The sequence below is a fragment of the Mastacembelus armatus genome, chromosome 12 (assembly GCF_900324485.2).
Source record: "Mastacembelus armatus chromosome 12, fMasArm1.2, whole genome shotgun sequence".
In the NCBI taxonomy this organism is placed as follows: Eukaryota; Metazoa; Chordata; class Actinopteri; order Synbranchiformes; family Mastacembelidae; genus Mastacembelus; species Mastacembelus armatus.
This window is the reverse complement of record NC_046644.1, coordinates 16,063,209-16,321,226: the sequence shown is the minus strand read 5'-3', so window position 1 is coordinate 16,321,226 and position 258,018 is coordinate 16,063,209. Positions and strand designations below refer to the sequence as shown.

Sequence of the window (258,018 nt, the reverse complement as noted above, 5' to 3'; positions counted from 1 at the left end):
GCGCTGGGCCACATCATATGGATTAAAGTTGCTCGCTCACAACCACACCAATGGAGATCAAGAGCCTGGGACATAAGCCTGGGATATTTCAGTACTCTTTCTCACACTGCAGAGACTAGTGAAACCTTAAACTGATGCTCCCATCAGTGCCATTCACATTTCTAAATCACAATAGATTGATATAATATAGAAAAAATTATAAAAATGCAGTTTAATCCAAACATTGTGGATCATCCCTTTCTGGGCCTGTCTGGACTCTTCTCTCTCTATGCCATGGCTTTATTAGGAAGACAGACGCTCAGATATGTAAACATTGGTGTACTGCAGACAGATGGAGCTGGGAATAAGAGAAAACAACGGTGGGAATGTGGAGACTTGCAGTGGCTAGCAGGAACAGGTTATCATGGAGCATTTCTATTTGCTTTTTAAAAGTCACAGACAACAGATGACTTCTTACATATTCAGTGTGACATTTAGATTTCGCTGACATTTATCTTGTTTTTTATGAAAGGAAAATGATGCATTTAGAGTGGTTATTTCAACAATTTATTCATCTGATAGTGTCACTAAGCTGCACACACACACAGTTTATCTCTTTGTCATTCCTTTTATGAGCTTCTAGCAAACGCTGTATTGTTTTGAGTTGCTATGCTGCTTATGCACAGCTTCGGCTGAGGGAAGTGTGCAGTCTGGAGACACACTAATCCCTGTGTGCAAACCATTTCCTTTGCATGGAAATATTATTCTCTGAGGTCAAGTGGAGTAGTAGTAATACTCTATACTGTACCCACTACTTTTACAGCCTGCCCAAAGAGGTCAGCCACAGTCTGAAAGTCAAGCAGCTCTTGTTGGCAATACAGCAAGACCCTTTGTAAAACTAAACATAGCCTGTGATAACAGGAGTTGTGTAAAGAAACACTGCTTCAGTGTGTTCAGCTAGTTGACAAGACCTCTGCATGAGATACTGCTTCAGAGCGGCTCTTTGGCCAGTCCTTGGCTTTTGAAGTATTGCATGGCAGGTAATTTCAAGTGTGATATGTTCTGAGGTTTTTATGAAAATTACCCTTGTAAAATAGCAGCAGGCCACTCAGCTCTATTCATTGACTATTATGGGAACTTGACATTTTAGAAAGTACTCTTGCTGTCTTTCTTGTCAATAGGTTGATTCATTCCACTCTCATGTTTGTATGGTAAATGTCAGGCTACTATCAGCACCCAGTTAGCTTACGTTAGCAAAAGTGGGACCAAGTGGAAACAGCCGGGCTGGCTCTGTCCAAAGGTAACAAAAACCGTGTGCCAGCAACGTTAAAACTCAGTAATCAACATATTAGATGTTGTAATAAAAACAAAGTGTAATACAAATATATTATCTTCTCATGTCACATCCTCCCACACAGCAAATCCATGATTTCCCAAAAGTGTTTCTTTACCCCATGATATGCAGTCAATTTATCTTCAACAGATACTAGCACAGATACTAATGGGTGTATAGAAACAAAAGCAATAAACACACCATACACACTGTGCACATACAACAACACATTAGGGAAGGAATAGCACTAATCTGTGGTATTTCAGAAGAACAAAGTGAAGTCCTGATTGGCTGTGAGGACTTAGATTAAAGCTGCACTGAGAATTGTTGTATTCGTATTGTGTGAATATCAATGTAAACATCATTTTGTGGAGGGAAAACTATCCAGAGGAAGACTCAAGGATATGATAATTGATGGTTTTGTACAAAAGGAAGGAAGAGGAAATTACAGCAAGATATTTTTTCTGGCAGCTCTGACTAAAGAGCTGAGGTTTCTCCCAGCTGCTGTAAGCTGTGGGCAGTAGTCTCCTCAGAAGATCAGAGGAAACGAGGAGGAGAAAGGAAGATTATTGCATGTTGTGGAGAAGTTAACATGAGCTCTTTATTATTCCATTTTTCTGTCTGTTTTCACTACCTTTTGACCTTCACCAGGGAACAAGATTATTCTAAAACATGGAAACTTAAGGACTTAAGGACAAGTGCACATACCCAGAAACATCTTCTACACCCTATAAATATTAGATTCTCCAGCCACCAAATATTCAGAACTCATTATAGGCTACAGTCCTCTTGAGGAAACTCCAGCATAGAGTTTGTCACTTTCTATTCTTGACCTTGTTCTGAAAAGCATTACATTTGGCATGCTAGGTAAATAGTCCTTCTACCTGTCACTGAACACATCTCTGTCTTACACAATTCACATCTTTTTTTTTTTTTTTTATCTGAAGTCTCTACTTGGCCCTTTCTCCTCCTTTCTGATGAGTTGGTTTTTCTGGTTTCGGACACTTTCATTCACATTGCTACTCTGGACAAGCCACAACCAAATATCACAGTGTCGACTGGGTTAACCCCTGGAACAATGGCTCCCCCACCTCACATTTCCCAGTGATACCCCATGAACATTTAATTTTGTTTGTGTTAGCATTCTTATCATGCAGCCCTCTGCAAGTATTCAGTAATCACAAAAGCCTGAAAGGTGGCCATTTTTCCCATTTCAGAAATCTTTGTCACATAAGGTAAAATTAGAGAAGCTGGTCACATCTCAACATTCCTCCTTTGGCCTCAACCATCTCTGTGTGGGGGGCAGGCTGAGTGCAATTTGTAAGAACAATCTTGGCTGTTTCCCTGGGATTCTCTGCTTTGTGGTAAACAATGAAAGTGTTATAGTCTCCAGACTATCCAAACATAACAAAGGTTTTTATGAATTAATTTCTAAGCTCACATTTTACTTCAGGCATTAACTTTAAATTATTGAACTCTTCATTTTTGCTGCATCTCACACAGTGGATTCACATTCACATAATTTATACCTTTGACTTATTCATAATGTGGGGCAGTCCACCGCAAACTAGACCTAGAGCCTCTCAGTGGACTCTCCCTGAGTAATTTCGATATCCTTGTGTCAGACTGAAATTTCACGTCATCTTTATTTTAATTGAGCAGCTTCCATCATCCATGAAACTGAATTCTCTCTTCTCATCAGAGAACAAATACAAGACCCATCTTTCAGCTGTTAAAGATGCAAGAGTTTACTGTATTGTCTTACAATTCCAGACAGCTAGCCTCCAGTACATCATTCACTTTGATATGTTATTATTAGTTAATGTATCTGTTAAATTACAGAGCTAACTGAGTTAAAGCCTGTTTAAGTTGATCTGTTAAAACAGCACCATAGCTGTGGTGATAAGTGAGAACAGGTGTGCATTATTAGGTCCTGAGCACCGAGGGACTGGATTCGGTCAAATCATGAAGGAATGGTGACAGGGTTCTGCATTAGAGATAAGATATTCTTGCAGAAGTGTGTGCACTTGTGAGTATTTCACAGCTAAGCTTAGATTTCAGCAGCAACAGTTTTGTTTGTTTTTGTTCTACATTGTTTATACATTGTTCATTACTTGAATGCTTGGGCATCCAATTATTTCTTTGTAGAAAGGGAGACTGGAGTTTCATGTTTTGAATTTATCTTTAACCTTTAACTTGTTGTTTTGGCTTATTAGTTTTGTTATAACTGCACCTTGGTTGTTTGTATGCTGTGTCTGCAGAACAATACTGGCTATTTCAGAAATTTGTTGGAAATGATTAGAATATTTGGGTGCACAGATCTTTCTCTGACACACTATTTCAGTGAACTTGTATTGAATGTTGTTCATGCTGTACAGTTAATATATTTTAGTGTATGGACTGAACAACTAAAAATGTGAAGGGACATTTTCAAATATATAATAAGATGAACGGATGGAATTTCTCTGCACTTGAGATAAATTCGGCACTTTCATGTGTTCACACCAAAATAGCAAGATTAGCAGTGGCGAAATCAAAAAGGCTGACATGCTGTTCTTTCTTTCTTTTAGATTGTGTAACTTATTCTTATCCACCCAGTCACTTTTCCTGAATCCCCTATCATCCTCGCAAAATGACTCTCCACCCTGCTCCCCTTAGAAGCGTTTAAGCACAGTTTCACTTCCCGTCTACATTTCAATGTCATCCAGCTTATGTTTAGGTTTATATTCACCTGTAAAGAACAGAGCACTAACATTAATACTGTGATTAATGGTAAAACCTATCCAATGTTGTAAAATTCACTGTTAGTAAAACATATTTTAAAATTGAAGGCTTGTTTTGTTTTGTTTTAGAGCAGGTCCTTCTCCAAACACTGTCAAGAACTTTATGTTTTTAAATTCTAATGTGCTCATTTCCCATGCAAACACACCACACCTACCAGAGAAGAGGAACTCTGGGTGTCCTGGGTGTGTGATCATTTACACACTGACACTGGAACAAACTACCCCAATCATTACTTCTTGCTTTAATAGAAGGTGCAGAAGATGTGGTTGCTAGTGTTTTTATGCTTTGACATCATGCAGCCAAAAGGCCAGGTTTATTCAGTTGTGTGCTACATACACAAGAACCTCACAATGCTCCACTGGTGTATTTACTCGTCTAGAGTGATGAAATACACACAAAACACATAGGAAGATGTCAAAGTTGTCAAAACTATTACCGGTACTTTAAAACAGAATAACTGTAAGTTATTGCACTATGAATTTGAACTGTTTGAGGTCAAAAGAGGGGAAAAGTATCCAGCAAAGATAAGAGATAAAGTGCAAACAAATACAAATGTCTGGGTACTCTGGTTTCCTCCCACAGTCCAAAAACATGTATGTCAGGTTGATTGGTGACTCTAAATTGCCCATAGGAGTGAGTGTGAGTGTGTGAGGTTGTTTGTCTCTATGTGGCCCTGTGATGGACTGGTGACCTGTCCAGGGTGGACCCCTGCCTTTCACCCAAAGAGAGCTGGGATAGGCTCCAGCAGATCCCCTGGACCCTAAATAAGTGGGGATAGATAATGTGTGTGTGTGTGTGTGTGAGAGAGAGAGAGAGTAATATCAGTGACAAAGCAGTGACACCGTGAGTATAAGCTCATTCAGTTCCCCAAATCTGATGCGTTTTCATACTCTATTTCATCACATCCTGAGGGGAGATGAGATTTGACTGCAGCATGTGGCATTTCCTGTGAAGAGACAATTACAAAAATGCAACAAATGCATTTGCTTTCTCTCAACTTCAACTTAAGTTTTCCCCTGGTATGTTTTCTGACTGTGTTGCAGGCTGTCTTTTAATCAACAACATCACTAGGCACATGTTAACGTGAAACAAAGCTGTATTTGTGTAATATAATCATTTATAGAGAGAGCAACCTGAAGTGTACTCATCTCAGATTTCCCAGCATATATGGTCACCTGCTTAACCCTTTGAATGTATTATGCTGCGGTCCCACCAAAAAAGCCTTTTGCAGCACATCTCTTTGCAGTCACACGTTTTTTTATTGATTCCTACCTCACAGAAATGAATTAGATACAATGACAAATTGATTGGAGTGATGCTGAAGCAGCATGTGCACCACTCTCTGGAGGGACACAGTGGGGGAAACATCCCATCTCATTTGCACTGCTCAATCTCATACTTGTCACAAAGGAAAATGTGCACACTGAAAGACACACACATAAACATACACACACACACACACACAATCTAACATACCTCATGTTATAAACACAGACATAGATCCAAGCCAAAGAGAAGAGATTTATCTGTTTCTATTAGACTGATTTATGTCTTTTAATTTGTCCTCTCTTTTTATAGCAGGGGTAACTGTATCATTGAAGCAACTTTGTGATGCTGCCAGGCAGCAGCCACACAATGCCACGTTCATTCACCATTACCACATCAAACTCCACAGCATCAGATAATGTTCCTCATGCTGTTGTCTTAAAACGATTCGATTAACCTGAAAGCTTTTACTGGAGTTGTGTTTTGCCTGCCTAGCAGTATCTTCAGCCCATGAGACTCATTCAAATAGATGACTGTGCTTTGAATGTGGCCTGTCCTTGGCCTGGGAAAGTCTGTCTTTTATTAAAAAAAATCATTGCTTTCTGTTCTGTTCTATCTATTTGCCTTCCACTTCTACCTATCTACAGTGTGTCTTTTCAGTTTTTACACCTCTTCTGTCTAAATTCTTTACATTTTACCATTCCCCCAAATCTACTGTCTTGTTTGTCTCCATAATTGTCTCATTCCTGTCTCTCTTTTGGTAAGATGCTTAAATGCATCTCTAACACACCTGTTTGCATGTCCCCACCTGGGATGTCTTCATTAGATGGCACTGTAGTTTACAGAAGCAGGTGTTACCTGAAACATAGAGCTTGAAGACTTAATCTGTTTACACTAATTAACTCACAGAGCCATTTTATTCAACAGTGTAGCTGCCTGGAGTTCACACAGTCACACATACACATCTCACTACAAAAAAAAATTTGTGCAAATGTTTTAGAATGCAGCTTGGTGGTTTGCACTGCTGCCTCACAGCAAGAAGGTTCCTGGTTTGAAACCCATCAGGAGCCTTTCTGTGTGGAGTTTGCATGTTCTCCCTGTGCTTGTGTGGGTTTTCTCCAGGTACTCTGGTTTCCTCCCACAGTCCAAAAACATGTATGTCAGGTTGATTGGTGACTCTAAATTGCCCATAGTAGTGAGTGTGAGTGTGTGAGGTTGTTTGTCTCTATGTGGCCCTGAGATGGACTGGTGACCTGTCCAGGGTGGACCCCTGCCTTTCACCCAAAGAGAGCTGGGATAGGCTCCAGCAGGTCCCTGGGACCCTGGTTAAGGAATAAGTTGGTATAGAGGATGGATGAATGGATGGATTCTTTTGAAAATAACTAGTAAATAACAGAAAAGGTCTGCATTGATAATATTTGCAACTTTGGCCCAAGTGAAAAAAACCTTCTGATCAAGTGCATTCTTGCTAGTTATTTTCTTTAGATGCTCTATGTGTCCTTCACGTCACTGAAGTATACCACTCAAATCTTGGCCATTGTGTAAATAACAGATGCTCACCACCTCCACATCACATGTTTCTTGCTAAAATAGAAACCTGTCGTTACTGGAATTTCATAGACTGCAAGATAAAATTATAAACAAATGTCTTCAAAAAAATGTGTTAATAAATGCAAAGATCAGCAACACAATGGACCAATGAAGACACAGAAAGAGAGAGATGAGTGCAATTCACTTAGAGTAGGATAAGCAATCTTTGATGAGAGGAACAGCTGAAAAATCTCGTCTGGGCTCTTATATCTCACACCTGTTGTCTTATCTCTCTGGATACCTTCACATCTCTTCACTGTCTAATAAAAATGCACCAAGAGATCTCTCTTCCTCCTCCTCATCTTGCAGTATCTGAATTCAGAAGGGACACCTGAGTGAGTGTTTGGTTGGCATATATTTGTGGTTTCTGGGAGGAAAAAAGAATGAAGCATGAAGCATGAATAAGCGCTATGCTTTTCCTGTTGCTTCTATTAAAACAAACCTTGATCTGTCTTTAGCACATCACTATGAAGGCAATGTGTCATCAGTAATCAGATGGATTTATTTTAAAAAATAAACTTATTATTCTGCCACTCAGTCTGACAAAGGAAGACTGGTCGTAATAATGAATGGGTGGGGGGATTTCTGTTAATAGGTGTTATGTTGTATGTTAGTCTGTGTGCATAAAAAAGATAAAGTCACAGCATATCTCACTTACATCCCCCTTTTCAGTTCAGTTGTGGTAATGAACTGCAGAATAATAACGAGCAGCCAGTACACTGGGGTGTCAGTGTGGAGGATAGATTTGATTGCTATGTTTTGTACGAGGTCAAGTCTGCAGCTTTGCAGCAGTGTGAATGACAGGTTCCACCCAGTCTCTTCCTGTGTGAAGAGACACCATTGTCCACACCCTTCTCTCCCAGACAGAAACCCAGACATCTTACAGAGCAGATTAGCAAAACACAGTATTGATAGAACATTTGCAAATGGATTGAGGGACACTCTCATGTTAGTGTACAGTGAGATGCTCTCGCGTGTGCATGGTGCAAAACAACTGGCAAGATGAGGAATACCTTAGCATTCTCATGAATGCTAATTAATGCTAACTAGGAATGCTAACAGTGCACCAGCCCATTGATGCAGGTTCAGGATGTCTATAACTACCTGCACAACAGGCTCAGTGTTTCTACCAGTGGCAATGGTCAATCAGAATGTCTTTGCATAGTATATATCTGTAGTAGAGCTGAAAATTTACAATACAATATTATGTGATAGATGCTGTAGCAGTATTTGAGAAGAGATTTTAATTTATTCACTACATTATATGGCGTACCCTTGGTGAGTCAGTGCTCATTTACATATATTTAAGTTGTCCAGTTATGTGGAGCAGTGTTTTAAAAATCTCCAATACTGAATGCTCAACAGAAATTGAGTGGGAAGCTCAAGAGGCTGAGAATAGAGGTGACAAGGGACAAACAACAATATAAACAACCTGTATGTTCCTTTATCTAGAGAGAAGGAGAGAATATTATACAAATATTGCAAGAGAAGACAGTCTTCATTTATTGAAGTCTCTATATTTTGAATATTACAGCTGTATCCCCTGTGTATGCCTGCTGGATGATGGGAAACCTCCATCGACAGCCCCCGCAGATGATTGACAGCTTTGGGTAGTGGGAATCCCTGCCTGTAGCAACTGCACCTGCTCACCTCACAATCCCAATTGTGGGAAACAGCCACACTGTAGTGGTTCCTTGTGTGCATATGCATGTGCAGGTATACACTAAAACAAATTGATGTGTGTGTGTGTGGTTGTGCAAAGTATACTCATATGCAAAATCAGATACACCTAAATTTTAAAAAAATATGTTTTTCATCTTGGAGCATCCAAAGAGTCAGAATGACTTTTAAGAGGAAGGATGTGGTTATTACATGGAAGCAACAGGCAATCTTAATTCCATCTCTGAGAGCCAGGGTCACACAGAGACCTCATGAATAACAGACATCTGTTCCTCTGACCCTCCCACAGCCTTAGGAAGCCATTACCAGCCAAAGAGCCTGAAAATGGGGGGGGGGACTGATTTGCATAGCTGCTGCTTAAATGACTTCTACAGATGAGAGTAATTATGTCGAATCATCCCATATAACTATATGTGGGATATACCCCCATATAACGTCACATAAAGCTCATCTAGGCAATCACTGGAGAGAGTGAGCCAAGAAGGTATGAACATATTTATGTAAGGAAAAGGAAAACTGTAGGACACATGATATCTGGCTGCATTTATTCATTCAGTTAATCATCTGTGCCTCCATCTTAGGGATTTCCTCTGTGGAAACACAGCACCACATTTAACATGCTGCTGAGGCCTTTTTGTTGAAGGAACAAGTGTGATAGGGTTAGGGTTGATGACATTCACTGCTGTCCTCAACAGCAAGCCACCTCTTACTGTTGCTGTGTGTTTATGTTGAGTATAATATACTATACCATGCTGCTGCAAGTACATAACACACCAAATAAACGTGCATGATGCACCAAATGTGTATCAATCCACAACTTCAAATAGTTCCTATGTAAATCCACTTTTTACTCCTGTTTATTTAACATAAGCTGAGGCTGCAGTGTGTCGATATTTTAGTAAATTATAATTAAGTGTTCTGTAAAAACTACACTTACCTGTAGTGGTACTTTAAGCTAAATATTTAAATCAGCATGCTGGCACGATCACAGTGACAATGTTAACATGCTGATGCTCTACTGTATAACTGACTGTACAACTCATTTTCTTCTCATCACCATGATGTCCAGGGACACTGTCCAAGAAACTGCTGGCTCTACTCCACCTTCGCCACCAGCGTCTGGACTCCAGGGATCCCAGCCTATACCCTTTCTTCATTGATACATTAAATCCATTCATTAGAGTTTATTTTTCCTTTTCTGACATGGAGCTGGTCCTTATTTTTTAATTTACATCAGGGACAACAAGCATAAATCTAAGTGCTGGTCTTGATCTATGTCTTTGTGAGCTTGTCTCTTATCAAATCTCCTGGAGGAGGAAGGTGATTGAGTGGCACCATCTGCCAGTTGTGGTGACCCTAACTCTGATGAGCTGAGAGTGAGAAAGCGTGTTACTGGCATCCTGGCGAGGACTAGGTAACTGTGTGTGTAAGTGTGTGTTTGTGCATGCATTTAAACTATTAAGAAGATTCATGGAGATAAGCTTTGAGTCATCCTGTAATAGGTAGAAGGGAGCCAGGCACATAGAGACCTGTCTGTCTGCAGGCTCAAATGCTGCAGTGAGGCAGCAATGCCCCTCATTTTTCAAGATAAACTCCAACAACTAGACCTCTGTTTCTTGCCTGCATTCCAAAATACAGTGCTGTCTAACCATACTACTCCAATTTAATTACAGACCAACCTTGATAACCAATGAACAAGAGTTAAATGACAAAACAATCACAAACAATAGTTAATCAGTTAATAAAAACAGACGTTATATGCAAATCTAAGTGGCAAACCCACACAGATGTTAAGTAAATAGGCTTATATCCTAGTATTCACACATACACAAGCACAGTCATTAAGTCGACATCTGTGATCACAGAGCACCAAACTGTAATTGCTCTGTCCACTCACCATCCTGCTGCTTATGAGTTTTGGGGCTTTAAATGACACTCAAATTGATACAATGTAATGATACAATGTAATGTCCTGAACACCTGCACAACCTAATCCAATACAGTTGTCTTAACTTTGCGTTTTGTTATATCTGAAGAAAAGTGTTTTTATGCAAATGTCGGGGCTGTTACAATATAAGCTCATGTACAAGATTATTTCTTAGGTACATTTAGATCATAATTTCATTTTATGGATTGTCATTTTTTGCCAACAGAGCTCAGGGAATATTGGGCAATGGTGTATGGTTAGTGAACATCTGCTAAAATAGCTCTAAACATCTAACAACTGTTAGATGGACTACAATAATATGTTGCTAAAACATGTGGTCTGCAGATGATGAATTCTAGTGAAGCTGGTGATCCTCTGACCTTTCTTCTAGCACCACCAGGATGCTGACATTTGTGGTTCTGTTCCAGCCCTGGTCCTGTCTCTGCTCCATGTTTCCCCAGCCCTGTTTCTTCTGGATTTTTCTATCTGTTAGTTCTCCAGCCTCCCATTTCCTCGTTGTCCAGTCCTGATGGCCACACCCACCTCACCTGTCTTCACCCTTCTGATTAGCTCCCTAAATGTATGTCTGTTTCCTTCCTCCATCTTTCTTTGTCTAATGCAGTTAGCTTTGTAGTCTTCATAGCTTCAGTGGTTCTGCTCTCTGTGGTTTCTAAAGTTTTTTTTTTGTTTGTTTTGTTTCTGAGTTCTGTTTCTGAGTTCTGGAGTCTTGCTGTTTTTTTGGGTTTTTGCCTCGTCTGCTCCCTCTGGATTTGTTGCTCGGCTTGGATTGTTTTCATGTTTTTGACCCTCTTCCAGCCTCCAATTTTCCCTGCTTGGTTTTGACTGCCTGCACTGTAAGTAAACCTCTGTTTTCCCTTACGTTAAAGAAATAGTTGTTCTTTACTTGTTGGCTTGTCTGAGTCTGCATTTGAGCTGTCCCTTTCTCATTTGCTGTTTCTTTAAGAAGAAATGTGACTGGTTCAGAGTGAAGTATCTCAACAACAAAATGTCTAGATAATGATTCTTGACTTTTGTAGGAGGACCACCATAAGAACAACTTATTAGTTGTTTATTGAAGTAGCTCAACAACTTCTGAGTAGATCACCAAAACATTTGGTACAGACATGAATGATCCCCAAAATAGGAATTATACCTTTGGATTATGGACTCTTCACTTAGGGCTCTCATCTGGTCAAAATGTATTTTTATCCAGTACTTGATAGATGACCAAATATCTGCAATACTAATGACATTCCTATCAATCTCAATTAAATATCCTATGTTTGGTACTAAATAGCAAGTGTTTACATGCTACCTTACAAATCAACATAGTGAAGAATCTGTATACCCACTAAACAAAAACATACTGGGATTATAAATTTGCAGCAATGTTAGTGGGTGTTTAGATAAGTATTGATGATCCTGTGTGGAGTAAATACCAGTGGCAATAGTCCTTTTGTAAATTTTGCAGGATGAATTAATTTAATGCAACCATCTGAAACATATAGAGGGTAAGGAAATCACTATTTGGTGTAACTGCTAACAACTCATGTCTAAAAGTTCTTCTGTTTTAGACAGGTAAACAATTGTCAAATACAGTAGATTTAAGACTAATTGCCATTGAAATGTAGTGAAGTGGAAACATAAAAGAAGCACGAAATGCTCAAGTAAAGTAGAAATATTGATACAAAGATACTTAGTTGCTTCCGTCATTGTTGTATGCACGTGCATACTGTAAGTATGTCCACAGAAGAAGAGGATGGTGATAAAAGGGCATAAACCTAAAATGAAAATTAGTGAAGAGGTTGACAGAACAGACAGAAGTAGCACTTTGAGGATGGCTGGCTTCAGATAGGATGGTGCAAGAAAAGTAGAAAAAGATGTGGAAGTGATTGACATCAGTGAGTCTTCATGGTTATATTGAGTGGGAACAGAGATGGTTATGTGTTCTGTGGGTGGACTGAGATTAAACAGATGGATGAGGACATTACAATTGACAAGTAGGCACAGCTCTTAGCTTCATCTATGGAGTATGATGTAATCCATAAACATGACAGGATTATTTCAAATCCTATTTGGGAATGTCTTAATCACAATGTTCTGATAAAAGGACATTAATGGCTGTACTGCTCCTGTGTGTTACAGCCATTAAACATACCCTTGAGACAGCAGGAAAATGGTGGAGAGTAAACACTCAGACTATGTTTTCTTCATGTCCCAGGAGGTCAAAATTATTCTGCATAGAGTATTTTCTCTCCTCAGCAGATGGTATAAAAGGAAATCAGACATTTTAATTATTATACTTTAGATCTTTCAGTCGATAATGGCTTCAGAGTGTCTAAACAGGCTTGTCAGTGGCTTCACATATGTGACATGATTGTTTTTAGCAGCAACTCAACATAAAATTACCACAGCACATCAGAATTCATATGGCTGCTGCCTGGCTGATTGCTTTGATTTTGCATCTGTATTACAGTATGTGTTTATTGCTGCGTTCTGTTGCTGCATACAGACTAGTGAAGACTTTTGTGGGTAATCTATTTAAATGTAAGCAGCTGATGTTTGCCAGATCTCCTCTAAAATCATTTTCCTTGTGGTCATAATTTCAGTTTTATGAAGTCACTTCCCTGTTTGTCTGTGATCCTTTAAGCTGGCAGGGCAAGGAGGATGATGATGTGATGTGTGTGTGTGTTTACACACTGTTTGTGTGTTTGTGTATAAGACACACAACAGAATGAAAAGGGAGTAAACAAAGCACCCTCCTTCATCATACATGCAATGCCCTTACAGTAAAGGTACAGTGACCTAGATAGTTATATGATAGCTTATTATTTACACATCTAGTAGGTACAGATCAACAGTATGGGGTTTACTAGGAGTCATGGTTCTGGCTAAGAAATTAAAATTAACTTTACTATAAATTTCTTTTTGGTTTCCACCAAATCCTTAAGGAGACATCTGGTTTCTAGCCACTAAATGATCCACTGTTCACCAGCTAGTAACTAACTTTGCCTGTTGTTTGTTGCTGATCAAGTACTGTAGAGTATGAGTTTAGAGGGTTTTTTTTTTTACTCAATAGGTAGCTTCTGCTGCTCAAATGTCCCAAAAGGGTGCTATTAAAGTGCTGAAATTAAGCCATAAAGTTGGTTGAACTGCTCATAAAATTTAATCTGTGATGAGGGGTCATAAGTGCTTCATTGCTTCCATTCAGGACCAGTCAAAAAGGTTGAGAATCTCTGGCATAATCCACAACCATGACTCAGAGCTAAATAACAGCTTATCTCTGGGTATTACTGATGGAAGTGTCATCTCAGCAGCAGCATTAGGCACTTTCTTTGAGCCTCCTCAGGGAATGAAAGCCTGCTGACACTTGTGCCCTCATTGCCAGCCAACAACACCCCCAATTACCACCCCCAATTACCACCCCCAAAAACACTCTGGAGACTTGTGCCAATGTGGGCATCACTCTGCTAAATGTCACCACACTGCACAGTATTTTAGATTTGAGATGATGTGGTCTGCTGGCATCGGACTTGGTGTCATTGATAGTCACCTCAGCTGTGACCCCATCCTCCTTCTGTCTTTCTTTCTTTATTGCTCAGGTCAGCAAGACACACGTGAATCAGTCAATTTAAAGGCAGCCAGAGATGAGAGGTGTATAGACACAGAGGAGGCTCCATAGTCATGTTGTCGGGTTGTACTTTTCTCTCTGCATCATTAACACCATCAGCTGCAGGATAGAGGGGATTGGTAATACAGAATATTATTTCCCTTGACTTAACAAACCAATACTACCATTTAGCACTACAAAGCACCCAGTAATAACAGACTCTGCACTACTATAATGGGATGCTGAGAGCTCTTATTCATAAAATGCACAGGAAACTTATCTCTTTACATTCTGACATCTGCAATGTAGATTCTGTGACAACAAATAGGTGAATAAGTATTTGATTATTTGTTTTCTTGCTGAGAGTTATGTATGTATGTATGTTAAATATGATGCTACAGTCAGCTTAGCTTAGCATATAGACTGGAAACGAGGAAACGGAAGCTCATTAATTAACACACTGTAGTCCATCTGTTTAATGTGGTTAACAACTAAACAATAAAAATTACATTTTGTGATTTTCATGCAGTTGCATCCTGTTTTTTAAAACATGTTACCTACAACACATAACCCAGATTACCATTTTACAATTGAATATATGTAAAACTGCATTAGTTATTTAACTTTATATAACTTGTAGTTGTTTCAAATACTGAGGTTATGTTAATGTCTATGTCTGCCTGTCAATCATGAATAGCTCATAAATGTAAACTCATCCAGGGCTCTCAAATTTAAACATGACCACTGTCAGATAAAGAGGACACATTTCACAAACCAGGCGTTGCGGCACACATGCCTTCTAAATTCACAGTTATCACTTCCTAAATTTTATTACCTTCCCCTATCAGCTCCTCGCTCTATCACACCCTGCTCAGAGTGCACAACTTCCTTCTTTTTTTAAGCATGAGGGTTGGATCTTGGCCTGTCCTTTTCCCACCACTGGGCCACTCTACCACTTCCTGACAATGGAGGCTGCGCACAGAACTACATTCTGTTTCTGTTGGGATGAAATGACCTTAAAATCTAGAGGTTACTAGTCATCCTGGTTATACAGACTGACCCATAATCAGAGCAGGATGAAGATTACAGCTTATAAGTCACACTCTTTGCTGCACATGCATGTTTAAAATGACAGCTGGCCCATTAGTGTACTGAGCAAGGTCAAAAAGACTTTACATCTTATGTAAATTACCTGTAATAGTAACGTACGTGTCAATGTATGAAACTACTGTGCTCTGCAGTGTTAGCAGAAATATACACTGTTGTATCATCTGCATACAAACTGATGCTTGCTCACTGTTTCTGTTGGTTTGCAACTTTTTTTGTTCTTACTGCTCCCAATAGTGATAAAGAAAAAATATAAATAAAAAATTATATATATATACTGAAACACAGTGTACTTGACCAGTTCTGACCAGCAAAATTAGCGATTAGCTTGTAAAGACAGTGGTGCAATTAGCTGCTAAGGAAACAGCTATTTTCCCCAGGAGTTTGTGGGCTAATCTAATTCAAAATACACAAATAAGTTGTTGACTCATTTTCAAATGGTTTGTCAGACTCTGATAGCTATCCATTAAAAGCGTAAACAACCTAAAAGCAGATATATCATTTAGTCAACTTACTGCTCCTCACCACAGTCCACAATGACACGAACACAAAGTATTTTTAGATTTCTTTTTTTCATTAAGTTCTGCTGAAAGTCTTAGACTTACAAGGCCATTCAGTGGCCTCCATCCTTGTTACATAACCTCAGTGCTTTACATGAATCCACCTCACACATAAATATATTCAACACTGAGACATTAAACTCAACTCAAAAACATTTGTTTTTTATGTTAGTGGTGACCCAAATGGAAGGCAGGTTGCATCTGAAATCACAATTACATGTTGTAATTAAAGTAAAAACCTCAACAAGCAACTCTTATTTCACTAGTTGCACTTTATACTGCTGTTAGCGTCCACATGCTGATGTTTGTGAGAGGGCAGCTATTTAAAGGTGTCTCTAACCATAGGGTGATGTGGTAAGCAGCAGTACTGCTGAATCACAGTGAATCAAGAAGGTCTGAGCAACAAAACTCAAGTCTACCAATCACACAAACATCCCCAAGTTTCTTTCTATGCAGCTGTGAGTCATGTTGAGAGAATTCCTCATCTAAACAGAGGGTAGACCTACTAAACTGTGTGTGTGTGTGTGTGTGTGTGTGTGTGTGCGCGTGTGTGTGTGTGCGCGTGTGTGTGTGTGCGCGTGTGTGTGCGTGCGTGCGTGCGTGTATTTGGAGTAATCAGCTTCTTTCTATAGGCTGGAAAAGGTAAAAACATACAAACCTACAAAAATAAACACAAGTATTTACTGATCAAAGTAGAAACTACATAGATTATCTTTAAAGACTTAAATCCACTTTCCTCATGTGCTGTTATTGAATCCATCTGCAGATCTACAGCTGGTGCCCAAGCCAATTACAGCCAACTTTAAATATTAGTTTGCAGCTGTCATCAACCCAATTCACTGACTGTGGAGCCCTTATTTGCTTTGCTTTTCATTGCATGTCGTAGATCAAGATTTCTAAAGCAGCAATTAATAATTATAGTCATTCCTGATTAATCTGCAGATTAACTAAATTATTTAGTTTACTACAGAACCATATATGACAAAGAAGGTCAGAAAAACTAATTTGAGAAACTGGTACCGGGGTGTAGCATTTTTTTCCCCAACTCTTGAAAAAGCGGGAAAACTTAAAGAAATAACTGAATGTGAATATTTTAATGATTATTGCAGAAAAAAATCAAAACATGAGTAAAAATTGATTTCATATTATAGCTCTGGAACAAATAGACTAATGGGGTGCTGCAAACTAGACCAGTGTTTTTTAGTCATTGGTCTATTTAAAAATGTTTTCTACTTTGATTTCAAACTGATCTAAGCACTGTCAAGATATTCAGCACCATAAATAAATAAATGCAACACTTGCAAAAGTATGACAGGGCCACTGTTATATGAGACCAGCTCAAGTCAGCAGGGATGAGGTTTGGCAGGTTTCTCTGTGCAGGCTGTGTTTTGCACATTTTGAGTTGTGATATTTTGATGAAAAATTAGCAGTATGTCATGATAGAAACACTTGCCTGGCCTCCATAAAGTTTAAAGTTCATCTGCTGTAAAATATAACTCTGGACACCTAAGGAGAGTTTAGAAAGAGGTGATTACAGAGTAAAGTTACATTTTTTTATTATAAACTGCTACTAATGTTGGTCTTTAGGCATTTTCAGTTGGCTTTACCACTAAAAAGATCTTTATGTGGTACAATCACAGAATGCATGGATTATGAGAAAATGGGCCCTTGAACACAGGCAGACAAAGAAGAGTTGTAGTCTACAGGTTTCACTGCGTATTAAAAGACTTTGTTATAGGACCACTAGCGTGTCTTTTTATTTTATTCATTCTTCTCTTTACATATTATGTCACTTTAATGGAGGGAGGAGAAGTGCACTTTATTTAATGGACGTGTACCTCTTAATGGGCATCTCGGTCTGTAGTGGCTTATAATTTAGAAAGTGTGTTGATCAGGAAAATGGATTGTAATTTGCTTTTAGTGTCCAAAGGAGCTATGGCATAAAAAAAATAGCTTTTTCTCTTAATTGAAACTATCACCCACAGACACCAGATTAAAGTTATAGCTTGTCCTACTAAATAAATAAAAACTCACTGGATGATGAATAGTCAACTCTTAATTCTGACTTTATTCATACAGAACACGGTCTCTCCCTTTCCCCCGACAAAGTAACATCCCCACTTTCACTCAGTGCCTCTCTCTCTCTCTCTCTCTCTCTCTCTCTCTCTCTCTCTCTCTCTCTCTCTCTCTCTCTCTCTCTCTCTCCCTCTCCCCTCCCTCCCTCAATCGGTCTCATTAAGTCATTGTGGAGCAGCCAACAGTGCCGGGCTGAGGCTGAAGGAGCGCTAGTACAGGATCACAGGATCCTCAGCACAGTGCTGCAGCCTCGCGTACAGCCTGCTCCGGTAAGCCTGCATGGAGACACCACCAAACTCGATACCATGCACCTCTAAAAGCTTCAACACGCCGTCTTTAATCTAGCCCGAGGAGGGCAAGTCTACAGGAGCACTTTCCTTGCTGCGCTGGTGAGCTGAGCGTCAAAGGAATTTTTTCATCCTCTTCCTTTTCGGGCCAGCCTCCCTCTCGTTTCTAATTCCGATCCTCTGTCCAGTGCTCGTTTTTTTATTTTTGTAATTTTCACTTTTCTTCCTTGAGAAGGAGAGCGCTGTTGTTTCCCCGAGCCTACCTGCTCAGCAGCACCCATGAATTCAGATAAAAATGTGTACCTCGGAAGAGACAAAGGCATCATGCGGAAAAGAGCCTTGCTCCTCAGGAAAGGTTGCAGCTTCGAGATTACCAGGTAGGTCCTGTTTTTGTGAGGTGGGGAGAAAGTATCGCTTTTGTCTGGGACAAGAAGGGCAATCAAAATGGCTAGAGTGTCCCACCGAAACTGCACTCCCCTGACTTGAAGTAGCACTTTACATGAGGCCAATAAACGGGGGTGCCCTTCACCTTTTGGTTTTATTCAGGACCTACTGTGTGTGCGCGCGCTTAGGGAGCGCAGGGATGCCCCAAAACATCAAGGAGCCAAATGGATAAAACCGCCAGTGGTTGTCAGTAAAAATACGCATGGCCCTGATGCCTTTTGTTCATCTTATCATTTTTATCGTTACACCGTGCGTCCATAGCTCCCATCGGACGGTGGGGGGATGCATTACGCACGGCTATATTTCATCTGCACCTGACTCCACGTTGTTGACACAGCCTCTTAGTGACAGGACTGTCAGAGGTGCTTTTATAGCCAGAATCAGTTGTTGATTGGGTATTGGGTTTCCTAATGCTGTCCAATCCTGCGACACACTGGTTCCAATATATGCCTGTATTAATGCCACATGGGAGGAAGACACGACAGGAGAAGTCAAGGTAAATCACCCGCTGTAGTCTTCTAGCAGGGAGGCACAGTTGGACACCTGTGAGCTCAGACACATGCTGAGATGACAGAAACATGTAGGCAGGGGTCTTTGGCAGACCACAAAATGTGCAGCTGACATGACTACTCTGCATGCAACTGATTTTTGGAAAACCTCCTGAAGGTTTTTGAGATATGTGGTCTCCTGTGGCCACCTCCAACTGGCTGACAGCTGAACTTAGTGGATGTTCTAACCTGCCTTGCTCCTGTGTGGTCCATCCCATAGGCACATCCATGAGAATCTAAAGCCAATATTTGACATGATTATTAAAGGATTTTACTTTTACAGACTTCACAGCAGTTCTGTTTGTGTGCACGTTCACTGTGTCCACAGCTTAGGATGCTTTTTTTTTTTTTTTAAGTATGAATATATCAGTTGTCAGATGGTGCAGTTTATCTCAACACATTCAATAAGCATAGAATATTTTTTTATTAGGACTAAAACAAACTTAAGTCAGATCCTACATATATATATTCTGTATTCACTGATGTATATGAAATGCAGTTTTGAATGTTATGAACTTTGTTTTGCACAACTTACGTTTGTGACAGTTTTAAGGTTAAACCTGAGTTCAGTGTGTCAGAATAACATAGTGGTACTGGGAAAAGATTACCTGTACTGTGTCTACATTGAGTTCTAGTGAGAAATTGACAGTTGTGTCCTAGAGCACAGGGTGATGGCAAAGTGCCTTGTTTGGTTCATCCTACAGCCCAAAATAATCAGTGTACCTCAGCCCAATTGTGCCTTTAAACAGAACTTTTCTATTCTTTTTCACTTTTTACAGGTTTGTATTCTGTCCAACTCTCTGATTCTTATGTGTGACTTTTTAAGAAATACTTTTTAATGAATTTTCTTAATTTACTTTTACAATTTATTTAAAAAAGATTAAATTTTCTGTCATATAAGAAGAAAATTTTCATACTTGGAGCACTTAAATACTATAGATTGTTTGGTTTGAAATGATGACTGAAATAATCAAGTATGCAGTACTTTTCTCTCAAACAACTCAGAGCAGAGCAGCTTCATTTTTTATTATCTTGTTTGTCCTGGTCATATAACTCGCAGTGTTCCCACCTATGTTCCAATTTCCTGCTGTTTCAGACAATCTGCAGAGGTGCGCTGAAGTGCAAATTTACTCATGATCCTTGCTTCATTGCTTCTGTAGCTGATAACTTTGTCTCAGTGTATGTGTTGGTGATACTTATACACTAAAGATGATGCCAGACTTCACTCTCCAAATAGAAGTATGTACTGTATTGGTGCATAGTGCATGCGGGGGTGAGATTTGGCCAGCTTTGTGCCAAACTCTTACTTTCAAATTACACATCCATTCTAATTAGCTCAGTTTATCCACTGTACTCAAGGCACTTGCTTCCTTTCTGTAGGCTTGTGCTTGTGCTTTGGACTCAGTCACATTTTAAGGCTTCCTGGCAGACGGTCTCTCAGACACTAACAGTTTAACAGACAATCAATCAGAGCTGGGCCTGAAGTGCTGCTGCATGGCAAAATAGATTCTCTGCTATACTGAAGGGATATGAAAGATACTGAAGTAAAAGGCTGCTGCTGTGGAGTCGGTGTATAATTCATTGTGCTGCAGAGATACAGGCCCAAAACATTTTGGACACTTTGTAAGGACACATACAATATTTCAGGAACATGATTTCACATGAATAATGATGCACTGTCTATCTCACACACACACACACACACACACACACACACACACACTGGCTGCAGTGTTTCCATATGTTTGGATGAAGAAGTATGTCATACAGCAGGTTTACCTGGACATTGATCTGCCCTCTTTTTCTCCTCCAGCTATAGACATAGTTCCATTGTGAGAGAAACCTTACTGTGCATTAGAGAGCTTGCTCTGTTATTTTTTATTATCAGTTAATCTGACAATTATCTTTTAATTTATGAAATAATGGGGAAATACCCATTTCCATTTATCTCTGAATACATGATTATATCTTCAAATGACTTGTTTAATTCAGGCTACAATCCAAAACCCAAAGATATTCAGTTTACTGTCACATAGGACCAACAAAAGCAGCAAAGTGTCACAACTGAGACACTAGAATAAATGAAAGTTTAATTCATTACATCGCTTTAAGTTTCAATCAACAATCTCAGTTGAATTATTAAAAAGAAACACATAATATCACATTATTATTTCTGTGTTTTGGACACGGTTTCATCATCTGTTTCATCATGAATAAGCCTTATCTAAAATACAGTCAGTGGATGGTCAATTGGTTGTAGCTGTAGAGTTGCAGGTAAAAGCAGAAAAGTTGAAAACCACCTTTTTGGCCACTCATTTTCCTCTGCTGCTCTGGTTGCAGGTGGTTGAGAGTTGCAGGTGCTTGCATGTTGGTTGATGATTTGTATCTTACTGTATCTACTGTACAGTACATAAACAGTGTGTAGTGTCAGACCCTAATGGGGAAACTCCACTAGTTTTACACTTTACAGTCTATTTACAACCCACTCCTCAACTCTGCTGAGGCATGCAGGTTGAGGATTATGCCAGGATTTCTGAGCTGACTGTCAGAGGTTGAGCTGTCAACTTTAGTGTGCAGTGCTAAATCAGAGTGTTCTTTCAACAAATGTGAGTATTTGTTGTGCCAGCAAGCACGCACAGCTTTGGAGATGTTCTTTGCACTTGTCTTGAGCTTGACAGTGGTTCTGGATGTCGTCCAAAAGCAACAAATCCTAACCTATTTATGCTTTGACCAATATTTTCCATAACAATTGTGCCGTGTCTCTTTGTCAGCTACGCTTGTCACTTAAGTCTCAGCTCTGGCTGGTCTCAGAGCACTTCCAGTCCAACCTGTATAACTGTGTGTGCACGAGATTAGGCTATGTGGTGACACTTGAAGGGACCCAGAAAGTACTGGCTCAGTTCTGACCACGAACTGGCAGAACACCCATAACTCTAAGAAACAGTTCCAGACAGACAAAGGAAAATTATATGGACACTGATGCTATTTACTATGTGGTACTAAAAACCAGCAAACACTGCAGGAAGATGTTTTCTGATGAAGCCAGTAGTACAAATCACAAAAAGTCAGAAGCAGTTTTCTATGAATCTAATGGCAACATCAGCAGATTCTGTTGTAGTGAAAGTTAACCTCAGTGTGAGGAATCTTAGGATCTATCGTCCATAACACAACATTTGTAGTTCTTTTAAGGAAAGGCATGCACTGGGCAGGGAGCAGTTTGAGTACGTTGCTGGACCATAAGGAGGGAAAAAAGACCTGTTTATTATCAGGGCAGTGTGTGATTAGAGCATGTAACTATGGCTTGATGTTGTAACACAGAACAATCAAATACATTAAGATAAAGCGCTTGTTTACAACTCAGGATGGAAAAGATTAGGTGTGACTCCCTGGATTAATAGGTTTTGAAATGTGGTGATCATTAATCAGTTTGCCAGTGTCATTCAGTCCCGACATGCCTGCGCTAAACAAAAAGCTTCTCATAAAATGGAGATAAAATAGCCACATTAACAAAGCAAAAATAGCTCCTTGGCAAGCTGCAGCCTCTGCAACTCTAACAAACCCTTTCACACCCTCACTCTATTCTCCTTTCCCCCTGCAACTCTCACTTCTGAGGTTATTTGAGTACATTTACTTTGAAATGCTATCACTGTCTTCATTAACTTCTCCCACTTCCAAACCCGCAGTGTTGTTGTAGTGACTACAGTTACCAGGGGATTTGCCATAGCTTGCTGCTTGTAATACTGGCACAAGACTGGATCTAGATTCAGCTGAAGTTCACTGTGCTGCGTTCAAGTCCTTTGTGAATGAACATTTGGGGACGTTTCAAACATATGTGCTTTTAAAAAGAGAAGGAAATATGTATTGGATGTCATTCTCATGTGGTTTCCTAGAGAAGCTTTTACAGAAGGCTTCAAAGCCTTATGTGAATAAAAAGCACATGTTTTAAATGTCAGACATGTTTCCTCTGTTTTTAGATCTAAGAATGCATCAACAGACAGGACCATATTGATGTACTTTCCAACAGACGGAGTGAAAGTGGTTGGGTTGCTTGGGTCTCCCTCTGTGGTCAAAGAATCCAGCAGGGAGCTAAATTGATGGGCTGACATTTTTGCTGACTTTAGACACTTGTTTGCTTTGCATACTGTGAACACTGTTTTTCTTTCACATGCATCCGATGCAGATCCCACACAGGTTTTGCTCTGTTGTATGTATTTGTATTATAAAACAGGAAGTAGTCAACTGACTACTACTAAATTGCAGTTAATCCAGTATGAGGATGTCAGCTAATGTAGCACTGAGCTGTGGACGTAAAGCAGTGGACCACAGTCACTTCTGAACTCTTCACGTCCAGGTTTCTTTCATTTTTGCATCATAGTTTTCTGCCTGAACTGATGCTGACTCAAATGACATCCTTTGAGGCAGCTTGGAGTGACAAAAGGCTTTTTGCAGGTTTTTTCACATATTTGCGTCACCCCAAGACCACTAAGCACACTATGAAATTACTCAGGTTCCCATTTGAAATGAATTCTCACAAATAGTTACCGTGTTAGTTGATTTAACTTACTGATCCCTTTAGGCCTGAAACACTATTTTTTACCAGGAATTATGACTACATGCACAGTGTTGGTGCTATATTGTATCACTTGTCAGATTTCCATAGAAGGTTGTAGCTGGGAAATTGAAATAGTGTGCACAGGGCTGGTTCTGCTCTGTTCAGCCGTACAGTCAGTCCCTCAGTGAGGTCTGATAAACACTGGATCGTAATCACTCCCATATGTGGCTGCATAGCTCAGCACAACCCATCACACTTCAGCCATGCGCACAATGCAGTGCACCAGGCTCATTTAGACAGAAAAATAGACTTAAATTACCAGAAGAAAAAAAATATAAAAAATCGCTTGCTTGATTACAGCCCTATGTAAAGTTTCTTTTCTCTTTGAGTGGAACATCTGCTTCCATTTTAGTCTGTAAGACACATACCTACACATTAAAATGCACGGTGCACTGCTCCGGGAAAGCTTGGAGGATGGAAAAACATTTCCCATTATAGTTGGCTGGAATAAACCCAGCATAGTGTAATTAAAGCTGGGCATTGGTGGAGATGTGGCCAGATCGAGTACAGCCACAACCATATGCATACAAGAGTAATATTCTGGGCAGAGTTGTCTTTTGTTTTCAAAGTTAAAGAAACTTCCACCTCAAGAATGATGCAAAGTTAAAATGAGATGTATCTGCCATCAGATGTATAAAACATCAAAGTGATTCCACATAGTATGGGCAGTGTGTGTGTGTGTCTGTGTGTGTCTGTGTCTGTGTGTGTGTGTGTGTGTGTGTGTGTACACTGTGAGCTGCTTCACATCAGCCCACTGCCCCCGTCATAACCTTTAAAGAGCAATCCAGGAAAGACTGAGGGGGAAATGGAGCCTGTGAACTGTGTTACTGTTGTGCATTTTTACCCTGTGGTTTTAAAGGGGAACAACCAAAAGCTCTTGTTGGTTAGAGACTGAGCAACAGATAGAAATGGTGAACAAATGAAAGCGATAAAGTGAAGTGTTAATACTTTTAGAAGCGTCCAAGAAGGGGATATTTTCAGCAGAGTGTATAAAGATGTGGCCTGAAGGGAGTATTGTCCACTGCAGGCCTACAGTAGGCAATATTATATAGTATGCAAATTATAGAGCATGTTGCTGCTTTGTCAGAGCTGCTTTGGATGAAAATGCCTGCATTTACTTTTTGGGTGTTTGTTTTGCTTAAATAAAAAAAAACAATGCAAATGTATGTACTGCAAGACGACACAGGTGCACAACTATACAGACACGACACCCAGCAGCATGTGACGGGCCTGTCTTACTCCCACTGCACTTTGCTGTCCTAAGGTATCATAAAGGTTTTAGGACCCTAACACCCTGCCATTTATGGAGCTTTAAATTTGTACACATTGTAATATCTAATGGCATGCATCTGATGGATCACTGAGGAGCTGCAGTGCGTATGATGTTGCTTTGGGGTGGGAACCGCATTTTATGAAGCAGAGCCACATGTGCACTGAGAAATATGAGTGTTTATCACCTTTAATATAACTTGTATAAAAAAAACAAAGCTGTGAGTTTACAGCTAGTACAGCTTTCTGCTAGTGGCTCTGTGATGATGTACATGGCCTAATGCTAACATGCTTAAAGTCACAATATTAACATGCCTAGGACACATAATGTTTGTGATGTTCTCTAACATACAAACATTTGGTAATTAGCACTGAACACAAAGCACAGCTAAGGATGGTGGTAATGTTCACTATTGGACAAATGAGCTGCACAGAATTTTATTGTAATCCACCTATGACATTCTGCTCGGATCTGCAAGTGTAATAGTTATTGTGACAAGTAGCAGGCTGTCTAGCTCCAGTCTGCCCCTCCAGAAAAGACATTTGGCCCTTGATGAAGCTGTACCCGGGCAGCCTGGTGGAGCAGTGGGTAGCACTGCCACCTACCAGCAAAAAGGCTCTGGATTTGAATCCTGTTTGACCTGGAGCCTTTCAGTGTGAGTGTGAATGTTCTCCTTGTCTGTGTGGGTTCCCTCCAGGTACTCGGTCTAAAAATGTGAAATGACAGTGTGTTGGGCTGTGGTGATTGATGACATTCTCATTCATAGGTCAGGTTAGGGTGGGGTGATTGATTGATATGTAATATATGAAGATATTGTTTATGTTGTGCAGTGTTATATATACATGATGAAATTATAAATAATTACAGAGTATTCATATAAAGCCTGACGTTTCTTCTCATTCAATGCTGATGAACATTGTAACCACAAGAGGGCAGAGTCTCCCTGTATAAGCAATGATGTGGGAATGTGGCAGTATGGCCAGTGGTTGTAAATATGAGTTTTTATTCCTGGTCTGAGCTTTTGATGTCACACAAAATCAGAGAACATCAGAGTTTCAGAAGTTTGAGTAACAATCTGTCATTCATGCTTTTCCAGTAGGAGGAGTAAGTGTATTAAGAAGCAGGAGAATGTGGAGAGGGGGCTGAGGGTTTTATCCCAATAGGCAAGTTCTGTGTACTCTGGAGAAACCTACATTATTGTTAATGCTACTAATAAACCCATCTTATAGACATTCATATTCTAAAGTAATGATCTCTGAAAAAAGCTGTGCAAAACTACATACACATGACCAACTAGCAAAAAGAGCCAAGAGCACAGTGATGTCCAGGGTCAGCCTGATCGGTACAGACAAAAGGTTAATTCACCTGATCACATTTAATGAGAGTGTCGTCATCAATTGCAGCAGCAAACACAGTGACATTTCAGAGAGGCCGCATGGTGACCTGCTGGCATTTGGGACGCACTGGAAACAAAGAGGCCAAGGCCTGAATCCAAATCTTCTGTGTGTGTGCGTGTGTGCGTGCGTGCGTGCGTGCGTGCGTGCGTGCGTGCGTGCGTGCGTGTGCGTGCTTGTGTGCTTACTGAAATTCACTTCTACAACTTTAAACCCTTAAAAAATTAATGAGTTGCTCATTTCCACCAAAAAACAGTTGTAAAGGATCAGAACATTTCTTCATGTGTAACATTCCCAACACAGCAAAGTAAAAATGCTCAACTGGATGCAATTTGTGATCATCTTCATTACAAATTTTATTTTTTTTTCAAATATCTATTAGTGTATAAAATGTTGTAAATGTAAATGTGTGAAAAATATCATTTGAATATTTTACAGCCCTGGGTGTGTTTCCAATCAGCAGTCCAAAACCCAGAGTTTCATTTCATGTTTGTTAAAGAAAAGCATGAAATGACAGATGATCAAAATAGGTGAGGTGGAACTAATTTGAACAGTTTTACATACAGTTAGAGTTCCCAGTGTTTCCCAACTCCACAGCCCAAGCTAGACAACCTATTTAACTTACTGTTATTATGCTTTAACTGATCCAATGTAGCACAGGTGAATATACAGTGGTCAGATCATTACATAATCAACTGATGCCATCTGTCACTGCAGGTTACATATTTTCCAGGGGCAAAGCCTCATCAATGAAACATGCCATAATGGCAGGTCTGTTGATTTGCATGTTGCATTTGGATGTGCATGAGAGATGAGGAAAAAAACCCACTTTGTTTATTCCTGTAGTAGTTTCTAAAAGATTTTTGCATTATTATTCAAAATCGACTCAATATGTTTAGTCTGATCTATTATCAACACCTTCACATTAATTCACATCATTTTCATACACACACACAAACATAGGCTTTGTTTATCTGACATGTGGTCAGACACGGCTTATCCTGTGAGGCTAAAGGGCCGGAGTGGCAGCTGTCAAGAGAGGAGGCGGCATAGCTCAGATGGATTAGCTTCACTATTGAGTTAAGAGCCCCTGATCCACATCAGGCAGCTTCTCAGGGATCAACTGCTGAGGATGACCGTGCAAGCGCTCATGCATACACAGTCACATTTAGAATACCTGTGCACCACAAATCTCTACTGGCATGAATACGTGGTCTGTATACCTACACACTATACTTAAACCTACATTTATATCCCTGATGTTTGAAGTTGCACTTGTCTGGGAAATCCAGAGCCTGGGATAGTTCATCACAGCCAGGTCCCACACATACTCTCACACATACACAAGAGCTGAAGAGCTGATAGTTGTTGGAGATAACAGTAATCAGCAGCTCGATGCTTTAACTGGTGACCTATAATTGTTTATAAACAGAAAATGAGTCTACAATGAACAATTATGGCTGTCATTTTTTGTAGCACCTCAAAAGCAGGTTTAATGGTACAGCAGCCTTCAACAGGACAATACAGTGTTTTAACAAATGACAAAGAAGGCATTATGATGGGATATAAAAGAAACACACAGCAATAATAAAATGGCCTGAATAGGATTAAAGAAAAGTGGAGAAGTTAAAACAGAGAAAGATTGATTAACAAGGGAAATGCAAGACTTGAAGAAAATCCTCCTAAATTCGTTTCAGTTAAAAGCCATAGCAAACAGAGAACTCTCAAGCCCTGATTTAAAATATCTTGAGTTATTGCAGTGGTGTGACGACTTTTTATTGGCATAAGTGAACATAGTTTTTCTCTGGATTTCCAGCAGATTGTGTGTGTTATAGTAAACTGCTGCCACTCAAGTTTTTCTCACTAGAAGAGAAAAGCATAAAAAGCACCTTTTTAAAGAACTGGAAAACTGCATTTACATCCATGTTTTCGTGCCACATTTCTACATTTCATGGCACATTATCAGAAACAGTCAATCAGAAGCTACATAATGGAAACTAAGTTGGACCCATTCTTAGAAACACTGCTCCATAGCGCCACTACTGGTTAAAAATATCATAGGTCCCTTTTCATTTTAGTGTATTCAGTGCAGTAGTGCATTCTGTATGTAAGACTTTTAGGATTTTTTTTTTTCTTAATCTTATTACATTTTATATGAACTGACACTGGTCATCACAACTGTATCACACTTCCGTTGTTATAACTGTTGATCAGCTAAAACATTTTTAATAATCTGCTAGTTGATTATATTTTATCAGTTCCACTTATCAGCTTATGAGTATACAAGTATATTAAATTTCTTTGGGTTTTTTTCTGTTTGTTGAACAAAAGGGTGGCATTTATTGACATTACCTTGAGTGAAAATTCTCATATTTTGATATTTTAAAGGCTAAACAACTAATCATGAAAATGATCTGCATACTATTTGATACTGAAAATATCCAGATTACAACACTGAAGGTATAGGAAGATATCTAAAACGTCTTGTCTTGTTTCCCATTGTGAGGAGTCAGTGGATTATATTCATCACCTGGAGCAGACAGTTGTCATATCACACCAGAGCAGTGTTTGTTATGCACACAGGTTCATAGCTATGAGGCCACATTAACACACTGATCTTTGAACAGGAAGTCTTCCCCATTTTAACTTCCCTTGATACAGACTGGCTTCACAAGAGGCCGTTAATAAAACCAGAAGCCATTATGCAAAGGCCAGCATGTGTTGGCACTGTGTGTGATGAAGATGTGGCCTATGCATGATGTATGAATGCCTGTGTGTGTGTGCGAGCAATTGGCCTCAAGGCTCTAATTAGAGTTGGGGGTGTTCAGGTGTCTCAGGTTGGTTGTTTGTAACTCGATGCTGACGTGCAAAAACAAAGGTTTTATTTTCAGTGGTCTGCTTTCTTTTTCTTCAGGCTATTGCAGATTACAGCTGCATTTCAGCAAGAGCTATTTTTAAAGACAGCGACATTCAGGGAAGGAGAGGGGGCTCATACCATGTTGGTCAGTAGCTTTAGGTGTTTTCCTGTGGCGTGGTGTGCCACAGAGGGGGGTTTCTACTGATTAAAAATTGATGTGCAGCTGAGTGCCATGTAGCCTGAGCCAAGCATTCCCATACTTCTTTTTTTTTTTTAATTGTTGTGTGTGCGCGCATGCTGAGCTGCAGACACAGGCTGTGGCTATTGTAAAGGTGTCAAATTTACCTAAGCTCACATTTCACCTGCTGTGTGGGTGTGTGTGTGTGTGTGTGTGAAGAGAGTCAAGACCTTCTTTACTTTTATTCCACACACTGACAGGTGACAAATATTTCAGTCTCTTTCCTTTTCCCCTTCCTGACACATCACACAAAGTGTTAAAATAATACAGATATGCCTGTGTACTCTGAAAAGATTTTTGGTTGCTGTGTTTCTGCTGTTCATACTGGCTGAGAAAAGATCCCTGAGACAAGCATAAAAAATGCAGGCGCTTCCTTGTTGTGTTTGTTGTCCTGGAAACCCCAAGTCCATATAACATATAATACATATAATATACATATAATACTTGGGAGTTTTCAAAAAAGTTTGACTGTGTACTGAGTAAGAGTAAACCTGAACATGTAACTTCAATATATAACCACAGTAAACAGGACCCTGATTTATTTTAGATGTTTTTTTTTTTTTTTAAAAAGAACAATGGTGATCAAGAACATGGTGGAAAACTAAACTTGTAAAATCTAGAACAGGTCACAGTGTTAAATTACAAGACAGAGATGGATTAACACAACTGGATTAATGATTTACTAACAAGTGTAACTTCAGAGTTGATATAGGAAGTGGGAAACTCATGAGTAGAATGATGACTTAACATTTTGAACAGTAAATAGAATAAACAAAACGATTTTAACTCTGGCCACCCAGAAGTTATTGTTGATGCCATATAACTGAATATTACTGGTTTCTAGCAGCTTAACAGGCATAACTAACAACTCTCGATGATGATTTATTAGTAAGTGATGTGCTGCCAAAATTTATACTTAAAAAAGCTTTTTCTTTGATAAAGAAATGGACAATAAAAGATGCAGTGCTGCACATTTGTTTCTTCCTTTTTCGCCCTGACCAGTAATAAAACATTTGCCAGCAAAAAAATCGCAAATGCATGTTTAAATTCCTTTTACGTCTTCTCTGTGCTCACTCTGGATAATGTGATGCAAAACTCATCCTCGGTCCTGCGCCCTGACATCACTTTGCGCTCCAGGTTACTGTAACTGGAGAGAAGCTTCGCGTAATTGACGGTGATGTAACAGCAACTCAAAGAAAGAAGCGATAATCTATTGTGAATGGTGCCTTTTGCTCTGCAGAGCCTCCTGCAAAAATATGCTGACTTGAAATGCACCACTGATGTGAGTGACAGAGGAAGGGAGGGCGGGAGAGAAAGATCACACAGTAAACACAGCGCCTATGGCAGAGCCGTTCCGCTTCATCATCACACTGTGACCAGTTGCGCGCAAAGCCAAGAGCCACAGAGAGTCCGACCACCAACCGGGTTTGGATCAGCTGTTGTCGGAGTTTGCGCCGCAGTGATGTTCCTGCGCTCTTAGCGAGGGGAGACACAGACAGGGGGAAGAGACGCCGGTGTGTTGCTGTCGCCTTATCCGCTGGACTGACATCGCATGGGGTCATGAACAGTGTGGATCCAGCGTCTAACAAACTGTTGACTTTCAACCAGCGGTAAAAACCAAATTCCTGCTGTGTTTTTATGCATGCCACCTCTCATCTGTTGAATGCATCGCTCTCAGTCGTGGCACCGTCATATCCCTGCAGCACTGGCATATTTTATACAGCCCCGAGCAAACGAATCCAAACTGAAAACACCTGCTCCGCTGTACGAAGCGTGTTTTGGTTGGATCGACTAATGATGTTTGCAATAACGGACTGTTTGGCTCGAGTTTTGATACTAAGTTATGAGAGAAGTGCCTCATTTATTGATATTTTGCTTTGGGTTGGCAGGAAAACTGAGCGCAGCTGAATCCACAAGTCTCCAGTCTGGAAGTGCTGTCGCTCCTGAACCGCTTTTAATTAAACCACAGCGTTGGCTTTCCTGCAGCTTTGTCGCTGGTCTTATAAAAATCCATCCTTTGCTCGTTAACGGAGCTGCATTTCTCTTAGGACAGACTTTACTGTATGTAGACTACACGGAAAAATGTGAATTATTCATGACATGCTTTTCAGTTCAGGGTAGAGCAGCGGTGCATGCAGCCTTGGCAGTATATGACACCGACAGAATAACGCATGTGGGCACACTGAAGACGGGCATCTGGCTTAAACTGTGCAGCTGAGTTTAGTTGCTGGCCTCTGTAGCTCTTTTCCAGCCTAGATGATCTGAGAATGCCACCGCTGCAGCAGCTCTTTCCCAGCTTGGAAACAGCACTGGAGAGCCTGGGGCTGCAGTGACACTTGAACACACACAAAGGGAAGGAGGGAGAGATCATATAGGCCACACATACAGCTCCAATGGCGTAGTGCTGCCAATAAGAAAGGCGTTTCTTTCTGCGTTGCGCCAAGTGTGCGGAGAAACAAGATAATGAAGTGACATTTTAATTAAATGCTCATGTCATTAAATGTTCTAGTGACTTATCACATCACTGCCATGGCCTGTCCTAGCATGGGTTTTTTTTCTGTTTTGTGTAATAGTGATCAGCATATCCATACAGTCCATTCTCATAATGCTCACAACTTGTTCCAGTTTCCATCCCTGTAGAAAAATAATAATCTGGAGTGTGTACTGGGTTAGTTTCTGTTTGTGTAATGCGCATTTAGTGCACAACTGCAGCTGTGTTTGTTATTGCTGACAAATTCAGCTCTTGGTACATGTGTCAACAGAATTAAAATTGGATTAGGAAATAATTTTAATCCCAGAATGACTCACCAAAAGTGAACATATTGAGCCTGTTATAGCACAAAGGCAGAACGTCTATGAAACAGTTATTTGCACCAGTTAACATTTTATTTGCACATCTCTGTAATTTCAAGAATATGCTGCAGAAAACAGTTGAGTGTCATTTCAATTATTTAAATGAGTTGCCAGAAGTTGATGTATGCATTAGACAATGCTGGAAAGCCAGTAAAATGTTGACTGATGGGCTTTTTATGCTTTTCATTGTTACTCAACAGTATTTTTAAGTTTGGTATTACTTCTGAGCCTATTAGTATCAAGGTATTTTGCTGCATTTTGCTTTTCTTTTTCAAAAAGTGTCACTTTTTAAAATAATTTATGATTTTAAAAAGCCATACCTTATATTGCTAATAAAAGGATTAGCTTTTTCTTGAGCTGCACTAGAAGGTCTGATATTACATTTCACTGTATGGAGCTCTTCAGTGGCCAGTCTGTTGCTTTTTGACAGAAACCACAATTTGTAACCTTTCCCATACTCCATTACTGAAAGCAGCAGTTGAGAAATGAATATACACTTACCTCTTTCTGTTTCAGATCTATTTGTCTTTGAGCTTTCAGAGACATTTTTCTTTGGCTATCAGCCATTACGCTGCTGCTACTGGAAAGTGAATAGCTGAACTGTGGTGGTGCAGAGTTCAAGTTATGATGTCCAGACATATGGACAGGGGGGATAATGGTTTCAGTTGTTATTTCTCAAATACATATTGTTGTGCAGCATGTCAGAAATGTAAGGCTAGAGGTGATCTTAGATCTAAATGAAAAGTACAGATCAAGATGATGAGTGTCTTTAGTTTTGCAAATAGGCTATTTAGGCAATAACCTTCCAAGCCAATAAATAAGTAAACATAAATATGAAAATTCTGACCTGATGATGGCACTAGATAACAGGTCACGCACTCGCTGGAGTTATTCGAATAGATCCTTGGAAAACAAGAATATCTGAACCAAATTTGATGCAAATCCAACTAAACAGATATTTCAGTCAAGGCTTAGACTGTGGTTGACTGACTGACGGTGACACGGACTGTATTGTTTTGTAAATCTGAATATGTATTATCCTCTGTTTTGTACACCCAGAGATTTGTTGATGTTCCTCATTAGTCTCGAAGCACTAAGTCCACTTCTCTAACATGCCAGTAGCTTGAATGTTGCTTATAAGTTTGGTGTGACAGAAACCAACCATTGCACAAGCAGTTCTTAGGTCATCACACACCTCCTACATCTATTAGGATTAAAAGAAAAGCTAAAAATAGTCCATTAACATTTCCCTGAGAACTAAAAGAAGCACTCTGTCTCAACACCTTTTGTTTACTATACCGTGAAGTGTTGACAGAGGATGCACTTGGCAAGTGGCTGCTTTGATATACTTATCAGCCAAAAAGTTCAACCAACTAACCAAAGTTATAAATCAAAAAATCTCTCTGATGTTGTTGAGGTGGTATCACTTGATCAGAAAAGATCGTGAGCTGGATGCTGAGAGTAAACAGCTGTGAAGAAGTACATGTGGTGCTGGTGGCCTCACCCTCATCTACAGTATCTAAAGGATGCAGGGAAAGTGTGTATAAGGAAACTGTGATGGATACAATTTAAAATGCATCCTTTAAGCTTGAGTGTACATTATATATTAACAGCCCCACTCTGCCTTTGTTTCCTCTGCAGAGAGAGGGAGAGACAGAGACCTTACCAAGTAGGGATGAGTTGGGGGGGTGTATAAGAGGAGTGGGGGATGTGGTGTTATCAGAGGGAGGACAGGATATCACTCACCATGCAAATGCACACACAGTTTACAAGCATTGTCGTATTGTATAGATTCCAGAAAATGAAGCATAGGGTAATGGGTTGAGGCCTGAGTGGGGCTCACATAGTTGAATAATTACAAAAATGTAAAACAATTTTTCAGATGATTTTTTATTTATTTTATTTTTTTAATTGAGGAACGTGGCATAAGACATTCTGTGCTTAGCAACAGTGACTGGTCCTTCCCAGGTGCTAGGGTAAAAGCAGTTCTCCAGTCTTTATGCTAAGCTAGGCTGACTGCTGGCTAAAGCTTCATGTTAATAGTTCAACTTAATAGAAATATGCATGTTTGCTTTCATACTGAGAGTTAGATTAGAACTTTATTTCATCTAATCCTGCTGTTATTAATATTGAGAAAATCGATTTGTTAGTATAACCTTCACTTCTAACAAATGTATGGGTATGTGACTATTGCTTTCTTTTATAATATTTATAAATCTTGGCAATCAGATCTACTTTGTGTGTGCATTTGACTATTTCACCAGGAGTCAGCTCTCCCAGCCCCAGTCCCTATCTATCACTCAGGTTGAATTCAATCAGGACCCAAATCTCAATCAGAACTGGGCTGGCTTGCACTCCCACCCAGTCACCATGCCACCACTAGCACCACCACACTGATAGAGCTGGACAGGAGCAGAGGAAAGAAAGGCAGAAAGAAAAAGAGAAGGGGAGAGAAAACAAACAAACATAGTATTAACAAAATGACCATGGAGAAGGCAGTGAGATAAAGAGCCTTGAGAAAAGCCAATACTGCAACTACCACTTGTGTATGAGTGATGTCACAGTTTTTGTATATTAGTGTGGTGTGATGGAGGGCAAAAAGGTCAAGTGCCTGACCATGTGTTTGTGTTACAGCTCTGCCTCAGAGGACTTGGGCTGCAGACGTGGAGACTTCAGCAGGAAACACTATGGTTCGGTCGAGCTGGTGAGTCCCACCCACTGCACGCTCATTTGTTTGTTGCTCTCTTTGTGTCTCAGCGTGACTGTCTCCTGATCCTTCTTCTACTCTTCATGATCTCCCTTCCCCTTCTGTCTCTCTCCCTCTTGTTGCCTTCCCCTCTTTTCTGTTGGCATGGATGGATAGCAGAGGGGGATTGATGACTCATGACGTTCTGGGTGTGGTCCAACGATGTGCTTTGCCAGTGTGGATCACATGGTTGCGCCACTCACAGTGATGCAGGACTCTGCTCGGCCTCCTAAGTTCATTTGTTTTGTTTTGACGCTGCTGGTGTAAAGCTGTAGCGCAGTGCGTGTCTTTGTGGTTGATTACTAAGCTGTTGAGTCATTGTTTCTTTGTGGAAGCGTGTGTGAGTGTACGTCCCTGCACTGTGAGCCAAGTCTGTACATCCCGATAACCCAGAGGGACAGGAAGTCCTAGGGTTTCACACTGTGAGCATACTTCCTACCAGAGACATACTGTGGGTTTGTCCATGAGTGATGCACACCACGTGTGTGACAGATTAGTGTTGAGGAGAAACCACATGCTGCCTATCAGCACCAGCAGACTTACGCTGCACACAATGCTGCTTCTGCATGTGTGGAGGGTGTTTGTTAGGAAAAGAGAGTAGTATCCAAACACTGTGGTGTGTATGAACCATGATGATGTCACGGATAACATCAACATTCAAAGTATGTCCATCACAGAGCGGTGTGAGCTGATTGTTCCTCTTTTGCATGTGACATGTGCTGCATGTCAGCCTCATCACCTCTGCTACACTGACAATTCAATATTTGTGGCTGTACAATTTATATGCAGAAATCTAGAATGTGGTCCAAAATGATGGCTAAAGTCCATCCATCCATCCATCTTCTACCGCTTATCCGGGGCCGGGTCGCGGGGGATAAAGTATTAGATGTTTTTAAACATTATGCTTTTGTAGATTAGTATAATGGATGAAACTCATGTTTAATACTAATAAGAGGTAACAGGCAGACCTGTTCTTAGTCACTGTTGGCTGCAACTAAAAACTGTTTTTCATTCATACTTATTAATAGTTAATCTGTAACATGTTGCAAGTCATCATCCTATACTGGAACCACTGAATGTTTGCAGTTTGCTTGAAAGCAGAATTAAATGCTGAAAGATTATCAAAAGGGAAAATGACCAAATCATTTGTTAAAATACCTAATATGGCCTAGGTCTTTACGTTTTCCTGACAAGCTGTCATGTGGACTGCTATCTGATGACTTTCTCTCAGGAACAAAAGTGGATGTAGCTCCACAGACTGTAAACCTTGTTAGGAGGGTGCTGGGGTGGATGGACGGGGGAGAAAAATGCTTCCATCAAAAGGTTTTCAGAATCTAGTTTTAGTCAAAGTATTTTGTGTGTAAGTCAAACATTCCTTTACCTTTAACATTATATTTAGCTTGTTATTAGAATAAATAGAAGATTATGGTGTGTGTGAGGTATTACCAAAACAAATCCAGAAATCTTAAAGAAATAAACCTTTTTAAATATGAATCTGTTTATGACAGTTTAAGTAATAAGTTGTATGTTTAACAGAAGAGCAAGTAATTAATAGAAAATGAAATGCAGCCATAACCTCAAAGAGAGTAAGCACATGATGCCAAGTTTACATTTTAGCATTTTATCTTTGGCCCTGCAGTGTAGTATTTGTTTTTCTGTTGGAGAAGAAATATAATTGCTTGTGTGAAGATACATGGGAAAGTGTTCTTGTCGAGTCTGGCTCTCACACTGTTTAAGGCTGTGTGTCGCTGAAGGAGGCTTGTGCAAATATCGTGAAAGAGTCTGTGGAAATGCAGGTTTTGATGTGTCTTAGTCAGCAAGGCCTCACTGTGTTGACAGCATTAAATGTGTGCTCATGGTCTGTTGCGCAAGATATTTGCACCTTAGAATCATTAAAATAAATAAGGCCAAAGAGTCACCTTTCTCTTGAATTACCACAGTTCTGACATTTGCATTATTCTCTGAGGAGCTGCAGGAGGTCACCAATGGATCCCACGTCTGCCAAACTTTCTCTACCAGAACAGCAGCTCATCAGCTACTTTGGCGTCATTCTTGGTGTCTGTGATGGTGTGAAGTTAATGTGAGTGCTCTGATTGGCCAGAGTGTTGGTGGAGTGGAGTGTACCATCATCCTCTGTTGTTTGTTTTAAGAATGTCTTTTATTTACTTGAGGCATTTAAATCTTTACCATATAAAAACTGTTGTGTGCAATTCTTAAAGACCTGCAGTGACAGTTTTACTAAACTGCATCAGTCCCTAAAATTATTCATTTATTGAACTTGAATATTTGAACTTTTAATTTGAGTCATATAGATTTATTTGTTTCTTTTTAGAAGAACATGTCTAATTTCTAACAAATTTTGATAGTTAAGTTAAAAAAAAATGTTAAGGTCTTTTATTTTCGACACCCACCTCTTAGTTGTAGAACTAATTTAAGTGACTCTTTGAACTGCCATAGTGAAAAAATTGTCATTAGAGAAGATGATATAAAAGTAAGATGCAGATTGCCCCACACATAAACACAATACATAGATAGATATGAGGCAGGCTGCATTTTAGAACACTCTCTACTTCAAAAGAGATATTTCGGTAAAGATAAAATCTGTTCCTGTTGCCACAGCACTTCACTCAACTGTTTGTGTTGTCTTTGTTGTCACTGACCGGTTTGACTCCAAATTATTCCAGGGCTTTGAAGAAGTCAAATGTCTCAACTCAAGTGGGCAATACTGATTCAAAGCAGGGTCTTCCTAAGCTGAGCCGTGACTCATCCTGTCTGTTTTATTTTTGGCATCATAGATGTGGCAGTAACAGTTGCCAATAAGAGCAGTTACCTCCACTGGTGCTGATGTCTTTCACTGTAGTCCACACACACACACACACACACACACACACACACACACACACACACACACACATACACCCATACACCAAGTACTTCTGACATTATAGAGCTGTATAGGATCCAGTTACACGTAAATCTATTATGGAGAGCTGCCAGTTTGAAGTAGAGAATCTGTTCCAGGTTCTTTTCCACTTGTAGGAATCGGGGACATCTGAAAAAAAAATCCTGGGAAAATTTTCAATTGGAATGGGACATGAGGACTGGTTTCAGCAAATCTATAGATCTCATATCTCTCAGGGAGCATGGCCAAAAATACATCGTAATCCTTCAACATGAGGGTACAATTTACTTACATCCACTCATCAGGAGCTCAGGGTGTGGTGCACTTATCACGTCACTACACTAGAACATACTGAATACTAGGACCTTGTTGACTGTGTGTCTGTGTGTGTCTGTGTGCGCATGCATGGTTGTCTTACAAAGTGCTGGAGGGGCGTCTTGTTACATGGAAAAGGGTAAGAAACAAAATAGGAAGTTTAATTCACTAAAACCAAACCAAAGCCTGTGGAAAATCAATACCCTGCTGCTGCTAGACACACATACACACTGGCCATCAGCAAACTTTACATACACAAGTCACTCCAGTCAACACAAGTGAGATTGCTATTAACCTTTGCACCAGCACACTCACAAAGTCACAGTCCACACTCATCCATATAAATAAGCAAACAAATATTCCATGATGTCATTTGCATTTCTATAGAGAGACAACAAATACAAGCACAAAGGCAACTCCCACCCTGTCTTGTCACTTCAATCAGTGACAACCCCACAGTTCACTTTCTACAGTTTTTGTTGAGCAATAAAGCTGAAACCAGCAACAATTAAACCTGTTTCATCCTAACGCGCTTGGAGTGTTACATCCAACTGTCTTTAGATGTAAGGTCCAGAGATGAAGGCAGTGACAGGCAAGAGGTGGGTGTTGGCTGTGTCTAAGATGTGTGGTAGTCCACACAGGAAAAACGTTGAAAGTGCTGAGAATAAGCCCAAATTCACACGTTTCTGTTAATTCAGTTTCTATGTGTGCGCACGTACATTAGTCTCAGCTCTTGTGCTGTTTGGTCTGCCACAGTTCACAGCAATGACTGCGACCGAAACTACTGTCAGAACTGGTGTGTGTGTGTGCATGTGTGAGTGCGTGTGTGTGTGTTGAGAGGTTAGCTGTCAGTCTTGCACAGTGACTGGTGAGCAGACGGCTCCACTCCCACCTGCCTACCAGTGTTACTGTGACTCCCTCTGAGGCTTCTCACTGCACTCACACTGAATTTGTTCCCTGCCTCAGCGTGTGTGCATCTCGCTGCGTGACACAGCAAGTGTTGCTGTGTTTACTGACATTAAAGAGAGACTATGTAGATTTTGCTGAACAGTGACCTCTGTAGACAGAATAAGCAATTGATTTATTACAAAGAAATAAATGGAAATTCCCTTCATGTAATAATGTGTGTAATTTCTGATTTATTTTGAATGTGGCTAAATGACATAAATTCTGGTAATTGTCTCAGTAATATCAGTTAATCATCTGTAAATAAACCCGAAGGTCATTTTTGAAAGGAAGCTTGTTTATTTTTCTTTTAAAGGTTAAATGGCCACTTCCTTACAGCCTGTTTAAATATAGTTAAGTCAATGAATCAATTAGTTGGTCAGCATCGGTGAAAATAATCAATTAATGCCCAAAAGTCCCTGGTTGACTTCTAAAAAATCTTGTTTTATTCTTGTGTGGTAGAAATCTGAAGATGTTTGTGTTTTTACACAATCTATGACAACTTGGAAAACATCTCATAAAACAAACAATTAATAGATTAATTATGGCAGATTGATTAGCAATGAATCCTGCAAGGAAGCATTCTGGCATGTGAAAAATCAATTGCATGCAAACAGTTGCAGCTATGCTGTCATGTGAATTCATACTAAATGTTGTTTAGCAATTGGGATCTACTGCTGCATTGATTAAGACATTTAGCCATACACACAGATAGCCTTCTGTGAAGTCACTGTAGTGGTGTGGGCTAGAATACACACTGAGTCATAAGCAGAGCCATTGAGAAATGCTAAACAGTTCAGTTACAGTGGGAGTTGCGCTGTATTTGCCACCCAGATGCATACAGGAACACACAACCTTAAAAGACATGCAGATGTGTTGCTCTGTTTGAGTGTGTGTTTTCCCAGAGACTTCCTATTCTGAAATCCTTGTTTTGTTGCTGTCAATGATTAGAGGTTTTGTTTTTCTGCTGGAGCTCAGTTGCTTGTATTTGATAGTTTATTTGAAGCTGCAGGGGTTGGTAATCTGGACTGGTGGAGACCAGATCTTGTTGTAGCTCCTCTAAACTGTGCGTTTCTTCATTTGTTTTCTCCTGTAGCTCAATTGTTGACACTTTGTTTGTCTCAGACATGTCATCTTTTGCCATCTTCCATTCATTCAAGGTTAATGCGTGCAAAATTCAGGATAATTTCTTTCCACCTACCCAACTCCGTTACATAATATATACATTTAACCTCAACTCTAAGTTGGAGCATCAAATATTTCTTTAATTAATTTAAAATATATTGAAGTTTATATCATTGAGGCTGTTACACAAACATCCTAAGATTAAACTCTATATCACTATGTCTTGCTCCTGTCTCTCCATCTGATGCTTATCCCATTTTCTCTGATACATACTAATTGTCTATTAAAGCAGCTGATGCATGGCCCTCTGCTTCTGTGCTCTGTGATCCCGGGCTTCACTGCAGCATCTTTCCACTCTTAAAGGCCATTATAGCGGCTGCACCTTACCAGCGTGACTCCTGGGTGGGTGGGCCAATGCCTTTAGTCCTGATCATTAGATTATTTATCACCGGGGGCTGTAGTATGAATGGGCAGATATTGATGTGGTGAGATTGTTAGCATGGCTGGATTTGCCCTAGTCACAGGCAGCATTAATGCTAATCAGGCACAGTCACTGGCTATGTGGCAAACAGCCATGTTACAGACATTGTTTGTATCTGATTTCCATTGTCATCTCTAATTTTCCCCTTCAAAGGGAGTAGTTTTTTTTTGTTTTTGTTTTTTGTTTTGTTTTGTTTTTTATTCTGACTAATGAAACATCATGCATTATCCATCATTATTAGCACTGCAGATGTCTTTCTCTACATGAGACTAACAATAAAATCATCCTACAGACAAAAATACCTGTGTACCCATTCTTGTCAAAAAGTGCCACAATTCAGTGTTTGTAAGATCAGTTCACTGTTTTGGGCTTTTGATGGGAAATCCTAGGTATAAGAATTACATTACCAGACTTACCCTTTAAGTCTTATTCATTATTGACACCAGGCATTATGGGCTCTCTGAATCTGTCACCACCACAGAAGGTTGGGGGTGCATCATCTAATAATCCACCCATGAATAAAATATGATCAGAAATTGATAACCATCATTTTGGAGAGAAAAAGCAGTTCTGGAACATAACAAAGTACATTTACATGTACATCAGGTATTTGTGCTGTATTTTCCATGTGTGATACTTTTTGCTTTTAGTACATTTATCTTACAGCTATTGTTCCTGTCTGCATTAAGATATGTTCAAACTCAATATATGAAAAGCTTAGAAAATATGCCAAACTACTCAATATTTACATATTTTAACTGTATTTATAAATTCAGCTAAAATATTAAGATGAATGAAAAAAGTGTTGAGAAGGATTATTTTATAATATTTCAAAAATGATTTTCAAAGAATCAAAAACATTAATTTATATATAAGGATTTATATATAAGGTTATTCTGCATGAAAAATGACAAACATTTCTGCAGCTTTTCAAATGTGATAATTTGCTGTTTTTAGTTTGTTTGTGTTTTTTTGTTTTGTTTTTTTTTTTTTTACTTTGAGGTCTGGACTGCGGTCAGACAAATTAATCATTGTGAAGCTGAGCTCTGTAATTTCCAGGGTATTTGGAATTGTTTTCCTGACTATACGGACACACTGACGTAACCTTTTACATACAGGTCTTGTAATGGAGTATTTTTATAGAGTGGTACATTCACTTCAGTAAAAGATTTGAGTTTTTCTGCTGCCACTGGTCAAAAGCCTGATAGTATTTTATATTTGCTTCTTGCACTCTTTCAGCTGCCAAATTTCACTTCCATAATGTATTTTTATTCTAGACTGTCTGAATCACTGGTTTGCCAAACTGAGATATTTATGCCTGTACACTACTTCTCTTTTCTATCAACAGAACCTTTTAAACATAACTCTCCCGAACTAATACTAGTGATTTTTTTTTTATTATTATTATTATCAGAACTCTCTGTTTAATTTGCCCCTTTCATTCTTTCTTCTTTTTTTTCAGCATGTTCTGCCTCCTCACTTCATTTTTCCCCATCTCTCATTTCTTATCTGTCACTCAAATCACCTCACTGACTGTACACCTGCCTCTCTTCATCCTCCCCCCATTACTCTACTCCTTCTGTCTTCTCCTGCTCTGCTGCTTATGTCTCTATGTTCTCTGCCTTCCTGGAGGATTGTGAGTGTGCATGAACAGGCCCACTGATGAGATCAATTATCTATCAGCAGCCACAAAAGTATTGATTCAATAGCCCAACACACACAAATGCACTCACATGTCTCTGTTCGCTGCAGCACTCCTTTGTTTCTTGGGCCTTTGGGAAATCAGAGGTTTTCTGAGTACGCCATGAACTTGATTGTGTTTGTGAAATGTTCAAGGCATGCCCAAAAATGGGAGCTGTTTAAGTGTGTGTGTAAGAGTGTGCTCAGCTATAAAGCTCAAAAGCCCCGACCCTTTTTCCATGGGGTTACGCATCGTGGAGACGGCTATTATTCTTTTATCATTGGGCTTTTTGTTGTCATTATATTTCGTTTTTTGCCTCTCTTCCCCAGTGGCCTCGTCCTGCATTCTATCCCCTTCTCTTTATGCATTTGCTGCCCCTTCTCTTCGTCTCTTTTCTGCCATATCCCTCCGCTATTGCTCTCCAGCAGTGTTGAGGTGTTTTATGGGTTGTTTGTTAAAGCAGAGAAGCGTAATGGCTCCCTTTTCTCCCCTGTTTCCTCTCTTCTACCTCCCCCAGCCAATGGGGAATCGTTGGAGTGCAGCTCTCGCTTCACTGCCACTCTTCTATTGCATGATTTAAAAACAGTGGCTGTGTGATACATGCATGTGTGTGTGTGTATAGGTGCACACACAGACTTCCCACAGTGCTTAATCTCTCCTTTCTCCCTGTATTCTTCATTCTTTCACCCCAAAACAGCAAAAAGCCTGTTCACACCCAGCAGCACACTTACCTAACATGCATTTAATACTGCATGTCATACATTTTATTTCTCTATTTATCTCACATGCAGATACACACACATGCACTGGGTGGTGGTGCATTGCCATGGCTGAACGCTGCATTGGTTTTCCCTCTATTATCCTGCAATTGGACAGTTAATGTTGCAGGAGGTGAGGGAAATGGAGAGAGATAGACGCCTATGGCTTCAAGATTTACTTTGCACTTTATACACACACACACACACACACACACACAGCTTAATGGAATAGTAAAGCTTATTCACTCACATGCAAATACAGGCCCATACCTCCACACCAAGAAATATGCAGAAAACACATTTGTTTTCAGGCCTATTAATATGCACATAGAAGCATTTTCTTCAGGCTATCCTAATACTCAGCCAATTATTGCACAGGTTTCACGCCTGCAGTAAACATGCTCACTTCTCCAACTGCTGAATTATTTTATCTCATTATATACAGTATACCTTAGGGAGAAAATGCAGCCAGTGCATTACTTGTGTGCACATTAGGGCTGGGTCGAATCAATGTCACATTAATAGTAATGTTTTTACAATATTGATCTTTTTTTTTAGTGCAGTACTGTTCCATTGCATGAGCTGTATTATGCCTTATGTCATACAATTCTTGCACATGTAAAAAGAACACTTTAACACTTTTTGCTAGATTACATTTTGTGTAGAATTTTGTAAAATCATTAAGGATTATAATATTTTGTCTGACTTTTTTTTTTTACAGATAATATAGTAACTGATTGATACCAGTCTTTTGTAATCAGTTCCATGTGGGATGAACCAACATTTTTGGCACAACACAGAAATAAAACCTAAACTTTAGTCCCAACTCCTGTAAAGCTAAAGTTGCAGAATTTTATTTAAAAGCTTTATAATCCTCCAGCTACAGGACTGCATATCAGATTTAATTTAGCATGAACAATGAAGGCAGTGTGACAGTTATTAATGATTTTATTTAAAATTTAAATATCTTATCCTCAGTTAAATGTTTTGAATGGACTTTAACCCTCTCACTCCTTCTGTAAGTGCTCTGATCACGCTCTTTCATTACTGTGCTGTCAGACATAATATGATGAGCAGCTCAGGCAGGGCTCACCACCCACTCCCCAAACTGATACACTGTGCCTTGTTTAGTCGGCCATTCGTGAAGTTATGTTTGTTTTTATGCAGACAGCCTTAGAACAGGAAGTGTTTCTGAGATAAAGAGCATGTGCACATTAGTTATGAGTCTTTTTCTGGTTTAGATCATATTTGATATGTGAAAAACTCATATCTCTCTATACACAACAATAAGTGCCCTAGTTTCTGATTGCAGGGAGCATATGACTCTATGATCCTTTAATATTTTTTTGCTGACTAAGGTACCACAACAACAGAAAATAAAGTCTGTGTTACCTCAAGGTCAGCTATACTAAGAAGTAAATCTAATCTTTCCAATGTTCAGTCCTCTACCAGGAACTTCCTTTTCATCCTCTTTTTGCTTAGCTCTTCCACACAATTTGTGGCCATCTGAACAGATCAGTGTGTGCAAGGATACACAGCTAGCTTTCTAAAATGTACTGTTACATGAGGAGGGCTTTATTGTGAGGAGAGCAAATTAAAGCACAACAGTCCAGACAGTCAAAGAGCAGAGGGCAAACATGCAGAGAAAAATGACAGAAGGAGAAAGAGCAACAAGGGAGGACAAACCCTGAGGTTTGTTGCCTGGCAACAACACATCATCGGGGTTAAAGATGTTGGGGGGTTAAAAAGGTGAATAGATGCAGGATGGTTTTGTAGATGTCCACAAAGATAAATCAGGTAATACCATCAACAGACTGACTGACTAAACACTTACTACTGCTGTAAAATCATGAGATATAATGTATTTACCTGTAATGTGAACACTTACTATTAAGGCTAATCAGCTGTTCATATTAATGTTTTTGATTCTTTGAAAATAATTTTTGAAAAAATGCCAAATCTTTGATGGTTCGAGCTTCATGGTTAAAGGGCTTGGTGTTTTCTTTGCCTGGGTATCAGACTGCACAAAACAAGCAAACTGACGAGACTTGTTTTAAAAATGCACCAGTTTTAATACTATATAGACACTAGGTTTTCAACATAAACATGCCATTTTGGGCCATTAGCTGAAAAGACTCATGTCTCACACCACCGGTAAATGTCACTTAACAATAAAATAAAACTGTGGATCATAATGAGCTGCTTGCACAAACTGTGGGGTCATTTATTCTCACAGGATTGTCTTTCTGAGGTTTGTGTTGGGCAAATTTTGACCTGATCATTAGAGTTAAGTTCAGCCTGAGAACAAGAACTATTTTATATACGTATCATATAAATAGAGGGTTGCAGATGAGAATGAAATAAAAATAAGTAAACATAAAACCCATTTAACAGCAAAGGGAAGAATATTTTTTGCAGGGAGGACTAATGCTACTCTTGTCACATGGAAGTGATGTGTGTGCCATGGTTCCTCTTTTGTCAGTGATGATAGCCAGGTCTAATGTATTTACGACCTGCTTATTACTGTCTGCAACAAGTCATGATTTGTCAGGAATCTAATTTTAAACATGCCTCTTTCTTTCTGTCTCCCTCTCAGCTGATTTCCAGTGATGCAGATGGGGCCATTCAGAGGGCAGGACGCTTCAGGGTGGAGAATGGCTCATCAGATGAGGTGCATACACTACAATATAATACACTTTGCATCTCACCCAGTAAATGATGAGCAACCCAATTAGATAGTAAATGGTGCATGTAATTCTTGTACCAATTTTGGATGATTGGTTGAAGTATGTGGGCAAAACAATAGAAATTCTGCTCATGTGTGAGACCATATTGTTATTCAGGCAGCATACCACTCTCATGTCTATATGATAAACATGGAGATGGTTAGCATAAGTTACCATAAAGACTTGGAGTGGACCAAAGATAAAGATATTCATCCACCAGCACCTCTAAAACTCATGAATTAATATGTCATGTCTGTTTGTTTAATCCATACAAAAACTGAAACTGTTTTACAGGACTAACACTTTCCACTCTTACCATACACACATGAGTGGTATTAATCTTCTGAGTTCTTTATTGCAGTGGTACATTACCTGGGGCTCAGGACCCCTCCACTAGGTGAAAATATTTACAAATGCACACAAAGATCACACAAATGTGATGAGGCGTTGCAGGTACATGATGATGATTTACATTGTGATGGAGACATGATAATAGCACAAAAGCTGCTCACTGTGCCCGAGCTTCAGATCTATCTGATTCCCTGTCCCATGGTGTAATCTGTACTGCTGCAGTGTCTAACAGTTTTACACAGAGTGGACTACTGTCACTCAAGCTGTGACCATTATGATGACATGATGACAACGTGGTGTGTGTGTGTGCGTGTGTGCGTGTGTGCGTGTGTGTGTGTGTGTGGGTAACAAACAGACTTCAGACTACACACCAGGAACCTGGAGGAGAACTGATGTCCATCTGGAGAATCCAGAGTACCACACCAGATGGTTCTTTAAATATTTCCTGGGAAAAGGTCAGTGTTTCTCTGCTGTGCTCAATTTTACAACACACACACTCCACGCAGAGGTAGTTTGAGATATTGAGGGAGTGAAGGAAAGCATACAGTATAAGATTCTGCAGAAGAGAAAACATCATATGACTGTCTTCCCTGATCCACAAGACACTCCTTATCTTATAAAGTCAGTCATGTCCTCATGCTGCACCACTCTTCATTCAAGACCAGAACTTGTTAGCATCCAGCCATATCCCCACTGAGAGTCTCAACTATGCTCTAATCCCATACACTGCTCAGGGAGGAAACCCATGAAGAACATGCAGCCTCAGCAGACAGAGCAAAGGCTCGTGTCCAGCTGATAACACATTTAAGATTGCACTGTTAGTTTTCTGTAATGAGCCCAACTCATAGCAATGGACTATTAGGAATTATTCACAAATGCCAAGAACTGATGAAAAAGGATGAAGAATTAGTCACCTGTTCCTTCACCTTTCTGACCCTCATTATTTCACCGTCCTCATTAATACCTTGCCTGTTCTTGTACTTGCAGTGTAGGCGGCACAGCAAGTTGTGCAACAAAAGATCATTGTCTGGGTTTCTTTGCTGTGGCCCGAATCAGGAGAAATTCCTTCAGCTGAAAGGTTGAGATAAAGGACAGAACCTGAGATGGATGGAGATAACTGGAAAGGAAAGTTAGACAGCAAAAAGGCAACGTGTGAAAGAAAAGAAATGCCTATTCTCTTCTAGCCAGGGTCTGATCATGCTATGGCATGGGCAGTTTAATATGAGCCATGTCTCCAGAAAGTTGGCTCAACCTGTTTGGACTGCAGCTGAGCCATCTGTGTCTCACAGCCTGAGCAGAGCTGACGGCATCGTACAACACAACACATTATGAACTCAAGGCCAGTTATTCTAACATGAGCATTTCCTGTCTGATGAAACACCTAATACAATAACCTGAAATCTAAATGTCTTCATCACTAGCTATAGAACAATAGAACAGCTTGTCCTTGTTTGTTTTCCTGTTGTCTTGTCTGATTGTAGGGTCTCAGAATGCGTTTCCTAATCACACACAGAAAAAGCTCAAGCTGGCTAAACTAATAAGCAAATAATTGCAACCCAACCTTGCAAAGTTATTGCTTACCTGAAGCTAAAAACATTGCTAATGGAGAGTAAACAGAGCTGAAAACAAAATAAAGTGAATCGGTGGAAGAAGGAAAACATTGGAAGAGAGGAAAGCATCAGATGAGGACAGAAACGGATGCAGGCAGGCAGAGATCTTGCATCTAATTGTATTTGTAGGTCTGTTCTGTGTTGTTTTTAAGGATGCTACGCTGTCAAATGAGGACACAGAGGCCTGAATCTGTGACTTTGCTCTAGTGTTGTCAGGAGATCCTTGTCTGTGCTTATGTCACACACACACACACGCGCGCGCACACACACACACACATGCACACACACACAGAAATGACGATGGGGAGGTTAAAAGGGTTAAATGAACTGATGAAAGAAAAGGTAGGAAGAAGAACAAATTGGTAGAGAAAGCCAGACCAATACAGAGAATGAAAGGACATTGAATAACTAAACATAGTGAAGTGATATCCATCTGTCATTAAGAGAACACAGAAATATGCTGAAAAATACACTTTTTACCTAAAACAAATAATATTTCAACATCAGTTCCCCAGTCATGCTTTAATAATGTGATCATGATGTCTATACTTTAAATATCCTGCATGCATGTGTAATGTAATCTAATGTTATCTCTCTTTCCTTCAGTCCACCAGAACTATGTGGGTACAGATGCAGAGAAGAATCCCTTCTACCTGTCGGTCGTCCTCTCAGACCAGAACAACCAGCGGGTTCCTCAGTACAGAGCCATCCTCTGGAGAAAGACGGTGAGTTCACAGAACCTTCCCCACACACAGAACTGAAGCTACTCAAACATGTTGGAGTGCAGATTCAAGCAATATTTCACCATCTTGAGAAATATGCTTATTCACTTTTTTGGCAAGAGTTAGATAAAATGATTGATACCACCCATATGTCTATACACTATGAAGCTAGCACACAGACGGGAAACAACTAGTGGGGCTCAGTCCAGAGATAACAGAATACACCTATCAGCACCATTACAGCTTAGTAATTAGCAGGTTATATCTCATTTCCTACAAAAGCCAGATTGTAGTAATAATGACACATTGTGGTTTTATGAGGGGCTATATATACCTGATTATTTCTCATTGTGGGTTATTTACAGTACACAAATGGCAAAAGAGGCTAAATTTATTTATTTTATTAAAAGCACCATATTTCAGATGGATGTACTTACTTTCCGCTAGTGGAGTTTCTTCTAACCAGAAGGAATGATCTAAAACTTTTTATGCAGCGGGTTACAGATTAATTCAGAACATGTTCACTTTCTATTTGAATACACAGTCGTAGGTGGTACTTTTTCTGTGATCTAAATATGAAAAGGCACAAAACGGTATCTTCAGGGACTGTGCTACTCCACTCTTGAGTCACTGTGTGTGTAGGTGTGTGTTAGAGATGTATGTTTATTGTCGTGTGTTTGTAGTGTGGTGACTCAGCTTTGTAACCAAGATAGCTTGGATCTAATTTTGGCCTCCAGCCTCATCTGGAAACTGATTAGGGCGGTGCACCTGTGCTGCCTGATCACATTGATTTGTCTTGTTTCTGTCAGACTCTGACTGGCACAGGATGTTGTTATTGTTGTTGTTGCTGTTGTTGAACAGAACAATTTTGTTTGGCTGGAACTGCTTTGGTTTAATTTGGTCCTCTGCAATTATTCTGTTAATTGAAAAATATGTTTTGTGTTCTCTGAATCTCTTCTGGGCTTCTTTTACACCGAATAAGCACAACATTCTTGATGTATAATATTGATTTCTATTATTATATTTATATATTGATATGCCTGATGTGTGCTGCTCTTGTTTGCTCAGGGCACTCTGAAGATCAGCCTCCCCTACAGCCCAAACAAAACACTATCAGTCAAGTCCATCCTCAGGTGAGAAGTGTGACCTAGAGCTTGAGGGGTGTATGTTATATTAACAAAATATAACCACAGGTCTTTGTAAAAAGAAATACAGAATATGATGAAACTTTGTGACAAATGAGATATCTGTCTACAACCTCATGAATGAAAGATTTAATAAGGGATTTACTCACTGCAAAGCTTAATAAATCCAAATATTTTACCAACTTGGAGCTGGATATAAAATGGAGCTGCTCTCCATATATGTCACTATAGGTTTTGGGCAAACCCTAAATCTTGCTTACAGTAAGTACAACTGTCTCCACCAACTCTTTAAATTAGTATAGTATTATACAAGGTTTTTTAACATACTGCAGGTATTGCAGGTACTGATGTAGAAGTATTAAAAAGACCTCATTTACAGAGGTATTTATTTATTTGCCTACTGTTGGCAGTAATGTTAATATTTTTATATCTTGCTCCATGTAATTTACTGCTTAAGCTTACATATTGTACAGCTTGGAGGGAGGAAAAAAAGTATAAACAAATTCATGCACTTGCTAAATAATTTTAGCCTGGCCAGCCAAACTAACTCTTTTGCTATTCTATATAAAGAATTGGTCTGGAATCTCTTTGGTTGACATAGATTTCGGACGCAGAGTAAACCAATCAGAGAAATTAATATGATGAAAGTGACAGTGAGACCAGCGAATGGCTAGTTTTTTTTTTTGTTGTTGTTGTAAAAACATGAGAATACACGGTGTTATCACCAGCTCTGTGCATATTTTTGAACAGCGTAAACAACAAAAGCTGTTTGTAGAAGGATTTGCGGACTTGTGACTGGCATTGAGAAATGTTATTAATGAGTCAGTGCTTATGTGCAAGGCTTGTTTAAATCTGATTGGATGACTGGAGCGTAAAGCCCGCCCCATTGCAGATTAACGTCTGTGATTCGCCTGGCTCTTTTGCTCTGTTCTGCTTGAACACTGGATGAGTACAAATGGTACAAGGAGGATGCAAAATCCCCTGTATCAAGGCTCATTTTCCTGTTTAATCTTTTGAGCTATTTCCTTTCCTTCCTCTTCCTCTTCCTGTCCCCCATCGCAGTGCAATGAACATAGACAGGTTTGAGAAAGGCCCCAGGGAGATCCTGAACCCAGAAATTCAGAAGGTGAGAGTAACACCAGAGCATCTGTCTACACTTAATGAAATATAACACTGGTCCATTTCATGCCAGGCCTGATTATCAGCACATAAGCTATATGATATCCTCAGGCTGTGTCATCTCTATCTGGAGTGCTGGTCAGTGTGAATGATAATTATGTTCTCTTTCCTAAGGATCTGCTGGTGTTGGAGGAGCAGGAGGTATGGGATGATGTGGCTTTTTGTGTGGCTTTCTAGTCACCTTCATGCACCCACATATCACAACAGATACCCATTTGTTTCTTTGTTCCATATTTATCTGGCAAAAAATCTTTAATATCATCCTATATCCTGCAGGAGCTACAAGATTAATATTGTGCCATTTTATAAATATTTCCTGCTCTAATGCGATGCACAGTAGATGCATGCTACTGGAGGAAGTCTGTGTATCTTTTTTGTCTTATTATAGAGTTTGCATGTATGTTTCTTACCAAAAAGCACTTAATGCCAACAGAAATGAATAATAAATGCAGAAGTAGAAAATGACTTCATGATTTTAACCCAAGTTTTGATTTGTAGGGTTCTGTCAACTTTAAATTTGGTGTCCTGTATGCCAAAGACGGACAGCTCACAGATGATGAGATGTTTAGCAACGGTAAATCCTTCTATTCTCAACTTTTTTCAGTGAGCACAACTATTAAAGGAATAGTCTGACATTTTGGGAAATGTTATTTAGCTTTTCTGACAAGTGTTCAATGAGAAGGTTGATACTACTCAATGTGCTGCTTCAGGTGATATTTTCCTTAGCTTAGCATAATGACTGATATGGTGGCTAACCTGGCTGGGAGCCTGTGCTTCATATTGAGTAGACATACATGACAATGTTACTCATCTTCTCAGATCACTCTTCTTGAGAAAGCAAATAAGAGTATTTCCCACAATATCAATCTCTGTCAAAATCCATATTAACATTACAGTATGCACTACAAAAGAAGAAATCTGCTAAATTAAGATTGACATAAATTACTGTTTGTGTTTTAGAGGTGGGGAGTGAGAGCTTTGATAAGTTTCTCAATCTGCTGGGTGATTCCATAACGCTGCAGGGATGGGCAGGTTACCGCGGAGGACTCGACACCAAGAGTAAGAGAAGCCACATCTGCTGAATCACGTTCAAATGAACAAGTAAACGTGTTTCAATATGCAACTGTCTTTGGTGTCTTTACTTGCAGACGACACTACAGGAATCAAGTCCATCTACACAGTGTATCAGGGCCATGAGCTCATGTTCCATGTGTCCACCATGCTACCCTATTCTAAAGAGAACAAACAGCAGGTGAGCACCCACACACTGTAGTTGCTCATTCTATATATATAAAACTACCAAACACAAGCTGGCTGTTGTGAGGACAGTGTTAACTAACACTCAATCAGCTTGTTCATCACTTTGGTCCAGGCTGAAATGATCGGATGTATTCACATGAAAGTTTGTGCCCAGTAGGTAAATTTTATTGATTTTTCTGACGACCTGATTTTTCCCCTAGTGCCACCATGAGATATGAATGGTGGCACTAGAGCACCACTAAAGCATTTGGTGCAGAAGTTCTCTGGAGGATGAATTGTACTAGCTCAGTTGAACCTTTTCACTTTTCAGAGCATAACCTCGGTATACTGGTATTTGAGAAACTGCACACATTTTAAGTGCACACTGGTCATCTGTCTTAATGTCAGATTCATTTATCAGACAAAGCCATGATGGAAAGCCAGTACAATGGCAGCGAACCTGGGGAAAAAATGTGGTCACTCTAGGAAGAAAATGAGAAAAAGGACATTATTGCTTTACTGTAGAGCTCTGTTCTGTAATGCCGGTATTAGTGAGTATGATTTAACACTGCTGGAGTTTAGCAGATCTGACACGTAACTGGATTTGTGCTAAAGATAAAAAAGACTTTCTGGCAGTCAAAAAACAGTCAGTCTGTGCTTGTGCTGCATCTGAATGTGGCTACTAACCTGTCACTTGCTCTTATCCAGCTGAGTGACAAGAACTGCAGTCATATGACAGTATAGGTATTTCTTAGTGTTTCTGCCATGCACTGTAAAGTCATTTCTGTTTAACTGGTGAAGCTGTAGAATTAATTTAATCCAACATAATTCAAATGTATTGGATGAAAAAAAAAAAAAAGGTATATGGAGGGAACTGTATAAAATGATAGTGAGGTTATAGGAAATGTTATGTACTGATTAAAATCCAAAGGATCTATCCTCTTAGGAGTATGATCAAAATAATCTCAGAGTAGTCTCTTTCTTTGGTAATGAATGAAGTTGACATTTAGGCCTGATTGTAGACATAAAGGAAAACTCACAGAATTTAAAAAAGAAAGATTGTATCTTCCAAGAAGCATGAATTTGCTTATTAATGGTCATGGAAATCTGGCTTTGGTATGTTCTGACTGAGTGGAACTACAAGAAATGTCAAGAGGGGGTCACCAAATACATAACGATTCATCCTGTGGTGACCCAAAATGTCAACAGCAGGTTTCATGGGAATCTATATTTTCACCAACAAATAGTTCAACAGGGAGAAATTTTGATTTGATGGGATTGAAAGACAAAATGTCACTGTTGAATTCATCCTTTGGTGACCATGTGACTGTCTGACCAATAGTGCTTAAGATGTCTTTCCTTTTGCATACATTATCATCACATACCTAAATTGTATTACTGTATTAAGGGACATATATATGAAGTTGTATAATATGACAGGGGGAGGATGGTTGGTCTAGACAATATAATAATAAAACAAAATACAGATACAGGCAAAACAAAGGTGAGACTGAAGTTATTGCAGTAAAAATGTGGCTGCTGCCTCTGAAGTTTTGAGATCAAAGAGCTGAAATTATCACCACTTCTCACAGTGTTTCTGGTGTGAGAGCTATGAAACTGTTTGCTGCTAGAATGACACCCTCTTCTCCACACTTACATACACACTGTGCCCTCATCCTTGCAGCTGTACTCAGTGTCTCATCCACAGGGTGATGCAGGGCATTTCACTTTACAGCTTCTATTCAATATTTTTGTGTTATTGGATGAAATAACTACTTTGACATGAAAGGGGTCATGTGTTGCAACAGAGCCAATGTGGGGGCGTGTCTCCTAAATGCTACAATAGGTTAAACCAAAACAGAGCTAAAAGTAGGGTCAGTATTTCATTTACATGATCAGGTGGACAGAAATAAACAAATACACAAATGATACATTTACTGATTTGTAAATACAAAACAGTTTAACTTCATTGTAACTTAAGGTGACAATGACTTCAGATTTGTTGCTTTGCTCATAATCATGAAGTACTGAGGTTACGTTGCTGTTTGGTCCTCATATTTGTTTCTTCTGTCCGATTTCTTCCCTGCCAGGTGGAGAGAAAGAGGCACATTGGAAATGACATTGTTACTATAGTATTCCAGGAGGGGGATGACGCATCGTCGTCCTTCAAACCATCTATGATCCGATCGCACTTCACCCGTATCCTTCACACCGACAAAGACTGTCAGAGAAATTAAGTGGTAATCAGTTACATGAGCCATGTTCAGAGGAGCTTTGGCAAATGAACAGATAACACATGAGCCATGTAACACTGACGTAATTGCTGTTGTCTTCCATGTATAATGATCGTTTCCTTCACTTTGACTTCCAGATATTTTTGCATTAGTTAGGTATAATAGCCAGAATGACAGTTACAGGTGAGTGGCTTTAATTAATGCTCCATCCAGACTGTTTAACTTTCTTCACCCAAAAAACTCATGACCTGATTCTTTCTGTGATGCTGATTAAACAGAATAGTTCAGTTGACTTTACCGTACTGTGTGATGTGTTTAAAAGTAGTAAAAGTATCTTCTGCTCTCTGTCACAGGTTGAAGATTTTCTCAGAGGAGAGTGTTCCGTTGTTTGGACCCCCTCTTCCTTCCCCGCCTGTATTTACTGATCACCAAGAATTCAGGGACTTTTTATTAGTCAAATGTAAGAAAAGGCAAATAAACATGTATGGTTAATAAATCTGCATCATTTGTGTTTTTGTAATTTTCTTTTTCTTTTTTTTTTAAATCTCCTTCAGTAATCAATGGAGAGAAAGCCACACTGGAGACGCCAACGTTTGCCCAGAAGCGTCAGCGAACCCTTGACATGCTGATCCGCTCGCTTTACCAAGACCTCATGCCCGACCTGCACAAGGTACAGCTGCTTTCCTGACATTTGGTCTAATTTGAAGACCTGTTCTTGGATTCATGGATGGACGTATTCTCAGGCCATCCAGGTTTTCTCCTCAACCTTCTCCTTGTCACTAACAGTCACTGGCAGTGACTGTAGCCACTGCTGAGTTGTGTTCTGCTGTATCCCACTGCAGCCCTAGGTCTGCCTCTGCGTATTGCACCACACTGGATACTACTGCAATGCTGACTTTCTCAGCAGGGCTTTCTCTCCTCACATCACTTTTGTTCTTATTTCTCTTGGTTTTTCCTCCCTCCTTTCACTGTTTCTCATAACATGACTTAGTTTTCACTGTGTTTCACTGCGGCTAATCTCACCTCCTGCCAGGGGCAGGGTCTAAGACCCCTTTCTGCTTTCTCTTTGTGTGTGTGTGTTTGCGTGTGTGTGTGTGTGTGTGTGTGTGTCACATTTTGGGTGTTGGTGTTCCACGTTTAGGTTCCTTTTTCTCCCCAGAACATGTTAAACCGACGGTCGTTCAGCGACGTGCTTCCCGAGTCTCCAAAATCAGCACGAAAGAAGGAGGAGGCACGGCAGGCTGAATTCGTCAGAATAGGACAGGTAACCAAGTAAAACATGCAAACACATGCACAAACACATGAAGGCGGAACAGCCAGAGCTCTGCAGCTATAAAACCAGTGAAGTAAAGAAAGAAAAAGCAATAATAGAGTTGTTTAATTCAAAAAACATGGTTAACAGGACATTGCATTACTGTTGGAGAGGGCTGGCCCTTATGTTATGGAACCACTGTACCTGAAGTACATAAACTAGCTTCACCTCAACCAACTACAACAGTAAAATGTTGATTACAGTACATATTGTTGCTTCAGTATTAACAGTCTGTTTAACAATCTTCTATGTTGGTTTCTGGTTGCTTGTGGCAGCAATGTCAGGTGTAGTGATTTCAGTGTACAAATCTCCAGACTGGGATCCAAACCTCCAGGGTGCCTGGCCTAAATTGACCGATTTAAGGTTGATAAACATGAAATGATAATGTCTGTGAACTAAAGAAGTATTCTGAATTGAAAAGTGTTTTTAGTCCATGCACATACCGCGAGAAAAAAATCAAGTTATCAAAGTCAGTACCTTTTTTAAATTGTAAGGCATGTTTATGCCTACAAAGTAATTCTCTCTTTATTTTCCAGCCCTTGTTCTTCTTTGTGTTACTCTTTGTGTTGACTAGCTTGTGTATATCTTGTTTCTGCTGCTCTGCTCATAAACACAATGTCAAGTCAATGACACTTTGTGTTTTAGAGCTCAAAAACAAAGAAAGGTAGATGTGTTGAGTCATAGATTATCCTGTTATGTTGAGATGGGGCTTTTGTCTACAACCACACTGTCTCTGTATGTTCACTCATTGTGTGATGCACATTATACACAATGATTTCATGTTTACACGGATGGCTGATCGATCCAAATATGTGTGTTTTTATGGATATTTCATCCAGAATGGCAAAGTACACTGCAGTCTGAAACCATTGTACTCTTGGTTGGTGGTAGTTTCATTATCTGCAGATTGCCTATTTATGCGGATATGGAACTGGAAATGGCTGACTGTGCAGCTTGGATTAGAAACTGTCAATCTGATCAGATGGTTGCTGATTGAACATTTGTGCTAACTGCATTCTATTTGAACTTTGAACTCACTACACATTTTATTTCTTATGACATTTTTTTACTGTTGCCATTCTGGTTGTTCAAACCATTTTCCGCCTCAGTGTCTGTCACAGTTCTCACGGCCTGAACAAGCAAGGAAACAATAATGGCTGGCCAGTTAAATGTTAGTGATGGGATGCAATAACCCAGCAAGGTCAGAGAGCTGCTGTGTTTCTTTCAATGGTTATATGCATCATGATTCACATGCATTACACACATATATCCTGTGCAGGGCCCAAGATTTAAAAGGTTTTTCCAGACACTCTTTAAAAAAAGGTTAGGGTTAGTAAAACCATGAGTTGGTCATGTCTGATGCCATTTCTTCTCCAGGCTCTGAAGCTCAAGACTATTGTCAGAGGAGATGCCCCAACTAGCCTTGTTACCACTGGCCTGTGCAGAAAAGAGGTGAGTCCCTGAGATATTTTTGAGAAATTTCATTGCACTTGTCCCTTTTCTTTTTATTTTTTTCACCAAAGCGAGTGGTAAATAATTGTAATAGCCATATTTATGTGTACAGTCATATTGCCTGCATGTTTATCTCCTCTGCAGCCATGGGAGTCCCAGTCTTTCTGCAGCACATTTCCCTTTGAGATTGTGTGTGCTGACTCCTGGGGACAGTCTTTGCTGGTTGCCACTGACACAGCAGGGGTCATGCTGCTGGATGGTGAGGTCATATCTCAAAATCGTCCTATGTTCTCTAACCTAAAGCCACCCATCCATATCCATTCAATACTGCACTCAGCAGAATGCCAAGACCAGCAGTTAACTCACTGATGATAATGATGTTGTCCATGTTTTAGGCCCTGATCCAACTTTGTCCAACTCTGGTGAGTGTCCCAAAATCGATTCTCCTGTTTTTTGCTCAGCTCATTCTTTTTTTCTTTTTTTTTTACAAATACTTCAAATTCAGTTATGACATTGTTCAGACTTTACCCAACTTTTTGTGATGTATTATTTGTGTTGCGTTTCAGAGACGCAGACTCTGCCTCCGGTTCAGGTGTTTGACAAAACCATGGTGGTGAAGCAGATGCATGTTCTCGAGCCTCAGGACCTGCTTATCACCAGGGCTGACAAAGGTAAAGAGAACACTCCTTACGCTCTCCTCTGTGGATGTCAGACTGCTTCCCCTGGTTAACATCCTTTGCCATCCTCTCATTTACTCCATATTTTCAGCATAACAGTATTTACAGCCCATTTTCTTTCTCATTTTCCCATTCCTCTCTCTTATTTCATATCTGCCATTTATTTCTGTATTGCTCAGTCCATACTTAGCCTTTCCACATCCATTATGTTAGTGAACACATTGATCTCTTGCTGTGATCTAAGAAAGCTGACCTACAGAGAACCAATTCCTGTTAAGATTGTGTGTCTGTTTATCCTGGGGGATGGGACTGACTGTCAGACCAGAGTGGGCTTTATAGGACTGAAAAAAATGTGGATCAATTCAAAAAATAAATACTTACCAGCAAAAAAAAAAAAGACATATAGTATAAAAAAGAAGTAATTGTGTACTAACAGTCAGCTGCATGATGTGTGTCATGTTTGTTCCAACCAAAAGACCATGTAATTAATTACCCTGCAGATGATTAGCTAACCCCAATATTGACAAACAGGGTTTTGATAATGATTTTGTGATGGCAGCGTTTGTCACGACTGTGTGGGCTTTGGTAAAGCTTCTAAGACAGCACAAGCCTTAAGAAGCCTTCTAGTAATCTCCATGCAGTACATTATTATTTGCATGTTGGAGATTGATAAAAAATAGATGGCAAATTAAGAGTAACCTCCATGCAAAACAGAAGTGGCTTTGTTTTTTGTTTCCAGGGAAGGACGCTCGGCTCTATGTGTTCAGACTCAGCACGCTCAAGAGAGGCCTGGAGGAGAGGCAGCTCGTCAGAGGCAAGTGTGACAGCCGGGAGAATAAACTGGAAAAAACTAAAGGTACAACACATTACATTCAACAATTTACAGAATGTAAAAAATAAAAACATGAAAATAAATCACGGTAACAAACAAGCCAAAATTCTCAATAATCCAGCTCATCTAAAGACATTTTTAGGTTCCAGAGTTAATATTTAATACAAATGCATTAATCTTTCGTCTAGTTCAAAAGATAATTTTAGAGAGGTTTGAAGTTTACCTTTTAAGTATTCCAATAAAATTAAATAAATATATTTATGCTTTATTAAAGATACATTTTTTGTTCAAATAAGCAAATCTATCAGTTTTCTCTTAACAGATGTTTGGGACCTCATTCTCACTACCACCATCCACATTTCAGACAGGATGTTTATAACTAGTAAATGAATTTAATTGCGCTTCCAAGTGTTTTTTCTTTTTTAATTCATTTCTGATGAAAAAGTAACATATGATCAGGCTAAAACATTATTTTTATATATTTTGACCTTTATGAACATCCTTTTTTGCATTGCAAACACAAAACCTCTGACCTACTGCTGGTGCCGTGTCAGCTGTCTGCTGGATAATTGATCTGTGGGATGATGAAAGGGAATAACTCCTACAGCACAGCACATGTCCAATGTACTTTTCTGTCCCCACCCCACCCCTGTCCTCCTGCTCTTTGTGCCAGGCTGTCATTTGTACTCTATCAACACTCACCACGGCTCAGAGCTGAGGATAGTAGCAGCCATCAGGAACAAGCTCCTCCTCATAACGAGGAAACATCCACGTTTCGAGGGCTTCAGCTCCATCGCCACAGGAACGGACTCACCGGTGGAGGAGTTTCAGTACATACGGGTACAACAAGCTCTACATCACTGAGGAAAAAAAGAACAGTTGTATGGATCTAAAAATGTTTTTGCTATTCATTAAAAAAAGAAACTTCTGTAAATGTTCTCTCCACACCTTATTATATACCCTAAAACAGGGGTTTTAAATGTGTGGCCACCACTGGAGCAGAGACTGTCACGCAGAACTCAGGCAATTAAGGTGGTTTGAATCAAACATTGTGTACATTGTAAAGCTAACTTGGTCAAATTTGACGCAGATTTGATACAATATGATACAAATCTTTAGTCTCAGTGGGGCTTTATCACATATAGCATAGTGTCAGACTTTCAAACCAGTCCATACATATGAGCACTGAGGTTCTCATGTGCCATCTACCCATCAGGAGATCTGTCTGTGTGACCCGCCTGTGGTGATGGCACTGGTAGACGGGCCGACGGGGGAAAATGACAATATGATCTGTGTGGCCTACAAACATCAGTTTGACCTAATCAATGAGAGCACTGGAGATGCCTACCGGCTTCATCATGTAGACGCCAACAGGGTGAGGCACATGTGGATTTTACATACACTCATGCAACAAAGAAGTGGTGCATTTCTGTTTTTTTGTTTGTTTGTTTTGTTTCTTTTCTCTTGTGTGTGTTTTTTCTTTTGTTCGTTTTTTTTTTTTTTTTTTTTTTTAAATTTCATGTGATGTTCGCTGAAGTTGAGCAGAGCTGAGACCTTCAGTTGACCTAGTTAGTCGCTCTATTTACCTCTGATTACCAGGCTGCTTGGATGAATCAACACGTTGTCATTCACAGCCACCAGCTGGGGAGGGAGGAGAAGTGAATGAGCATGCTGGGGGATGAACAGCTGTTCTAATAAACCATCATTCTGTTTTAGCCGTTTTTCCACTCAGAGTAACCAAACTGCCACAGAAATATAGATGTTATATTATCTGAAGGGCTAACCAGTACCTCAAGGATATGTGATGTGGCATTATTTGCTAGTATCAGTCTCTTAAAGCTGACCTTTTGATGTTGTAATTTCTGCACTGAACTGGTTGTTTCTGCACACAGGTAAATTTTGTAGCAGCCATTGATGTGTATGAAGACGGGGAGGCAGGTCTGCTGTTGTGTTACAACTGTGAGTTTCCCTTGACTGATTACACAACATTTCAGATGTTGTTTGATTCAGGTCTCTGTGTCTACTGTCAAATCAGAGGCTATATGTTTTTTTTATTTCCTCTATCACTAAAGTTTAGCTTTTGTCTGCCTGTGTTTGTCAGGGAAATATGACAGGTAGCCCTAAACTTTAAGCTTCATTAAAATGCTGCTTTTAATCCATATTCAAAACACAGATGAAATAACAGTTAAAAACAAGAAACTAAAGCATTTATTTTGAAACTGCTTCCTGTGTCTTATACAGATATTTGCTACTATAAAAAAGTTTGTCCATTTAACGGCTCCACCCCGATGATCCAATCCAACACCTCCGACTTCCACTTCAGCTGGAACCAGATGCCCAATGCTATTGGTACGTTACCACGGCAACAGGGCTCCGGCCACACCCTGCCTGTGCTGTTGGCCTGGCCAGAGCTTCCCGTCGCCATGGAAACACAATGTGTAGCCACTAGCATCCAACTGGCCTATGTGATTATTTGTGTGTGTTGTTATTAATGTGGAAGGTGATGAAAAGAAAACAGTTAGTATTAAACCTGTAACTGTGACCCTGTTTATAGCATCATGCTGCTCCTCTTGGTTGTTGTGCATCCTATAATGTGCCCTCCTTTCACACACACACACACACACACACACACACACACACACACACACACTTAAAGGAGCAATAACAAAATGTGTTGAGTAATAAAACAAATGTACTGAAACATATTAGAGAACCTCAGTTTAAAAGCAGCTGTTTAAGGCTCTAATCAATATTTTTATATTGATTTAGCCAAATAAATATGTAAAAGGGGTCAGCCCTAGTGACAAACCCACAATAACATGAGCACCTGACCAGTGTTTCCATATGTGTGCAATAGAAAATGGCTGTTGCCTGCTAGAAAGGTCACCAAATGACATCACATGCATATCTCTGACACCATAACATAACTACCTATGATGTTCAAACCCTTTAGCTCTTTTTAGGTAGCACCTGTCTGATGCTTTTTGTGGGAGATGAGCAAATTTCCCAATTTCATTTCTTGTTTTTCCAGTTAAACATTGCTGGGGTGTCTCCCTGATGTCCCCTGTTGATCATTTGCTTGTCTTGTCTTGGCAGTTTGTGCATTTCCTTACATCCTGGCCTTCACAACGGACTCCATTGAAATCCGACTGGTGGTCAATGGCAACCTTGTGTATACAGCAGTGGTCCCAGAACTACAGCTGGCTGCATCACGGGTCGGTATGATGGACAGCTAACACAGTATCTTATCCATGCCCTGCTTTCCTCAGCAATGTCCACTGCATTATAGATAATCTGATTTATATTTAATTATTTTTGTCAAAAACTGGTCAGGGCATAGGTAATTAGGTAGTAGAAATGCATTTTGTGTGTTCCTGCAACATACTTGACTACACTATGGCAAGAGCCCTTCAAACCTGTAAGTGTTTTCAGTCCCCACTCTGCATCATAGAAGTAGCTGTCTCAGCTCTCTCATTTCAATCAATCTTTATTACCCCAGTGGGAAATATGGCTGGCAATCTGCATGGCTACAGAGCAGTAATACACTCGTAAATCATACACATAGATAATTTAAAACAGACCACAGTGCACCTGGCATCAAATAAATACTTTTCCTTTCTCTGTTCTTATTCAATTTTTCCGCCTCCATCCTTTTCCGTCTGTTTCCTCTTAGTATTTCCTGGCATCGCTACATGTTTGCTGTGTATGTTTATTGATCTCATTCCCTCTCCCTGTGTCCTTCTGTTTTTCCACCCACAGTCAGATATCTATTTTGTTTCATCGGCTCCAGTGAGTTCAGCCTCCAACTGCAGTTCAAGAGACACCAGTTCCCAGAGTTCCCCGCAGACGCCCACCGGCTACGAGATGCCCGTGTTTCCGTCCCCACTCGGTGATGGTAAGTCCTGCAAAGCAAAGGAATCGGAGGATGTTGATATTAGTGCAGAAAAGGTTTTGGTTTGTCACAGAGCTGTTTGACTAGACATTCTAGATGAGATACATTTACATAAAGTTATCTAAGCAGTAAGGTTGTTCAAAGCCAGAGCCTCTAGGTTTAGCTTACTACAGTTAAATCAGGTCCTGGGATGTAATTTCTGTATAATACTAACATAAAACAAACAGAAATCTCTCATATAAAAAATCCCAAACTTTAGTAGCTTCAGACTTTGGTGCACAGATGGTTCTTATTATTAGAATCAATTCTTTGCTCCATTGTTGATGTTTTTCATGGGATTTGTTGACAGCCAAAATATTGAATAACACCAGACTAATCCTTTAGCTGTTACTGGGGAACCAACTCTCGTTTTGGAGCATCCTTGAAAACACTAGTTTTCCTAAATTGAAGTCAATGATAACAGGGGTTACCTGGTTTTTGCTATTTCCAAGTATCAACAAACTGCTCATCATATGAAAATTAAATTAATGGAAACTCATGGTTGTGGCAGTGATAGGAATTAAATATAGATGTGACTGATATGGAAAATGGCTGGCAGTGATGTAAATCTGATTTGTAGATAAAGGGCCACATAATCACACATTCTTTCTCTACCACCACCTTTCAAGAGACACAATGAGTGTCCTTAGTCAGAGGATGCTTTCATGGGTGACTAAGGATCAAAATGAGCCCATCCCTCTCCCATCCTCCAGCACACTTTGACTACCTCCTGCATCTTTGCTGTATATTTTACCATTTAGAATCTCTCCTCCCCCACTAGCTGACCTCCTCCAGACTGATACCACCGTCTGAAAATCTGGCAGATTTGTGATTCTCAGATGTTGGTAATGACATCAAGTTTTGTTATTCACTATGAGCCAACAGAATGATGGATGGTGGCACGGTCAGATGTGCTCATTAGAAAGGACACAAAGTCATCCACAGATGCATCCATGTAATTCTGATGCCTGCAGTGAAGGACAAGGCTTGAGGAAAACAATTATTAAAATGTAGTGGCTGTGTAGCTGCTGCTGAACCAATGTTTTCCTGAGTCGAGTGGGTATTCACAGGTCCCATTAAGGCTAACAGGGAGGAGGGTATGGCTGTCGCCGCTGCAATTAGCTAAAGATGGACTTAGTGCTTTTAGGCTGGTTCAGGTAATCTCTCAAAGGGATTCTCAGTTCTTTCCTGCTTTATATGATTATGCATCAACAGGACTTGTACACCTAAGAGAGAACCTGTTGTGTGCCTAAATGTTTGTGCTGTGTGTTCTTCCGTTTGTGTAACCCTTTTCTTCATTCCTGGTTCAGATTCTATACGGATCCCCTATGGTACCAAGCTTTCCCTGTACATGTCTAAGGATGCTGAAGGTACTGCAGGATTTTCCCGCAACTCATCCTCAGTTCATAAAAACACTCATTATCCTGCCCCACTAACATGCACGTGCTCCCAGAGTGTATCACCCTGTCTGCTCCAAAGCGGCATGTTGACTTGAACGTTAGTTGAATGTTAAGTGAATAGTCTTCCCCATCCCCCCTTCTATCTTAACTAATTAAAGCAGGAGAGAATGGGGGAGGAGGATTTGTGAAAACTGCAAAGTCAAAAAGTGAAGCAGGGAGATATCAAGACACAGGGTTTTCAAAATTACAGCAGCAAGAGTGGAGGAGATGAAGAAGGTATGCATGAGTGCGAGGGGAGGGGAGGGGTTGTGTATATAAGCAGGAGGGAAAGAAGGATGGAGAAAAGGGAAAGAGGGAAGGAGAAGACACGTCTGCCGCAGCATGATTTACAGATTTGCACTGTCGCCATGGAGACTTTTGTCAGCCCCTCTCTTCGAGCTAAAGTGGTAGTCCAAACAGCGATGCCTCAATATGGGGCTGAGGGTGAGCAGGGGCTGTATAGCAGGAGGAGAGGGAGGGCTGAAGAAGGGGGAGCGAGGTAGAAGGGGTGCTGACAAAAATCTCATCCTCTAACCACCTGTGTGCCCTGTTGCATCTGCTCCTTGGGGACAGTTTCCTGTAATGTAATAGTAATTTGAGCAAAAATTCTTTCATTGATTTGGGTACTAGTTTCCATGCAACCCAAAACCTACAGCCAAAACAGCTTGCTGCTCAGGAGAATTTGACTTCAATTAGTGCTGAAAACACTCCTGATCTTTAAAGTCATTTAATTTTGGCAATGCCATATACTGTGACACTTCCCCTGGTCCAGAAACACCTGTGGAATATATAGATCTCTGGGATTATATATTCCAAATAACTGCACGCTTTCTATATTTTGGTTTTATTTCCATTTTTTCTGTGTGATAACACAGGTACAGTAAAGAGGCTATTTAATAACACTAACACAGTGTACCTGCCAAACATCAGTGACCCTCTGTTTTTCTCCATGACTCTTTACTCACTTCTCACCTGCTGACATTTCAGATGAGACAGTCCTCTCTGTGCAGCGTTGCCTTCACATTGATTCAGTCTCATCTATTTTACTACCGGCACTTCCTCAGTGGAGCATTGTGGCTACTGAACTGCAACAGTGCTCCCTTATGGCAAATTTGGGCACTGCAGGTTGGCACGCCACAGCTTTGCAGGCAGACTGCACCCTTAGAAAATCTCCAAAACTCCATTTAATGTTTCCCAAACAGACGTTAAGTGGTTATAGTCTCTGCTGAATAATAGATGGTCTGCTCTAAATGGTTACCACTGCACAGTTACATTAAATTAGCTCTGTGTAGTAAGGATGATTAATTTTAGGATCACATGCTGTTTCTGTAAATAGGACTATTAATCACTAAGGAGCATCTTCATTTGAAAATAAAAAAGTCAGATTCAATTTATCATGTTGTCAAACTGCAGACTGTTTTTACAATATGAATGTGTGCGACAGAGTTTGGATCCATGGAAAGTCACAGAAAAAGTCATTTTGCCTATTTTAGTTAAAAAAATAACTAAAATTTACAGTGGCAGGAAAAAGTATGTGAACCCTGGTTTTCCAAATCTGGGAATTTGAACCAGTACCAGTCATAAGCGTACCACTGCCCCTTTAAACAGCAAACAGTTTCTCTAACCCAAACCTAAAGTCTTGTTTTGCCATTCCTGACCCCAGTCAGATTTGTTGGCCATTATTTTCTGATCTGCTGTGGAAATAAACTTGCAGACACCTGAAACCTTTTTGCTTTTTGTTAAACTTGTATGAAGTCATGCTGTTGCAAGCAGTGTCTGTTTTGAAAACTGTCGTTATCGGTGCATCCATAATGTATCTGTATCTACAGTTTGTGTTTGTGTTGTGACTTTGATTTTCCAACAATGCAGCACCTGAGAACAATTCATTTGCCATGTGCAAGAGCTAATGCTAAAATCCAACACGCACAAAAAGTAGCTAAGAAACTAAGCATAATGCTTCCTGTCATTTTCTTGTCTGCTTTGTCCCTTCTTTTTTTTTTTTTCCTGAATTTACCCCCATAATCTCCTTTTTCCATCCACGTCTTCCTCCGTTTCTTCCTCCCAGGTGAAGCAGCTTGTAAGCACATCTTCAAGATCCCTTTGTGTAACCTGGTGGGCCGCAGCATTGAAAGGCCCCTCAAGTCCCCATTGGTCAACAAGGTGCTGTCAACGCCAGCCTCTGCCATCGTGCCCCCAACTCCTCTCATCTCTGCAACACATTCACTTTCCTTGTCCCGCATGGAAATCAAAGAGATAGCAAGCCGCACACGGAAAGAGCTGCTCGGTAAACTGCAAAACTCTTATACACATAATGATTTAAATGACATCATATGTTAATGTAATGTTAAGAACAGTTTGATTTTTGGGGAAATATTCTCACCTCTGGTTAGTTTAGCTTAGCATAAGGACTGGAACCTGGGGGAAACAAGATCAGCATATAATAATAGTAATACTATTATTATTGCTCTTCTCATTTAACTCAATTAAGAAAGCAAATTAGCATATTTCCCAATTGTCAAACTCTCTTTTCAAGTTATGTTTCTCTTACTTCATGCCAACGAAGGCTTGACAGAGGAACCAAGTGGGAAGTCAGACAGTGGAACAGTCAAACACAGGAAGATGAGCAAGAAGAACACTGATGAAGATCCCAGAGCACGAGTACTGACGTCAACAAACAGTGACAGGTCACTGACATTCAGCAGCAGCTACATGTTTTAGCAACTGTAACATGTTACTTGAGGTTGAGCCTTATCTTTGTGTCACAATAGGTTAGCATCAGAGTCCGTTGAAGCAGGCCTGGACGTTCAGCTGCATTGTTCGCCCAGTTCAGAGGCTGAGCCAGAGAAGGTGGTGCTGCAAGCAGAGAGTCCACCTCTCGCCAGTGCATTCTCCCTCTCCACATCCTTCGAAGAAGATGTCCTGGACCTAAAGTGAAGACAATCCCATTGTGCACTTCTCTGCCCACCCACTCCTGTGCTGTCATTATTATTTGGTTGATTTGCTTTTAATTTCTCGTTAGAATATTTTTTTCTTGTTTTGTTTCTATCCCTGTATCTTGGGTCTCCCATTCATTGAAAAAGATGGGTGCAGTGGGAGTTGGAAAACGTGTCCGTGCGCGTGTTTTTTGTGAGCTGCCCCTCACCCGCTGTGTGTTGGGTGTCTGGCTTCGGGTGTTGCCCCGCAGCAAATAACCCAGTGAGGCAATTAGGTTGTGAGATGTTGTGGTTGATTCAGCTTTGAGGCCACAAACTGAATGTAAATCTGCGCACTGAGGCACAGCATCAATCTCTGCATTCACAACGCCCTCTAAAATTGCTAGAGCTTAATGTGTGTTGTATATTATGTGATTATTTCCAATCCACTTTCAAATGTTGTATGATATGAATATATGTATGTGTGCATCTGTTTGCATACACAGTGACAGATATGTATGTCTGTCATGCCTGTGATGTATATTTATATAAAAATCCATTTTATGCTCACATTTAGTATAAATATGATGTTTTTATGCACATGCTCTCTGCACGTATTAGTTCTTATTCTCCTCCTTATTCACAGTACACAGGTAGATGGGGCTGGAGGCAGTCTCCCACAAGTGCCATTTCCCAGCATCCTCCACTGAACTACACTGCTAACAGGTATTGTTTTCTGGTTGCCTGTAGTTCATATTAGATTGCTATGGTGAACCGCACCTCTATTCAGTTTGGATCCATTCACAGGCACTCTAAAAGACACATGCACTAAATATTTTAAAACCATAAGAATGAACCAACTTTAGATTTGCATGTCCTGCACCAAAAAAAGAGCTTTTTGGAAACAACTTGAAATATCAGAAGATTTGGATGACAATGACTTTTTTCTTTTTGACTAGACTATTCATGTGTGATGAGGAATGGTAGTAGAGCAAGGGAATTATAATCTGCACCCCAAGTTTTAGAACAAAATTAAAGATAATATAGAGTATACTGTCACAAACTGAAATGATATAACCACAGTTTTATTTAAAAAAAAAAAAAAAATTAAATTGGCTAATACTATTATGACTACTCCTTGAACAAAAAAAAAGTGTGTAATACTTTTTCTAGGATATGGCTTAGGGTTTTCCATTTTCTAGACATCTTTCCCCACTCAATGGTTAGAATAGTCTTAAACAATATGATGGGAATGCAGTATGAGTCTCAAGCTTGAGCAGAGATTAACCTAATGATACTTTAAAAAGCTTCTTCTAGAGTCACAGAAAGCATTAGCAATTTTTTCTACAGTTTGAGTACTGAACTGTGACATTACACTAAACTGTAAAATAGGTGGAGTGCCCTGTGTAAAACTATGATGAAAGTAAACACTTAAAGGCCACAAAGGCGCTTTATTTTAGGTTCAATCAGACCAATTCTTCAGCACTGCTGCAACCCCTGCCAGGTGTAAACCTGCTATTAAGTCACAGGTTGGATAAAAGCCACTAGCAGGGTGGGCTGTGATGAACCTGCAGCCGCTCAGACTGAGGCACAGATCTTGACAGTTTGGTCTTAAATGTAGCCAGTAGATGAAGCTACCCTTTTTCAAATCAGTGATATGAATATGCTTTTTCTCTGCACTGTGTACTGCAGAACTTAAATAAGTCCTATGAGTTAGTGGGAATGCTGGGTCTCTGACAAAACAGCTGCAAATGTTTTGAGCAATTAACACTAGATATTCAGTAAAAGGAGAAGATTCAGGGACTAGAAGGGCATTGAACTGGGAACACTGGTTCTGACTGTGCTAATCTTGGTATGATAGAGCCTCTGCAGCCTTCAGATCTTGCATGAGCCTCCTTTTTCTCTCTTCCCCTCACACCTTTGCTCTGTTTTCCTCCTGCCTGTCTCAGTGTGGATCGCTCCAACACTATAACACAACTCAGAAAAGGGAAGAAGTGGGGATTGGGGTTTGCAAAGATACTCCAGTGTTTATTGCTCTGAATGAGTGTGGGTGGCTGTGAGAACACTTCTCCCAGCTGCCTCGTTCAAATTCCTCCTCTATTTCTGTCAAGTACTCTTTGTTTCTACCTCCCCTTGGCATTTTCACTGTTTTTGTGTTCTGTTTTTTTTCTTCTTTTGTTTTGTTTTTTGTATTTGAGTCTATATTTACTGTTTAGACTGTTGCTGAACTTTTCTGTGATATCAAAATGAAAGAAAATGAACAAAAAAAAAAACACCAAGTGTCTTAAAATATTGTATTGCCATTGTTTTTAATGCCAAGTACTACTTGTAAATGTTTGTGTATCAAATGTGGCCTCAAATGAACCGGAACTATATTATTATTATTATTAATATTATTTGAGCAATTATTTTAAACAAGTGCTGTAGACCACTGCTGTGAAAGTAGTCGATTCTGTTGATTGATATGTAGTAAATATTTATGAAATTTGAACAGGTTGATTTCTGGTTTATTTGTACTTTTTCTGTAATGATTGTACACAGGAAATGGGGAATGCCATAGGGCTACCAGTGCAGCTGTTTATACACTTTGGAATAATTCATTTCCCACAGTGCACCAGGGGTCACAAATGACAGAGTTGCTGTTAAGGTGCGAGCAACGATTGTTGTTTTGAACATAGTCAAAGAGGCCAAACGTTCAGTCTGTGGCTGAAGAGTGTTTGGTGTGACCATATGCAGTATTTGAAAAGGGCGGAAATCAGGCAAAAAGCAGTAAATAGTAGTGAAGTTAATAGTAGTACAGTCTTGCTTGTATCTATTAGCTCATTCTTCTTTGGAAACCATTGTTACTGAATTCATTATCTACCATAATGGCTACTACAAAGCCCTTGTTACTAGTACTAGTAAAGTGTCTAAGGTCTGTTGACAGTATTTGTAGAAAACAGACAGCATTTTACTTCATCACTTGCTTCACTGATTTCTGATTACTTGAGATTTTAAAAGTTTCTAGACAGTCTCTAAAGCTGCAGTGGGCTTTGTATCCAGTTGCATATAGCCCAGCTAGGGTCTGCAAATGCTCTTCCTTTCATTGACAGGTCAACGTTTAGTCACAGATGTGAGCGTGCCTTTATTTTTACTTTGACACAGGTTTTTAGGTCAAGTCTGTAGAGATCAAGGCAACAGAACTACAAATTCCAGGCCTTCAATAAAATTGCAAATCACTTTTCAGCACATTATCATGCTCAGTGCAGATACTTACCTGTATAATGTATCACATGTTCACTCATTGTTGCATGCACCAATAGGCTGCAGTTATTTTTTTATTTATAGTTCATTTCTTTGTTTTGGAAAGAACTTTTTGCGTTGGGGAGCAGTCAGATACCAAGCTCACTTCACATATGAACTTCAACTGACTTTTTATTATCTCAAACCCTTTTATTACTTAAACTGATATGGTGGTGCAACTTGTCCTGAGATAATGCGCACACAGCAACACACAGTGTTTGCTTCTGCCTCCTGAAATTTATTATACAACATGAATCTAACCTCCTGTGCTACTGTGGATGCTAACATAGAGGTGTAATTATGTTAGATTATACAGGACAGCAGGCAATTTGTTATAGGATGTTATAGAAATTTGAGCCACGTGATTGTTGATTAGTGTGACCTAAATAATGTTGCAATTGTAGTATGAGAAAAATCACAAAAAGAGACATGTTTCTTGCCTTGTGTCAGAAGTAACCAGATGAGTCTACACCTTCTAAACAGTAGGGCATCCAACATACAGTATCTGATCTCCTGGCAGGGCCCAGCTGGAGACAATGAGAAATCACCTGCTATCACAAAACCAATGAAAAAGTAGCATTTCAGGTAGTTACTCAGATTATTTAATTAGATTATATGCTGTGATTTGTGTAAATCAGCTCCTGTCTGTTAAAAGAGAGGAAACATGAGCAGTATAAGTAGAAAGACACGTGCCTTCTTCCCTTTTTACCCCAAAGGTACAAGCAGGTTGAGGCACAACTCTGACGCATACTCAGGATATAGACACACCCCTGTCCCTGGCATGTCATTAGCTTTATGTTTCCCCCAGATCATATGTATTAAAGTTCTTTCATTGAAAGAATTTCCCAGTCCTAGCACCTGTTCTGGGTTTCTTCTTTCTCTGTAATCACAGAGCTTTCCAGCTCTGTAATTACTGAGAGGAAAATCCTGCAAATGGGGATTGCTAGGAGTGTTTCTTCCTTGGGCTGTAAAGTTTTTGCTTGCAGCAAAATACAAGTCACACACGAGAGAAAAAAAAAAACAAACATTTAAATCAACTTAGCAGTTGATGTGAGTCAATTGACATGCTGATCGCACTTACTGTAATCATGTTCAGGTTGCATGCATGACTGCATAGTCTCCTGTCCATCAGCACATCTATATGGCTTTCTTCTAGCCCCTGAGCATATGAGTGAATACAGCTCAGCCCAGAAGGTCTTACATAATATGTGGAGGAATGCTGGAGCTTTGCCTCGAGCTTCTGGATCGTCTCACTCTCGCATTCAAACACAAACACAAAATGAGGCCCTTTCCCCTTCACACCAGAACACAGTGTCCCTGCACGAGCAGGCAAAGTCAACAATGATCCCTCAAATAAAAGACAATTAATTGCACATTACTGAGTCAACACACATTTAAGCAAAGTTAGGGCTGGAGTGGTTTTGAATTTTTTTACTACCTATAAAAACGTACCAATGGAGTCAAAACATGCACATATTCATAAAAATTAATAAATTATTACAATATTTTAAACAGGCTTAAAATATGCATTCACAGATTTTACATGTCAGAACACCTAATCCACATTCATTTCTGTCTCTGCAGGTTGTTGGAAGAGTCCAAACTAAGTGTTAGGATTCCTTTGTTGTTCCTTAACATGAAGCTGAGATACTTTCACCCACATAGAAGCATTTTTCCACTGAGTGGTATTTCAAATCTTTTAGAACATCAGTCATCATAATAACAGGATCCATTATGCTTTTGTTGAATGTATCATGCAAGTAAATGTAAACACAATAGATATCTGCTCAGGAAACGGACACACTACATGCATGGTGGTCTGTGTTATGTGGAAACACAAAAAAGAGATCGGGATCAACAAGCAGGTCAGTGCTGGAAAATATTCCAAAGTGGCTAAAAATAAACATACGCAATTCTCTATTGGAGAGTTTCAGGTTATTTCACTAAAACCCAGTTAAAAAGACAAAAAGAGCAACAACCTTCATTTTCCTTTTAGATACACAAGTACAGTACAAGATGTCAACTTCAATTCAATATAAGATAGTCTCACATTTGTAAATAAAACAAAATACTGACAAAAGGTCACAAAACTCAGTATTGTGTGACCATGTACGTGCAGTATATTGCACTCACTGACATTTTAGCCTCTTATGGTCTCCCTCCCAGGAGATCTCGCCGCCATTTTTCTCATGCTTTTTCAAACACATCCGCCATCAAATGAGCCAGAACACCACCTCTAGTTCATTTCCTCATTTCTGTGTATTTATGCATACACTGAAACTGCCATGAGAATCTGCAGAGCCATGGAGACACAGGGTATCTGTGCAATGGTGTAGGCCAGAGAGCGGGTGGGTGCTCGCAGGGCAAACAGATAAGCAATGCTGTGCAGCACACGACCCATGAAGAAGATGAGAAAGTGAAGTCGGGCCACTGCCAGTGAAGGTCCAATCAGGGAGTAGATAGCACCCAGGAAGAGGAAAGGGAGGATGTTCTCCAGGTCGTTAAGATGAGCTCTATAGGATAGAAAAGATTAGATTACACCTTCTGCTAATGTGACTCATACCTCACACTATGCAGTGAAGTGGTGACATACTATAAAAAATGACTGTCTTCTTAATGACTCATTCCTGTATAAAGGACTAGTGGATTATTTTATGCTTTTCTGGTGAGCAAAAAGTTAACCAACAGTTTGATTCTGTAATGTCTCTTGAAGTTGACTCATTGGCTTAGTTCAGTCTGGGTAAAACCTGCTCATCTCAAGTACACATGCACAGCAGATGTCTGTCTGTCTTTCTCCTCTAGGCAGTCAGCCACACTATTTTCCTGCTTCATCTCCACCCATAGGCTCAGCTTTAAACATTATTCTAAGAATCCATTCCTGTTAACCACTGTTGCTCAAAGACAGCACACTACAGAAATAATTAATCAGGCTTCCAGGCTGTGTGAACACACTGAAGCAACCAGATTTTTAAAAAAAAGAGTAAGAAGAAACAATAAACGGTATTTGTAACTGCCTGCCAATGCACAGTGGTTTCTCATCACAAGTCCATGGATTGTGCAGCCAGAGAAAACAGAAGGAAATGTTTTTACCAGCAAAAAGGAACATCTGCTTTCCTCACTACTGTCACGCATCGTTTTCTGACAAGTTTAAACAAAGTCTAGCAGGGAGGAAATCTCGAAAAGTTTCCGTGATAAAATCCTATAGTAATGACTGGCCAATCGATGTTTGCATGAAATATTAAAGTGATCATTCCTGGTACTAATGATAACTGTAATTTGGGTAAGATTTTAGATGCAGAACTTGTAAATAAGTATTTTACACTGTGAATTAGATTTTTTTTTTAAATCCACAGTTAAAGTGGATAATGTCAGACAGACAACCCTTTGGGTATTTTTTCGTGGGTGCAGGTTGTATATAGCATCTATTTTGAAGCACTGGATAATAAATTAGTAGTTTTAAAAGTTAAATCGTGTCGTGGCAATGTCAAATTTTCTGCCCTCTCACCTCCGGCATCTTTCCACGTATGGATCCTCCTTGTGATATTGTAAACCTCCGTGTCTCAGGGCGTCCTCTGGATTGGCAAACGCCTTTAACCAAAGAGAATCACATTTTTCATCAACAAGAAATTTTCCTGGGCTGATTTTAATTTGCAATATGAGCTTTCAGCGCTGGGATCCTTCCTCCTAAGTCACTCACCTTTTTACTCAGACGCACTTGTCCAGTTATAATCGCCATAAGGTACATTTTTATCACCAGAAGCACGGCGTAGAAAACAAAACAGGACAAAACCTCGTTTCCCATCACAGCTGCCATCGCTTTGTTACTCAGTCAATCCAAAGAGAGATGCAGAGAGGAGCTCTTGGATGCGTGCGTGCGTAAAACTTCTGAAAGTGAGAGTGAGCCTGGGGGAAGGCTTTTTTGTACTGTCGGTGACGCTCCCACCCACTCACGCCAGACAGTGCCGACGGAAGAGCCTGGAATGTTTCATTCATGTTTCTGTGGATCCCGAAATGTAGTAACGTTGGCACGCCACCCTTGGCTTCCCGGGGCTACGCTTAAATAGTCACATAGGTCGTTGCATTCAGCGGTGAAGAAAGTATTCAGAGCTGTTACGCAAAAATACCACGATGCAGAAGTGCTGTTACAAGTAAAATCTCATCAAGACATAAAATGACCACAAAGAGACAGGAAACAATTAAAGAGATAAACAGAGACAACCAGAGAGAGATGAAAAGACACACACAAAAAGAAGCAAAGTGACTACAGAGGCACACAGGACGACTTTAAACAGTGAAATCTCACAATAACGTTAAATCATGTGGCTGCTTTAGGTTGTTGGCTTTGTGTCCAATTTCTTAATATAGATATTTTAATAGATTGATTCTAGCATTAATTTATTACATCCAATAAACTCATAATTTGTTACATGTTAACAATGTACAGTTTTATTTCATTTCAGTTACAGACAGATGAATATGGCAAACCTACATTATCTTATTGAGATCTGAGTAAGACTTTTATGACCTAACTCAGAGTCATACCACTTGCACTTCCTGAGCCAGCATGTATTTCCTGTGGTGGTAATACTAGGAAAATGATTTCATGTAAGACTGGTGGCAAAATACAGGCTGTGAGGCTGGTTGCAAAATAAGGAACATCTCCATCGCAATCAGGAGTCTTAGTATTAGATGTGCCATGTGGGTCCTTAATTGTGCAACACCTCAGTTAGGCTTTTACGTACCATGATATTATGAAAGCATTTTGCTAACAGTCATGGTAGAGTTTAGTACACTGGGTGCTGTACTTCAGTTACCCTTTGAGCTACTTCTGTATCACCTGAGTACCTAGAGGGAAATATTGATTTTATATAGAAAATATAGAATCAGTTCATAAAATATGGTGTTATAGATTAAATTACCTAAGCCTATATAAAGAATTAATAATGCAGTACTATATGTAATAGGGGAACTTTCAATTTCTTTTACTTTTTTAAAGCATAATTTCCTAAAATTGTTTTTTCTTAATTACAGTGGCAAAAAGTACACAGATCCTAAGTAAAGTGATACAACTATCATAATATATATGTAAATGTACATAAATTATCAAAAGTAAATATGCAAATTAAGCTTTTGCAGTGGGAGTACAGTAACTTTAGTTACTATACACAGTATACAAACTGGAAATAAGCCACAACCACAGGGAAAAACAAAACCTTGTGTGTCTGTGTTTATGCTTATATGTCTGTGTTTTATGTAAACGATTTGTCTACAAAGTAAAAGTACTGAAGTACAATCAAACAAAATCCCATTGAAGTAGAGTATTTGAGTAAACGTCTAAGTAACTTTACACCACTTCTGGGATCTTTACTTACCGTGTAATTTTATCTTTCTACATTGTTGTATTGCTGCGTTTATTTAGGTGAAAGATCAAAATACGTCTTCCAGCACTAGATATCATGGTAATAAATTCCTGAAAAACAACACACTATAGTATTTCTGTTCACTGCCAATAACCACGTTTATTGAACATTTCATCAGACTAATTCACATGTTTGTGTTGTTAGTCCTGGTTAGGTGTCAGCCATCAGTCACCTGTGTTTGCCAGTCCAGGGTGAGAGAGCTGCCTGAGCTGGTGTCATCACAGCAGTCCTCAGCATCGGAGAAGGAGGACATATAGTGGAGGCCGGTCACCCTGTGGTAGCCTCCCTGGAGCATCTGTGGGTAGGCGGTGAGCTCCATGGCCCTGCGGCCAGTCCTGCTCACTCTCACAGTCCACATGTCAACCAGCTGGGAACACATGGCACAGCCCATGGTGTGTGCAAACTCAGACTCTATGCGGTATGTATGCGGTTACTCTACACACTCACACAGGCAAGCATCCTCAATACATTCACTTTGCTAAAGTATTTAGCATTTTGCTGGCAAGGACAGGCACCAATATAATACAGTATATTGTAGAGTATATTACCAAAATATCTCAGTATATACCAATCACTGCTGTGTCATACATTGTAAAAACTGACCACATATATTAAATATGTTTAGTCAATATATTAAATCATGATTTTTAGTAACCCCTAATTTGAAAATCTGAATTTTAGAGTTTGACACTGTAGTGTATAAGTTAGTATAAGTTCATGTAAATGCCTGGGAATAAAAGTGTCTCTGGAATATGCTTATCCATTTTTTCCTTGATAAAAGGGTGGCAGGGGGAAAGTTGAGTAGCTGCAAAAGGGAAGTGCAGACTGTTTCTTCAGTCCGGCAACAGTTTCACAACCAGCTGAGGTCAACAAGGGTAACCCATGAGTTAAAGGGTCATGGAGCCATAAACAGAGTGTCTCAAGGTGTTCTTCATTTCTCAGAGCTACCAGATGTAAATATTTACACAAGGTCGCTTTTTGCAAAAACCACTGAGATGGTTCACAGAAAGGAGCTGACTCAGTCCAAGTCTCTCAGTTCAGCAAGCATCTCTGACAGCAGTGCTGTGATTCACCTTTTGATTAGTGGATCAACAAAGGGCCGGTTTATACTGGCTCATACCCTTTAAATTTGTTTCCTGTGTCATGTTAATTATTCTTTTTCCAGCTGGTGAAGCCTGGCTTTTCCATAAGATGTAGGAAGATAAAAGCCTGTGAAATGAAAGATATGGGAAGTTAGTTAGTGGCAGATTAATATAGAAATTCTATATTACATTTTCAAGCCAAGTTAAGAAAAGTATCAGTCAAATTTTATTAACATGGCGGCTTATGTATGGGTGAGTTAAAAAAATTGTTAAAATATATAAAATAATGTAAAAAAAATTGAAAATCAAATTACATAAACACAATAACAAACGGCTTGGGGCTGCAGCAGAAAAGAGGGTAACCACTACTCTGAGTTAAAATGAGGAAATCAGTCAAGTGTTCATAATCTGGAATATTAAAAATGTACTGTACTCTATGTACCAACCAGGCAGGACATCTGTAGCAATGAACAGAGGCCACCTCCATGTTATTTTAGCTAATATCATTACACTAGTATTTTCAAGTAAAAGGCAACTGTGGATACTGGACAGTCACAGAGCTATGAGGTATAAGATTTTCATTTAGAAGAGGCTCTCCTCATATTGGCACAGATATTTCCATGTATAACTGGTAATTAATAAAGATCTCATAAATCTATCATCTGACCTTCATATTGCAAAGCTTACTAGTGCACAGAGAGCCATTAGCAAGAGTGAAAACCACTTTAATGATGAGACTGGAAAGGATAAGTGGTCTGCTGCTATTTGCCACACCCATCCTGTCCCAGTGAATAGCCACAGCAGGGACAAGCCTCTTTAAACTGGCCTCAGACTCCCTTGCTGTCCTGGATTCTCACTGTATTGTCATATGCTGATTTAATATTTAGCGATCTGTACTACTGCTCTGGGATATTTAATTATTCATCAATACATCTGGTGTCTCATGAAATGCATCTTGCACGGCGTTCAAATAAATGCCCCAGCTTCGATGTAACCTTCATGTCGGTAATCTATAATAGTGTCAGAGCTGTGAGTGTGTAGGTGTAGGTGTAGGTGTAGGTGTAGATTCATGCTCAGACACACATGCAGTACAAAAAACATGCAAATGTTATGGTATTGTGATGTGACTGGATGCTGCAGCTGCACTGGTGTGTGCGTCTGTGAAAGTCTACCCTCTAACACAGTTTTTTGTTTTTGGCTCTTACCTGAAATGAACAGTGTGATGGTTCTCCTGTCTTCAAGTGTAAACAGTATGTGCACCATATCCTCTCACCAGGCCGGTGTGTTTTCCTCTCTGTCTGCCTCTGTCTGGGCTGGATACAGCTCAGCATACGTACGGGACTTGAGATGACATCACAGCTGCTCTCTTAAGTGTTGCTCTCTCTTTCTCAGATTAAAACAGCTATACCCTCTCGATGTCTCAAGAGACTTTTTCCAGTAGACAAAAACAGCAAAAAAAAAAAAAGTATTTCTATCGTTCTTTTAGGTGTTTTTTGCAATCTGAGGCTGAAGTGTGTCAAGTTACTGTGTCAGGGAAAGTTATTAGTGGAAGAAAATCTGAATAAATAGGATTTAGCTGAACCTATGTAATAATGTACATATTTCAAACAGGCACCAGCAATTTACTAGAGCCCAATATGCTACTCGGCATTATGTAGCCCCAAAATGTACAAACAAAGCACAGGATCAGATGGAAAATGAAGGTATTGGAAGCACCGTTTCAAGTTTTAAGATGAGGAAATAAAGTATGTAAAGCGCCTCATCAATGGGCCTCATCATGTTACTGTAGATTATTGGTGAATATTCCCAAACAAAAATTGCAGTTGATCATATCTGACACACAGTGAACCTGGGCCTTTAAGGGCCTAAGTTATGCAGCGTCCTCTGCATGTATATACACTAAATATGGAGCTGGTTCTATCAGTCTCCCATATATTTAACAAACATGAGTATGTATTTCTATCATTCTTGTAGGTGTCTTTTTACAATCTGACAGCCAGTGAGACACAGCTAACAAAAACAGCTCCAGCGATGGGACATGACATCTTCTTTTTTATACCTTCTCATGTGACTCTCAGAAAGACAGTGAATAGACGTCCGAAGGTCAATGGCACTCTGTCACAAGAATATTTTCTTGTATTTTCAGTGATAGACTTTTTCATAGCCAAAAAAAAAAAAAAACATGTAAATCAAAGACCAGGCAATTTTAATCATTTAACAAGTCATGATTAATTACATCAGTTATACAGACATTAAGACATCCCATTAAATTGAGGTCAACCACTCCCATGTTATCAAAGCATCACCATTATCAAGACCACAACAGCCACACACTGTAAAATGCAGGGAAAACATGAGTCAGTGATATCCTGCTGTGCAAAATGCCATGATATTACTGATGAATTCTGTCCAACCACAGCAATGCTTCTATTTTCCATGAACTGCAAATCTCACACACATAGCTACGTGCTGTAACACAAGCAAACACAGGTGGGGCTAATTAAGTAATTACCACGCAACATTTCTTAAGATTGCAGTTATTTAATAAGCTGCACTGCCCTGGTCTTTATTGGCAGCTGTTCAAACTGTTAGCTGTTTGATAGCTGTCCGGTACCCCTTTGATGGCACCTCATTGCACTTATTCCCTCAAAAAGTGTTTGAACATAGCACACATATGCTCACAGTATTTATATCATCTAGTCTGGATAGGTGTGAAAGAACTAGCACTTAAGACAAATGGACAAGTCACTGTCCCCTTTTTTTGAATTTAAACAAAACTGTGAGAAACAGATTACTGTAGGCCAGGTCTGGAATAAGGTTTACAGACATGTGCTAGTTAATGTTTGATTTGTCATAGCAGGGATATTTCAGGTGAAACTGAAGCAAAAGATGGCTGCCATCTTTTGTCGATAGTTCATAAAGACAAGAAATTGACTATAAGCACTCCACCAAATTAACCCCACCCCCACCCCCTGGTTTCAACCTGCTCCAATTTCAGGACCTGCTACGGCTTAGTAAATGCATTTAACAAAACAATCATTAACGGTGTTAGAACCTGTCCTTTTTCTGCTATGACGAGTATCTGAGGGGAAACATCCATTCTGAAGATATTTTGGTTTATTCTCTCTGCTTGGATATATTGCCAGAGGAATGTTGGAAGCTGTTAATTATCTGATAATTACACTCATTAATATCTGCTGAACTTGTTGAAATAGTTGGACTTTATCAGATTAAATATGTGCAGGTCTGTCTCGTTTGTCCTGGAGTCTCTTCACTGTTTATCACTGTTTTCATGGTGTTGCCTTCTCAGTGAAGCTGGTAGAACAAGCTAAATAACGTTGAATAACCGTCCTTCATATGACGAGAGCTTTTCTATGTACATTAACAACATATTTTCTATCTTTTAAGGAACAATTTGACCCTTTGGGAGTCAGATAAGAACATATATGCCACTTTCATTCAACATTATCGTTACCTTGTCCCTAATGTTTTACTCACTCTACCACTTTAACTGCTAAAAATGTGATGGCCAATATTTCCTATGCAGATTTGTACAGTACAAAAAGGCAAGCATGTGATTTCCTTATAATGAGACAGAAAAGGACTTGGATTATTCAGCTAAGCTTGGGCTCAATTTCTTACCGCAATACAGTGATCTTGCATTGATTATGTTGTACAATGAATTGCACAATTTAAGGTAATCTACACAACAACATATAATGTTTCATTTGCTTTTTCAGATTAAAATGCAGTTGCAGCAAATTAAAAAATAAAATTTAAAAAATGTTCTGACAACACAGTACATTGGCTGCTTCAGACAGACTAGTTTATCAGTCTGATCCCTTTATGATAAAAAGCTAAAAAATGTAACAAGATCTGGATCCAGTTTTTTTTACTCAGACTGCAGTAGCTCTGGGACTATTAAGATTAATTACTTCCAGTGTGGAGGAGGTGTTAAAACCAGAAAATACTTTGAATAAACAAGCCAAATGTAATTTGAATAAACAAGACATTATGTCCCAATTAGCAAAGACATGTATCGGACATAAAATTTTGAAACTGCATCTTTAACAATGATGCAATGCACATTATCAGATTCATTTAAAGTATTTTAAAGTATCATTTTAAGTATTTTAAACTTCATGGTATATATATATATATATATATATATATATATTTGTTTTGTTTTTTTTTTGTTTTTTTTGGATGATCTGATAACTCCTGTATGAATTATATTTGTCTTTTTTTTTTAAAAAAATGCTTCTACTGATTTGATATTCATGCTGTATCCCAAAAAAAGAAGTTGCAGCTACATGCATTTTGAAGCTTTTCAAATGCAAACGACCCTGAAAATTCACACGTGCATGTTTTGTAATTTCAGATGAACCTGCCTATTTCTAATCATTCATTTATTTGATAACTTCATTGGCTTAAATAAATAAAAGACTCCCATTCCTGAGGGCTCAGTGTAAGGTGTATTTAAGGTTAGAGGCGGAAGAAACTCTTTCACTTGATGAAACTGCTGCTATGTAACTAGAAAACAGGCAAAGAACAGAAAGCTTGATTATGTCTCCTGGTAGCTGCTTCCGATGAAGAATAAAAGTTCTTAAATCAAACAGTACATTGTAGTTCAGCATCCTGGTGGACGACACCAGCAACTGTCTGCCTGCCAGAGCCAGTTTAGCAGGATATGACATCTAGTCACTACAGCAGCCAGTGAGACACCATAGCTAACAAAAACAGCTCCAGCAATGGGACATGACATCTTATTTTTATACCTTAACACTGAGTTATCAGAGTTAACTAATAAATAAACTATGTGATATTTAAGTACCATTTCATCCTCTTGCAACACAGCTGCAAAACAACATGTTGCTACATTTACAAAGCGCTCACGATGAGGCGTCTTCACCAAGGTGTAAATTCCTCAGCTTCCTGTGAGGGCAAGGAGTGGAAAGGGGAATAAGGAGACCTGAGGATAATGAAAATTAATAAACAAGTTGAGGACAAATGGACACTTTATAGGGCCCTGAACTTAAACAGCCTAGATTGGATTTACAGTTGTTTATGATCTGGAGGTTGTCCTCCATTATTCTTGGCCAACATGTGTAATCTGGCTCTCTGCTCGTTACAAGGAATGTATGAGCTTGTGGTTGACGTGGGTGGAAATGATGCATGTTCTTTGGGCTTTGTAAATTCTTACACATTACTCAAAGTATATCCAAATGTGTGATTCCGTGCAAGCCTGTGTATATGCAAGGAGGTGCATGTTATTATAAGGGATTACTGTAATTGAGCAGCATATAAGCACTGAGCAGTGTTTCACACTAAGCAAAGATTCCAACCTCTCTTTATCTCAAAGTGCTCTGGTCTCTGCTTCGATTTTTCTCTCTCCGTGGAGGCTGTCAGGGTCTGCCGGGGCCACTGTCTGTCTAACTGCAATCTCGGGCCCTCCACCATAAATACCCAACAAGTACTGCCATGTCTCCTCTGAGATCTGACCGTAGTCTGCACCTGGGGGGAGAAATGCATAAAAAACTTTTATGACCATCTGTTTTCTCCAAATCCATCTATACTTGCCTGACCTCATGCTGCCGTTTACCTTGCTTGAGCTGTATGTGTCCCCCTTTCATAACACCAATTTTACTGTTGTCAATTGGACCAGGTGGGTCTGAAAAAAGAATATGTTGTTAAAGCAGAAAGATGGAGCACTTTAATACACGACTGCTTCTGTCTAACCACAGAGTCATACCATTGTCTTTGCCTTTCACAAAGCTCTCCCACTCTCTGAACCACTGCATGCTGATGCACAGGATCACTGTTGGAGCCTCCTCAGCCTGAAACTCTTTGTTCAGCTACACATAAAAAACACTGCTTATTAAACATCCACCACAAAGCATGAAGACATTTATGTTCAGTAAACCCTTGCAGAACACATGTTTTTACCTTGATAAAGGTGTCTATTTCCATCTTTCTGCGTTTAGCTAGAGCTTCAATCTCAACCTGGCAGATGGCACACATATACAGGTGGTTTACAGCGGGGCCACCTCCAAAACTGAGGACAGAAACACCAACATTTAACTGAAATGCACTAAAGGATGGAGAGAGTGAGACAAATGAATTCAGGTGACAGTATGCATGCACATGCAAATCACTGAATACCCTTTTAAACCATCGAGAGCACCCGCAATCTCATTTACACATCTATTTTTAAATCACTGTGAAATTGCAACCAAGTAAGGTAGAGCAATAATTCTTTTTGCATAGAAAAGCGAAGAAGCTACACTTTCATATCAATATGTCCCAGAGCGCTGTTTCCTACCAAAAATGACTTTGCACAAAACTCATAAAATACACAGACAACAAAACCAAAACTGCGTCTTTGCTGTAGATCTGATCTGCAGCTTACAGCACTTCCTTTGTTCTATATATGTCATCGTGTTATGAAAAACAATATGTTTAAAAAAAAAAAAGATTTTCTTTATTTGATGTGGTTTATTGCCCTTTTTAGCACTTTATGTAGTTTTTATGTAGTTAGTACATATCTTAAAAGTGGGGGTATAAGGGTTGTATTGATGTATAGCATATTCAAATGCTCCAAAAAAATGGCACTACAGCATGTAAAAAAAACAGGTTTTGACTTCAGGCTGGACACTTCTAATGCATTTATAGGTCAAACTTCCACATTTGCCTCTATTGTAAACCATTAAATAAAGGGAATAAAATCAGAAGTAGAAGTGACTTATATAAAGTATACATTAGTTTCATGCAGTGCAAAACTGTAAAATCAGATAAAGACTTGCAAGCCATATCATTTAGCTCATGAAAACATGCTGCGGGTTTGCAAATTTCCTTTTCACTGAAACATAACACTGGTATGCAGGACTTTCTAAATTAATGCCTTCAAGCACTGTGTCACTCACAGAATTGGGAGCATGGTGCAGATTTACCTGTTGTAAAGGTACTCCCACACATTCTGGGGAACTATCACGACCAGGTCATCTATGTAGTGGTATTTATTAGGAGGGATCCCTGTACAGAGATACACAATGTTGCATGTTAAAGGGAGAATCTAATGCCAACAGTACATTTTTCCTCCTCCTCCAGAAAATCAACACCCTCATCCCTGCAGTCTTCAAGAACAATGACAGTCTTTAACTCACAAATGCAATAAAGTGATTTTGCAGATGTAAACCTGTTGCATAATTTGAAAAAAGACATGTGTAGAGAGGCTAGCAACAGGGTTTGAAACTATTTTAAAAGCCTGATATTTATTGAATACTGATACTGGTCAACAACATGACCTACATCCTACTGATATGTCTTTTTTTAGTATGAGGTTATTCCAAAGTGTCTGGCTAGAATCAGATTTTAAAATATATGTATGCATGTATGTATGTATGTACATATGTATGTACGTGAAATTGGTAGCATTCCCCTTTTTGCTAAGGTTTTGAGTAAAGCAATGCACACATACCTCCATGCTGACAGAGAAATGTGTGATTGCTAATGGGTCCTGGTTCAGCGAAGGTGTTGAACTTGTTCAGCCATTCTCTGGAGATGTAAAACTGCAGCAGACTGGGCTCTTTCATATTGGCCAGAGCCACCACCTTCTGCCTCTCCCTCACTGACTCTTCACTACTCTTCCTGAATGAATCCCAGAAAAATGCATCATGAATCAGCATAGATTCTGTATAAGTGTTTGATATTACAGGGTTGTCCCATGCTCACCTGTAGAACAACACATAGGCCTCTGCATTCTGCACCACGGTCTCATGGACTTCTGTGACATACTGGTCATCAAACTCATACCACTGGCCATTGATCACATTCTGACAGTAAGCTATGTAGTGTCCACCTGCAGCACCATAAAAATTGTCAGTTAAGAAAACACAAGAAAGAAAGAGTGTTACAAAAGAGAAAAATGTTAAAACATACTTCCTGCAGTCCCATGGTGACAAATGACTGAGAGCAGATCATATGTGGTGACTTGGGATGGACTCTCTTTAGCCAGGAAAGGTCGCATATCCAGGCCCTCCAATGGGAAGGATACATGGCTGCTGATCTTGAATGAATACATGACTTCATGTCGGAAGCGTTTCAGGTGAATGCACAGAATCTAGAAAAAATATTCAAGAACACTTTATGTGGCCATCCACAACAGAAAACAGGAAACTCTCAAGAAAGCAGGAAAGACATCAGATGAAAAAATGTGTACCTCTGGGAGTCGAAGCACTTTGCAATATTTGACACCATTTCTCAACCTGTAGAAAACAAAATAAGTGTCAATAAATAGCAGTTACATTCGGGATTATCCTTCTGCAAGCTGTTGATTTGGTTTTAAACAAAACTGCTCATTAAAGAGAACTTTAGGTCTAGGTCTAATGACTGACTCCACGTGGATTTACTATACTCACTTTTTACATCTCTCACAGCTGTACATGTTGTCTCCTGGGAAAAGCATAAATGTTACTGTTAATTCCGACATGAGTGTTTCTCATTTGCTCCTGACCATTTATTATAGTTGTATACCACATTCTAGTATTGTTTACCTTTGAGTTCGTCTGCAGCAAAGAAGGCAGCGAGGCAGTCCTCTAGTGTAACCATGGGCCCCCAAAACCAACTGGGGATACATGACACGACAAACCTGTTCAAAAGACCAACATGAAAACATGTAATCATCAAACAGTACAAAGTAATCATACTGACCTTTATATGCATCAGCAGCTCTTAATGACCAAATGACCCGAAAAGCAAAACTGCCTGGATTGATATTAGCTTCTGATAGGCTCAGTGATGGCAGTTCAGCCTCAATACACCTGGCCTCTTTATCTATTAGAAAAACGCCAGGGATTGGGTTAACAGCATTTGCATTCATCTGGAGTTTTGTTTCTGGCAACTCAATGAGTGAGAGTCCAAAATTCACTCTTTCAGCTTTGTGTTTTTCTCCACCACCGGTCTTTGCTAAATGCTCCACTATGCTCATGAGGAAAACTGCACAGTAAGACGTTAATTCTATGTAGGACAGAATCACCATGAGACCCTTTTCAAATATGACAATATTGATTAGAGCAGCATAATGACTAGATAGACAGCCAGTTCCTAACAGCTGAGGGCACTGACGCTGCTAGTTAGCCAGTGAATCTGAGGATTATAATCTGATCTATTCAGCTTCAGAACCATGAGATATGAAGCAAATGCACAAGCACTGATAAGAAAAGAGTGGTTAGAAAGTTGGGGGCTGCCATGTCATTTCTGCATCAGAGTTAAGTATGCACAACAGCAGTTGGCAAAGGAAGTGCTTCTACTTTAGCGTGTAACAGGCAGTGTGCAGCCTTCTTCCATAGTTACAAAGCAGTTAATTCAAATAAAAAGAGAGATACAGCAGAAACACTTTTTGTTACAAGCTCTGCTGGGTCATTTGATGGCTCAGCACTGAAATCCTGTCCTGGAGCAGTGGACTGAGTATTCTACAGCCCTACTCAGTCTACATAATCTCTCCAACCCATCAGTTTTTCACTGACTCCCTCAAGGCCATATCACGCCTCACAACTGTGTTTTCATATTTCTGAGGAATGAAAAATAACACAAACTTTTACCCTGGTGGAATTCCTGAATTCTGTCCGGACCAGAGCCTAACCACAAGCCTTCATTGTTGGCATGATGCAGGTCTGGTATGTGGAACAAACAAGGTAGAGGTAGGAATGCTTGCATAGCTGTACTGGTGGTGCTTTAGGGGATTTTCAAACAAGTCGGTCTGGGGACGCGTCTGATTGCAGGCAGCTAGTGGCCACATGTATTGGTAATTGGCTGCACACAGTATATTCAAATCAGGGTGACAAATCATTGTAAAGAAATAACTCTTACAAATTTCCAAGTAATGCTACTGTGGTTGGTTTTCAGATGTAAACATAAAGTGATACATCTAAAGATTTCACCTGCTTACTTTATCTCTAAATATGTTAATCTGTAACTTATCCTGTTAAGATAATCTCTACTTGCATCTTAAAAGAAAAGCAAAGTGAAAAGAAGTGATCATATCAATGACATCAACATATTACTCTGCCATTAGATTCTAGTGAATTCATGGTGACGTCTTCCTCGACCGTCACAGTTGGACAGGGTTCACTGACCTGCGTATGGAGTCCATGATGTAAGAGATCCAGCCCTGTGAGCCATACGTGTCGGGACACACACCCGTCTTGACTGGAAGGTTTTGGTGGATGGAGGAGTGGAGCTTAGCCAAGTCCTCTTTACCAGGAATAGGAAGGGACAGGTCCTGGAAGGTTTCCACTGTTGTAGAGACCTGTCACACACGTTACACACGTAAGTATTGTCTTTTTTTCATGTCATGCAAAATGACTTTATTTGTGAGTTATTGTCATTATTCTCTGTGGTTTCAGAATGAATATGCAAATAATTTCCCCTGGTGTCTAAACGTGTGAAACACAGCTCACCCTGTCACAGGTTAAACACTGGACCAGACTGAGGATAGAGCCATCGAAGATGTCAGAGATCACGCTGCGATATTGAAACTGTTTCTTCTTCCTGGCACTGAGAAGCAGCTGAGCTGGAAGACACATGATGCCCAGAAGCACTTTAAAGGACAGACTTTAGATTGTTAAAGCCAGTTGGACTAACAGATCTTCTTAATCACAACCACCTTAATTAAATAATGTTGATAGGAGAAAGGCAAGTGTCTGGTTTGTAACAGAAAATTGTAGTACTCTCAAGACTACCACTTTGAATAGTATTCATTCCAGAGGTTTAAATGAGTGGAACAGTCATTTAAATGAGTGGAAGCATTAACTGGTTAGTCAAGAAGATGAGCAGTGAAACAAGTTATCTTCTGAAGTCCAGACGTTTCCACACCTTTTTTGAATGAGTACGCAGGCCCCGCAGAGCGAAGCGGGCTGGAACGAGGTGGACTGGAGGACAGTTTAGGATGCAGCTCCTGAAGGGCTCGCACAGGACTACAGGGAGTGGACTGAGGCTGGGTCATTGATGCCTCATTGTCTGGCTCTAGAAAACAGTATGTTGAATGTACAAAAGTGACAGTTTAGAGAAAATTGACCCCATATGGGCCTAATATAAGAATATAAAAATCCACTTTTGTAATTCTGTTAGTCTTATACCTGAGGGGATGTTGCCCTGCTCCTGTCTTTGCCCAGTATTAGATGTCTGATTGTTTTCTGGATTTTGGACCTCAGTGTTTGATGCTGGTGTTAACTCTTCTTCCTCTCCTCTTTCAGGAACCTCCTCCTCAGCTGCTGTATCCACATCAGCGTCCTCGTCCATCTCTTGCGAGCCTCCACGGAGAGGTGACCCAGACACCTTTCTTTCCTTTAGCCTCTCCTTCTCCGAGATCACCCCGCCGGAACTGATGCCCACCATTCCCACAGGTGGTGACCTGCCCCCATCACACTCATCCTGTATGAGCAGCTCACCATCACCCGCACCCCCTCCCTCGCCCCGGTCACTGCTGGAGCCAGAGTCACAGGATAGGAATTCATCCTCAGATGGAGAGCGGTCACCATCTCTTCTCTCCTCCCCATCACTTCCTTCCCCGCTCATGCTGCACTCTGTCAGGGGCTCCTTCAGCTCCTCATGTAGCTGGTCCATCAGACAGCGCAGGAACTCCTGAGTGTCCTATACAAGAGAAGTACATCACATGAAGTCAGAGTTTGGCAAAAAGTGGGATATGATGAAATGCATAACAGATAAATCTGACTAATTCAAAACAATGTGAAGGACAGAGATGTATGTATAATTCTGCATGTCTTGTCTATAAGATTAAAAAATATTTGGTGTATTGGTAGGAGGTGACATAAAGAACCTCAAAGATAAATAACAGGCATTAAAAAGCGTCTATGATCTAAAAAAAATTATTCATTACTTTTTTTATGAATGTGTGAGTAAAATGCACAGGGCTTCACAGGTTAATAACAAAACAGAAGACATTGTCAACTTCAGTGATGCCAGTTACCTGCTGGGTGCTTCCCCTACCTGCTGAGCATACCCGCGAAACATAGGATTTACTAGTTTGATGCCATGAGACAGACTTGTAGGGACGACATAGCTCGGTCTGGGCAAGAAGCAGCCGTGACAGACATTAAGATCATTTAATTCAAATGACTGATTACCATATAACAATCTAATTCTTATAGTCTATAGCAGTAGTTCTGCCATTTAAAAAGTACTCTACAGCACTTTTATGTCACTTTTATGTGTTTATTACCGTTTTTTATGCCAGAGTTCTGAGATGAGTTTCTGGTAGCTCTTACAGAGAGCAGGCTTCTTATCAGTTCGGACCAATCCACTGCAGTCCAGGAAGAACTGAGTGAGAGGAGGACTGTTGGGGAAAGAGGACAGAAATTACATCAACACAATAGTTTAAAATTATAAATAAACATGCAAAACAAAAATGGTCATATGCCAGTAATTAAATGTAATGAGAGAAAGTGACCTCACCAGTTTGACAGAGCTTGAAGAGCTGCATTCATGTAGCAGGAGTTTCCAATATTTTTCATTCCCGTCAAACCTGCAAACAACAGTAGAAACAAGAACCACATGGCTTTTTGTTTCCTAAAAGGAGTCAGTGTGTTCAAATTCCCTAATTATCGTCACATCGAGTCAATTATCAGATGAGGTTTATATACTTAAAGGCCAAATTAGAAATAAAAGCTAAATATTGAGGGAAAACCTTGGTGTACCTCTAGGTTTAAGCTCATCCTCCTCTGACTCCGAACCTTCTTCTTCTGCCACAGCAATTGGTACTGCTTTCAGTGGGTGACCTACTGGCTGAGGAGCTGCTTCCTAGAGAAATTATTAATAGATACAATACAGATGAATGTGAGTAAAAACAGGTTCTGATAATCTGAAACAGCATCATTAACACTTGTTTTTTTTTTTCTTTTCTTCATTTAAAACCATCAAGCGAAATCTTACCTGCTCTGTGGCTTTACAATGGTGGGGAGCAGCAGGTACAGGTACTAGGGCAGGCCTGTGCTCCAGAAACACCTCCCGCTCACACACATAACACCAGATCCTGAACGTCGTCAGGTTCACAGTCAGGTTGTGCTTCTTAGCCTAATGGAAACACAGCCACAGGACATTCAAGGGACTCTCTTTACAAATAGTTACTGGGAATATATGATGAGCAAAAGCTAGCAGGTATTTTCAGTGTTTTACCTGTGCATGCAGGGTGCTGTGGTCAGAGTAGGACTCTCCACACCCAACATACGGGCACTCATTCTACAAAACAGAAACACCGGATTAAAGTGGATATAGATATACGGTCACAGTATCTGTCTACTGAACTGAATCTAAAAATAACTGTAATTATCTATAAAACTATAAATAAACTATAAATATCAAATATCAATCAGAATATAAAATCATAGCTGTATATGCACATATTGTGTCCTCGATCACTTGCCCGAGTTTAAGAGCTGTTGAATATATACTTACATTTATGTCTCAGGTCATCATTAATTATTAAGCATTCACCTGGTCATCTTATTTTAAATGCTTTGCCATTAGTAGCTGGATTTACAGCAGTCATCATTTATCCACCAACTACAATCTTTGAAAAGACAGATCAGTTTTGAGCCTACCTGCAGACAGGCCCACAAGTTTGGACCGCCTGCTCCGCATGACTGGCAAGTTCCCTGCAGCAACAGGAGAACATGAATAGAAAACATATATATTTATACAGTATCTGCACATCCTCCCAAGCCAGGATGCTTTACACAATAGACACTTAATCAAAACAACATAATAGAGCCCCATACAGTCCAGCTCATGTGGTTAATATTACAGTGATGACTGATGGACACAGGGCTGCTACATCAATCATATAACAGCCTTAAGGGATGCATAGCCAATGGTCCACACTACCAATGACCTACACTGGACATCTTTGACATTGTGCATTATATATTTCCAGTAAATAAAAGAAAACCCACCTTGGATTTCTGGAGGAGGTCCTCTTTGGTTACCTCTCCGATACAGTCCAAGTGGGGACAAATGTCTTGTTCAGCCATAGCTACTCACTCTCTTCAGTGGGATGTCTGCTAATGTGACAGGGCAGTAATAACAAAGCTGTAACGATAGTGATTCGGATGACATGCTGTTGTAGCTAAGGCTAGCTCTATCATCTCAACACCATTAGACGATCTGCACCCACAGAAACACACCTCGTCTCTGACCGACAAACCAAACCTCAGTTACATATGTCATAGCATTGTTACTACCTTTTCACAGTAAACCCCACAGTCACCTGCAGAACCTGCAAAGGCCTTATGTTTACCTACGAAACCTCACAAAACCCTGAACTGCAGCGATGTCAGCAGCTGTTATTATTATTTACCAGAAGAAGCAGCTGCCGCGATAATAAGCGTGATTTTTCATTCCTCTTGTAAACAATCCATACTGATTGCGGGCAGGAGACCGTATTCTAACACGATACCGACTGACGCGATCCCCTGGCCCACCATCCCCAAACAACTCCCCCCTCCCATCCACAGCACGGTACGGCACGGTACGGCACGACGCACGGCTGAAGGAGGAGGCGTCATCAAATCCAACCCGCTATTTTAAAATATTACAGTGATGTGCTATTAAAAACATTTTTAATGATTTGACTTTTAATTGGTTATGTACCTTTGTAATCAAATAGATAGATAGATAGATAGATAGATAGATAGATAGATAGATAGATAGATAGATAGATAGATAGATAGATAGATAGAACAGATAGATAGATAGATAGGTTTTATTTTTTAAATCAAACTTTATTGGCGGGTAAATAGATTTTTACAAAATAAATCATTTTATTCATCTGTGGTGAAGCTGCCTGTTTACGGAAGTGATGTATTAATGTACATCGGTTAAATGGGTCCGTGAAGGGTAGTTAAAGTCCACAAATTATATTAGCAAATTTTGTTAGAATATTTACTAGGGGAAAAATATATTTTTTCTTTTTTTAATGGAGGTCAAACATTTCATCCATTTTCGTTTCTAGCAACACAAAGTCTATAAACTCTAAAAGACTTTACATTTCTAAATGTTTATCTGTCCCCCAGCTGCATTTATTATTTGTTTGCTATATATTCTTGTATATTTTTAATTCTCATGACACAATTTTTCTTTTCAATTAGTTAGAAGAATATACATTTTTGTAATACTGTAATTCCCTGTAATATTAAAGAAAACCGCAGAACTGATCCCGATTCTGTGTCTCAATGTTTATAACTATAACAGCTGAGAAGATGAGCCGCTTCAGATCTGACCTCAGATCGGTGCTGGGTCTGTCACGTGTCCGCGCCGCAAACCTCGCGGTATTAACGCTACCCAGAATCCGTCGCTCTTCCTTTCTGCCTGAACCGACATGGTGGGTACATAGTTGCTCCTTCTGAGGACAGACTGTCTCTCTTCTATCTGTTTTCATCCCCTTTGTCGTGCTTATTGTTACATTGTGGAATGAGTGGATGAGTTCTGTGAAGCCTGTCCGTGGGTTTGATGTCGATATTGTGTGTCGATGTTGTGTTGTTTTTGACTAGAAGTTGGTTTAAGTGACCTAGTGGCTCCGGTACGAGTTGCACTGTTACTGCTAATGCTAAAGCTAACGCTGGTGAACACGCTTGATTTTGGGCCAAGTCTTGCACATTTTCTTTGCACGTATGAATTTTACCAGTGATTCATTGTTGCTGAATTAGATATTTTGGGCTGTGTAAGGAAAACTGGACTTAGAAAGTCCATTGAATTGTCAGCAGTGGTAACTTCGCCGGTATCGTAAATGGGCCCGGGCTTGTTTGTAGATAAAGCTAATACCAGCGTGAGCAGCCGAAGGTCGGAGATAGTCTGCTTTTGTGATGTTTCATGGATATACAATTTGAGACTTGTTTTGTGAATACCAAGGCTTCAGTAGTAATTTCACCAGCAAAGCTAATGTTAATTGCATTGTCCTAATTTCAGTTTGTATGGCTTCTTTAAAAGCAGTGTTATAAAGTTCAATTTAAAACCTATGACTCTTAGCAGTACCGTAAGGCTGATGCATTACAGATGTATTGCCTTTAACAGTGGTGTTGGTATGAGCTGACCCTAAGGCCCAGCAGTGAGTTAGTATCAAACCTTAAGATTAAAAGCTGTGGTTAAATGAGGTTGTTTAAAATGCCAACCCTCATTGCATCCTAACACTCTTTTCTTGTTTGGCAGCCTAAGGGAAAGAAGGCTAAGGGGAAGAAGGTGGCACCTGCCCCTTCTGTGGCCAAGAAACATGAGGCCAAGAAAGTAGTTAACCCCCTGTTTGAGAAGAGGCCAAAGAACTTTGGCATCGGTAAGTAGCCAACAATGAGATTTAGGAAGAACTGGGAAAGTGCAAGTGATGTAAACGAATATTTGCTATCTTAGCAACACTGAAGACAACTTTCCACCAAGATCGCTGATGCACTCCACATTAAAAAAAAAAAACAGCAAGCGTTGCCTCAGTTTGATGTTGGATGATAAACTTTTTTTTTTTTTTTTTTTTTTTTTGTATCTTCTCACAGGCCAGGATATTCAGCCAAAGCGTGATTTGACACGCTTTGTGAAATGGCCTCGTTATATCCGCCTGCAGAGACAGCGCTCCATTCTCTACAAGCGTCTGAAGGTTCCCCCTGCAATCAACCAGTTCACCCAGGCTCTGGACCGCCAGACTGGTAAGATCTAGAGCTTGTTGCTCCTACATTTGCACTGCTCAAAGAAGAAAGCTGAAGTATTTCATGTGTGCCTTATGGATCCATATGTCATAACACTGTGGTGTTGCAAGTGATGTGAAAGAATATTTGCTATCTTAACAGCCATGCTGACCTTTTCCACCAAGATCACTGATGCAGCTACTAGAGACTTTCCTAGGAGCTTATGAATTAATGACACATGTGGTGGTTGAATGTGAATTATAATGTACTTTGTCCCTTCCTCCCTCAGCCACTCAGCTGTTCAAGCTGGCACACAAGTACAGGCCAGAGACTAAGCAGGAGAAAAAGCAGAGGCTGCTGGCCCGCGCTGAGCAGAAGGCTGCTGGAAAGGGTGACACTCCTACCAAGAGGCCCCCTGTCCTCCGTGCAGGTGAGGTATACAGAAGAACTGAAAGCACTGGTGTGTAACTGAAGGATAAGTGTGAATTAAACCCACCCAATCAGCCAAACTCCAAATAGAAGTGTCTCTCTCCAGAAGCTTCACTGAGACTGTAGATTGATCTTGTATGAAGCCTGTGTATTTTGATCCTGTTAGTGTTTGAAAGTGCAGTGTTGTCTAACTTGGCCTGGATGCAGTGATGACCTGAATTTCTTCACCTGAAACTCTCTTGATGCCTTTTGAGCTTTTTAACCCTGAGCATTGGCCAAAAAAGAACAAATCTTTTCAGGCCAGAAAGGTTTTCTGATAAGAAGTTAAGTTTAAAATTTTCTTTTCCTTATAGGTGTGAACACTGTCACTTCTTTGGTGGAGAGCAAGAAGGCCCAGCTGGTTGTCATTGCCCACGATGTGGATCCCATCGAGGTAAATTTGTCAGATGCATTTTGGCAGCAGTGGAACTTGCAGTATTGGGTACAAGGAAGTGGTCACTTGCAATGATGTCTGAATTTCTTCACCTGAATCCTCTGTGTGGATCAAAACATACGAGCTTTTTAACCCTGAGCAGAGACCACAAGGTGACATGTTTGAATAAAAACATGTTTTGCAGCTTTTAGCAAAACTAAGCATTTTTTTTTCCCCCTGTGATTAACTTCATTTAAATTTATTCCTGGAGTACTAATTTTCTCATTTGATTTGGTTTTCTAGCTCGTCGTTTTCCTGCCAGCTCTTTGCCGCAAGATGGGTGTCCCATATTGCATCGTCAAGGGCAAGGCTAGACTGGGAAGACTGGTGCACAGAAAGACATGCACTTCAGTTGCTTTCACACAGATTAACCCGTAAGTCTGCACATCAGATGAACTGTATTTTCCACAGGAGTGACTTTCTTCTAGTAAGTAGGACTAAATGACCACAGTACAGTTTAAAGGTTGTTGGTCTGATATCTTGGTGTATATAGGGCAGCAGTTGTTAATGGTGAATATCAAACGCTGTTTTACTGGTTTGTCCTTGAGGTAATTTTAGTTGAGATTGAAAGCAACATTGGGATTGTGCTGCAGCAACCTCAGCCATGAATGCCACTTTAGAATATAGAGCAGAGGAAAAGTTCTGTTCTTTTTAGAAGTAACTGTTTATTCAGATATGTTTGTCATGATAATCACTTAATACTTTGCAGTTTCATCTCTGGTGTCAGAGCTGTGTTGACTGGTTTTGTTCTTTACTAGTGAGGATAAAGGTGCACTTGCCAAGCTTGTTGAAGCCATCAAGACCAACTACAATGACAGATATGAGGAGGTGAGTATTATTTATAGGTAACTGTAGCCTCTTCATATGTAAAATTACATATTTATATTACATGAATTGCACCCATAACCCTTTTTCAAACTTGTATTCCAGATCCGTCGTCACTGGGGAGGCGGCATCATGGGCCCCAAGTCCACAGCCCGCATCACTAAGCTGGAGAAGGCAAAGGCAAAGGAACTGGCAACCAAGCTTGGTTAAATTGTTTGGAATAAAAAAAGTATGTCCTAATAAAGAGCTTGTTTTTATTATTGTAAGAGCTAAAATATATACTACTTTGGAATCAAATTCAATTGTATTTATTCTTTGATGAATACAATTACTTAACGGATAAAAGGTAAATATGGGCAGTATTCAGGCCTGGCAGTGTGATAAACTGGTGACAGTATAGATGTAAATCAAAAATGCTTGAAGTGGGAGAATCAATGGTGTTCTATTTTAGAGGCAACGCAGCAAAAGCACTTTTAACAATTTCAATATTTCTGGTAGTAAAAATTCATAAATCATTTTCCTACAAAATGATTGTCATGTTATCAAATGATACTAGACACTGAGATGGAACATCCAAGTGAGCTTTATTGAATGTTAGACCTATATATATATAAACACACAGATCAAGTACTTGAGGTTTGCTTTTCAGCATTTCTTAGTGTCCATGTGTAATCCACAACTTGCATTAAATCTTCATGAATTTAGCATACCACATGTAGGAGGTAGCAGCACACAACCCATACCTAAGAAAAGAGAGGGACAGTTTTTACAATCATAGTTGGTTTAGAACATACTTTGATTGATTTCTAATATTAACAGTATCCAATTTTTTTTTTCACTTAAAAGCTGATTTACCCAGAGAAAACACTTAAACATACCATGTAATTATGTACTGCATGTGTTCATTTCTCAGTGTGACTCTGGTCTGTCCGCCTATTGGTCCACCAGGAATAGTGCTCTCTTCGGGAAACAAGATGCTCATAATTAATTTTGTAATTATATAAGCCTGTAGGATAGTTATCAAGTGTGAGTGTTGAGTCAAAGAGCATCATGGACTGTTGTTCATGAGAACTTACCAAAGCCAGCGTCAATGAAAATGGGCTCAGCTCCAGTGATGCGGGACATGGCCTCCAGATCACGGTAATGCCACCAATTTCTCTGCACATCATTGTTCGGTACAAAGGGTTTGCGAGTCTCTGTCAGCCTGACTACACCAACCACTTCCACCTCCCCTTCCACCTGCATAGAAGCATTATTACTCTGTGTTAAATAAGCTAAATGGTCAGCAAAAAGGAACAGAACCTAAATATGACTGGGATTTCAATCTGAAATACTAGCCTGTCCTTTCATTCTTGTTTCTGGTCTTATCTTCTGTCTGGGGACGTATCCTCTGTTCACCAGGATTGTGATGCTGCAGTGACATATATTACAGGAGATAGCACAGATCAGTGAGTGCTGAGTGTGGAGTAAGATGATGCTGTTGGTTTTTTAAGTACATGGTTACCCGAGGTCAGTACAGTGGAATGGGGTGATGACATTAGCGCCAGTCTCGCCACTTGAAGACAGCCTTCCTGCCTCTCTGGCCTCTTTCTCTGGGTCTACTGGTGAGCGGGGCATAACATACAGCTCCTGTGAGTGGTCGAACCGCCCACGCACTCTAACCCTCCTGTACTCCAGGCTATTCAGAGCAAGAGGACTAGGATCCAGGGAGAAAAAAAAAGACAAAAACATCTGCACAGTTATGGCTAATAGACTGATAGACTATTAGATTCTGGGGACCGGTGCAACCATCAGAAGTAAGAGGCCAATTCATTCTGGTTGTCTGTGTGGCAGCTGCTTGGGATGTGTTCTAATGAAGGACTTCAAGTCCAATTTCAGATTGTGTGTGTGGAGCATATCACATATGTGTAATGTGTCCTTACTCAGACGGGAGAGGAATGGGCTCTGCATTGGTGAGTCTTGTCAGATCATCAATCAGCTGCAGTTTCCACTGACGCCGTTTCACCTTTCAAAACAAAAGCATCCATTTAACACTAATGACCTGAAGCTACATCAGCATTATTAAAAACAAAGTGTTGACAGGAAATAAATAAGCTGTACCTGCCATGTACCAAGGCCAAAGGTGGTGGCTGGGATGAGCAGCAGGAACCATTTGAGAAAAGTCTCTTCTCCTTTCTCTGCTTTCTCTGCTGTGGAGCTGGACTGTCGCTGGAAGTGAATGAACTTTCCTGGAAATTCAGCACATACAGGACAGTAAGTGAAGGCAGCACGGTGCATTTTTATTTTTACCAACTCTACCTGCACATTGGAAGAACCACGGTGAACAATGGCACCATACAGATTTTACAGCACTGAATTTACACCTGTAAACTGTACCTAATAAAGTGGTCAGTTTCTCTTTGTGTTACAACAAGGTGCTGTTTGTGGTGGCTTTAATTATATTGTTGAAATTATTATTGTTTCTTTGCTATTATCTTTATTTATGTTACCGTTTGCACGACTGAAGAGAGGCGGTCTGGGCAGAAACAAAGTCCTCTTCGTGTAAATGACATTAGTCTGCAATTAGAACAAACTAACTTTAGGCAAAACCCGCACATGACATTCACACAACTTTCTCTGTGGCGTAAACACGCAGATCTGAAAGACACAACAAATAATTGACCTGTTTTTTGAGTGTCGACAGCATCCTGGTGGAGACAGCCAGCACTGATTTCAGAGAGGCCATTCTGAACAAAAACATGAATGAAAAACGGTATTAAAATGTGTGAGAACATGGACTACATGACAACGATATAACAGACATGTTTCTGCTCGGAGGGGGACTTCTTCTGGTGTTACTACTTCCTGTTAGGAGACGCTCCGCCCCGTTATTTTTGACCCACGTGTGTGGAGAAACGTGTGGATGTTATTCATCAGTAAATAGCAGATTCGGTTGATGTGTCTGTTCTGGCGCATGTGAAGCTGACAGCTCAGTTCATGCATCGACATGGATCTCGCCTCTAAAGACTCGTACATTCAGAAACTCGCAAGTAAAGTTTTTTCTCAACGAGACCAGGAGCCGAAGAAGAGACCGTTCGGTAACATTAGCTGACTGGACTGATTAATCACACACTGTTATCGATTATAATATGACCTGTGTTGTCACTGGGGGGAATCATGTGTATTGTCTCTGCTATCAAATGTTTTATTTGCATGACTTTGTGTGTTTTTCTCTGATTAGCTCATTTCAAAGGTAAAAGTGACACTGGTCCCCCGAAGAAGAAAAAGTGTAAAAAGAAACATTACAAAGAAAAAAGCACTGATGAGAAGAAAGTGACTCCTAAAGGCCAACAGAAGCCTTCACCCCCTGCAGCAGCACAGACAGGCCCAGCTGCTGCCAAAGCTGAGAGCGAGAATGGAGTCACAGCACAGACACATAAAGGTACAGAAGGTGCACCCAACGTTTTTATCTCTGCTGTACTCTCACATTATTTTAGCAACATCACTTGCTATCGCTCTGTCATGAAAAGTGTTGGTTATTAGTCCCTTTACATTGTTCTTTCCTTTTCAAAGGACGAAATGTTGAATCCAGCTTCTCCACAGTGGATGTTCTACGCAAGAGGCTGCATGAGAAGATCGAAGAGTCCAGAGGACAGGTGCGTGGTATTTAATGGTAGAGACAAAAATAAAAAGCTTTGTGTGGGTTTAGTTATACTCTCTATTAGTGATAAATGTATCATCTGAGTAGATGATGATGCAGGAAACTCCACCCACTGACTCCTAAGCTGATTTTAAAACCAGCAAAACATATGAGTTTTGGATTAAACGGTTGTGTTTAAATGTTGAAAATCTTTACTGTCTCCACTCCTTTGGGTAATTCTGTCATTTCTGACTCTGCAGTCTTGCTGGTGCTGCTAAGAAACAAATACACAATGGAAGAGATCATGCAAACCCTAAAATAATTGTTGAATATATAGTAGTGTATTTGTGAGGTTTAATCATTTGTCAATTCTTGATTTGAGTTACTGTGTATGTGCAGGTACAGGCCACAGATGCAGTCAGTTTGGTTTCATATCATGTTCTTATAATTCATTCATGGGTTACAACTGGTGCCAATCAGTTGAGCATGTAGTCGACTTGTGGTGTTGTAAAAAACAAATAAATAAAATAAAATATGGTATCACATGATAGTTTGTGACACTGGTCTGTCTGCAGGGAGTCCCAAAGGATGCATCTTCAGAGGCCGTCCAGGCAAAGCGAGCCAAACGAAAGCTGGAACGGGAGCGTAAGAAGAGGAAGAGGAAAGAGTTTCAGATGAAGAAACTGGCAGAAAAAAGCGAGAAAGAGCAGCCGGTAGAGGTAAAACAGGAAGAACAGCAGGCTCCTGTTGCAAACAGAAGAAATGAAACTGCGTTTGTCTACAACACGGTGGAGACTGTAGAAGAGGGTTATGTTGACAAAATGCTGAAAAAGAAGAAACAGAAACAGAGCATCAAGGGAAAATTAACACCCCTGACAGGGAAGAACTATAAGCAGCTGCTCAGTCGTGTGGAAGCACGTAAAGCAAAGGTGGAGCAGCTGAGGGAGAAAGATGAGGGGAAGGCCAGAGAAATGGAGGAGAAGATGAAGTGGACTAACGTTCTTTATAAAGCAGAGGGCGTCAAAATCAAAGACGACGAGGACATGCTGCGCACCTCGCTGAAGAAGAAGGAGAGGCGGCGCACTCAGAGGAAGAAGATATGGAACAAGCGGAGCGAGGGCGTCATAGAGAAGATGCAGCAACGGCAGGATAAGAGACGGAAGAACCTCCAGAAACGCAAGCAAGTGAAAACAGAGAAGAAGAAAGACAGGGCACGAAAAAAAGGCAGAGTGTTGCCTGAGGACTTAAAAAAAGCTGCAGTTTAGACGAAGAACTGTGTCAATTACTACATTAGTCTCTTTATATCAGTAGTTTTATTACACATATTGGAGATTGTTTCCTGTCCAGGAGTAATGTGATGTGTGTTATGGTCAAAACCATGTGACCCTTCACTTTAATGTACCAGAGTTGTTGTAGAATTGTTTTAATTTACAAACAGGATAAATAGATTCACATGTTTGAATATTTAGCTAATCTTTGCTTTGAAAAAAAAACAGATATTTTACCCGTTTTGTTCCCAAACTGTTTTGGAAATAAAACCATGTGAGACACTTGCTCCTATTGGTTGGCAGGGCTCCACTGATGTGATCTTTAACAATTCAGATTTAGTTTCCTTTGTACATTTTAATCTGAAAAGTTACTGTAGCTGTCAACTCAATGTAGTGAAGCTAAAGGTGGGATGACCTAATGTAAAAATACCTCAACATTGGCACAAGATGACCGCAGGGCCTCAAACCAGCCACACATGCAGAGTAAACTTGATTAACTGCAAAACTGCAAAAAGAAATGACAAGAATTGCAACATGGCCTGGAATCAGCCCTGTCTTGTGACTAATAAAAACTACTTTCCAAAATAAGGAAATGCTCCTTTAATTCAGCACAGTTTGTTTCCTAGTGGTTTGTTTTAACATTCGATGAATTTCACTTGAATGAACATAATTACATTTCAGATATCTGAAATTACACTTAGAGTAGTCAAAATTATAATTCAACATATCTGCAATGACATTTTGACTAGTTGAAATTCTAATTACAGATATCTGCAACTAATTTAAGATATCTACAATTGAATTGTGACTGGTAATATATTAGGTTTAGATATCCATAAAGATAATTAAGATATCTTTTAAATGTCAAATGTAGATATCTGAAATTACTTTCCCCATTCAAGTCAATGAGCAATTCTTACTAGTCAAAGAGTCATGGCATGTATCTGTACATAATATATCACAGGTATTGTTGAAGCTAAATTGTTCATTTGCTTTGTTTTGCACGTTAGCACTGATAGGTGGCGGTGTCTGTGCATGTGAATAATCACAGGTGTGCACGCTGGGAAACATACGGGTTTTTGAACGTGTCATGGTGTTTTGTGTTCACGCGTTCAAACCCCTTAAACCACATGTGCAGACAGTAGCACGAAGCCCCGCTGGATGTATCTTAAATGTGGAACCTCTTCAACTATTTGATACGGAAAGTTTCCATATGTGTCAGTCACACACGTGTTTGTCAGCTGACCGTGTCGGTGTTGCTCATTTAAATGTCTCGCCCCGCCCACTCAGGAAGTCGCCTTAAAAACTAACAGCACGAAGATGACGTACAAGAAGTTGATTTATTTGTCTCAGCCTCAGGAGTTAGTGCTTAGTGCTCAGGATAATCAGCAAATATCTGGGAACACTGTGTGCCATCGTCCCGTCAGGGATCACGAGCATGTCTGCGACTTTTTGACGCGATGATCTTTACTCGATGAGAATAATCAGAAAACCGGCTGCTACTTAGTTATAAACCAGAGTAAGGTGGGCACAGCTGCAGCAAACTGGAGACCACTCTGCTTTTGGCCTGCTAAAAAAAAAAAACAACCTCTAATTTCAGGTCATCATGTCGAGACGCCTTCATGCACGCAGAATAGATGGTGTGGATAAAAACGTTTGGTAAGTGACATTACTGACAAACAGTTTAGTCACTGCACAGCAACACTTACCTCATGTATTTTCTTTAAAATGGAGCCTGCCAACTTTGCTAATGTCAAACTAACATAAATACCCATCTGATTGGTAGAGTACAGGGGAGGTACCCAACCTCCAACACAAAATCACCAAAATAACACGTTTATACTGAAATACAGCAAAAGATAAAAAAGCATATATCTGTGTGATAACAAATCATGAGATATTGTGTAATTCCCTGTTGGGCATTTCTTACAATAATAGTTATAATACTGGATTGGTTTCAATATATATATATATATATATATATATATATATATATATATATATATATATATATATATATATATATATATATATATATATATATGTATATATATATATATATGTATATATATATATATATATATATGTATATATATATATATGTATATATATATGTATATATGTATATATATATGTATATATGTATATATATATATATATATATATGTATATATATATGTATATATGTATATATATATATATATATGTATCACTCCATGTACATATATATATATATACACTGTCCCGCTGAGCAGCTGGTTTGCCCCAACAGGGTTGAATTCACACAGCTGGCAGCAGAGTACAGACCAGTGAACCTTGGGCAGGGATTTCCTGACTTCTCCCCTCCCCAGTTTGTGCAGGAGGCTTTCTGTAAAGCAGTGAGTGGAGGACCCTCAATGCACCAGTATACCCGTGCTTTTGTAAGTGAAATTGGACACATGCAAAAACTTAATTATAGTTCAATTTCAGTAATTTTACCAGTTATTAAAGCACAAATAGATGTAGAACACACCATGAGAGTGACCTTTTGTGTTTATGTCTTCTCTTTGCTCAGGGTCACCCTCCGCTTGTTAAAAGTCTGGCTAAATTCTTCAGTGGGATCGTGGGACATGAAATTGATGCTCTTAAAGATATCCTTGTCACAGTTGGAGCTTATGAGGCTCTCTTCTGTGCATTTCAGGCATTGGTTGATGAAGGTGACGAGGTATGAAAATCAACCCACATCATGATAAATGAACTTCTAAAAAAAAAATAAATAAATAAAAACATCCATATCGGTATAAGTTTGCGTTTGTGGTCAAAAATCAAAAGAAGAAAACTAATGTCCTTACTCAAGCTGCCGCTTTACTGTAGCTTCAAGCAAAAAAATAACAGAAATGCGTCTTTCAGGTCATAATTATCGAGCCATTTTTTGACTGCTACCAGCCGATGGCGATGATGGCTGGAGGAAAGGCTGTATATGTACCTCTGAGGCCAGTGAGTGGTTTATAAGTGCTGTAAAGCATCTTTTGACAACTCTGTCTTTGTCAGCTTTAAGTCATTTTTCTTTTATTTTAATTACAGAGAGGTAAAGGCAGCGCTGTCCCGTCAAGTGGAGACTGGGTTCTTTCTGCGGAGGAGCTGGCCAGTAAAATCACTCCATGTACAAAAGCTATTGTTATCAACAGTCCCAACAACCCACTTGGCAAGGTAAGATTTGTATCCATTCGACCGGCTGGGTGAAGCACTCAGCCTGCTACAATGTTTTTACTTTCCTGTGGAATTTAGTTGTTTCAGTGAAGATACAAGATCAGATGACATACCTCTTACAGGTTTACAAGACTGAAGAGCTCCAGATGATTGCAGATCTGTGCATCAAACATGATTTGCTGTGCATCAGTGACGAGGTTTACGAGTGGCTTACTTACGATGGAGCTAAGCATGTAAAGATAGGTGAGACAGTGTAACACCAGAGTTCAACAAAGTACACACAATCCGCAGAGCGACATTACAAGCACCATTTGTTTGTTTTTTGTTGGTTGCAGCCAGCCTCCCTGGCATGTGGGAAAGAACCATCACTGTCGGCAGTGCTGGGAAGACCTTCAGTGCTACTGGATGGAAGGTAACGCACAGACTGTCGACACATTGTAATGAATTCTTCTTGACAACACAATGGAATGATAACCTGTATCTTTTCAGGTTGGCTGGGCCATAGGTTCTGGCCACATCATCAAACACTTGCAAACCATCCATCAGAACTCTGTGTACCACTGTGCTACAGCTGCTCAGGTAAACACATCATTTCCTGAACATTTTTTCTTGCAAAAAAAAACTCGTTGTAAAAGAAGCTAAAACTTGTTTTAGCTTCTTTTACAACAGTCAATGTGACATATTTGATCCCTCTTCTTTAAATATTTAGCTGTGCTTTAACTAATGGCCAAGACTGGCAATCTGTCCAGGGTGTTCCATGCCTCTTGTCCAGTGTCAGCTGGGATTGGGTCCAACCCATTGTCACCAAAATTATATTAAGTAGTATAGAAAATGGTTGGATGTTTGGAAGTCTTTTGGATATGGTCCAGATACTTGAATATTAGAGTCTAGCCTCATTCACTGAGCTTCCAAATATACGAAATGTCATGTTGACATGAGGGGAAATGTAAATTAGGCTACAGGGAAAACAGAATCTTCCACCTTTTACACAACCTGAAAATAAGCAGAGCTTCTGTGATTAAGGGTTTATTATGCATAGGAATAAATATTGGATCTAATATTTAATTAAAGTGATGTGACCATTTTCTTTTCTACCCTGTGTGCAGTTGTAATTTAAAATTCTTTGAAGTGGTCGTTTATGACATTTCCATCTACAACAGGAGGCGGTGGCTCACAGCTTTGAGAGAGAATACAAGTTATTTGGGACTCCGGAGAGCTACTTCCAGCAGCTCCCTGCTATGCTGCACAACAAGAGGAACAAACTGGCCTCGTGTCTGGAGAGTGTGGGTTTGCAGCCCATCATACCAGAGGGAGGCTATTTCATGACTGTAGACATCTCTTCTGTCAGTGAGTGTAGAGCAAACATCTGACCTGGTTGCACCTGTCACTGCTTAAAATTGTACACTCAATAATCAGGCAGATGAATTAATGTTGATAGCAGGTTTTCTTTTTTAACAGAGGTGGACCTCAATGATCAGAGCACTAAGGATGAACCCTATGATTTCAGATTTGTTAAATGGCTAATAAAAGAGAAGGTAAAGATTCAATAAAATCCTTTTTGGAATTTATTAACATTGAAAAAATGTATTGTTTTCACATCATAAATACGTTTGTTGTTCAGAATAGAATTAGTGATGTTGTGCAATGTTTATTTTTACTCTATGGCATTTTATTTTGAATATCCTGTTCTGATTTTTCTGACTCTTTACTATTCAGTTTGTCTTTTTCTTCTGTAGGGTTTAGCAACAATCCCTGTCTCTGCATTCTACAGTCCAGAACACAGCAAGGAGTTTGACAAGTACATCCGATTCTGTTTTGTGAAGGTAAACTCCTCTTCTTCTGTCTCATTTTGTTGCTCTTTAGTCAGATTTTCTCTCACACAAACATTTTTGTCTGACAGGAGGACTCCACACTGGATGCAGCAGAGGACGTTTTGAGAAAGTGGTGCCAGTGACGGTAAAATCGACCATGTGGAGCATTACTCATCCACCCTGATTTCCCCAGCCTGCTTAAACAAGCTGGGTTCCCTCCTCAGTTAAGATGAACCATGTTAAATATTTTTCATTGTGCTCCACATTAGGATACTGTATGGTATAAAAATCCTTTTAGCTGTTGTTCTGATACTAGTGAAAAGACTCAGGCTGTTAGAAACTTCTCTGAATGGTTCTATGCAATGATTTTTAAGAAGACAAATGTGAAATATTTTAAAATTTTACAGATATTCCTTAGTAATTCTAATGGAAATGTTAAGGTTAATTTTGAAGTTATGATGTACTAAACAAAGGTTTAATAAAACCTTTACATGTTGTATCATTGTGTTACCCAACTTACAGTAATTCAGTGTTTGCGTCCATAAAATCTGTGTAAAACAGAACATTTTGTTCAGTAACCTAACAGCACTTTCTACATACAGTCATTTCAAGCTAACTTTGACATTCAAATTTCCTCAGTCACACAGGCAGCAGTGCACTTAATTGTTTTATCTGTGTAGAGGGTCCATTTTCCATGGAAAATTTCAACAGTAACCCTATTGTCTTGTACTAATGAAGAGGCTGTGAAGATTTTAAAAGTGTCACATTATTTTCAGCTTTTTTTTTCTTCTTGATTTTAACATTCTTACTGCGTAGTGTTCAGCCTGAGATTTTAAAGGTCTTTGAGTCTGTGTTTGCTTCAATAAAGAATCATTGACAGAAGAATGAGTTAATAAAAGTAGGGTTGAAAGGTCAGGGAAGGAGGGTGGACGAGACTAAAGAGCAGAGTTTGGTGTCTACGTAAACACTGGAAAACCTGTATCAATAAATAACCACAGTCATTAAATCCCTGCTCCCTCTAACACCTTGGTCAAATGTTTATTTCTTGTTTTAGGCTTTTTACAATGACACTTTTTAACGAATGAATTGTGTATATATATATCTAAAGTTTGTATAGGTCAATGCCTGTCTTAAGTCTTGTGTGTTTAAAAGATACAACTGCTCGATGATTTAAAGTTATCAAACATTTTATTTCGGGAAATTAACAACACTGCTCAGACCTTTATTTTGAAAAGCGGGTAGCGACCTGGAAGTAAATAACCTTCACGTGGTTGTGCGTGTAAAAATGTCTACCGTGGTTGCAGCGAAGAAGTCCAGGATTGTTTCCTCTCAGGTAGTGATCCAGACCTGTTTAACGTAAAAACGCTGTGTCCTGTAATGAACATGACCTATAATGTTTGTTTTGTTCCAGCTTGAGGAAAGAATTGACTGGAAGAAAAGGAAAGCAGGAAGTGAGTAAACGAATAAACAGCCACGTTTCGGTGCATGTATCAGGGTTGGACGCTCCTTTATTCAGTAAAACGTTAAAATCCAGAAGTTTTAAGCGTTTTTTTTTTTTTTTTTTTTTATTTCAGCGTATTTAGTTTTTTAAGTGACGCTACATACATCTGTATGTATAATATCTCAGTGTTTGGTGCAATGTTTTTGTCTTTTTTGACTCTTGATCACGCAAATAGATTCTTAATAGTGAAGCTTTATTGTTATCTGTCCAGTATTTTACACTCAAACTTTATTATATGTCCCATAAACTAACGTCAGAACAGTTGTCTCACCTGCGGAGCTGCCTGGGGATCAGCTGGAACATTATCTGGAGTTAAAGAAATGTGTTTTGTTCATGAATCAGTTTCCTTTGCATAGTCAGTGCAGTTGACCAGGATATCTGTGCTGGAGTCGGGAGGTATCACCATTGTGCCCTGGGTTTTATTTCAGGAGATAAATATCATACTGATCACTGTGTGAAAATATATTCATATAGAGAAATACCCACTGTCATCTATCTTTAATCTTGTAAATGTGTTGTTCTGAGATACATTTATTTCTGGTAACCCTCTGCCATATACTGAACATTTCTGAATGTTTTTCACAGTTTTGGTTTGTTCCCAGTGTTTACTTGATACTTTAACTTACACTTCCCTCGACAAACCCTTTTAGGGCTGTTTGTTATCAATGAATCAGCCTTCTTGATTAATGGATCAGTCTGTGTAATCTCAACAAACTGGAAAAGATCATCTCCTCAGAGTGACATTTTCCTGTTGATTGTATTGTCCAACCAAAAAAATGCTAAGACAATGAAACAGTATGACAGGTATTATCCAAACTGTTTATTTATGTTCTGTACTCCAACTAATCGATTAGTTGATTGTTTAGTTCTAAATCAGAAGAAATGAGAACTCACAAAGTAAAATACTCTTGAACTTAGATGTGATCACTTTAGATATTGACCTTATTTTATTGGGTCACACACTAAAAAGTTTCTACTAGAAAGTTTAAACCCTCCTGAATAGATCCTGAATTCAGAAAACCTCAGTTTCTGTACATACATTTAATTTTCTCACCAGTCTCATTGAATCTTCCAAAATAACAGTAAAGGAGGCTAAGAAGAAAAGGAAAGAGGCCAAAGTGATTAAACAGCTGGAAAAGCAAAAACAACAAGAGGCTACAGAGAGAGCAAAACTTGAACAAAGCCAGAGCAAAACCGGTAACTGCCATCATTTTGTGTGTTGTTATTAGCCTGCATAACAAAGAAATGAGCGAAGTGAGAAAATGTGTGGTCTGTAACTCTCAGGTCGGGCTTACACGGTGAGTGTGGCCCTGCCAGGTTCTGTCCTGGACAACGCTCAGTCCGCTGAGCTTCGCACATACCTGGCCGGACAGATCGCTCGAGCCTGTGTCGTGTTCTGCATTGATGAGATCATTGTGTTTGATGAACAAGGGGAAGATGTCAAGTAAGTTAACAAAGAGCTGTAAGTTATTGGTACAAACTAAACAATCAGAGAGCTTAGAGAAAATATTTTGTCCTTTTCATCACACAGGAGCACTGAAGGAGAATTTAATGGTGTTGGGAAGAAAGGACATGCCTGTATTCAGCTTGCCAGAATACTGCAGTACCTGGAATGTCCACAGTAAGCAGGAACATATTCTAATCAGGTCCCCAGTATCAGCCCATTTTTATTAGACAGAGCTTACAGCTTTTCTTCTCCCCCAGGTATCTGCGCAAGTGTTTTTTCCCAAAGCATCAAGATTTACAATATGCAGGTAATTTGAAAGAATCTATATTTTATTTAAAACCTGGAAATGTTATGGATCTTAGGCAGGTTCTCGAGTTGCAGTGAGTGAGTTTTTTTGTGATTTCTAAAAGGTTTTGAGGAACCAAGATTCAGTTGCACAGAATCTAAAAATGTATGCATCATGTCTGTTCGTTTAAATTTGAGTTCTGCCTCTGAATTTCATGCAAATACAGCCCCAAGTTTTTTAAACTGCATTAATTAAACACAGGGCAAACACAGAGGGTTTAGTTTGGTTATTGTTTTTACCTGACATTACAGTGTGACCTTCACCTAGATTTATTATTTTCAGACTCAAGGATGGCAACAAAAAAAAAAACACATTCTCACTGTTACTTTTTTCTTTTTTTCCTGTCAGGTCTCCTTAATCCTTTAGATAGCCCTCACCACATGAGGGTCGATGAGGAATCAGAATACCGGGAAGGAATTGTACTTGACAGGCCGACCAAACAAGGACAGGGTTCTTTAGTGAACTGTGGAATGAGAAAGGTGAGTAGGTTAATGCTGGATATTTATTGACTGAGCAACTATTTAACCTGTTAGACTGAACTGTGTCCGTCTGCCCTTATAGGATGTTCGCATTGATAAACTGTTGCAGCCTGGACTTCGAGTCACAGTCCAGCTTAATAAGACACAGAATCAAGGTAATTTGGTTTGCCAGATGTTTTAATGTTTTGTGTGTTTTCTCTGAGTGAAGTGCTCATTATATTCAAGATACTGAAAAGCAAAGTGTGTGTGTCCGTCATCCTCAGAGAGCAAAGTATATAAGGGTGTGGTGGTGGCTCCTCATGTGCCTAGGACTGAAGGAGGTCTGTACTGGGGTTACAATGTCCGCCTGGCATCTTGTGTCAGTAGGTTTCCCATTCCCTTACCACACTCCTACTACTCAAACATATGGTGCAAATTACTGTGCAACACCTTGGAGGATTAAGAGACAGTCCAGTATGAGACTTGGCCTTGCTGTGACTGTTCTGTGTTTAACACTGTTGGTTTGTTAATGCAGGTGCAGTTTTCACAGAAAGCCCTTTTAAAGAAGGATATGATGTAACTATTGGCACATCAGAGAGAGGCAGCAACATGGACCAAGTCACACTGTCACCATTCAAGTACGTCTAGATTCTGTGAAACAGGGAGGGGAGACTCAGAATATTTTGATTGGCCATAGTTGTAACTCTAAGGATAGTGATGTTGATCCAAACTAGGGAAAACAAAACTTTGGTTCATTTATTTGTTTTCCTCTCAGGATGCATTTAGTGCCATCATCTGGCCAAAATTTTAATATGTTCAGTACTTTGGTTACTGATCAAAACCCTGCAAATCTAATGACATTCCCATCAGACACAGCTATAGTTTGTGTTAAAGTGCTCATGAGCAATTTTGACTGAACTTCTTCCCACCTTTCAGACATCTTTTGGTGGTTTTTGGAGGTCTTCAGGGACTGGAGGCCAGTGTGGATGCTGACCACAACCTGGACGTGACCGACCCCAGTGTTCTGTTTGACCTTTATCTCAACACATGCCCTGGTCAGGGCAGCAGGACCATTCGCACAGAGGTGAGGACAGAGATATTTAAACTAATTTTCAGGATGGATACACTACAACCATATACCTAATGACCTGGACATTAGCTTCAAACTGTATGTTCTGTACACCAGTTTAATCATTTCACATTTTCATGACAACAGGAGGCCATCTTAATTTCTATGGCTGGACTGAGGCAGAAAATCACAGCTGCCTTCTCAGATGTTTCCAGTGATTCTTTAAAGACGTAGCGATGGATGAACACATACAGGGACATGCTGGCAGATGTTTGCTCATCTAACTGGTATTTATCATGAAATTGTTCATTTTTCATAATTTGACCTTTTAGCATTGCCTGCTGTAAACAGAGCCGTTACCTCAAATATCACATCACACACATCAGTGTGTGCTGCCAGTACCAGATATTTCTGTTATGTATTCTTCATTCTGTATGTCTTTTTTTTTTTGACTCAACAAAGTGTACATATTTAAATACAAATACAATTCACATGTTTGAACTGACTTGTATTATTATTCGTATTACTGTTTCAAAGCATATTCTTTCTAGATAACCAGCACAGAACCTTTTATTGAAAGAAAAGAACAAAAAAAAAAGGATATAGAGATCTGCACAGCATGAACAAGCTGCACTGAGCATGAGTGACATTTTCATAAATAAACACCGTCGGCATCACTTGTGAGCAAGCAGGTCAAACACGTTCATCAGATTGTCTTCCAGATGCAGTCGCTGCTTCAGGCATTCTGCAAGCATCTACCCAGTATTTAATTTCCCCTCATCCAGCCAAGGAAGCAAGCAAGATATTTCATTTTAATGCTGAGGGTAAATGGAACAGTAGTCTCCCCTTTTTGGGTTGACACCTTATTTTTAAAGTGATTGTGTTTGCCAGTTTTGCGTTGCAGGTATTGACATATGTTTTCATGCTAATATCACACAAAATTTAGCAGGCATTTTAATAATGGAAAAGTAGCGTAATACTGTGTGTTTTGCTTATATATTTTTCTGCTCATTACTGACCAGTGAACAACAAAAGCTCCTGATCATTCGTAATCAATCACATTGTGTGCATTGAGATAACAGTCAGCATTATAAAAAAGTCAATGTGCCCTTTGTTTTTCTACGGTAATATTTGCAATTTTACTTTTAACTTAATCGTGCACTTTAAGAGCAACATACTGATACATAACAGGACCATGATGCATTTCCACTGAAGCTGCATGCGCTGGAATGCCAGTGAGGTAAAAAGGTTTACGTTGTGAGGCAATATGTTTACAGTCATTTTAATGAAAACATTAAATCAGGATCTAGTGCAGCAAACTGAGGGGAGAGCAAGTTACTGGAGATGGAACAGGGAAGTACTCCAGTTGACACATTCACACTAAAGAATCTGACCAGATCTGTTCACAGGGCTTTAAGCAGTAATACCTTTGAGTATCAATCAAAATATGTAATACCAATTTAAATACGTATTGAATACTTGATCAGATTGCCAGTTATTGCCAGTTTTGTTACTGTTTTATCACATATTTACTAATTTAAATCACTATTTTGCAATTTTTTAACTTTTAGTTATTGTTTCAATGCTTTCTATTAGAACTAGCGATGGGTCGATGAGATCTTATGAAGCTTTTTCCATTTGTGACAACAAAGTTTCAAAGCTTTGGAGATTCAAACAGAGCAGGTTCAGTGACTTCTGTTGGTTTTTAAAATTGTAGGTTAGTCCAGTGTGTTATTGTTAAATCTATAGTAATTTAGTAATGAAGTATGTCATTAAAGAATATTATTATTCAATATGTAGTAAAAGTAAAGTGTTTAAATGCCCAACCAGCCTACATTTAAAATATTTTTGGTGTCACTAAATATTAATGTACTTTGTCTATTTAAGGCTGAATGTGACTGAAGCTGTGCATTTTAACGTCACTTTTAATGCTCTGATGTGACAATGGAATTATAAGGTTATTCCTTGGTACTGTCTGACAGTGCACTTCACTGGAGAGAAACAAGCTTCAGAGTCACCCACCCGTCTATAGTCTGGACATTAATTTTAGCTTAAGTTTTAAAATATATGCACAAATATGGAGATTCTACAAGCTATGAAAGTGTTACTCTGGCACTGGATCAGGTACTGTTATAAGATTTCAAACTGCTCATATACTGTATGGTAAGGCTCCTGTTCATATTGAATTAGTCTCCTGCAGAATCTAATTGCAGCTATTGCACAATATAGTATCTATACTGGACAAACGAGGGCTATTTACAGGTCACATAGTCATCTATTTAGAATGTTTGCTGATATAATCCCCCTCAACATGGGAAACATAAGTACATTTTCAATACTTAACAAAAATATAAACATGTAAAAATTCACCTTTAAATTCATTGGCTTCTCCATTTACAAGAAGTGTCTGCCAAATGCTGATGTGGACTATACATCAACATGTGGCAGTATTTCAGAAATTTCAAAAATCTGCAACACAAAACATTTTCAGATTTCTCCTCAGTCATTTGGTCCAATGATAGTTTTTTGCAAAAGCTGTCATCAGTCACGTGGCTGTCTGACGGCTCGTTCAGGATCGTTACAGTGAGATCCTGCCATAGTTCTCATTCAAGCATGACAGTGCAGAGAAATCTCTTTGTGGTTTTCAGTCTTTTTACCATTTAGGATGAGTAAAGGTTATGTTGTACTGTTTTGCCCAGCGTGCAAACACCTGTTTCTCTGTAATAAATCGATGGTGGTTCCCTCTTCGTCCACTCTCATTCTGTAGGTATGTTACACATTCATCAGGTCCCCTGGGTTTGTAGTAGTGGTAGGGCATCTTCTTGGATGCAGATTTTCTCCTGAAATAAAATAATGAATATGTATAATTAGTTTAACAGATAGATTGTCTGGGGTTTATAATAACTGATTTGAGCCATTATTACACTTACCCACAGTAATTGGGTGGAACCATCCCATATACTTTGATATTATCACAGATCTCAATGGCTATGACCATTGTGAACCAGCCTGTGCTCAACCATGAGTGGGACTTTTGTCTAAACAGAAACAAAAGAAAAGTAAGAGCTTGTAAATGTGACAGCACAGGGCTGATTCACAATAAAATGTAGTTCATATTCAACCAGCTCGCTAAGTACTCACCTATCTCGTCCTGTCTCTCTATGAAACAGACCATCAAATCTGCGCATCTTGCTTGGTGTGATGGTGAAACAAGACAAGTTACTGTAGGTCATGCTCACTCTCTGGATCAGTCTGTACAAGGTTCCTTTGGCATCCTTCCCAATCTTGTTTGGAGGTCCCCAGAAGATAATCACAGGGTTGCTGTCTGTGCGGTGTAAGAACTCATTAGGCCTTCGGACCACCCTGAACACACTGGAGTGGGCTACAACCCTCAGAGAGGTCCGATTGCCTACATCAGTCTCATACCCCAATGTGGGGGCATCGTTCATGCGAATCACGCACTCTGTATGGTCAATCTCTTCCCCTGCTTGAGTCCCCAGGACATGACTGGAGCTTGTCACCAGCGCACAGTTATGACAGTGTAGCGTCATATTCTGGAAAAGAATGACAGATCAGTGAATGTAATAGATGTGCCAAAGTAGAAGTCTGTAGATAGGGAATAAGTGCGGTTAAATGGTTCCCTGATGTCTTACACTAATTGTGTATTCATTTATGCAAAGTGACATTTTGTAAAATGAATTGCAATCTGAATAACGAGCCTGAAAATCTTTCATGAGTTTAGTGTTAAGTGCAGTAGTTAGTTAACAAACAATATGCTCATGTTGTATGTGTTTAGTCATCATTAGTTTCAATCAATTATAGTTTCAGTTTCCGCTCACATGTGATGATGAATTTGATTAAGCCCCTGTGGAAACAGGCAGAATGAAAAACAGATAAGACATTAGGAAACATTTGATAAGAACCTGACCACATTAACAGTTGACCTACATTTTCACTGGTTTGAGTAACTGAACTCTTTCAGTCGTCTGCTATAATAACATGCAGTTTGTAGTTGTGTAGCACATTGTTTTGGTATCCATTGGTGTGTAGTGGTCACAGCACAGGTTGGTGTATTAATGCTGTCCACCATTCTTACCAACATAAAACTGTCTGGTTGAGCAGCAACAGATATAATGATAAAATCAGTCCTTAAGAGACAAACTGACAAACGTCACATTCAGCAGGATGTACAGTACAGTTATGTGGATCTCTACATCATCAAGGTTTGAAATTCCAGTTTTGACATCTCTGTGTTTATGAGCAAACTGTTAATTACCTTGTTGCCATAAACTGGAACATAACCGTCTTTCCCAGACCACTTCTTCAAATCTGTGGTCTTGAGAGAGTGGTTTGTAGCCACGTGGAAGGGAGCGTAGGGGGCATCATTGCCATTGTTGGAGTTGTACAGGATAAGGACTGTCATCAGGACGAAGATGGCCGCAAAGATCACCATCCTGTGGCTCTGTTGGCCCTGCAGTGTAAACAAACAGCAGAATAAAACCAAGAAAAGCAGTTTACTTAAATACAAATTTGATGTACATTAGAATGTTTCCAAACTTCTACTTCACTACGTATATTTTATAGCCTGACTTTACTTCTTACTTTTTGGAATCAGGTTTATAATGTAGTGTAGTGTAAGGGGTCTAAGTGATGATGATGATGATGATGATGGTGATGGTGAAGAGTAATGTATGGGATCTAAGTGATGGTGATGGTGAAGAGTAGTGTAAGAGGTCTAAGTGATGATGATGATGATGATGATGGCGATGATGAACAGTAATGTAAGGGATCTAAATGCCACACCCTCCGGTGCCTGGTCTCCCTTACCTTCCCACTGACCCTGAGCCCCATGCTTTCCGATCAGGCTGTGCACCAACACAGTAGCTGTGACTGTCTGTCATCATCCCTGACGGGAAGAGACAAATGTACATTCAAATCCATCTCTGCTGATGACATTTTCAGCTCATATCGAAAACAAACAGTCCAGATTTGTACATATTGATAAGCAGCTTCATAGCGTTAGGCGTTGTAGTTATTTACAGCCCAAACAGATTACAGATGCTAAGTGTAGTGTCGTAGCCTCTGTTGATATGTTTAATCTCCTATAATCCTAAAGCCAAAGACATCTAAAGCAGTACATGGTTATTATTTAACATATAGCTCACATCGTCCGCAGCCTGCGCCGCCAGTTGCAGATTTATCGTTAGCGGTCATTCTTAAAAGCAAAGATCCCGCTGACGAGCTTAAGGTATTAACTACAGAGACGTGTCACAGTGTCATTATTGACACCCGTGTTAATCCGCTGCTTTACCGTTTCATGGCCTGTGTCGGTGTCTGCCGTCGCCCATCTTCCTGCACCAGAGTGACGTCATCACCACGTCTATTACTGCAGCACAGAGGTTGTTGTTGTTGTTGTTGTTGTTGTTGTTGTTGTTGTTGTGTTTGTGGGAGACTCTTTAGCAAGTTTCTTCAACAGAGCCACTCAGTAATAGCCTCGATTGATCTTCATTGCTGAGTTGAGTTGTTTTCCCCGACACCACAAACTAACCAGGCCACTCTCGTTTAAATATTCAGGCTAACATGATGGAAATGTGGTGCTTTTTAATTATACTGTGTTATAGTGACAGGGTTGCTGTTGTTTTGTTCTTCCCTTTAAACTCTCTGGGTAATGCGGTGCTGCTACCTCACAAAATGATTGTGAAGTTGAATCAGCATCAGTTTTCATTTTTCTGTCAAGGTGCAAATTCACAAGTATATTCATATATGAGCTGGACTCGTGTTGATGCAGTTCATGTGGTTAAGAGGGACAGACACAGACTATTTGTCTTGGTCTCACACAAAGTCAAGCTCACAGATGTAAGCAAGTCATTTGACAGCAGATTTATTCATGTTGACACTCGTCCCACTATCACTATTGGTGATTATTGGTCAAGTTTACGTTCAAGTCTTTGCGTTGCACAAGTTATGGCCAATAAAAACCATTAAGAGCACATTTTAATTCAGGTCAGTTTATAATGTGACAGTAAAATACTTTGACACAATAGTTTACTCAGTAGTACAAATATTACAGTCTTTGGAATTAGTCACAAAATAAGCATTATGTAACTAAAAAGGCAGCACTATTATTTTCATTGTAAACAACCAAATATAAATGTTTAACAAAGTAGATGTCTGAAAGCAGGTAATGTCAGTTTGTATATATGGTATTTGGTCAATTCCATTCCAGATTAAAGCAAATCACCTAGACCTCATTCTGCAGGTTTCTCTTCACTCACAGGCTTTGGATACCACAGTGGCGGAAATGTAACTGCACTTATGACAAATGTCCCATCAGCCTCCCAGGAAACCCGGCAGGTCAATATACTCCTGCCCTTTAACTCAGTCAGATTTATCATTTTCTCTGTCGTCACTGGTGAGCATTAAAGATGTGGATTGGAGGATTGTTGTCTGTAATACTGAAAATAGACAGTGAACCATTCTGTGTTACATTTACATAATACCGCCTACTTTGCATGTTATCAGACATCATGTTGTTCTAACACAATGTCCAACTGTTTGGTTAAACAGCACACAGCATATTATGGAAATATCTGAACAATGTACATATCAACGTGCATGTGTTTTTATGAAATGGAAAGCTTACTACTACTTCAAGCATGTATCCCTTTATAGTAAATAAAAAGTGTTATGTTTAAAGTGTAAAACATTAGCAGTATACTAAATCTCCATCTGTATCCAGTACATTCATTTGATCATTCTTGGTCTGTCAGTGGCATTGAGGCCCACGGCCACAGAAATGAATAACTACAACAAAAAACAGCAAGAAAAAAAAAAAAAGAAATGTGCCACAAACAAGATTTGCCTGAAATTATCAACAGTTTGTAAAACTGCTGACTGACCATGACTGACTTGCTATTGTGTAGAACTGTTTTTCAAAACTGAAATAACAGAGGACTTAGAAGGACTTGAAAACTTTTCTTGTCAGAGGCTCCATGACGGGTATTTAAACTTCATCTTGTGGTGTGTTGCCCATTTAGCATAAATGACCTTCTCAGTCATGAAGCGATGACCCCCACGTTTTGCGTGCTCGTGGAACTTGTACATTCTGCACTCGTTGATTCGGTTTTTCTCGTAGTAATGGTAAGGAACGACACTGTGATTGCCTCGACTGTCAGGAAAAAGAAAGTACCAGAAGGAGGCAAAGGTTGCATAGGTCACTAAGTTTTCAACAGAGATTATGGAGTGTAAGTTTAGATCATAAAATCAAATCATAACTTCAAATGTCTTACCTGCAGTAGTTACCATCAATCATCCCATAAACATGGATGCTGTCACACATATCAACAGCCAGAACCATTGTAAAGAATCCAGTGCTGAGATATGCCCCCGTCTTCATTCTGAGTGAGAAACACTTCCTATATTTAAAGCCGCACTTAAACTCACAGCTAAAAGAAATAACTGATTGTGCACAGAAGAATTGGCACTATTTTGATAATTGATAAATGACTGGACTGGAAGATGCTTTTTGTATAGTTTGTCACAACCAGGCATCTGTAGCTCATGTTGTAGCTAAGAAACTGGATGGGATGGGTGGGACAAAGAGCGGTAATAGTGTGAGTTTGTTTTTTTTCTCCATAGACCCTCTAGCAGCTAAAGGAAATTAGGGTACCTTTAAAAACATACTCTACCTGTTTTTTCCAGTTTCATTCTGAAACATCTTGTCACAGTACTCAATCCTCTCTTTGGTCATAGCGTAGATTCTGACGTTTGGATATTTAGTTGCCATTTTCCAGAGAGCGTTAAAGGTACGTCCTTTACCATCTTGCCTCATGTGCTTGTCAGGACCCCAGATCACATATGTGGTGCCTGCTGATTGCTTGAAAAAGTAGTGCTCATTTTTTACCAACAGGGGAACACTGGTGTGAGACACAACCCGAACACTGGTGCGTCTACCTACATCCTTCTCATACCCCTTGATGGGTGCATTGTTCATCCGGATAACACATTCAAACTTGTCGATCTCTTCTCCAGCACCAGTTCCAAGCATCTGACCTGAGCTGGAGACCAAGGCACACTGGTTGCAGTGCATATCCAGAAACTGCCAAGAAAAAAAGATAAAATACTGTTTTAGGTTATGGTTTGTGTACATACATAAATGAAATGCATCTTTATATATTACTTTTTATTCTGCCAAAACTATCCATTAATATGTTTAATACTGAAGCCAGTCCTCTTGTTGTTTGTCACTGGACTCCATCAAAATGGATTTGATTGCCCAGACATCTGGCCTCTCACCTGGTCAGTCATGCCGTAGGCGATTCTCATGTATCCCCCGGACCCGGTGCTGTGTGCAGCAGGCGATATACCGTCCCGAGTGACCACATGTCCGAACCAAAACAACAGAGGGAGGCTCAGGCTGAGCAGGCACAACCAGCGGAATAACTGTGGGGGTGGAACAGAGGGTTAGGTTTGGGGTTTACACTAAACATCAAAGTAACCTTAAAATACAATAAATAACGATCTCGTTCTTACCAGGGAATTCATATCAAGGCCTTTGTGAAAGCCCTGCTCCCGAGAGCCAGGAGACGATCATTTCTCAGCCGCTTAGCTGGAGACAGAAGTGGCGACAGAGTCATGATGAAAGGGTTTCATATTCAGATTTTTAGCCGGTTGTCTCGATCGGTTCTGACGAGCGGTCTCAAATTCTTTCCTATTCTGTGTGTTTGAGTGTTGAGACCATATTTTAATTAACTGTTAGATAAACGCTGCGTATTTGTCTATGGTATGTTGATTATTATTAGCGATTAGTGGGATTTGATTCTGAATTGACAACAAGGCTTCCGGTCACATTTCGCAACACGTCCTCTGAGCTACGGAAACCTGAAGTGGTCAGTGTCAGTAAAATGGCTATTATGAAATTAGTAACGTGTCTAAAATATACAAATGAACTAACACTTTAGGAAGAAGTAAAGAAACTATTATTGGGATTTTTATTATGAAATGTTTTTCTCACCGTTCATTTTCATAATAGCATTTTTGGACATAATTTCATTGCACTGTATATATTTAATTTTTAAAATGATCCTTTTCAAAAATTGTGTTTTTATTTCATTTCTGATAATATGCATGACACTGATATGCTACTACATTTTGAACGAGCCCTTCATACTTTTATTCTGAAAGGTGGATGAGTTTGAAGAACCCGTCAAAGGTTTGTAATGGTGCCTTCAGGGCCACTCGTAAATCCTGCCGAAATACTGTAAAAAGCCTATCCATCTTTGTATCAAAACGTCATTTCTGAGAGTTACAAAGTACATTTGTGTTCTTGCGTATTAAAAACATTGCCAATAAACACCAATAAACGTATGTATTTGATGCTGTTGATTAAATGTATTAACCGGAAACCAGGAAACCTTTTGGCAGCTTTTACCTCTTGATTTTCGTCCTAGGATTTTTGATGGGACTTATGATCTACGATCTGATTGGACAGTAGAAGAATTTGACCTTCCTACCTTTCATCCGATTGGTTAAGATAAAAAGCCAACTCTCTGCACGCCTCGTGTCATTGGCTGCTGGTCGCATCAAACCAAAAGTCCGCCCCTGAGAAAAAAACTAGTGTGCGGCTTTCACTGACTCTGACACAGGAATGTCCTTGTCTGGAAGCTGACGGTATGTACCTATATAAGGGATTATGTTATTAGTTGTTGGCAGCGATGAGCTGTACACAAAGCCGCGGAAGCTTCCGAGGTATCAGTTCAGAGCCTAGTAGTCGTATAGGTGCCCGGTCTACCTGCTGATGCTGTGATGTGACAGACTGGCCTGATCTAGGCTAGCTAATGTGCTAGCTAACATTAGCACGCTCACCTGTGTTGCTTGCACTGAAGTGCTAACAAAATTTGACCCGCCATTAACTAATACTTAGCACAACCATGCTAACCTTTCTTTCTTACATAGTTACTGTTACGGTAATATTACACCGCTTGGACGGGTGGACTGGTCAGCTTGCTATTCACGTTATAACGTTAGTTAGCTTCCCCTTCATCAGTAATTTGTCCTGTAACTGTGGCGACTAGAAAACAGATGAATTTGTTGTACTTTGGTCGATGTTTTATCGAACTGGGCAGTTTGATTCCAAAAAGAGAGGCTTCTCGCGGTGTTTGTCATGTACAGTATGTGTGCAGAGGGCTGGTCTACTGGCTGCATACCAGACAGTGTAGATACAGCAGGTAAGTAGCTGGCAGACTGTCAGGCTGCTCTGTGGCTTATCAATTAATGCGAGCTTGATCTTCCTACCTTACACCATGAACCTGTATTAAAAGTTAATTCTCTGCGTGTCTGGAGAGTTTTCCCTGTGGTCTTATAGTACCAACTGTGGTCTTATAGTACCAACTGTGGTCTTATAGTACTAACTGTGTCTATTGATGCCTTTATCACTGCCCAGAGGCTGTGCAGCTGTACAGGCGGTACATTCAGATAACGTGTCGTATCTTTTGCAGTATAATAGAAGTCGGAGACTGGACCAGTGTGGAATACAAGCCCAGGAATTGACGACAAAAGAGAGTTCATCAGTAAGCCCTGAGCTGGCTGATCTCAGACCAGAGAGAAGACCGTGTTCAAGTTGAATGTGAGGAAGCATTGGAGAGCTGTGGCCTCAAGGCATTTTGATTTCTGAGATGTCAGTCAAACGAGCAGAAGGAATGTCCATGGCCCAGGCTTTGGTCATGACAGTAGCGGAGATACCTGTGTTTCTCTATTCAACATTTGGACAGGTAAAGCACTTTGTATTAGCAGTTCTGTTTCATATCTTTGTACACAAGCATCTGGTGCAGCTGCTCAACAAAAATAGGACTAAATTAATGTCTAATTGAGCTCTTTTTAATGATAGATCATGTTTGCCTCTTCTTTCAGTCCATATTTTCACAGCTAAAGCTCACCCCAAGCTTGAAGAAGGTGTTGTTTGCCACAGCACTGGGCAGTGTTGCTCTTGCTCTCACAGCTCATCAGCTGAAAAGGCGAGGGAGAAAAAAGAAGCAGGCAGCACAGGTGAGGGAGGGCCAGAAGACCGTGGGGATACCTGATGCACTGATGAAGACAGGAAGACCCTCTTCATTAAAGAGAGGTGTGCATGTGATTGTGTTAGACATTTAAAATTATGTCTGCACTTTGTTTTTTGAAGCACACCTCTATTGCCAGTCAAGAAAATATGCTTTTTTTCTGTACAGGGCCGTTTACTGGTCGACAGATGATGAGTCCCAGCACACGTAGCAATGACACCATGAGTGGAATTTCTTCCCTGGCTCCCAGTAAACACTCAAGTTCCTCACACAGCCTGACATCTGTTAGTTCAATGTTCTTTGTTATTCATTTTTGTGGCAGTTGTTTGCCTTTACCCTTATTCATCTGTCACTTGTCACATGTGTTTGTGGCACAGATGCGGGTCCCAAGTTCCCCAAATCAGTCGGCAAATCCATCCACACCCTGGGAAGCAGAGCCTGTGGTGGAAGAGTCAGGGGCAGTAGAGGACGCTAATGCAGAGAATCTGTATTTAATGGGTAGGTATTTATAGCACTCAGGAAAATATAAACTTGGGATATATAAGATGATTGTTTAAGTAAGGCTTAGTGCTGTTTTCCTGCTAGGAATGGACCTGTTTGAGGAAGCCCTAAGAAAGTGGGAACAGGCTTTGAATATTCACCATCACACCCACTCAACCTCCAGCAACAACAGCCTTGCTCTGCAGGGGGCAGCGTGTGCAGACTTTCCCATGGTAACCATCAAACACTACACCTTACCTGTGCAAGTCATTACCTGTGCACACTGGCTCACTGTCTTGTACATAGTTGGATTACCTCCCAGTCCAAAAACACTATTGTATTTTATGGTGCAGCTGGTATTTGTTCTCCTGTAATTGTGATGTCGTTGATTTAGTAATTTTGGACACAGAACTAGTGCAGTATAGTTTAAAGATAATAAACTGATCCTGACATGAAGCTTTTTATGACATAATCCTGAAGTAACTATGGGCCTGTTTAATGCTTTTTTTAAATGCTTATAGGTTGAAAGCTGTAGTAAAGTGTTTGCTGACAAATTAGAGACACTACTGCACAGGGCATACCATCTACAGGAAGATTTTGGCAGCAGAATCCCGACAGATACTGTGCTGGCAGACTTTGGTAAGAGTCATGTTGAGATTATTCTCATTATTTAAGGAGAACTACTACTAAGCCTGAAGAAGTCTGCTCTGCCAAAAGAATATTGGAATTAAAGGTTGCATTTTCTCATGGAGGAGTAGAAGTAATAGTTTCTAGATCAGTAGTAAAATAGTAGGGGCATACATTTTTTTTATTTCTCTTGGGTACGTCTGTGTTTTAATTCTTCCCCTGTGAGCCAAAGTTTGTCTTTCCTTTGGCAGAGAGTGAAGGAACTCTTATCTTGCCACAAATAGAGAGTTTCCACAGACAGCAAGATGATGATGCGACTACTGTTGCCTCTGATGACTCTTTCTTCTCAGCTGCAGAGGTTTGTTCTTTCTCTCTGCTCTCTAAGGACTGACAGAAAATAAGATACATCAAGGCAATCTTTGATTTTCCCAGAGCCCCATTGTATTTTTATCAATTACACATATTAATACACTTGTTCACTCTTGCATTTTGCAGATGCATTCATATCTGATATTTATTTTCTGTTTGTGCATGTTACTTGTGTGTGTGTGTGTGTGTGTTCTGTCTGTGCAGCTGTTTGATGCTATGTCTTTAGAGGGGGTCTACCAGCCACTTAAACCAGCTGCTCTTTATGAAGAGGCCTTGGCTCTGGTCCGCGAGGGCAGAGTGGCCTACAGGTCTCTGAGGTAACAAAATTATAGTCTTAAACAACATACAGTAATTAAAGATTCAATAATCAATATTAGCATAGATTTTAGCATGGGTTTAGTTACCTTGTGTAATGTCAAAGAACATAGTGACAAACTCACATGTAACACAGTTACATCCAGTTACTGTTTACTGTTTAGTTTACTCTCACTGCTCTCAGCTTCTGAACACAGTGGAGTGTTAAGCAGCTGACATGTCACACAGCAATTAATGAAAGCCAAAACAGAGCTAGAGCAAATAAGAGTGAATATTGGAATTATATTCATGTCGTTAACAAAAAAACAACTCTAAATTAATATAATTATTATTGTGTTTCTGCTACATGTGCAAACACATTCACAAAAATAACAATAAAGTATATATGTGTAATATGAGTTTTACAGCTTGCCTCTCCCACATGGAATATAAAATCTGCCTAAAATGCACAGCAGCAAAAGAAGACTAGTTTTCACTGAGTGTTGCATGTCTGTTTTTACCAGGACTGAATTACTTGAATGTTACGGTGACCAAGATTTCCTTGCTAAACTTCACTGTGTGCGACAAGCATTCCAGGTCTGTTACCCACAATATTACTCTATAAAACCCTTCTCTTCCAGTTATTGTGATAATCTGTCATATTTCCAGTTACCTGGAAACCCTCCTAAATGGGAAAGAAGGGGTTTTGCCTTTTTAAGACTCTCTGAGTGTTTGCAGCCCAGCATTGTTTACAAGTGCCTTATGATTTTCTTCTTATTGTGCATTAATGCCAGTAGCCTTTATCACATAGTGGTGTCTGAAAAATGTCAATTATGTTTCCCCATGCTTGTGGTGTGCATGTGTGCACCTTTGTAGAAATGTTAGTGGACACTGATTTCAATAAGGTGTTAGTCATTTCTGTCCACCTTTCTTCTCTTGTTGCTGCAATAATCATCTCTTAGCTCATGCAATGCATAAAATAAAACACTAGTAAATCCTTGTCCCACACTCCAACGTGTGGGACAAGGTTGGCAGTGAGTCAGGTTCAAAAGCTACAAGGGTAACTAAGTTGACAGCTCCTACAGCCAGGAGAGGAGTGTGCCTTACACTTAGAAAAATGGGTTTTTGAACAATTGGTTTTTAACCTTGTCCTTTAGGCTCAAGCGCCTGTATTGGCATAAAAATTGTACTATGTTTTGCATCTTTCTTACTGCTTCCTCTGAGGCAGATGACTCACTTTCAAGTTAACAGTGGAGCTGAATGTGTTTTTGAGGCACAGTAAAAGTGACTGTTTGCAACAGAAAATCAGATATCCACTGTATAAACTGACTATATTCTCACAGAAGCTACTGTAGACTGTTATATTATTTTTCTTCTTCTTTCAGGTCCTTTTGTTAGATGAAACTCATCGGACATTCTTCATGGAGACTGGGAAGCAAATGATTTCAGGGTTAATGGTAAAGGCAAACAAGGTAAAGTACTGCTCAGCTGGACCCGTGCTTGTTAACTTGCATTTGGATATTTTCTGCTTTCATGGACATATTTGCACAACTGCAACTAATTAGTTCCTGTGTTTGTGTTTGCTTTAACACAGAGTCCCAAAGCCTTTTTAGAGAGTTATGAGGACATGCTGCTTTACAGTCAGAGAGAGGAAACTTGGCCCATCACTAAGATGGAGCTAGAGGGCCGAGGGGTGAGGAATGCTGTCTTTTTGTTTTTCAGCACGCCACGTACTGTATATTGCTATATTAACTTTTATCTAAATGATATTTCACTATTCCTCTTCTAACAGTATTGTTCTAAGCATCTGAGTTGACTGGTTTATTCATTAGAACAGGGATACACTTGCAGTTTATGCAAACCCAACTGACCTGAATTAAACTTTAATAAATATACAACCAACAGCCAGATTCCTCTGCTTCACTTCAAAGTTCACTTTTACTTTGTGTAACTGGAAAGAGATCTGTCTTTATATAAATCGTTCATTCATTCAGTATGGTCTCAGAATACAATAATATGTGGGCACAACTTAGTTGTTATCCTGAAATGAATATGCTATGTAATAAATTTAAAAAAGGCTTTTGCAGAAGAAAAACTGAAGGAAATTAACTTAAAAAGTCAACTGCAAGTCAGAATGGAGTTATATAGTAATAATAATTTAGTGCTTTTACAAATAATGCTAGGAACAATTTTTATTTATCAACATATTTAGAGGTCCAACATATTATTTTTAGACTGAGGATCGATGTTTGGGGTCATTATCATGCCCTGTTATATATTTCATACAAAGTTTTTTTTTTTTTTTTTTTTTTTTTAAATTATTAATCTAATTATACATTTATTATTTCTGTCTGTTTATTAAATGATTCAAAGAATTAGCTTGTTTGCCTTTGACACATTGTTGTTAAATTTATTTGGACATGACTGCCACCAACTGTTCATCAGTAGAATAGTATGAAGCCACTGGCAGAAGGTAAAATATTAATAATAGAGGGACCCATTGTTAAACACATTGGTCCATAGTGCTACATCCTTGGTTAACTTTATCTATAATAACTTTACATTATATTCTATTACTGCTACAGCCATATCTGGATGGTGATCACTCTCATATTAAACACAATGTACTGCTGGCTTTCTCATGTCATAATCTCTGCAGGTGGTCTGCATGAACTTTTTCGACATAGTGTTGGACTTCATTCTGATGGATGCATTCGAAGACTTGGAGAGCCCTCCCTCCTCTGTGGTAGCTGTGCTGAGGAACCGCTGGCTGTCTGACAGCTTCAAAGAGACGGTTAATTTGCACTCACACATGCATGCACACACAAATTCATTGATTATACCACCAATAAGCTAGTTATTACTTTTACACCAGTGACACGGCAGTGTTTTTCTGACAGGCTCTGGCGACTGCTTGCTGGTCTGTCCTAAAGGCCAAAAGGCGTCTTCTAATGGTGAGTTTGTTGTACTGTACATATGATTGCATTTTGTTTTTTAATGTACAGTTATCTGTACATCTTTGAGTTTTTTTTTTTTTTTTCAGCCATTTCTCTAATCTCTGTTTATAGGTTCCTGATGGGTTTATTTCCCACTTCTATGCCATATCAGAACATGTGAGCCCTGTTATGGCTTTTGGGTTTTTGGGACCCAGGCAACACTTAAGTGAAGTATGCACTATATTCAAGGTGAGAGTGAATGAGTCTAGAAGTGTGATTTTTCTCATGATTTTGAATGTTTGTGGCGTAATTTAAATGGGCGCTACACTGATTTTACACGTGAAATTGACGAGTCATCATGAGGAGCAATATACAGCCTGTCAGCCTGTCCAGGATATTTGAGGACAAACTCATAACTCAAAATCTGTGGAGTATCACTTTAAAATTAGTTAGAATCGCAGTGTTATGGATAAGTTCTTGTCATTCTTTCTTTTTTTTTTCCTTTGCAGCAACAAATCATACAGTATCTGAAGGATATGTTTGACCATGACAAGGTCCGCTTCACCTCTGTTCAGTGCTTGGCTGAGGACATCCTGAGCCTTTCCCACCGCCGGAGTGACATTTTACTGGGCTATCTGGGAATTGATAGCCTTCTGGAGCTCAATGGTGCCCTACCCAAAGACACAGAGGGTTCTTCAGAGCCAAACTAAGATGATTAGGGTCAGCAAGGGTTTCATGAGGTCTTTACAGTCCAAATGCAGTGGCACTGGATTAAATTGCTGAACCAGCATTAATAATTTGCTCATCCATGTTCATCAGACCTAGCTACCTTCAGAGGATATATTTTCACCAGATCTGCTGGTACCAACCAGACCGGTTGGATTTCACCTCACCCTTGTCTTCAGCTGCTGTTTTGCGTGTCAAGAATGCCAACAGTCATTGTGTAACATCAGATGTGTGATAATCTCTCTCTGCCTTGTTGGGTAGCATGGCTACTTCTGACAGAAGCTCTCTCAGCACATGAAGACTGGGCCTTCATCATGGTTGCATTATAACCCTCCTTTCATCACTTTTTGAACTGGGTGGCAAATCATAGTCTCCATTATTATGAGTGGGCATTCTGCATTTGTATGTTTTATGTTAAAGGGGAGAAGGAGATGTGGTAAACCATGGCAGTAATTGAAGACATGTTCTGTGAGATAAAGGGTATAATGGACTTCTCTCCTCACTCATTGTACTTAAAGTGAATCCTCTTTAATCTGAAGATGTATTCATTCCAATTTGGTTTAATTGAGAAAGCTGAGATATGATGTATTGGACATACAGCTACAGTAAATACAAAAAGACATCATGTAATATTAATGTAGGGTGCAAACAAGTTAATGATATAGAACTTTAATTATTCTTAAAATGTATTCTGACCACAGTGTCTTCTGAGTCACAGTGGATACATCCTGTATCACTGATCCAGCTAAGATGGAAATAGTTACCTCTTGTAAATTTTTACTTTCTACTTTTTGTTGCCATGATCCCTCCGATTTTTTTTTTTTTTTTTTTTTTTTTAAGCAATTAAATACATTAATTTTTGATGAAACAGGCACAAAACTTAAATACCACACTGTCAGGTGAGAAAACATCTCTGAATACCATTACAGACTGGATTATTTCCAGTTGTGAAGGTGTAGAAGAGAACGCATCACTGCTCACAGGAGGTAATACATTTTAAATCAATATGAGCTGATGATTTTTTTGCAGAAAAAAAAGTGAAATAATATCATACAAGTTTTATTAAGAGATAAATCTGTGTTTTCAGTATAAAATCTTGGGTATGGTTCTAATCTTAGAGGGCACTGGCTGTAAATGAGTAAAGAATAAGTGGATTTGATAAAAGCTGCTGTTTTCACTCAGTATGTCTTTTTCACAGTAGTCATTTTGACTTGTCATAAGAGGAAAAGCAGAGGTGTTGGTAATATTAATGGTAATGCTGTCTTATTCAAGTGTCCTAGTGATCCATGTCAGCAATGGTGCAAAGTAACTGGATATATTTACTCAAGTACCATTTGTAAGTACAGCTTTAAGGTACTTGTAGTTTACTTGAGTGCTTTCATTCCATGCTATTTTCTGAAACATTTGAATTTTTCATAAAAAATGCTGAATCTTCCATACTATGTTTTGTTTCAAAGTCCAGATCTTCCTCTTTAAAACATTTAAAAACAAATTTAAAGTGAAAAGTATTTGTATTAGAATGTGACTCTACTCTTAAGATATTTGAGATTTGGGGTTTTGCAGATGAAACTGCCCAACAGTGTATGGAACGTTTAGAATTTATATTATAATTCACTTTTAACTAGTAAAAGGATACTAACATTAACATATCAGTAAACAATAATATACACTATCAAAGGAGAATTGTTTTGTGCAATGAAAGTGTTAGGTTTGATACTGAACATTTTGCTGACAAAACTTAAGCAAGCTCTTGAATGCAGGACTTGAAAGAGAATGTTTTTCACATTGTGGTATTGCAATTTTTACTTAAGTAACTAATTTCTTCCATCAGTGAGTCACCATACACATCACCAGGACCCTGGAAATGAAGTAGCTAATTCAGCCCTCATTAGTTTTATTATTCACACCTGTGCTTTTCCTACAGGGTCTAAATGTCCTCTGTGAAAAATGTTTTCCATTCAGGGCTGAAACAAAATGCACATAGGCATCTGATACCTTCAGAGACTTGAAAACACCCATGGATGTTTTCCATCACTATACACATACTGTGAGTCAGTTCCTTCTGGGAACATTTGAAAATTGACATGGTCTCTAAATGAAACCAGTGCCATCTACAGTAGGTGTCTTAGCTAACATGTTTTGTTTCAGTTGTCATGAATCCATGTAATGAAGTACTGGGCATTGTACAGTCAGACTCTAGCACTGTAAGTGCACTGATAAACCTATGGTTTATCAATATTGCTATGGATTGTGTTGGAGCACAGAGGCATTGAATGGGGCTTTAAATGCCAAGTTAAATGTTGTTTTTAAGCTTGTTTTGTTTTTTCAATATGGGTAACTACAACTGTAAAAGCAGGATTGTGTTGTGCAGATGGTAGTTTGTTTATTAAACTGTCAGGAACTGAATAATGATAATCAAATACAATGAAGACTATATAGTATTAACAGCAGTCAAAGCACAGTGCATATGCTTGTGGTTGCTTGTGGAATTTGATAATTTTGTAGGTTTTAGTTCTTGGGTAATACTTTATCATCAGCTCTTTGTTATTTATAGTCATATAAAAGTGTTCTACATGGTTTGTGGTCTTGATAATCCAAATCATGCTCTTGCTGCAACACATTCACAGCTTATTTTCGTGACTCTTATGTGTTGCAGTACACTATCACTGTGTTCACCTTAAATACTGCTGGCTGTGTCAGACATGTACCAGAACTTTTAAATGTAAATATTTTACAGAAAATTATCTAGTTTCTTGTTTTTGACAGATGTGCAGCTTTATGTTTTGAGCATTTTGCACTTTAACAGGAAAGCTGAATGGAATGTCCCACCCCTTTCTTTTACAAATAATCAGTTTGAGAGTTTGACAATGCAAATTATTTATTTATTGCATCATAGAACTGACATGTAATATATTAGTATGCAAACATGTTGCATAGTAGAGAATCTATATTTCTCAGGATACTGAATTATGGAAAAAACTTTTTTCTGGTTACTTATAAGTTATTTTAGTCTTCATCTTTGAAATTGTTAAGTGCTTTAATCTTGACTTTTGACTGTGTGGTCCAACCCTTAATGCATTGCTTTAAAATGTTTCCCCCCATGTTTTAGTTATTATTGTTAATGTAGAGTATCATTGGTATGTATCATGCAGGTCAAATGCAATTTTGGAAAAATGCTAATGTTAAGTGTTGTGCTCACAGAGACTAATTCCTCCAGCAGTCTTTGCATGTTAACAGTGTAGATTCTCTGAAATGCATCAATCAGTGTATCACTGCAACATTTAGGCCCAGGCTCAGCCCCAGTAGTTCTAGTTAGCTTTAAAATCTAAATGATGGCCAAAATATGGAACGATTTTTTTATTTTTAGTTATTTTTTAACACCACATTATACATTAAGTGTCCTCTTCATGCCTTTTGTCTTTTCTATTGTTGAATTACAATTCCAGCACAGACTGTAAATTGATTTGATTCTCAATATTAAATGTTATTTTTGTTATTAAACAGGATGTTTACTTCTCCACTGATTTATATATTTTTGCTTTCCCAATGGTAGTGGTTCATTGTATTTCATGCTTCACAAGAAATCAATCTTTTATAATATGTGATGAATTTGTTTCTGTGATAGAAACATATTAGGAAAAATGTTCTTCCAATCAGAATTAGGGGGTCATTCCTGGTTAGAAAGTTAAGCTGCATTCAGTAGCAAATAAAGCATCATGTTTTATGCAGGACTTTAATAATTAGCTGTTAAAATTCTTTTTTTTATATATATGAAAATTAGATACTTCAGAGAAAGTTCTGTGGTGATTCAGTAATAGACCAGTGGAGGGTGCACAACTCTTAATGTAATTTGCTGGTAAATATAGAAATCTTGTGTGTAGTTCTTATCTGTAAAGGCGATATTATTGGCCTTCCCCATTTTTGTCCCAATTTTAATGGAATACATGCATACATCAGATTTCAGATTACACAATAAACATTACACACCTCTCTATCATCTGTCTGCATCTTTTATTGCTGCTTTGGAGTTGGAGTGACTCGGTTTATTTATAGATTAAGGAAATTGTGGAGAAAGAAACGTATAGTGTACAGTTGTTCAGGTTTTTCCTGTTTACTTTGCGCATCCAGTTTTAGCTGATCTGTGTGTGCATGTTATTCATGTCTGACTTGTTTAAAAGAAGCCCCTAAGTTGTCTGCCATGTGTATGGGTGAGTATATACAATTTATCTCTGAAGTCATATTGTTTGTTTTAGGAGGCTTTTCCCTGCATGTAATGAATGTTTTTGTTCACAAGTGTTGGCAACTACATGATCAGGACTTTATAGATGTTTCAGGTTAGTGATTTATAGCGTACATTAATTTAGTAATCATAAAAAAAAAAAATCCATGTGTATTTCATGTGTGCAGTTCGCTGCTTTTACATGGAGTTCTGGACTTTTTCGTTTTTGTTCATTCAATAATTCTTCTCTATGGGCAGATTATCAGATCTCCAGTGTGCGGCTGGGATTGGACGCCCCCTCCGCTGCCGGGCCCCGTTTGAACACGGAGCTCCGTTCTCCATTGGTCGGACACGTGTCTGGGGCGTTTCACTGGGACTGCCCGGTTGTGTCCGGGTAAGATGGCGTTGGAAGAGCAGTGCTCGGCACCACCTCGATGGCGGTCCATATCTCTGACATACGTTGAGTTCCCCGAGGGTACGTAAACTTTACATCTTGTTGTAACTACCGAGGCCTCGGTGAACGGCAGCAGCTTTGTTATTTTCGAGGAATGTGTGTGTTTTCTTGCTGCTGAATGAACACGGCCGTCGGCGATGCTGCCAAATTGTGAGACGCTGTAAAACTCCCGAGCGCAGCAGGGAATGAAGCCCGGACTGCAAAATTGTGAGACAATGCCGCATGCGCAGTTGATAACAGTGTCCACAATGAAGGCTAGCTAGCATGCTAGCTATTTTCAAGCCGACTTTGATGTTTATCTCAGTACTGGGCGAATACTCCTGGAAGTATTATTCGACAAAATCCCAGCCTTCTGGACAGCACACTGTGACCTATGACTTATGGAAGTACTCAGCTGTTTTACCTTATAGCATGGTAGCCAGGACTAATGCTAACGTAGTAGCTAACATAGCTTCATGGCCTGGCACTGGTTAATATAACTAGTATAAACCACATTGCTCTAAAGATATCTTAATTAACAGAATCAAAACTTGTGGTGTGTTAGTTGGATGACGGCACAGCTAGTCTAGCATACCAGCTTCATATACCTGTGCTCACAGTTGAATATTTGAGGCATCCGCGTTCACTGAGCACCTCAGACTGTCACTCCCACCAGGTGTCTTTCCTGGGGTTTACACGTTTTCACATCACTGCTGTGTTTCAGGTGATCTGACGGGACACGTGCTAGCCTACATCAGTCTCCTGCCCGTAGCAATTCTCGTGGGTTTTGTTACACTCATAGTGTTTAAACGGGAGCTACACACGGTGAGTCCTGCACAAGCACCTTGTGTTGATGTTTGTTAGTTGAGAGTCGGATTTAATGTGTGTGTGTGTTAATGTGTGGAGGTGTGAAGTGTCTGACAGGAGCATGGACAGGTTGATCGTGAGCCCAGAAGTTTGATCGGTTTCTTTTTCCTTTCCAGATTTCCTTCTTTGGTGGTATCATCCTGAATGAAGGAGTGAACTGGCTTCTGAAGCACATTCTCAGAGAGCCGCGCCCATGTGCAGGTGAGCTACGGAACAAGTTGTTGTCTTACATATAGATTTGCATTATCCGAACAGCCAGAATATGTCTTTCAGATATTAATCACTTGGGTGGTGTCAAAGCTCAGATGGTCGCTTTACTAAATGTAAATAATTTAGTTTCAGAAATACCTTTTATAATTTCACCATCATATGATGTTTAATAATGACGTATGTGTTTAAGTTTTGTAATGGCTTGTGTGTCATAGTTGTGACTGAGTAAATCTTTAGGTACTTGACAAAACAAGTGACTTCATTACATTGATGTAAAAACCATATACACACTGAAATTGCTGTATGAATGAGATATTAAAGGCACAGTAGAAACTGTACGGTAAAGTTTAGGGAATCCTTCATTTAATTAAGTAGAAAACTAGAAAAAATAGCATGAAAGTGTGAAGCTTATTCATGCACATGATAGAGAAATAAGTTTGTTACAGGTGGTTTTTCAGAGCAATCAAAATATATATAACATTTTTCAAATAGATTATATCACATCAGCCAGTTTTAGTGTAAAACTTTTAACTTTTGATAGCCCTGATGAAATTACTTAAATTTATACCAACAAGTGAGTTGAACTCCATTTTGTAAATGACTGTGTATATCAGGTTTTTGTTTTCTGTCTGCAGGCGCTCACACAACTCTGCAGACAGAGTATGGGATGCCCTCCGGTCATTCCCAACTTATCTGGTTCTTTGTTGTTTACTTCTTCCTTTTCCTTTATTTAAGGTGAGCTTGCTTCTTCTTGCTGTTTGGGGTGGAAACATGAAACTAACATTCCACCTTTACATCATGTATATGTGATATTGTGAAGTCATTTTCATTTTTCTTTTCAGAATGCATCAAACGAACAATGCTCGATGTGTTGACCTGCTGTGGAGACACATACTGTCCATCATCCTGTTGGGCATGGCCTTATCAGTCTCATACAGCAGGTAAGGGGCTGACTCCCTCTCAGTATTGTTGTGCATGACAGACATCCTTGTTTTTGTTTTTTTTTTTGTTTGTTTTTTTTTCATAATCTGCTCATGACAGATCTTTAACTGCACTTTAACTAGAAATCAATTTTGGCCTGAAGTTACTTGCAAAGATAACTTTAGCAGCTGACTACATTTGTCACATTAACCACAGAAAATGTTTGAAAATGGAAATGGTCTGTGTAGTCCTCTACAACACATCCAGTTTGATACCTTTTCAAATACATGTTGCTGCACCTCCTTTAGTTTAGAGCTCAAAGTGCAGTTTGTGTTTGATTTGAACCTTTATTCTTTATTATTTTCTCATTCTTAGAGTTTACCTGCTCTATCACACCTGGAGCCAAGTTTTCTATGGGGGAATTGCTGGTAGTGCAATTGGCATAATTTGGTTCTTTTTCACACAAGAGGTGCTGACACCATTATTCCCCAAAATAGCAGTATGGTAAGTAGTGTTCTCATTTCCCTACTTCCTTCTTGTCACAGGGGAAGAGTCTGGATAAGTGGTTAAAACTAGACTGTAATGGTTTCTGTAATATTTTATCTTTTTTTTTTTTCTCAACTCATAGGCCAATATCAGAATACTTCCTGGTACGAGACACAAGCCTGATTCCCAACATCTTATGGTTTGAGTATACAGTGACAAGATCAGAGGCAAGGTAAGATACTGACTTGGAGATATAATTATGTTCTACACCACATGTACGACCATAAAGGTTTAGTCACATCTTGGACTAGTGACATATGTTGTGCTTAGAGGCTTGGTGATGTGACTCGCAGAGCTGGTTGACTGGTGAAGTAACAGCTAACATACTACCATTAATCCATTACAATAGCTAGTTGGCTTGTGAAAATAGTCTCGTCGTGACTAGTCTGTCACAATAGCTAGTCACTGCTGGTAGACATGATAGTGCTAGTGAGCCTTAGCTCGTTTGCTAATGAGATAATCAGTATTGTTACACAGTGCAAATATGGCAGGTGTAAGTCCAGAGTGCCACTGAAATGAACTGACTGGGTTGTGAAATTTCTGGGTGACCAGGCTTTTAGTATTGTTTCATATTTTGTGCATGACTCGGTTCCCCTTGTTTGTTCTTCTAGGAACAGACAACGAAAGCTTGGAACAAAACTTCAGTGATCTTCACTGACTTTAGACCCACACGCACACACACATGCACACAATCTCATGTACACAAACAAAAGCTCACTTGACAAAAACACACTGGAGAACCATCTTTTGGACTGTCATGGTTGCACGGAGTAAAGGGCAAAAACCGTTTGCAGGTGGCGAAAGAGTGCCTGGACCTGGCCTGGAGCCTACAGCCTGAGCAAGTCCGTCCACACGCCTCTCCTTCTTGTACAACTTGCCCAAAATGCTTTTCAATGCATGCAAGACTGTGCAAGAGGCATACTATTTAATGATAGATTAATATATATATATACATATATATATATATATTTTAACTATAAACGCACGCTGACAATAACAGTGTACTGGAAGAGATTCAAGAACCCAAAAAAGGAAACTTCTATCAAGATTGAAACAAATTGGTGGGCGTCGTTGCAGCATGTATTTAGTGATTCCTTTTTTTAATATTCCACAGGGGGAGTGGTTCTGGCTAGGTACGGGGTATGTGAAATTAACCATTTTTCATTGTTATATAAAAGTAAATGCAATTTCTAAAATTGGTTATGATGTAATATAAATGAAAATTTGCACTTTGTGAAATTTACAATTTAAAAGATTGACTAACACTAGTTAAATGTTAAAACCCTCCTCCCCCTCTTTTCCCTCATCAGTCTCTGCTTTATGTCTATCACTGTCAGTCCTAATATATTAGACTGCAAAGCTGATCTGCAAGCAGTGTACATTTAATATACGTTCTGTACTATTGAGCATCAAGGTTGTGGTTTCTGTTCATATCCAGTTTGAGGATAATGAGACTGAATCACAGCAGCAGGTTAGGGTTGTTGTTGAATACAGTTTGGACTGAGGTGGTGTTTTCTTAATGCCTCACAGTAGCAGCCTGGGAACAGACTTCTGGGAATCTGTTTTCTTTCTTTTTTTTTTTTTTCAGGTTCTTATCTTGTTTTCTGCTGTTGCAGAAAAGTTTCCTTTTTACCTTCATTTCCAAGATAACATTCCATATAATTTAGGGAGAAAACATACATGATGACTGCTGAGGGGATATGTTTTCTTTTTGTATTATTTTTGAAGAAAGAAAAAAAAAAAGCCTCAGGTCAGTCGTAGCATGTGATTATGCTTAATTCCTCACAGCCCACAGCAGCTTAGCGTTGAAAGCTGTCAAGTGGGGATCTGAAGCAAATTTAAAACCTATATCATTAGCTCCATAAAGGGAAGTAGTTCTCTTAGAATATGTTTTTTCATGTGTAACCTATATCAGGCTGAATAAAAATGTGTTTATGTACAATAGATGGTTCCAGTGTCATAATTAGTGGTATTTTTTGCATTCAGTGTGGTGTTGGACCTTCAGTGTTTGCTGTAGCAAAAATGTGGCACATAATAGTTTGATTTTCTGTTTGTCTCCTTGCTGCGTTTTCCACTCAATGCTGTTTCTGCTCTGGCACCTAGGTTGTTATACTGCCATAGTATCTCTGTTTGATTGTCTTAGTTTATTACTGGAAGATTCCAAAACTGAGGGGGAAGTCAAAGATTAGCATAAGGCGTTATCCATGATATTGTCTTCCATGCCTGAGGCACGAGTGACTACCAACTTTTATAAAAACCCTGTAGTTGTTGAGATATGTCAAGGTCATGGTGACACCAGATTTGCGGCCCAGAGATCACCAGTCACTAGGATTCATCCTCTGAAGACTCAGTTTCTGTTGAACAGTAGCTGAGATATTACAGCCTAGATGAAAGTGGTGCACGTGTAACTACAGGTTTCTCTGTAAAAATACAAACTGCTGAATGATGCACCAAGTGCATTTTGGGCACTACCTACAGTATGTAGTGTGATATTTAGCCCTGTGCCCTATAGTTTGCTGGTTTGACCCAACATTACTTAATGAAATTGCACAATTTTCTCCCCAAAGAGCCAAATTTCTATTGGATGCCTTATTTACCAGACAGAAGTATTTATTTGGAGACTACATAAGCTAGTGTAGGTGACAAAAAATAACCTACTGCTCAGTTCAAACAGCGAATAAGCTCCATGTCTGGGGAAGTTACTCTCTTCCCCAATGTAATTGCTGAGAGCTGCTAAAGAAAATACTTCAGGCCTCAAACTGACTTCCAGAGCACAAAAGAAACATCTGCCCCATTTAAATGACCTATTCCATTTTAGATTCATTTTACAGGTCTAACCTCAGGATATCCCCAAACACCCATCGGGAACAGGCATACCCTAGATAAAAATGATGAAGATTGTGACCTATTTCTGTTTCTCTACGCTTTTTGCACGGACCACTACACTGTTTGGCTCAGCAGTGAGCTTCAATAGAAGCCTTTTGAATGTGACCACCACTTCTTCACCAGATATGTCTTTATTGAACTGAACAGAGGTGTATTTCTAGTGTGATAGATTAAGGTTATGAAAGTTATGGTTTGCTGAAAAAACAGAAAGCCTGACATCCACTGGATAAAGCTTGGTATTACAATATTGTGAGTGTTTAAGGCAGCAAACGGAAGCTGTGATTACATAGTGCCACTAACTTCTCAGTGTCTACATTATTAGTTTCAGGAGCACTGAAATGCATAACAAGATTATAAATATGTAACAAGTGGCAATAAATATTAAAATTGTACTGTGCGGATGATGGCAGTGGTTATGTACAAAATGGTGTAGTACACACACATGTTCTCTTTGTGTTTTCATCTGTTTTCTTAAAAACATGGTTTTGGCCAAACCTCAGAAGTTAGAAGACATAAGGTATTTAAATACACTCTGTCCTGATATGTGCTCCACACATCACAGGAAATGTCTTAATGAGTTAGATGCTGTATAAGGAATGTGGTTAGTGGTTTGGGGCCTACCCAAAGGAAAATAAGATATTTATCTGTGTTGATATTTATATTTAATATAAAAACACAATAATGAAACGTAAATGAATGATGCATCGTGACATTTAAACGGAGACATAAATAGAAATGTCACAGTGCATTTCCTGGACTGCTCTATCTTTATTCCAGTATTTCCGTTGTGTGTTATATCCACTGTGTTTTTTTTAGGAAGTTTTGTATTGCTTACGGATCATATTTACCAGATGCCCATAGTCAGAATTTATTTTGCAGCTAAAGGTTTAACATAAAAGCACTTGCATTAATAAAATTGTCATAGTTTTATGTAATTCTCTGTTGAACTTGTTCATTGTGTTAAAAGCCTCATTGACCAGCTGCAACACTGAAATGCTGTTTATGTTATAGCAATAAAAGGTTTATTTTTTTTACAGTAGATATTTTTGCATTTGTGTTGTGCTCTCAGGTTTAACGCTTCTATTAGATTGAGTACTAAGAAGCTTCAGAACAGAACTTTTGCTGGAGGGATGAGCACAATTTTTCTAAAAGATCTTCCCACAGGAACCAAACCCATCAGAACAGAAACGTTTCATCACAAAATAAAGTCAGGTTTTGTTCTCTTACCACCACGAGGTCAGCTGCACCTACAGCAGTTTTATGTCATACAACTGGATGTCAACTGCTTAAAAGAAGTATTTGTATTTGTTACTAGATGTTTACAGTATATGCAAATTTAGTCAATAAATTTGATCAACAAATTCTAGAAAGAAAGAAAAAAAGAAATGTAATGTGATGTGCTTGTGTGGCCAAAGCCCAAAGAACACACCAGTGAGCCAGATGAATTTGAATGTTGTTTATTTTCATTCATTTCCACATACACTGTCCTGCTGCTAGAAATATTGAAATATGCATCAATCCATGGCTGGAAGTAGTCCCACTGTTTCCTCCTAAAGATTTATGGCTTCAGTAGCAACAATGGGCTTTGGGTTAAGAGCCAGAGAAGTCAAAAAGTACTAAGATGCATATGAATGCTTTTGTTTGTTTTTTGGTTTTGTTCTTTTCATGGGATTTCTTGGCAATGCCGGATATATCGACGCATGAGTTTCCTGCAGATTATTAAATTACATTGTTAATCGAACAGCAGCACGACTTTGAAAAGTAGATATGTCAAGTAAAAGACCTTGAGAGTGTTTATTTAATGTAATGCTTTGCTTTTTGTATTTATTGAGTCTCCTGGTTTGGTCTGGCTTTCCTTTAAAACTCAGCTAGGGTTCAGGTCCTTGAAATTCACTGAGGACAACTAACTCTAATAAGACAAATGCAGGTTTTCTTCCTAGTTTAGAGATTTTGTCAGATTTTCCTGACAGGCAAGTAAAATTTCTGCCAGCAGACATTGGCAGGAGCTTTACAGTTGTATCTCACAGGACATTGGCAGCAGGAGCTTTGAGTGTGGTCAGTCATGGAAATGGAAGCTATCTTTACAGAAAGCTAACGTCAGGAAATTGACTCTGTGAAGCTTGTTTTACATGTGCCGAGTCATACCTCATGCATACGCTTTGTAAAATGCAAATACTGTAGCATTCGCTTTGTATATGTAGTCACGTTGCCTCCATAAGATTTTATGTGTGATAATTGAAAATTAATAGTTTAGGAATACGTTTTTTCTTTGGTAAAGTTCAGTTTGACTCTTTCTCATGAAAGCCAGTGTCAAAGATATATGCTGGGTCCAACTAATCCTGTGCGTGTCGTTCTACTGTGTATCACACTCTGCTGCTACTGTTGCACCTGCGCCACTAGATGGCCCCAAGTTTACATCTGCAGTAAGGATTGCACTGAGCTCAGAGCAGATGGGTTTAGGACATTAATACAGCACAGGATTATTGTAGCTCATACCGCAACCAACCCATAAACAGACCATCAACATGCATATGAGCTTCTGTAGATTCAGTAAACTGCTTTTATCCCTCTAACAATTCTGACAACTATGGTTAGTTAATAGTTAATTCTAGTGCTCAGTTTAAATATACCCAGAAAAAACTGGCCCAGGACTCGGAGCTTCACCATAACTAAGAGTTAAATAATGAAAGTACAATGAAGAGATTAACATCGACTCTGCCAATGTATCTTGAAACCCTGGAGAGTCTGTGATAATTAGTAGTTGATTAGCCACTATCTCCAGCACTGAAACCTGTGAACAAAGTGTTTGAGCAGATAGCACTATTTTTTTAACAGATATATGAGCAATGGCATAAGGCACGTTCAAACCACCGCCCTCAGATTTCTTTATTTATCTCTTGGATCTCTTGAACATAAAATACCACAAACAGCCTGCCTGATCTTACATTTATATGCAGTAGTGTTATAACAAATGTTAGAGTAATGGCAGCACACGCATCTTCGCTTCCCCAAACTAATTCCTTCTTTTAGTGTTTTTTTTTTTTTTGGCTTTGTGGATGTTTTTTTCTTTCAGTAGTGATATGAACATTGTTACTGATCAAAATACTTGTCTGAATCTGATCTAAAATCCTAAACTAGCTAAATTATATAAGGAAATGTGAAAAATAGTCTTTCATGCACATTTCTGTATTTCACTCTAAATTGCTTAAAATTCTATATATGTAATTAAGAAAGTAAAATCACCTTTTGTGGACCCCAGATGGCTCGAAGTTGTACTTTTGAAGTAAAACTATGATCAGATTCCTGCTGTATTCAACATATTCAGAAGATGCAGGCAGCAGTAACACTGTGACACTACACAGGATGATGTTGAACATAAAACAAGAACAACAGAAAAATAAAACACTTCTGTGCACCTGAGTTTAACTGAGAAAAGCCACTAAAATATATTAAACCAAAGACTTTTGCTCTATGATTAGAGGTCAAATGAACTATAAATAGAATATTTACCATGAGTTGCAAATGTGTCAAAGGCATGATAGTATTTGTACTTAATTTCTTACATTAATTTTCAATCATTTAAAGTGATTTCTGGATTTAGGGCTTTAAAGAGTTGGCATCTTATTATGCCAAACAAACACATTTAGTTAAATTATCCCTCACATGGTGTGTCACACATCGAAATTTGCAGTGATGAAGTCAGCTTGGAATTTCATTAAATCCTGTGTGACATGCATAGTTTTAGGTGTCAGCTGTATTTCTGTCTATTAGAAAGGCTCCAGAGAAATGTCATTATGAATTTCTGCTTGTTTGACCTGAACAACCATAGCTGCTTAGTCTGATTCTTCTTTTGTGTGTGAGCACAATTTTAAATAAGCTGAACAACCATGGCAGCTATTTTTTGTGCTGCATGCCACACATAGCATTCACACTTTGGCAAGTGGGACCTGTAAACATTTACATTTCATATATCATGTGTTGAATGCATCCCTATCATGTCCCCAGTGTAATCTAAATCACCATGTTGGAGGAGTTCATATTACTTTTCAGCAACAACAAAGCAGATTCTATTGAAGCTGTGCAGTCTCCAACAATGCAAAATCTCTGATTTATAAAGAAATGTTACTCCTTGAAGTCCTTATTTTTTTTAAAAACAAGTAAAAAACATCAGCTACTCCAGTAAGATATTTACTCAGGTTTTAACACAGTCTATATTTTGATCAAAACAGGTATGTCCCTGCACTACAGTGATAAAAAAAATGAAATTTCATCTTCAAAACACATGAACTGATCTGCATCAAAAACAGAAAAAAAAAATTCTTTACTGACCACTGGAAAAAAAAATGTTTGTTGAATGTTTTTGATGTCTGCACTTCACCCTTGTCTTTGTTTTTCCACTGTTTCTCCACTTGGGGGCAAAATACACTGTCCTGATCTGTTTCATGGAAGGTAGAAGCTCTCCTGTATCATGGGGCTGGTTCAAGGACGAAACTGCTCTTTAAAGGACAAGAATTCTGGAAGTGAAATTCAGATTACATTTTAGTTTGTGTTTCTGTGGTAATTCTGTTGTTTAATACCACCTAGTTAGAGCCACACAGTATTTTTGCTGGCCTTTGACATCAGAGTCTGGTTTCTTAGACCAGCATTAGGTCCTAAACAAAATACCTCCATTACAATTTGTTATAATCTATTAATAGTTCGATTCTACATCAGGCAAAGTTCTGGTAGACTTCTTCTAAAACTACACGTTGTATCAAAGCTTTGATCGCTGAGATTTTTTTTTTTCTTAGTTCTGTCCTCTCACCTCCAGAATTTGTCTTTATTTAGACACTAAGAGAACAGTGAGGGAAACAGTAGAGAGCGTCTCTGTCAGGTCCTGATCCTGGGCCAGCTGGTGAATATGGTTCTATTTTTACACAACTTAGAGCTTATGTTGCACTAATTTTAATCTTGCAGAGGGTAAAGCAAGAAAAAAAAAAAAAAACAACACAGTGTTGATACAGTTCTCGAGCCATCGCCTGGCACTGTTTATATCCATTATAGTACACATGACCCACAACATCTGCTTCTGTACACCTGTTTGTGAAATCCCTGCTTCTTGTCTCATACAGCTTCAGAGTGGATCTAATTGCCACAAGTTAATGTACAATAGGAGCACATCAGACTTAAGACCAAGGAAAGACCAGTTGCAGATGGAGGTGAAATCTTCACTGCGCTATGGTTGAGGCAAAAAGGTGAACCTCTTTGGTGCCCTGCAGCCCTCTTCACCTCAGCTGTGACACTTGCAGAAACTGATTTTTTTGGCCGTGTTTCTACCAAACAATTGCTGTTTTCCACATTCAGCAGAACAGAGTAACAGTAGTGATCATTCTGAGTTGTGCTTCTGGCCAAGTGGTGACTCTAAGGCTAGTATTTACTTTTAGCTCTGAGGACAGTCAGACTCCAGCTGTTAGTCCATCAGCTAATGACTGACTGTGTCTGAGTGTCGTTCAGTGTTGAGCAGGTAGTGTACACTGCAGTTTCATGTTTGGTGAAAACAAGACTGGTGAGAGTGAACCAGAACAGTAAAGTTGTAAATTGAACAGCTAAACAGCTGCAAGTTGCTCTAAAGACTTGTAAAACCAAGGGAGCAGCATGTTCGACTGACAATTAAAATATCAACCTGAAGTACACAAACACCTGCTGTATCTGAAACACGAGCAGTTTTCTGAAAGTGTATATGTTTTAGAGGCTCTGGACTTCATGCTGCATTATGACTTATGACTGTACTGCAAACCCTTTTTTCTGCCCTTCATTCAAGGCACTTTTTCAGGTTTCTGCCACCTTGTCCTCGCTCTGTCTCTCTTTTTACAATTCTTTTCAGCTGTTTGCTTCCATCACACACTTGCCCCCCCTGCACCCCAGGCCATCACTTTCTTTCACCACCTAACCTTTTATTTCTTCACCATCCCTCAGCTTTCCCTCTCCGCTCTAGATGTATGCCTTTCCATTTCACAACCAGGCCTTTTGTCTACTGCCGTCTCAGCTGCCCTGCACCCATTTAGCAGCCAGTACCTGCTTGAGGTGATGACCAGTTTAATGCAAAGAACCTACTACTTACTTCCACTACGGGGTAGAAATATGTTGAGCCAGACAACAAAGAATCCATCCATCCATTACCAATACCTGTTTCCTTAAGGTCACAGGGAAATAGTCTAAAACTAAAATAAAATATCACATACTTTAATAGTAGAGTTTGAACCTTAATGAACATATATGATGATGTTAAATAAATACCATAAACCTATAAATGATTTGATACATGCATTAATACATGAAGAGACTGGACTGAATTAAGTTGAAAGCATGAGATATACTGTAGTAACTGCTATTAATAGTATAATGAAAGATGCTGGTGCATATTCATAAAACTGTGTCAGGCTTGACTCCTTTGTCTGTGGTTTTCCTTGTGTATTTACCTTTTGCATCATCTGGTCATATTCATATTCATTCACTAGTTATCCTTTCTCAGTTTCCTATCAGGTCAAGGATCATATTAGTGGAATTATTATACTCACAGTGCGAAATAATCTAAATTCTACAAGAAATAAAGACAGACTTAAGACCTTTCTGATGAGCAAATCTGCCTGAACACTCCCACACACACAAAAAAACCACACATGCAGATATTATTTAGGCAGATACTGTGTGGCTGTGCTTGGCAATGTCTGTCAGTCAGTGGGTCGGTCCATCATCATTTGTTCCTGTCTAAAATATCTCACAACTATTGGATGGATTGCCAGATATTTATGTTCTACAGAGGATGAAATCTAATGATTTTAAAGATCCACTGACTTTTCCTCCACATTCATATGATGGACATTGTGAAATCTTATACAGACATTTGTATTCCCTTAAGGATAAGTTGTAATAACTTTGGTGACTCCTTGACTTTTCCTCAAACTCTGGGCAGAATTTGAGTTTGTCTAACACTTTGGTTTATGACTAACTATCTTCATACCTAAAGATTTCCATCAGCCTCAGCTGTACTTTGCTGTGTTTAGTGCTTATTAGAAAATGTCAACATGCTAATATGCTAAACTAAAATAGCAAACATTAACATATTACCAGGGTCATTCTGAGCTTGTTAATATACTGATTCAGCCCAGAGCACCTGTGCAAGTACAGCCTCAGAGATCTGCGAACATGACTGTTTTCTGTTTTCTTGTTCTCATTTCAAATATTTTTCTCTTGTTAGCATGTGAAATCTATATTTAGCTGTTTTTGTGCCTGTTGCTTGTATGTTTTTCCCATGTTGACTAACTAAACTCTGCTAAAAAGTACTGCTTGTTGTCTATCAAGGTACCAGCAGGGCACCAGCAGCCAGGAGCAACGTCCCTCATCTTCCTAATCCTCACAGTCTGAAGGGGCAATTTGTGATCCTCCTTAATATTCCTGTGTGTTGTCACATGTTTGTGCTTCTGCTCTGTCCTAACAAGGACATTGACGTTTCCCCCTATATTTTCTAACAATTGTACTGGTCCTGTCAGGTTTGGTTAATGCAAAAGTGATTATGACATAAATTGTTTTTTGGCTAAAATCTTGGAAATAATACTTGCAGGTAAGAGAAGTTAAGACAGATGCGTATTCAGTGGGTTTTAAAGCCTTTATGTGCTCTGATGAGGTAAGATGGGAACAAAAATGGCTAATGGTCTGATCAAATAAAACACTGTGCTTTTGCAAAATCAAACAACCTTTCTTTTCAGATTATGAATGTGAAACACAAATTAATAGACAGGCAGAAGCAGAGACAGGCAGATCACATAACCCACATAACCCACATATCCTGTGGCAACAAGAAAGCGGGGTCGAATTAGACGTTTAAGGCAGTGGTTCCCAGAACAAGCAGTATCTGTATGTAACTCAAAACCCGTCGTACATGTCTACTGGTTGTAAGAGAAGTGTTTTTCTTCCTGATTTATAGGAGTAATATCTGGAGTTCAAGTCTAACATGACAGGTTTTGCTTGTTTTGTATGAATTTATCAACCGACTCTTGAGTTCAGCTGAACTCTAGTGTCTTTCAGCTCACTGTTTCAGTTTTATAGTCTCACCTTTCTCATTTGTGGACACAGCAGGATCTGATAAAATGACTTCTGCAGATAGTAGCTGTTAGCACACAGCAGCCAGACAAACAGCTAATGAACACAGTGGAGCTTTTAGCAGCTAAATAGACAGATATTTCCCTCAGGACTCATCTGATATAAAATATTAGTCTGTATTAATTTTGTTTATTGATTTGTCTACATGCATGCCATCATTTTCCTGTCAGAGCAGAACTCTGTGGTCCTCTGAGGCAGCTTTTTGTAAAGAAGTGGTCATTATGGCTTAGTTTGCTGTTTCTGACAGCCTTGCAGTTTCACATGTCCCTACTATGCAACAGCATGCTGCCACTCTAATGCTATTCTAAAAATATCTGTTTGCATTATGGCTGAAGTTTTCAGTGTTCATTTAATCAGACCAGTCTTTTGCATCATGCACTTAGAATCTTTCCCTGCTTTTTTTGCAAACTCCAGGCTGCTGTCAACTGCCATCTGGCCACTCTCCCACACAGTGCAAATTTGTGAAGTGCATCATTGACTGGTGTCTTTCTAGAAAAATCTCTTCTTGCATTCAATGAGTGTTGCAGTTCAATTAGACAGGTCTTTGGATCTTGGTCTCCTCCTTGACCAAGGTCCATTGTTGCTTGCCACTTGATTTGCGGTAGGAGAAGTGGTAAACCACATCACATTTCTAGAAAATAGTTTTTTGACTTAGCGAAATAAAATGAAGGATATAGAGTAAACACACAATACAGGTAAGGTGTGTTTCTCATGCATTGCACAAAGGTGTTGTGACTGTTGTGGGACACAGTTTTATGAAGTTTTCTGTCATTTGACGCAGTACTTCCAAAGGCTGCACTGAGTTAAGCAGTAAGTTATTCCTGAGGAGCACCTTGTCATGATTTGTGTTAAACTGATGGAACGTGTCACCAAGCGTGCAGTGATGGACAGCAGTGGTCCATTTGTAAGCTGCGGGGAGCTTAGTCCACGTGCTTTTCTGATTTCCTGAGCTTTCTGACAGCATCATGAATATTTGCTCATACTAACAGCCTTCGCTACTGCAACATTTTTGTTTTTTTCATTTTGGATCATTCCTGATGCTCATTATGTTCTTCAACCCCACAGGGTGTGCCCCTTTGGCCAGCAGTAGGGTAGCACTTAATAATTACCAGACAGTAATTGAGGCAGCATTTCATCATCATACTCTCATCAAAACATCTGCTATAACAAGACTCATTTATTGAACTGGCACATCTAAATTAAATGCAACCATTACCACTGATGTGTTCGGCAAGTCAATTAGTTCACTGTATGAAAGGTCTGTTGCAAATAATTTAGTAGCATTGTTATTTCCACAGTCCTGGTGCATCAGTCTCTTAGTTCCAGGTGGGTAGATGGTCTGTGCGTGCGCGCACGTGTGTGTGTGTGTGTGAGAGAGAGAGAGAGAAAAGACTTTTTTTTTTTTAAACACAAAACCTACATCTAAATCTAAATCAAACAAGCTTCAGATGTCTTTGGGAAGCTTAGAAACCAAGTTGTCGTAATGACTATATATCCAAACACAGTGGAAAAAGCTATTCTGAACTGCTGAAAACCAGGAAGTGTAACAGCCTAGCAGTTTGACGTGCCATATTAAGAGAAGCACAGGTGTAATCAACAACCCTGATGGTTGTTCTGTTCCATTTAAGTGGGCCAGTGAGCCAACGTGCACAATATCAGGGCCCTGTTCTTAATGTTATCGGTTACACCTGTGCTCATTAGTTCAGTCACTGCATCTAATGAACCCAGTCTTAAAGTAATTATCCCTCTTTTTTATTTTTTGTGCTTTTTTTTAAAACTATTTAATCTACTTATTAATATCATGAATTATGATAGCATTAATACGTCTTACATTTTGCAGACTGCATTGCAGATCTAATGGTATTTGGCAGGTTTAGCTCCATGTCTTCTGGGACCCTCCTGGCACTGCCTCATTAATACCCTGGTCTGATGGCAGACTCAACAAAACTGCACCAAGAAATGAGATATTTACAAGATGTGGTGCACTTCATTCAACTTTGCAAATTCACCTTCATTTCACTTAAAAGCACAGTTCAGTAAACTGATGTAATTAAATCAATATTTAGCTTTTTTGCTGCATGTAGTGATGTACTGAATTACTTGTTATGGCACCTTTCTCAGACTTGGGCATTAAGGTTAAGATGAGGAGACTTGGCAGGTCTGTGGCCTGTAAGGTAGAAGCAGATAGTCTAGCCTAGCTCTGTCTTATTCTTGTTATTTCTGTTTCTCGCGTAAAGACAGAAAAACAAATGATGCTGCTTCCTGTTGGCTACTTTCTGCTGTTCTCTGGCAGTGAAAGCAGAAGTTATGCGCTCCAACATGTCCTCATCATCAGTGGCAGCGGTACAGGGTGTGATGCCATGGCAGACCTGGTCACAGATGGTACACTTAGGCACCCCAGAGGCTGCCTGCTGGTAGAACACACATGTTACACAAGAAACACTGTTATTCTCCGCTTCCGCTTCAGACACACTCCGTCAGGACCTCCTCTGTACAGATTTCACTGATAAAACTCTTTGGGTATCTGGCAGACTTCTCATAACTAAATAGTCTTTTTCTTTTTTCTTTTGAACAAGTGACAGACTTTTGTATTCTTGTTTTTTGCAAAATGCAAAATGCAAAAATGCCATTACCTTTTTGTGAACAAATAATTGCACAGTGTGGTGTCACTTCTGAGTTTCTGTTCTTGAGTCTGCAAGGAGAATGAGCAGTCTCACTTTCTTGCTCTTTCCAAATTGACCTTATTGACTTCACCTCTATCTCTTTCTTGTGATAAAGTGCTTTTGGCAGATCTCATTAAAGCTTGACGTTACATCTAAAAGAGGCTTAAAGCAGATCTCCCCAAGGCCTTGCATGTCTTTAGCAACATTGAAAAGTTCTTGAATCAATCAGAAATTTTAAAGCCCCTGCTGTTCCCTGTCCTGACAGCCTTTAGACATCTTAAGTCTTGGTGGTTGAGGAGGATAATGATGGTGAGCTCCTCAGAGCCAAATATAAAAATTAGTATCTGTAAATAAAAGTGAGGACTATTGAAGTTAACTCATTAGCACATTATATGGCAATGCATTGTATTGGCAATAATGATCTATAGTCCCCTGAAGATAAAAGCCAATTTGTGGTTTTGAGTGAGATGCTTGGACAATTATTGGATGGACTGGATTGGATAAGTTAATGAGCGACCTATGACCTACTTTCAATGTAGCACCTGCACATATGTGTGGACTCTAATGCTGTATTTTTAGGGAACTTGATGACTTTTAATCTCTAATTTGAATGACAAGACACAGTCGACAACTTCAGGAAGAGGAACAGAACAACTGCCGTGTGTTGTGCTTGTTTCTTTTTTCCTCCAGTGTACAGAACATAACTGATACATAACTGAAGCCTTCGCTTGAAAGTTCAGATGTGTGGCAGGAGCTGACACGGTGCTCCGCCATCCATGAAGAAAACGGCAAGAATGGGATGACAGTGACATAAAAGAGGTGGAAATCTACTTCCTCACAGGCTGTGCAACAACGGAACAACCTGGGTAGGATTTTCAGTATCTAAAAAAAAGAAAGAATTTCAAGCTATTACAGTTTCATCTTTTGTGGGAGAAACTGAGTGTACTGTAGAGCTGCTAAATATAGGACCTTTGTACCTAAACAACAGGAAAATTAGGGGGACAGCACCAAACCCACTGAGTCACTACAGGCCATTTAATCATGATATGTAGTGGTGATGCTGCACAATCCTCTTACTAGTGAGCTTACTGGTAAATGTATTGATGTAAATGTTGCTGATGTTATTAGGATGCCAATGTCATTGATGCTAAAATAATGTAACATTCAGTTTCTAGTATTGTTTTATGTGAAGTCCTTTTACTGGCTTTTTGTTTCTTCCCAGTAAAGGCGTCTGTGTCTTGATGGCTTCTGTCAGTGTCTTTTGAAAAGGATGCTGAGACTGAGCTGTGCCGTCTTCTAAGCAAACCTCTGCAGGTGACTTGAACGTCAGGTACCGAATGTCACATCTCTTAAATGTCTGTACCTTGACTTTGATGAACCCAGCTTCCTTCCTTTCTTGCCTGTAGTTGCCAAATGTTCTTTTGTGTCCAATTTTTATTATTGTCTATTTTTTGCTCCAATTTCTCTTGACCTCCATATTGCTGAGTGGTGTGCTTCTTTCAGATCTCATTTTTAATCAGCTCAGTTGGACAGGCTGAAATCAGATAAGTGGGCTTCTGAATTCCCTCCTGCAGCTTCAAATGAATAACTCTCCTTGTTTATCCAGATTCTTGTTTGTATGGTCCCATGTATTTGGCAGATTTCATACAAAGGACAAAATACTTGCTTCTAAGCTTTTCTTCTATCAAATTTTTGTCCTGTTCTTGAACAAAGTGCCTTCTTTCGGTGACTCGTTACACCCAAATCTGTTTAGACAAAGCCATCTGGACGAACGTGGACTCTGCTGTTTTCTTTGACTGTGAGGTCTGGTCCCTGGTGTCCTTAGGGGCTGAAGTTTCTTCATACAAATAAAAGTGTCCAAACTGCAGATGAATGCACCTGTGTCACCTGTGGTTTTGGCATTTCATTTCCAAACGACAGGACAGATGCATCAGTGATGAGTATGCAAAAATATGCATGTCACTTTCCACACAAACACTAATATTTATACATGTAATTTGCAGGATTTATCTTGTCACTAGATCACACTGTAGAGTCTCACACAGCCTCTTATAGTCTACACATTGTTTAGTTTTGGTCCACATATGTATCTTAACAATAATTCACACTGACTCATAGATTTGACCTATCCTCATGTGTAATCAATGTGCCAAAGAGCAGGATTGCTTTACTGCAATTCTAGTAACTGAAAAGTCAGTATTTCTTTGATAATCTTATATAAATTATATTACATATAATTATATATGACCTGTAAAATGAGCAAGACTAAATATCTTTAGTGTGATATCTTTTTTTGTATGCACATTTGCACGTCCATTTCCTTACACCAGCACCAGAGCAATAAAAAGCTGTAAGAATACAGACACTTCTTTCAGGAACCCCTTGAGCAGATTGAACAGTTTACTGTATAAGCACATAACTAATAACTAGAGGCCTTTCAGTTAAAACAAAAAACACTGCAAACATGCTCAACTTTTTATCCTGCTCACTGTGTCTGGTTTGCAGCCACTTGTTTCTGAGAGAACTGTTCGATGTCTAAGCCCCTTGAGACTAATGAAGAGGCGCTTTAACAATATCTTAACTGGGAGTCTGAGCCTCCAGTCAATGAAATCCTTTCAGCATGATGCAGTTTAAAGTGGCAGGACAAACATCAGTTCAAACACACAATCAATAGGTTACCTACTAAAAGTGTAACTAGTTACTATTACTGGTCCTACATATTGATCTCTCTGATCCTCTGGGGTGGTTCTGGAGGGTCTAGGTTAACTTTTAGTCCAAAAAATAGATTATCATGGAGGAAAAAACAAAAATCTTAATTAATTTTGTTTATGACTGCCATCATTAATCTGTATTTTGAAGCCAGTCCTGTGCTAACCAGCTGCTATAGACATTGAAACTGTCCAGACTGATGTATTCTCTGAAAGATCACAAAGAGAATAAGTCCATGGCCCAAAATATGTATTAATACCCATTTCTGAGGAGCTACCATTTTTCACAGAAAGCACATTTTTAGCTCAATTATCAATGCAGAAATGTTTCAGGCTTGTGGTTATAGCTTTCCACAAAAGTGTTCTCCACAGAAAATGTACTTACACAGGCTTTATATACTATTTTTTTATGTGGAGGAAAAATGTAAGCTTCCACCATGTGTGCGTCTCTGTAACGTCATTTCAGTCTCTCTCACACTCATTTTTTTGGTGATAACATTTAAAGTGTTTTGTTTCAGAAGAGGTTTGTGACTGTAATCAAAGCATTTCAGCATAACAGTTCACAGTAACCTTCTTTATTTTGGGTACATTATTTTTAAAATAAATGGGTTGTCTGGTGTCTATTAAAAAAGACACACACACACACACACACACACACGTAAGTAACACAAACAATGACTTACTGTAGGCATTTCATTCAAACATGATACATTCGTGCTGATTTAGTCTAATTATTGTTGACTACATCCATCCATCCATCATCTATACCAGCTCAATCTGTAACCAGGGTCACAGGGATCTGCTGGAGCTTATCCCAGCTCTCTTTGGGTGGAAGGCAGGGGGACACCCTGGACAGGTCCCCAGTCCATCACAGGGCCACATGTTGACTACATATTATAGCCTATGATTTTAGTAGATTTTTGGTCAAACACTTAGTTGAATAACATTTTTCGCATTGATCAGTTTTATTTAAGATGTTTCCATTGGTTGGTCAACACTGTAATAGGGTCTGATTATCTTACCTTTGACTGGCCTGACTCTGTGTCGGCTATTTAACATTTCGTCGTTGCTCTTCGTCGCTTTTGAAACAGCGCCCCCTGGGTAATAGCGGACGTCAGTGCCCACAATACGGTTGAAGTTGGCGTTGAGCAGTTTAAGTCGAGGCGCGACGGGAAGTGTCCGCCAGGTGCAGGTCACCTTTGATTACAAAACAAATGTTAAAACAAACAGCAAATAAAGACAAAGCCACTCTGTCACAGGAAGATGTGCAGCGTAAGGTGAATAAAACAAAGGTCAGTCCTGGACGGACAACAAACAAAGCAGCAACAAGTGGGATACTATTGACTCTGTACATGGACCAGGTCAACTCCATGAAAGAAAGGACAGTGGACTTTCAAACAGGGTGAGTCACATACAGTTTCTTCTTTCTGCTTTGTTTGCTGTGTGGCTGCGTGTTGAACTGTTTGAGGTCATATCATGCGCTGGGCCTCGACGTTGAAGTTGCTGTGTTGTTGATGCTGTTCAGTCATTTCCTTGGTCGTTCAGTAATCTGCTGATTGTGATCTGTTTGTTGCTGGGCTGAAGCTGTGGCAGTTCTTGTTTTGCTTTCTGGCTGAGCTGCGTTATAATTTATAATGTTATAATGTTTCTGGTATGGACCATGGATGGTCTGTTGTCTAGAAGCCACCCTGCATTTTACTTAGTGAGTCTGTTGTAGTGTTACAGCACAGTGGAACAGATCTACAGACTGGAATTTGAAAATGTGTCACTTTTTTTTTTCTCTTTACATGAATAAACCTGCATTTAGTTCTGGTGGTTGTGGAGATGATCCAAAAAGCAATTCAGAGTATTGGCAGAAATCCACCAACAACTGCACACTGATCATATGATGCTAAGATTCTGAGTGTGGACAGTATTTTGATAAATCTGAGTAGTTTTGAAACCTCATGAAATATTTGCAAATATGAGATTATGCTTTTCAGCAGCAGCGACATCATTGTTTCAGTAAATGTGCGTATTGGAAGCACAGGGTGCTCATCAGTGATGATCTCCATGTACGCTTACAGTTTGACACTAATCTGCAGCTCCATTCTGTGCCCGAAACTCTCCTCTCATTTGCTAAAATTTTAATCAGACCAGCCGCTCCACAGTCTGTTGTGAGTCCTGTCAAATGACAGGAAAAAATTGCTGCTGGGAATTTAACTAAGACCCCCCCAAAAAATCATTCAGCGGTGCGTATATTGCTGTTCATATCTGTACAGACATATCAGAGGTACTACTTGTAAACAGACTTAATTTACATCTGAAAGTGTGCTGACATCCCTAAAAGCACTGCAGAATTTACCAAACCAGTGAGGAAGAAAAAGAAAAAATGGCACACGACTTTGTCTCTTACAGCTTTTAGAAGATATTTGAGACACTATCACAGAAAATTCCATGGAAATCATCAGAAGTTTCTACCAACAGATATTTAAACATTACTAGAAGTCACATTCATGAGTTTCAGGCCCCTGGCATCTGGTCTCACATCTCCACGCTGCTGTGCCTCTGCAGGAGCAGCAAAGAGGGCAGCAGGCATTTTACAACTGGCATTTGGTGCTCTGATGTCAGCCACACTGGTACACTGAGCCTGACAGCTTAGAGAATTGACAGAGATTTCATTTTTGGACTGAAGCTCACGCGTTTCGAGGGTTATATACTGTGCAGTGGCAGCCATTTCTAAGACATATGCCAGCATGTTTGAAATATGACACATTGATACATGTGAAGTGAATGTCGTGGTAAGAAAGAAGGCAAAGGCAGACAAAGGCCAATCGTAAGCATGTCTCACCTGCAAACTTTGCAAACACATATCCTCTTAAAGGCATTTGTTGTGCAAACATCATCTGTACCTTCATGTGTAGCACAGAGTCCTGCATGGTCCCAGTTTTGCAAATCTGCACCTGCAAGTCTCTGTAAGGAACCAAACTGCATTTATCTCTAAATCAAGTCTGAATTGACCTGTTTAAGATAAGTAACCTGTAATGTTAAACACACAGGCTACACAGTCACTCATCCAGATTGTCTCTCTTGCTTTAGTCAGCTCCCACTTGTTGTTGTTGTAATGCAAAGTGACACAAAGATAGATGATTTAGTGGTATTTGTCATCACACATCCAAAGTGACTGCCCGTTGTGGACACTCAGCTGCATTCTCACCTCTGGACCAGTGAGGGGTGAGAGGTTCTGTCATTGGTATTCACAATAAAAACATCATGGCAGTTAATTAGGCATGATACAATTAGGCTGGTTCGGACTTTTATTTTGTTTTTCTGTTGGTAGCTGCAGCAGCTGTACTGGATAAGAGGTGCATGTACTGTGCTTCAATATGGTCCAGGTGCAAAAGGATTTATTGAAAATGCTGGCAAAATGTTAAAAAGATTTAAGCACATCCGCCTCAAGACGCAGGCATAAGCTCAACTTGTAGCAAGTACAACTGTAACAGGAAGTGATCTCTGGAAATAGGCTGTGTTGTCTGTGATAATTACAAAGAAATTAAGTTTTTCACACCATACAGTGACAGAAATTTAAAAATGGCTCTAGGAATTTCATGCGGCACAGAGAAGGCTCATTGGGCTTTTGTAGCATCTGATTCCTAATTAGTTTACCCACTAAATGATCTGAGTGTGTTGGAGAGTGTTTGTGTCTATGGGCACAGAGCTGTAAGAGTGAGAGCGACGGAAGATGATAAAACTTGCTTTTAATCCATAAATACAATTCATCCAAGTGTTTGTGTCAGATTGTAGAGAGGTATGAGTTAATTAAAGCTGGCTAAACTGCTACTGATGTTACTAAACTGCTGAAGTGCTGCATTTTCTGATATTTTTGCTGTTATCAAATAGCTTTAGGTGTGTTAGTGTAGCGCCACCCTCTGAACTGGAGTGGAGCTTATCCTGATTTTCATGGAGAAGGGCAAACCAAGAGGGATTGCAGTCAGATTTGTGATCTGCCCATTGGGGACACGTTTATGTGTTAAGTGTAAATTAAAATGTTTTGACTTTATGGCCTGAGAATAAAATGACCCAGATAATTATTTCACAACATTATCATGATAACAGTGATAAACTATAATTTTTGATAAATGTGTCTTTTCTGCACAAACACCCAATTAAGCTACAGCAACTGGGTTTTGTGGCTGACGTGTGTAGGGCCTAAACAAGGAAAACACACTCACAGACACACACTCGATGGAAACATAAAAATGAGCGATTGCGAGGGGAATCAAAAGGCGGCACAGGACGATGAAATTGTGGCGAGGACGGGAACATTTTTCAAAAACCGTGCTGCCTCAGCTTTATGCCGAATGCAAAGGGAAGTGGAAGAGCAGCTTTACACACTTTGCCACCAATATTCACCAGTACTGAGCCCAGCTGCACGGCACAGCCTTACATGAGCCTGATAAGCATAAATGGTTGTAGAGAGTATCAGGTTATTGATTAAAAAAATAATGGTTGTTTAGAACCCTGATAAACCTTGTAGTTTATGTAGGGTTCAATTTTAGCCTGAATATAGCTCTTGCAATTCAGAATAAACAAACTCTGTGCATTAAGTGGTACTCGCAGTAGCACATTATGTGTATCCCTGAGGTCTAGCAAACATGTTGAATGTGTCCCCTTCTGCATTAACAATGATCAATGTGAAGAAACAAATTTAGGCTGTATACAGTGTGCTGTATGTGACAGTCTGGGTCCTTGTTTATTTTTATTGCGTTTGTGTTGGTAGGTGCACTATGCCATTGCTAATTTTTTTAGCAATATTCCCTTTTACAAATAAACTTTTTTGCAATTGATAGATCGATTTTCATCACCTGAAAGTTATTGGTATTCATGGTGAAGACCCTGCTTTACCTACACTTTCCATGGATTTATGCTTGCTCTGAAGGGAGGTGTGCTGTAGGCTTGTGCCCAGCATTTCTTCATGTCTGGCAGCACCTCTGGGTGTCTTTACAGATTTGTTTTAGCTCAGCCTCAGGCTAGACGCCTTAGGTAGATACCTCATCAAGATGAGTGACGGGAACTTGACCAGCTAACAGGGAGGAGAGCGAGATTACACTCTGCTGACTCAAGGCATAAAATATCATAACATATATTTAATTTAATCATAATATGGATTCAGTTCCCATTTGTAAGTTACATTATTACATTACATTATAATTCCTTGGGAGCAGCACCTCTATTGGATATACAGTATATGTTTTTGTGTGCTCATGTGTAAAGAAGCCTGGCCATGGGAAACGCACCAGCCAGTGTCAGACACTAATTGGAGACTCTTCCATTCTGCATGAAAGGTGGTGCCTGGTCCAAGTTATTCATACACATTAATGCAGTTTTTTTTTTTTTTTTTTTAACTCTGCAGATTTGACACTGTCATGCACCACCTTTTTAATAGTAGCAGGTGGAGTTTGATATAAACAGTTACCTTTGAATAAGTGAACAGTGTCCACAACATAGTACTATCTCCTTTCAGAGAGTCTGTTTCATTAACATGAAAATGAGTATTGATGTGCATAATGTAAGGATTAGTGTGCCAGGAATTTAAGGACTTACATTTTAACATTAAATAGTCCTTATGACATTGATGGGTCTCTAATCTTTACATTATTTTAAATAGTAGTGGAAAATCAGTTGTATTAGTTTAATAAATGTATAATAAATTTTATAAAAGCTTTCATTTATTTTTATTTAAAGTTCTTTGTTTTTATGTTTGAGTAGATGCTACTTGGCTCTATACACAACACAAAATCAGTTGTTTGCTCATTTTGACCCTTTTTTGTTTGGTGGATCAGCTGGCACACAGGCTTTTAACTGCACGTTAATCCCAGCACCATTGTTAAATAGTTAAGGAACTTATCTTACCTGATCTGATTTCTTGAAAGCTGCATGTAGTGACTGATGTGTGGATGTCAGTATTCAATCAGAGTAAGACTTGAGATGTGAAAAACACACAGGGTTTTTGAGCCAGATTGAATCCGTCCTATACTTTCATAAAAACACAACATGCTCAGCCAGGCTGCATCCACAGGGATTGTGTCTAGCAAAGGTTTGCTGTACTGCTAACCCTACATGTTTTTACGAGAGATGAAACGTGAGATCAGCCCCAGTGAAACCCCAGAGAAACAGAAGAGAAATCAGGTCATGTACAGGAGATGGTCGGGCTGTACAAAGTATGAGCGGCAGAGACTTAAAGGCACACATGGTGAAGGTAACTGGCTTATGTATCCTCAAAACAAAGAACGTCAGAAAACGGAAATTTTAGGGCAATCAGACATGGAAGCCTCAAGGACCCATGTGAAATCCACAGCTGAAAATAATCCAAACAGGAGGCGGTGGTGCAGCTGGGAAAACAGTACAGAGATGACAGGGACAAACAGAGGCATTTTTCACCAGGCTCTGAATCACTTTCAGGAGGCCAAAGACAAACGTATTCAGCCGCTGTTCTCCCACGTCTCTGATCTCTTACACAGACACACACCAGTGCTGGCAGGTGCTACAGTCTACCTTTATAAGTCAATATATATGAGCTCAGATGATGTGAGTGTTCACAGAATGGTGGTGCCAGTACTCATTTCTGTATCAGCAATACTTTGTCCCCGTTCCCATTTCTTTGTGTTAATAAACATGGCTGGGTTGTCTCGCAGTATGTGCTGACCACTTTGACATGTACTCAGACACCTACTCACTCTCTATGAAGAGATAAAAAGATAAAGCAGAAATGTAAAGATGATTTAGAGGTTCTTTTGCACTTGTTTTTCAGCTTTTATTCATGAGATAAAAAGGGGAGCTTCTGTGTTGTTGAGAGTTTAGTCCAGTTCTCTTTTTTAATTTTAACTCCTTATTTTCTCTCAAAGCAGCAAAGTACAGTGTTATTCCCTTTTAATATGATTGGGGACATTACTCCTGTAAAAAGGTAAAGTTAAAAATATTCATGCTTTTGTCTTGAATAGGTGTAACCTGTAAGTTCCATTCTTATTTCTGAGATTTTATTATGAAAAAATAAATAATCAGCCTTTATTAAAGTAGCAGTTATAGTTTGTTTAACATCAGCATAGATTAGAAAATGCCTTTGTCCTGTGATAACACAAAAATATAAATGTAATAGATTTGTTTCCACTGGACAGCGCTAGTTTGACTAAATGTATCCAAATGATGCAATAGAGAAAAAATGAAGAAATGCTGCAAGTCAATGGAACTAAGTGGAAACACAATAGATTTTTTTTTTTGACACATTAGTCTATAGTAAATGTGTACAGCCACTTTTTCCTTTCCTCATATTTTATGTGATAGCCATAGGTCATATACTCATCCAAAGTGAATCATGTTTTCCCTGGAATAGAAGTGTGATGTTTGCACTCCATCTAATTCATATCGTACCTTACTGCAATACATTTTCTCCTGGCTACAAGTGTTGCCTTCTCTTTGATCCACAGTGTTTCATTTATCATTTCTCAATGTTCTATATTCATAAACTATTCCCTCCCATGTCTCAGTTCTTGACACCATTCGGGCTCAGAGGGATGAGCCCTACACACAGAATAGCTAATAGAGCTAATGCCAGCTCAGAAAGAGACGAGTAATACCAAAATCCTGTCTTGTCATTTCTCACAGACTTAGTCTCACATTTATCTTTGATGTACACTGTATTCTGCTGTAATGCAGCATTCATGTCTCTTTATCCACTGTGTACCTGAGCCGACTCAGCAATTGAACACTTCTCCGTGAAACGATTTTGTAAATTTACTAAGGAAAAAGACATTTTTGCTAAACACCACATGTCACTGCAACAGGCCTGAAAAGAGCGACAATGAACTTGAGCAGTGAAAGACGAGAAAATCTGGCCTCAGGGTCAGTCGTTCAGTGTCTTAGGACCATTTCGAATGAGTGTATCTCCACTCTTTTATAATATGGAAGATATTTTTAATTTAGCCCGTTACATGTGGTGCATCTGCAAATGACATTTACAGATATAAAAGCTCTTTGCAATTTTTATCAGAATAAAATAATTTATATTCTCTTGACAGGAAAGCAGTTCTTTGTGATTGTCAGACAGATTGTTGGGTTTCAAACTGGAATCATCTGTAATGTGCATTCAACACCATATCCAAAGTGAATTAAATAGATGACTTGGAGTGATGGCTCTCTTGTCCCAGTTTGTTGAATATTTGATCTGAAAGATCATGTTAAGAGCATGTGATCATGGACACTAGATCAAATGGGGGGGGGGAAGTTCAAGCAGGAAGGCAAATAACAGTCATATTTACTGCAAGGTTTACACACAGCGTAATAAAATGCTCATTTGGAATAGTTGTAAATGTCATTTTTTTATAATTTATTATAACTCCAAACAAAAATAATTTCTACAAAAAATATTCAAATAATGTCATATAATATTGATACGTGGTTGATATCTTTTCTCTTTCTTTTAGACTTCTGATACTTAAATTCTCTTGAAATCAGCTTCCTGAATACTGTGTGACGATTAAATCTTGCTAAGTGTGGCAACAATCACTCATTCCTATAACAACCATAATAGTGGCTAAATTTTTATAATTTGTAACCCCCTGGATATTATATTATATGTATAATCTCAGCGACTGTTAGTGGGCACATTAGATACAATGACTGAAGATATAATTTTTAAAAAATGCAGCAGAAATAGAATAAATGTAAAATCAAGTCTCATTCTCTGAGGAGAAATGAAACCTGGTTAATATACTGTGTAGGCCTCAGCAGCAGGATCAAACGCGCATCTCGCCTCACGAACCGTCTGTCCATCATGTCGACATGTCTCGTCCTTTCATCCAAACCTGGCCACAGACATGTTGGCCATCAGTCTAACGGAGGTGAGATCGTTAACTCAACCGAGGAAAAAGAAAAAGTCCTTGTGGTTACAACAGCCATTCCCTTTGAAGTGAAACAGTGGTGAATTAAGTGGTTTCTTTATGCTTTTTGGTTTGATGCACATTGCTCCAGCTCAGGAATAAAGGGAACAGTGGTTGGTATTATTGTTTTCCCCCTTTGCCTGCATCGCTTTTCTCTGAGGTCGCTCCCCACACACTTGGTATCATAACAGTCCGGTGAGGTGTATGTGTGTATGCAGTGTGTTTAAAAGCAGACTTGTGTGAGTGTGTGCTTATGCGAGTGCTGAGGTGTGTGTTTCGGGTCCAACACCAGCACGACCCTACACACTCTGGGTCTCAGCTCGGCCTCACGTACACACACACATACACACGCTCCTTTGTCTCAGGGAGGTTTTTGTGGCTCAGTGGGGAGTTAACGTGGCCAGCAGGTGGGCTAGCAGAGTGCAGAGCAGCAGGGTGGCCTTGGAGAGGTGTGGTGAAGAGGCGGTGTTGCAGTCCTTGCCTGCCTCGCAGCGGGAGTGTTGGCACAGCACCCCCTTAAACTCTGGAGGACAGATGCACTTCTGGTTCTGGTAGCACGTTCCTCCGTTCTGGCACAGGAGCATCTCCTCATCGCACACATTAGCTGTGAGTGAAGAGAAGGCAGATAGAGAGACGAGCACAGGGGGAAGTAGAGGAAAAGAGGGAGTGTGAAGGAATTGCAGAGTAGGGAGAATATAAGAGGAGTCAGGAATAAAGAGTGTGCAGCAAAGTGACAGAGTGACAGGTTAAAGGATATTGGGGAGTAAAGAACACAAAGACAAAAGATGGCAAAGAGGAAGACGGGGGAAGATAAGATGGGGCAATGTTGGAAAAAGCATGATGGGAAGAGAGTGTGAGGAGTAGAATTCAGGGCAGAAAGATCAAAGTAGAAGAGAAAGTAGGAGGAAGGAAAGAGGTGAGATAAATTCTTGAGTCTTTGCATCAGGGACAACTGCAGGTAACACCTGCCGTTTTTGTTTTTTCAGCCCTTTTCTGTTTTCCTTGATCCTGCACTTTCTCAGGGTCAAGTTAAAATTGTTGTCTCTAACCCAGCAGGAAATACACTGCATGTGTGACATTTATTAAGTAATCACTGGAGGGACAAACAGCATCATTAAAATACAATAAAAGGCATTAGGAAAAGCATGAAGCTAGTTGTACTGCACAATATATTTGACCCAAAAATGTTCAGGGATAGATAGATAGAGAGAGAGAAAGAGAAAGAGATAGGATCTGGCTTCCGTAACAATCAATAATTACATAAGCTAACATTATTTTGTTACACCAAAGACAATTGCTTCTGTTGCTTGGAATCTTGGATTAAGATGTCAAACTCCAATTATACTTTATTGCTATTTACAGTAATACATCCCAATCTGTGATGAATAGACCCTCTGTCAAAATGCATGTATCCTTGTGGAGCTCAAACAGGCGGGGAGGGTCTGTCTGAGAGTAAGGCCCTTGACTAGATGGGAGATAGCAGAGGAAGGCGAATCCCTGTAATGGGGTTAAAGCGTGACAGGGTCATAAATTAAATGGGTCGCTGATGCTGCTAATGAGCTACATGATCTATTCCCCCAGGAGTAAAGAGAACACTGGGAGATACACAAGCTACGTGGCATTGTGCACTCACCAAAGTCCTGGAAGGACTTCAACCCTGGATTTTTGAACATGAACCCACCAAAAATCAGTCATCGTCATACTCACGGTAACAGCCTTGTTTCCAGTAGTAGCCTGGCACACAGTCGTCACACTTGGCACCTGTGGCGCCTTCTTTACACTGGCAGAAGCCTGTACTGTTACACCTGTCATGAACAGAACCCATCTGGTTGCAGTTGCATTCTGGAGAAAGTGGTGAGAAAAAAAGTAGTTTAGAAATTCTTTCTTGTATATTTTGGGATTTGATTTAGAGTTTGATTACACAGCTACGGAAAGTATTCAGACCCTTCACTATTTGCACACTTTAGTTTGATGTAGATTTCATTTTAAATTGATAAAGTTCTCATTTTGGTCAGAGCTGAGGGAAGGATGAATGCAGTTAAATACAGAGAGGCCACATTACCTGAGACTCCGGTTCAACTTTCAGACCCACAGTGACCTAAGCAGGCGGCCAGGACAAGTCTCTGTCCATTTCTCAAAATGTTTTTCACTTTGTCATTATGAATAATTGGGTGAGTGTAGACTGATGAGCAAAAATACAGTTTTATCAATTTGCAGTTAATTGAATAAGAAAGTGTGCAATAGGTGAAGGAATTGGAATATTTTCTGAAACCACTGAAAGTTCATTTGGTATTTGTTCATTTGTATTCACGCCATAGATTTGTCTTTAGTATTAAAACGCTTCAGAGCATTTAGGCTGTTTTCTGCCAGCCATGGTGTGTTTTGCACACCATGTATCATATTGGTGAAAATTGGGATGCAAATAGCCTGTCTAGTCTCTTTTTATTTTTTGTAGGGAAAACTTGCAGATAATGTGACAAATATGTTTGTCCAACAACTACAATGGCTTAAAAGACATTTTATTGCATGCTATAACAGCTACTTGATCCCACAGGTCTCATTATTTTTCTTAAACAGTACACCACTACTGCACAAGCTGCTCCCAAGGTCTACAGGAAGTTATTGCCTTAGTCTTTTAACAAGTTCACTGGCATGGGTTTGATAGATTCATATCAGTCTCAGACAGATTTTCCTCTCACACCTACTGTACTTTAGCACGAGATGACATAGAAATTAATTTTGTATTAGTTTATTTAAAATGTAAACAAAAAACATACTCGAATTTATGAAAAGAACTACAATGGATTATAGAAGCTGACTGCCATCCAGCTCAGTGGCAGCTGGTAGCAGGTTAGAAGTGGTTAAAAAAACTGCAGAGGTGTGCTGTATATTTGCAAATTGCATTTGTTAGTCATCCCATAATGGACTAAAGTTTCTCATGACTTGCTCTAAGCTGGTAGGTTGTCTTTTATTTAAACCCACAGCAGCTTGGTTGGTTTTTGTGTGTTTATATGCCGGGATTATACTGTGTGTGTGTGTGTGTGTGTGTGTGTGTGTGTGTGTGTGTGTGTGTGTGTGTGTGTGTGTGTGTGTGTGTGTGTGTGTGTGTGTGTGTGTGTGTGTGTGTGTGTGTGTGTGTGTGTGTGTGTGTGTGTGTGTGTGTGTGTGTGTGCGCGCGCGCACAAATACACTGGAGAGCGAATTGGTTCTTTGCTCTAGAGAAGCTGGTGTTAACTGATTTCTGTTGCCATGCTCGGTGTGCTGGTCTGCTGGCAGATGAGCTAATGGGGCCTTATTTGTGCTGACTCCAAGGTCTGACCCTGTATGCACCCCAACCATGACAAATTTACCCTCCACCTACTAATGGATCCAGATCAACAACAGATTTTAGCTCCACAGCTATGCAGAGTGACCTCTTATTAGGACATGATCTTCATGAGACCGAGTGTAATATGACTAAAATCTGTGAGCAGCGTATGTCACTGTCCAGAGATGTATGTGTTCCATTGTTTGGCTCTGTACAGCAGCTGTTGACCTTTACAGAAACTGAGGGTGTTTGCATCAGTATTAAGTAACTTCTAAACCTCTACACACAACAGTAAGCCTAGTTCAAGGGCAACACGACAGAGTTTTTATGTCCAAAAAATGGCAAGTCAGCCAGTCAGTTACCTGAGCATGTGTTGCACATTAGAGGGGAAAAAAGGACAAGCAAGCAAAAGGTAAAGATGGCTGCAGCGTTGGCCATCCAGAGCATCTGCAGTGAGAACACCAAGTATTTGCAAAATATCTGCGGGATTTCAGATTCCAGCCATATTGCAAAGGATTAGTAACTAAAATTAATTATGATCTTATTTCAACCTGCATTTTATGATGCTTTTTTCCATGTGAAGGCAGTGCAGAAAGTTGTAACCCAAACTGCATCAGCCGATGTAGATTTAACTTGAATCTAATGTGTTTCTTTTCAGGGCCTATGTGCTGGAGAACTGAGCCCACATGGCAAAGATATGTTTCATAATATTTTACTACTACACTCTCTAGATGTGGTCATTTTTAGTAAAACAAAACAAAACTTAGTAGGTGTCTGAATTTTAAAAGCAGTAACAAACATCTCCATCTCTGTGGCCTCTGTCACTTAAACTGTACACACTTTACTGCACCACCATGCCTACACACACACACACAATCCCCCTCAACGCACTCTCACTGTCCCCCAGCTGACTGACCGATGCAGACGCTCTCATCATCCAGTTCAGCAGAGGCGTTGCGGAAGTATCCCAGTCTGCAGTGTTGGCAGTTCTGGCCCCTGGTGTTGTGTTTGCAGCTGACGCATGTGACGATGTTCAGGTAGTCGATGTAGCTGCAGCGGTTGGAGTGGCCATAGCACTCACAGTCTAGAAAGGAGGAGACAGATTTGGAGTTCTTTCTTTGGGGAGGAAAATTATTCATGTTTGTTAGGAAATAATAGATGAGCTACACTAACGTCTTTCTCAGAGTTTCAGTTTTAGACATCAGTTAACAAATGGATGCCTTTCTGACTCTGTATTGGTTCAATAAAGACAGACCACACCCGCTCCATTAGTACACTCATAGGTTTGCTGAGTCTGCTTCACTGTGCTGCACTGATTACTGATGGGAATTCCACTGTCCTGTGTGTGTGTGTGTGTGTGTGTGTGTGTTTGTGTGTGTTTGTGTGTTTGTGTTTGTGTGTGTGTGTGTGTGTGTGTATATGTGTACAGCTGTGTGAGTACAGGCGTGTTCAGTGTGTCTGGGAATTTAATTGTATTATCGGACGAGTAGATTATAAGATACAGAATTGTAACCAAGGGAGTTTGAGGTGATAGAGTACAGTAAGTGTTTTCAGACTGCACCTGCCACTATGAAATCAGTCTGACCCTGATTAAGCTGACAGAAAACCTCTACAGCCCCTTCTCTCTTTCTGCTGTTTGTTCTTCATTTTCACGGACTTAAATCCTCTTTAATAAAGCGCTGCGCAATCAGAGTTCTTAATTCAATTTTCTCTTTGTAATTCATGAATTATCTGAGAGGACTTGATTGCAGGTTTTGTTCCACATGATTGAGCTCTTGATAAATTAAGCCTTCTTCCAAATTCCTCACGATCTGCAGAGAGGTGAAGGGGTGTTGCTCTACATTCTCCCTATGATTGTGTTGGCTAAGGCTGGTACCTAATTAAGGTTTTATTAAGCTTTAGAAGTTGGATGCGATAGTGTGCTGCAAGGCATCACTGTCCTCTAAAGAGGCGTTTACCAGGCATGTTTATGCAAATACACATTTAAATGCACATTAAAAAGTCAGACTTTAGCTGTTTAATCAGCCGTCACATTATTATTTTATTATTGTTTGGTTGATGATGCCAGCTGAAATATTAATAAGCTGGTTTAAAGGAAGGCAGCGAGAGGAGCACCATAAAGTGCCTCTCTCAGCACTGAGGGAACCATGCTAGCAGTGGGGGAAGAACTGTCTAATTAAATATAAATGGCCAATTACTCCACAGACTAGAGAGGCAATGGGACATTGTTCCACAAATTATGAGTCAAGATGCTGCTTTACTGGTATTTATCAATTGTGAATGGTGAAAGACAGTTACATTGAGAAAAAGAGTGCGCTGCCTGCATCAGACTCTGAGCAGTTGTATATTTTGCTAACAAGCATCCTTTCTAAAATCAATGAACAGAAATGTCAATGTAGGCAGATGTTTGATGGTTTAATATGAGTTTAAAGTCGGGGTACTTACCTTGATCATGCACATAAAGCAAACAGAACCATGAGGGAGGCACAGGTGCACAGGATGAGGGAAGAATGAGCAAAATGAAAAGGAAAAAGATGCAATGAACAGAATCTTTCCACAGCTGCTCTACTTGGAAAAAAAAAAAAAAGGCCAAGACATTACATCCCAATGATCTGAGGATCTAACCAAGCTCAACCAAGCTCCTGTCTGTCTCTTCAGACCATGTACTGTTCGTGTTGGTCTCTTACCTTCGAAATCATGGTATATGATCCCAAACAACTGTCTGGCCTGGGGCTCTCCTGAGATCAAGAGTTTCAAAAGCCCTTGAGGGATGAAGGAATTGTCATTTAAACTCATATGTACACCAGTCACTCACTGTGCCACAGTCATCCACAGTACTACACCCTCACATAGCTGGAGCACAGGTAACCTATAGGTAACTATCAGTACTACAGAGGTTGTAAGGGTTGGGTGGATGGGATTCCAACTAGATTCTACCTTAAAGATGGGGGTGATTTGCTCAGTAAATCTCCAGGACTGTAGAGTTTCTTCAGAAGTTATTTTTAAGGTGTTATGAGAATCTACTGCAAGGAAATACTGTAGTGCTGCACCTGATTCAGCATTTAAGTCAAATCTGTTTTGACAGGTTAATATTGAGCTATTTGTAATATCTGGGGTGCACTGACAATCTGGTGTAGGTTGTTTTAAAGTATACAATTGGTTCATATATTAAATCATTTTTGATAACACTCCAAACAGACAAGATTGAAAAGTTAATTCTTGACCTTGGTAGCAGGAGGTGGAAAAACAGCCTCACCACATGATAATTTACTTTTTAGAAGGCTGATATGATCAAAAGCTCCAGACCAGCTTTCAATGCCACCAGGATGGATTTTGTGGTGGGATTGTTTGGCAAATTGTTGATTCCAAGGTCAAGAATAAAGACTGGAACTTATATTTTAAGCCAATTTGGAAAAGGTCTTTGACAGGAAATTTTAACATCCACATTTCCACGACTCCTGGGCAAAGTTAATCTGCTGAGAATGATGTAAAACAGTTCATAGAAATTCTTTTGCCAACTCCAAACTGAAAATTGATGTAAGTAGCATTGTTGAAAGATTTAAAAAGCATTAATTTTATGCTGGAGCTGACTACTCAGGGGTTACTAAATGTCTTTTTAAAGATTCATCCAGAAAAAGAAAAAAAGCCTCGGCTTTGGGCTCCAATGATTCAAATCACCACATTTAATGGAGCAGCTCTGAGGGACGTATTATCTAAACCCAATACAGTGTCACCTATTAACCTCATCATGATCATTTTTGGGTCCCAGTGTGCAACCAGTTATGAATCACCAGGCTATTATACCTTTTCTTTTCTCTTTTTCCTTCTCTTCTCTGTCTTCATCCTCTTTCTCAAATCTATGTTTTGTGCTCTCATGATTCCCATTTTCCCTCTCCGGCTTCTCAGCGACGTGGTGAACTACAGAGAAGCAACAACTCGCGAATCAATTGATATTGATGTAGCACAGATTATCTCAGGCTGTTTTACCAAACTAGATAAAACAGCAGATACTGACAAGACAGCAAATGATTTGCTACTGTAGTTTGCTATAAAGCTTATTCATGTATACACCCAACAATACAATATTTATTTTATTATTTTTTCCTTATGTGTATGTCTGTATATTGTTACGACAAAGCACATTAAGACCCACAGTGAGTCAAATTCCTTGTATCTGAAAAGGTACCTGGCAATAAAGGTGATTGGGATTCTAACAATGGATTTAATATTTTTTCAAAATTGAAAAATGTTCTTACTTTAAAATGCTTAAAGACATGAGAATAGAAAATTTAAGAAGTTATATATAACTATATTCATATTATTCTGAACACAGCAATAACATTGTTTTGTTTCTAGACCGTCTCTAAAGCCAAATTCATCTTCCTTTTCTGCTCCACCCATTTTCCCTGTTTCATCTTCCTGACATCTTGTCCTTCAGCATCAGTCACTAGCTCAGATGAACATATGGCACTGCCAAATTAAGATTTTGCCTTACAGCTTTTTGTAACTCACAGGTTATCATGTTGTTGAAGAGATAAATTTAGATACATTTGTTTTCGCTTTAACTCATGGAATTGTCTTGACTGCATATTTACTCCACCACAGGTAGTGTGCGCGTAGGTGCTGTAAGAGACAGAAGAGTGATACCTCTTTTTTCATCTCTCTCCTCCTCCCTTTCCTTGTCATGCTCAGATGAGGTTGTTTTGTGGCCAGGACTCTCATGTATGTGTCCCTCTGAATTGTGGGAGACTGAAACACCACAATCATCATTGCCAGGCAGAAAATAGGAGGCGCATTTTGAGAGGATTGCCACCACTACATATTAAAGATACCTTTCCTTTCAGCTTTTCTTTCCTCCCCATGTTCAGATGAGGTTGTTGTTTTGTGGCCGTGGGTCTCATGAATGTGTTGCTCAGATTTATGGGGAACTGAAATGCCACAATTCTCATGAACAAAATGAGCAAAAACATTTAAAAAACGTTTAGACTTGGCTATCTAAGCAGTCATTTAAAATGTCAGTTGTTTTTTTTTTTTTACTCTTTTACGCTTCTGTCATTTTCTTTTTTTACCCTTCAGCTGCAATAAGCATCTCAGTTAAAAAAAAAAAAAATCTGATACTAGCTTTGGTGCCAAATTTAGATTCTACTCTATAGCAGACTAGATTATTATGTTGAACAGATATGTGAATTTAGAGACATTTCTGCTGTTTGTAATGGCTCAGTTTAATGGTGGCAGTTGCCAAGATTAGCTCATGAAGAATGTTTGTACAACATATTAAATATAACCCAGCTAAGCTGCAGTATATAAATCTAACAAAACAAATTGCCACCACCACGTCTACATCCAGCACAGATACTTTTTCTTTCTTCATCTTCAGATGAGGCTGTTGTTCTGTGGCCAGTGTGTCCCTCAGACATGTGAGAGACTGACAACATATTAGATACATTTCTGCAGTTTTCATTTTATGCCACAGTATAAATTGCCCAGTTTAAGATACAGGTAAACTACAGTATGTAGAAGTAGGAGAACATAGCTACCACTACAGTACATGAAAGATGGATACCTTTCCTTTCAGCTTGTCCTTCTTTATGCTCCTCATGCCCATGCTCAAATGAAGCTGCTGCTTTGTGGCCGTGAGTCTCGTGAACATGTCCCTCAGACTTGTGGGAGACTGAGGCAACAGCTGTCATTAACATAAGAAAACTAGTGCATGTAAAATGAGGAAAACATTGCCACCAGTACATATAAAAGAGATACCTTTCCTGTCTTTATGGTCCTTGTGCCCATGCTCAGGTGAAGCTGTTGTTTTGTGTCCATGAATCTCTTTTACATGTCCCTCAGACTTGTGGGGAACTGACACAACAGCATGAGGAAAATTTAAAATATGTATCTGCAGGTTGTGGTTGTGCTACAGTATAAGCTTCACATGTTTTCTGCCATTCTACAGTAAAACCAGCAGCAAAATATTGCCACCACTACTTATTAAAGAGATACCTTTCCTGTCTTTATGTTCCACCTTGTCCCATTTCTCTCCATGCTCAGATACACTGGTAGTTTTGTGCTCGTGAGTCTCATGTACATGTCCCTCAGAGTTGTGGGAGACTGGAGGACCCCAATTAACATGAACATAAAAATCAGAATCATCTTATGGTGTTAAATATATGCCATTTCCTCAGCAATCTAAATAATAATACTGAGATTTTTAACCCCACATTATGATTCAGCTCTGTATTGACTGACACACTGTTGTGCCCCTGAAAAGGTAAATATAGATACATTTCTGCTGCAGGTTTTAGGTGCTTGTTTTTGCTGTACTCTGGCAAGTTGTGGTGTACTACAAGAACAACACCACCACAAAATATAAAAGCGATACCTTTCATTTCTTTTTCCTCCTCCCTTTCCTCCCCATGCTCAGATCTGGTTGTTGTTTTGTGGCCATGCGTCACGTGTGCATGCTCCTCAGAGTTGTGGGGGACTAAGGTGCCACATTTTTTTTTAATAACACAGCAAGTGAAAGTTTAGATTGGAGGGATCCATTTTCCTTGTAATTTGTCAATTATAACTCATGGAGAAAGTTTATCTACTGCACATTTCAAGCACTACAAGGAAATAACAGAATGTAAAGCTACAGTTGCATTTCAGCTGGTATGTATGCAAATACCTTTCCTTTCAGCTTTTCTTTCTTCATGCCCAGATGAAGTTGTGATTTTGGGGCCCAGTGTCTCGTGTGCGTGTCCCTCAGACTTGTGAGAGACTGGCCCATCACAGCCACCATGAACATATCAAAGAAAAACATCTACGATTTAAACTCTACAGACTCTCACCAACCTAAACAGTGAATCAAGAACATGCCTGTTAGACTGATTAGGATGCGTCAGTTGGAAGAATTTTATGTTAGTTTTAATTCATTGCAGCCTGAACTTTTGAAAATACAGCTCTGCTAAAAATAAACCGAAGCTCTGTATTCAATCTATGAGGAAATTGTCATCACTACAAGTAATCCAGATACCTTTGCTTTCAGTTTTTCTCTCTTTGTGCTTGTCACTGTGCTCAGGTGAGGGTGTAGTTTTGTCACCATGAGTCTCATGTTCATGTTCCTCAGACTTGTGAGAGACTTCATGAGCAGCACAAAGAAAAATGGGAATGTTATTACATTCTCACATTTTAAGCTGTAAGCTGCCAGTTGTATCTATGAGAACACTGCCTACTTCTAAAACAGATACCTGTCCTCTCAACTTTTCTGTCTTCCTCTTCTTCCTTTTCCTCCTCCTCCTCCTCTTCCCCCTCTCCTTCCTCCTCTTCCTCACTTGCCCCGTCCTCTTCCTCCTCCCTTTGCTCCCAGTGCTCAGATAAAGTTATTTTGTGGCCATGAGTCTCCTGTATGTGCTCCTGCAGCTGATGTGGAACTGAAACATTACAGTGAGTGAAAGATCAGTTAAAAATGTTTCTACAGTTTCCAGTATTTTTCATAGGACCAAGTTTAGCTGTCAGGTGTTCTGTTGAAGAATAAGAGGTGCTACGTTTCATGTTCTATCATATTTGCACCACTACAGGTAAACTACATGTAGATAGAGGCAACACTACTGCTCGTCTAGGACATATCAGCTACCTTTGCTTTCGCCTTTTCTTTCTTTTTGCTCCTCCTCTTCCTCCTCCTCCTCCTCCTCCTCCTCTCTTTTCTCCCCATGTTCAGATGAGATTGTTGTTTTGTGTCCATGGGTCTCATGTATGTGTTCATCAGACTTGTGAGAGACTGAAACACCACATCTTTCATTAACGTACGCTGACTCCATGCTCCACCAGCACAGTCTAGCTGCAGTCACAACTACAGGAAATATAAAATAGATACCTTTTGTTTGAGCTTTTTGTCCTGTGACCTCTTCCTCCTCTCTTTTCTCCTCTTTCTCTGATGAGGCTGACACTTCATGACCACGGATCTCATGAGTGTGTCCCTCAAACATGTGGGGGACTGACACACCACAGTTGTCATTGAAATAACAAGAAGAAAGTTTGAAATCTAGCTGCCGTCTCTTAATTGTTTTGCTGGGAGTGGTCTGCTGCATGTATGCACAACAAATGAACTAATGTATTTCAGCTCTGTTTACTGCAGAATTATATACTCGCTTGCACTAAACACAGGAGATACCTGTCTCTTCAGTGTTTCTTTCTTTTTCCTCCTCATCCTCTTCCCTTTTCTCTTCGTGCTCCAATGGAGATGTTTCAGGGCTATAAGTCTCATGAATATGCCCCTCAGAATTGTGGGATGCTGACACACCAAAATTATAATTAACATCAGAAGCTAAAATTTTACACTTGTGAAGTTTCTAGAATTTAGTTTTCAGGAAGTTACCAAGTTTAACTTGTGAGAGTTTACCTACTGCATATTACTACAGTACTACAACCACTACTACACTACATAGAAAATGGATACCTTTCCTTTCACCTTTTTGGTCTCTGTCCTTCCCCTCCCTTTCCTCTGTGTGCTCAGATGAGCTTGTTGCTTTGTGGCCATGCGTCTCATGTATGTGTCCCTCTGAATTGTGTGAAATCACAGCAATGACATAGCAAGTAAAAACATTTTATATGCTTTTTCTTTGCACCTTGAACAATAAAATATTCTATTGATTTTTTTTCTTTTTGCATATTTACTGAACCATAAATAAACTACTGTCTATAAATCTACAAGATTATTCTATGCCACTATTACAGAAATACCTGTCTTTTCTATTATTCTCTCTTCTTCTTCCTCCCTCTCTCTTTTTTCTGAATGCTCTGTGGAGGTTGGTGTTTTCTGGCCTTGAGTCTTATGTGCGTGCCCCTTGTGGGAGACTGACACACAATATTTGTCACTGGCATAACAAGCAGAGCTATGATGTACATTCTGCAATAATATTGCCACAACTGCTACTAAATGAGATACCTTTCCCTTCAGCGTTTCTTTCCTCCTCCTCTCTTTCCTCCACATGCTCAGATGAGGTTTTTGTTTGCTGGCCATGGATCTCTTGCACGTGCCCCTCAGACTTGTGGGAGACTGACATGCAATAGTCATCATTATCAAAATAAGAAACTATATGATATCAAGTATTTGATAGTATTATACATGCTTTTTCTTTCTTTCTGTTATTCAGCCTCCTGAACAATAGGACCTGTATAATTAGGCTGATGCTGCAGTGGGTAAAGATTACTGATATTGTCTGACTTTTCATTCCTGTCTTCCTCTGAGACCTCGTTTTCCTTTTCTCTTCCTTTCTCTCTCTGTCAGATAGTGAATTGCCCCATCAGGGGCCTCAGCCCCAGGCTTGGGAAAAAGCTGTGAGAGTCGGAGAGGCTTGAGAAACTCCTTCATCACTACACTTTCCCTCTGGGTGTGGAAGAAATGACATGCGCTTCCTTTTATCTGAATGTCATGAAAAATTTCTAACTGCTACTTGTTCTGACTCTCTGTACGTGCCTGTCTCTCTCTTCCCTCCCATAATAGAGAAAGATCAGTCTCTGCTCTTATATTTTTTTTACTATATTTATCCCAAATATGAATATTCATATGATGCTATAGATTGTATTATATTACAGTACCTTTTCCTCATGAGTGCACTTCCTTATGTTGAGTTTTAATGTTCTCTTTGGTGTTACATGCACAAAACATCTCAAATCAATATATCTACAATAGCCAACTTTGCACACACATCCTGCTTTTACTGCCTTTTTAATTGTCCCTTGCTCAAGTTTTTCCCTTCCTTTCCCTTTTTCTTTGTATGTTCCACTTCCCCAGAGGGCTCTATGCTATTCCTGGGATCCGTTGCTTCAAATTTTTATGGCTACAGTGAGCAGGAGTGAATGTAGAAGAGATGTGAAACTAGTTCAGTTTATGGATCAAGCCTCCTCTTCCCTTTACTTTCCATTTACTGCAACACAGTCACAATTCATAAATCAAAACACCACAATTCTCACGGAGATGATTAAGACTAAAAATACAGATAATTAATTGCATGAAGGAACCACACCGTGCTTGTCATTGAGGGACTAATGATCACCAGCCTGCTAAAGAATACAGTGCTGCATGCTTCCATCTGTGTTTCCCCTTGAGGTGATTTTGCACAGGCAATGTACATCTGTAGTTGTTCTTCAGAGAGGGGCATGCTGCAAGCATCCTGCACCCCTGCAGAGCACCTCCCTTCAGGCTATCGCCCGCCCACTCGCTCCCTTTTATCCCTCCCTCTCTTTGGGGCTCCACTGAGACAGGACGCCAACAGCTGTTCTCACAGCACCCCGGACCATTTCACACAACTAGCATCATGACATCATTATATTTGATGAAAGTAGCCCCTGCGTACCTCTACTCATGTCCTACTCTGGCCCCAGTAGACCCACATCTGTCACAGCTGCATGCGCGTGTGTACACATGCTGGCCGTATAAATAAGGATTCTGAATCACGGTTGTTTAAGTCGCTGATATAGCACAGCAGTGAGCATAAATGCATTTAATCTTAGTAACCCTTGCTGCCTTGGGGGAAGGAGTGATTCGAACTGTTTTTGGCATTAATCTCTATCAGGTCAGCTTGATATGTCTGACATCAGACACTGGCAGCCTGAGAGTATGGGGTTCCCGCTTGCTCTACACTGACTGAAAGAGGGGTGTGTGTAAGAGTCTTTTGGGTTTAGTAAACCATGACAGTGATGGAGCGCTTCATCTGCTCCCTCATTGGCAGCTTGACACTGTTCCAGAACCAGCAGAAAATGACCCCAGTCAACATGTGATGGTTTTTATTTATATCTTGACAACCCACCCACACCCCCCACCAACAGCACAGTATTTTGCAATGTGCTACTGTATGTTGAGGTTAAATGTTGCTGGTTGTCTTGGACTTGGTACTGATTCAGTTTCTCCTGTTACCTATTCATACGCTTTGGGCTCTCTGATCCTGTGGCTGCTGCTCTGCAATCCGCATAATGCAAAGACAAAGTCAACTAAACTCAGGCTTTCACAAACCTTCCTCTGCCAGTGCTCATATTCGCTCCTGTTCCTCTCTCCAATCTCCACACTGCCTCACACTCATTCTCCAACATTAACTAGATTTCATTGTCACTATCTAAATTGAATAAACATGTCTGACATGCAATATGATGCTGAGTGACATGAAACCATAATAGCGTGTATATAAGAGCAGGTTAGTGACTTTCACCTCTTGAAAACCCTCCATTTCAGAAGGGGACCACGCCATGAAAGCCATCATCACTCACTGGAAATGAAAATAGTCTCCTGATTCTAAATTGGATTATTCTGTTTTCTGGGGTCTTTACTCTATATCTGATGTCATCTAGAGCTGCGTGTGCCTTACCTCCTCTATCTCTGTGCCTCGGCTCTGAGTGCTTTTCCTCAATTTCAGAAAGGCTGGTATGATGGTGAGCATAAGTCAGAGGATGGTGGATGGAATCTGATATGATTGGATGATGATGGTGATGATGATGATCAACAATGGAATGATGTCTGGACTCCTTTGGGGCTGTGGGAGACAGGTGTGAGTGTTTGGGGATTGCTACTGAAGGTGTTAAGGAAATGAGGTGCTCCCTTGGCACTGAGGATGGTGAAGGAGGGAGAACCTCTGTTATTACAGGAAGTATGTCAGATTTTCCCATGGGTACCAATATAGGCTGAGACAAAAGGCTGGTAGGTAACACATTGTCTGTTAGTGGGGCTGAGCTCCCTGAAACTCTGTTTGCTGCTGGTGGAGCCCTGTTGTCTGTTGCATCAGTTGCATGAGGAGAGAAAATGTTAATGTGATGAGGAAAGAGCCGACATTAGCATAAGGGATGCTGCCTCAGATTGTTTTTCCACAGAAAGTCTAGCTTTCCTTTTTCTGTTTCTTCAAATGTACACATATACACATGCATGCACATTCATACACACAGAAGTGAGAACACAAAATGAAAGTGTGATTTCACACTGCTGAGATAGGTTAAACTCAAAAGCTGTTTCACAACCCTTTCAGTGCTGGAAAATTGTCTTTTTATCTGGAGAACACTGACTGCTGAAGGTGTGACTATTGTTAATATGGTTGTAAAATGAAATCACAGTTTGTCAAAGTGTATTACTCTGTTTTACACTTGCAGTGTTGAGTACCGATGTGTACAAGTGTTTGCACACACAGTTTTGTCATCTCTAGATCTGAAAGATGAAATGAACACTGACAAATAATGCTATTCAGTTTACACGGTCACAATGTTAATGAATCAATTACTGATCTGTAAATATAGCACTGTACAGTTACTCAGTGGAAGCACACTAAACTACTGATAATAGGGTGGGATGCGGTTTTTCTTTTGCTGTGCACTGTAGATACTTTGACAATTTATTACAAATAATTTTTTGATGACCATAAGTTACTGCATGTCCTGGTTCAGTAGTAACTAATATGATATGATCTGACAATCTGTTTGTATTTGGTCACCAATCCATAAAACATATGATGTGTACCAGTACATCAAAGCTGCACTGTAACACCACAGCAGCTGAAAAAACACTTAAAAGCCAATCCATATCTAAATGTCTACGTAAAACACATAGTTGAGATAATTTTTTTCTCTAAAGGAATTTTTTTTTTTTTTTTTTTTTCAATAAACTAGTTGGAGAAAGCGACTACCAGGCGCAGGAAAGCATGTCAAGCTTGCAGGGAATTTGGGATCCAGGGTTTTTGAAGCTCTACATGAAGAAAAACAGGAATGTATGTATTTTTTAATATCATACTGGTGTAGCTCTATATTCTAGTTTAATTACACTGCAAACATAATTAAGTTACACCACTCATAGCAAGTTTCATGCTATGTACTTTCCAAATGCCTACCTTCTCTTAGATCAAAATGATGAGGGTTTAGAGAGCTAAGAAGTGACTTTCTAAACCCAGAAGCCGAGCCTCTGAAGGCGATGGGCGCTGTGTGTAAAGGAAAAAAGAAAGGGAGGGCAAGGTCTTAGTGTCATTTTGAACCATGCAACAGCGCCATCACTCTCTCACATAACGCATCAGCAATCTAAGCTGATTTATTATATAATCCTCTAACATGCGACTGTCTGTCTGTACAGATGGACTCACTAACTGTCCCATGACACGCACACACATAGAGAGTTGGTTCATATACACTCCCTGCTCTGGCACATTTTCAGGTGTCAAAATACATATGCAAATACATTTGCATAGAATGAGAAAATATGTCCCTTGTATTAATATAGCTGAAGAAATGCTAACAATAATGGTTAACACCAGCTGTCGTCTTAGCATTCCCATCATTTATTACTAGGATGATAGACATTGATTTAGTTCCACACTAATGAAGTCATTGGGATTCAGGACCAGTTAACGTTTGCCAGAACACCTAATGACGGCGGGCTGTATGACAACATGGATATTTTTAATATGTCATATAATTTTCCAGACATGATCTAATCTCTCTGTCTAAGACCAAGTTCAGTCTTTGTAAAAATAATAGGGACTTCAGGAGACAGGAATGAGATGGTGGTGTGCGGACAGGATTGTGGTTGATCCAGTGTAGTACATCAAGAGTGTGTGTGAGTTTCTGTACTCTTGCCTGTCCATGGTGTGTTTTGGAGCATGTGTGTCTGCTAGTATTGTGTTAAGCCTCTTCTACAGCACTGGAATCTGGTTTTAGATGAAAAGATGAACTAGGGTCATGTGGGGTCATGGTGGCTGGATAGGTAGTTGTACGACTGGGTTTTAGGATTTGGTTTCTGTGACCTTCCCTCCCCCTGCCAAACGCCCATCTGTCCAGCCGACCAATGGGCTGCGAGCTCTGTGGATCAGACTCTCTTGCCAATAGATTGTTAATCCACATCTGAGCATGCTCACTGAGTTAACTGAGGGCAGGGATATAACAAAGGGTGAATCTACTATATAACATGCATTCCCAGAATACCATGATGTTTATAAAGAAACATCTGCTTGTGTAACGCAGGCTACAGTCAAAAGCTTATCATTGATTTTACTCTTAATACAGTCACACTGAAAAAATACTTAAGCTGTGATTTGAATTTTCATAATCGTTGCAAAGGAACTGAAAATTTATGTAACCAAGTTTATGTTGATGGAAATTTCGAAAATAAAATCGCAGGGTCCTGTAACAGTGTTCTACAGATAAAGTTAATATTATTTAATTAGATTTAATTAATATTAGTTAATATTTTAAAACAACATAGAGGCTTGGAATGTGTCTGAGTGCAAGTGAGAGTCAGACAAGAAAAGAAGTTTGCAGGTTGTCACATTGTTGTGTGATCTTATTAATGTCACAACACCTTCAATCTCATGAAAGATAAAGTCTGTGTGCGTGCGTGCGTGCGTGTGTACCAGTGTTTTCATGGACAATCAGTAGTAGTGGCTGCTCTGTGAGAATGGCACCTAAGACCTCAGATCCTTGTGAAGAAAACGATGGGATGAGGGTGATTTATGGGTTTTACTGAACTGCCCCATATGACCACGATAAATCTACATGCGCACACACACTCACACACTCTCACACACACACACTCACACACTCTCTCTCTCTCACACACACACACACACACACACACACACACACACACACACACACACGGTTCACAAACATCAGGGTCAGGTTCAAGCTGAATACACTACTCAACACCTGACTTTAAAAAAGGCAGGAATACAACTAATTTTCATTTATTGTATCCCTAAACAGCAACTGAGCAGCTATTATTCTGAATTGACTTTTTAATTCTCAATATTGTAAATTAAGGGCATTATTTCTATGTATTTTTACATAATGAATTAAACGTAGTGAATATTTTTTACCAACAAAATAAACTTCTATGACATTATAGACATAAACAATCCTCATATCTGACAAGCTACAAACAGGAAATATTTGGCATTTTTGCTCAAATAAATTCTTTAAATAGATATAGTGCTAATACAAATAACTAGTTACAGCCCTGTATTGGATGTAAACTATCATTTAAATACATTAGTGAAAAGTCTACATGTGATGTTTGTGTCCTTTGCAGTGCACTTTAAAAAGCTTACAAAGGAGTGTCGCTCCTGTTCTGCAACGTTAAAGCTGCTGTCAGCTGATCTTAAATCACCGCTAATCAGTGAATTCTTTGAGTTCCCTACTGATGTCAGCCAAACAACAGAAGTGCTGTGCTGTTCGACAAACGCTCTTAATGGATTTCCTTCAGTCAAAACAAAAAAACGTCTGACAACATCGCAGTGGTACCGAAATCCCAGCTCCTCCCATGCCCTGAGTGCTTTTCTGGTGGAACACAAAATGTCTTCTGCCTACCAAAGTGGCAGGTTTAAATTTAGCATGAGGGAGAGTCTGGCTTTATGGACCACTTTACTGTACATTCAAGCTGATGACAAAATCTGTTCACATCCATCCTGGGTTGCTTGAAATCGGTCAGTCAGAACAGATAATGTCCATATAGTTTGACGTATATGATCTCAAGACAGAACAGCCCACATCTGATGTTAATGTCAGAGATTTAAAGCACATGGCCAGGAAAACAGCCGAGGTACATCTTAAGACCTTCAAGAAGTTTCAGCCTAAATTATGTATGAAGACACAAACACACAGCTTGTCAGTGTCTACAGGCACATCCATGGCCAACACATTAGATCAGGTCATTAGGTCACAACACTATAGATCCTGAAGGTCTGTTCTGTGGCTTTTGTACAGCTGCCTGGCTAGCTGGATCCCCTAGTTTCCAGTCTTTGTGCTAAGCTAAACAACCGCTGGCAATAGCTTCTTAGCTGACAAATGAGGGCGATAGATATTGCCTCATCTCACTCAGAAGAATAAAGAAAACATTTTGTTTTTTTTAGAAATATTCATAAGAATAAGGAATTAATACACGTAATCCATAAAATAAGTAAAATTCATTCATCTTGTTAACCATTGTTGAAATTTTTGGTTCGATATTTTATGAAAACAAAACTTCCAGGGGTTGGCAACAAAGGATTTGTGCAAAATGAGCATGTGTTATACTACAGAGTAACTAGTTACTACATTTGTCAGATAAACGTCAAAGGCATGGACAAGCAAACTAAATACTTTGCCTTTGAAATGGAAATGAGTTTAGGTGTTACATAGCATACGACTGAAATATCAAGGTTGTACAGTGTCTACTTAGTTACCTTCTATTTTTGTCTAATCTAAATCTATTCCACACCTTCCTGAGGGGCTCCAAAGGGCTCATGGGTAACAGCTGAGGACCGGTCAGCATATGAGATGGTTGTGGTTTCCCCCTCGCGTCCACCTTGACCTTCTGGTTCACCCTGTGTTTCAGCTTCACTTTCACCATCTGACTCAGCTTCATCGTCTGGCTCATCTTCAGCTTCAGGAGCAATAACAGTTAGATGATGCTGTTGTTGAGGCTATTCAGTAACACAGTTAGGAATCTTGTTTAACAAACAAGCCAAATCTGTGGGAATCTGAACCTGAACCACTAAACTGTAATCAGCCCATTGGCAAACACCATGCCTTTCTTGCATGTTGTTTTCCCAAATAGCCACACAGTTGTATCTAAATTATGAGACAGACCTTGTAAGGAGTAGGCTTCTGCAGTGCAGTCCAATTGCTGAGTCTGTCCATGCATCAGCCTTTTACTGCTGGGCCATGTGGAGAAAAGCCCAATGCTGTCAGGGTTGATGTTGCCACTTTGCCGATCGTTTCTGTCTAACAGCTCGGAGGCTGAGATCCTCTCCACAGAGAGAATCCCTAATCAAATTCCCCTTTATTCCTGTCTCCCCTAGCTGCTCACCCAGAATCACACAGCATTACAACACACTAACATATGCCCACATCTTTCTCCCCTGTTTCTTTCTTACTGCTTTCTATCTATCTATCAACACCCTTTGCTACTCCACCCACCACCCATCTCACCCAACCATCTCCTGTCCCAGGCTTCTTCAGTCCATCAGAATCACTGTCTTTAGTCTCAATAAGAAAAGCACAAGTGTGGAAAAATTCCTCATGTACAGGTTAGTATGATGTGCTGGGATGAGAGAATATGGCAACAGAGAGGCCTATTAATAATGAAGCACACCGGGCCCAGGCTGCAGCACAGCCAGAAGAGGTGCAGGGAACTAAGAGAGCCAGCTGAGCATCACAGGAGAAAGGCTGAGTTCATGAGATGTACAGAAGGCAAGGTATGGGGTTACAACTTAAATTTCAAAATCAATGCAGCAAAAGGGACAGAGACGAGACATGAAGAGAGAATGGAACAACACCTCTTCTCCTCTGCTTAGCATTATTACTTACTAGAACCGGAGGGAGAACCAGCAATTGAACCTGAAAGAAAATAAGAAAAAGAAGAGGAAATGAGAACTTTATTTATGTATTCAATTTGCCTAAAGACTTGACTCTGCATCATTCATCAGACTCAGGTGGCAGAGAGCACTTTGGAGCCATTCTCCAGAATATGGGCCTGTTGTAGACCACCACTCAATATCCTGGACTAATTACTGCAATAATTACTGTCTGCGACCTCTCCTTCTTCATCTCTAATTTAGCCCGTTACTCTTTCCCAAACCCTTACCATTAGAGGTGCTCATCATATATGTATGTTTTAAGAGCTACTATTTGTTACGCTCGAATCAAAACTTTTTCAGTTCCTTGCACATTAGTAACAGTTTTTATCGTTAGCTTGGCTGACATGATGCAATCTGTTTCGTGAGCCTTAAACCATTTTGTGTAGCGTTGCAACCAAGCAAGTTGCAAACATTTTAATTTTTAAATTCCACTGATGGGATTCAGGAATTTAAAAGGGTACTGGTGGGATCTGAAGGTATGTGTCAGTATTAGAATTTAAAAGAAAACAACATGATGAAGAAAGGGCTGACAACAGAGCCGTTCACTGTGTTTGCAGGTGCATGTGTATGTGAGTGCTTGTGTTTGTTTGTGTGTCTCTCTGTGGGTGAGTGTCTGTGTTTGTTAAAAAACTACGGAGGCGCTGCCCTAGATGATTATTTTATCATAGTTACTGCAGCGAGCTCCACTCTCCAAGAGGACCCCCCCCCCCCCCCCCCCTCCCTCCGACACAAACACGCTTCTTGTTACACAGCTCTGCTCTGCTCTCTGCACTGAGGTGACGACAACTCGGGGAGCTCAGTCTCTCCATCATCTTCCCTCTCTTTCCTTTTCTTTTCCACTCGCTCCCTTGATCCTGATTTTCATTCAGGACCTCAGAGTAAAGTGAAAAGCTATACATTCATCAATCACAAATGCTGCAGAGTGTACTTTAAAATAACTGAACGCAGTTTGATTTTCAGAGAAGAAAATATGTCATGATCCATCTTGTCTGATTTAAAATGAACTGCACTAATGCCACAGGAGAGCCTGAGGTCTTTCCAGTAACAAAAATGAAACTAGAAGAAGAGAAAAAAGAGAATAGAATAGACAGATTATGAAAAGTTAAAAGAATAATATTGTCACAGAAAGACTAAACAGTTTCCTCTGCCACTGTGTGGTGCCCATCACAGCTTTCCTGTGATGAGAACACATATTTCCCTCAGACCAGTTTATTGGACCAGTTTACTGGCTGGCAGAGGGCCTAAAGTAGGATTTATTCTCTTTCTTTACTCTCCACTTTGCAGTCTAATAGGACACTGGACACCAGGGTACAGGAGCAATCAATGATTCAACATCAGCTAACAGGACACCTAGCTAGCTGAAATATCAGAGGGTCCAGCACCACATTAGGTAATATAAAATTAGTTGGACTTAGAAACAGATAACAGAAGCCATCGTGAAGACCCCAGAGAGTTGTCACAAACTCTGCAATTACCCTCAACCCTGGTGAGCCTTTTAGTATCTGTCAGCTTCTCTGTTTTGGTTTATTCTCACCACTGTAATCAGTTTTGATTTGTTTAGTGAAAAAGCCCTGGAAACCCACTGTACATTACCATCAGAGCACTAAACACCAGAAAGTCGTAGCTGCTGAGCATAGTGCAGTGTTTTACAGCTAAAGTAACAGATATTTCCCTCTGGCATTTGTGGAAACCAAATCAGAGCTGAATAGAGAGTGAATATTGAATGTCATTAGATGGCCAGAAACATTCACCCATCCATCCATTATCTATACCCCTTTTTCCTATTTACGGGGATCTGCTGGAGCCTATCCCAGCTCTCTTTGCATGAAAGGCAGGGCTACACCCTGGACAGGTGTTTCTGGCCATACTGGACAGGTTGCCAGTATGGCCAGAAACACAAACAAAATAATGGTGTCCATGGTCACCGTAGGCCTCTGTAATGTGTTGCAACTTAGATCAATTAATAGTCACATGTCATAGTCATGTATAATGCAGTAGAATAACCTGACTGACATCAACAGTTAAGACACATGAAAGGAAAAGTTCTGTATCTGCTGTAGCTGTGTGTCAGAATGATGCGTTTGATGAACACAGAAAGTAAAGGATAAATGTGTACGTACAGGTGTTGGGGGTTCCATTGGGTGCTGGCAGATAGGAACCAGCCTTCCAGGATTTGGCTTTGAAGCCTTTCTTGCAGCGCTGGCAGTCCTGGCCAGTGGTGTTGTGTTCACACTGACACTGCAGGTTCCCATCCTGCACCAGGCACTGGGAGGCGTGGAGGTTACACTTACACCTAAAAAGAAAAGAGAGCAGAAAGTAGACACACGCGAGATGAGATGTTAGTGTGTCTGAGTGTGTATGTGTGAAAGCATAAAGTGAAGTAATCACACACTAGCTGTATGTGCAGTGTTAATGATGAAAGATATAGGAACATTTTTACACCAAGGAAAAAAAAGATATGTGCAAGTACTGTACTATAATAATGTAATTAATAGTACTGACTATTGAAGGTCTGATAAGTATTTATTGATCCTGTAGGAAATTTAGCCATCCAGTAGAGGTAGTAGTAATGAGTATAACAAGAAGTACTACTACTATAATATAAGGAAAAGTTATGTGTGGCCTCCCCAGAGGATACACAAGATGGTGATGCCACATTAGTCTGGCGCACCTCTAATTGAGAAATTAAATTATGGTAAAATAAGATAAAACAAGAACAGTATTATAGGATTAAGATGTAACAACATGTGCAGTGTTTGTGGTTTACTGTACACATTTTCTAAAATACTGTCTTTGTTAAGTCTGGTAAGAAAAACCAAAAAATCATTAGTCATTTTTAGTGTGTGTGTGTGTATTCGTACTTTACTATATGTGTGGTGATTTGGGTGTATACACATATTCATGCATCAATAAAATGGAGCAGAGGTAAACACACTTTGAAATTTCACATGCAATGTCCTTGACATTGTGTAAATGTGTTTTTTGCCAATTAAAGACAAATATCACAGTTACCATGTTAAGTGTCATTTACTGGTCTCAAATTCGGTTTTCACTCAGACGTGACTGGCAAAGCTACAGCACCCATTTCTATTTTGATGCTAGTGCCGTTTGTACAGTTGCCAGTTCATCTGATTTGGTGCCATTTGGTTTCACTGAGTAAAGTAACAAAAATGACTTAAACTGAATGTAGAGTTGAAACTGTTGATTCATCAGTTGACAGATAATCAGATATTTTGATTATTTATTATATTGAGGTTTTTTTCTAATTTACTGATAATTTACTTAAAAAAGCCTTAGTCGTAGCCTAAGCCTTAGAATAATCAGCTGATTAGTTTATCATGAAAATAAATAAATCAAACTTTTGTTTTCATGAAAAATAAATGACATCCAAATATTGTCTCTTGCTCTTCGCCTTTCTAAATAATTCTGGATTGTAGGAAAACATACAGCAGGGTGTAAACTGGACAATATTACACTTAAAAAGTTGAGTGTAAGCTATTCTGGGTGCAATATGGTTGGTACAGTAATTTATTTGCCTGCTTTCTATTCAAGGCTGCGGTTTGGGAGCAAATTATTCTTTACAGTTTCTGCCTATAAATCTGTCTGAATGTGTTTATATCCGTGTGTCTTTATACATAAACCTATGACCTTTGCAGAGGGCAGGGCCCAGGTGGGCAAATCCTGAAGTTGAAGTTCTACAGGAAATGAAATTAGGACACTTGCCATCTTCGACTTTAAATTACAGACTTTTCCAGATGAGTGACTGGATTCCAATCTAGTTTGTTCCACTGGAGTGAACAGCTATCCGTCTGCATCAAATATTCAAAGAATGACCCCTGTATCCTGGAGAGATGACTACTTCAATCTTTCTTCTTTTCACTAATCTGTGCTTTCTCATCAGGTTTCTGTTGTTGTTGATGGTGTTGGTTTTTGTGTCAGCCGTTCAAACTCAAGCCTAATTTCACAACATTAATTTACATACAGAATATCGATGACTAAAACTTACAAAACACACTAAATGGAGACAGTCGATCATGGAGAGTTGTGTCTCACATCACGTTTTTGCACTGAGTCCTATAAATTACCCACGTTTCTCTCTGATCACCTGGATGAGCTGACAGGATGTGCCAGGGAGAATCCATCCGACAAGGCCTTGTTTCCTGCATGCTTTCTGAAGGACGTGAGCTGTCCACTTAGCGAAGTGGGAAATTGAACATCTCTTTTTCATGGAGAAAGTAGTGTGTGTGTGTGTGTGTGTGGAAAGAAACAGGTGTGTGGGTTTCTGCTTTGTGTGATTGTGATACATTTGTCTGAGAGTGGCGATGACAGACAAACGATCAGAGAAGCAGAGGCGCGGTGACTAATGCCTGCAGTGAGTGACTGACAGTGCCAAACATATCACTGCTTCTCATCTCCTGCATCTTCAGTGATAAATCTCATCTGTCTCATCTCAAAAGTGGAAGCGCTGCTGAACGCAGGATCTAGAAGTTGTAGTTTAAAATCAATACTCAAGAACAGATACTAGCTGTTTCTGTCTTTCAGTCCTAATGGCTGTAGAAAATGGCGTCCATCTTGTCAATTTTCTGGGCAGCTGACTTTCTCTGATGTTAAAGTCTGCAGGATTAGAAGTTTCTGGATCCATGAATGTACCTGCAACTGACTTACTGCTATTAACTAAATCCTCTCCTGATTTAATTATTACATTTATTATTATTATTTTTTGTTGTTTTGTTTTTTTTGGGAATGACACCGTCTTGTGGGCTGAAACTTTGTGGACACTTCACCCCCTTGACCTGATTTTCTGACTCCTGCCACATCACACAGCCCAAGAAGACCAAGCGCTTGCACTCCTTCTGCATGAATGATGTGACACACCAACTTTTCAAATTCTGTGTCTCTTTTGCTCTCTCTTTTAGATGACAGCTTGCAATGGGATTTCTCCTGATCCATCTAGTCAGTCCCTCCACACACAAATAATACATGGGCACAATCATATGTTAATGTGCAAGATGTCTGCCTTCACTGCAAAGTTATCAAAGTGGGAGTAGCAGCTCTGAGCTGAAGGAAGTTAAGACGGGACAGCTGGATCCATCACAGCCCTGTCTATTTACTTAGAGGGAGACAGAGATGAAATGAGAGAAAGTGAGTGGAGGAAAAGACAAAGAAGGGCAAGGGAGTTTCTGGGAACAGAAGGAATTACGATTAAGATGCAAATACATTCCACTCTACATTAGAGACCACATACAAGGTGGTGTTTTAATTAGCTGCTGTAATTATGGGTCAGTATTTTTTGTTTGTCAGTCTGTTGGTTATGTTGCCCTGAATGTATTCTGGTCAGTTTGTATAGTGTCATAGAAAAACAATGCAAACCTATAGGACATGTCAGGTTTGCAAATGTCTTATGAAGGATGACCTCAGGGAAGCGCTCAGTGTATTCTTGAGCTTACTATCAGTTTCTTTAAAGAATCATTCCTGGCTCCTTAATCAGATGCTCCATGGCAAATATCATTAAGTCATCATCTTTGTTATGTACACATAAGTCATTATTCTTGTCTAAGATACAGTGCAGAATCATTATCCCATTAAAGCTTTAGTTTGTAACTCTTGAAAATAATATAGTAGCTACAGTAGTAGTAGTTTATAGTACTAACATGCAACAACATATGGTACTGTCCATATATTGACAGATGTGTAATCCCAGATTGTTTTCATATAAACAGAATCAGCTACCAGTTTTCATGGACAAGGTACTACAAACTGTTAAAGGGAAACATTTATGTAATACAGTATCCACCTGTAGCATCTACAGTACAGCATAATTAATGTTTTAGGGTGATGCCATGTCCTGTGTTTTATGTGGCTGTGATTTCTGAGTGGCACGAGGAGTCACAGTTTGTTAAAGGGAAGTGTTGCTAGTGATCTTACAGTAATATCATGTATGTATTATTCCATATCTGCGTGCTCGCACTGTTGCATCTAGCCAAAGCTGTGTAGTGATTCTCTAATAGACCTGTAGTGTAACCGCGAGCCTGTCTGCATCTCTGTCAGGGCTTGTCTGGCTGTGCACATTTCTCTGTCCAGTCTCCTCATAGTCTGTCTCTGTGAAATGATGTGTTGTTGTGTTTTTAATGATACGAGGAGTGCCTGTTTTAGACAGCAGAGACGCAGCAATTAGGGGAATAAATAAGAAGAAAGATAAACAAACATCAAGGGGGAGTCATGTGGTGGCAGAGCCTGAGAAAGCAGCTGGAAGCAGCAGTTAATGGGGCTTTATCTGTCTCTTTACTGTAGTCGACGCCTATTCCTCCATTCCTTTATTCATCTCCGGGGACACCACTATCACCCTCTTTCTCTTATTTTCTGTTTTGCCCTCTCCTCCTACTGTATTTTTTTTTTACTTCTGCTCCTAGTTTCCATCTACTGTAGCCATTGCAGCCTTCTTTTTCACTCTTCCTCTCTGATTTCCTATTTTATCCATCTCTCTTTCCTCTTCTCTCTGTCTATGGAGCTTTACCCCTTTAGCTCTTTTGGTCCTGCCTGTTGCACCAGTGCTCAATGAGGAGTGCATTGGGTAAATTGGACTGTGGACATGTGTTTGAGAGGAGTGAGTAGAGGAAATATAAGAGGGATATAGATGATGCAGGAGGCTCTACAGCAGCGAGTAGGGCATTTGTGTCAAATCCTGACAGTTTGCCTGCCTCCCAGCCTACAGTGGTGAGACCTGGATAAGGAGCAGGAGGGGGGTCCACACTGAGTGGTCTGTGATGACAAACCGCATCGATACGGCTCTGACCCACTGGGAGATATCCCCCACCCTCACCGCACACACACACACACACACACACACACACACACACACACACACAGTCTGTGTTCGATCAGCCGTCACTGAGAAGCTGCAACCAGCGCTTGCAACAACTCCCAACTCCCTGCCATGAAATCACAAAATACACAACCAACTCCACAACTTTCTGGTGTGATAGTAGAGTGAGAGCCTAATGGATAATGTGTATCAGTGCTTTTGGCAGAGAAAGGGTTAACCACAAAACAATGGCTGACCCATAACAAGGAAGTTTTTGTGCGTGTGCAGGAGATGAATAAAATCAACCCGTTCTTATACTGTTTTTCCAGCTATGTTGTGTTGGGCAATTTAATAAAAATAGTAATCTCTACATTTGTGCTCTGCGGTGTAGTTATAGGGACATAGATGGAGTGGATGGTGGGGTGTACAAACGGTAGGGGTTTGGTACCAGAGTCTTACATGTGGTTAGTTTTAGCCAGCAAAAGCTCTTTGATCGAGGTTAGAAATAGATTGTGGTTTCATTTAAATGTTAAAAAAACACATTGGATGTTGCGTTTCAAGTCAGTGTGACCTTTTTTCCCTAACCTTAACCAAGAACTGCAGGTGCTTAAACATCACCTTCAAAAAGTCTAATAAAATTGGAGCTGCTACTGTCCCTTCACTGTGCAGAAGCATCTGAGACTAGACTCCTGTTTTTACTATATTCTACTTAAAGAGGCCGATTGGTACAACTAGTATGAAGGAGTGAGTTAAGTATGCGAATTGGAAACAGGGCTTCTAGTGAAGCAGGAGATATTCTCTGTCAACTAGCTAAACTTTTGAGATAAAAATATTTGCATATTCATAGATTCAGGATTTTTAGATGAGAGAGAAGGAGTGGGCGCAGCTTCAACTATGCAATTGAACTTCACTGTGGCAGAACTGTGGGACTTTTTTTTTATTTCTTAAAACATGACTGGATATGATCTTAAGGAATGTTCATAAATTAAAATCTGAAACCAGTTAAACAAAAAAGGAAACCAGATCCCTCTAACGCAGTGTATCCGGTGCACAGTGGGAAGCCACTGAGCGAGGAGTGGGAGTTGCGTGAGGCTGGGATCATTGATCAGCAGCACGCCCTATTGGCTTCTGCTGAAGTCTTTATCACCACATTCCCTCCCACTTCTTCTCCCGCTTTGCCTCGTAAATTCAGAGCAGCTAATTGGACATGACTGCGTTTATGTTCCAGCTTCATAAATTTCGTTCTCTGAAGGGAGAGGATCGATTTTCCTCGAGTGCAGCCTCCCGTAGCAGGGGAGCATCACAAGACTCTTCAAACGTTCCCTCTTCTCTCCAGCCCACCGTGGCCAGCCACCGTTTTTTCCCTCTCTCTCTTCCTGCCATCCATCCTCTCTCACGTGTGTGCTCTGTCTCACTTAAACAGGTAATCTATAACTGACCTCCCCTGCAATCATGTGGTGAGTAGGAAGTTCACTCAGCCTCTTTTCCTATCCACAATAGTTCTTTCACACATCTGTCATCCTGTCTCACATTAATAACAGAACTGATGACAAATCATTCCTCTCCAGCTCATTATCTGTTATTATCTAATGAAAGCTGTTGACACACAGAAATATATGGAAACACTGTAGAATAATTTCCTGTCTCAGTGTGTTTTTGGTGTTTCCCCCTTCCTCCATATTTTTCTCAATTTTCAGCTGTTTACTTTCCTTTTTTTAAAAAAAATTATTTTATTTATTTATTTGTTGGGCTTATCCCAAAAGCCATCTGAAAGAGAAAACACTTTTCTACCTGAGCATCTAAGGGAGTTAGGGACAGGCCTAAAAGACTCCGTGTTTGGGATCTCCTGTTCTTTTTACACAGCTACCTAAATATGTTCAGTGTCGGGAGGTCACTGGACGCTCTGCTTTGAAAAACAGAAGAGTGAAATGTCCGTCAAAAAGACATCTTAAATTATTCAAAGCTTAGGAATGACCTTGATTGTCTTTGCAATCCACACCGTGTCTGTGTTTATAGTGTGTGTGCGTGTGCGTGTGCGTGTGCGTGTGTGTGTGTGTGTGTGTGTGTGTGTGTCTGTGTCTACTATGCAGTATGTGTGACCTCCCTGGTCTGTATGTGGGATGATTCATTACATTAGCAGTTTTGCTCTGAGTTAAAAATGATGTCCTTTTTAGTTTGGGATCATGCACTGGTGAGATGGGAAGAGAGAGAAGAAGCAGAAAGAGAGACTGTGGGACTAAGCGTACAAGTAAATTATTTACACAGGATACAGTAAAAGGCTGTTGCATGCATGCACAGCTGAGTGCAGCCTTCTGATTGGTCAGCACGGGTCATGTAAAAAGCACTACGCAGAATTGGCGCTACTTTAAGTTCTGAAGTATATATACTATATGCACAGGACCAAATAACTAAATAATAGAGCCTATGCGCATCCTGTTCTCCAGTCCAAACCTCAGAGGACTGTTGTCATGAAAGAGTGCGTGAGCGAGTTATATATTAGAGCAGTTCAGGTGTGGGTTACGTACCAGCTGTGAAAAATATACAGTTTTTGCTTGCTTTTCAAACTGTAGCTGTAATTAATACGCATCGTTCAAAGGATTTTGTCAGCCCAGCTGTTTCCACTGATACTTTGTTTATGGGGATAAAACACAACAGTAGGATTAAACCTTGTTTAAAGAAGTACCTCAGAGAGATGGTTTCCTGTCTTCATTTGGCGACAATCATCCGACTCATTAAGATTCATGGTCCCTTTATTGATTATATCAGTAAACAAATTGGCTGCAGCTAAGTAGTGTATGCTAATTTATGTGCCTATCTTGAGTGTAGCTTAATGTACTGTATATTTGAACTGCCTTTTAAGTCACACTGATTGTATATGTATAAGAAATTTCAGCCTGTGTGGGGATTTTTGTCATGGTGACTATGCTTGCTGGGGGTACAGTAAATCTGGGCATGCACGGTCAATTATTTGCTACTCTGGCAACCTCTTTTTTTTTTTTGGTTGTTTTTATTTGTTTTCTGCAACACAAACATGGCTACAAGTCAGAAATTCGCTGGTAGTCACTCAAAATTATTTTTAAGAACATTTTATAGAAAGAGTTCAGATTTGTGCATAAATATCTTTAACTTGTTAAACACAGAAAACAGACAAATGCAATCTGTTAAATTTCATGCACCAGTTTGCATGTCTCCATGTATTGAAAACTTGGGAAGCTGGTTGCCTAAATTTGTTCTGCAGACAGGAATCATCTTATTTTTTTATATATAGTTTTTTTTGTTTGATTCTGTGCAGAAAATACTGTTAACTCATTCTGAACTTTGTGCACACATCATTTTATTGAAATTCCTGTAATGATATATACTGAGAAAGCTCCACATCAGCCTTTTCAGCTTGTTTTCTCTGCTGGTCTCTATGGGATGCTAATAAGAAGTTATTGTCCTATACAGTAAATAACATATGCTAAATGTTATCACCCATGAATAGATGTGCTCTCAGAAATAACTGACCACTGTGATGGGTGACCCTTATTAATTCATCCTCACAAGACATATTTTACTGGCATTTGGCACTTGGCAGGTGGTAATTTCAGACTCTGCATGCCAGCATTGTAATATTCATGCAGTATGATGCAGCATGAATGATGCAGAATGGCTGACAGTGTTCTTGCTAAAGCAGCCATGTCACTGCATCTTAAGGCTTCTTGCACTAAAGAGAATCTGGCCTCACTCCTGATTGTCCTGAGATTACTGTGTAACGACGCAGATATTAGAATGTAACCTCCCCGCAGAGGCCTTACTGCTGTTGAATGTATTTTAATGAACACCACAGAAACACCTGGGGAGAGAGGAAATTGGGTGTGAGTTGGATGGGGGCATTATTATACATCCCCCCTTTATTTAAAATATGAATAAGGTGGTAGTAGTAAAGGGGGATTGGAGGTAATGGGAGGAATGGAAAAGTGATGAAGAGACAGAAATGGTGGGACAATGGGGGTGTGGTAGGAGGTTCATCCTGCTGTGCAGTCCCCCACTGAGTCTTCGGACCCCGGGGAATATGGATCTTTGTAGGATCTTCATGTCTGTTTTATTTTTACCAGAATGAAAAACTCTGAAGTGGAGAACAGGAGAACTCTGGATACCTGGGCCTCCTCTCTGAGACAATGTGCCTGCTGTACAGACTTTACAGACACACAATTTGAACCTCTAATGTGTGAAGTCATGTTATTATATATTAGCACTCAACATATTTGCAGACCTTCACCCGTTTCCATCCTTGCATCTGGTTTTTCACACATACACACTTACTTCCTGTTCTTTCTCTCATTTTCTTAGCTGCATATTCTCTTATTTAAATAATAAATCTGATTGGCCTCCTAAAAGGCACCAAAACCTACATCTACAGACATATACGCATGCAAATACACACTGGTGTAAAGCTGTATTATGCTTTCCTTTATAACCATGAGTGTGTATTAGCATGTAATTCTGGTGAGACCGTGGTGAGGAGGATGCCTGGGGAAGCGGAGCTGAGCTGGGATCAGCCAGAGGACAGGGGTTAATATAATTATCCTGGTAAAACCTTGAGACTGAAAGAACATCATTAGTCATAGCGAGAAGTGTGCTACCCGAGCCGTGGGCCTAGAGGAGGAAAAGAGAGGAGGTGAGGAAAGGGGAGCTTCAAAACACAGCAGTGCAATTAGCAAGACAATTAGTACAAGGACTAAAACTTGGGTGTCTTTGCTGAAAAAAAAAAGCAAAGGACAGTGTTTACCAGTGCTCTGAGCTATAGCAGAAAGTGCTTTGATTATTCAGTAATTATGATGTTTTGCTTAATAATCTCTAAATAAATGAATTACTTGTGGAGAAATGGTTTAGAGATTAGATTAATATCTAAACTAAACATATGATGATACTTTTATGTAGCAAATGCTCAGGATAATTTTGTGATTAATGAAATGACCTCTGGTTTGTGCACACTTAATATGAAGCAGCACTTAATGAAGCTCTGCATAATTTTTTTTTTTTTTTTCTAAACAGCAAATGTGCTTATAGTGACCAGCAAATAAATTGATGTATAGGAATAAAGTGCACGTCTTCAACCATGTAGAATTTAGGGCCAAGAGCAGGATTCTTACTGTTTGAATATGAGGATGAACAGCACACCTCTAGGGCAGGTCTCCACAGGCAGGCCTTCATACTGTAGCACTGCATTCATTTATTCACATGAATGTGACTGAGAGTTGTGTCAAGAATGTGGGAAAAAGACCAAACCCTGGCCCCTCCTGACCTCCACACATCTGGCCAGCCACAGCATGAAGTGCGTGTGAATATTGGATTGTCTGTTTGTGGGGATTACTCAAATGGTCACATGCAATCCACCTGGAAAAGTGGAGGTGAAGGATATTTGTAAAGTGTTTGACTTTGACTTATTGGTTACCACTCTGCTCCTTCCACTGCTCCATTATGCTCCACCCAGCACTTCACCCATATGCATGTGGTGTTTGCTGTCTCAGCCAATGCAGGAATTAGGAACTTGCTAACCTGAGTGAGCCATAGCAACATTTTACAGTAGCTAATAGTACACAGTGTGAAAGGAGTAGTAGTGTGGAGGTGTGTTCATGTACACACAGACAGCTGTGAGCTCCTATCCCTGACTGTGATTGGTTAGAAGCGTGAGACCCACTAAATAACCTCAGAAGGGGGATTCCCTCATTTACTTGAACTTGGGACCAACACTTAGACTTCACTGGTTTGTAGAACCTCAGTGACTGAGCGGCCCATTGTCTTCCTGGGTGGTCACCCATCGAAGTACTAGCCAGCCCCAGCCCTGCTTAGCTTTTGAGATCTGTCGGGATCTTGCTCTCACAGGACAGTATGGCCGCCTTCTCACTTTGCTGACAATAAGAATTTTTATTGGTTTTAGATTCAGTCAGAATTAGTTGTAAACAAATAAATCAAACAATAAGGTATACAAAAACAGTAAGCTAAAGTGCTAAAGTAATCATGGAGTAATGTGTATTTCTCTTCAGTATAATGATTACTTCCTAGTTATTTGCCTGATTAACTCTTGATTCGCTGGTTGTCTTGTTTCGTGGTTTGAAACTGCACTAAAAACAAAAGTATCTGACATAAAAAAGTGATTAATTCTCATGGCCAACACATGGACTTCTTTCAGGCCTTTCACATTCAGACTTGTTGAAGATGTTTACCTATTTACATGCCTGTAATAACATATAATGATACTGCAGTAATGGCTCTGGTGCATTTTTGAACGCACCATGCCTGTAATAATGCTATGCTAATTAATGTGGCTGACTGAGAACAAACCATCTTTCCAAGGACACCCTCCCTCTACCGCATGTTCTTCCACTTAGAATTCCCAGCATGCTTTTCAGCTTTAAAGCACGCTTGCGGCATCAAGAGATTCCCCTCTCACCAGATGCTGGGTAAGGCACAGTGCAGGCGCTAGTGGGGAGAATTCTTTATTGTATTTGTGAATTTAAAAGGATATTTATAGGATGGGAAGGAGGAGGGGTGGAAAGGTGGAGGAAGAAAAGGAAAATCTATTGAAGAAGGAGGGAATGAAAAAAAGACGTTCATCTGTGAAGCAAAAGACGAGGACTGAAAGGAAAACAGGTGAAATCGCTGACTTTAACTTTCTTCCCATTGGAGGGGAAATAAACTGTGATTATCAAATCAGTTACAGCCATTGTGTCATAAATCATCTCATATGAGAGAAACAATGACGCATTCCTCATTGCGGCCCCTCAGCTTTCTGCATGCCTCTCTTTTCTGGGGATAGCTCATGAATGATTTAAAAAGTGATCTGTTTCTGAGCTTCGGCTGCCTCAGGGGGAGATAAGTCAGGGGGGAGGAGTCTGAAGGGGATGGGAGGGACCGCTCAGGAAGGGTTCCTGTCTTTGGTGGCAATGCCGCTTCTATGTTCTCCTCATCACACATCAAACACAGATTGTGTATTCATTCATGGGGGGGAAGGTGGCAGTATTCAAGCGCAGAGCAGTTTTCTGAAATAGAATAGACAGGGACGTTTTCTAATATGGTTTGAAAATATGGAGAATACGTGGGGAGACTATGTTACTTTGCTCTGTGGTGAACTGCAGAATAATATTTACAGCGCATCACACCTCACATCATTCATCACAAAATCACACACCCCAGCTAGTCCCATAAAACTAGGAGTTAATCCATCATCTGCCTTTTTTTTTTTTTCTTTTTTCTCCCTCTCCCCCTGATCCAAGCTTATACGTCCCATCCCCTCACCTTCCCTCTGCAAAGGACACAAAAGAAAACTTTGGTGCAATTCAAAAACATTTGTAATAGTTTCCAAAGTCACCTTATGAGGATAATCAAGACAAAAAGACTGGAGGCTCCAGAATGGGAGCAGAGGAGAAGCATGTGTTCTTCCTTGTTCTCTTGTGGAGAAGATGGACAAGCCTTGAGGCCACAGAGATTCTTCACTATCTACTGTGTCATCCTCATTCATGCTTCCATTACAACAAAAAAAACCCTTGTAGCAGTCAGCTTTATCCACTGTAAGCCATTCGGGCTCTAATTAGTCCATCCCCAAGGAGGAAGTATGAATACAGAAGTACAGATCTGGTTTTCTGAGGGATTGTGAGGTTTGTGAAGTTGAAATGAGTATGTTTCAATTACAGTTGAAATAATATTTTTGTTCTTTATTTTATGAATGAGTGTTTAGATTTTTAATAGTGATGGAGAATGTTTATTTTTGTTCTTGAGCATAGGTCCTGCTCCAGTGCACTTGGTTTCACAATCAGACTCATTTTGGACAGTTAAAAAAAAAAAAAAAAAAGGATCAAAATTAATCCAGCAGAACTAGAAAGACCATCTTTCTGTATACCACTCGTCCTTCTTCCCTGTCAAAATGTGGCACCTACATTACCCATAATGCACCTGTACGCAGTGATTAGACTGAAAACTTTTATGACTGCAGTTGCATATTTCATGAAGCAGAAATGTTGCCATTTGATGGAGATTTAAAAAGGACGTCTGCTGCTCCTGCTGTCATGGTGCATGCACAGACAGACAACTAAGGACACCTATGGAGACATGAAAGAATCAGCTATCCTATTTCTGCTCTTTGCAACATGTTGTTAAACACTGGGAAAGTTTTCTGTGCCAGTTCCAGTCTGTGATGAGATGGAGAGCTTAAACCTCTCAGCACATTAGCTCTGTCAGCAGGGGGCCAGGATGGCACTGAGAGAAACACAGACACACGATGGATAAATGAGTCAAGCAGGCATGAAACAACACGACTATGTAAAAACACTCTTCATATGGCTTGTTTTCTGCCAGATCCGCTCTTAACTCATTTGCACTACTGGAAAATAATTACTTGTTGATAAGGAATGGGGCCTGTAGACATGACTGGGCCTATCAGATGTAATTAAGGGTTAAAGCTCATACAACTAAACCACTACATTGTTTTTCAGTGACTGTAGCAGGAGGTTAGTATTAACATTGGGATGTAGGGATGTCAGTGGTGGACATTCATTCTTCCCACATGTCTGCAGTGACCTGCTGACTCTTGAACTTGACATTTGTGGGTTTGAGTGAAATATCTGAAATGTCTCAACTGTCGGATGGACTGTCATGAAATTTGTTTCAGACTTTCACGGCTCCTCTAATGTACTTTGTGCTTAAAGCTCAAAGCGTCACTGTGTCTGTGAGTGCAGCCCTTCAGAGGCGCTGGCCTGGCTGCAGACCCTTCTTGCCTTGTCGCTATTTATGGATGATCAATATTCCATTTGTTGATTCCATATCCCTCAAGAAATGGGGCCATAACTTGGAAAATAGTAGCACTGTTCTTAAATTAATACTCTCCTTTGCATGGATACCAGTCCTGACTTCATTGGATAACAGCTTTAATTATCAAAACATCAGTACTAAGAATAGTATTTAAAAATGAATACATTTCCTTAATCTCTAATATTGTGTTAATTTAATAAATTAAATTAGATAACATGCTATAAATAGTGTGCATTGGTCTGGTTGCACAAATCTTTCCCTGCAGTAGAAAAATGATGACCACAGTGGTGTAAAATACATGTGCTGAATGTTCTTTTACACCCCGTGCTCAGCTGACTGACAGAGGACAAAAAGAGATGCTCAGAATGCAAACATGGCTTCTCTTCAGTGTCATTATTCCCCCATCAACCAGTAAAATCAAATTGCAAAGTCGGGTAGAAGAGGACCTGATGCTGCAGTGAGGAGAGAAAAACAATGCAGACTTCGTCTACCTCCTCATGCTATTCCATCTCCTTAACTCCATCTTCCCTCTAATCCACTTAGTTGACTCTTCCTGAGCTTACAGCCTTTCCCTTATTCCATTAAGAAGACCCACCATATGACCTGCTGCTTATTTCATTAAAAATGCCCAATCCATGACCCCACATCTAATCCATAATGCAGACTACAGGCTAGCCACGGAAGACTATAGTCCATGTCACAGTCCGGCAGGGCGGTTGACAGATGGGAGATAGGGAACGAGGATGGAGAGATGGCAGTCCAATGAACGAGGGAGAATTTGAGAGCTCCACTTATGAGCAAAGCTTCCCAGTGAATAGGATTTCACTGATGTAAATGATGATAGAGTTGAGGCTTTGCTTCTCTATCCTTGATGGTAGGAGATGGCTTTCATATGACCCATCAGTGATATGGAAATAGCCACATCTAAGGGTTGACTATAGCCTGTAAAATGGGCATAAAGCCTGAGGCTTTAAAAACCCAAAACACCTCGGCCTAGAGTTTATATTGTAATAACTGTAGCTCATTACAGTTAACCTTGGGAGAATGTTGCAACACAAAGTGAGTGATGCTGAATCATATAATAATATTCTGTCAACTCTGTCCAGTTTGACTTTGCCTGCACTCTTTCTGTCTGACCTTCTGCTCTCTCTGACCACTTCAAAATCCTTGCTCCACCTCTGGTTGCCCTCTGCCCAAAATGCCATCCTACATCTTTCTCAGGATCCAGTTTGCTGAGTGTTTTCATCACATCCACAAATCTAAATTTACAACATCCCATCAAGCCCAGCTTGCCTCAGTTTGCACTTTAATAGCCTATCAGGTTACGTATTTATTGATAAAGCAGCACTATTAAGTCCTGAGTACCTGGCTTCCCGCATACCTGCGCCAGCTCTTTAGAGGCGAGACTCTCTGACAATGCAGCGTCAGTTAAAAGAGACACGTCCCATAGAGGTAACATCCTACAGTGGTTGATGGGAAAAGGGCATGTTTTGCTGTTTCAGTTCAGGCACAACTCAGATCATTATGAACAGTTGACTAATAATAATTATTTTACCTGGGTTCAGCTGGAGAGCCACAGCTAGAGAGCTGGGGACATACAATACAGCCAGGAAGTGACTACAACCCTCTCTCCATCGATAATGCTAGCATATCTCATTACTGTGGCGACCTGTGGTACACTGCCACTCGGTCTTGATCATATAAAATCCATTTCGGTGCGCTGTCCTCTTCGGAGCACCAGCCGAGTGGAATATTCATTATTCAAATTTTAAGCATTGGATTCCCAATATGTTAGTAAGGCCAGATGAGATGAGATGAAATAGCTTAGCCTTTTGTCCAGGGAACATTTGACTAATCGTCTTGCTCCCCAAAATCAATTTCCTCAGCCGTAAGCATCAGACACTCCTGATTGTACTGTACTGTTGAGGACCCCCCACCACTATCACCTAATACTCCTGCTAGCCGCCCAGAATAACTTATTGATTAGTGATTATGTTACGGGAGGTGTCAGTGGCCAGGGCGGAAGACGGGCTGCCCTCAGTCATCTCCACAGAGCTAAATTTGGGTCCTTTGTTACCAGATCCAGCACAGCCTGACACTATCACAAGCTGCCACCAGCCATCGGCTCTGTTTTCTGGATGAGGAGACAAATTAAGAAAGTTCTCTGGAAGCATAAATATGCAGAGATTTTTAAAGTGTGGGGGGTGATTTAAGCAAAGCTGCACAGCAGGGATTTTGCATCAGATCATAACTTCTTAGATGTGGTGCACTTGTGGACTACTAAATAACAAAATAAGCACTACTATTTCATATCAATGATGGTTGATTATTACAATTGCCAGGTTTGGTGGCGGTTCTGGCGTGATGATGGACTGGTTCACCCCTACGGTTTTGGGCTGATCCCTCCCTCTCTCTGATGCTGTGCTGAGCCTGACAAGTGGCTGTGATCAATACCTGTAGGCCCTTTCTACAGTGCCAGGGGCTCGCTTGTGTGTGTGTGTGTGTGTGTGTGTCTGTGTGTGCTGTGTCAGCATTCACTCAGAACCTCATCAAACACCACTGTACCTCAATCCCACACACACACACATATGCATATACAAAACGCCCACATCGGCTAATGCCTCATTTTCACGTCCCCCTTTTCACCCACCACCCTCATCATACACACACACACAAATTCACACCTCCTTGCTCCTATTCTAGGCCACCCAACAAGGATGTTAAATACCATTCAAATGTCAGCCTGCCTTATTGATTGGAATAATAATTCTGAAAGGTAGGAAGGATGGCTAGTTGATGCAAAGCAAGCATATGACGGCGCGAGCATCCTTCATTGTCACAAAGTTGCCATGTAAGGGTTCCCGGCTCCCCTGGCAGAACATGGATGGTGGTTTACGTTAGACCACCAAGGCCGTATGTTTCTGTCATTAATCATGGTCCTCACACGCCAGTGACGGGTGGCCTGATTCCATGCAAAGAAAGAAAGGGTCATTTTCTACGCCCTCAGATCACAGCGGGTATGTGTGAGAGTGTGTGCATAAATTTCAGACAGCAGGTGGATTTTCTTATCTGTCATGTTTGAAGAAAAAAAATCTCCAACAATAGGATCTATAAATATGATCTGATAAACATCTAGATATAAAATGAGTTATACTCAGTAGTACTGTTCTTCTAATTTCTGCATCAATAATATGGCTGTTATTTGTGATTCTGCATGTTTAAACCTTAAAGGATTTAAAGGTTCACGTCACCAAACTACAATACAGGATGTAATTCTGACTTACTTTCAATCGATGTCTAACCTGGCAAATTATTTATCAGTCAAAAGTTAGTATTAAATAAGCATTTAAAATGGGAACAAGTTGCTTTCACTGAGACTGAAAAGTCACATTTAATTTTAAGGAAGATGTCAGAGTGGATGTATCAAAACGTACTATAACAATTTAGATTCCATGTGTATTCCTGTGCAATTCTGTGTTATTTTCCACTGTTTATTCTAATAGAAGTAAATTGTGTTTTATATATAAAAGGTGTGAACTTGCATCTGGACATGTTTTTTAAACTGTGCATTCATAATCAAGTTAGCAGTGAGCCTCACCTGGCAGTTACCTCGATGTTGGAAATGGCATAGAAATACTTGAGTAGGTTGTCTCTCTGGACATAGGTGCCTCCGAGGGCAGGCCTGAGAAGCCGCAACCTAAGGTTTGTGAAGGTGAAGAAGTCCCTCAAGCCCTTCATACTTTCCATGCGAGTGTACAGATTGTCCATGTTCTGCAGTCGAGGTCCAGCAAACACTGCAAAGCGTGCCCGCACCTCGAACTTCACATTCTTGTCGTTCTTGGAGCCGACCCAGCGCGAATACTGCTCAGTGCAGATGACCCGTGTGATGTTTGCCGGCGAAAGGTCACGCACACGTTTGGGTGGCATGTTGAAGGCATCCATGCAGTCATCAGCATAGAACTGGTAGGGCTGCCAGGAGCGTCCGTGGTCCATGGACTTATCCAGTACCATGATAGTAGGACGGCCATACTCGAAGGTGATGTGGATGTCGTCTGTGAGCTCCAGACTCTTGTTCCAGGCCATGGTGATGTTTGCCAGCAGAGGCTCTGGGTGGCGTCTCCATGTGACTGTCTGCCAGTAGGTGATTAGGCCGTTGCGTTCACGGTCCTGCATCAGCTGAGGAGGGTGGGCCAAGTCTGGGTTTGAGGCATCACATTCATCACTGCACAGATATGGATTCTCCTAAGAAAGACAGAGGACAGTTCAGTAAGATACCAGTCATAGTTTGAGAATGAATTAATGATAGGTACTAATCTTTGACATAACACGATTAAACCCCAGAATCCCTGATGCTGGAATATCAACTGGCCCCAGGTTTGCCTGTTGTAGTAAACACAATATTATGTACATATGAATTGATATAGTAAGTATTTATTGATTTAAAGCCACATTTTTACACATGGTTTCTAGTGTAAGTGCAGTAGTTGCAGTTGTAGTTAAGACAAAATATTTTGAGCTAAAGGATTTGTACTGTCTGTCAGCTTCCACATAAAGTTGGGCTGCTCCCCCTTTGTGACCAGTACTGATTCCAAACCATCTATATTGTCTACACAAAGCATTAGTATCCCGATGAGCAGTGCCTTCACTTCCTCTCACCAAGGCACACACAGACGGAGACTTTAAAAGTAAACTTGCCAAACACCACAACAGGAAGTGTGAAGGTCAAGAGGATTGTGCATCATCACTGCCTTTGCATAGACAGCAGAGTGCTGCTGCACTTTTAACTCCAGAGAATTGATCCTCCTCTTCTAGTGATGCCAAAACCTTCAAGCTGTGGCTTCTTTACACAACTCAAAAGTCAACAGGATTATTCACAGTGCTCATTGAGAACTAGGGGCTTCTTTCCACCTGCACTAATAAATACCTTTCACTCCCTGTTAGCAGATCTCAAGCCTCTCAGTTCTTTTCTTCCAAAAAGACAAGTCCATGCTCTGCTTATTCATCCAGATTTCTGCTTATCCATGTGAAAAGTATCTCTGAAACTTTGAATCCAAGAAATTACATTTATGTCATACTAGATTGTTTTCACAATTAAGGTAGTGGTATCAAATGTAATTGGCAGCTGGGTTATGTCAGTGTTTTTGTGTTTGGGCAAACAAAGTGCCATTTTCTGCATTGATTACTTTTACTTTTAATACTGTTTTAAACACAGCTTTTAACTGTAATCATGTAATGGAGTATCTTTGCATTATGGCGTTTATTTATTTTTACTTATGTATGAATACATTCTTCACCTCTGGAAAACATAATCTTCATTATGTTTCCTTCCAAGCGTTATTTGTAGTTGTCTGTAACTGTAATTTCCCTGAGACGTTGTAGGTTCCTGCCCTGGCTTATATCAACAGATTTCCTGGTCTTCCACCAAACTTTAAGCTCAGTTTCTAAATGTCCATGTCCCAGAATTGATGTAGCTGTTATAAACCAGTTGTCTGACATCCACATCACCACAGAAGTTAAATGTAAAATATAAAAAAAAAGAATCCCCAAGATCATTGTAGCTGATTCTCCTGGTGCTTGATCTGCAAAATTCAGCTCTTACACTGTTAAGATTGTATCACATGCCGAAGGCTGATATGGGGTTATTATTTCAACATGTAGTCACAGTCATTCATTCTATCAAATATATCATGTTGCAAAATTACACATTGTCAGTCATGATACATTATTGTTCCATGTATTAACTAGACACCCACTGCCTTCATCATATTTACTGTAGACATTTGTAGCATTACTAATAATCCAACTCCCTGTCAGAGCTGTCATTTCTATCTTTGCCATTACACACTTTGTTAATGATCAGTTAAATTTAGAAAAAAAAAATAGTCTAAATACAGCACATTGAATTTAAAAAAAATTTTTTTTTTTAGGTTAAGATGTAGCTGCCTGTGAAGTTTCCACTAGACTGTTTTCTCCTGTTTTCTACACTGTTAGTAACTGATTAAATTTTATAGCTGATGTTACCCTTCGTCTTTTATTTATTGAGAATCCAATAGTCTTTCTGTATTTTACTGCATTCTGCCTAACAAGCTGTTGATGGAGTGCAGAGTATAAATATCTGCCTTTTTTTCTTCCACCTCTTTCTCCTCCCTTTCCTCCTCCTTCCTCTATGTTATGGTCCTTTCTTTACTTTTGTTGTTGTGTTACATGACTTCTAATTGTACTGTTTAGGAATGTGACCAGCTCATCTTTAAAATGCCGTTTGCTGCGGTCATGGCTGTTATGTTGATGACAGTAACTTCAGGAAAAAATCAGATGAACTTGAATAATTTTTTTAAAAATATTTTTAGATACTTAAATGTCATAGAACAAAGGACAAGTGACAAACAATAGTAAGAGGCAAAATAAGCTGATGAGAATAAGATGCATTTATCAAGTGGCTCACTCCTACATAGAGTCAAGTGTAGGAGTGACCTTTCAGATTAACTCTCGGGCGATCACATGCTCAGAGCAGGAACAGCCAATGAAAAACAAGGATTTACTCTACATCTGCAATGTTTATACTAGGGGGACAAAGTAGTATAGTATAAGTTAATTTTACTTTTCCAATTTAATTCTTTTTTTATTATATATACTATTATCGGAAAACAAAGAGTAACAGAAAAGTGGCTGAAGTGGAAGCAAAAAGAAAACCAAACTGGAGCACGACATCAGTCCTGCTGCAGGTAGATGAGGCACATTAGAGAAATCATTTAAAAAGATGAATTTAGTACCACACTGAGGAGTGTAGACAGTCAAAGTACACCAACTAAAACTGTTCTGAATGAAATATATTGCTTTGGCTAACATCACTTCAGTCACTCCAGAGTATGTCCAATTAAGGTGTGTGTTTTTTTTACTTAGTTTGCGAGTATGAAAAGTTTAAGTCATGTCGATCTTTCTTTTATCAGTTTGATATAGACTCTGAAGATTAATTTGCCTTGATAAAATTTCTAAACCATATCTAACAATTAAAAAAACAGAAAATCTTTTAAAAGAATGAAATGTTTTATGCAGATTAATGCTTTCTGCGATGCGATGCATAAAATTAACTAATTAACCAAATTTACTGCCTGTTTAGCCATTTGTCAAATTATAGCTAGAATGAAGATACTGAAGTTAAACTGAGGAAATTAATTACACAAATTGATGGAACACTAATATAAAGTATTGCTGCAACTGATTTAAATTCAGCACAGCTGAATTAGATGATCATGATTTAATGACTTTTAAGTGATATTCTGCCCAAAATCAATCTATCTAATCAAACGCTCACCCCCTGGAGACTCTGAAAATGGATTTAAATAGTTTGTACTTTCGTCCTTGAAGGAAAGTGGTGACTGTAGTGAGCAGGATGCGGGCACTTTAACATGCTGCTAACTTTAACATACCCCAGCTAACAAGCTCAACAGAGTTGTGAATGATAATTGAGATGCAAGTTTTGTATTAAACAATATGCAAGTAAACATGAGCAGTTGTGACCTAGTGGATTATACAGGTGAAGAATAGTGAAATGGATTATACTGTTGTGAAATCTACTGGAACCCACATGACCTGAAGTGGGCAAAACTTTCTACAGCCACGTTTCAAGCCTATAGAGGTTGACTGTTTTTGAGCCTTTGGTTGAAGTATCACTTTGCACAGCAGTTTTTCTTTGTGATGTAAGCTCTAACGTGAAAGCAATACTGCATCATATCGATGTACTGTGCAAGCACAGATCATGTGTCATTGCTTCTCTGCAGACATTCACTTTTTCATGTCTCTTGCCAAGAAGCAACAGTTCTACCTTGTGACTAAAGTCATTGGACTGTACCGAGAGAAAGTGAGCAGTCACTCAAACTCACTCTAGTCATCTAATAACAAAAGCAGAAGTTACAATGCTGTGGGGCTGAGAGTATAAATCATCTGATTTATGGTGACAATGCAGAATGGGAAAACTCCAAACATAAGCAAACATTGAGCTGGTGCTGAGGAAAGCTGTGCAGCACAGAAGATAGTATACCAGATCATAAGGCATGTGAATACACAGCAGTACTACAGTATCCTTATACCCCAAACTGCAGATAATCTATCTCTTTCCTCACTGGGAACAGCGTAGCACCATTGTTCTCCATCTGATAACCCAATTATCTGCTGTGCACTGACTCAGATAGAGATCACTGTCAGTGCAAACACACTTAGGATAATAATCTACAATGCTCATAAACAACTGCAACCGGAAAAGATAATTAGAATTAGATGAGGAGTGTTGTAAAAGTCAGTAGCTTCTTTTAGTCAAAGGATGTTCTGTGTTGTGTTGGCCTTGCTGCTTCTGGGCTGTCCATTAGTGCGTCTCCTGACCTTAGTCCAGACACATGTTTACACACATGGGACTGGATTAGTAGGCTGTTGTTCTGGGGATGACCCTCAGCCTACAAATCCTATTGAAAATGATCCCACTGTCATGCTGTCCCAGATACAGCACAAACTCTATGGTAGCTCCTGAAGTGTGTTTGTGACACTGTTTATGTGTCTCATACAGAAAGAGGAAGTGCATTTGTGAGTTTGTGTGCAGGTGAGTCCAGGAAATTGACACAAATTGAGGATTAATCCAGTATTTTTTACATCTTGTTGTCATTTTGTTTGGGTCAAAAAGCTGCACATTGCTCTTCATTAGTCTGACGTCTCCTAGCCCTTTAGGATTAGCTGCAGCACAGGTGATATGTGCAGTACTATAGGCTTGGACGATTTTTATCCCCCATGATGGACTTATGTGTACAGTTATGTTTAAGCCCTTTGTGTGCCCTGTCCTCCTTATCCCACTGTGCCTCCTGCCACCACTCTGCCCTAGCCCAGGATATCTATGGCAGGACACACAGCCTCAAATACGGATAAACACGCTCTCTCTCTCTCTCTCTCTCTCTCTCTCACACACACACTCACACACACACAGATCCTGGCCAAATGCTGCGGCAGGTGGCCTGCTCTGCTAAGCCCCGCCAGCAATTACTCTAGCTGGGATCTTGTCTCCACGGCAACAGCCGCCATGATGCCCCTGCAATGAGTGACTTCCTTCTTGTCACTTGCAGGATAAAATAACTCCTCAGGCGCTAAAGTTGGCCTCATGCTTGGCCTCGGCTTGCTACGCGGACTGATTCATCTTCAAGTTTTCTCTGCAGCGTTTGTGATTGTGAAACTGTGACTACAAAATGAGTGAGCTCTCTGACCTCCTGAAAATGATCTTATGATGTGTTTAAAAATGAGTTATTGCAGTGTTTGTGAACACAGCAGCAGTGACAAGGCCTTACCGGTTGCCTCTAGAATTGACAAGGTGCTGTCATGCATTTACACAGGAATAAAACATGAAAAAAACTGTGCTCTGCATGTCCTTCCCTCTTCTGTCGTTTTTATGATCATGTCTGTCTGCCCAAAATGCTTTCAGTCGCCATCCTGCCTTTACTTTCGTCTTTATTTCTTCCTCCACTTATAGAAGTTTCTAAGTTATATTGCTAGCAAGGGGAATAAAGGTAGGGACACACACTCAGAGAACACAATTTATTTTGTTTCGAAGATACATCAAATGAAATGACCCTCCCATTAAAAAGGCCACACAGGGGAAGAGAAAGGGATATTGCTTTTTCACTTATAACGTTAATCTTTTATTTTTTGGAGGTTTTTCCATCATACTGGAGGTTCCTGTTACCCTGAGTGAAGATGGTGCGTGCGTGTGCGTGTGTGTGTGTGTATAAGTGACATATGCCTATAGAATTACCAATCATATACAGTATACCTGCCTTTTAGTTTTAATTACTTTAAACTGTGATTATTTGCTTGCTATAAAATATCTTTGGTACAAAACACCAGTTGGCAGGTGTAGATGTGTCTTAGGTGTGTTTGTGGGGGTGGGTGTTGATTATGTGTGTGTGTCTTCATGCAAGGAAAAGCAAATGTTTACTGTAGACGTGTGGTACTGGAGGAGGAGAGAAGTAGAACGGAGCAAAGATACCATGCTGCCCTTCAACAGCAGCAGTGACCAGTCCTGCTCAGTTCACCAGTCGGTTCACCAGTCGGTTCTCCAGTCGGTTCTCCAGTCGGTTCTCCAGTCGGTTCTCCAGTCGGTTCTCCAGTCGGTTCTCCAGTCGGTTCTCCAGTCGGTTCTCCAGTCGGTTCTCCAGTCGGTTCTCCAGTCAGTTCTCCAGTCAGTTCTCCAGTCAGACCAGGATAAGTTATATCAGGAACTCATCTTAGATTTCAGCTAATGCAGCAGGTAGGGACAATTTCTGTTTTCTTGAAGTGCACTGATAAGATGAATTTAGGTAAAAGCTATTATATTTTATTGATGTCCATTATTAAATCTAAACCAGTCACAAAGGAGCAGATGCAGGTAAAGGAGGTAGATGAGCTGGAAACTGATTTTAAGCTTTGAGACAACTGGGATGTGGCCTGTGCATCAGAGATTTGTATTCAAGAGTTACAGTCAAAATTGAGTTGTTGTTTTTTTTAAAGGATCCAACTGAGAATGAAAGATTTGTTTTTTTATTTCCTCCTTATTTAAACTTCCATTTCCCACAATGCCATGACTGTCGAGAATTTAGACATTTATGCATGCTGTGCTACCAGCAGCTAATGTAGCCTTGGGCCTCTAGCTTCAAGCAGAGTGGTGGAAGAAGTACTGCAATCCTTTATTTAAGTAAAGCTGTAAATATTGCAATGTAATAATGCAAGTAAATGTCTGGATTCACAATTTTACTTAAGTAATGATATTTGAGTATTACCAGCCAAATTGTAAATAGCAAATTTAATGCTGCAGTTATCAATGGTGGAGCTAATGTTAACCAACATATGTGTATATAATTAGAATTACTCTACATACTGCTAGGCAGCTGGTGACTTTCCTACTGAGGATATATCCTTTTATATCCTCTGAGGATATAAAATAAACTTAGTGGAGTAAAAGTATGATATTTTTCTGTAAGCCTTTTAAAGTCAAAATATGAAGTAGCAGAAAACAGAAAAACTAAAATAAAGTACAGAATACCTCAAAATAGTACTTAAGTACAGCACAGAGTAAATGTACTTAGAGACTTCTGACCCCACAGTGCCATATTACTCACTTCCAAACTTGGAGTCCTCTGCTTCCAACAGCTGAAGCTCAGGTGATATCACTGGAGACAATTAATGAGATTGGACTCTTTTTGCACTGGTGAAGTGTTTGGGAAATGTAGACTTTGGGTAGACTGTTGGTTGGGAAAGGAGGATGAGTCTTATGGATTTCACCTCAAACATTTGTCTTTCACTCTATTCAGAAGTAAACACAAAGTATTCCCTTGGAATTCCGTCAAGAGAAGTATTTTGGAAAGCTGTAGAAGAATTGTGCTCCTTGCCCTTGTCTGTACTTGCCAAACAAGTCAACAAAAATCTATAACAGAGGTGGGGATTAAGATTTTAGGACATAAAAATTGAAACACCCAGAAAGAAAAAATACTGTGGTCAGTCATTCTTTCTCACACACACACAAACATACATGCACAGAGAACTGGAACTACATATGGTGTGTCCTCACTAAAACAGCTGTTAGTCCCAAGATCCCGACTGGAGAGACAAGGAGGTTTCAGAAGTTCACCTCAGGTCTAAGCCCCTGCAGCCAATCCCTCTTAGTATCACCTCAATCAGGGATAAATCTCACTTATAACTATCCTCCAGTTCTGCCAACACATCTAAACACACTCTGATCACTTTCAACTGTGTCCTAATGGGGAAGCAAGCCATGCCATTACATCACTACACCTTCCCCCATCTCCTTTGTTCATACAGTAGCAGTCTCTGTCGCTCTTTACTGTAGCTGCTTCTTCCTCCATTAATTATGCCCTGCATTGTCCAACCTGCTCATGCTGTGCCCACATTCACCTCCAAGGGTGTATTATTAGAACACTGGCCACCTGGGCTAACTTTTACCCAATGGAGGTGCATCAGGGATGGCTCACTGCTGGGTTTGGGTGGCCCTTTTGCATGACCTTGATGGCCCACTACTGAGCAGGGCAGGCCAGCCAGACCTGGCTTGGCTATACTGGGCAGGCAGTGTGAAGTGTGGCCACAGGCCCAGTCTGGGAAGCACTGATCCACGCTGCCAGCTGCCATCTTTCTCCCCTTCCTGCATTCTCCCCTTTCCGCTGCTGCGCGGCATCTCTCTCTTCTGATGTCTATTTTTAGAGCTGGCTGATTTCTACTTTCTAAAACAGGCAAATGTGTTGTGGAACAGGAAGGTGTGTATTTTTTTTTATTTTTTGTCTTTCTTAGACATACCACTGTGCACTGTCGGCCAACTCCTGCACGTTTCACAAACCCCTGCTGGTCCTTGTTAACGTCAGCGCTCATTATACGTTCCTGTACACATGCACACGCTCGATTTGCATTCGACTGCTCTCTGTTCCCACGGCCCAAGGGAATCGGCTGATTGAAGGTTTTGGTTCAAAACTAAAATAATGAAATAAACAACAGCACAGTGAGACCTATTTGAATGGAGCATTTTTATATCAACACAGTGTGCACTACTGTGGAACTATTGTCTGATTCCATCTTTCTGCTTAGCTAAGCTTGGATCTTCCTCACCTCTCCCTCATCATTAGCTATCCCCTCTGCAACGCACTGCTCCACCCCCCCAAACCTCCTTACTCCATCATATTCAACTGCAGGCTAAGGCTCTGTAGCAGCTATCATATAGAGAATCTACAAAGAAACTACTGACGCTCCTAACACAGCACTAGTGACTGTAGCATCTTTGTCAAAGTGCTGGAAGCTTGTCATGTTGAAAGGCGCCAACATGCTGGCCTGTTTGGCTGAGGAGAAAGGATGCTGCATTCCCAGGGAACAAGAGGGATAAATAGAGTAGAAAAAATGCATCCCTGTGGAGATGGAGGGACCAGAAACTACTGTAGACCAATGCAAGCAGTGGAAGCTACAGTGTGCTTCAACATCAAAACCTCAAAATGTGAATTCTCCTATAGTTTTTAAGAACACACAGTAGTTCTCCTAGTGTGAGAGAAGGGGGGACATTATTTTGCATCTTCTGCAGTATGTCTCGAGTCTTATTAAGGATGAGCAGCTCTGCGCATTGGGTGATGCAGTCTTTCTTCCTGTGTTCTGACTTTACCTTGACTTCTGGGATTGCTGAATGAGTGAATGTAAATATACACCAATTAGATAGGAAATCAGCTTTTCTGTAAAGCTGCCCAATCCAGGGGCCAAAGGAAGAGTACAGCATACTGCTGTGTGCTACCTGTGTTAGGATCTCAACAGTTACCCCGTCAGTGGGTCCAAAGGACAGGGAGGGAGGGGGTGTAATGGCTCGCTGAAGTGTGTACGGAGGGATTAATCCTGTTAATTGAAGATAATACAGTATATAGATGCTCTGTGATTCTTATCCCAAAACAATGAGATTTTCTTTTAGTTAAAAGCAGAAGTATGGATTGTTCACATGCCAGAAAAAATACACTAAAGTATGTCAAAGTATGGAGAATTAAAGCTATTCTGCTTTCCCATCATGTAGGAATTTGAGTCTGGCAGACTCTCCATTCCCTAAATCCACAGCAAGTGCACCAGGGGCCTGGCTCAGTCCCCATAGATGACCTGAAAAGAACCAGAACTTTCCGTTATTAAGACCGCGTCCTGCGTAAAAGTGCCGACTAAGATCAGAATTCTTCCTGTCTGGCCCTCCGTCCCTCTCTTTCGTTCTCTCTCATCAGCTGGGCAGCACACTCTGGATCCGTGGGATGGAGGAACGCTGGCCAACCCTTGTACGGAAGCCCATTAAGGATCCCATCAATATTTCATCATTGTTCACTCAGAAACATAGCTATAGAAGTTTCCAGGCCAGGGCCATTAGGGGGCAGACGTCAATACGTTATGGCAGGGAGCATCTCTCCTCACTTCTCCCCTGCTCTTTCCCTCGCCTCTGTCCATCTCCCCTCTCAAGAGAAGTCATTGGAGAAGCTTTCTCAAGACGACAGTGGTTTCCGCTACTTCTACATTAAACAAATCATTAACCATTAGGTATCCAAGGAGCACAATATTCTTTCCTGCTCCTGTCAGATGACCTCAAGTACTGTTATTAGTCACGGCAAGAGGAAGGCAGGGAGACTGGGGTGCAGGGTTGTTTGTAAAATCTGTCTTATGGTAACAAATCTCTAGTCACACACAGAATACAAACACCTAATTAACAGCATGACATGACTGTTGAATGTGATATAGACGAGGCCTAAACACTCTCTAGAAACACTTTTTGTGAGATTTTGACTCATGGCTGTTGAGACGGGTCTAGCACCTTCAGTTCTGTCCAGCTCAGTGAGTGGACACAGTAATCATCGAGAGGATGAACTTGCTGTCTCTCAGTGAGTCAAATCTTATGATTCAAATATAAAACTTTCCTCTGAAAAGACAAGGAAGCTTAATTGCAGCCTTCTTAGGATGACAATGATTTTATAACCCTTATTTCAAATTATTACGCCTACATTAGCTGAGATGGGAACTAGCCTGCAGGCTAAAGTGTGTTAAATATTGCTGTAGCAGACATTTTAACGAGTTTTCCTGCAGCTCACCCTTCAGTGTCCTTGGAACTAAAAAGGTCCCATATGCATTTTACCAGAGGAAATGTGAGGTCCCCTAGAAGCTCAAAACAAACCGGATCCCAGGCTGCCAAGTCCATACTAATACAAACAACACCTCCAGACCTCTCTGAGGGATGTGGAGCTAAGCCAAGTCATTGCACTTATGTCATCCCTTTCAGGTCCCTATAGCTTGTATAGTGTGAATCCTGCTCTGACCTTAATTAGATTTTTGTTCTGCAGATCATTCATTTTCACAGTGTCTCCATAGCATAATTTCCCACTTTGTAAGCTTGTTAAACTTTTACTTATATTTTAATAAAAGTTTTCCGTACATGTTGCATTCGCATTACATTTAAAACTTAATAAAAGTATAAAAGTATCAAATATGCAATACACGTCCTGGCATGAACTCACCAGCGTGCAGAATCTCTCTGGTGGGTTTCCACACGTGATTCCAGGCGGATCCACCTTGATCCTCATGTAGTCTTTCATGGACATGGATTTCGGCTGGCACGCGTAATGTTCCCACACCGAGCCCTCGTCCGTGCTCACCAGGGACTTGCACAGTTCGTACTGGCCCAGAGTGGAGGCCAAGCAGTGCAGCAGCAGCAACACGACCTGGAAGAGCATGGCAGGCTGGGGTGGTGTTTGGAGCGGGGTCCGGCGCAGGGTGAGGGGCCACGGAACTCAAATTAGAGGTGAAGCGCATGGAGCGGTGATCATAAGAAAATAATGAACATCCCTACCACCATATTGCTGTAGCGGAAAGTGAGGGCAGGTAAATTGACACAACTCGCCTCCAGGGTTATAAATTCCCTAAATGACAGAACACTGTATCGGCAACTTTCACTCAATGTCTCTTGGTAAATTTTTGACGGGCCCAGAGAGCCGAGAGAGGGACACTTTGCTGTTTTAACGACTGACTTCCTGAGGAAGGTGGGCGGTAGATGGAGAGGTGGATAATGTTACAGACATTAATCTCGGTATACACTGTAACCATAGTGTTTCGGGGAGATGGGTGGGAGATGTTGACGCGGATCCATGTCTCAGAGAGACCTGTCCTGTAGGGAAACAGTGGTGCTGGTAGTCGAGGATGAAGAAGGTGCTGCGTCTTCAGGTATATCCATTGGACGTTTTAGACTGGCCGAGCTCTTCTGACTGTCCTGGGACAAAGTGAGGACAAAATTAGACAGTTAGTTTCTGAGCGCCGTCATCATTTTATGTAACTTTACTGCGAATGCAAGAATATTTTTCCAAAGCTAAAACGTGTTTTTGCATAAATAAAACATTAATACCAGTCTTTGAAATAACCGTGTGGATGGCTGCGTTGCGCTGTTATACTGAGAAATTATTTCAATACTGTAAATTGCGGTGATTTATTTTGGACAATGGAAGCAAACATTCATCCGCAGAGGAAAAGTTGAGGTGAATGTGTGGCACAGCCCGCGGGTTTTAGGGAGGACAAGTTGAAAACTGCGCTGAGTTCGGCGACGTTCAGTAGAAACAGTTGCACATTTAAAACGCAGTAAAAAGTGCCGCACTGTGTGGATAACCCTGTGCGTAAAAACACGTGCTGCTGGCCGTGCCGACTGTGCGTGCAAGAGTTGTAGTTACTCTAATAGCGCTCCCTTGCTGGAATTGGTGCCACAGATGTTTTTGTAACTGCACTGTAAGAGACATCTATCGGAAAGAGAAACTGAATAACCACCTCATTTCTTAAAAAGTGAGAAAAAAATATGTTCACAAATCAACTTGTTTCATGAATTTTCTTGATAAAAGTAAGAATTTCCTGGGAGTTTATCAACATAGGCCCGACCGTTGTTCTGCCTTACTTCAGGAAAGTGTCAGTAATGTAGTAAGAAGCTTTCTAATAAAACCTGCAGCGGAAGTAGTTCTTGTCAAATTTATTCACCTAATTTCATAGTGATTGGATTTGAAACCTGATGTATGAATAAATATGGGTGACATTTTTTGCAGTGTGGACCCCGCTGATCATGTCATCCCTCACTGACACAAGCCTGGTCCCTGCGCAACCTATTGCGCAAGTGGACTCCGACTTAGTTCAGTTGTCAAGTGAAGTCGCCAAAGCTATTTCCCGGCTCTGACCGTCTTGTAGGGGTGTGTCACTTTCTACAGTAGTGCATCTCACCGAGCAGCATCGCTCACACTACCCCTTTTATTGCATGTTTACAAACGAACGCATCAATGCGTTTGTCTGGACTGGTGTAAATTAGGCTAAAAGTGCCCTCGGCACTCAGGTTACCCTGCTCTGCTCCGGATATTGTGTAGAAGTCAAAGCAGCCTCTCGGTGCAGACTTCAAAAAGCTCTGATAGGATGCATCGTGTTGCAAAATGTTCCAGCATATCGGAGAAATCACTTACTTCTAACATGCATCCGTGAGACAGATCAGCACTTTGTGCGACGTTGGAGAGTGTGAACGTCCCCCTCTCTGGTCAGAAGGATGCTCCCGATCATCCACTGTACTCGCTCCCCGCCGCGGTCTTCACTGTACTCCCGTTATCTGCCTGCCCCGGCTCGCTGTTTGTCGCCGGATACTTTTTTATCTCACCGTGGATGGCTGCGCACGGTAGATCGGTGTCCTAGATCTGGAAATGGTTGGGAAAAGAGGACCGAAATCCAACGTCCAGGAGTATCAAAAGTATAAAATATTGACTTTGAGGAAAGGCTTGTGCCCGCCCTTCTTCCCCACCTCTCCTCCTCCTCTTCCTACTTTACAAGCTCGGGTTTACCCGGAATGCTCAAGGGCAGAAAGAAAGACAGAAAAAAGGCTTTATGGAAAATATCACCCTCCCTCCCTCCCTCTCTCTCTCTCTCTCTCTCTCTCTCTCTCTCTCTCTCTCCCTCCCTCCCCCTCTCTCACTCCCTCTCTCTCTCTCTCTCTCTTTCTCTCTCTCGCTCTCTCTCTCAGTTAATGCCTAGGCTAAATCCTTTTACCATCACTTTCAATCGCTATCTGAGCTTTCATCAGCTCCAGCCCTGCTGTCTGAACCGGGGCGGTGCAACTTCCCATCTCGGCTCCAAACTGTTCCCCAGCAGGTCCGGTCTGCACCCTGCTCGGCTTAAAGGACCAGCGGGAGAACGGGGACCCGGTGCTACTGGACTCTTGGCCTTAATCTGTCCAGGCGTGTAAAAGAATCGCGTAAAGTACGAACTGTTTACCTGCAGAGACAATTAGCAGTTGTCTCTGCATCAAAAATGATAACCCTAACTGTAGCGGTTCTTGCAGTGGTCCTGCGGGGCCACACAGGGACCGTATCCAACTTTATTGTATTGTCTCCTGCATATCGCTTTAAAATTTCTTTTACTGAATAAGACGAAGTTTTGTATTCACGTATTCACTTTTTTCTGTTTTCTTCATCCTGGAGTATATGGTATACTATGTATGTGTAGGATTACTGTGGAGCAATATCAGTAGATCTGAAATTACAGGTTGAATATCGGCTATAGTTCATATTTTCAAAGGGCAGGTGCAATGCTGTCATCCTGCAGCAGAGCTGGGCAGGGCCTTTAAACTTTCCATACAGAGGATGCCATATAGCACAGATTAGTTTAGCCCATCTCTGTTGTTGTAGTTGTAATTGTCAGGGTTTAGTAGCCCATGGATTTACAATCCTAAGGGAATAATTCAATGGTTTTCAAAATGGGTGTGGAGAACCCATCAAATATCCACAAGGTGAGCAACATAATATGAAAGCAAAAAAGAAATCTTTTGCTGCACTTCTGTTTTCATAAAAAGAAACTGTGTCTGTGCCTGTGTCAGCTATTCAGCTCTTGTTGCTTGGTAAATATTTGTCATATAGATCATTTTTAAAAATATTTTTATAATTTAAATCCTTCACTTTTATCCATCTGTCCAATCATTATCTGTACTGAATATCCTACCAAGATGGAGCTGGAGCCAATCCCAGATGTCCTGGGTGAGAGGTGAGGAGCACCCTGGACAGAGCACCTTTAATGTTTTTTGACTAATCAATTAGACCATAAAACAATAGCACAATTGGTGGAAATATACATCACAGTTTTCTTTTATGTTGTCCTAAATATATGATGATTTAAGACAAAGAAAAAGTAGCAAAATTTGACAAACGTGATCCATCAAAAAATTATATAATCCATTTTCTAAATAGTTGGCCATTAATTTTCTCTTTTAATCGAGAGATGCATTAATACTGCAGATTGCTTACTGCAGCATCCTCAAAAGGTCCCTGGAACTAAATTTGGAAACCTCTGAAGCACCTAACACTATTGTACAACCATACCTAATGGAAAGCTTCTATTGTGAGCCTGGATAACATGATTCACACTTCAGAGGTGAATGACAAATGTTAGGTTTCATAAATCACCTCTTGTGACATTTGAGTTCAATAGAAGAAAAACAAGGCCAGAAGACAAAGGGGGCAAAAGCAGAAAGAGAGGTACGATTCAGAGGACATTTTGAACCTCTGTATGAAGCACGGCAGTACACCCGGGAGTGGATCGATAGTGTGTCCTTGGAGGGCTTTCCCTCTACTTTCACATGTTTGAGATGAGTCTTAACTCCTGTTGTACTGCTGAGGCATGTTAGTGAAGAGGTCCCCGTTTTTCACAGAGCTGTGAGCAGGGCCAGACCGAAAGAGTAATCTTCCCCTCGGGGATCAATAGAGCATCACAAATATGGCGTTCACAGCTATAAAAGGCTCTTGATATAGAATAACACGGGCCTTTAATCAACACTGTACAAGAACAAAGGGATAAATGGGGCCTGTTCAATTTATCAAGCAGCCTCAGAGTCAAAGATGAATCAAGCACATGGCATTTGTCAGAGGTTGAGAAAAACTCTCAGCAAAATGTACCTGCTGATATTTTGCCTTGTGTTTTAGACTTCCAAATGTTTTCAGATTTCAGTGGTTGGAATTTGAGACCTTGTGCAGCAAACTCTCCTGTTTTTTTTTCCTTTTTCTTCTTCTTCTCACTTGCTTGATGTGAGTGATTTAAAGCAGAGGTTCATCATTGATTCAGCGATGGTCAGAGTGTCAGCCGTGCCTGAAACGTGACTGAGTATGATTAAGCTCCAAACATTTATTTCACAAATGGATAAGGATTACATGTGTAGGCAGGCTGGCTGATTGCATTTTGTGCAGGCTCTGTGATTTACTGCTGTGTGTCACTTAACAAAAACCATCATCATATTTAGCCAACAACACATTTTCAAATACATCTATATATGATTGTTCACTTTACTAAATTCACTTGAATGTGCATCAGTAACCTGATAGAAATGTCAAACCTCAACATGATAAATGAGTGATATTGTATTTTGGAATTCAATTACGTCTACCTAAATAAGAGCATCAATAACAATAGAACAGCCTGTCCTGGGTAATAGACACACCACAATATCTAGCACAACAGGGCATTGCTTCATTCATTTCCTGCAACAGTGTTAGTTATTTGACTCTGTGTTCAAAGAGGCAGTGTAAAATAAATGTTATTCTTTTTTTGAAAAACCTACTTAATTCTGAATTGGCTGCATGTGAGTATTATATCATTTCTGTGATTTATTTAACAGTTTATATAGAAATCTGTTCTGTGAATCATTTGGCTCCCTGGAGTGCACTCGCTAAATCTGAAAAGTTGTATAAAATGCTCAGTGTCAGTAAGTGGCAAAAATCAGATGACAAGACTCTCCACTGTTCTCTCCTTTTTTTGTCACTCTTCATCTTTCTCTATACTCACCCTCTCGTTCACTCTCCCTCTCTCCATGTTTGCATTTTGGCAGAGGATAAAACTGTCAGTAGCCTAGCTGGCAGACCTTGATAAAAAAAATATACCCTTCACCGAGGCAGCCTACAGAGTTTGGACAAGTTTCAGGACAGGCCCCCTGTCTCTCTCTCTTTCTCTGTCTCACCCTCTCTATCATTCTCATACTCTCACATAAATCAGGGACCCGGGGAAGTCCCCAAACAAGTTGTGCATGATAAGAAATAATTTATCTATCTGTCATAAAATGCTTTGACCAGATGGCTAGGCTGTAATCAAACACACTCACACACTCACACACACACACACACACACACACACACACACACACACACACACAGTACAGTAGACAGTGCTGAGGCATAATATTATGACTAGAATGGGCACATTCTCCCCATTCTCAGCAGGGTGGGCTGCACTGTGTGTTGTGGCACATTTCCTTCAACAACCACAATTTATACTTTCTGCGACTGCTGCCACAGTGCCCTTCTGTCAGTTCAGACCAGACGGGACAGCCTTTGTTTACCTCGTGCATCGATGATGTGCCGGTGTGTGGTTTGTCCTTTCATGGACCACTGTGGCTACACACTCACCACTGCTGACTGAGAGCACCCCATGAGCCGTGCCTTTTTGGAGATGCTCTGATCCAGTCGTCTGGCCATAACAATTTGGCCCACATCACTGTTCACATCACTTAGGTCTTTACACTTGCCCATTTGTCCCACATTCAACACGTTCAGTATCAGAACCAACTGTTCACATGCCGTCTAATCACTTGACATGCACACTTGTTCGTAGATAATCAACATTATTCGCTTCATTTGTGAGTGGACATAATGTTTTTACTCATTAGTGTATGCTGTTCTGTTTGCACACACAGGCTGATGTCCTTCACCATAACGGCCACATAACCATAGGAAGATTGAGATATTTAAAGCAGAATTTAACTGTTTTAACACATCAGTCTATTTTTTTTTTTAGATCTTTGAGATTATTACTACATATGTGGAAAAACTTTCATAAAGACTTTTATGGAAGCAGTTTGAGATCTCGTGCTACAGTACATTAGCTGCCACTATCACGACACAACTGAATCTCCAGCTGAACTGGGTAGTGTGGGTAATGTAATTGTAATCAGGTTTTGACATTGAGGATGAATGCATTAAATAAAATTGATGTCTCCATTGTGAGTTGTGTCGTAGGTGTAACTGGAAAAACTTTTAGCATTAAGAGTTCAGAGTTCTATGAAGAAATGCTCAAATCCACATATGTGTTGATATTTGTACTACATTCATGTATTTTTTTTTTTTAAAGTTCACACTGGTTCCATTTCTAACATTTCATGCCTTTTGTCCATCAGTGGTGACTGATCCTCAGAAAAAAAGAACACCTGTTACTATAAACACATGATGTTCTCTACACAGCCAGATGGGTCTTCCTGACAATAAGACACACACTCACACATATGTACACATAGATGTCCATACTGTACACACACACCACACACACACACACCAAACACTGTCTCCTAGCAACTCCTAGTTAGTCGTCCTACCTTGGGAGTAATGCTCCTTTCACATGTAGTACATTTGGTGTTTGCCCACTGGGGAAACCAGAGACAACCTTGAAGTAACCCTGAAATGCAGGCACATTAAACCTCCATCCCACAAACCACATCTAGCCCTTTTAACCTTTTCCTTTATAATTCCCTTGTCTGTGTTTAATTGGCTTTCCCTCCTCCTACCACTATATTAACAGAGTTTTGGGCTAGTCGTTTCTGATGGGTGGAGGTGGAAGTTGCAATGAAGGATCCTAAAGAAGTGAGCTCTAATGAGCAGAAATAACACCTGAGGGCTCATCCTTCTACATCACATATCAGTCACTTCATAAGGAGGGATGACAAGCTGCAGACTCTGATATTTAACAGCAACTGCAGAGGCCCCAGTTGGTGTCCTGTCCCACACTGGGACAGCAGCAGAAACACTAATCTGCTGTAGTATCTGTGTGTTTTTTGTGCAATTAGGATTGATCATACTAAAGAGTTGTTGTTTAAAATCATTTTGTTGTGTGGACATGTTGACAGTGGATCTATATTTGTGTGTGTGTGTGTGTGTGTGTGTACGTGTACTATAATATGTGTGTAGTGGCCCCTTTGTGCTTGTCGGCTGTTGCATGACTGAACCTTCTCAGTGTTCCTGAGTGATGCAGGGATCAATGCAAGTCTTTGGAGGTGCCTTTCACACACACTCTTCCCTTTGCTCCTCAACACTGCAAAGTGTCTGTCGCCACTGAAGGTTACGGTAACAAAACCATTGTCTTACTCAGTGGATCAATCAATTAGTCAATCATTTCCTTATTCCTTATTTCTAACTCATCTTTCGCCAATTGTAAAGCTGCACTCACCATCACTAGCCTTAGCATTACTTACCGACTATTATCAGTCACACTCATTTATGTATTGAGTGAATGAATGAAAGGTCATTGTTCACTCACTCACTCTTATGACAGCAATCAGTGGCTCTGAGAGATATGCTCTGGTGTGATAAGATAAGATAAACTTTATTAATCCCCAAAGGGAAATGAACTACTGAGGTATGTTTGATGGGACTGGGAAAAAGACCTACTTGTTCACATAGTCCCCTCACTGTTACTTTCTTTTCCTTCAATTGAAAGGTATTTATGTGGTTTTTTTTCTTTAACTAAAAATAAACTGTTACACAATTAATCACATATTTATTCATCCAAAGAAGTACTAGTACTACACTACTCATGAAATTCTGTGGCTGGGATATTCTGAGTGTTGAGCTCTAGTATGAGCCATAATTCAAAAAAGAGTGGATCCTTATTATTTTTAAATGTGACAAATAGAACCATGATTATAATTTAGTAGTAGTAGTTTGTTCCATGACTATTAATTGGATTTTGACATGTAAAATCAGTGATGTGCCCTTTAATGACGCAATCCTCTCGAATTGCAGGCAGGCTCTTAGGTAGTGTTATAACCTAATACACTTACTGTAGGTTTACTTGTTATTTTTTTTATTAAATGGAAACAAATTAATAAGGTTTGGAATATTTTATATATGTAATTTCTGTGTAACTCCTTTTGCTTTTGAAACATCATAAAAGATTTACCGTCTCTTCACCAGAATGACCTGCTAACAGTCATTCAGCCTACTCACACCATTATATCCTTCATTAAATGAGCTGTAGAGGAGAGAAAGAGATTTATCCTGGTGCATTTAGGGCAAACAGGGCACAGTCTCTTCTTCAGACTGACGCTGACGTTGGGGGGGATAAATCCAGCAGAATCAATACCAGCTTTTTGTCTCATTGATTTGCTCATACAACCGCACCCTCGTCCCACCCAGAGGTTCTTCCTCCATGCTGACCCCTTTCTGTCACCTGTGGATGGCATTCATTCATCTGTCTGCATATAGAGCCTATCCATTTCACTAATCAGAGACAGTGACATTGTATAGTGCAGCTCTTAGAGGTCTCATAATGTCATGTTGTAAAAAAGGAAAGAGGTTTAACCCAGCAGTTATTGTAAAGGTATAACGTACCTTTTTTGTATGTAGGATATAGGCAGCGCAGTTAATATTTGTCAAAAGGAACAGTTCTTTGCCAAAGCCAAAATTTAACTCATGAAACTAAGGCAGAACATCTGACAATGCCTTCAAATCAAACCCCAAAATACATTATTTTTTCCAGAGCAACAGACTATTGACAGGTTGGTGGCCTTCATGTCATTCAGCTGACATTGTGGTTATAATATCATGGCTGCGAGGTCAGGGAATGATCGTGGTCATGATGGAAACAAGAAATGAACAGTGTGTGTTTTGTTGACTCATCCATCTATGGCACCTACCTCATTCTATGGACTTTGTATATTTATAGTACCACCACTTTGTTCCCAATAGAATCTATAAGTCTGACTACAAGTGTCACTTAAACATATGTTATTTATTTAGAATTTGTTTAAATGATTAATGCTGCTGTTTTTAAATAGAACTCTTTTTCTAAAGTCTTAGTTATTTCCACCCTAATGATGCAGTACATTTGTGAATGTTTACATTGTGCTGCGAACGGTCAGTAATACTTTCAGACTGAACTGAATATAAAACGATGTTGGGCCGAGGTGACATTTCTCTCATAATTGAGACAGTGTCACTAGTGAGTGTTGTTGTGTCATGAGTTTTTTATGATGGAAAGCCAGTGGGCACTGAGCACAATGAAGCCCACCGTAACCTTTCACTGCAGCAGTGTTTTATTCCCATCACTCGATCAACGATGCTCTTTGTTTATTTCTGTCCTTCCTCGGGGGTAAATAAGACCCTTTTCTGCCAGAGAGGAACCTGGGTAATGAGGCTTGTGACTTTGGTAGCTCTACATACAACAGGTCATGGGTCAACCCCAGAGATGGAGGCAAAATGGATATAAGGCAGAATCTACTTATATCATATTAGATTTTATTATGTGTGTGTGTGTGTGTGTGTGTGTGTGTGTGTGTGTGTGTGTGTGTGTGTGTGTGTGTGTGTGTGTGTGTGTGTGTGTGTGCGTGCGTGCGTGCGTGTGTGTGTGTGTGTGTTCTTGCATCATCTCCTGTAATACCATTCCTGCCCGTCATTATCATCATGAAAGCCCAAAACAAGAATTTTTAATACACATATTAGGAAACAAATCAAAATGAGTGAAAACCCAAAATATTATAAAAACAAAACTCAAGATATGACCAAAAATTAATTAACCCTATTAGCAAAAGGATCAAAGTTTCTTGCTTGTAAATTTGACACTAGAAGAAACGTGTAAACAATATATTTATGGGACCAGGGTTAAAAGAAGAAGATTAAGAAGAGAAATAGAAATGAGAAGCACAGCAAACATAATCCTCTGTCAAAATGGGACAAAAAAAAAAAGTCTTGGTGACTTTTAAATTATTCATATGTTTATGAAATTACATATGAAATGTTTATTGTTATTATTATTACGATTGTCAAGCTCTAGCACCCTACAGTAGCTGTACAGTGCTGGGGTTCAATGTTGGACTTAAGTTCAGAGCAGAGGTTTACAGGAGTTAATAACATTTCTTCTCCCTCTGTCTGATATCTCCCTTATTAGACACAGACAATGAACATTGATTCTCGTGCAGCTGTTTTCTCTGCTCCATTGCAACTGGAAGATTTCCTTCATGCTTTTAAGTCTGTCTGCCAGGGTCATGCCTCGTCTGAGTGTGTGCTGTGTTTTCCTGTGCATGAATGAGCATGCGTGGGTGTGGGCCAGCATGTGTGCATGCCTTCTTCTTTCACACATGTTTATAGCTTCTATGCTATTTCTATGTAAATACCGTCTGCTTGTGTATGTCTGCATACTTTAATCAGTCAGTCAGTCTTTTTTTTTTTTTCTTTGTACCACCATTGGAGGATTTTCCCACAGCATACAGACTTGGGGTGATGGGGCAGAGGCAGTGGGTGTTAATAAGAATACCACTGCTGTCCACTCAGAACGGGAATGAAGCAGGCAGTGGAGTGGTGGAGGTCTGGACAGAGATTAGCCCTCCTCTGTCTGAGTGATCCCAGGACTGCAGCAAAGGCAGGACCGGCCTCTTTTCTGCAGCTCCCCACGTACCCATTAATGTAAACACGATCAATATGTTTGTTGTGAGACCTGCGCAAGTAAAAGGGGAGAGTGAAACCACAGAACCATGAGCTTGGAGTCTTGCCTCATTTTCACTGGTTCTGTAACCCATCACATCTCTGTGTCCTCTTCCTTTTGACTCTTCTTGCTGTTTCTTGTATGTTTTGGCTGTCTAAATTATTCTGTTTCCACACGTTTAAGCTCCTGCTTGGTTTCCAAACAGAAACCGTTATGGCTGCAATGTGAAGCAGCGTAGAGGTACATGAAGCTCCAGATCTCTAGTGGCTGCTAGGTGCTGGTTTAAAAGAAACTCAGACTGTATTAAAGTGAAAAGAAAAAGTTTTTAAAACTAGCTAAACTTTCTCTGAAACTATGAAGTCAATGTAAGTAGGAATTTTGTCTTGATATGTCTTATTTCTTTAACCTCTACTGTATGAAATACATCATTCATGAAGATATGCTTGAAAGTGAGTTGAGTTAGGTTACTGTACAAGTCCTGACATCCCATCTGGGTAGAATCAATTTCACCAGCACTCTCTATGTTGCACTGAGCAATTCTTTCATGAGTCTTTGTGAAAAAATTAAACATGTTCCAGGGTTTATTTTGAATAATCAGTCTGCAGTTGCTATGCTATTTTTTAATGCCATCCCTGACCTGCCTGCGACCCTGGTAACCTCTCACCCAAAAAGACTTCTGACTTTTAATGTCTGGTTTTTTGTTGTAAAGGTAGACCACAGTTCATATTTGATAAGAATGTGATTGTTGAGTCACATCTGTCGCTCTGTACTCAAATTCACCCAGATCTGCTTTTGAAGGTTAGGATCGTTATTTGAACCTTTAATTTTCTGCCATTTATTCACCCAGTGTGCCAGGTTCTCTCTTTGAATATTAATATTCTGTCTCTTCTTAGAGTAAAAAAAATATTGATCTTTAATCTTTATTGTTTGTGACCTTTTCCAGTTCTTGAGCAGAGTTATTGGTTTTTGAAGGATATTGTGCATGTTCTCCTTGTGTCTGTGTGGGTTCTCTCTGCTCTCTCTGTTAGATACAATTGTCCATAGGTGTGAATGTCAGTATTAATGGCTGTGCAGATATTGAATGGATTGATAGACACTGGTTGTGTAGCTAATGTCTGTTTAAAAATAACAACCTGCCAACCTAATATCTGAAGATAAAATTTAGTCAGAACTGGTGGTTTCATGGGTTGTATTTTTTTTGGTCACAGTTCATCTGTCCTCTCTGTCTCTTCTTTCTATGGCTTCTGATGTTGCTGCCTGCATTTTTCTCTCTGCCATTCCTCACCTGTCCACCAGATGTCCTCTGTGTCCCCCTGTCTGTCACACCTGTAACTTACACCTGTGCTCAAGTCTTCAGTTAGTGCTCCAGCCCTTTCTCTCATTGCCTCGGGTGTTTCCTGACTCATGACTCACCTGTTGTCTTTGTGTTCCCTGACTAATGTCTGACTAAACACATTTTTATTCTGCCTGTGTGTGTGTGTGTGTGTGTGTGTGTGTGTGTGTGTGTGTGTGTGTGTGTGTGTGTGTGTGTGTGTGTGTGTGTGTGTGTGTGTGTGTGTGTGTGTGTGTGTGTGTGTGTGTGTGTGTGTGTGTGTGTCTGCATAAAGTGACTGAATACAACATGGATAATCTAAATCACTGGCACTACATTCATTGCCAGTAATGCTTGACTCCATTGTATACAACATGTATTTGTGCATTGTCACTGAATCTTGTTTGTGGCTGAGTTGGATCAAACTTTGTTCACAACATAGCATGTAAAACCAATTTCCTTCTTGCACATTGAAAATATGTTGTGGTTACTGTTGTTTGAAAGGCAGTTCTGTAGCGACCTGCACCTTACACCTCTTGAATTCAAATTGCTGACACAACAAAACAGCTTGAAAAGCCAGTGGGTTTTGGTTAAAGCTGCACACTCCAGCATATTTTTTAGAAAGTATTTAAGCATTTTAACATCTTGGAAACAACATGGTGCTATGATCAGTTTATGGTTAGACTAATTGTTTGAACTTTTAACTGAGCTAAAGAAAGACACTGTTTACTAGAGTTTATAACATGAAGATCCTGTGGCAAAAGCAGCACTTCCCACCACAACCTCTGAGAAAGAGGAGACATGTTTTCTAAAGGTTGAGCTGCTTATCCCTGTTTGTTCTTATGGTGTCTTGTGAGAGTTGTGCTCTAACAATAGAAGCTCAGAGGAATCTGTTGGAGCTGTGGCACGGTCCGATCTTTGTTATGTGACTTGTGGGCCCAGGAACATTTGTTCTCCTTCATTTCTCGATATGTGTGGGATGAACAGATCCTTCCCAGGAGAGTCCAAAGTGTTTGCTTGATTCGAATCTCTCTGTCTCTCTGTTTCATCCTTCTTACCATCTTTTTCTACCTTTTGCCAACCTTATTATTTTTCTGCATTAGGTTCATTTCTCTAATTTTCATATAGTTCTATTTTGCTTGATTTAGCATTATTCCTTATTCTCTCACCTCTCCTTCCACCTCCTCTTAGTTTGTTGTCTTTTTCTGGCCTGTAATCATGTGCAATAAGTGGAATTCATACAGAAACACACCCACACTAGCAAAGTAATGAGCATGCACATGCTCACGCATCACATGTGGCTGCTTTTTTGAAGGAATGTTGAAATATGTGTTATTAAATGTTCACTTGCCCAGCATTTGTAATGAGATGCAAGCTGAAATTTGGAGTATTTCTTAGCATGCTAGCAGTGTGTTTCAGTGGTCGGCTGGTCTTTTCACCACTTTGGTGTGCACTGAATTATCTCCACCACTTTTTGATGGATTGCAGTGAAATTTTATAGATATTCATGTTCCCCAGAAGATGACTGGTCAAGGCTTTGGTGATTCCCAGATTTCTCCTGTAGTGCCATCAGCAGGCTGATATTTATGGATAAGAGTGAAATGCCTGGAGAACTATTGGATTTATTTTTTTTTTTACAAATTTAGTCCAGACATTCATAGCTCCCAGTCTTTTTACACCCCCCCCCCCCTTCATATACACACAGACAAACATTTGATAGATTATTACTCTGACTTTTCTTCTAATGCCCTCAGCAGGTTGACATTTTTGGTTTTGAGTGAAATGTCTTGACAAATATTCAGTGGGACAAAATTGAAATATGTCCAATACCTGTGTTTGCAAAACTACATGACATCCCCAGGAGGCTCAGCTTTACATTTGCTGCTAAATAGTAAATGTGGATGCTAATAACCTGATAACGATTACCTGCCAAATATAATGTGTAAGCATCGATGATGTGGGAATGTGAGCTTGGTGATGTTAGCTTTTACCATTATGCTAAAAGTAATTTTTAACTGCAGCTGAACTTAATTTGAGATGCACATTTTGTGAAGTCAATTCTCTTTGGTCTTTAAGTCCAACATTTGTCCCCACATACACTCTGGGACAGACACACACGTCCTCACTGAGTTAGTACCATTTCTCTGTGCAACGGGTTTCTCTCCAGAGTCGCTAGATCACTGTCAGATTAGCCCCCTATTTCCCTGCAGGCAATTGGGGAGCCCCAAGTGTGTCTGTATTTCTGTGTGTGTGTGTGTGTGTGTGTGTGTGTGTGTGTGTGTGTGTGTGTGTGTGTGTGTGTGTGTGTGCATGAGTGAAATGGCAGGGAACACTGTGATTAACACTGGATGTGTGGTTGCTCCAGGCGCTGGCACACTCATAGGGAGGTGCTGAGCTGTGTAAGCAGCTGCTTTATTCCCCCCTAGTGAGACGACAGAATAAAGACATCAAGCACAGCCTTGCACCCCCCACCCATCCGGTCCTCCCCCTTCTGCTTCGCACACTCTTGTAATACATACACAGTGATATACACACGCATTAGGGCTGACGTATATATCTGAACAGCTTATATTCAGGCTGAATCTGTGCCAGCCAAGAAGATCTGTGTCTGCATTATTTTTCCAAACATGACCCCCCACTCCTGGCCAAGTTGTGCTGGAACGGAACCATTGTACCAGCTTAAATGGACCATTACTCAGATCTATGGTCAGTTCTGTTCCAGCTCAGTCACTGAGCCTTGGACCCAGCCAGCAGACTTAACATCACTGTGGCTGAATCTTTGGCTTGTCTTACAGTCTGGCAGTGTGCGTTAAGGAATAAAAGTTTGACTCTACCAAAACAAACAGAGGAAAACAGAGATCCTGTAGGGACGCCTCATACTAAGTTAAAGAGGCGGTGTAAGAAGAGGGGGAAGCAGTGGAGGGAGGAAGCGATGCTGGTGCCTGTACTCAGTGTTGATGTTGGTGCTTACCAGCAGCTTGTCTTTATTTCTCTGTGATGTACAATTTAGGGATAAATATATTTTCAGACCATTTTTGTTGAGCTTATTGTTTATTTATTTCTTTTTTACATATGGCCATCTTAGCTGAAAGGGTAACATACTGTGTTGCCTTCTGTGTCCCTCTCTTGTGTTCCAACAACAAAATGTTCCTTCCCTAATCACAAACCTGGTACAAAAATCAAGGCCGAGATGACTGTTTTCAAATTGGACGTGTGAGGGCCTTACGTACTCTAGTCCAGTGGATGAGTGTGGAATAGTCGCTGAGCCATGACAGATTGTAAACCATGACAGTCTGAGACCATCATTGCAGACCCCAGCCCCCCAGGTAATGAATATGATTTTTATGACAAGTGTGGTAATAGTTTCCTTTAAAAGGGCATCCGCTGCTGCAGCTTCGCACTTCTGAAACTTTATCAGACTCGAGATGGACAATTTAGTATACAGTCTAAAAATGTATGCTGTAAAACGAGACATATTCTTTTTTTCTAGTTGCTTTTTGCTTCATGATGTTGTAGATGCTAGAAGGTTCTACTCTCCCAGTACAATTGACCTAATATATGTATATGATAATACTAGTTATAACATATTCTTTATTAATGAAAAAAAACTATTACTTGCTCTTAATCAGAAATACATTGCAGTCTTTTTTGGTTTTAGACTATGTCTATCCATATGTCTCTATCTGTAGTATGCAGATATGTGAGACAGCACAGACAGAATTGGTGGACTGCAGGTTGTATGACATGCTGAGCGGGGCTCTGTGCAGAAGCGCTGACAGCGACAGGGTCTAGCGGTGATACTGGGGCACTGGAGGTCTCTCAAGTGTCGCTGAGAACTATAACCACATAATTTGATATAGCTGCAGTGGTAGGAATGAAGAAAAACACAAACAGCAAGCTTTAATTATGCGGCCCTGGCTACTTGAGTCTGGAGGTCAGTAAACCTCATCATTTTGCTCACAAGACCTTCAGGAGGTTATTTATCAGGTTAATTCTATGAGGAAATTAAAGGTGAGTTTTTGATCATCCCTCTCCCATCTGCATCCTCTCTTTTTAATCAAATGTAAGATCACCTCAGATCTCTCTCCATGACATTTCTTCAAGGGTTAATTTGCCAGCGGTCATTACCAGACATGTCAGTCTGTAGTCAATTCATCTCCCTTGCACAGAAACCGTGCTTAAAATTCACGCCATCTCTCCTGTCAATCACTGACGGCTGCATCAGATCAGAGTTTTGCCTGAGCTGAGACCGAACTTGGTGGAGATCAGTGGTGTCAGAAAATTCCCTTGGCCTTCCTCCATCCCCAGAAGGTCACTTTGCCGCAGGCTCTCTTTTCCTTTCTTTGGCTATAAGGGTTTGCAGGAAAGCTAATGTGTCTGACTAATGAGGGAGAGAGACAGAAACAGGAAGGGGACAAGAAAAAAAGCAGCCAGCAGATTAGCTTCGGATTTTGATTTAATATGTTAATCTGTTGTCTGAAGTTGAACTCCATTTGTGTGTGTATGTTGTGGCAGAGTCTCAACATCTTTCTGTGTTACCAAGCAGCAGAACATGTTCTGCCACAGTCGCCTTTTTATGGACTAGCTTTCCCCTGAAAGCTGATCAAACGCTGTTTATTCGCCTGTGTATGTTGCAACACCACTGTGCAGATTTCATCTTCGTCTTTATGTGTGTGTGTGTGTGTGTGTGTGTGTGTGTGTGTGCTCACTTCTATGTTTCTTTCTGCATTTACTCACACATGCATGTTCCTCTGGCACCACTGGCTTTAATCATCAGTGGAGCAAGGCCATGGGCAGAAGTCTGTAGTGACCCTCCCACGCTTCTAGAGTGTGTATGTGTGTGTGTGTTTGTGTGTGTGCATGTGTGTGCATCATTCCCCCTCGTGTTGCCTTCCTGCCCCACTGCTAATGACCTCGCAAAGCACCTTAATGACGAGGAACACATACGCCCTGCTGTTCTGAGCCACAGCTAATAAGTTGGTCAGTCAGATACAGAAAGTATTGTAACCCCTTCAGAAGCAAAAAAAAAAAGACATCAGTGACAGCAGAACAAAGCAGGAGCTGAAATGAGCCAAAAAGATTTCACAGCTCTGAGTGAAGAAAGCTCCCAATACTCTGTATGTATCTTTGATGGGCAGGGTGAATGAGGATCGTGGTGGGTGAGAGTGAATAGTAAAATCAGAATTTGTTTGTTTATTTTGTACTGCTTATTCCTCATTAAACCAGTCAGAGGCAGCAGGAGCCCTTTGATAAGAACCAGCATAGTGTTTGCTTTACTTCTGTAAGCGCAGTCAGCTGGTAGGCCCACTGTGTGAGTCCGCTGCAGACACTGGGACATCGTGTTGATTTACCTCATTTAAAATGCATCATTTACACATCTTCTTCATTATTTCCTGCGTGGCTAACTGTTTGCTCAGGGGTAATCTGGAACAGATCAGAATCAGAACATTCAGCACTGCTTTGTCTCAAGCGAAGACTTTGTTATTGAACGGCACCTTGTCCGCTTCCATCTCTTACATGAAATAATCTTCAATCTCCACCTAATTGCTGCAAAGCTTGCCATGTGTGTGCGTAGGATTGCATGAGCACAAGTATGGGTGTATGTTTTGAGCGTGTGTGTGCACTCCTACTCTCTTAACTCTAAATGTATCAAGGCTTGTATTGTATTTAAAGACAAGGCTGTATTTCATAGGTCATTTCCCTCCGCTCCTCCAGAACACACCAACAAACTGCATCCATCTAAAGCCAAGATTGAGTTCAGCTCATTTTTCAACTCTGCCTCATGTCCAAGTTTTAATAAAGCCAGTCGAAGGGTCGGGAGAATTTGGGGGCTGTTGGGTGGTGTGGGAGGAGAGGTGGCGGTGTGAAAGGCACTAATTCCAGCATCGCTCGTTGCTGGTTTGGGATCTCATTAGTGCCATGCTGTACTGTCACACATACCCGTCCACTTGCTCAATCATAGCGAGCAACAGCGTGTTTAAATCCAAAATTAGTTTCTGGCAACAAATCCCTCACATTCACATATCCCAAGGAGTCTGATTTATGGGGATCTGACCCAGGAAATACCACAGACCTTTGTCGCAGTGCCTTGTTTTGTATGTTGTTTTGTTCTTTGTTCTTTTTTTGTGATGTGAGCAACTCCTTTCTATTTTCTTCCTCTTCCTCTTCATCTTCTTCTTTATTTCCTCCTTCCTCTGCTCAGGGCTCTCTTTTCCCTCCTCTTCTATTAACTTTATTTTACTGCACCTTTAGTGAAGAATACAATGAGGAACATTTACTTCATGCTGAATAAAAGCAGTTCAGTCAGGACACTCGCATCCAAGTTTTATCCACTTATTGCAGTAATACACATTGTTGTTGTGCTCACAAACCCCCCTGGCAGAACCTGAGGTACACAGCTCTTGTAAAGGACGCGAAGGTAGAGAGAGGTATGAAAGCAAGTAACAGTGAGGATGCACAGCTCAGCATTGTTGTATGCAGGATCAGTGAGTGCCAAACCTTTATATGGTTACGTGGACATACATGAATTAGGGGGTGTAACAAGGTAGATAGAGAGTTTCTTTTCAAAGGGGGATTATATGACAGTTCCAGTGAAGACTGCTCATAGTGACACATGTATATTATCCTGAGGTTCTTTATCATTTAAAGAAAAGGTGCTGCCTATTTTCCAGTGACTGAAACACTAGAAATTAATTTACATTCACCTCAGGTTTATTGGGATGGCAACTAAAATATTGCAGATCATAATCTTAAAACATGAAAAATGAAGCCAAAAATGAGGGAATATCTTTTTGGGTGACCCAGTTAAACCTCCATCCATCCATTAGGTTTTATTTTATTGTCACTGAAGTACTTGTACTGTTTTCCCACCTTTTGTTTTGTCACATTATTATATATATCTAGGAATTCCCTGAAAAAACCCTCAACACTGAAAATGCTTGTACAAGTGGAAGCTGTAAGAGACTGTACACTTTCCCGTACTTGTCAAAAAGATGAGTTGGGTTATTCCTCTCTCACTGCAAACATGATCTGCATTTCAAACTATAGAACAGCCTCTAATTTGACCCTCTTCACTGTAACAGTGTGTACCTACAGTGTCTCATTTCCCTCTACACCACTACCCTCCACACTCTCATCAAGTGGCCTGACGATACTCTTTAAGTCCACCAGGGTTTGATCATTAGGACGTTCGGGAGCAATCAATCCGGAGAGTGAATTCACATCAAATACACCTTCAGTTCTCATCAAATGACCTTGGCTGCTGCCGCTGCCAGCATCGTTTGGTTTTAGAAGAGAAGCTAAGTATGATAGTAAGATGTGTGATGTGCAGTGTTGCACATTTGCGTGTTTCGAGGAGGTAAATTCACAGAGGCTAATGAATGTGCCATGCTGACTCATTTAAAGCTCCCACGTAAAAGTAATGTGAGCTGCTGCACTTGGTCTGCAGCCTTTCTCTACAGACCTGGGGTGCAGATTTGTGGATGAACATCTGGAATGGGTCTGACAGGACATGAGGGTGTCTCAGAGCCTTCAGTTCACTACACTCAGGCCTGATGGTGATTACCTCATCACTGTGACACTGCTTTGTCAGCTCCATGAATACCAAGGCCTCATCCACAGGCATATGGAATTACAAAACAATGCAACATTTGCACATGTGCTGTCACCTCACTGAATGCATACATAGACACTGAAACACTGTCAGTGTGATGCTGCAGGTCTCTGCTCCTGCCAGCTTGGCAGCTTTGTTAACATCTTTGCCTACTGTACTATACAAGCTCCTCGTTCCATATGCAGTAGATCCTGATAATAAAATGAGTGTCATCTGAGTGTGACAGAGATATTTTTGTAGGGGAAGATGTGAGACCCATACCCAGCAGTTCTGACAATGCAGGTGGTTCAGAGAGAGATGAATGTGCTTCAGACTGGGGCAAATGTCGCTGTTACACAACTGAAGAGTAATAACTGTGATGAGGGCCAACTCTGTTTTTTTCATCCTCTGCTGCTCTGTGCAGGAGACTGGGCAGGGTTTCAAAGTCTCCTCTTTTCTCACTCTGTCTCAGTCAGAAGAAAAAATAGGAAAAAAGTGTCCTTCTCCTACATTCACACAAGAAATTCATCATTCTGTTTTCTCTAGGTGGACTAAGACATTCTAGGAGTGAAAGGCTCTTGTCTCCTGCGTTTGGTGTCGCTGTCTGTTGTTCCCCAATGTCGTGGTCACTGTTCCCAAACCTTTTACACTATCACTCACAGACAAATATATTTCATACACTTGCACTGTTTGACATTAGCCTGAGACTTTATTATTTATTCACCTTGTAATTTATTTATCTGCACATTTTGTTTTTTGAGTATATGATCCACGGTTTGGAAAGCTGGGAACATGCATGCTGCAGCAAGATGTCGGGTTCATTTTAACTAGGCTCATTAGCTGCAAAAGGCGGCACTGGTTAATTAAAATAATTCCCTGTTATCGCGGCTGCTTTGGTCAGCCAAACGATACCGGGGGACTGCTATGCAGCACAAACTACTCTTGCTTGGCGAATGGCGCTCCTCGACCACAGCTAGCACCTAATTAGCGCTGGAGGAGGAATATTTTACCGTGAATTAACATGCCGCGCTTCGGCCTGTGCTCTAATTGGCAAGCCTCATCTGAGGCCTGGTGGAAGACTGCAGCTGTACCGCTCAACTTGAGTGCAGGGGAGAAACACGGATAGAATGTTTAACCATTTCATAATTAGTGAGTATCAAAAAGCTGCTTGTTTAGTGGCAGACTTAAGTTAATTTTTATGGGCGTTGCATACTCACCCAGAGGAGGGTCTCCCTGTGTTCTCCCATGACCTTTGCTGCACTCACTGCAGCATGAAAGCAGGTGGGGGTGTTACACAGGTTAGAGAGCAACAGAGCTAAATATCCTATAATCCATGTTCAGATCCAAACTCTAAAGTGCAGTCTAATGAAAGAAACTGAGCGAGCCATAATCCACAGAAATAGAAAGGAATCAGACAAGCAGTCCTTTCATTAAATCACTATGTTGAATAAGATTAAAACCCAAACAATCTTCAAAATACATATGTAAAACCCAGGGGTAAGCTTTGCATGTGGCTACGCCAACATGCCAACAGGCACTGTTGATGTGTCTGCAAGAATCGGGCTTAAAGGGCAGGTTCACATTTTTCAGGCTTATCATAAGTCAGCGCTCACATCCCATATGTACACTGACAGTTTGATGCAATTGTTCCTCCTCCCTGAAGACATCCCCTTCTAATGTGATTCCAGTGTAAGAGAGGGGAGACATAAGCCAGTGTTCATTCTGTGCAAAAAATAGTGTTCAGTCTAAACTATATGGAGCTTCTGCAGTGAGTTAGTCAAATCAACTGTGTGACCTTTCTACAAAGGATGAAAAAAACACACTAACTTCACTAGAAGTGGATTTTAAAACATGATCAAAATTGAAGTGGCAGAGACCAAACTGATTTGAGCTCAGTATGGATCAGACTTCACCAACACTGATCCTGCAATCCCAACCATGGCAACTATAACTATAGTTATAACAGTGATGTTGTTTGCAGACTTGATAGAACTGCAGTCTGTTTGTTTTACTACAGCTGCAGACCTGACAGGTGCTTAAAGGGTGAGTTAGTCAATATTAATTGGTCACAGTTTTCTGACTTGTTTCCTGAGTATTTCAACTATGTTTCAAGTGAGTATGCGATTACTGGTGATTATGCTACTGTAATCAGAAACAAATTCCCTCTGATATTTGTTGGACATGTGAGTTAACTAACTAAGACTAATATAATATCCTTTCCAGCTGAAAATATATCTGTTTTCCCTGTTTCTCTGATTTGCTTCCTCTCCCTTTTGTCTCGGCTGTAGGAGCATTGTCACATTTTGACATGTTGGTTATGAGGAGAGCAGCTGGGAGCACTGACTCTTCTTAAGAATATTTTTTTTTGTTTATATGTGTCTATTTGTATTTTGATGTTTGTTCTTGGCAAGCTAATCCAGCAGTCAACACTGGTAAAGCCTGAGTTGTGTATTTCTAAACCCCCAGAATTTTTTGATCAGACCAGCGCTGCCTGCTGAGCCCCTTTGCAACCCTACTGAGGCTTGTTTGCAGCTGCACACAGTGTATGCACAAGCTGCTTCTTCTGCGCCACTGGAGTAGTTGCTCACACATAGTGGTTCATACTGCATGCTTCACACGCACACTCACACACACCTGTGTTTTAACATTTCCCACAAAGGAACAGAAACATGTCTTTGTCCACATTCTGATAATGAAAGCAGGAGCATGAAGGTACACATGGCCTGCACACCCACATTCATCCATTCACAGTGGCCTGAAAAAACATACTACAGTTCAACTTCAGCATGCACTCTTTGTGGGGTTGACAAACACAGCTGCACACACACATTTGAGCCCACTCACTGACACATGAAAGCAGGCACAGAGACGAGCAGCCTCCGTGGGCCTCAGGGAGCTCTAATGGCCTTGTAGAGTGCAGGCAGGGAGAGTGAGGGTGAAGTACAGCGCAAGGTGAAGGCGCACAGCTCCACTTCTAGTGAAACCACACACACATATGCGTGTGAACATATGTGTGCTTAGACACATTTTACACAAGGACGGTGAAAAGTATAACATAGCCAGAGCACCCAACTAACAAACATGACACTAAAAACCAAATTCAATGCAACACACTTTCTATCTCTCACTCTCACACACACACACACACACACACACACACACACACACTGCCTTGCTACAGTCAAGCAGTCCTGTCCTGATGAAGCTGCTGTTTCTAAAAGGAGCAGAACATGAATTATGCAGGTTCGTCTTCACATGAGGGGTTTTTCTCCTACTTCGCCGCATTCCTCTAAGCCAGCTGTTTTCTATTCCTCCTCTGACTCTCCTCCACTCACTCTTTCACTCCTTTAAACTCATCTGCTTATCTCAAACACTTCTATCTTTTTCACTTTAAATCATGTCTTCCAAAACATTGTAAGTCTCCCTCCTTCCTCCTGCATGTTGCCCCTCAGGCTTCCAGTGCTTCTCCTTCCCTGCTCTCTGCTGCATCCACTAACTCCTTTTCCATCTTTTTATCTTTGTCTTGATTTTGTGCACACACACAAATTTCTTCTCTGTCTCCTTTAACATCTCTCAGTATTTTGGCTCACTTATCCTCATGGATGGAGTGCTGAGCAGAGAAAAGGAAGAGAGCTAGCGCTGCTCCAGTGGTATTGGATTTTCATAAATGTGTGAAAGAAGAGAAGCGGAAGACTTATGATTTGTCATCTGCCCCCACGGCTCACATTTCCCTATTAAGAAGGCCTGTGACAAATGTCCAGACTGATCCGAAACCATCACATTGTGTAATGTTTGTTTGTTTGTGAAGAAGGGGAGTGTGGGCCGGTGTGCATTTGTATCAGAGCAGTAAGATAAATTAGATTTTTACACCTTATCTACAGTACAGTGCATGTTTCTCTCTCTCTCTCTCTCTTTGTCTTTCTCTTTCTCTCTTTCTCTCTCTCTTTCTGTGTGTGTAAAACACACACACACACACACACACACACACACACACACATACACATACACATGCAGCACCAACATAAAAGCTCCAACATCCAGCTCCCTGTAACTCATCCAGCAACAAGGGCATCTAAACTGTGAAACAGTCCCTGAGAAAACTGTTCAGTCAGTTGTGTAGTTTATCTAGAACAACAGTGGAACCATGTTGCTGTTGATCATCTCCTGATCTTAAAAAAAAAGCTTTCATTCACAATCGCACAGAATAATCAAAATGACACAATAATCAAGATTTGATATATGTTGTTGCTCAACAGGCAGTGCCATTCACTCAACTCGTCTTAATGGTCCCTTCAAATCTAATATACTTTATGTAATATTCCTATGTAGCTGCCTGCAAATCAAGTCAGTTTAATTTAAATAGCCCAAAGCCCATAAACCAGTGCAAGGTCAGACATTCACTGCTTATCTTTTTAGCTTTTATTTGAATCACTACACATTTGGTGCAGCATACAGGAGGAGTGACATAAACTACAGTGTTCATTTTTATAATAATGAAAATCAAGTGCAAAAGTGTAGCCCATTGATCTGTTTGTGTGTTTTAAAGCTATGAGCACTGCAAACCAAAGTCCACTCACTTCCACTATGTTGGCTTGAAAGCAGAGATCTCAGAAAGATCAGGACTGCTACTCCTGGAATACAGGGACAAGCAAGGTCACCTCCTTTGCTACTTGTGTGATGGGAAGTCACCAGTGAGCTAGTTACCAGAGCCATTTTCATGTCTCCCTCAAAACAGCTGTGGTGTCCTTGCGGGATCGATCTGGAGTGGCGTTGTCAGGTCTGCTTTGCTGTGCTCCTGTCAGGAAAGGAACCCAGGCGTTCCTAACAGGAGCTCATCACGTGGCCGCGGCTCTCCTTCAGGGTCCAAATCCAACCCGCTCCATAACGCATGTGGTGTAGCCCTGTTCCATCTGTACAGTAACTGCACACATGCCCACTTACAGCGCGGTGTGTGTGTGTGTGTGTGTGTGTGTGTGTGTGTGTGTGTGTGTGTGTGTGTGTGTGTGTGTGTGTGTGTGTGTGTGGGCTGATGTCTGTGACCTTGTTTGTACCTGTAAGATGACAGAAGGCTCTCACATTGGGGAGCTCTTCTATCACTACTTGTGACAAAATGTTTTAAAAAAAGTTCATCCCTTTTAATCTTCAAGGGTAATTTTTCTTTGGACAAGATTTTTATTCTGTCGTTGCACCTATGGTTGTTGTCTTTAAAACACAGAGGTCTTTTATATGAATAAAGTTAAAGATGTTAAAGTGTCATGATGATCTGAATTTTGTGCTGCTTGCTAAAGCAGAGAGGTGGGTTAAAGGGATAGAAAGATGAAAGACTAGTGAGTGATGGTGAAGATCTCTGCGTTGTTAACCTCGCACCACCCTGTTCCTCCCTGCAGGAATACAGACATGTTGCTTCCCACTCAATGCTATTGCCTCAGCTGACCCTCTGTTGCCCCAACAATGCCTGAACTCTAAATCTGATGAGAGTTTCATGTTTGAGCAGCTGTACTAATGTACAGATGTTGGCATTAACCCCACCAGATCAAACCTTGTTCTGCTTTACCTGTCTCTCCTCTTTCCCCTCATACTCACCCCATCGTTCTCCTGCCAAAGCAACCATGAAGCCTGTTGCGCAATGGTGCCTGATTTTTCCAGCTCTTGTTTGGACGTCTTTTTGTGTTTAATCGTGGGAGATTGAAAGGTTTAAGCTGGAGATTACGTATGGAGGGATTACACTGACCCCAGTATCAGGAGGCCTCTGCTATGGGATGAGGGGAAAGAGGTGCAGTAAGGGATGTGGAGGAGTGAGAGAACCATGGAACCGGACTGGTTGGATGAGGGTTGGATACTTGACAAGAAAGAATGGTGGAAGAAAAGAGGAGCAAAAATGGGGAGTTGGGAAGAGATTTGGGAGATAATTGTGTGTTAAGATGGTGGGGAAACAATAAAAGAGTGCACAGGAGTATGTGGAGGTTTGTTTTAGAGGACTGGGTCTGGACAGCTTGGGTCTTGAACAGTTTTGATTGAACTGATTTAAACATTGTGTTTGTCCGATCAAAGATCACAAGTGGACACATGAGCAGATCTGGTTAATTGGCTCACTACCCACAGCACCTGCAACAGTGTTACTTGTGAAAACAAGAGTCAACTAAGAATCAAGTGTATATATTTAAAACACTCAGGTTTTCAACCAGATTCTACAGTAATTTAATGTGTGGTGGAATAACTATGGTTGGCTTTTCAGCTGGAAATGCTGAGAAGTAAGAAACGTGCACAAGTGGTAAATTCAGTAAAATGCATATGTGGCGCTAGATTGAAAATGCATAGTAGCAGTAAGTGCAGGGGCAGGCCGTAGTGATGGGTCAGTGGGCAAACCTGTATATCTTAAACAATTAGCCGTATACCAGAGTTACCAACCATCACTACATAACTGCTCTACATCTGCTGTGAGCAATGTGTTTAACTGCTCTTTTATCTTTTCCCCTCTGAAACTTTTTCCACAAATTACGTTGTGCTTCTGCAATACAATGCAAAATTTATCACCATTAATACAATTCAAATAAAAAGTTGCACTGCAGTTAGTGATTTTGTGCATGTTCTCTGACGCAGGGGGAAACGCGTTCGCACTTTCATGTTCTCACGTAAGCAGTAACACATGCAGAGACACTTACATGCACACACAAACACATACGCCCATACAGAGTGGCTTATTATAAACCCACATCCCATATTGAGGGATTTATTCATCAGATTCTGTGTCATCTCTGCTTATCCATGTTTCATTCATTTCGAACTGCCAGTTTTGGTTTAACTGGAAGTCTGAACAGATTTATCTGAGCTATGAAGGAGAATCATTATAATGTGTCAGGACAGAGAGTGTCAGAGAATGGAGGCAAATGGAAAGACACTACAGTGGTGGATGGAAACTTTGAATCTGCAGCACCATTCACTCACAATTGCTGCATCATGCCATAGTCATTGTACTGGTAATAAATAATTCTGTTCATAGAGGTGGGTCCTCAAAGCACTTGATTTGATCGTCAAGTTCAAGTTCATGCTGAAAATAAAAGCTTCCTCTGAGCAAACAAACAAAACATTGATCATGGATTTGGGCATAAAATGAAAGATCCACCAGTAAAAGAAATGTGAATATAGCATTCAGAGCAGAGGCCATTCAGGCAGACTGACGGGTACTTCTTCTGCATCCACATCCTGTCCTCCTTGTTTACCCTGGAGGCTCTCTTTTGCATTGGCTACAATACCTTGATGTCACCCATCGATTGTCAGCAGTTAGAAAGATGTGCACAATGTCCTGATTAGCATACAATTAGGACTGACCTGCTGCCCCTGGGAATGGATGGAGCAGGGATGGATAGAGGGTTTAAGAGAGAGGCAAAGATGCAGGGAACAGCAGGTTGACACAGTGGCTTCTGTTTCTGCTGACTTGTGCAGGACAGTGGTGAGGTCTCAGAGGGTGACGTGGGCAAAGGTGTGCCAAACCTGTATTGATGTCTGTGAGAGGTGTCTCGGCCAAACTGACGGACGCCACTGTGAAGGCTTAGTAAACATCCCAGCCAGGGATAGGTGTATAAATATATGTGTCAGTATTGTGTGAAGCAGTGTGAGAAAATCAAGATATCTTTAATATAGATATCAAGATATCTTTATCTGTGTTGTTGGTCCTGTGGAATGTTGACAAACCTTTCTAACACTGCAGTGTCTTTGACATTGGTGAGACGCCTTTAAAAATGACAACATTATGATCAAATGTCTTATTTGTCTAATACTAAAGCAGGATGTTACCATGGTGCACAATAAACCAGCAAAAATCAGCATGTTAACATTGTCCCTGAGCATGTTAACATGCTGATGTTAGCATTCAAGTCAAAGCACTGCTGTGCCTCACCGAGCCGCTTGTGTGCCATCAGACACTTTATCACTCACATTATCTCAGATACTTTAAATTGAATTCTTGACCATCAGCCTTCAAAACTGTTGCCAGGTGATTGAAACTTGCTCTTGTTTTTCAAGTTCTTCTTTTAGCAGCAAAAATAATCCTAAAAAGTGCAGCTCAGACTCAGAAACAATAAATCAGTCATGTCATCAGACCACATATAAATTATTTCAACTGTGCATTAAATGGTTCCAAGTGAGTCACAAGTGAGGATATGCAGCACTGGTGGTGGTTAACGGTCCATGAATTCGTCCGAGTTGAGCATGTTGAAATATGAAAATGTTCCACTAAAATGAAACATTGCTTTGGGAAACTTGTAATTCTCCGTGTGGTCTCTTAATGACCTCCCATTCCTGCACATTAACAGAGATTTATATGTTCAAAGAGTTGACCTTTCTATTATCTTCTCTGCCGTGATCTGGTGTCATCTTACTCTTCTTCATCCCTCCTCTCCTGACACAACTGTAGGCCTGGGCTGGCTGCCTTTGCAGCTGCAGCGTCGAAGCCTTAATCAGAGGTGCGTATCAATAGTATTGATCTCAGAAATCCTCTTGTGTCTTGTGACGTTTGTTCTGATGCATTGATGTACTATTGATGGAAACAGAACAGCCAACAGTGACAAATTAAAATGTCAGCCATGGCAAAGGTGAGCTTTGCCTCTCCTTGCCACGTCCTGAAGGTGGGGTGACAGGCCATCGGCTGAACGATTCCTGATAAAATGCTGACACCTCACTCACACACAAACACACACCAACAAGGACACTGGTGACAAGGAGAGTTGCATATTGAAAGGAAATGAGTCAGGTGGGAGGATAAGTAGGAAGACAGACTGTGACATAATGGTTTGATAATAGCATTCTGGTTAGTGACTTTTGTTGTAATGGAGCCGAAACTGTTAATGTGTCCATTTTTTACAAGCAGCTCCTGATTCACTTATTACAGCAGGAATCGTATTCAGTTATTTAGCCACTCGGTAAACTATGATTATAGAGAACTGATGATCACTGTGTTAACACAAATGAGGGCATTTTCCAAGAGTCTGAAAGATGATACTGTGTGTGTGTCATTTATCATGAGTAGGCTAGATGCACATTGATATCATGCAGTGTGTTTGGAGGAGTGAAATGAAATGAAGACAGAGTGACAGAGGACACGAATGCTAGGCATGCTGTCAACATTTAAATATCATCAGGCCTGTGCATCCTCTCCCACCCATCTACCCACACACACGACACAGACAGAGTATATGATAACTGTAAAAGAAAAATAAATCACTGATCAGGCTTTCCAAGAACTTAAGCCTCCTCATTTCTCTTCTGGCTCTCTTTTAACTATTTTGACAGTTGATCTAGATGTAATTGTGGCTACTTATGAATGTAGCCCTCATCTGTCAATGCCATTCTCCTGATGTTACAGCTGTTCTTTGGTTGTAATGGTGCTGCACTGTTGATAAGCCCAACTCTGACAGCCAGCTGTCCAACTAGCCCAGGACATCCATGGTAGCCTCAGGAGAGCACCTATCAGCCAATCAGGGTCAACCACTATGTCTGATTGACATCTCAGTTTAAGATAGATGTACATCAAGTCACTGTGTTTACATGAAATGCTTCATAACTTCAAGGGACTGAAGAGTGCCTCAGCTGTAGGGGTGTCTGGTTTCCCAGCCCAGAAGACTTCTCTGATATCTGTTGTAAGTAATGGATGGAAGGAGTGGTACTGTCGGTATCAGGTTTGTTTTATTCATGTTCTCTGCTGCAATATTAAGCTTGCTATCGAGCCATCCTTGACTGACCTGTACTGACGGGAGCCTCTGCAGTATGATCAACCACTCTGTTCACTCCTGTGCAGCCCAGATTCAGCCTGTTCAACACGAGCTGCAGGCTAATTTATGCATCGCATGCAATTTACAGAATACACGTTAGCATAGCATCTATCAACACAGTCCAATACATCATGAGAAAAGTGATTGTATATACGGTAAGGATAAAATGGAAACATCCTGCCTGTAAATTAAGGATTCAAACTGTTGGAAAAGTGATGCCAAAATGAGAAATAATATGAGATTTTTAAGGAAAAAAACAAAACAAGCTAAGCTGAGCTCAGGGACATCTCAGAGTTAGCTGATAGTTGGGCTTTATAAGCTATGAGCAACTCCTTTCACACCCATATGTGCAAATAATGTGATCTGTTGTTTATATTAATTGTAGGTGAGAAACAATCTGCATACATCTTTGCCATGTTTCTGGCCAACTTTCAGTATTTTCCACATTAAATTGCTTCAGTTCTGACTTTTTGATCAATTTCAATTTGCCACAGTTGTTGGTCAGTTTTTTAATGCAAGAACACAATGTGCTGGCTTTGAGAAACCTTTGAATATATTTTTGTGCAGTGCTTGTAATGGCTGATTTATGGGTTTGGTAGCATTTAGTACCTTTCAAGATGTCAAAGTGACATAAAAACTGTAAAATAACCACAGATTTCTTTTGTTATATGGCTTCTTTTCCTCTGTATTGTTTTTGGAGATATGAAGACTAAATGATGGAGACCTGAGTGGTGAACTGCACAGAATTACACTCACAAACATTCACAGTAAATAATTTGCAGTGAAGCTGCTTGTCAGTACTTAGTCAAAGACTACCTCCTTCATGTCACAACAAAGTCTTCTCTCAGTTTTACCATTAGCCATTCCTCCCTCATTCCCCCTAACCTCTGTCATTTCTCATCTGTTACTATCTTTCCTGCTCACTTTCTTCTCTGCCTCGTCTTCATTATCCTCCTTCCTCCTCACCAGTTTTCTTGTTCATCTACAGCTTTTGCTCTGCCCATGTTTCCTTGCTGTCTTCCTGGTGGGAGAGCCATGGCCCAGACCTAGTGGTTGCGGGGTTCCAGATGGTCTGGCTGGCAGAGGGTTCAGAGCTGACCCCTAGGCAGATGATCCTGTCCTACCTCAAACCCCAGGGGGTCCAAGAGGGAACATGGCTCTCAAGCAAAGGCGAGAGGCAGAGGACAGAAGAGCATCCAGTGTCTGGGGGAGAGGTGCAAAACAGCTGAACCTGTCATTTACTGCATCTCAACCTTAGACTGTCTGATACTGATTCTATGAAAGTTCCTGCACTTTGGAGCAGTTTGAAGCAGAAGCACACACACTTTGCTATTGTTTAAGTGCTGAGTAACAAAAAAAGTGACTTGGGCTGCAGAGGGAGGGAACTGGGATGAGAAAAAACAGACGGATCATATTACAGATAAAAATGTTAGAGAATTTGAGACAATGAAGGAGGGAGAATGGAAAGGAAGACTCAGTGAGGCATAGATGACAGCTTGTGACGCCACATTAGTCATTGTACAAGAAGACAGAGGTGTCTACATGGCCTCTTAGTGCTGTCTCTTCTAATGGCCGTGTATGTGTGTTAGGTGCCCACAGCCAATGGCATGTCCCGCCAAAGCTGCCTGTGTTTAGACAGCGGCTGCAGAAATGTTGATTGAAACCCACAGGGGAGGGAGGAAAGGAGGGTGTGTGCATGTGCAGGGTAGCAGGGCAGTGCTAATTGGGACAGAAGATCGGGGTCAGGAAGAAAGAATGAGAAGGCAAGAGGAGTAGAGGAGAGACTGGGAGTCCTCAAGCCCTCTGGTGGTTCACTCTGCTTAATGATGCGTCTCTCCCATAATTAGCAGACAGTAATTAACGCTCAGATCACCTGGGTCTCTGTGGGTCAAATTCTCTGTCTCTGCCATTCCACATCCACACCTCGCTACAAACAAGCTGCAGTCGCGTCCCTACAGTCCAGCTCCACAGACCTCACAGCCACCCCTGCGGCCCAGACTTTGCTAATAAAAGCACTTCTTCCATATGGGACCCACATTTTATGGATTTATCTATAGTGCTGTCTAAACCAGCTTGTGTTTATTTTCTTGTGTATGTGTTTGTCTGTTTGTCGCTGCTTCAGCACTGCTATGTTGCATGTGTGTGTTTGTGTGTGTGTGCGCTCTAAGAGAGTTTATATGGGAGGCAGCCAGTGTTTAGTACACACGGTCTGTCAGACTGTGTTAGAGTGGGCCTCACCTCCAGGCTGGTTTAAATATTCAGACTGAGTGGTGGCTCAACATGCATATTTTAATGCAGCCCTTGTGTGGATGCAAGAGGTGGCACATTACTGCTTATTCAAACACAGTAAAACTTCACACTCCAACTTTAATATCATGATCTGAACGGCTCAGGTTGCATGCATTTACCTGACTTTAATGAGCCAGACACGCCATGATGACAGAAACAGGCACTCACACACATAAACACGCATTTGGTCACACACAAACACATGCAAAGAAAAATACACACAGATGGTGGCGCAAGACACAATATGCTTTTGCTGGCTTGCTCCGCGACCGTTAATAAAACATGGAGTTGGTGAGACATTCATTCCAGACAAACCCATCTCCAAACAAGGCTTTGTGCTTAATAATACAGATATGAATTTATCCATATCTCTTCACTTCTATTTCTTCACTCGTGTGCCCTGGGATTGGGTCATGTTGAGTTTTGCCCCCAGGGGTGGCGACGGCTCGCAGGATGTTCGCTTTCTTAATTGAATTTTAAAGTGACCTTGCAGTGATATTGATCTGCATTTGATGAAACACACACCCTCACACACAGAGACAGACACACACGCATCAATCCTGCCTTATGCATCCTTCACAAGCTCAAGGTTAGTGTAGTAGCAAAGTAAGCAGCGAGTGAGAGTGCTTCGTCGTGTAGAATATTTGTCAGAGTTCTGTGATGGCTGAAGTTTGGGAGATGTGCTGAGCCATGCAATAAAGGGTGGGTGAGGCCCTGCAGAAGAGACAGGAGGAGAGGAAGGTGGAGAAATGGAGTGCAAGCAAGAGAGGGAGGAGGGGGCATGTCCAAAGTGCTCGGTTAAGTGTATGTGACGGTGTGGTGGGGGGTAAAAAGGACAAACAGGCAAAAGAAAAAGAAAAAGGGTGTTGTTCTGTTACTGGATTTAAAGTGAAGAGGAATCGAGCCCAGGGTACCGCCAGGTGTGAGAGAGAAAGATTTCTCTGACCTATTTTACTGCTTGGTCCCAGCTTCCCCAGTAGCAGCTCCCTCTTCTGGTGCAAAATCAGCAGTGCACCCAGAAACAGGCTCTATTAAGTGTTTTCATTCCTCATTAGCTTCAATGAAAGTCAGCTTTTTACAAACTGCTCGAATCTGAACACGCTCATTCATCACTTTGCCTGTTAACAACAGCTGTCAGAGTGAATTTAGGTTTTCATCACCAAAACAGACGAAAGCTGTTGATGACTGCAAGTGCAGGAAATGTTTCAGCGATCACCAAATGTTTTTAATTTGTAGCAAAGATCTCAGTTTTTCCTCTTAGAACATTACTGATAATTGTATCTTGATTCTGGTGGATTAAAGCATGAGCTTGGTGTGTTATATGTAGTTATGGAACAGCAGACAATGATCAAGCAACTGTGTGTATCTGTGTGTGGGTGTGTATTCCCTTGCTCTTTCTGTATGGGAGTGTGAGGGTGTGAAAGGAAGAAACTGTGGAAACTGCAGCATCTTAACAGAAATTCTGCTTCTAGTTTAGTCTTTATGTTTTCTTTCAGATTCACTTCTTTTTTGTCCGTTTCTCGAAGTGGAATTCTGTCCAATCATCTCAGAAAGAAATAACACTAACAATAAGACAACAAAGATACATTTTAAAACCAAAAGCATTTCTTTTCATACTTGAGCTTGATTTGAATTGTTTTCAAAGCAGTGAACTTTAGTTTAGCGCCTAAGTGTGTTGACAGCCATCAGGCTCTGGCTGTTAGACATGACATGGGAGTACGGTTAAATCCAGTGAATCACAGATCTGTGCTTTTTGCTTGGTGACATTTACAGAGACAGAAGGATGTTAAACAGCCTCCAATAATTTCTGGCGTTTATCACGGACATTGGCGCTGATTGTCTACTTAACAGGTACACGCAAGGGTTAATAGCAATTGATTGGTCGCTGTTAATCACTGCAGTTTGTGATTACCTGGCAGGGTTGTATTGATTGCTCATTGATCTGTGCATCTCTGCCACTTCTACCACTGTGTCTGTGAGCTCACTGTCATTTAGCACTTTGCTGGCGCAATATTGTCATTATGACACCCCAGGCGTCAGTGTTGCTCAATGACTCCCTGGTGGAAAATGTCTGCTGTGTTACCGAAGCACCAGCCAGTCCGCCAGAGTTTGATTTACATGGAGGCAGAGTAGAAAACCAAGCTGGAGATAATTTATCTGAGTTAGGTTGTGAATCTGTGGCCTTCAGGCTCTCCTGCTTAACTGGTACATGCCAAATGGCTCTTTTCTTCACTTCCTCACAAGAATCGGCTCTGTGGTCAATGGAGGTGATGGTGTGGTCTGAATTTAGAATAAAAGTTTACTCTTAGCTCTCTCTCCCCCTGTCTCCATCTCATACGTTTCTGTACCTTGGTGTTCCTGGCACTTGCCTCCATTAAAAACCTTGTCGAAAGTAATGAGTTTAAAGTCAGGGTACCTGTCTCCAGCAGGGAATAGAACAGAAAGAAGATTGTGTGTGTGTGTGTGTGTGTGTGTGTGTGTGTGTGTGTGTGTGTGTGTGTGTGTGCGTGCGTGCGTGCGTGCGTGTGTGCGTGCGTGCGTGTGTGCTTGTTGCACCTTGTGTGAGCGTGTTACAGCACACCAGAGATTTTGAGAATATTCGCAAGTGTTTATTTGTGTGTGTGCGTGTGTTTGTGCGTGTGTGCCTGTGTGTGCCTGCGTGTGTGTGTGTGTGCGTGTGTGCTTGCGTGTGTGTGTGCACGCACCAAGGCTTTGAGGTACAGCTTTGACAGCTGCGAATTTAATAAGCAAACGTTAAAGGCAGGAGGGAGGGGGGATATGCATAGGGCTCCACTTATGAAATATGAATGACTGTTTCTGCTTCTTCTTCAGTGGGCTCGATATCGTCTCTGGTTAGCAATTCCCCTGTTCTGCTCAGAACAGGATGCACAGTCCAGCAGTCTTGTGAGAGTGGATGTTGTACTGTACATAGATATCTTTTTTTAAAGTTTTCAAACTGAGCCGCACAGTTTTAATAGGCTGTGTCATACCTAAACTTACAGCAGTACTTTAGATTTTAGCATGCAAACCCTGATGTGGCTGCATGAGTGTTCATTCGCCAATACTAAGAGACTAAGCTCCTTAGATTAAAAAAAAAAAAGAAAGTCACGCAGTTTTTCTCAGTTTGAAAGTCTGTTTCAAAGGAGCAAGTGACCTACAAACTACAGCAAAGTAATTCCCATGATGAGAATGTGTTGCACAACTTTAAAAAGCTTCTGTTTCCCTATAATCAAGTTATTTGTCTGGTAAAGCCAAATTAGTTTTTCAGGTATTACTACACAGAATACAAAATACTACAGAGAATGTTGTGATAACAGTAAAAGTGGGTGCTAGTAATGTTTCGTTTGTCCTACTTTCTTCAGATAATAAGCTTTAGTTGTGTTGTGCATACAGCAAACACCAACAGGCCTGTCCTGCTGCTGCACTTTGGTTCTATTCAGTGAAATCTCTTAGTGACTGAATAGGCCAATTTATTCAGAGGTTTAGAAATGCACCAAGGGAAGCCATGATTTTTCAGCGGTCCTGGGAAACTACAGACAAACGGAAACATTCATACAAGAAAACATTTGTTTTTTATATTTTCAGGATGCTCTGCAGTTCACGCTGAGTGTCCACCAATCAGAGTACAATTTAAGAACAAACATATAAAACAATGCAAACATAAAAAAATGCAATGAGCAGTATCCATGTCAGACAATTTGACCAAAGTGCTGGTTGTATTGTATTGGTAGTTAATAATAATAATAATATTGTAACCTAATAATTAAAACTCTCTGCTTGATTTAGCCCGAGGCTTGAAAACAAAGTAGACCTCAACCATCTATGCAACCTGCTGGCTTTCAGAAGCTTTGGTCACATTGAAACAACTTTGAGATGATTCCCAGCATAGAATAGCAATGATTGAGAATGAGAATGAGAATAGCAAGGGATTTTGTTAGACATAGTACGACAGAGATGGGCCTCGGTTTTAAACTAAGCAAGCAGCTAGAGTCTCTCTTTAAACACTTTCTCCACATAAGTGAAATAAAGACAAACAAGGTCATCAGATAATTAACTTTCTTTGTTTGCCTTCTCTATACCACCGTTTCTAATAATTCCACACCCTCAACTTTTCGTCCCAACAGAGGGATCCTCTCCTCCCTCCCTGGCCTACAGCACGAAAAGGGTGATGAAATGCAAAAGAAAGAGGTAGACAAAAAGAAAAGAAACCAGTCTCTGTTTCTGCGCATCACTGTGCAGAAAGAGAAGCCTTCCTTCATCCGTTTTCCCAGATGCCGCAGTTCTCCACAGTACTCACTTTAACCCTTCACCCCCCTTTTTCAGACCTAATTATACACCCATACACACATCTTTTATAAATCCTATAGCAGCAGAGAACTGGCTCCATGCTCAGTAGGCTCAATGGGATGAAGCTGATGGGGTTACAGACACATACAACAGCTCTCATTAGCAGTCTCATGCTGATAATGTGGAGATGAAAAGATGCTGTTTTCTATGAGCTAACAATGTGCATTACTTCACTGCTGAAGCCTTGAGAGGCACACTGCAGTGTGTATGGCATTGTCTTAAACCAGCTTTATGGAAGGAAGAGTGTTTCCAGTCCAGCCGGGGCAGGGCACTTGTGTTTTCCCTGGAATAGTGATGGGACAGGGATGAGGAGCTGAATTGTGTCAGTCTGGGTCAATATTTATTGCATTCCTATTAAGTAATCTATATATTCTTTGTTTATCACTCATTACACCTAAATGCAAATGATACCTAGAAATTCTTTAGTATTTGCAAAGTTAAGTAATCTCATCTGCAGCAGCAATTTTTTTTCCTTTAGCCAAGCAAGCAGACAGTCAACTTGTGAAAATTCAAAAGACTGAAATATAATAGGCTGGGTAACAAAGAAATAATATCTTCATTCAATCTTCCCACTGATTATATGAATCACGATTAGAGCTTAGATTGTAGCTTAGATCAGAATGAAATTCTCCAGTTAAGTCATCAGTAAAAAAGATGAACCTCTGTGTGAGAAATCTTGATTAAAAAAGTAAACATTACAACCATGTGTGTGTAATGACTTCTAGGTAGACCACCAAGTTCTATTTCAGGAAGAAACATCCGATCACTGAGCTCAAAGTTTTGCGATGTCCACGGCTTTCATCGACTGCAGCAGTGGATTATATTGCTGAGAAAACTGAAAACACAATCTGCATCTTAAATTGATTAGCTTTTGGAATCTGGGTCAATTTGGGATTAATTATTTTGTTCACAAATTCGTCAGCATACATTTTGACTTCACAATCTCTTTTGTGCCTCTGACTAGCTTCTTCTTCATGGCAACATCTGCTGAAACTAATGAGTATTGTAAAATTTAAACTTGCCTGCCATGTAAAAATGACAAAATAACAAAACAAAGTTGATATCAATTAAAAAGGAAGCCATAACATAAACCTATTTGATTTTTACATTGTGTCGATCAGAAATTACAGTGAAGTTATGGATTAAAGAAAAATTTTAAATTGTGCGTCTAGTGTGGAGTGCCCTTTGCCACATTTCTCTTTCCTCACATTCTTTCTCCATTTGTTCCTCTTCTCCTTGGAGAATTGGTGGAGAAGTGCTAAAAGCCACTGTGGTGGTGATATGTTGTACTTTCATTATGGTCGCACACAAGCTTCCATAATAACCAGCTGGCAAAGTTCTTGGCGTGATTGGGATTCTATGCATGTGTGCGCCTCCATATGTGTGTTTGAATGTATTAATACTGTATGTGTGATTGTGGGTATGTGTTTATACCTGCACTGCCTGACTACACTAGTGTTAAATATGTATACAGCATCATTTGGCTTTTTTTTTTTTTTTTTTAACTAAACCAAACAATGCCAAAGTAGACAAATGTACTGAGAAATCTCATCTACATCTAGATCTAGAAAAGTCATTATCCCAAATAGGGTTTTTGGTATGTAACGATATGTATGTCATGTGTTGGATGTATTTTATATGTTGGGTCCCTTTCAAAGCCTTCTGTGGATGTGGGCAGAAAGCGCTTGATCTTCCCTTGTTCATATTAAATAAGTCAGATTCCAGCCCCCACCTCAAAAACCTATACTCACATTTACACTGGGGCTGATTGGATGTGAATATGAGCCTGTGTGTAGCTTTCCTTTTAGCTCAGGCCAGTGAGTTTGACTCCTTTTGAACAGGCTGTAACATGAGGCAAGTATGACAGGCAGGACGACCCTTGATCACTGTTAATTATCTAAGTGGACGTGAGGCTCCACAACCACCAGAGCGATGCAGCTAGTGCATCAGGGAGAGTCTGTGCATACTGTATGTGCTTTCAAACCACTGCAACACACCGAGTGGCTGTGTTTGTGTGTGTCTGTGTGTTGCAGTCATCATCATCATCATACGACATATTGCCCTTCAAGTGCATGTCCTGCTCAGAGGGAGACACTCATATTCTTCAACATCATTCAAAAGCAAGCCTGTCAAACACAAATGCACACGAAGGAGCTCTTGAGTAGTATGTCTTTAATGAAGCAGAGGCCATTTAAGATTTATGAAAGAGTGTTAAAACCCAACTACAATGGCCCGTCATTACACTTGAATTCAAAATGATTGCATCATCACTTCAGAGATGATCTGTACTTGGATTATGGAGATGATGCACTGAATTCCCTGTCCCTGGTGATTAAAAGTAAAGAACCAGTGCAGTGTCAGTTTTATACTTGCTTGGACCTATTACTAAAGTTTTAGATCTTGTGACATGAAAAGGAAGGAAACTAAAAAGAAATCTGACATTTGCTAAAAACAAAAAAAAAAAAAAAGTTCTTTGCATCAACTTTGAAAGTGTCCTGATGCACATTTGCATAATGAGTCAATGTTGTGTGTTAGTGAGTCATGACAGACCAGTCAGTGTAGTGCCCACTGAAAAGCCAGAGATTAGAACACAGATGGTCCAAGTGTCCTTGGAAGCGTTGACTGGATTACAACATATCACTGATAGAGAGCAGATCTAATCCTAATATTTCACATGGGAGGGAATCTGCCAATAGCATAAGAAGAAATAATAGACTGATTTGCACATGAAACCTGCAGCATGCCGGCAATTTCATTTGTAGTATAAATATGCCAAATGCATTGTGGTGTCCTTCTGTTGACCTCTTCTCTTGGTGCTTGTTGTCACTATTTTCCTACAGTGGTGAAATTGTTATTATTCAGTCAGTTATTGTTTCTGCGGGAACCCAGACAGATGTAAACTTCTTTACACACCAGTCAATAATATGCATATACAGACACATTACACCCATGTGCACTAGACATGTCCTGTCCTCATGTAAGGAGCAGCAAGACATGGGCTTCTTTGTTTGTTGCTGTGCACCACTGCTTCCAGTCTTCATGCTAAGCTAAGCTAACCACCTCACGATTCCCAGGTTCATATTTAGCTTACTGACATGTGAGTTTAATCTTCTTAGCAAGAAAACAACTCAGTATGTGGCTAACTTTAGAAAACACAATATGCTTTTGCAGAAAGTTGCAGTGAAATCAATGTGCAGTATTGACTTAATCTGAAGCACTCTGTAGGCCTGTAGGGTTTAAAGCAAGAAAAAGTCTACAACTTATAGTCACCAATTGATAGACTAACATCATAATGCTGACGTGTATTGGATGAAGTGGTCGGTATATTTTCCCCTCGTATTAAACATAATACAAGTGGTGTTTGGCACATCTGTAATATCTCAGAGAATACACAATTGATTTTACTGGCTCCATGCCAAACACATCTTCCCTCCAGTTTCACAGCACATATATAATGTTTTTGTCCTTGTCTTTACAACCAAATCTTGCTTTTTTCTGTCACCTTTCAAACTAACAAAAAAACCCCTGCAATTTAACAAGTGGGAGTTTGCTGTCAGTTTTCTTCCGCATATAGTCTGTCTGTTTTTCTTAGGCTGTCTGATATGGAGAAATACCTTCTGAGTGCCTTTACATTTCTCCCCTAAGATGTATTGAGGAGAGACCAGAGTAAACAGAAATGTGCTGTGACAACTTGAATCTGCACAGTGCATGCTGAAGGAAGTTGCGAATAGACCAGGGCTTAGGGAAAAATTACATCATGCCCATCATGGACTTTCCATCTGTCATTCTTTGAGGAAAGAGGAAGCTAATGATGCTATAGGCCTAAAATTTTAGATGGAGCAGTACTCACATGCTAATGCTGGCACTTAGATCAAAACCAGAGGCTTCTCATCTTGTCTTCTCTGTTTAAAAAAAAAAAAAAAAAGCAAAACCTACTGGATTGTAAAATGAAATAAATAAATCCAAACAGCAAATTTTTAGGGCTCAGGATTTCTGTTTCCTTTCAGTTTTCTTGCTTGGCGGGTTTCTTTCTATTAATGCAGGTCATGAGTATTGCTCTGAATGAATGTATGTGTTATAGAATGTGTGAGTGTAATCTCAACATTGTGCAGATTGATGGTTGCAGGCTGCACTGTGTATGGAAAGAAGGGAAATGCAAGTGAGATAGTGGGAGAGAGATGCAGGGGTAGCACAGAAAACAACACTATCAAAGGAGGGCTTCAAAGACTATCAGCTGCGTCTCCTGGGTAATTTGTGATCCTGCATTCTTTCGACTTCAAAGGGCCGCTGTGTGTTGGAATACTGCAAGTGGGAGAGTGAGAGGGGGAGACAAGGGGATGGAGGAGGGGGAGAATCTGATTTCTCTAATAAATGCTGACACCAGGCCTGTTTGATATTAGATTCAGGGAACAGTTTGATTTGTTATCGCCTTTGAAACTCTTCGGACGTCCTTCAGAGAGGCAGGCTGGCTCCCACCACACCCCAGTGGAAGAAAGGAGAGCAGGGAGCACCAGACTGCTACTGTAGGACAACTGTCCAGTTATAAAGCTGACCATTAAGGAGCTATTGATTAGGAGTCTCTCTGTCTGATACTGTGTCTGTCTCTCTGCTGAGACCCAATCTGTACACATGTTAATACACTATCAGTATCTCAATGTACCTAAAAAACATTTTAAGAAGCAGTTTCATCAGATCGACTACAGTCAAGCCTGTAGCAATGTGGTTTGATTCAGTGTGACTCAACACTTCTTACTTACTTCTGAGAGGCCACTGCTTTAAACATATACAGCATATCAGTGCATTTATATTAACAACAGTGATCACAGTAACATCAATTTGTAAAATCTTCTTATAATAAGAACCACTCACTGGCCTTGGGATAAGTTTCTGACCATGCAGAGCTTTAAGTGAGCAGGAGGGAAGAACATTTGGACATGTAGGAGTTTGGACTGCAGCTGAACAGGGGATAAGAAAGCTCCTTGGGGTTGTCAGAGTATTACTCCTGTCAGCAGAGCACACAACTACAACTGGCATAGATGTTTAAAAGTAGGAACAAAACCGCACAATTTTTCAGACTTTTGTGAAAAGTATTTCAAGGCTGTTGCAAGTACATGAAAAGTGACCAAATCTTGTTTTATGAAGAAAAAATAGAGGTTTTAAAGTTTGAAATGGAGTGTACTAACCCCTTTAAGACAACTGACACTGCGTTAGGGAATATGTCCTCAAAACAATATACTGTTGTTCAGAGACCTTAAACAACATAAGCTGCATTGGAAGTAGCATGGTATAAATAAAGCTGCAAAACTTGTTAGGGAATAGACTGGGGAAGACTGATTGGTCAGTAAATGATGTGAATTGGACGCAGTGTAAGAGCAGCAGAGAGCCAGCATGTGATTTCTCACATACTGTTTTGAGTCTGCCTGGAACATGATGCTGCAGGCTCTTTGCTTAAGATGTCATCGTTGTGTGAGAAACTCATAAAACCAAACAGATACAAAATTACACCAAAGTGTTTGTGCAGTATAAACATCTACATCTAATTTAAGACTAACAGGCACAACAATGTGGGGAAGATCTCTTGCTGAAGCCTTGCTGAAAGTAATTATTGAGCTACGATTAGCACAACTCAACTAATCTCATAGATCCTCTAATATGTTCTCATTTACAAACTATATCCTGTGCTCTCCTTGCTCTTGAATTTACCAAGGGTACATGCAAAGCTCGGTAAAAGGGCTTTTATGTGGGCAGCTCCATCTGTTTGGACCAAACTATAAAGAAGTAAATTATTTTAAACACAAAGTCACAGACATTTTTAAGGAGTGAGATGAGAAAGTGTAAATGTTTTGATTGATAGTTTTTGTGAGAATGTTGCATATTTAAAGCCCTTTGTGAGTATAAATGTTGGTACATTTATGTGTTAGTTTGTGTAAAATAATTACATCATCTCTCTCAAACAAGAGGTTTTGACATTTTAAAACATGGGTAAATGAAGGTCACTGGCACCTTGGTGACACTGGTCAGACCCAAGGAACTTTTTTTCATAGGGCTGAAATATTCCAACATTTCATTTGCACGATCGTCTGTCATCTAAATTCAAGTGACATAAACACTGTATGTGATCTCATATATGTGGTTATGGTGCACACGTCTTCATTTTTACCTGCACATCTTCCCATAATTCACCCAATTCACACAAAAACGTGTGAATGCATGTTGAAGTGGATGGAAGCATTTACCACCTGTGGGGTCATCAAATAGCCCAGCATCAACATTATTCACTGACCCAGAGGAGGAGGATGGTATTTGTGTGTTCTGCGGGGTGATTGCTGTATTATACACCACAGTGGTTTGTATGTATATGAAGGCCATACACCGCTATTGATTTATTGATACATGGGACTGTGTAATGAATATGCAAAACTGCAGTATGCTTCTGCACGTCCGAGCGATTGGCTATCGATGACATCATCTCCAAGTCACAGGTGTTTGGTTCCTGCTGTCCAGACAAAACACCAGAGGCTTGTAAATGAGATGTAATCTGTAAATCAGTACTAACACACCTGTATCTGTGCCAACTGAAAAACACCCCATCATGCCACCCTCAAATCTCTCACCCCCTCCACGCTCCCCTGCCAGAGTCCCTCCCCTCCTTTTCCGTCTCTCTATCTGCTCATTAGCTGTAGGTTTGGAACAAAGAGCCATCTGGCCACTGCTACCTGCCAGCTTAGGTGGGTCTTTACACAGAAAAGGCAGCTTCTCTTCAACATCTGTCTGCCAGGATCAAAGACATTGCTGTTTACCCCCTTAACTCCCCCTCTCGCTTTCTCTCTCTGTTTCTCCTTCCCTGCTCATCTACCTCTAACTTTCATTTCTGCTGCCAAAACTTATATCGTATATACATTGGATAGGTAGTGGGCTAAATGGGGCACCCTCCTCCCCCTTTATGTATCTCTCCACCTCTGTTTTACTTCCTGGCTCTTTTCTTCACCCTTGGGGTGTCAAGCATTCCCCCAGGCTGCTTTGCTTATGTTTTCAGTTTTTTTTAGATAATTGTCTCCCTATATATGAGTAAGGTATGATTTTTGGAATTTCTCTGTGCTTTACACCCCAGCAGTCACTTGACAAATACATCAGGCTCTTTTCAGTAGTTATCTACTCTTGGTAGCTTTGGGTCAAACAAGAACAGGAGTTGTTTATAGAAACTTCACACATTAGCAGCTAAGAGTAGTACTGGCAATTTTTTATGAGCGTTTGCACAAGGTATCACAATGTCCACTAAGATCAATAAACATGGTGAGCTATATGTGTGCACAGTAAGAAAAAAACGGTCAGCCAGATTTACAGCTTGTAATCAGATGCAGATGGGTCCCCAGTCCCTCGGTACGGGTAGCTTATATCATGGAATGTATTGATGTTTTTTGTGTGTTTGTGTGTGTGTGCTATCCACTTTCAGAGAAATGATGCCGGCTGCTGTTGCTGTACTGTAGGTAACCTGCTTCGTGGTTATGAGATGGTGTATTCGCCTGGCCATGTAGATACAGGGGATCAGGGGAAGCGTTATCCTTTAAGCCAGGTGCTGCTGTTCAACACAGCCGGTTCCTGCTGACTGAAACACTTCCCTGCACGCTTCTGTCTGCTTCTCTGACTGTGCTCTCACAGGCTCAGTGTGTGTGTGAAGAGGTTACGGGCCCTCAGTCTGAGCTGCGAGAGTGTACAGTATGAATGTGATGAGTGTTTGATTGTCAGACAACAGACTTTCTGGAAGCCTGTTCAGTCTGATGCTGATGCTGTTTTTGTTGTTGTTTAAGCCCTTTGCTCAGAACTAATAACGATTGATCTGTCTTCTTCAAGATCAATGGCGACGCTATTTTGGTTATGCTTGTTCACTTGGATGCATTGTGATCAATGACAAAGCTATTTTTTGTGTCGAGGGCAGGGCCCAGTTTCCCTCAGGCAGGATGGGAGCAGAAAGGCTTGGCTGATGGACCGTTCAAGGCAAGAGTAGTTTCAGCAACTCTTCATTCTCTCGCCTGAATGCTCTCCTTTTCTGAAAGTGTTGATAGTAAATTAAATATAGTGATTTCCTGTGGTTTGTGTCACACACATTATTAGCTGGGACAATTACATCACTGCCCGATTATACTTTCAGGAAACCCTAGCTAAAGTTTCCCCTTTCTCCTTCTCCTTCTTTTCTCCTTCTCCTTCTTTCTGTCTCTCTTTCCTCCCTGTATACCTGAACCTTCTCAAGTAGAGGCTTTCTTCTGGATCCACTTGGAACTGGAAGTGGGCGGTGGCACGGTCATTGTCCATTTTTCTCAAGCATCATGTTCAGCAGGAGACAGCTAACTGGAGCATGAAACAAGGCTGCAGGCTGCAGGTAGCCACCGGCTGAGCTCACCTGCTGCTAAATTCACTCTGACAGGTGAGATCACAGCCTCGTGGCGGAGCACGGCACCCAACAGTGACACGAGAAGCATGTGGGTGTAGCAGCTCGGCCTCATAGGGGCCAGCTCTGCACTGCAGCTTGGAGGAACAGGATGGTTAAAAGTGCAACATCTCATGGGTTACAAGCTTGGGCTGACTTTAGTGTTTGGGTTAAATAGAAGTAATGAGTTCTGACCGCAACCTTCAGCTGGATAGGGTACCTATACTGGGCCAGAGAGTCACCGGAGCCACTTTTAAAAAGTGATTCTATTGTTTCAATAAAAGATAATGACTTTCATTAAAGGTATGCCCTCGTAACACAAGTATGAACTATACTATTAAAGGTGTGGGAGTCATTTAATGAGTTTGAGCCATCCTGGGTGGAACAGTATGTCATTTAGACATTAAAATGATTAAGTCCACCTGCTTGTCTTACAGGTAGATCTACAGTATATTCTGTATTTAATTGATTTTGGTGATTAAAAACATGAGGTACAAGCGTTTATCGAGTATAAATATAATTTGGTCAGTTTGTACAGTAGTGATCTTTTAATCTTTCACAGCCCAGGGGAAGCTGAGACCTTCTGGTCCAAGTAAGACAGGAATTAAGGGTACACTAAAAATAGCCTTGATTTTAGGGTCACAGCTAACATTTGTTTGCCAGCAGGAGCCAAACAGTTCAGTGACCAAGTTTCAGCTCATCAGCAGAGCGGAGGTGTCACAGTGTCTTCCATCCTAGTATTATCATCTTTGTGCCCATGCACAAATAAGGGTTGAGTATTTTCCTGTTTATGTTTTTATGGGTTAAGATGAAAATGGTTGTGCTTTAAAGCCCACAGGAAAAACAGTAGCATTCATTTAGAACGTGTGTGTGTGTGTGTGTGTGTGTGTGTGTGTGTGTGTGTGTGTGTGTGTGTGTGTGTGTGTGTGTGTGGGCTGGTATTACTTATACCGTGAGGACATAAATTTGTATGCACTTTTTTGGGACTCTACATCCTGATGGGGACAAAAATGTAAATGATTAAATTTCAAAGTAAAGAATTGATTTAAGGTTACAGTAAGGTTAGGGTTAGGTTAGAGTAAGTCTCCAGGAAGTCAGTGTAAAGCAGTGTAATATTTCCTGAAGTGATGGAACCATGACTGTGTGTGTGTATGTGTGCTTTGTTTGTCATATTTGTTTTTGCTTCTTTCTGGTGCAAAACACACTACAAGGAACCACACACATTTATATATATATATATATATATATATATATATATATATATATATATATATATATATATATATATATATCTGCACACACACAAACCTCCTGATCCAAAGTTATCCCAGCTCTACTGCTGCAACTCAGCAAATGTGGCGGGCAGGGTTTAATTTTCTGGCCCCCCGCTTCAGCCCCAGCCTCATGCATTTTTCATCACCACCATCCTGTTCCCACCCAGCCACTGCCGCTGCACAATGCTATTGATTGGCGATTAAGCCATCAAACTGTTATAAAGAGGTTAATATTTTAAAGCTGTTACGCATTTCCACCCTGCTTACATTAACATGTAGCCTCTAGTAGAGTTTCATGGGTTTTTAAGAGTTTCCGCTCTTATGCCAGGTCAGGTTATGAATGTTTGATGTAATGCAGACGGCAGTGGGTTTTTTCCCGGCTCCTATACAGTGCTTACTCCAGCTCTGAGGTGGTGTGTTCGATCAGCTGACTGTGCCAGAGGTTGAGAGGGAACAGCGTCAGTCAGCAGGGAGACTGCGTAGGGTCAGACTCTGCTAACCCCAAATGTGGGATATGTCTAGTTGTTGACCAATTTGCTTATGGTAATTCTAATAGATCTCTGGAGGCTGCCTGGCAATATTGAGGGTTCAGCATTAATTGTGACCACTGGGCAAAGAATCTGCAGTCTCATCCTATTCTTGCAACTGATGAGCATCTTGAGGTATTTTTAGACTTTAGCCTCTCCACAAAGTAATGCATGTGAAAAATACACCTCTGGCTTAGCAGCCATCACATTTTCATTTTTTAAAATAATTTTTCAGAGGCTAGAAATTAGTAATAGTTGCTTGGTTTTATTGATTGCAAAATTTAAAGTGTTAAAATTAATGGACGATACTGGTATTTCTGTACCACCTGGTTCTCAACTTTATTTGTCAGACAAACGTCCACAGCCCCTTTGTTGGCACCAAATATAATGTTCCAAATGTTTTTGTCTGAACTGGTTTTAAACTGGATTTCATTTAGTTGTTTTGGTACAGCTAACACTAGGAGTGGCAGACGCAGGACATTTTAACTTTCGATCTATTACTTTTAGTTAGCTATTTCAACTGTGTATTTGTTGTATTTCATATTCATTATTTGTATTCATTTCAATAGGGTATGAAAATAAACCTGAAGTGCTATATTGCATGCAGGGCTGCAGCCAGGATTTTAGATATTCTGGCATCAGATATTCCCCAATCCCATCATTTCCAGCCTTAAAATATTTCCACATGTCAGACATTCCTCCAGTGCTGTAAATTCTGGGTAATGTCCCAGAGAGGCTTTGCAGCAAAAAAAAAATCTTTTTAAAAAATGCTGTAAAAAGAATAATGCAAATGTGGTCATTTTATACATTACAGTAGCTACAGTTCGACAGCCCACTCTAAAATCTTGGATGCCCCATCATCCTCCAAAACGGCAACAGAAATAGCTTTCAAAGCAAGGCCCGTTAGGCACTACTTTATCAGCATGGGAACACAATTACATTCTTTTTTTAACTCATTTCAAGCCTCTGCTTGATTTTCATAGGGTGCTGATATGATATGGACTTAAACAGGGAGAAAAACAATATAAAATAAAAATATTAGTATAAAAGTATTTGAATGGGGGAAACATGTACAATCAGTATGGTCTCAGAGGATGTGAAACAGGTGTGGGAGGGTGATGTGTGAACAAGGACAAGTGCTGAGAGGGGTGAGAATGGACACAACAGATTTATTTTATGAATGTACTTTAGAGAAAAA

The 258,018-nt window shown here is 40.2% G+C and overlaps 13 protein-coding genes and 4 non-coding genes across 25 annotated transcripts; 11 read left to right on the top strand and 6 right to left on the bottom strand.

Annotated features, from left to right (window-relative positions):
• The first annotated feature begins 18,091 nt into the window (after positions 1-18,091).
• garnl3 (GTPase activating Rap/RanGAP domain like 3) lies at positions 18,092-69,620 on the top strand. Of its 5 annotated transcripts, none has more exons than XM_026297256.1 (31): positions 18,092-18,576; positions 35,050-35,119; positions 45,965-46,039; positions 46,801-46,900; positions 48,662-48,780; positions 49,846-49,910; positions 50,985-51,048; positions 51,216-51,242; positions 51,600-51,675; positions 52,062-52,160; positions 52,250-52,353; positions 54,431-54,539; positions 54,712-54,757; positions 54,928-55,034; positions 55,129-55,244; positions 55,734-55,838; positions 57,264-57,338; positions 57,483-57,597; positions 57,734-57,760; positions 57,905-58,009; positions 58,755-58,871; positions 59,521-59,687; positions 60,064-60,222; positions 60,740-60,806; positions 61,089-61,196; positions 61,944-62,062; positions 62,607-62,742; positions 64,089-64,148; positions 66,283-66,501; positions 66,781-66,901; positions 66,986-69,620. In XM_026297256.1, exons 1-31 carry the CDS (start codon positions 18,479-18,481, stop codon positions 67,149-67,151), a joined length of 3,141 nt encoding a protein of 1,046 aa, XP_026153041.1. In that variant the 5' UTR covers positions 18,092-18,478; the 3' UTR covers positions 67,152-69,620. The 5 variants fall into 5 exon arrangements, with proteins under 5 accessions (XP_026153041.1, XP_026153040.1, XP_026153044.1 ...); XM_026297255.1 differs by having other exon boundaries at positions 55,716-55,838; XM_026297257.2 differs by lacking the exon at positions 18,092-18,576 and adding an exon at positions 30,891-31,172 and having other exon boundaries at positions 55,716-55,838.
• A 2,166-nt stretch (positions 69,621-71,786) lies between these two features.
• Positions 71,787-74,225, bottom strand: ptges (prostaglandin E synthase). Its single transcript, XM_026298408.1, has 3 exons — positions 74,109-74,225; positions 73,917-73,999; positions 71,787-72,924 (listed from the first exon to the last, which is right to left on the bottom strand). Exons 1-3 carry the CDS (start codon positions 74,223-74,225, stop codon positions 72,675-72,677), a joined length of 450 nt encoding a protein of 149 aa, XP_026154193.1. The 3' UTR covers positions 71,787-72,674.
• A 4,873-nt stretch (positions 74,226-79,098) lies between these two features.
• Positions 79,099-91,427, bottom strand: usp20 (ubiquitin specific peptidase 20). Its single transcript, XM_026297911.2, has 25 exons — positions 91,285-91,427; positions 90,881-90,988; positions 90,530-90,583; positions 90,105-90,167; positions 89,862-90,002; positions 89,627-89,729; positions 89,385-89,454; positions 89,152-89,265; positions 88,920-88,998; positions 88,049-88,562; positions 87,786-87,935; positions 87,371-87,483; positions 87,047-87,219; positions 85,466-85,560; positions 85,331-85,364; positions 85,132-85,177; positions 84,852-85,032; positions 84,645-84,771; positions 84,391-84,560; positions 83,864-83,945; positions 82,860-82,968; positions 82,666-82,768; positions 82,516-82,584; positions 82,259-82,427; positions 79,099-81,885 (listed from the first exon to the last, which is right to left on the bottom strand). Exons 2-24 carry the CDS (start codon positions 90,956-90,958, stop codon positions 82,270-82,272), a joined length of 2,826 nt encoding a protein of 941 aa, XP_026153696.1. The 5' UTR covers positions 90,959-90,988; positions 91,285-91,427; the 3' UTR covers positions 79,099-81,885; positions 82,259-82,269.
• An 842-nt stretch (positions 91,428-92,269) lies between these two features.
• Positions 92,270-95,562, top strand: rpl7a (ribosomal protein L7a). Its single transcript, XM_026297194.1, has 8 exons — positions 92,270-92,307; positions 93,132-93,252; positions 93,464-93,613; positions 93,882-94,022; positions 94,375-94,454; positions 94,737-94,867; positions 95,252-95,321; positions 95,424-95,562. Exons 1-8 carry the CDS (start codon positions 92,305-92,307, stop codon positions 95,526-95,528), a joined length of 801 nt encoding a protein of 266 aa, XP_026152979.1. The 5' UTR covers positions 92,270-92,304; the 3' UTR covers positions 95,529-95,562.
• Positions 93,293-93,365, top strand: LOC113125128 (small nucleolar RNA SNORD24). The gene has a single exon (XR_003295103.1). It is a non-coding gene; the product is annotated as a small nucleolar RNA SNORD24 (small nucleolar RNA).
• On the top strand, positions 93,718-93,789 carry LOC113125129 (small nucleolar RNA SNORD24). Its single transcript, XR_003295104.1, has one exon. It is a non-coding gene; the product is annotated as a small nucleolar RNA SNORD24 (small nucleolar RNA).
• Positions 94,223-94,294, top strand: LOC113125127 (small nucleolar RNA SNORD36). The gene has a single exon (XR_003295102.1). It is a non-coding gene; the product is annotated as a small nucleolar RNA SNORD36 (small nucleolar RNA).
• Positions 94,521-94,597, top strand: LOC113125126 (small nucleolar RNA SNORD36). Its single transcript, XR_003295101.1, has one exon. It is a non-coding gene; the product is annotated as a small nucleolar RNA SNORD36 (small nucleolar RNA).
• Positions 95,563-95,883: 321 nt separating the features above from the next.
• surf1 (SURF1 cytochrome c oxidase assembly factor) lies at positions 95,884-98,140 on the bottom strand. Its single transcript, XM_026297193.2, has 9 exons — positions 97,981-98,140; positions 97,808-97,874; positions 97,419-97,546; positions 97,241-97,323; positions 96,823-97,014; positions 96,657-96,729; positions 96,395-96,557; positions 96,197-96,278; positions 95,884-96,061 (listed from the first exon to the last, which is right to left on the bottom strand). Exons 1-9 carry the CDS (start codon positions 98,056-98,058, stop codon positions 96,004-96,006), a joined length of 924 nt encoding a protein of 307 aa, XP_026152978.1. The 5' UTR covers positions 98,059-98,140; the 3' UTR covers positions 95,884-96,003.
• Positions 98,141-98,176: 36 nt separating this feature from the next.
• On the top strand, positions 98,177-100,793 carry surf6 (surfeit 6). Its single transcript, XM_026297192.2, has 4 exons — positions 98,177-98,395; positions 98,539-98,739; positions 98,871-98,953; positions 99,513-100,793. The coding sequence occupies exons 1-4, from the start codon at positions 98,305-98,307 to the stop codon at positions 100,200-100,202; spliced, it is 1,065 nt and encodes a 354-aa protein (XP_026152977.1). The 5' UTR covers positions 98,177-98,304; the 3' UTR covers positions 100,203-100,793.
• A 697-nt stretch (positions 100,794-101,490) lies between these two features.
• On the top strand, positions 101,491-106,227 carry kyat1 (kynurenine aminotransferase 1). Of its 3 annotated transcripts, none has more exons than XM_026297191.2 (13): positions 101,491-101,724; positions 101,806-101,864; positions 102,478-102,625; positions 102,760-102,909; positions 103,095-103,181; positions 103,269-103,394; positions 103,517-103,637; positions 103,730-103,806; positions 103,884-103,973; positions 104,555-104,741; positions 104,853-104,929; positions 105,131-105,217; positions 105,295-106,227. In XM_026297191.2, the coding sequence occupies exons 2-13, from the start codon at positions 101,812-101,814 to the stop codon at positions 105,346-105,348; spliced, it is 1,257 nt and encodes a 418-aa protein (XP_026152976.1). In that variant the 5' UTR covers positions 101,491-101,724; positions 101,806-101,811; the 3' UTR covers positions 105,349-106,227. The 3 variants fall into 3 exon arrangements, with proteins under 3 accessions (XP_026152976.1, XP_026152975.1, XP_026152974.1); XM_026297190.2 differs by having other exon boundaries at positions 101,491-101,729; XM_026297189.2 differs by having other exon boundaries at positions 101,491-101,864.
• Positions 106,228-106,486: 259 nt separating this feature from the next.
• On the top strand, positions 106,487-110,681 carry spout1 (SPOUT domain containing methyltransferase 1). Its single transcript, XM_026298069.2, has 12 exons — positions 106,487-106,538; positions 106,617-106,656; positions 107,790-107,903; positions 107,991-108,150; positions 108,238-108,327; positions 108,411-108,460; positions 108,848-108,978; positions 109,061-109,133; positions 109,242-109,340; positions 109,493-109,595; positions 109,894-110,041; positions 110,174-110,681. Exons 1-12 carry the CDS (start codon positions 106,491-106,493, stop codon positions 110,258-110,260), a joined length of 1,143 nt encoding a protein of 380 aa, XP_026153854.1. The 5' UTR covers positions 106,487-106,490; the 3' UTR covers positions 110,261-110,681.
• Positions 110,682-111,368: 687 nt separating this feature from the next.
• On the bottom strand, positions 111,369-115,400 carry st6galnac6 (ST6 (alpha-N-acetyl-neuraminyl-2,3-beta-galactosyl-1,3)-N-acetylgalactosaminide alpha-2,6-sialyltransferase 6). Of its 2 annotated transcripts, none has more exons than XM_026298070.2 (6): positions 115,338-115,400; positions 114,854-114,932; positions 114,303-114,497; positions 113,168-113,580; positions 112,957-113,064; positions 111,369-112,866 (listed from the first exon to the last, which is right to left on the bottom strand). In XM_026298070.2, exons 2-6 carry the CDS (start codon positions 114,875-114,877, stop codon positions 112,680-112,682), a joined length of 927 nt encoding a protein of 308 aa, XP_026153855.1. In that variant the 5' UTR covers positions 114,878-114,932; positions 115,338-115,400; the 3' UTR covers positions 111,369-112,679. The 2 variants fall into 2 exon arrangements, with proteins under 2 accessions (XP_026153855.1, XP_026153856.1); XM_026298071.2 differs by lacking the exon at positions 115,338-115,400 and adding an exon at positions 115,192-115,258.
• A 602-nt stretch (positions 115,401-116,002) lies between these two features.
• Positions 116,003-118,888, bottom strand: st6galnac4 (ST6 (alpha-N-acetyl-neuraminyl-2,3-beta-galactosyl-1,3)-N-acetylgalactosaminide alpha-2,6-sialyltransferase 4). The gene is made up of 5 exons (XM_026298399.1): positions 118,559-118,888; positions 118,322-118,468; positions 117,715-118,124; positions 117,316-117,423; positions 116,003-117,194 (listed from the first exon to the last, which is right to left on the bottom strand). The coding sequence occupies exons 1-5, from the start codon at positions 118,568-118,570 to the stop codon at positions 117,008-117,010; spliced, it is 864 nt and encodes a 287-aa protein (XP_026154184.1). The 5' UTR covers positions 118,571-118,888; the 3' UTR covers positions 116,003-117,007.
• A 738-nt stretch (positions 118,889-119,626) lies between these two features.
• On the top strand, positions 119,627-130,013 carry miga2 (mitoguardin 2). Its single transcript, XM_026298082.1, has 16 exons — positions 119,627-119,695; positions 120,523-120,795; positions 120,935-121,145; positions 121,249-121,364; positions 121,458-121,578; positions 121,666-121,793; positions 122,082-122,199; positions 122,439-122,545; positions 122,761-122,873; positions 123,375-123,447; positions 124,236-124,322; positions 124,445-124,543; positions 125,510-125,644; positions 125,751-125,804; positions 125,919-126,035; positions 126,296-130,013. The coding sequence occupies exons 2-16, from the start codon at positions 120,700-120,702 to the stop codon at positions 126,494-126,496; spliced, it is 1,776 nt and encodes a 591-aa protein (XP_026153867.1). The 5' UTR covers positions 119,627-119,695; positions 120,523-120,699; the 3' UTR covers positions 126,497-130,013.
• A 1,068-nt stretch (positions 130,014-131,081) lies between these two features.
• On the top strand, positions 131,082-135,652 carry dolpp1 (dolichyldiphosphatase 1). Its single transcript, XM_026298262.1, has 8 exons — positions 131,082-131,206; positions 131,889-131,989; positions 132,148-132,232; positions 132,877-132,976; positions 133,084-133,182; positions 133,538-133,666; positions 133,791-133,880; positions 134,320-135,652. Exons 1-8 carry the CDS (start codon positions 131,131-131,133, stop codon positions 134,354-134,356), a joined length of 717 nt encoding a protein of 238 aa, XP_026154047.1. The 5' UTR covers positions 131,082-131,130; the 3' UTR covers positions 134,357-135,652.
• A 23,058-nt stretch (positions 135,653-158,710) lies between these two features.
• Positions 158,711-210,952, bottom strand: ntng2b (netrin g2b). Of its 2 annotated transcripts, XM_026297875.1 has the most exons (7): positions 210,287-210,952; positions 198,853-199,496; positions 181,783-181,955; positions 179,619-179,642; positions 163,243-163,410; positions 160,727-160,861; positions 158,711-159,623 (listed from the first exon to the last, which is right to left on the bottom strand). In XM_026297875.1, exons 1-7 carry the CDS (start codon positions 210,500-210,502, stop codon positions 159,400-159,402), a joined length of 1,584 nt encoding a protein of 527 aa, XP_026153660.1. In that variant the 5' UTR covers positions 210,503-210,952; the 3' UTR covers positions 158,711-159,399. The 2 variants fall into 2 exon arrangements, with proteins under 2 accessions (XP_026153660.1, XP_026153661.1); XM_026297876.1 differs by lacking the exons at positions 160,727-160,861; positions 163,243-163,410; positions 179,619-179,642 and adding an exon at positions 168,292-168,320 and having other exon boundaries at positions 158,711-159,687.
• Between the last annotated feature and the right edge of the window lie 47,066 nt (positions 210,953-258,018).

Coding starts and splice junctions, on each gene's coding strand:
- rpl7a (XM_026297194.1), top strand. Junction 93,253..93,463: donor GCCAAAGAACTTTGGCATCG/GTAAGTAGCCAA, acceptor ATCTTCTCACAG/GCCAGGATATTCAGCCAAAG. Junction 94,868..95,251: donor GCTTTCACACAGATTAACCC/GTAAGTCTGCAC, acceptor GTTCTTTACTAG/TGAGGATAAAGGTGCACTTG.
- usp20 (XM_026297911.2), bottom strand. CDS start 90,958: ATGGCTGAACAAGACATTTGTCCCCACTTGGACTGTATCGGAGAGGTA. Junction 89,266..89,384: donor CTTCAAGCTCTGTCAAACTG/GTGAGGTCACTT, acceptor TTTCCCCAACAG/TCCTCCTCTCACTCAGTTCT. Junction 85,178..85,330: donor AGCTGTGAGAGATGTAAAAA/GTGAGTATAGTA, acceptor TGTTTTCTACAG/GTTGAGAAATGGTGTCAAAT.
- garnl3 (XM_026297255.1), top strand. CDS start 18,479: ATGAATTCAGATAAAAATGTGTACCTCGGAAGAGACAAAGGCATCATG. Junction 51,676..52,061: donor TGATGAGATGTTTAGCAACG/GTAAATCCTTCT, acceptor TTTGTGTTTTAG/AGGTGGGGAGTGAGAGCTTT. Junction 60,807..61,088: donor TCTGCTGTTGTGTTACAACT/GTGAGTTTCCCT, acceptor TGTCTTATACAG/ATATTTGCTACTATAAAAAA.
- surf6 (XM_026297192.2), top strand. CDS start 98,305: ATGGATCTCGCCTCTAAAGACTCGTACATTCAGAAACTCGCAAGTAAA. Junction 98,740..98,870: donor CACAGCACAGACACATAAAG/GTACAGAAGGTG, acceptor TCCTTTTCAAAG/GACGAAATGTTGAATCCAGC. Junction 98,954..99,512: donor TCGAAGAGTCCAGAGGACAG/GTGCGTGGTATT, acceptor GTCTGTCTGCAG/GGAGTCCCAAAGGATGCATC.
- dolpp1 (XM_026298262.1), top strand. CDS start 131,131: ATGGCGTTGGAAGAGCAGTGCTCGGCACCACCTCGATGGCGGTCCATA. Junction 132,977..133,083: donor TTCCTTTTCCTTTATTTAAG/GTGAGCTTGCTT, acceptor TTTTCTTTTCAG/AATGCATCAAACGAACAATG. Junction 133,183..133,537: donor TTATCAGTCTCATACAGCAG/GTAAGGGGCTGA, acceptor TCTCATTCTTAG/AGTTTACCTGCTCTATCACA.
- surf1 (XM_026297193.2), bottom strand. CDS start 98,058: ATGTTTTTGTTCAGAATGGCCTCTCTGAAATCAGTGCTGGCTGTCTCC. Junction 97,875..97,980: donor TGTCGACACTCAAAAAACAG/GTCAATTATTTG, acceptor TTCTAATTGCAG/ACTAATGTCATTTACACGAA. Junction 96,062..96,196: donor ATGCAGTACATAATTACATG/GTATGTTTAAGT, acceptor CTCTTTTCTTAG/GTATGGGTTGTGTGCTGCTA.
- ptges (XM_026298408.1), bottom strand. CDS start 74,225: ATGGCAGCTGTGATGGGAAACGAGGTTTTGTCCTGTTTTGTTTTCTAC. Junction 74,000..74,108: donor AAGTGCGTCTGAGTAAAAAG/GTGAGTGACTTA, acceptor CTTTGGTTAAAG/GCGTTTGCCAATCCAGAGGA. Junction 72,925..73,916: donor TACGTGGAAAGATGCCGGAG/GTGAGAGGGCAG, acceptor TCTATCCTATAG/AGCTCATCTTAACGACCTGG.
- st6galnac6 (XM_026298070.2), bottom strand. CDS start 114,877: ATGGGGCTCAGGGTCAGTGGGAAG. Junction 114,498..114,853: donor GGCTCAGGGTCAGTGGGAAG/GTAAGGGAGACC, acceptor TTTACACTGCAG/GGCCAACAGAGCCACAGGAT. Junction 112,867..112,956: donor GTTCCACCCAATTACTGTGG/GTAAGTGTAATA, acceptor ATTTTATTTCAG/GAGAAAATCTGCATCCAAGA.
- spout1 (XM_026298069.2), top strand. CDS start 106,491: ATGTCTACCGTGGTTGCAGCGAAGAAGTCCAGGATTGTTTCCTCTCAG. Junction 106,539..106,616: donor CCAGGATTGTTTCCTCTCAG/GTAGTGATCCAG, acceptor GTTTTGTTCCAG/CTTGAGGAAAGAATTGACTG. Junction 108,979..109,060: donor TGAACTGTGGAATGAGAAAG/GTGAGTAGGTTA, acceptor CTGCCCTTATAG/GATGTTCGCATTGATAAACT.
- kyat1 (XM_026297191.2), top strand. CDS start 101,812: ATGTCGAGACGCCTTCATGCACGCAGAATAGATGGTGTGGATAAAAAC. Junction 103,182..103,268: donor TATATGTACCTCTGAGGCCA/GTGAGTGGTTTA, acceptor TTTTAATTACAG/AGAGGTAAAGGCAGCGCTGT. Junction 103,395..103,516: donor CCAACAACCCACTTGGCAAG/GTAAGATTTGTA, acceptor TACCTCTTACAG/GTTTACAAGACTGAAGAGCT.
- miga2 (XM_026298082.1), top strand. CDS start 120,700: ATGTCAGTCAAACGAGCAGAAGGAATGTCCATGGCCCAGGCTTTGGTC. Junction 121,146..121,248: donor ACCCTCTTCATTAAAGAGAG/GTGTGCATGTGA, acceptor TTTTCTGTACAG/GGCCGTTTACTGGTCGACAG. Junction 124,544..125,509: donor TGGAGCTAGAGGGCCGAGGG/GTGAGGAATGCT, acceptor TAATCTCTGCAG/GTGGTCTGCATGAACTTTTT.
- st6galnac4 (XM_026298399.1), bottom strand. Junction 118,125..118,321: donor CCTACGGCATGACTGACCAG/GTGAGAGGCCAG, acceptor TTTTCTTGGCAG/TTTCTGGATATGCACTGCAA. Junction 117,424..117,714: donor AATGAAACTGGAAAAAACAG/GTAGAGTATGTT, acceptor TTTCTCACTCAG/AATGAAGACGGGGGCATATC.
- ntng2b (XM_026297875.1), bottom strand. CDS start 210,502: ATGCTCTTCCAGGTCGTGTTGCTGCTGCTGCACTGCTTGGCCTCCACT. Junction 163,411..179,618: donor AATTGCTGGTTCTCCCTCCG/GTTCTAGTAAGT, acceptor CCTCCTTTCTAG/ACTGTGAGTGCTATGGCCAC. Junction 160,862..163,242: donor TGATGAGAGCGTCTGCATCG/GTCAGTCAGCTG, acceptor CACTTTCTCCAG/AATGCAACTGCAACCAGATG.